This window comes from Coregonus clupeaformis, chromosome 19 (genome assembly GCF_020615455.1).
Source record: "Coregonus clupeaformis isolate EN_2021a chromosome 19, ASM2061545v1, whole genome shotgun sequence".
NCBI lineage: Eukaryota > Metazoa > Chordata > Actinopteri > Salmoniformes > Salmonidae > Coregonus > Coregonus clupeaformis.
This window is the reverse complement of record NC_059210.1, coordinates 55,919,470-56,131,879: the sequence shown is the minus strand read 5'-3', so window position 1 is coordinate 56,131,879 and position 212,410 is coordinate 55,919,470. Positions and strand designations below refer to the sequence as shown.

The 212,410-nt window shown below is 43.7% G+C and overlaps 10 protein-coding genes and 1 pseudogene across 18 annotated transcripts; 6 read left to right on the top strand and 5 right to left on the bottom strand.

Moving 5' to 3' along the window:
• The first annotated feature begins 19,111 nt into the window (after positions 1–19,111).
• Positions 19,112–46,220, top strand: LOC121532306 (probable polypeptide N-acetylgalactosaminyltransferase 8). Of its 4 annotated transcripts, XM_041838171.2 has the most exons (14): positions 19,112–19,282; positions 20,126–20,335; positions 20,501–20,596; positions 20,727–20,804; positions 41,059–41,395; positions 41,958–42,124; positions 43,768–43,954; positions 44,137–44,334; positions 44,441–44,555; positions 44,695–44,880; positions 45,089–45,226; positions 45,382–45,474; positions 45,577–45,744; positions 45,892–46,220. In XM_041838171.2, the coding sequence occupies exons 4-14, from the start codon at positions 20,750–20,752 to the stop codon at positions 46,009–46,011; spliced, it is 1,764 nt and encodes a 587-aa protein (XP_041694105.1). In that variant the 5' UTR covers positions 19,112–19,282; positions 20,126–20,335; positions 20,501–20,596; positions 20,727–20,749; the 3' UTR covers positions 46,012–46,220. The 4 variants fall into 4 exon arrangements, with proteins under 4 accessions (XP_041694105.1, XP_041694104.1, XP_041694102.1 ...); XM_041838170.2 differs by lacking the exon at positions 20,126–20,335; XM_041838168.2 differs by lacking the exons at positions 19,112–19,282; positions 20,126–20,335; positions 20,501–20,596; positions 20,727–20,804 and adding an exon at positions 38,744–39,003.
• A 325-nt stretch (positions 46,221–46,545) lies between these two features.
• LOC121532308 (RIB43A-like with coiled-coils protein 2) lies at positions 46,546–49,882 on the top strand. The gene is made up of 7 exons (XM_041838173.2): positions 46,546–46,990; positions 47,604–47,685; positions 47,995–48,306; positions 48,393–48,511; positions 48,677–48,904; positions 49,040–49,206; positions 49,686–49,882. The coding sequence occupies exons 1-7, from the start codon at positions 46,631–46,633 to the stop codon at positions 49,762–49,764; spliced, it is 1,347 nt and encodes a 448-aa protein (XP_041694107.1). The 5' UTR covers positions 46,546–46,630; the 3' UTR covers positions 49,765–49,882.
• A 170-nt stretch (positions 49,883–50,052) lies between these two features.
• Positions 50,053–55,977, bottom strand: LOC121532307 (adenosine deaminase 2-A). The gene is made up of 10 exons (XM_041838172.1): positions 55,856–55,977; positions 54,602–54,951; positions 54,063–54,282; positions 52,468–52,678; positions 52,149–52,276; positions 51,874–51,964; positions 51,601–51,709; positions 51,147–51,304; positions 50,798–51,000; positions 50,053–50,674 (listed from the first exon to the last, which is right to left on the bottom strand). Exons 2-10 carry the CDS (start codon positions 54,903–54,905, stop codon positions 50,584–50,586), a joined length of 1,515 nt encoding a protein of 504 aa, XP_041694106.1. The 5' UTR covers positions 54,906–54,951; positions 55,856–55,977; the 3' UTR covers positions 50,053–50,583.
• Positions 55,978–65,854: 9,877 nt separating this feature from the next.
• LOC121532305 (cat eye syndrome critical region protein 2) lies at positions 65,855–108,214 on the bottom strand. The gene is made up of 19 exons (XM_041838167.2): positions 107,942–108,214; positions 85,384–85,478; positions 82,700–82,883; positions 82,336–82,463; positions 81,871–81,951; positions 81,645–81,700; positions 81,372–81,532; positions 79,487–79,576; positions 79,234–79,390; positions 78,392–78,521; positions 78,258–78,295; positions 78,023–78,114; positions 77,753–77,879; positions 76,857–77,221; positions 76,492–76,638; positions 75,472–76,309; positions 73,106–74,987; positions 72,881–72,948; positions 65,855–68,811 (listed from the first exon to the last, which is right to left on the bottom strand). The coding sequence occupies exons 1-18, from the start codon at positions 108,059–108,061 to the stop codon at positions 72,900–72,902; spliced, it is 4,740 nt and encodes a 1,579-aa protein (XP_041694101.1). The 5' UTR covers positions 108,062–108,214; the 3' UTR covers positions 65,855–68,811; positions 72,881–72,899.
• Positions 108,215–111,276: 3,062 nt separating this feature from the next.
• LOC121532301 (mitochondrial glutamate carrier 1-like) lies at positions 111,277–120,823 on the top strand. Of its 3 annotated transcripts, none has more exons than XR_005994269.2 (11): positions 111,277–111,441; positions 112,679–112,995; positions 113,167–113,289; positions 114,496–114,551; positions 117,928–118,018; positions 118,258–118,373; positions 118,480–118,657; positions 119,365–119,537; positions 119,960–120,035; positions 120,127–120,569; positions 120,660–120,823. XR_005994269.2 is itself a non-coding variant. In XM_041838165.2 (11 exons), the coding sequence occupies exons 3-11, from the start codon at positions 112,964–112,966 to the stop codon at positions 120,266–120,268; spliced, it is 987 nt and encodes a 328-aa protein (XP_041694099.1). In that variant the 5' UTR covers positions 111,277–111,441; positions 111,603–111,812; positions 112,679–112,963; the 3' UTR covers positions 120,269–120,823. The 3 variants fall into 3 exon arrangements, 2 of the variants coding, with proteins under 2 accessions (XP_041694099.1, XP_041694098.1); XM_041838165.2 differs by adding an exon at positions 111,603–111,812 and having other exon boundaries at positions 120,127–120,823; XM_041838164.2 differs by having other exon boundaries at positions 120,127–120,823.
• Positions 120,824–121,104: 281 nt separating this feature from the next.
• Positions 121,105–127,502, bottom strand: LOC121532303 (V-type proton ATPase subunit E 1). Its single transcript, XM_041838166.2, has 9 exons — positions 127,318–127,502; positions 125,649–125,714; positions 125,454–125,563; positions 124,997–125,063; positions 124,799–124,888; positions 124,584–124,652; positions 124,307–124,401; positions 121,983–122,070; positions 121,105–121,718 (listed from the first exon to the last, which is right to left on the bottom strand). Exons 1-9 carry the CDS (start codon positions 127,348–127,350, stop codon positions 121,656–121,658), a joined length of 681 nt encoding a protein of 226 aa, XP_041694100.1. The 5' UTR covers positions 127,351–127,502; the 3' UTR covers positions 121,105–121,655.
• A 93-nt stretch (positions 127,503–127,595) lies between these two features.
• bcl2l13 (BCL2 like 13) lies at positions 127,596–177,664 on the top strand. Of its 3 annotated transcripts, none has more exons than XM_041838163.2 (7): positions 127,596–127,833; positions 145,083–145,269; positions 152,421–152,516; positions 152,680–152,836; positions 153,708–153,780; positions 154,049–154,177; positions 175,935–177,664. In XM_041838163.2, the coding sequence occupies exons 2-7, from the start codon at positions 145,146–145,148 to the stop codon at positions 176,904–176,906; spliced, it is 1,551 nt and encodes a 516-aa protein (XP_041694097.1). In that variant the 5' UTR covers positions 127,596–127,833; positions 145,083–145,145; the 3' UTR covers positions 176,907–177,664. The 3 variants fall into 3 exon arrangements, with proteins under 3 accessions (XP_041694097.1, XP_041694096.1, XP_041694095.1); XM_041838162.2 differs by lacking the exon at positions 127,596–127,833 and adding an exon at positions 136,785–136,867; XM_041838161.2 differs by lacking the exon at positions 127,596–127,833 and adding an exon at positions 137,606–137,831.
• LOC121532304 lies at positions 131,984–132,653 on the top strand (annotated as a pseudogene).
• A 2,692-nt stretch (positions 177,665–180,356) lies between the features above and the next one.
• bida (BH3 interacting domain death agonist) lies at positions 180,357–192,214 on the bottom strand. 2 transcript variants are annotated; one of them, XM_041838159.1, is made up of 4 exons: positions 192,112–192,214; positions 191,549–191,814; positions 187,801–187,934; positions 180,357–181,197 (listed from the first exon to the last, which is right to left on the bottom strand). In XM_041838159.1, the coding sequence occupies exons 2-4, from the start codon at positions 191,802–191,804 to the stop codon at positions 180,994–180,996; spliced, it is 594 nt and encodes a 197-aa protein (XP_041694093.1). In that variant the 5' UTR covers positions 191,805–191,814; positions 192,112–192,214; the 3' UTR covers positions 180,357–180,993. The 2 variants fall into 2 exon arrangements, with proteins under 2 accessions (XP_041694093.1, XP_041694094.1); XM_041838160.1 differs by having other exon boundaries at positions 191,549–191,811.
• Positions 192,215–193,812: 1,598 nt separating this feature from the next.
• Positions 193,813–199,381, bottom strand: wee2 (WEE2 oocyte meiosis inhibiting kinase). Its single transcript, XM_041838157.2, has 12 exons — positions 198,969–199,381; positions 198,316–198,602; positions 197,732–197,958; positions 197,525–197,582; positions 197,176–197,345; positions 196,661–196,782; positions 196,271–196,417; positions 196,088–196,186; positions 195,893–195,978; positions 195,636–195,806; positions 194,686–194,834; positions 193,813–194,413 (listed from the first exon to the last, which is right to left on the bottom strand). The coding sequence occupies exons 2-12, from the start codon at positions 198,583–198,585 to the stop codon at positions 194,248–194,250; spliced, it is 1,665 nt and encodes a 554-aa protein (XP_041694091.1). The 5' UTR covers positions 198,586–198,602; positions 198,969–199,381; the 3' UTR covers positions 193,813–194,247.
• A 232-nt stretch (positions 199,382–199,613) lies between these two features.
• Positions 199,614–210,682, top strand: LOC121532298 (DENN domain-containing protein 11-like). The gene is made up of 9 exons (XM_041838158.2): positions 199,614–199,985; positions 200,636–200,735; positions 200,860–201,018; positions 204,042–204,198; positions 204,488–204,626; positions 204,773–204,904; positions 207,746–207,896; positions 207,983–208,051; positions 208,156–210,682. Exons 1-9 carry the CDS (start codon positions 199,628–199,630, stop codon positions 208,349–208,351), a joined length of 1,461 nt encoding a protein of 486 aa, XP_041694092.1. The 5' UTR covers positions 199,614–199,627; the 3' UTR covers positions 208,352–210,682.
• Positions 210,683–212,410: the final 1,728 nt, after the last annotated feature.

Here is a 212,410-nt window from a genome sequence, read left to right as displayed (position 1 = left end):
TTGTACTAGGCTGAAACAAAAGCCACCACACCCTTTGGGGCGCATCTTTTCCTGCCACACTTTATGAGAAACTCACTGACCAATCAGGGAAACGATTGTTGAACTTGATGCCTCATAGCCTACCAGAGGAAGAGGTGAAAATAAGCCCACAAAGTAAGGGATTTTGGTATGTCAATGTTAGTTTGCTACATGGTGCTTATTTGATCGAATTGATGTTTCATAATGGTTAGGTTGTTACGAATGCACGTGGCATTTTTGAAACTTTGGGGGAAAAAACTACTTTATAGCTGAGTTGTGCCTGTCTTCATAGAGGAATCATGGATATAACCCATTTTGACATTGTCATTGAGGGCTTCCACCATTTTAAAGAAGTAAACTGGGTGGGGATTCTGATGAGTTGAGAACAATCAGCCAATGAAGAAGACGTTATAACTGCCCATGTCCCAGACACTATAATGGCACAGATACAAAGATGAGTCCTCTATCAGTGTAGGTGTACCCCCGTCAGCAGTCCCCAGGAGTTAGGTGGGAAGAGTTTTTTTAATTGTAATTTTTTTAAATAGAAGGGGAAAAAATTGTTCAAGTTATTTCAATCTTAATAGGCAGGAAAACATTTACTGAAGCCACTGAAATCTTTAGTTATTATACATTGATCAGCCTACCTTTTTACTTTAGTTTCGGTGCGTGCGCATTTCTCTGTCTACCTGGCCTCTGCCTGCCCTCCCGCCCGTTGGCTCAATAGTTGATAATTTGCTCCGCAATGGTTGATCATTTGCTCAGTGGGGAAGTCCAGTTGATTGCGTTTGTGCGATACAGAGACATTTCGGAAATTAATGAGCACATTCTGTTCTGCAAGAAGCTAACGGGGAGAACTACAGGCGAGGATGTTTCTCACATTCTTGACAGCGTTTTCTCAGAGCACAATCTGGATTGGAAATCCTGTGTTCATGTGCGCACCTGGGAGAGTTAAATGATTAATTGGCCACATAAAGAAGGTATATCCCACTGTATCATTCACAGAGAGGCATTGGCCAGCAAGAAACCAACCATTTATGTTTTGAATGACTCAGTGAAAGTGTTTAACTTTATCCGAGCAGCTGCTGCTTAACACCGACGTCCGTTGGCCATCTAGAGGGAAAACGCGACAGATGATCTGCGATCTGAAGTAATGATTTTCTGTCTGAGCACTCGATCGAACCCACTACCCTGGCGTTACAAGCGCCATGCTCTACCATGCCATGCCATGCATTCACTTTGCTTTTACCGGTATTTTCAGCATTATCCACTAGGTTTGCTGCAGGTAAAAACTCCTAGGAAATGTTATTTCATTGACACAAGCTGTCTCCACTCAATCAATCAATGTCTGGTTGTGTTTGAAAATGTTATTGTTATAACAATAATTTCTCAAAATCACCTTACCTTCAAGAAAAATGTAATGAATATCAATATTCAGGTAGTTTATGCCTATTAGTTGAAGATCCTTGCCATCATCTTACTCTACATAGACAAAATGTTATGTGTTTTATAAGTTGAGAAGCCTAGCATGTGCACAATACTAAAATGATATTTGATTCCTGGAGCATTTAATATCCAATGCTTATTTGTATGACATATTCAAAACTGTCCATGAATGGCTGTGTCAAAGTTGCGTCAATTCAAATCTGGTATTAGGAACAAAAGAGGTCAACACGACTTCTAAGATATACTAGTATTTTAATTAATGTAAAACCTTCAATGGTAAATATGATGTTTCGTATATACGGGCTCCCTGAAATACCTCGCAGGGCATTCAGAGAACTAATCCATTGTTTCAGATTGTTCTTCAAATACTCTTGACAGTTCTCAGTTCCCGCTCTCTGCTGGCCAATCAGAGTAGACGCTGAGCGTGGTTTAGACTTACTCAGCCTATCCGTTGACGCACGGGCTAGTCCCAGCCCCTTAGCGCATCCCGGTTGCCAGGCATAAGTTTATCATAACAACCTGTCATGGTGAGAAGAGCCAGCTCCCCTAGACACCATTCCTACGTCCAAGGATGGTTCACAGATCACAAAGAACCAGTATAGTCTAGTATTTGGAGACACAAATTATCTTATCTTACCCCCTAAAACAGCTCTTCACATCAATCACAGCTTGCCAGGTGACACAACCCACATCAGCCCAGTCTAGAATGCATTCTTTCTAAGTTAGTCATCCCATCAATTATGAGAATAATAAATCCTCCACAATCCCCCTTTTCACACCTTCATTAAAATACAATACAAACAAAAAGAATCACACTTTTATTAATAGGCCATAATGATACTAAAAATAAAAACCCTCAGTCCATCCATACCCAACTTGCAAATTGTTACCAGTCACCAAGGAACTTCAAACCATCACTTAAGGAAAGACAAACATTCACAATGGTTAACTTAATTAATAAAGCATAAAACACAGGATTAATAGAACACAAAACATAAGATTATTAAAACATAAAACACAAACAGGGAAGTAAATTTTGGCCCCCTTTAGACACCCTCTAGTGTCACTCCACCAAGCCTGGTAGGTCATATCCTTCATTCCTTAGGTTGGAGTCCAGGATTGGGCCGTATCTCACCATCTGTTGGGAAACCACCTTCTCCATCTCCTTTCTCACCAAACCTCAGACACAGGAAATAAGACAACATCCACAAAGAACAAGTATACCCATAGAAGCTATAACTTCACCCAGAATAGTTACAACAATAGTTTTCCATTTACCAAATATATTATCAAACCAACCGTTTATGAGCTATCAATACCAGATTTCTCAGCCAGTTCGTTCGCCAACGTGGTGAGTCCCTCAAGCTCTTTTGTCACGGACCCGTCCGGTGCTATGTTGTTTGAGGATGAAAGTACAGCACATATATCCAAACAGAACACAAACTCCGCCACGTTCAGCCAAAAGCATATCTAAAGCTATTCTATTCTGCCATGTCATTAAGCTAGTTGCCGCTGTCTGCTCAGCTAATCCCTTTATTGCATCACGAGTGTGGTTTATAAATCTTTGCTCGTTATAGTAAATATAATTAATCCAATCTACGTTTTTATTAATTGTTGACCACCAAAAAAGACTTGATTCAAACTCAGCTGCGATCTGATTCCTAGCTTTGAATTGTTCTGGAACTCCTCGAGGTACTGCTATCCCATCAATATATATATCCTTTCATCAAAGGATCCCGGGAGGAGGTCCCACTTTCTACGTGACAACTCACCAGTCTCTGACACGTTTGATTGTTTACATATGTAGGTGAGTTCACAATCAGTTATCACCACACAACCATCAGATGTCAGCACGGGCCTGGTTTTGGTTCCTAAAATCCTCTGGCTGCAACAAAGAGGAGAGATTAGTCATGGTCTCTTTTAGTTGTGATATTCTCTGTGTGGGAGCAGGAGCTAAGATGCCCTACCCTGTATCCTATCTTACTAGTCCTAGAAAAACAATTAGAATCCCCTGAGACTTCAAACGGAGGCAACCTAGGTCGGAATGACTTTGTTATCGGGGGATACAGATAGTTCAAGTTACTACAAGACTCTTTCACCACATTCCCAGGTGGCTTGCATGGAGGATAAACCTGACAGAGAGTTAAAGCCTGTCAAGGGGAACGGAGTAGTTGTTAACCTTGGTTTGGCTGTCCCACAGGCATAACAGTCCTCTTTAGACATAGTTCTTGCCGTATACTAAATCCATTCCAACCACCGGTCAAGATTCCTACACCCCGTCTCCACCTGTCCTACTTTCTTCAGGTCTATAGTTTGCACTGTCTCACTACCTCCCTCAGAGAGGTTTACTCTATAGGGTGCCCCAGTTGAAGAGGATATCTCACTTGTCAGGTCTGTAACCTGTTTTTGCATAATTCAGACTTTCAGACAGTACCTACCCTTATATGGGTCGCACTGCCATTTCTGGTAATTCCCTACTTTCACAATACTACACCTGTCCCTAAACTGTGTATGGAGATTGACATATCTCCCCCCCCCCCTCGGTATGAGCAACTACATAGTCCCAGGATGTACATGGTGACATACATATGGTGATGTCCTTCCCTAAAGTCCCTAGTACTTCCCCTTTCCCTACGTCTAGCTGTCGCCTATGCCTTCGTAGACTGTGCTCAGGTATTATTTTATCAACTTGTGTTAGGTTAACTACTACTTCTTACTGATCAGGAGGGTTTGAGTGTGTTAGGAATATGGCCCCCACAATCAGACAGCTACCTACCGTCGGGAGACCTGTGAATCCCCACCCTCGCCCTGAGAACATGTCAGACGCCAGAGGCCAACCCATTGCTTTACCTTCTATCGAACTCACACAGGGATGATCAGACAGGGTAAGGGAATCTTCGTAAAGGAGCCAACCCCCGAGCCCTAGTGGTGATCGGTTCTTTCTCCTAACTCTGTGTTTGTTCATCAGGTGTAACTGGGTTTACCTTTTTGCAGTGTGTGACATGCACCCAGGTGAATCTAATAGGACTTGATAGGGCCCTTCCCAACAGGCCTGCTTCCAGTTTTTCTTCTTTAGAGACTGGATCCACACCCAGTCTCCTGGTGAGATAGAGTGGGTCACCTTCTCCTTTAGTTCACCTGTGGGGCACAAAACCTCTGACATACGGGTGTGGTTAATAAACTATCTTCACACATACATGTTCAGCTCTCAATTTCTATTGTTGTTGTTTGTTTTTTTAAAAGTATTTTGTCCTCTCCTTCGTATATATTTATTATTTAATCCTATCTCTCCCCTTTTGACACATGATTTGCCCATGTGTCAATATTACCACCTACCTAAACAATCCCTTAGGTAATTTATCATCCAATTGCCATGCCTTTCATTTTTGAGATTGTCTTTTGCTTCTTTATTGCTCCTCCCACTTCCTTTGTCTTTTATGGCAGCTAAATTCGACTTTCATCCAGTTCAGAATCAATTAGTAATCCAATCATCAATTTTCTTATCTTGTAAAAACACTTATGTTTAGTTCAAACTCTGTTCTACCCAGGCTCTCCCGGGCTTGACCTGAAGACTGATTGCTGGACATGACAAGTCCATATTTAGGTCACCTAAGTCTTCTGCCTAGCACCAAAAAATAAAAACCTCTATGTTCATGATTAACCCAGTTATATCTAATAGCCCACCAAAAAAAAACCTCATCATCTTTAAATCACGACCAATGTCATATCCCTCTTTACTCTCTACCATTTGGATAACATCCCTGATGTATGTATGCCTCCTTAGAGTTCCAAATGATTTTACCATGGGCTGCCATTGCCTTACCATAGATAAGTTCACTTAATTTACCCGTATGCAGTACATAATGGAGTACGCAAGCTTTACAGCAGTTTATCATTACCAAAAAGCTAATCATTTGTTTTTTGTTTAACGGTTTTGGCGCTTCAAGTATAGCAGTTTTCCTGGATGAGTTTAACATTCGCCCCTCCTGAGTTATAGTGTGTCCTAGGTAAATGACCTCGCTCTGCCAAAGTTTCTTTTTGCTCACATTGTGTCCCTGTTCTGCCAGGAAGGTTAACAATTGGATTGTATCCCTCTTACATCAAATCAAATCAAATCAAATTTTATTGGTCACATGCGCCGAATACAACAGGTGCAGACATTACAGTGAAATGCTTACTTACAGCCCTTAACCAACAGTGCATTTATTTTAAACAAAAAAGTTAGAATAAAACAACAACAAAAAAAGTGTTGAGAAAAAAAGAGCAGAAGTAAAATAAAGTGACAGTAGGGAGGCTATATATACAGTAAAATAAAGTGACAGTAGGGAGGCTATATATACAGGGGGGTACCGTTGCAGAGTCAATGTGCGGGGGCACCGGCTAGTTGAGGTAGTTGAGGTAATATGTACATGTGGGTAGAGTTAAAGTGACTATGCATAAATACTTACTTAACAGAGTAGCAGCAGCGTAAAAAGGATGGGGTGGGGGGCAGTGCAAATAGTCCGGGTAGCCATGATTAGCTGTTCAGGAGTCTTATGGCTTGGGGGTAGAAGCTGTTGAGAAGTCTTTTGGACCTAGACTTGGCACTCGGTACCGCTTGCCGTGCGGTAGCAGAGAGAACAGTCTATGACTAGGGTGGCTGGAGTCTTTGACAATTTTGAGGGCCTTCCTCTGACACCGCCTGGTATAGAGGTCCTGGATGGCAGGGAGCTTTGCCCCAGTGATGTACTGGGCCGTACGCACTACCCTCTGTAGTGCCTTGCGGTCAGAGGCCAAGCAGTTGCCATACCAGGCGGTGATGCAACCAGTCAGGATGCTCTCGATGGTGCAGCTGTAGAATTTTTTGAGGATCTGAGGACCCATGCCAAATCTTTTTAGTCTCCTGAGGGGGAATAGGCTTTGTCGTGCCCTCTTCACGACTGTCTTGGTGTGTTTGGACCATGATAGTTCGTTGGTGATGTGGACACCAAGGAACTTGAAGCTCTCAACCTGTTCCCTCCTGAGTGGGATTAGCCAATAGAATATCATCTACATAAACTAACATTTGGCTTCCTTCCCTAGGTTCAAACTTTCCCAAATTCCTAGTTATAGCCTGGGCAAAGAATGTAAGACTTTCCGAGTAGCCTTGAGGCATCTTAGCGTAAGTCCATTTCCTTCCCTGAAAAGTAAAGGCAAACCACCCCTGACTATCCGGATGAACTGGGATACTAAAGAAAGCATTAGCTAAATCTATCACTGTAAAATATGAGTTCTCTGGTTTCAATTGGTTCAGCAATGTATGTGGATCTGGTACACATGGAGCTCTGGGAATTATATTTCTATTAACCCCCTGCAAGTCCATGACCATCCTCCAGTCGGCGCTAGGTGCCGCCTTTTTAACAGGAAATACTGGAGAGTTGCATTGTGCCTCATCTCCAGGAATTATCACCCCTCCCTTAAGTAAATGCTCAAATGTACAGTGGGGGGAAAAAAGTATTTAGTCAGCCACCAATTGTGCAAGTTCTCCCACTTAAAAAGATGAGAGAGGCCTGTAATTTTCATCATAGGTACACATCAACTATGACAGACAAATTGAGAAAAGAAAATCCAGAAAATCACATTGTAGTATTTTTTATGAATTTATTTGCAAATTATGGTGGAAAATAAGTATTTCGTCACCTACAAACAAGCAAGATTTCTGGCTCTCACAGACCTGTAACTTCTTCTTTAAGAGGCTCCTCTGTCCTCCACTCGTTACCTGTATTAATGGCACCTGTTTGAACTTGTTATCAGTGTAAAAGACACCTGTCCACAACCTCAAACAGTCACACTCCAAACTCCACTATGGCCAAGACCAAAGAGCTGTCAAAGGACACCAGAAACTAAATTGTAGACCTGCACCAGGCTGGGAAGACTGAATCTGCAATAGGTAAGCAGCTTGGTTTGAAGAAATCAACTGTGGGAGCAATTATTAGGAAATGGAAGACATACAAGACCACTGATAATCTCCCTCGATCTGGGGCTCCACGCAAGATCTCACCCCGTGGGATCAAAATGATCACAAGAACGGTGAGCAAAAATCCCAGAACCACACGGGGGGACCTAGTGAATGACCTGCAGAGAGCTAGGACCAAAGTAACAAAGCCTACCATCAGTAACACACTACGCCGCCAGGGACTCAAATCCTGCAGCGCCAGACGTGTCCCCCCTGCTTAAGCCAGTACATGTCCAGGCCTGTCTGAAGTTTGCTAGAGTGCATTTGGATGATCCAGAAGAGGATTGGGAGAATGTCATATGGTCAGATGAAACCAAAATAGAACTTTTTGGTAAAAACTCAACTCGTCATGTTTGGAGGACAAAGAATGCTGAGTTGCATCCAAAGAACACCATACCTACTGTGAAGCATGGGGGTGGAAACATCATGCTTTGGGGCTGTTTTTCTGCAAAGGGACCAGGACGACTGATCTGTGTAAAGGAAAGAATGAATGGGGCCATGTATCATGAGATTTTGAGTGAAAACCTCCTTCCATCAGCAAGGGCATTGAAGATGAAATGTGGCTGGGTCTTTCAGCATGACAATGATCCCAAACACACCGCCCGGGCAACAAAGGAGTGGCTTCGTAAGAAGCATTTCAAGGTCCTGGAGTGGCCTAGCCAGTCTCCAGATCTCAATCCCATAGAAAATCTTTGGAGGTAGTTGAAAGTCCGTGTTGCCCAGCGACAGCCCCAAAACATCACTGCTCTAGAGGAGATCTGCATGGAGGAATGGGCCAAAATACCAGCAACAGTGTGTGAAAACCTTGTGAAGACTTACAGAAAACGTTTGACCTGTGTCATTGCCAACAAAGGGTATATAACAAAGTATTGAGAAACTTTTGTTATTGACCAAATACTTATTTTCCACCATAATCTGCAAATAAATTCATAAAAGATCCTACAATGTGATTTTCTGGAGAAAAGAAATCTCATTTTGTCTGTCATAGTTGACGTGTACCTATGATGAAAATTACAGGCCTCATCTTTTTAAGTGGGAGAACTTGCACAATTGGTGGCTGACTAAATACTTTTTTTCCCCCACTGTAGGTGTTATCCCTTTTATTGCTTCTGGTTTCATAGGGTATTGCTTTTGGTATGGTCTATTATCGGATCGAGGAATCACTTGTACTGGAGCTACCCCCTTAATTAGTCCTACATCGTCTGGTCCTTGTGACCATAATTTGAACGGAATTGCTGCTAACTCAGCCTCCTGTTCCTGAGTTAAGAAAATCTCTTCCTGTCATCCGCTAAAACTTGTCTCCAGGTGGACCCCGGGCAGGGTTTTTGCTCTCCAATTCAACTTTCTTCTATATCTCCCAGTGGAGTGGCTATACTGATCCCCATTTGGTGTATTCTGCCAGTCAGTAATGTTTTTCCCCTGTTTTATCCATTTACCTAGTGATAACCATTCCTCTGAATGTTCTTTCACTAGGGCAACATGGGGGCTCCACCTTTCTCTGTACAGCCTCTGGCTCTGTGAACCCATTTTAACCCAATTGTTTTTTCTGTGGTTTTGAACACTTCTTCCTCATAATCTGGGTTAGGGCCTGGGTGCTCATTACACCATACTGTACAGTGTAAGTAATCTACTGTCATCTTAGTTGATCCAGTCACTAACTCATTTCCTAGGTCTACTTAGTGCTTTCGGTATGTCTGTAAGTCCCCCCCTCTTAGCAGATCCTGGCTATACCAATAGCATGGTTTTCCCTCCCCGCTCAATACCATATTATCCCTTATGACATATGCCTTCATACCCCTCAGCGTAGGCTTCACAGCTACGTTCAACCGAGTCATGGCATCCCTTCCTAGTAAATTTACTGGGCACAGGCTTGATACCAGTACAGGTATGCATACCTCTCCCCCTGAATCTTCATGTTGTAAAGTCACAGGGGCTGATAATCGCTCCATAAATTGATGGCCCGAGGCCGAGCGTACCATGATTTTTTTCCCCATTAATTCTAATTATTTTGGGTATGTCGGCTACACAGATTGCTGTTCGACATGCCCCTGTGTCTCACAATAATTTAATATTTTTCCCCAATATTGTTAAGGTGAGGTATGGTTTCTGTTCTCGCTGCAGAGCCAATTCAATTGTTTCCAATTCAAACACTTTCCACCCCGTATCAATGGGTTCCTCTGACCCCTCTCCTCTCTTAGGGTGCACTACACCCTCTATAGCTCTTACTACATCTCGCGGTGTCCACGCCCTATATACAGTGGGGAAAAAAAGTATTTAGTCAGCCACTAATTGTGCAAGTTCTCCCACTTAAAAAGATGAGAGAGTCCTGTAATTTTCATCATAGGTACATGTCAACTATGACAGACAAAATGAGGGAAAAAAATCAAGAAAATCACATTGTAGGATTTTTAATGAATTTATTTGCAAATTATGGTGGAAAATAAGTATTTGGTCAATAACAAAAGTTTCTCAATACTTTTATATACGCTTTGTTGGCAATGACACAGGTCAAACGTTTTCTGTAAGTCTTCACAAGGTTTTCACACACTGTTGCTGGTATTTTGACCCATTCCTCCATGCAGATCTCCTCTAGAGCAGTGATGTTTTGTGGCTGTCGCTGGGCGACACAGACTTTCAACTCCCTCCAAAGATTTTCTATGGTGTTGAGATCTGGAGACTGGCTGGGCCACTCCAGGACCTTGAAATGCTTCTTACGAAGCCACTCCTTCGTTGCCCCGGCGGTGTGTTTGGGATCATTGTCATGCTGAAAGACCCAGCCACGTTTCATCTTCAATGCCCTTGCTGATGGAAGGAGGTTTTCACTCAAAATCTCACGATACATGGCCCCATTCATTCTTTCCTTTACACGGATCAGTCGTCCTGGTCCCTTTGCAGAAAAACAGCACCAAAGCATGATGTTTCCACCCCCATGCTTCACAGTAGGTATGGTGTTCTTTGGATGCAACTCAGCATTCTTTGTCCTCCAAACACGACGAGTTGAGTTTTTACCAAAAGTTATATTTTGGTTTCATCTGACCATATGACATTCTCCCAATCCTCTTCTGGATCATCCAAATGCACTCTAGCAAACTTCAGACGGGCCTGGACATGTACTGGCTTAAGCAGGGGGACACGTCTGGCACTGCAGGATTTGAGTCCCTGGCGGCGTAGTGTGTTACTGATGGTAGGCTTTGTTACTTTGGTCCCAGCTCTCTGCAGGTCATTCACTAGGTCCCCCGTGTGGTTCTGGGATTTTTGCTCACCGTTCTTGTGATCATTTTGACCCCACAGGGTGAGATCTTGCGTGGAGCCCCAGATCGAGGGAGATTATCAGTGGTCTTGTATGTCTTCCATTTCCTAATAATTGCTCCCACAGTTGATTTCTTCAAACCAAGCTGCTTACCTATTGCAGATTCAGTCTTCCCAGCCTGGTGCAGGTCTACAATTTTGTTTCTGGTGTCCTTTGACAGCTCTTTGGTCTTGGCCATAGTGGAGTTTGGAGTGTGACTTTTTGAGGTTGTGGACAGGTGTCTTTTATACTGATAACAAGTTCAAACAGGTGGCATTAATACAGGTAACGAGTGGAGGACAGAGGAGCCTCTTAAAGAAGAAGTTACAGGTCTGTGAGAGCCAGAAATCTTGCTTGTTTGTAGGTGACCGAATACTTATTTTCCACCATAATTTGCAAATAAATTCATAAAAAATCCTACAATGTGATTTTCTGGATTTTTTTTCTCAATTTGACTGTCATAGTTGACGTGTACCTATGATGAAAATTACAGGCCTCGCTCATCTTTTTAAGTGGGAGAACTTGCACAATTGGTGGCTGACTAAATACTTTTTTTCCCCAGTGTGTCTGGTGCATGCTCCTCCCCAGCCCTTGGGTTCGGCAAGGCTATCAAAGGGTACTGGTCATCCTCTTCCTCATCATCTAACCATTCTCTCTTCCCTGGCTTATTATAGTCTTCTAATCTCTTCAACTCCCTGTGTTTAAACTCTCTGTGTTTACTTTCTCTAGCTCTTCCTGCCTATTTCCTCTCTACCCTTCTATCATTACTGAATCAATGATAATAACTGCAATAACTATCAATAATAATTATAATAACTATTACGAATTATATTGTGCCCTTTTTCTGATGTTATAATTGTAGGCTATTCCATCACTTTAGTTTAAAATATAAATGTATTTATAACAAATCCAGAACCCACCACAGGCTGGCGCTATTTCCCCAGCACAACAGCCAATGCCACTTGCTTCCCCGTAACCAAAATAAATTATTGTTCTAAAATTTTCCAACTATTTTGTATTTTCCCGCTAACCCATTTCAGTTCTCTATTCAATCTCTTTAACCGTTCTCTCTGATTCGGCTCTAATTAATAAAACAAATACTTGCTATCGTTGATAAGCATACCTTTAATGATGTTCCTATCATTTGAACTATGTACTGTCTCTCACCTCTCCTCCCCCTATCCTGCTCCTTCCTACATTATGGGGGAGGCGCGGGAAACTTCCCTACAATCTTCCTTCTTAGGAAATAATGTCATTCGTACTTGTAACATATTTTCATAGACCTATCTAGAATACTACTAAAGCTATCTTATGCAACTTTTAATACACATAAAAACTATCTCTCTCTCCACCCATTCTCTATTGAATAAGTGAGTATTTCTATTTAACCCCAAAACACGCTACAAATAGTCCATTCAACATTACCAAACCAAATACTCCATCGTACCCATTCAATCAACACATCAGCAGTGGAATTTACACTCATAAATGCAGATTGTTACTCCATGCCTTGAAATGATAAATAGATTTCCACCAATACCACCATTACAATGATTTCTCATCTTACCCTCTGACACAAAATGAAGTTCCCTCACTGTACTACGTTAGCTCTACCATGATAATTAGTTCAATTGAACCCTCTATTTGCTTTGTACTATATTATACATTACGTCTAAAACAACATTACTTATGGTCAGTTTATTCCACCATCACATGATCCAACAACGCCACAATCTTAAACTCATATGGGGCGGCAGGCAGCTTAGTGACCAATAGCGCCGCGCCAACAACCGAGAGGTCGCCGGTTCCAATCCCCGAGCCGACCAGCGAAAAATCTGCCGATGTGCCCTCGAGCAAGTCACTCAACCCCAATTGCTCCCATAAATCGCTCTGGACAAGAGCGTCTGCCAAATTACCAAAAATGCAAATGTAAATATTCTCTACTTTCTCACCCATGACGTACAGTGAGGGAAAAAAGTATTTGATCCCCTGCTGATTTTGTACATTTGCCCACTGACAAAGACATGATCAGTCTATAATTTTAATGGTAGGTTTATTTGAACAGTGAGAGACAGAATAACAACAAAAATATCCTGAAAAACGCATGTCAAAAATGTTATAAATTGATTTGCATTTTAATGAGGGAAATAAGTATTTGACCCCTCTGCAAAACATGACTTAGTACTTGTTGGCAAAACCCTTGTTGGCAATCACAGAGGTCAGACGTTCTTGTAGTAGGCCACCAGGTTTGCACACATCTCAGGAGGGATTTTGTCCCACTCCTCTTTGCAGATCTTCTCCAAGTCATTAAGGTTTCGAGGCTGACGTTTGGCAACTCGAACCTTCAGCTCCCTCCACAGATTTTCTATGGGATTATGGTCTGGAGACTGGTTAGGCCACTCCAGGACCTTAATGTGCTTCTTCTTGAGCCACTCCTTTGTTGCCTTGGCCGTGTGTTTTGGGTCATCGTCATGCTGGAATACCCAACCAAGACCCATTTTCAATGCCCTGGCTGAGGGAAGGAGGTTCTCACCCAAGATTTGACGGTACATGGCCCCGTCCATCGTCCCTTTGATGCAGTGGAGTTGTCCTGTCCACTTAGCAGAAAAACACCCCCAAAGCATAATGTTTCCACCTCCATGTTTGACGGTGGGGATGGTGTTCTTGTGGTCATAGGCAGCATTCCTCCTCCTCCAAACACGGCGAGTTGAGTTGATGCCAAAGAGCTCGATTTTGGTCTCATCTGACCACAACACTTTCACCCAGTTCTCCTCTGAATCATTCAGATGTTCATTGGCAAACTTCAGATGGGCCTGTATATGTGCTTTCTTGAGCAGGGGGACCTTGCGGGCGCTGCAGGATTTCAGTCCTTCACGGCGTAGTGTGTTACCAATTGTTTTCTTGGTGACTATGGTCCCAGCTGCCTTGAGATCATTGACAAGATCCTCTCGTGTAGTTCTGGGCTGATTCCTCACCGTTCTCATTATCATTGCAACTCCACGAGGTGAGATCTTGCATGGAGCCCCAGGCCGAGGAGAATTGACAGTTCTTTTGTGTTTCTTCCATTTGCAAATAATCGCACCAACTGTTGTCACCTTCTCACCAAGCTACTTGGCGATGGTCTTGTAGCCCATTCCAGCCTTGTGTAGGTCTACAATCTTGTCCCTGACATCCTTGGAGAGCTCTTTGGTCTTGGCCATGGTGGAGAGTTTGGAATCTGATTGATTGATTGCTTCTGTGGACAGGTGTCTTTTATACAGGTAACAAACTGAGATTAGGAGCACTCCCTTTAAGAGTGTGCTCCTAATCTCAGCTCAGTCCCTGTATAAAAAGACACCTGGGAGCCAGAAATCTTTCTGATTGAGAGGGGGTCAAATACTTATTTCCCTCATTAAAATGCAAATCAATTTATAACATTTTTGACATGCGTTTTTCTGGATTTTTTTGTTGTTATTCTGTCTCTCACTGTTATAATAAACCTACCATTACAATTATAGACTGATCATTTCTTTGTCAGTGGGCAAACATACAAAATCAGCAGGGGATCAAATACTTTTTTCCCTCACTGTACGTCTACGTTCGGGTGAGCAAGCCCATACGTATATATCGTTATAAATTTATAGGTACCTCTCAAATAATCGCCCCGTGGTGTTCCCGCCCGGTTTATCATGGCTCCAAAAGCCACACTTTCGCTGTCTCCAGCCCCTCCCCTTGCAACTCTACCTTCCGTGTCCTCTGAGGAGCTGTGTTTCTTGTTTTAGTGTTTTCAATATTCTGCCGTTAATTAAGGTACTTTAGTCTATTTATTTAAATCAAATAATTCCCACCTATTTAGTTAAAGTTGGTGCACGTTTATATTTAAACGATAAACCGAATTATTTCAGTCTAATTGTTTGAAAGCAGTATTCTTACAGTGCCACACATCAAATGGTAAATCAAAACAAATAAACCAAAGTGTTTCAATTATTTAACCAATGGTTGATACGTCAAATTAAACGCCACACATCAAATGGTAAATCGAACGAATAAACCCAAGTGTTTCAATTATTTAACCAATGGTTGTTATATCAAATCAAGCGCCACACATCAAATGGTAAATCAAACGAATAAACCCAAGTGTTTCAATTATTTAACCAATGGTTGTTATATCAAATCAAGCGCCACACCATATCACTTCAATTTACTTATTTAAAACTAGTATTATGCTATGTCAAACGTCAAACGTTACAATTCAATTATATCAGTTCAAACGTTTCAGTTTAGTCATACTAATTATTCATTATTTTACCTTCATATTCCCAATTGTTATTAACGGGTTATACGGTTTAAGCAACCACAAACCCAACATTTATTCACAAATTATACAGTTTGGACAGCCACAGACGTCTTAATATGCAGGTTTATTATTTTTAATAACCCCTATTCACTATTTTATTTCGTCTGTGATCATTCGCGCACTACTGCATACAACAACACCCAGTGTCCCCCTGATCCTAGCCGTATCTAGCCCTCTGATACGTGTCAGTAGCGTAACACTATCTAAAATTTAAGTGCTCGTTATGATCCTAGCCGTATCTCAGTGGATATGTGCCACAACGTTACACTTTGATCAATTAATCCCTGTATCTCACAGTTCCACCATTGGTGGTCCAGAGTCATCAGTATGCTCCTTGATCCTAGCCATATCTCTCTGAATATGTGTCAAAGGAACAATACTCAACTAAAATGTTGGCGCTCCACTGATCCTAGCCATATCTTGATGGATATGTGTCAGTAGCCAACACCCTTGGCCAATATTTCCCTGTGTCCACAGTTCTCATCCCTGGTGATCCTAGCCTGGGGACTTCAGTATTTTTCTCAGAACCTAGCCATATCTCTCTGGATATGTGTCAAAGGAACAATACTCAACTAAAATGTTGGCGCTCCTCTGATCCTAGCCATATCTCGATGGATATGTGTCAGTAGCCAACGCCCTTGGCCAATATTTCCCTGTGTCCACAGTTCTCACCCCTGGTGATCCTAGCCTGGGGACTTCAGTATTTTTCTCAGAACCTAGCCATATCTCTCTGGATATGTGTCAAAGATACAATACTCAATGGTACCAAGGTTTAACATCACATTCACCAAAGGTTTGCATGTCACAATATTGTGCTTATCTACTCATAATAGTTTCATAATTTAGTTCACTTACATCAAACAGGTGTTTCACAAAATTAATTTGGATAAAGCCAATGTGCAGAACTTTAGTTATATGACAATAGGTATCTGCTTACCTTTTTTAGTAGTCCGGACTTTTTGTGAAACACACCGTCCAATGACAGAGATGACCAAATGGGCCGGACAATACCCAGCGAAGTCCCTTTACCAGATCACGTCGGAAGTCACCAATTGTCAAAGTTGCGTCAATTCAAATCTGGTATTAGGAACAAAAGAGGTCAACACGACTTCTAAGATATACTAGTATCTTAATTAATGTAAAACCTTCAATGGTAAATATGATGTTTCGTATATACGGGCTCCCTGAAATACCTCGCAGGGCATTCAGAGAACTAATCCATTGTTTCAGATTGTTCTTCAAATAATCTTGACAGTTCTCAGTTCCCGCTCTCTGCTGGCCAATCAGAGTAGACGCTGAGCGTGGTTTAGACTTACTCAGCCTATCCGTTGACGCACGGGCTAGTCCCAGACCCTTAGCGCATCCCGGTTGCCAGGCATAAGTTTATCATAACAACCTGTCATGGTGAGAAGAGCCAGCTCCCCTAGACACCATTCCTACGTCCAAGGATGGTTCACAGATCACAAAGAACCAGTATAGTCTAGTATTTGGAGACACAAATTATTATCTTATCTTACCCCCTAAAACAGCTCTTCACATCAATCACAGCTTGCCAGGTGACACAACCCACATCAGCCCAGTCTAGAATGCATTCTTTCTAAGTTAGTCATCCCATCAATTATGAGAATAATAAATCCTCCACAGCTGCAATAATACATGTCAGGTCACCCTACCAAACTTCCCTGCTAAAACGTACTGCGTGTACAGTCGTGGTCAAAAGTTTTGAGAATGACACATACTAATTTTCACAAAGTCTGCTGCCTCAGTTTTGATGATGGCAATTTGCATATACTCCAGAATGTCATGAAGAGTGATCAGAAGAACTGCAATTAATTGCAAAGTCCCTCTTTGCCATGAAAATGAACTTAATCCCCAAAAAACATTTCCACTGCATTTCAGCCCTGCCATAAAAGGACCAGCTGACATCATGTCAGTGATTTCTCTCGTTAACACAGGTGAGAGTGTTGACGAGGACAAGGCTGGAGATCACTCTGTCATGCTGATTGAGTTAGAATAACAGACTGGAAGCTTTAAAAGGAGGGTGGTGCTTGAAATCATTGTTCTTCCTCTGTTAACCATGGTTACCTGCAAGGAAACAAGTGCTGTCATCATTGCTTGGCACAAAAAGGGCTTCACAGGCAAGGATATTGCTGCTAGTAAGATTGCACCTAAATCAACCATTTATCGGATCATCAAGAACTTCAAGGAGAGAGGTTCAATTGTTGTGAAGAAGGCGTCAGGGCGCCCAAGAAAGTCCAGCAAGCGCCAGGACCGTCTCCTAAAGTTGATTCAGCTGCGGGATCAGGGCACCACCAGTGCAGAGCTTGCTCAGGAATGGCAGCAGGCAAGTGTGAGTGCATCTGCACGCACAGTGAGGCGAATACATTTGGAGGATGGCCTGGTGTCAAGAAGGGCAGCAAAGAAGCCACTTCTGTCCAGGAAAAACATCAGGGACAGACTGATATTCTGCAAAAGGTACAGGGATTGGACTGCTGAGGACTGGGGTGAAGTCATTTTCTCTGAATCCCCTTTCCGATTGTTTGGGGCATCCGGAAAACACCTTGTCCGGAGAAGACAAGGTGAGCGTTACCATCAGTCCTGTGTCATGCCAACAGTAAAGCATCCTGAGACCATTCATGTGTGGGGTTGCTTCTCAGCCAAGGGAGTGGGCTCACTCACAATTTTGCCTAAGAACACAGAGAGCAACTTCTCCCAACCATCCAAGAACAGTTTGGTGACGACCAATGCCTTTTCCAGCATGATGGAGCACCTTGCCATAAGGCAAAAGTGATAACTAAGTGGCTCGGGGAACAAAACATCGACATTTTGGGTCCATGGCCAGGAAACTCCCCAGACCTTAATCCCATTAACTTGTGGTCGATCCTCAAGAGGCGGGTGGACAAACAAAAACCCACAAATTCTGACAAACTCCAAGCATTGATTATGCAAGAATGGGCTGCTATCAGTCAGGATGTGGCCCAGAAGTTAATTGACAGCATGCCAGGGCGGATTGCAGAGGTCTTGAAAAATAAGGGTCAACACTGCAAATAATGACTCTTTGCATAAACTTAATGTAATTGTCAATAAAAGCCTTTGACACTTATGGAATGCTTGTAATTATACTTCAGTATACCATAGTAACATCTGACAAAAATATCACATAACACTGAAGCAGCGAACTTTGTGAAGACCAATACTTGTGTCATTCTCAAAACGTTTGACCACGACTGTAGGTCTGTCTGCTGCCTTTCAGTTTTCACAGCCTAAATGCCAATCACCAAACGAGGGGACTAATGCAAGTGGATAAAATCGACATTAGTACATGCTGTCAAAAGGCTGCATTCTACAATAGGGACTGAAGTACCAGCAACCTAATTTTGTTGAGAACATTGTACATACAACAGCGCTACCGTGCTACTCTTTTTAGTTTTCTAAACTCAGCAGAGAACATTCTCTCGCTCCATTCAGATTAGCTCTAATCTTGAGGGTCGTTTCTTTAAAACTTGCATCCAATCCCCTTGATCCCTTACATAACTAGACCAATCATATGCTTTAAAGTGCCGCAGTAGTGCGACAAGACAATGATAGAGGTTAAATTGCAGGCGCAGATGCTCTGATTTCAAAACGATTTGGAACACAGTTGAAAAGTTAACGCGCTGACTATACAATGGACTAATTAGAAAAATAAAACCAGTACTTTTCAATGCGTGAGATATGAGGTGTGGCGTGAGAAGAGGGTCAAATGCGTGTGTCTCACGGTCAATGCGTGAGAATTGGCAGCTCTATAATCGGCAAACCGGATGTCATTGTTTTCATTGAGAGCGCGACAGTATATGCCGTTGACACTGGCGGTGAATTCCGTCAACTGCCACCGTAGACGGGTCTTGCCGCCAAAGTTCAAATATTTCAATTTTTGCCGTCTGCCGTAGCATTGTTTTCTACCATATGTTGATTTAAACTGATTGTTAACTGAAATCACCATAGTAACGCATATCATCGCGCTGGCTATTTGACGCGTCAAATAACAATATGCAAACTATATGCAAATGTTGGCCAATCACAAATAAGTCGCATGTGAAGCCAGCAATATGAAAAACATCTCATTCATCATCACCAACAAAAGTCATGTCGAACCTTGACAACTTGAGAGACCGCTTTTTAAGTTTTGCCAGCCAAGTACAACCACCTTCACAACCACCCAGGAGGATCGGGTGGTTCAAAGGTAGGATACATTTTGGTAGGGATTACCTGGCAAAAGTCAACATTGACCGGCACAGCTACCTAACGTTAGCTATGTTATCGTTTGTTATTTAACAGTATGTCCGTTCCAGTAAACTAGGCCTTTCTATTGCTGTTATGTTGTGTTATGATTTCGTTGACTTTTTCTTCAAATATCGCTTGAAAATGAAGCATCATTGGACTGGACTGAACTAACTAGCTAGCTAACGATAGCAGCAACTACCGTGGGGTGCGCGTAAATGGGCGGCGTCGTTGATGCTGAGTGTCATTATTGTCACTTTTATAACGTTTGCACCACGACCTATCAGATTTCAATCATTCAGGAGATGGAATAATGCTGTCCAAAGGCGGCAAACCGGGAGAAGCCGTCTGATAAATTAGGGTTTGCCTGATCGCTGACCCTACCATACAGCAGCTGAACAGGATAGGTACACGAGGACGCACACTGCACGGTAGCTGCTTTTTTATTTACCTTTTTATTTAACTAGGCAAGTCAGCTAAGAACACATTCTTATTTACAATGACGGCCTACACCGGCCAAACCTGGACGACACTGGGCCAATTGTGCGCCGCCCTATGGGACTCCCAATCAAGGCCGGTTGTGATACAGCCTGGAATCGAACCAGGGGGTCTGTAGTGAGGCCTCAAGCACTGAGATGCAGTGCCTTAGACCGCTGCGCCACTCGGGAGTAAGCTAGATGTGAATCTATCTTGTGATTAAACAGACTTATTGAAGGTTATTTTACTGATTTAAAGATCATGGACTGTTTCCCTGTGTATATTAGGATACTTTTTATTAGATTTAAATAATGTTTCCATATCTTAGTATCTTTAGAGTATCCTGTGAGGCAGATCAAAGTCAGGAGGAGAGCAGCTTCTTTAAGGTTTTGGGGAAACATTCCCCCAGATGAATCCAAATGTAGAGGCCTTTAAGACAAGACAGGAGGAGGCTCTTCCCCTACAGCTGGACAGCATGTGTTCAGCTGCAATCAAATCAGCTGGGCTAGGGAGGTCTGCCCTGTATTTAAGATAGAAGGTATTTGATAGTTTATGTGTTAGGAAGGGTGCGATAGATTGAGCTTTATTATGTCACGTGATAAATGCCAGAGGTAATGAATTTGAAAAGAAACTGGATTTCCCTCTGTATACAAAAGTAAAAGTTTTTGAGCAACTAGTGATTTCTTCTATTTTTATGTTAAAGGAAACTGTAAGGAAGGAGACAACCTCTGAGGCAGAGACTCTGCCTATGGAGATAGGCCTACCTGTTGCCTCACCACAAGCTTCAGTGACACTAGAGGTTTGGAATGTTAAATTATCTTTTCCACTTTTATCATCAAATTATAAAGTATAATATTAGTTATAGGATTCTCATTGTAACTTAACAAGCAGAATGGCTTTATTTATTACTGTCCCTGTATTGATTTCAGTCTCTAGAGGAAATGCGGGAGATATGGCGTCTTCAAGACAAGGCCTACCATCTCTCTCTGGCTGCAGACCAGGAGAAAGTATGTATATAATATAGCTTAGTAAATCTGTTCAAATCACACATCATCGGTATTCCAACAGGAAACACTTACTTTTTCATACACAAAACAGATTAATTCAATACTTATTTTTGCCACAGGTGATGAAACGCTGTCGTTTTGAGTGTTATTTGACGTGTATCTTTTTTGACACGCAAAGACCCAAACGGCGTTCCATATTTGCGTGTCAAAAAAGATACACATCAAATAACACTATGTGTCAAATAAGCTTCTTGACCAATCAGGACTTGAATATGACTGCACGTCACATAATAATTGAACATGTTCATTAATATTTTACGTAGTTATTATTATTTTATTTTTTTTCACCTTTATTTAACCAGGTAAGCCAGTTGAGAACAAGTTCTCATTTACAACTGTGACCTGGCCAAGATAAAGCAAAGCAGTGCGATAAAAACAACAACACAGAGTTACATATGGGGTAAAACAAAACATAAAGTCAAAAATACAACAGAAAATATATATACAGTGTGTGCAAATGTAGCAAGTTATGGAGGTAAGGCAATAAATAGGCTATAGTGCAAAATAATTACAATTAGTATTAACACTGGAATGCTAGATGTGCAAGAGATTATGTGCAAATAGAGATACTGGGGTGCAAAAGAGCAAAATAAATAACAATATAGGGATGAGGTAGTTGGGTGGGCTAATTTCAGATGGGCTGTGTACAGGTGCAGTGATCGGTAAGGTGCTCTGACAACTGATGCTTAAAGTTAGTGAGGGAGATAAGAGTCTCCAGCTTCAGAGATTTTTGCAATTCGTTCCAGTCATTGGCAGCAGAGAACTGGAAGGAATGGCGGCCAAAGGAGGTGTTGGCTTTGGGAATGACCAGTGAGATATACCTGCTGGAGCGCAGACTACGGGTGGGTGCTGCTATGGTGACCAATGAGCTAAGATAAGGCGGGGATTTGCCTAGCAGTGATTTATAGATGGCCTGGAGCCAGTGGGTTTGACGACGAACATGTAGTGAGGACCAGCCAACAAGAGCGTACAGGTCACAGTGGTGGGTAGTGTATGGGGCTTTGGAGACAAAACGGATGGCACTGTGATAGACTACATCCAATTTGCTGAGTAGAGTGTTGGAGGCTATTTCATATGTCACATCGATTCACCGATACGTATTGTAACGACCCTGGGTTTATAAGCGAGGATATCGACTCTGCCACGCGAGTATGCTTTTGGGCTAGAAGGTTGAGGGTTCGAGACCTGCTCCCTGCCTGTTTCATTACAGTATGCTATGATGCTGGTAAAGTTTTGTCTCGCGCATCTGCCGCTGCTGCACTTGAACGCAGACACACTTCCCCAAGCTCTGGGACAGTGCTGGTCATAAAAAAAGCTAGCTAGCTGATGGATGCAAACAATGTTCTTCCCCCAAAACATAGCGAAACGACAATCTGTTTCAGTAGCTATAGTTAGCTAGCTATCATCTAAAATACCCCTCATTTATATAACAGTTATTTGATTGATGGTCAGACCCACCTATGTGAAGCTATACACAATAAGGATTAGCCACAATAGTTGAATTTGCGGTTCGACTTCAAAATAAGTCTCTCATTGAAAGTGATGCAAATGAATGCAAATAGTGACATAATAGAATAGATCATGCTAAACGAGTTTTGAATGTTATATAAATTCAACAAAAGACAATTTGTTAATTTGACAAATCTGATATCACACAGTGGATGCATTAGACTTTATAATTGCATTGGCGGCATACTTATTTCACTGTACAGCCTTACCTATGGATTGTGGATCAATGACATGGGGTATCAGTCTACTCAGTGACACGCACAGAACATTAGCGTCGTAGCTCTTATTGCGGGACTCTGAAACCACTGTGAAATGAGCCACATTTATTGTACCAGTCAACCTACAATGTGTATTGAACACTATTCCAGAGGACAAACAATACAACGTGGATGTTTTGGAGTCTGATAACTCTGAGGAGCACTTGGGTACTGAACAGACTAATACCCTATTTCATTGATCCCGAATCCGTAGGTAAGGATGTACAGTGCAATATGAATGTCAAAACTTACAATGGGCTGACTGGGGAGGTGATTTCCCACAGCCAAAGTCATGCAATAAGAGCTACGACGCTAATATTTGCGTAAACTCTTCACAGTTGTGTTCAGTGGGTGTAACCGAGTAGACTGATACCCCATTTCATTGCTCCATATTCCAGCACTCCACCTTGTTTAACATTATCTAGTCTAAATATGGCATGATTCCACCAATTGTAACCATTTGCGTCACTTTCAAAGAGGGACTTTTATTTTGAGGGCGAACCGCAAATTCCACTATTGTGGCTAGTCCTTATTGTGGCTAGCTTCATAACACATAACCCGGTCTGGTCAAGCATTTACATTTACATTTACGTCATTTAGCAGACGCTCTTATCCAGAGCGACTTACAAATACAAGCCTTACTAACCAGATGCAGTGTTGCCAACGTAGAGACTTTGTCGCTATATTTAGCGAGTTTTCAGACCCCTCTAGCGACACATTTTCAAAAAAGCGACTAGCGACAAATCTAGCGACTTTTTCTGGTGTTATTGGAGACTTTTGGAGACTCTGACGTGAAAGCACGGACCGTTCTTACTCTTCTCAACGAGCAGCGGGTGCTGCCCCTCAACGAGTAGCGGGTGCTGCCGTGGGCGGGCCCCACCCCCGTTCCAAAGCCACCCCCGTCCCAAAGCACTCACAGGCGGCCCAGTCCTCGCGCAGCAGTCCCTCCCAGCTGCAGTCAGAGCAGGAGATGTTCACCCCTCCACGTCCAGACTGCAAATGAATTGCGCATGCGGGAAGCCGCCGCTGGCTGATCCCGCCCTGGCTTACATTAATGTAAATGTAGGGTGTTTTTTACTCACTTTTTGTCTCTCCCACGACGTTATTCCTCTCTCCTACAGCGTCCATCACAATTACATGCACATGGCCAATTATGCAAATTATGTGATGACGTCATTTAGCGACTTCTAGCGACTTTTAGGACAGCCAATAGCTACTTTCCTTACTGAGGAGTTGGCAACACTGGCCAGATGAAGCTAGCTGGCAGCTTATAACGTTAGCTTTGGGCAACAGGGTTATGTGGGTGGCTAGCTAGTTATTTTCGTGAACTGAAGTTCAATTTCAATAGGAGAACAACAAGTGGTTACCTAGCTAATACTTACTCACATGGATTCCTAAATCATTGCTAAGAATATTGAAAATGACTGCAGTTTCTACTGGTCATTGTTTTCAGGCTGGTTGCATTGGTGCTAGCTAGGATGATACCAAGCTAAAGTTTCAAATAACATCTGTATCAAAGATATTAGCACATATGTTTGATTCTGCTCTTATTTCAAATGCTCACACAGACGTTTTCCCATTCGGTTGAACAAATAATGCCTTATTACCAACGCGGTATTGTAAACACATTGTGGCCCGTGTGTGTGCTTGTTTGCAGACTTGTTTTTTTTGTACAGCATTGACAGTGCTACTGATCGTAGTTGTGGCGCTTGGCTTGCACGTGCAAATTCAGCACACACAACATCTATAATAGAATTATGTTATTTGACATGTATCTTTTTTGACACGCAAAGATCCAAATGGCGTTCCATATCTTTGTTGCTTTCTTGTCCCGCTATGCCGACTGGTATGACGGTTTTTGCATCCCTTGTCTAAACGCAGCATTAGGCTATTTGAAGTGTAATTTTTATTAAAAAGTGTATAAATAGCAGTGGCGATTTTAGCATGTAAATCTTGGTGGGGCAAACAAAACAAAAAATGTGGGATGCATGCCAGCAAAGCCACTACACAACACAACACAATACATTAATTGCATTATAACGGTGACATACGGTGCCCACAAACTGTTAGGGCATACATTTTATTTTACCTTTATTTAACTAGGCAAGTCAGTTAAGAACAAATTCTTATTTACAATGACGGCCTACACCGGCCAAACCCGGACGACGCTGGGCCAATTGTGCGCCGCCCTATGGGACTCCCAATCACAGCCGGTTGTGATACAGCCTGGAATCGAACCAGGGGGTCTGTAGTCATGCCTCAAGCACTGAGATGCAGTGCCTTAGACCGCTGCGCCACTCAGTCTAAGGCACTGCATTACATAATGCTGTTCCAACAGCAGAGTCCCAACAGCAGTCCCAACACCTTACCACAGCTACACCTGGCTATCAGCGGAGCCTTGTCTGGCAGCAAAACAGTTCATTCAACCTAATTTACTGCCTTTCAAAAAAAACATAGCTGATATGGCTGACTTGCTTAAACAAATATAGTTTCTACTGACAATTGAGATGTACAAACTATGGCATAAGGGGACGACAAGCGGATAAGATAATTCGTAATTTCGATTAAGACATTAATAAGCGAGCTAGGACGGACGTAGTCAATATAACTATTTGTTCAGCACTTTTGAAATGTCCAGCGACAGAATTCAGAACACATGGGCCGTTCTTACAATGTCCTCCCTGTACACCAAGTCAGAACAGTAGGATAAATAAAGGGGGCAAATAAGCAGACAATGAAAGCTCTTACAATATTAAATGATTACATTTCTCTAAAACAGGTTATAGGCTACATGTGCACTACCAAGTCAGAACAGTGAGGGGAAAATATACCAAATTATTAGGGTGAGGCACATGGGCTACTAACAGCTTACTACACAACATACACTTAGTATTACTTTCTTAGCTACAGTATACATATCTCCCTGGCATATTACATCATTTATACAGCAGCATATAATACATTTTTGTTGTGCTGTGCTCACTTGAACAGGAAGGTATTGTGACGGTTCTTTGTGGGCAAATCTTGTCAGCAAACTTTGTCATCAAAGTCTGGCATTCTTTGAATTGATGGTGCTTTCAAGACAACTGGGAACTCTGGAGAAAAAAAAAAGTTGAATCATGATGATGTCAGTGATCATCAGGTCGTAGCTCTAGAAAGAGGCCTGAGTTCCGGATTTACAATTCCGAGTTGGATGACCGTTCAAAACGTATTTTCCCAGTCGGAGCTCGTTTTTCCCGAGTTCCCAGTTGTCTTGAACTCACTGAAGTCAGATTTCAAACTTCTAATGTAACTCTATGGCAGCACCAAAGGGGCTTGAACTTTCGAGCTCTACCCTTAGACATGGCGGTGACGTAATGTCCCCATGAGTGACAGAACACTGAGCCAATCACGGCGCAACTAAAGAACATTACTAACACCTACGCTCCATATTTTCCGCTGGCTGCCCCACCACAACAGAAAGCACTGAGCTAGCCTGAAACACCTGCATTTTGGAGTGGCCTTACTCAATAAAGCAAAAAAGAGACCATGTTTGTATGCAGCTTTATTAACTCAATGATTTTTATTTTATTTTTTACATTGTTTGCAAACTGCAAAAATAACATGCAAAACAGGCAAGCCAAAATTTAAAAAATAAATATATATACAGTGAGGGAAAAAAGTATTTGATCCCCTGCTGATTTTGTACGTTTGCCCACTGACAAAGAAATGATCAGTCTATAATTTTAATGGAAGGTTTATTTGAACAGTGAGAGACAGAATAACAACAAAAAAATCCAGAAAAACACATGTCAAAAATGTTATAAATTGATTTGTATTTTAATGAGGGAAATAAGTATTTGACCCCCTCTCAATCAGAAAGATTTCTGGCTCCCAGGTGTCTTTTTATACAGGTAACGAGCTGAGATTAGGAGCACACTCTTAAAGGGAGCGCTCCTAATCTCAGCTTGTTACCTGTATAAAAGACACCTGTCCACAGAAGCAATCAATCAATCAATCAGATTCCAAACTCTCCACCATGGCCAAGACCAAAGAGCTCTCCAAGGATGTCAGGGACAAGATTGTAGACCTACACAAGGCTGGAATGGGCTACAAGACCATCGCCAAGCAGCTTGGTGAGAAGGTGACAACAGTTGGTGCGATTATTCGCAAATGGAAGAAACACAAAAGAACTGTCAACCTCCCTCAGCCTGGGGCTCCATGCAAGATCTCACCTCGTGGAGTTGCAATGATCATGAGAACGGTGAGGAATCAGCCCAGAACTACACGGGAGGATCTTGTCAATGATCTCAAGGCAGCTGGGACCATAGTCACCAAGAAAACTATTGGTAACACACTACGCCGTGAAGGACTGAAATCCTGCAGCGCCCGCAAGGTCCCCCTGCTCAAGAAAGCACATATACAGGGCCGTCTGAAGTTTGCCAATGAACATCTGAATGATTCAGAGGAGAACTGGGTGAAAGTGTTGTGGTCAGATGAGACCAAAATCGAGCTCTTTGGCATCAACTCAACTCGCCGTGTTTGGAGGAGGAGGAATGCTGCCTATGACCCCAAGAACACCATCCCCACCGTCAAACATGGAGGTGGAAACATTATGCTTTGGGGGTGTTTTTCTGCTAAGGGGACAGGACAACTTCACCGCATCAAAGGGACGATGGACGGGGCCATGTACCGTCAAATCTTGGGTGAGAACCTCCTTCCCTCAGCCAGGGCATTGAAAATGGGTCGTGGATGGGTATTCCAGCATGACAATGACCCAAAACACACGGCCAAGGCAACAAAGGAGTGGCTCAAGAAGAGGCACATTAAGGTCCTGGAGTGGCCTAGCCAGTCTCCAGACCTTAATCCCATAGAAAATTTGTGGAGGGAGCTGAAGGTTTGAGTTGCCAAACGTCAGCCTCGAAACCTTAATGACTTGGAGAAGATCTGCAAAGAGGAGTGGAACAAAATACCTCCTGACATGTGTGCAACCCTGGTGGCCAACTACAAGAAACGTCTGACCTCTGTGATTGCCAACAAGGGTTTTGCCACCAAGTACTAAATCATGTTTTGCAGAGGGGTCAAATACTTATTTCCCTCATTAAAATGCAAATCAATTTATAACATTTTTGACATGCGTTTTTTTGGATTTTTTGTTGTTGTTATTCTGTCTCTCACTGTTCAAATAAACCTACCATTAAAATTATAGACTGATCATGTCTTTGTCAGTGGGCAAACGTACAAAATCAGCAGGGGATCAAATACTTTTTTCCCTCACTGTGTGTATATATATATATATATATATACAGTGGGGGGAAAAAAGTATTTAGTCAGCCACCAATTGTGCAAGTTCTCCCACTTAAAAAGATGAGAGAGGCCTGTAATTTTCACCATATGTACACGTCAACTATGACAGACAAATTGAGATTTTTTTTCTCCAGAAAATCACATTGTAGGATTTTTTATGAATTTATTTGCAAATTATGGTGGAAAATAAGTATTTGGTCACCTACAAACAAGCAAGATTTCTGGCTCTCACAGACCTGTAACTTCTTCTTTAAGAGGCTCCTCTGTCCTCCACTCGTTGCCTGTATTAATGGCACCTGTTTGAACTTGTTATCAGTATAAAAGACACCTGTCCACAACCTCAAACAGTCACACTCCAAACTCCACTATGGCCAAGACCAAAGAGCTGTCAAAGGACACCAGAAACAAAATTGTAGACCTGCACCAGGCTGGGAAGACTGAATCTGCAATAGGTAAGCAGCTTGGTTTGAAGAAATCAACTGTGGGAGCAATTATTAGGAAATGGAAGACATACAAGACCACTGATAATCTACCTCGATCTGGGGCTCCACGCAAGATCTCACCCCGTGGGGTCAAAATGATCACAAGAACGGTGAGCAAAAACGGGGGGACCTATAGAATGACCTGCAGAGAGCTGGGACCAAAGTAACAAAGCCTACCATCAGTAACACACTACGCCGCCAGGGACTCAAATCCTGCAGTGCGAGACGTGTCCCCCTGCTTAAGCCAGTACATGTCCAGGCCCATCTGCAGTTTGCTAGAGTGCATTTGGATGATCCAGAAGAGGACTGGGAGAATGTCATATGGTCAGATGAAACCAAAATAGAACTTTTTGGTAAAAACTCAACTCGTCGTGTTTGAAGGACAAAGAATGCGGAGTTGCATCCAAAGAACACCATACCTACTGTGAAGCATGGGGGTGGAAACATCATGCTTTGGGGCTGTTTTTCTGCAAAGGGACCAGGACGACTGATCCGTGTAAAGGAAAGAATGAATGGGGCCATGTATCGTGAGATTTTGAGTGAAAACCTCCTTCCATCAGCAAGGGCATTGAAGATGAAACGTGGCTGGGTCTTTCAGCATGACAATGATCCCAAACACACCGCCCGGGCAACGAAGGAGTGGCTTCGTAAGAAGCATTTCAAGGTCCTGGAGTGGCCTAGCCAGTCTCCAGATCTCAACCCCATAGAAAATCTTTGGAGGGGAGTTAAAAGTCCGTGTTGCCCAGCGACAGCCCCAAAACATCACTGCTCTAGAGGAGATCTGCATGGAGGAATGGGCCAAAATACCAGCAACAGTGTGTGAAAACCTTGTGAAGACTTACAGAAAACGTTTGACCTGTGTCATTGCCAACAAAGGGTATATAACAAAGTATTTAGAAACTTTTGTTATTGACCAAATACTTATTTTCCACCATCATTTGCAAATAAATTCACAAAAATGCTACAATGTGATTTTCTGGATTTTTTTTTCTCATTTTGTCTGTCATAGTTGACGTGTACCTATGATGAAAATTACAGGCCTCTCTCATCTTTTTAAGTGGGAGAACTTGCACAATTGGTGGCTGACTAAATACATTTTTTCCCGACTGTATATATATACAGCTATGGAAAAAATTAAGAGACCACTGCAAAATTATCAGTTTCTCTGGTTTTACTATTTATAGGTATGTGTTTGGGTAGAAATAACATTTTTGTTTTATTCTATAAACTACTGACAACATTTCTCCCAAATTCCCAAAAAAAAGATTGTCATTTAGAGCATTTATTTGCAGAAAATGACAACTGGTCAAAATAAAAAAACAGATGCAGTGTTGTCACACCTCGAATAATGCAAAGAAAATAAGTTAGTTCATTTTTAAACAACACAATAGTAATGTTTTAACTTAGGAAGAGTTCAGAAATCAATATTTGGTGGAATAACCCTGATTTTCAATCACAGCTTTCATGCGTCTTGGCATGCTCTCCACCAGTCTTTCACATTGGTGTTGGGTGACTTTATGCCACTCCTGGCGCAAAAATTCAAGCAGCTCGGCTTTGTTTGATGGCTTGTGACCATCCATCTTCCTCTTGATCACATTCCAGAAGTTTTCAATGGGGTTCAGGTCTGGAGATTAGGCTGGCCATGACAGGGTCTTGAGCTGGTGGTCCTCCATCCACACCTTGATTGACCTGGCTGTGTGGCATGGCGCATTGTCCTGCTGGAAAAACCAATCCTCAGAGTTGGGGAACAATGTCAGAGCAAAAGGAAGCACGTTTTCTTCCAGGACAACCTTGTACGTGGCTTGATTCATGCGTCCTTCACAAAGACAAATCTGCCCGATTCCAGCCTTGCTGAAGGACCCCCAGATCATCACCGATCCTCCACCAAATTTCACAGTGGGTGCGAGACACTGTGGCTTGTAGGCCTCTCCAGATCTCTGTCTAACCATTAGACGACCAGGTGTTGGGCAAAGCTGAAAATTGGACTCATCAGAGAAGATGACCTTACTCCAGTCCTCTACGGTCCAATCCTTATGGTCTTTTACAACCTCAGCCTGGCTCTTCTTTGCTTCTCATTGATAAAGGACTTTTTTCTAGCTTTGCACGACTTCAGCCCTGCCCCTAGGAGCCTGTTTCGAACCGTCCTGGCCGTGCACTTCACCCCAGCTGCCGTTTCCCATTCTTTTTGTAGGTCACTTGATGTCATCCTATGGTTGTTGAGTGACATTCGAATGAGTTGGCGGTCATCCCGGTCAGTAGAGAGTCATTTTCGCCCTCTGCCGGTCTGTAGCTTTGTTGTCCCCAATGTCTGCTGCTTGACCTTGTTCTTATGAACCGCCGTCTTTGACATTTTAAGGATGGAAGCAACCTGACGCTCACTGTATCCCTCTGCCAGTAAAGCCAGAATTGAACCTTTATTTTCCTCACTCAACTTTCCTTTTCAACTCTTTTGGCATGGTCAATAGTTATTTTTTGATGAATATTACTTTTGAGGTACTATTAGCACTGTTTTTACCACCAAGCTGGTCCTATTGCAAGAGGATAGTGATGACCACAGCAGTGGTTTTTATAATTTTCCTCATTAAATAAGATTTGGTTCAGGTGATCACCTAATCAGTACCTAATTCAGTAGAATGAGGTGTGCCTGTGTTGGAATTCAACAGACACTGGAATGGAATGGTTGTCATACATGTAGAGATGCTGATTTAAGAAGAATTTGCAGTGGTCTCTTAATTTTTTCCACAGCTGTATATACATACAGTACCAGTCAAAAGTTTGGACACACCTACTCATTCAAGGATTTTTCTTTATTTTGACTATTTTTTACATTGTAGAATAATAGAGAAGACATCAATACAATGAAATAACACACATGGAATCATGTAGTAACCAAAAAAGTATTGATGACAGCTTTGCACACTCTTGGCATTCTCTCAACCAGCTTCACCTATAATACTTTTCCAACCTTCCTGAAGGAGTTCCCACATATGCTGAGCACTTGTTGGCTGCTTTTCCTTCACTCTGCCGTCCGACTCATCCCAAACCATCTCAATTGGGTTGAGGTTGGGGTATTGTGGAGGCCAGGTCATCTGATGCAGCACTCCATCACTCTCCTTCTTGGTAAAATAGCCCTTACACAGCCTGGAGGTGTGTTGGGTCATTGCCCTGTTGAAAAACAAATGATAGTCCCACTAAGCCCAAACCAGATGGGATGGCATATCACTGCATAATGCTGTGGTAGCCATGCTGGTTAAGTGTGCCTTGAATTCTAAATAAATCACAGACCGTGTCACCAGCAAAGCACCCCCACACCATAACACCACCTCCTCCATGCTTTATGGTGGGAACTACACATGCGGAGATCATCCGTTCACCCACACCGCGTCTCACAAAGACACGTTGGTTGGAACCTAAAATCTCAAATTTGGACTCATCAGACCAAATGACACATTCCCACCGGTCTAATGTCCATTACTCGTGTTTCTTGGCCCAAGCAGGTCTCTTCTTCTTATTGGTGTCCCTTAGTAGTGGTTTCTTTGCAGCAATTCGACCATGAAGGCCTGATTCACACAGTCCCCTCTGAACAGTTGATGTTGAGATGTGTCTGTTACTTGAACTCTGTGAAGCATTTATTTGGGTTGCAATTTCTGAGGCTGGTAACTCTAATGAATGTGTCCTCTGCAGCAGAGGTAACTCTGGGTCTTCCATTCCTGTGGCGGTCCTCATGAGAACCAGTTTCATCATAGCGCTTGATGGTTTTTGCGACTGCACTTGAAGAAACTTTCAAAGTTCTTGAAATGTTCCATATTGACTGACCTTCATGTCTTAAAGTATTGATGGACTGTCATTTCTCTTTGCTTATTTGAGCTGTTCTTGCTATAATATGGACTTAGCCCTATTTGGTAAAATACCATCTTCTGTATACCCCCCCCTACCTTGTCACAACACAACTGATTGGCTCAAACTATGGATGATTTTCGAGTACATATGTTGTAGAATGAAACGCCTATATGCCTTAAATATTTATGGATTAAGAACCAATTAAAGGGTTAAAACAGAGCAGGGACATTTCTTTAGTGCAAATGCTGTGCTTCTGATAAAGAATGGTTCCCTCTAACTCCCCGCAGCTGGTCTGGGTATGTCAATGACATGTGATGGAGATAAAACATCTCGTTGTGGCTGTGTGGAGATTGGAGTAACAATGGAACTAGTGTTATCACTTGTTTGTGCTTATGACCTGACACACATAGCTACATGCACATAGTCACAAGGAAAAACCATAGTGGCTCAGGGTCCTTGGAGGATGGCTGTTGGGAAAGGCTTAAATGTATGTTATGGACATGACATGTGTAAACCATGTTTAAGTATTAATTGATGTTTTATAATGAAATGATGTTATGATTATGTGTTGTTAATGTTATGAAATGATAAGGGTAAAACAGAATGAACATGATTGATACTTTGTACTCCGGATGCATGCCTGGATAGTGAATATAGTCAATACAGAGTGTGATTGTTCTTTAACGTACGTATGTATATAATTTATTGAGTCACGCCACCAATATAATGAGATAAGTGACAGAGGCCCCATTTAGAGAAGCGCACGTAGCCCTCGTGAGTAAACAACATGTGACACCGAAGGATGTTAATCATGTACATATAATGGAGTAACTGTGTAGGTTGTATAAGCATGACTATGCATTTGTGTCTGTATAAAAGGAGAGCTCCGGGTCAGGGCAAGCAGTTGCTCCATGGACCAGCTCGGCTTTGTTACGCTTTAATAAAGTATATTCTGAATTCACAAGCTCTGGTTTTTTGAGAGAGATTTGAGTTAAATATTTATACCACAAAATGCATTAAGAAGGAAAGAAATTCCACAAATTAACTTTTAACAAGGCACACCTGTTAATTGAAATGCATTCCAGGTGACTACCTCATGACGCTGGTTGAGAGAATGCCAAATGTGCAAAGCTGTCATCAAGGCAAAGGGTGGCTATTTGAAGAATCTCAAATATAAAATATATTTTGATTTGTTTAACACTTTTTTGGTTACTACATGATTCCATATGTGTTATTTCATAGTTTTGATGTCTTCACTATTATTCTACATTGTAAAAATGTTTACAAATAAAGAAAAACCCTTGAATGAGTAGGTATGTCCAAACCTTTGACTGGTAGTGTATATACAGTGGGGGAAAAAAGTATTTAGTCAGCCACCAAAGTTCTCCCACTTAAAAAGATGAGAGAGGCCTGTAATTTTCATCATAGGTACACGTCAATTATGACAGACAAAATGAGATTTTTTTTTCCTGAAAATCACATTGTAGGATTTTTTATGAATTTATTTGCAAATTATGGTGGAAAATAAGTATTTGGTCAATAACAAAAGTTTCTCAATACTTTGTTATATACCCTTTGTTGGCAATGACACAGGTCAAACGTTTTCTGTAAGTCTTCACAAGGTTTTCACACACTGTTGCTGGTATTTTGGCCCATTCCTCCATGCAGATCTCCTCTAGAGCAGTGATGTTTTGGGGCTGTCGCTGGGCAACACAGACTTTCAACTACCTCCAAAGATTTTCTATGGGGTTGAGATCTGGAGACTGGCTAGGCCACTCCAGGACCTTGAAATGCTTCTCACGAAGCCACTCCTTCGTTGCCCGGGCGGTGTATTTGGGATCATTGTCATGCTGAAAGACCCAGCCACGTTTCATCTTCAATGCCCTTGCTGATGGAAGGAGGTTTTCACTCAAAATCTCACGATACATGGCCCCATTCATTCTTTCCTTTACACGGATCAGTCGTCCTGGTCCCTTTGCAGAAAAACAGCCCCAAAGCATGATGTTTCCACCCCCATGCTTCACAGTAGGTATGGTGTTCTTTAAATGCAACTCAGCATTCTTTGTCCTCCAAACACGACGAGTTGAGTTTTTACCAAAAAGTTCTATTTTGGTTTCATCTGACCATATGACATTCTCCCAATCCTCTTCTGGATCATCCAAATGCACTCTAGCAAACTTCAGACGGGCCTGGACATGTACTGGCTTAAGCAGGGGGACACGTCTGGCACTGCAGGATTTGAGTCCCTGGCGGCGTAGTGTGTTACTGATGGTAGGCTTTGTTACTTTGGTCCCAGCTCTCTGCAGGTCATTCACTAGGTCCCCCCGTGTGGTTCTGGGATTTTTGCTCACCGTTCTTGTTATCATTTTGACCCCACGGGGTGAGATCTTGCGTGGAGCCCCAGATCGAGGGAGATTATCAGTGGTCTTGTATGTCTTCCATTTCCTAATAATTGCTCCCACAGTTGATTTCTTCAAACCAAGCTGCTTACCTATTGCAGATTCAGTCTTTCCAGCCTGGTGCAGGTCTACCATTTTGTTTCTGGTGTCCTTTGACAGCTCTTTGGTCTTGGCCATAGTGGAGTTTGGAGTGTGACTTTTTGAGGTTGTGGACAGGTGTCTTTTATACTGATAACAAGTTCAAACAGGTGGCATTAATACAGGTAACGAGTGGAGGACAGAGGAGCCTCTTAAAGAAGAAGTTACAGGTCTGTGAGAGCCAGAAATCTTGCTTGTTTGTAGGTGACCAAATACTTATTTCCACCATAATTTGCAAATAAATTCATAAAAAATCCTACAATGTGATTTTCTGGATTTTTTTCCCTCATTTTGTCTGTCATAGTTGACGTGTACCTATGATGAAAATTACAGGCCTCTCTCATCTTTTTAAGTGGGAGAACTTGCACAATTGGTGGCTGACTAAATACTTTTTTTAGAACAAGTATTTGATACACTGCCGATTTTGCAGGTTTTCCTACTTACAAAGCATGTAGAGGTCTGTAATTTTTATCATAGGTACACTTCAACTGTAAGAGACGGAATCTAAAACAAAAATCCAGAAAATCACATTGTATGATTTTTAAGTAATTAATTTGCATTTTATTGCATGACATAAGTATTTGATACATCAGAAACGCAGAACTTAATATTTGGTACAGAAACCTCTGTTTGCAATTACAGAGATCATACGTTTCCTGTAGGTCTTGACCAGGTTTGCACACGCTGCAGCAGGGATTTTGGCCCACTCCTCCATACAGACCTTCTCCAGATCCTTCAGGTTTCGGGGCTGTCGCTGGGCAATACAGACTTTCAGCTCCCTCCAAAGATGTTATATTGGTTTCAGGTCTGGAGACTGGCTAGGCCATTTTTTTCTTCAAATTTTTACACATCTTCCCACCTACCCCCTGGGGACTGCCGACGTACCCCTAGGGGTACGCTTAACCCCGGTTAAAAAACACTGCCCTAGAAGACTAAATGAAGTAGTGCTCACCAGAATAATGTCTTACATGGATAGAATGCAGAGGCGCAACTTTGGTTTTAGAAGTGGGGGGGACATATTATCCAGTCGGATAAACACTCCAAACAGCCTTCCTGACCGCTCGGAGGCATCCGCATGGTCCTAAAGCACACCGTTGCCTCGTTTTTTAATCACATTCCAATGATAAAACTGGGGGGGGGGGGGGCAAAAATGTGGGGCAGAATGTCCCCCTCGTCCCCAGTGAAAGTTGCGCCCCTGATAGAATGAATGCATAAGTAATGTAGTTAACGCCGGTAAAGTTTTGTTTATGAACCCGGGAGAAAACTCAATAACTCCAAAACAGTGGAAAGATTGTTCCCTTACAAAATGTCCAAATGTCATCAGTTTGACCGGTTTTAAGGAAATGAAAAGCTGAGAAAACGATTACTTCAGTTCGTCTTGGATGCATATTTTATGTGGTTGAAATACTGACTGCTTGCCAAACAGTGTCAAAGATAACTTATATTCGCATTTTCTCAAGCGATGCTTAAAGAAATAAGTAATATTTATCCTATTCCCGGGAAAAATAACATTTATTGTATCATTTTAGTGCAAGAAATGCAGAATTCTGCAGGAGTTCATATTATGTTAGGCTACATGTTAGAGGATATAGGCCTACCTACAGTCAGTGTCCAGATTTCAGTGACTATTCCATTTTACCCATATTAATTTAAATTAGGAATATTCTGTTTATTCATGGCTACTTGTGAGCAGGATATCAAAGGTGCATGAAAACAGCTTATCCCTAATAAGACCTTAAGCGGGATATGAGCTACTATCTGGAACAGGGTTTTCCAAACTCAGTCCTGGGGCCCCTCCTAGGTGCACGTTTTGGTTTTTGCCCTAGCACTACACAGCTGATTCAAATGATAAAATCTTGATGATGAGTTGGTTATTTGAATCAGCTGTGTAGTGCTAGGGCAAAAACCTAAATGTGCACCCCTAGCTTCCTATACATATGGAAATTAAAAAGGTTTATGAATGACTTTTTGGAGGGTTACTGTCAAAATGATTTATTAAAGAAAAAAAAGACATTGATGACCGAGCTCGTGGGCCCCCCACCCGCCTTGCGGGGGCTGCAGGTGTGTCCTGAACGCCAGTGATTGTGTCTTGAGGGGGAGAAAGACCCAGTGGAGGCAGTAACAGGCAGGTAGAGGGGGGCCAGGCACGTCCAGGTATCAGGCCAGGGTGTTCTCAGTCGCGGTCCTAGAGCCTCAGCCTCAGGCCCCGGAAGGGGAGACGGACTTGGGAGAGTGCTCCGAAACATGACCCTGACAAACCGCACTGGTTCTTTGCCAGCCACACCAATGTCTCGGAGGAAACCCTGTTCAGCTGGCGACCAGCCCACCACAAGGAGTCGCTATACAAGGAAATCTCGTCTGGCCAAACCCTCATCTAACCCGGACAACGCTTAGCCAATTGTGCGCCGCCTCATGGGTCTCCCGGTCACAGCCGGCTGTGACACAGCCTGGGCTCGAACCCAGTGCTGTAGTGACATCTAAAGCACTGTGATGCAATGTCTTAGACCGCTGCGCCACTCGGGAGGACCAATGTAAATTGTTATAAGTAGTCCTTGTAGATATGGTTTGTTAAACTTCTCAGTCTCAGCACAATTCTGTTACCATGGAATTGCCCATGTGCAGAAAGATAATCAGCCTCTGTGGATAATGTCCCCTTAATGTATTTTTCATGTCAGTCAGGCCCATCTTTTCAAATAAACAATTTATTTAAATCTCTAGTTGAGTAAAATAAATAGTTTTGTTCTGGTCACAAAGTCATCCAGAAAACTGCGGTAAACAGCGCCACACTCGGCAGAAAACGGAATGTTCTATTCACAACCAGGCCCATCTCTTCAAATAAATCTCTATTTGAGCAAAATAAGTAGTTTTGTTGTGATCACAAGAAAATCCTAACAATTCAGGTAAAGCGCACCATAGCCATGGGGAAAAATCTGAATGTTCTATCATAAAGTGAGAACATAAAAGTTTCCCTGGCTGCTATATGGCTGTTACTTAGAAATACTATAACAGTAAATTAATAGATGGCATTCACTGATATAAACCTGTCTCCAATATAAATGCATAGTTTACAGAAACCCACCGCGGACCTTGGACAAATAAATCTCAGTGTGAAAAGGCATTCCATGGTTTGTTTTGTCAACAAGCTCATCCAGATGATCCCAATAAATGGTATGTTCTGTTGCGAAATGTCTTGGACTAGTTGTTGTTTCCCAATTTACTACTCAAATATATTTTACTTATTAAATCAAAGACGAAATTAACTGCAATACACTGGTCTCAACTATATTAGCATAACTAGGGTAACTGCAATACACTGGTCTCAACTATATTAGCATAACTAGGGTACACAGAGCCACGGCGGACCCATTGTAAAATGAGAGGCTTTTTTCGTACTGGTGCGTCAATCTAAATTACATTTTTAAAAATACGCATCAAAATCCTTCAGTTTGAACTACAGATATCTGTTGTTGTTTTTTTGCATTGGATGCATCTCAATCCACCGCATCTGAAACGGTACATGTTTTAAAAAATGAAAGGAAGCAAGAAAAGGGGTTAAATATGTGTAAAAAATGTATATTTCCTGAGTTTTTTTTTATATCTCCTAGATTTAGGACAGACACTTCAAAACCTTGTTTCTTATGATTTATTTTTTGACTGTCCTTTTTGCCATTTATGCATTTGTTATTCAATGCGTTTCTATGTGCTTTAGTAGTAAAGGCCAAAATCAATATTTTATCAAATAATTGTATTATATATATTTTTTTATACCTAAAGGGGCCCTAAAATTCCAAATCAAATAGCTAAATAATCCATAGTATGACCATCTTTAAAAAACATGCCATATGTCAGCTCCTCCCCCAACGTCTTAGACTCTAAAGAATTAAAACGTGTCCAGTGCAATATGCCTAGCTATGGGGCGTGGCTTACGGAGCGCTCTTTGAAATAAATGCTTGTATTGTCTTCACAATACCAACGTCTCGAGTTATATCATCACACCGGTTCTGTTGCATTGACTATGCCATTAAAAACGGAATCATGCAAATAATATATATGAGGTCTATGTGGGTAAAGCCTCTATTAGTTTTAGGAAGTATTTTATTCCTCAGCTTTATATCAGTGATTTTGAGGAATGGAATGGACAAAAAGACAGATGAGAGGCCTACTGAGGCCAAAACTATTGACATTGTTAGAAGATTTTCTGACTTGGAAAGCAACATCAACAAAGTCTGTGAGTAAGTCAGCTTTCTTGAATGTTAATTCAATTCAAGATGTGTCTTTTGGATAAAGTATAAATTCATAAGGAAAAATTATAGGCTACATGGATTTGTTTTTGTAACACTTTATAGGGAACACATGACACTGGCTTTATTTATATTCTAGAACTCTGCTGTGCGGACCCATAGGCCTACACGTGTTGGACTCTGATAAACTCTTTAGTTTCACATTGAGCCAGCATATACTAAGGGTGGGTTTGTAAATTCATCAGTTATTCTTCGCTCTGGCACTCAGACAAGTGCTCTGAAATCGGAGTAGATAGCCAGAGTGAATTTACGAAGGCACCCTAAATCTGTTTCTTGTGTAGCTTGCTCTATAAATACTAATACTTTATTTGTTTCGAGCGTTTGTTTCCCTATAGGTAGTAAATCATTTTTTCAAAATGTATATATTGCTGTTTTGCCAGTATTATAATTTACTGTGCCTACGCCTAATCTAGTGTCGAATAAATGTTTGTTTGGAAAGGTATTTCCGTAGGCTTTCCGTTCCACATGAAAAATGAGGTAATTTACCGTTGTCTCTACTCAGGAGTGAATCGTTGTTTCGGTGCACAGATTCATCGCAACATTCACGAGATAGAAGTGCTGTTTATTTCATTCAATTAATGGTTTCCTTTGTTCATATTTCCCGCGTTGTGTCATAGCTACGTTTTGTCTGTCATTCTGTTTGTGCGTAATAGGAGCGCGCCTCAGTGCGCATAGAAATAAGATACGTGGCCTGCGCGCCAGGCTTTGGAGTCTATTTATGAATGGCGATGTAATGATTAAGTAGAACTTGCCATGTAACAATGAATGTGGAAATTGACTTACGTCGTAGAGCCATCTTATTGGTTGTAATTGCCAATTGGATAATTGCGGTCCTGGGAGGGGCCAAGGGGCTTATATGTACCTAACATTGGATCTCCCAGACTTGTAAATACCTCAACCTACTAAACCTTCTGCTGATTTCCTATAATATAATAATATAAATATATAATATGCCATTTAGCAGACACTTTTATCCAAAGCGACTTACAGTCATGCCCTTACGACTGCTACAAGGTCCCTATTTTACATTATCTTTATTTTGGCTAAAGATTAGGTTATTGTCCTAATATGGCTAATAAGACAAAATAAAGTCCTTATAAGATACTTATATACACACTTATTAACTAAGAATTAGTGACTAATATGTTTAGCCTACCATAAAATTGTGTAACCCCCAAAAATTGTGTAATCCCCCAAAACATGTTTTTTTTATTTTTTTTTACTGAGCATGCAATAACTAATGAATTAACCATTATAAATGTTTATAAATACCTTTCTATATTATAAATGCTTAAATGTTTACAAATAACATAGGTAGGCCTATGAGGATGTCTGGTCAGAGTTCCTACCATGCAGTCGCTATAGTGAGTCTAAATACGCATTGCACAGTCTTCATAGTTTGCTGCTTTAAAGTTCAATCTAAAAAGGGTTTATATTCGATTTTCCACCCAACAGATCTACACAACCTACTCTGCATTTTGAAAGTGAAAAATTATTATAGAAAATGTTTAAAAAATAAATGTCTTGATTGTGTATGTCTTCACACCCCAGAGTTAATACTTGGTGGAAGTACCTGTCGCGGGCATTACAGTTGTGAATACAATTCTACCAACCTTGCACAACTCTTAGGGCAAAATATATCACAATAACTTTTATATAAATTACATACTTATTTATTAATAGTTTATCAATTATTTATGAATACATATTCATTAAAATTATTAGTGTCGCTGACTTTTTGTTATATTAAAATACATGTTGGCTATTTAACTTATACATGTGAAAGAAAGTGTGACTGTGCTTTTAATATATATTGATTGGAAGACAACGCTATTATCTGTTCAGCACTGGTATATTAAATATGTGAATGAAGATATTTATACTACTTTATACATTTTCACAAAGCAACTGTAAATGTGTAATAGAGAGCTATTTCTGTGTTTAAATTGGGATAAAACCTACTTTTTTTGTCTTTATCTCAGACGATTTGTTCAAAAACTTGGAACAAAAGCAGGATGCCATTCAGAAAATGCTTGTGGATGAAAGCGAGAGATTTAAAGACCAGAAAGTTGTGGCAGCTCCGGCCAATTCGCAGCCAGAGCAGAGAGAACAAGATGAACAGAAGCCCAAGCCCCAGCAGGAGGCGCCAAAGACTTCCCAACTGTTCCTCAACTCTCCATTGTTTCAGGGCTGGGGAGAGAATCTATCGGAGGAGGATCAGGAGGCGGCACAAGCTTTGTTTGAGAAATATGGCTACAATGTTTTCCTCAGCGATCGTCTGCCTCTCAACCGAGAGCTACCAGACACACGTGAATCCAAGTAAAGTAATGATTCTCTAACGCCGTTTTTTTTCAACCTTTTAATGTTTCTCTCGCTCACTCACCCTATCGCTTGTCTGTTGTTACATTCCTTCTTTCATGCACCATAACGATTATTCAGCTGTAAACCAGAAAGGAAGTACTGTATCATGGGATATGTACAGTATCTATGCCTTTGAATCTGTCTACAATGGTAACGAGATGTGGCTTCAGTATTGCATGTTACTGAACTTCAAGATCAAGACATAATTTGTATTAAAGGAATACTTAAGGATTTTGGCAATGAAGCCCTTTATCTACTTCCCCAGAGTCGGATGAACTCATGGATACCATTGTTATGTCTCTGCATGCAGTTTGAAGGAAGTTGCTAACTAGTGCTAGTTAGCATTGGCTTGTGAATCTACCTCTAACTTCCTTCATGCTGGATGCAGAAACAAAATAATGGTGTCCGTGAGTTCACCTGACTCTGGGGAAGTCGATCAAGGGCTTCATTGCCAAAATCCTGAAGTATCCCTTTAATATACCAATGAGGAGTGTAACTGATGGTTAGTTTGCTTCAACAGATGTTTGCAGAAGAAGTACCCCAAGGACCTGCCCAGTATTGCTGTGGTGTTGATCTACCTGGACGAGGCCCTGTCTATCATTAAACGAGCCATCCGCAGCATCATCGACCGAACCCCTGAACACCTGCTGAGAGAGATCATTCTGGTGGATGACCACAGCTCCAATGGTACGTCTCACCAAACTATACTGACAGCTTTTGTATGAGTACAGTGAGGGGAAAAAAGTATTTGATCCCCTGCTGATTTTGTACGTTTGCCCACTGACAAAGACATGATCAGTCTATAATTTTAATGGTAGGTTTATTTGAACAGTGAGAGACAGAATACCAACAAAAAAATCCAGAAAAACGCATGTCAAAAATTGTATACATTGATTTGCATTTTAATGAGGGAAATAAGTATTTGACCCCTCTGCAAAACATGACTTAGTACTTGGTGGCAAAACCCTTGTTGGCAATCAGAGGTCAGACGTTTCTTGTAGTTGGCCACCAGGGTTGCACACATCTCAGGAGGGATTTTGTCCCACTCCTCTTTGCAGATCTTCTCCAAGTCATTAAGGTTTCGAGGCTGACGTTTGGCAACTCGACCCTTCAGCTCCCTCCACAAATTTTCTATGGGATTAAGGTCTGGAGACTGGCTAGGCCACTCCAGGACCTTAATGTGCTTCTTCTTGAGCCACTCCTTTGTTGCCTTGGCCGTGTGTTTTGGGTCATTGTCATGCTAGAATACCAATCCACGACCCATTTTCAATGCCCTGGCTGAGGGAAGGAGGTTCTCACCCAAGATTTGACGGTACATGGCGCCGTCCATCGTCCCTTTGATGCGGTGAAGTTGTCCTGTCCCCTTAGCAAAAAAACATCCCCAAAGCATAATGTTTCCACCTCCATGTTTGACGGTGGGGATGGTGTTCTTGGCGTCATAGGCAGCATTCCTCCTCCTCCAAACACGGCGAGTTGAGTTGATGCCAAAGAGCTCAATTTTGGTCTCATCTGACCACAACACTTTCACCCAGTTCTCCTCTGAATCATTCAGATGTTCATTGGCAAACTTCAGACAGGCCTGTATATGTGCTTTCTTGAGCAGGGGGACCTTGCGGGCGCTGCAGGATTTCAGTCCTTCACGGCGTTACCAATTGTTTTCTTGGTGACTATGGTCCCAGCTGCCTTGAGATCATTGACAAGATCCTCCCGTGTAGTTCTGGGCTGATTCCTCACCGTTCTCATGATCATTGCAACTCCACGAGGTGAGATCTTGCATGGAGCCCCAGGCCGAGGGAGATTGACAGTTATTTTGTGTTTCTTCCATTCCATTTGCGAATAATCGCACCAACTGTTGTCACCTTCTCACCAAGCTGCTTGGCGATGGTCTTGTAGCCCATTCCAGCCTTGTGTAGGTCTACAATCTTGTCCCTGACATCCTTGGAGAGCTCTTTGGTCTTGGCCATGGTGGAGAGTTTGGAATCTGATTGCTTCTGTGGACCGGTGTCTTTTATACAGGTAACAAGCTGAGATTAGGAGCACTCCCTTTAAGAGTGTGCTCCTAATCTCAACTCGTTACCTGTATAACAGACACCTGGGAGACAGAAATCTTTCTGATTGAGAGGGGGTCAAATACTTATTTCCCTCATTAAAATGCAAATCAATTTATAACATTTTTGACATGCGTTTTTCTGGATTTTTTTGTTGTTATTCTGTTCAAATGAACCTACCATTAAAATTATAGACTGATCATTTCTTTGTCAGTGGGCAAACGTACAAAATCAGCAGGGGATCAAATACTAATTTCCTACCTTTTTAAAAAACCCAATCAGATGATCTGAAGGGGGACCTGGATGTCTATGTCAAATCCATTAAGGAGCAGAATCCTGGGCTTCGCATGGTCAGAGTGAGACACGTTGAATCACTGGGTTTAACTCAAGCTCGCATCTCTGGGTGGAGAGCTGCTACTGCGGATGTGGTTGCCATTCTAGACGCTCACATTGAGGTCCACAAGGAGTGGTAAGAGTATATAGGAATGTACAGTGTCTCTGAAATAGCTACTGTGCCAGTAGTTGCCGTATTGCACATCAAGTTAAATATCTGTGAAACTTGTCCCTCACCTTGAACAGTTCAGCAGTCTTTGAACTATAGGAACAGGGCCAGTGAGTTGTTTTCCATGACTCTGCTGTCTGTGCTTGCAGGGCGGAGCCTCTGTTGACTCGTATCAAGGCAGACCGGACAGTAGTGGTGTCCCCTGTGTTTGACAGGGTGAATTACTATGACCTGGAAGTTGTCCATTACGTCCCAGCGGCCCATGCTTTTGACTGGGCTCTGTGGTGTATGTATGAGTCCTTCAGGCCGGAGTGGTACCATCTCAACGACACGTCACTGCCAGGAAAGTATGTTGAGCAGGCAAATGGAATCACTCACACTGTCAGACCCACATGTTTGTGGTTGTGTGTGGGGTGAGTATAGTGTTTATTTTAACTCTTTCTCTGTCATCAGGAGTCCCTCTATCATGGGAATCATGGTGGTGGACAGGAAATTCCTGGGAGAAATCGGTGCCCTCGATGGTGGAATGAAAGTGTATGGAGGGGAAAATGTTGAGCTAGGTGTGCGGGTGAGCAGCAACAATATTATGCACCATTCTTATTTTTACCAGATTCTGTGAACATCTCATATTTTTGATAACATTGTTTTCTGTGGTCATTAAATAGTACAATTGGCAATGTCCTCCACAAATAATAATACTTTTTCAGGTGTGGCTGTGTGGAGGAAGCATAGAGGTAGTGCCTTGTTCTAAGATCGCCCACATTGAGAGGAACCACAAGCCTTACGCACCTGACCTGAGCATGTCCATGAAGAGGAATGCACTGAGGGCAGCAGCGATCTGGATGGATGAGTACAAACATAATGTCAATCTTGCCTGGAACATTCCCATTAAGGTATGAGCTTATGATAACGTACCGAATTATTATTATTATTATTATTATTATTTTTAATTATTTTTTTAAAACACAAATTCTACCTTCATGAGACTCATAAAACCATTGAAGTTTTGCAAGCTTTTTATTTATTACATAATTTGATATGTTGATAATACAACAATTTTGCGGGATACAACAAATAATCCATAATCACACTCAACAATAGGATCATGGAATAGATATCGGTGATGTGTCAGAGAGAAAGGAGCTCAGAGAAAAGCTGAAATGTAAGCCCTTCAAGTGGTACCTGGACAATGTGTATCCTCAGTTGGACACATGGGACAACATCCTGGCCTATGGAGGGGTGCGTTTTTTACAATACTTTTGTGTGTGTGGTTGTATGTTTTAAACTGTAGTTTTTAAATTGTAGGTTTGAATACCTGTCTATTTATCCAGATTATGAGCACATTTGATAAAGTATGTCATCCCTTGCTTAATATTTGTCTCTCCTACTTGTAGATGAAGAACTTGGATGCAAACATATGTATAGATCAAGGAATTTATCCTGGTCATACACCCATAGCCTTCGACTGCTTCAACTATGGCCCACAGGTAACTCCTTACAATCCTGTCTCTTACTGTTGCAGTTAACTAACTTTGCTCTGTATTCAAGGGAAGATTTAACGCCCCATCTTTATTTGTTTGATTGTTCAGCACACCTACTACCACAGTAATGGGGAGCTTTACATTGGTGGCCTAAAGTCCCACAAGTACAATGACAACAGGTGTTTGGCTGACAGTGGGGAAGACACTGTTCCTGATCTGTACGACTGTAACGAGGCTGTGCAGAAGGGCATGGGCATTCACTGGGACTTTACGCAGGTGCAGATCACCGTAGACACTCAACTCAATATACTCCTAATACAGATATAGGCAGTTCTTTCCTATACTGTATACACCCCTACATTATTTCATTTTTGCCAAAGAGGTCCACTGTTGAAAAGCATTAAAATATGTATCTTTTTCCAGGGCAAAGAACTCAAGAACAGACAAACAAAAAGATGTTTAGAAATACAGAAACAGAAACTTGTGGTTGAGAAATGCACTGGCCAAAAATGGGAAATCCAAAACATCATCAAGCCCTTCTAATGGACCAGCATAAAGGAGATTCATGTTTGCCTCAAGACTAAACCACATTTTATGTATTTTTGTTTTTTTGATATTCTGTTCTATGGGTCACTTTGGACTACCAACCTAAATGTGGCATATGCCTATGCATTGCTATAACACAACAGTGCTTATTTAATTTTGTTGAAATGGAGATGTGCTTTTCTGTCCTTGATTTGCAGTGTCATAAATAAGAAGTTGTAAAAAAATATTGTTGCAGTCAATGTCTGTCTTTCTGTCTGTCTGCAAGACTGACCAATCCATGCATGCGAAAAAAGACCTATACTGCTATGTTCATAACCAAGTGGGAAGATGGTATTTACCACATACATTTTAGTCATTTAGCAGATGTTTCTATCCAGAGCGCCTTACATGCACAATTAGGGTTAAGTGCCTGTGAAAATGTCACTTGAACGCCCCTCCAACTGGTAATTACTAGTGGGAAACTAGTCTATCATCTCTGAGCGCCCACTTCACCCACATGCTGACCTCACCTACTTAGGAAATTACCTCTAGCAGAATTTTCGGCAGTTAAATGCAACAAAACATTATTTATAGAAAGCTATCGATGTTTTTTTAATACTACAATTTGTTCACTAGCATGATAGCTGCACTTTTAGTTCATGGTAGACACAACTTGTTGGCCATTTGTCAATCGGCTTTTCTCAACGAGTTCAAAGCACTTGAATGCATTCAACATGTAATTACCACCTGCCCACTTGGTTATGAACAGCAGCATAGGTATCCGAACGTCAGGTATCTTAGCAACGATGTGTTTGCAGAGTGCATTTGCCCTTGGTCATTTGATTCTCACCACAGCGAGACAGTAAGGGAAGATAGGAAAATGTACAATGCTGAATTACTTTCGGGCCGCATTGCTGCGGCTAGTTTGGAAAGGAGGCGTAATAGAGAGATGCAACGTCAAGATAGGATTTTCAATGCTAAAGTTAGAACGATTGGGGTAAGTTTCTGTCTTCTCCAGCAGTTGGCGTTTAGTTTTTTCGCTCACCAAGCTATAAGTTTTTGTATGGTCATGAGTGTCGAATTTGGTCAACAAAAAATGTTATGCCTTATTTGCTACGTGAGGCTTATATGATAGAATATACGTCTTTTAATACTTACAGTAGGTTGTCACGAGTTTACTGACGTAAGTAGGACAGGTGACATCCCAGCAACTTTGAGAAAAAAACTATATCGGAGTTGTTCCTGTTGTTCACACGCGTATCTGCCCTCTCATTGGCTAGAATGTTCCCACCTGATCCTCCCGACTGCCTACCATTTTTGAAGACTTATTTTCATTGTTACAGCGACCACTTGAGTATCTGGTCTGGTCAATATAATGCTTAATCTGTGTTGCAACTGTGTAACCGGTTGTAACATCACTGTAGCTCAGCTGGTAGAGCATGGCGCTTGCAACGCCAGGGTTGTGGGTTCGATTCCCACAGGGGGCCAGTATGAAAAAAGGTATGCACTCACTAAAACTAAGTCGTTCTGAATCAGAGCGTCTGCTAAATGACTAAAATGTGATGTTAATTCAGTTTTGAAGACATGTCACACTTTTCTGTTCCTGACAGATAGATAAAGAGGCTCTTGATTCCCAAGTGAATGAAAGAAAGAAAAAAGAACAGGCAGAGGCAGAGTCACTTAAAGCATATGGTAAGTGCAAAAAAATACAGCATGGGAGTCCTGACAGCTCTATATAAGCTTCCATGCATACAGTAAGCTTCAATGCAACTCTGATATATTAAGGTTTTATTGATCCAATAAGTTTAGTAGCTAGTTAGTGTCATATGTCCCGTGTAGCTCAGTTGGTAGAGCATGGTGCTTGCAACGCCAGGGTTGTGGGTTCGATTCCCATGGGGGACTAGTAGGGGAAAAAAAGTATGAAAATGTAAGTCGCTCTGGATAAGAGTGTCTGCTAAATGACGTAAATGTAAATATGGCTCTGGAATGCATGTGCTCTAGCTGCAGATGCATTGCGCAACGACAAGGCTGCTTGTCTACTTGATCAACGCCAACTGAAGGATGAGCGTCTGCTGCAGGGAGCCATAGAGGACTTCAGACTGAACTTCCAGCCGCGGTGGAGTCGGCGAGAGTATGACTTGAGCAACCCGGACAAAATTAGGGATCAGGAGGGGATCCAGATGCTGCCGGGGCTGGTGGGTGAGGACCCAGACAGCCAGGGGAGGCTGAAGAATCAGCAGGAGCAGCTCAGAGAGTGGTCCGTCCAGCAGCAGCATGAGCTGGCCACAGCACGACACCAGCAGAGACAGGAAGGTAGGCTACAACCCAACACAACCTGTCCTGTTGCTAGACTCTGATACACTCACTGCCTCCTCTCAAAACACACTCTGTACCTGCAGAGCAGCAGTATGACCAGGACAGAGTGGACCTGGACAACAAAGCTCTCCAGCTCCAAAAAATCGAGGAGGAGAGGAGTAGAGCCGTAGCCCTGGCTACAAAGAATTTCAATCTGACAAAGGTGAGTCATTATACTTTACCTGATGCTTAACCAGGTGTGGTTGTCAAACTGGCAAAGGTGAGTCATTAGGATTGATGGCACTGAATCTAACCAGGTGTGATTTGTATGTGGGGGAACAGAAGGTCATTCTGTCAACTGTGTGATATTTTCTCTGTCTGTTCCCAGGCAGCAGAGAATGCAGAGAAGCGGTGGAAGGAGTGGCAGCAGCAGGAGGAGGACAACAGGACAGACATCCTGAACCAGCTGCAGGGGGACCTGCTGAGTGAGAGCCAGGAGCAGGGCATCAGTGTGCTGGGTCTGTCCCGCCTCAGGCCCGACAGCTACAAGGGCCTCACGGACGAGCAGCTGCAGCACATCATTGACTGCCAGCAGCAACAGATAGAGGAGAATAGGGTACATCTACCTTGTTTACCTTGAGCAGAGATGTATTCATTGCAGTACATTGTGCTCTCTCTTCTAAAAGAGGACAAAAGGCGTAGATCGCAACACCCATAAATGGTGTTAACCTTCTCTTCATGTTTGGTGCAGAGAATTCAGGCTGAGCAGCAGCAGCAGGAGCTCCAGCAGGACCTGTTCCGTGTGGCCTCGGCTCGCACCGCCCTACTACTGGAGAGACAGCAGGCCCGCATCAACAAGCAGCTCCGTCGCACCCTGGATAACACCAACGCACAGCTGGCTGAGGCCCACCAGGAACAGTAAGACGCTTTCCATATGTTAAGGTTTAGACACATGGATGCACCTGTATACCTTTTGCTTTGTTTGATGTTGCACTGTCAGGCTTCATTACTGTACAGTATGATTGTTTGTCACATTTTCTTTTGTAACACTTATGTGCTCAGAAATAATTAAATTGTGCAGAAGAAACTGATCAACAGGATTCGAACAGTTAATGGACACATGATCAACTAGGAGCTCAATTCAATCCGTATCCCGCGTTATCGCTCGATTGAAATTTAAAGGCAATGTTCACAGAGACTGCATTCACAGTAAACACTGCATATGTCGGCTCAATCGCAAATTACCTTTACATTTTAACGCTGATCTTCTGCAATACGGATTGACTCCAGCCCTAGAGCTTGTTGACCTGCCCATAGCACTGCATAGACGACATATCAAATGCCTACAGTTTTGTTCTTGATATCAGTTATAGACAAATGCATTCCTCTCTTTTCAGGAAAAAGTATCTGGAGAAGGTGTACACTAACATCCCAGATGACAGTTACTTCTCCCAGTTCAACACCAGCAGTCGATAAAGGATGACAAGGCCTTACTATGCCGTGCATTATTAGACTATTATGGAGAAATACGTTTCTTGTGTGAAAATGTAGATAATACATTATTTGTAATAAAGGGAAAAACTAATGAATCTGATCTTCATAGAAAAGTGTGGCCATGAATAAGGCATTGCCTACTGTTCTGCATGTATTTGTCATACCATGTCCCTTGTTAAAATAAGAGTATCTGTATAATGAATTCATTAAATCTGTACAAAACAACATTATTAGCTTAAAATGCGATTAAAGAAATCGAAGACTAGCGGGTCAGTTCATTCAGTGTAAGCATTTTCACACAGTGCTCTATTGCCATGTAGAGCCTCACTGAATTCACGATTAATGTGCAAATACATAAAATAATGATAAAATGCCTTTGTGTGAAAAAACAGCTTCCTTTATGACTCCTTGACTAGTGAACTCAACTCCTGTCAGGGGCCTCCATTTTGTGGGAGCTGACAGCGGTGTAGTCTGCTAATTGATTTCTTACAGGAGTGTTATACACACCCTATCCACTTGAGGGCGATATGAGCTTGTTCTCTTTTTCCTTCTCAAACCTAATTTGCCAAACAGTCTACAGCTCCGTCTACAACAAATAATGTTTCAATAACTACTACATCTTTTCCCTTGTCCGAATTTTGAACAACATTTCTACTTGTGTGTCCATTTGGGACCAGCATTCCAAATATCCTTCCCTTCCTATGGCTACAAGCAACAGTCTCACAGACTGGGGTGATCCCACTGTCCCAGTCAGCGTCCGAATGACCACTCCTCTGCCCCAGACTCTGCTCCAGCAGGTCTCTATTGTGAGTTCTCTGAGACAAACTTGTCCCATTTTCTCTGCCACAAATCCAAGGCTTTCTCCTTCAGCTGTGGCGACAGAGAGCTGTACCTGGAACATTAAAAAATAGGAAGTCAGAATCCTTACCCTATCATGCCATGGCATAAACGGTTGCAAGTAGCTAACCTAGTCCAGGTTATTGTACGGTGCCTGGACCTGCTAGCTTGACCTCACCTGATGGAGTTCATGGCCAGTTCCTTGAGAGTACCTATGTGAGAGTTCATTCCACCTAAACCCACAAACGCCTCGTAAAAATCATGGGAGAGGCCAGAAGATCCAAACATGGCAGGGTCATCTGAACTGATCACCAGGGGATGGCCCTCTGACATCAGAACAGCAGCTGGGTGATTCCGCAGGTCTGAGACCAGTTTCAGTACCTGGAGAAGGATGTTAAAATGAAGAGTTTCAATGAAGATGCAGATACGACCAACCCCAAATCGACCCCCTTACCTCTATCTGTGGTTGGGCAGCAGTCTTAATCGTTCATCAACATGTGAGTGTGGTGACAGTGATAATGCCCTACCTGGTTGGAGATGGGGCACACCTCCACAGCCACCCCTTTCTTCTTAGAGAGTGCCTTGGCCACCGGGTGGCGCAGCAGGGCAAAGCCGTGGCCGATGCGAGACGTGTTGAACAATAGAGCATCCAGCAGGTTCCCATCCACATCAGTGCCCTCTTCATCTGCAAATGACAGTGAGGTCAATTAATGATGCCATCAATGTAGATTGTAGTAATCACTTATCTGTACTGTACAAACTTCATTCTCAACAACACAAAATAGGGAGTATTGGCTTATACTGTAACAGTCTTATTGCATCAGGGTTAGTGCTATCTGGGATCCCTGGGACGTCCCTACCCTAACCAGGGCCAGATTAAGAAATCATAGGCCCCGGGGCTTCATTTTTTAATAGGCCCATTCCATGAGTATAGACTAAATATGAACACTTCAGATGAGGTGGAAGGGTTCATGTGCTCACCAGTCTCTCCTGCGTGGAAGAAGAAGGGAAGGTTGACTCCTCTCTCGCCTGGCAGAGACAAGGCCTCCTTGAAGTACCAGAGGGGTCTTCCACTATCTTCCCGACCCACCTAGTACCAGAAGAGAACATCAGACATGTCAACATCACCCGGCACAGCCTATACCTATTTATTAATAAACCTATCTAGTAATAAAAGTAATAAATACATTTTAGGTAATTTCCTAAGAGAAATTAGACAGTTTTGAGGAGTCTTGTGACTAAGGATCTACCTACCAGGTCAAATCCAGCCATGATCTCTGGAAAGGCTTTCTGTAGGTTCATAGCCTCCTCCACTGCCTTCCATGCCATGGACGCATTCAGACCCCTGAGACAAACACAGATTCACAAAGTACATTCAATCTCAACATTAATATGAGATGTTTTGTTCTGCCCATTCTTCCTTTAATTCTGTATCTTTTTTAAATAAACAAATCCTTGTACAACTTTTAGAGGGCCCATGATTCTAATTCCATCTTTACACGGATCATGTGCATCTCCTGCATAGTCACCTGTGCACAGTGAAGATGACCCGAGCTCCCAGGAAGTCTGGGTGTTCTGACACAAACTGCCTGGTCACGTCCTGATAGGTCTTGAGGCCCCAGGCACTGTCATGTGTGCTCCCATCCAGCTCGTATGTCTGTGCATCAGTAACAAACATGTAAGAATTACACAGCCTCTTATGTATAGACAACACATCTTGGTTACACCTTGAAAATGACAGGTCAACTCAATGTATTGTGTGTGGAATGATCTTAACAACTTTATCAATCACACAACTGAACTCATATCACATGGAACAATAAACATGTATCTGTATGTGTTGTTTACCTGTGGAAGCAAAGCCCTCAGCTCCAGATACATGATACTATCCATGTAGAACTGCCTCAGGCCCTCATAGTAATAGTCCTTGAACACAGGAGCGTAGGTGACTAGTCCCCAAGCCGAAATGAACGCCTGCTCAAACCTCTTCCAAACAACGTCTTGGCTGGGATAGGCAGCCTCTGGGTCCTCAGTGAAGAGTGTAAGGTTGCGGATGAGGCTGCACAGATTAAACGACCAGGTTGTTGGAGAGTGCATACAATTTGAAAGATATGAGTCAAATAGAAAATCTAATTTTGTCTGTATTCCCCCAGGGAGATACTTGTGTGATTAGACATGGTATGACCATGACATATAAATGACATAACATATATAATTACATTTAATGACATATACATATTTATGTCATTTGACATATTGAATGACATATAGTGCCTTTGGAAAGTATTCAGACCCCTTCACTTTTTCCACATTTTGTTACGTTACAGCCTTATTCTAAAATGGATTAAATAACAAAAAAATCCTCAGCAATCTACACACAATACCCAGTAATGGCAAAGCGAAAGCGGATTTTTAGACATTTTCGAACAAATTATTAAAAATAAAAAACAGAAATACCTTATTTACATAAGTATTCAGACCCTTTGCTATGAGACTCGAAATTGAGCTCTGGTGCATCCTGTTTCCATTGATCATCCTTGAGATGTCTCTACAACTTGATTGGAGTCCACCTGTGGTAAATTCAATTGATTGGACATGATTTGGAAAGGCACACACCTGTCTATATAAGGTCCCACAGTTGACAGTGCATGTCAGAGCAAAAACCAAGCCATGAGGTCAAAGGAATTGTCCGTAGTGCTCCAAGACAGGATTGTGTTGAGGCACAGATCTGGGGAACGGTACCAAAACATTTCTGCAGCAATGAAGGTCCCCAAGAACACAGAGGCCTCCATCATTCTTAAACTGAAGAAGTTTGGAACCACCAAGACTCTTCCTAGAGCTGGCCGCCTGGCCAAACTGAGCAATCGGTGGAGAAGGGCCTTGGTCGGGGGAGAAGGGCCTTGGTCAGGGGAGGTGACCAAGAACCCGATGGTCACTCTGACAGAGCTCTAGTTCATCTGTGGAGATTGGAGAACCTTCCAGAAGGACAACCATCTCTGCAGCACTCCACCAATCAGGCCTTTATGGTAGAGTGACCCGACGGAAATCACTCCTCAGTAAAAGACACATGACAGCCCGCTTGGAGTTTTCCAATAGGCACCTAAAGACTCTCAGACCATGAGAAACAAGATTCTCTGATCTGATGAAACCAAGACTGAACTCTTTGGCCTGAATGCAAAGCGTCACGTCTGGAGGAAACCTGGCACCATCCCTACGGTGAAGCTTGGTGGTGGCAGCATCATGCTGTGGAGATGTTTTTCAGCGGCAGGGACTGGGAGACTAGTCAGGATCAAGGGAAAGATGAACCGAGCAAAGTACAGAGAGATCCTTTCCTTAATTCATTTTAGAATAAGGCTGTAACCTAACAAAATGTGGAAAAAGTCAAGGGGTCTGAATACTTTCCGAATGCACTGTATATAATGACATATGTTCCTACTTCCTACCTGTTGTCAAGGTCAGTGGTATTGCCCATTTTGGCCCTCAGGGTCTCCAGCAGCATCCAAGAGGAGCACTGAGGTTTTGGTTTGGGCTGACTAAAGGAAAAGAGTAACCGAACTGACTGGTCCTCTGTAATGCACATGTAGCAATGTGGCCGGTATGTCACATTCCTCACCAGCCACTCCACTCCCACCATGGAGAAGTCATGGACATGAAGTGCTGCCCCTAAAACAGATCAGAGGAGGAGATCATCGTAACCTGTGTGGCACAAGAGGTTGGTGGCACCCTAATTGGGGAGAATGGGCTCGTGGTAATGATTGGTGCGGAATCAGTGGAATGGTATCAAATACGTCAAACACATGGTTTCCAGGTGTTTGATGCCATGACATTTGCGCCGTTCTGGCCATTATTATGAGCCGTTCCACTGCTGTGTGGCTTACAATGAAGTACATTATATCTGTGCCATATTTGCTTACATGTATCCTCTCAGTTTATCACAAATGCAAAGGGAACGGGGGTAGGGTCCATTTGGGATCTGGTGTACCTTTGGGCATCCTCTGCAGTAGGCTATAGATGAGGCTGCGCTGGATGAGTGGCTTCGCCTTGAAGAAGTGCAAGGCAGGAGGGAAGTCCGAGCTCTTCATCTCCTGCTCCTTCAGTTTGTGCAGCTGTGCACTTAGCCGCAGCTCTGCCTCTGTCAGCAGCAGTCTGCCCCCTGTCTGCCGGGAGGCCTCCTGCTGCATCAGAGACTCTCTGAGCCTGGGGTCAGGGCTGCACCAGCACAGGGTCAACCAGCACAGCAGGACTGACACCACAGCCACCTGGTGGCTCTCTGGCCAGAGCAACATGGTCAAGGTGTGGCTAATCAATGTTGGTCAACACTGAATAGATAGGCTTGAAGGAGAAAGAAAAATGTGATAAGACAAACTCATCTAGTGGGAAAATAGGTTCAACAGAGCTTGGTGTTTAGTGTAAGCCTACCGCACCTGTTTACAGAACATTGAATAGAAAACAATTATCTTTCCACTTCCTCATTTTTTCTTTTTTATTCTTGCTTCCTCATAACATTTAGTTTCTCTTGAAACAAACAAGAAGTGTCCAGTTCAACCAATAGCTTAAGAGGTCTATTTCCCATAAGTGATATTTCCCATATTCCCTATGAATATTATTTAATATGTATATTTAGAGGAGAGGGTCTTCAGGATGTCATACTGACAGGCTGCATTTAGATCTGAATTTGATACATAAATGCAAAATTTATTTATTTAATATAGTTTTGAGCGCAATTGCAGGCATTATCTGTCAGTAGGCTAGCCTAGTGCACCAGGGTGGTGGACGTGGACAAAGAGCGTAGCACCACCACCAGCTGTCGGTGTCAACAAACCGCTTTGTGCTTCACGGATTATGTTGTTGACTTGTTGTGAATACGGTTGATGCCTAATAGTGTTTATGTTAGTTTACGGTTATGATCAACATATTTAAACGAATACAGACTTTTTTTTTATAAACATGACATATTGACTGCTTCAGCCGGTCGCCTATTACGTTGTTCAGTTTAAAGGGCTTCGCGATGGTTTGAAGCGTTGGCGATTTCAATGTATCTACAATGTAACAACAATGTAACTAACAACAATGTAACATTTGGTAAACGTTTAAGTGGTGTGCCTCGAGCTTGCAATTCTAAAGTGTAATAAAGTAACAGCTGCACGTTCACACTGAACGCTGGATACATTGATAATAGCCTACATGTTTTGTCAGTGTTGCTGAACATTAATTATTATTAGAACGAGTATCTCACCACTGAACAAACCTGTCCGTGAAAGTGAAGTGATGAATGGGTTATCCTATATTGCTCTATAACAACAACAACTGTTACAATGGCTGTTTTTCAGTTACGTAGCCTGCAAGTCTACTGCCGCGTTCATGTTCTAGTCGGAACTAGGAAACTCGAAAATGTCCGACTTGCTAACAGGATGAACGCGGCACCAGTTAGCAAGTCTGACATTTCCGAGTAGTACATGAACACAGCATTACTCTTACTCACTTACTAAAACAGTGGTAGACGTCATATCCCCAGTTGTTGACTTGGGATGGAAGAAGTGCAGGAGCTGCATTTTTTCCATGTCGGTCAATTAGACTATGTTCACCGATATTCACAAATTACACTATGCTATAGAGACTTCTGATTATTCAATGTTAACGGTTTATATACATTTTCCATGACTTCTCCATGACTTTTAACCACATTTTCATGACTATTATTATAGCCTACATGAAAAAGTAAGCATTATTCAAATCAAATCAAATTGTATTTGTCACATGCGCCGAATACAACAGGTGTAGACCTTACAGTGAAATGCTTACAAGCCCTTAACCAACAATGCAGTTTTAAGAAAAATAAGTGTTAAGTAAAAAATAGATAAGTAAAAAAAAATACACCTTAATTTTTTGTGGTTTAGTGGTTAAGAGCCTTGTGCCAGTAAACGAAAGGTTGCTGGTTCTAATCCCTGAGCCGACTAGTTGACAAATCTGTCGATGTGCCCTTGAGCAAGGCACTTAACCCTAATTGCTCCTGTAAGTCGCTCTGGATAAGAGCGTCTGCTAAATGACTAAAATGTAATAATAAACAGAGAGGAGCAGCAGCGTAAAAGAGGGGGGTGGGGTGGGGGGGTGGGGTGGGCAATGCAAATAGTCTGGGTAGCCATCATTAGCTGTTCAGGAGTCTTATGGCTTGGGGGTAGAAGCTGTTGAGAAGCCTTTTGGACCTAGACTGCAACCAGTCAGGATGCTCTCGATGGTGCAGCTGTATAACATTTTGAGGATCTGAGGACCCATGCCAAATCTTTTCAGTCTCCTGAGGGGGAATAGGCTTTGTCGTGCCCTCTTCACAACTGTCTTGGTGTGTTTGGAACATGATAGCTTGTTGGTGATGTGGACACCAAGGAACTTGAAGCTCTCAACCTGCTCCACTACAGCCCTGTCGATGAGAATGGGGGCGTGCTCAGTCCTTCTTTTCCTGTAGTCCACAATCACCTCCTTTGTCTTGATCACATTGAGGGAGAGGTTGTTATCCTGGCACCACACGGCCAGGTCTCTGACCTCCCTATACGCTGTCTCATCGTTGTCGGTGATCAGGCCTACCACTGTTGTATCGTCGGCAAACTTAATGATGGTGTTGGAGTCGTGCCTGGCCATGCAGTCATGGGTGAACAGGGAGTACAGGAGGGGACTGAGCACGCACCCCTGATGGGCCCCCGTGTTGAGTATCAGTGACAGATGTGTTGTTACCTACCCTTACCACCTGGGGGCGGCCCATCAGCAAGTCCAGGATCCAGTTGCAGAGGGAGGTGTTTAGTCCCATGGTCCTTAGCTTAGTGATGAGCTTTGAGGGCACTATGGTGTTGAACGCTGAGCTGTAGTCAATTAATAGCATTCTCACGTAGGTGTTCCTTTTGTCCAGGTGGGAAAAGGCAGTGTGGAGTGCAATAGAGATTGCATCATCTGTGGGATCATCTGTGAGTCCCGTGTAGCTCAGTTGGTAGAGCATGGCGATTGCAACGCCAGGGTTGTGGGTTCAATTCCCACAGGGGGCCAGTATGAAAAAAAAAAAAATGTATGCACTAACTGTAAGTCGCTCTGGATAAGAGCGTCTGCTAAATGACTAAAGTGAAAATGGATCTGTTGGGGCAGTATGCAAATTGAGTGGGTCTAGGGTTTCTCGGATAATGGTGTTGATGTGACACTGGAAAGCTGCTGTGTCTGATCCCATGTAGACCTCCTGCCATTGATCAAGGCACTTAGCCCTCCACATAGAACTGCACTGTTAGTCACAGGTTGTCAACATGTGGTCAACCCTCCATCTGGAGAGCTCCTGGGTGTGCAGGCTTGGATATTTCAACATTACAACCAAGTACTTTGGTCTTTATAAAATTATTCCATCATTCAATAAATCAGGGCTCAAATGGCTACTGTTTAATAAATAGGGGAATCCTAGCTTTCCAACAGGTGCAGATTTATTTAGGCTCTACAGTGCCAGTGGAAAGGCAACAAACTCGATAGAACTGCCAAAGGGGGTGGGGTTGCAATCTACTGTAGAGATAGCCTGCAGAGCTCTATCGTACTATCCAGGTCTGTGCCCAAACAGTTTGAGCTTCTACTTCTAAAAATCCACCTTTCCAGAAATAAGTCTCTCACTGTTGCCGCTTGCTACAGACCCCCCTCAGCCCCGAGCTGTGCTCTGTACACCATATGTGAACTGATTGCCCCCCATCTATCCTCAGAGTTCGTACTGCTTGGTGACCTAAACTGGGATATGCTTAACACCCCGGCCGTCCTACAATCTAAACTAGATGCCCTCAATCTCACAGAAATGATCAACAAACCTACCAGGTACAACCCTAAATCTGTAAATATGCGCACCCTCATAGATATCATCCTGACAAATTTACCCTCTAAATACACCTCCGCTGTCTTCAACCAGGATCTCAGCGATCACTGCCTTATTGCCTGCGTCCGTAATGGGTCTGCGGTCAAACGACCCCCCCTCATCACTGTCAAATGCTCCCTAAAACACTTCAGCGAGCTGGCCTTTCTAATTGACCTGGCCTGGTTATCCTGGATGGATATTGACCGGTGGAAATTTGTCCTTTGGTCTTGAGTCCAAATTTGCGATTTTTGGTTCCAACCGCCATGTCTTTATGAGACGCGGTGTGGGTGAACGGATTATCTCTGCATGTGTATTTCCCACCGTAATGCATGGAGGAGGAGGTGTTATGGTGTGGGGGTGCTCTGCTGGTGACACTGTCTGTGATTTAATTAGAATTCAAGGCACACTTAACCAGCATGGCTACCACAGCATTCTGCAGCGATACGCGATCCAATCTGGTTTGGGCTTAATGGGACTATCATTTGTTTTTCAACAGGTCAATGACCCAACACACCTCCAGGCTGAGTGATGGAGTGCTGCATCAGATGACCTGGCCTCCACAATCCCCCGACCTGAACCAAATTGAGATGGTTTGGGATGAGTCGGACTGCATAGTGAAGGAAAAGCAGCTCAGCATATGTGGGAACTCCTTCAAGAATGTTGGAAAAGCATTCCAGGTGAAGCTCCCGAGTGGCGCAGTGGTCTAAGGCACTGCATCGCAGTGCTAGCTGTGCCACTAGAGATCCTGGTTCAAATCCAGGCTCTGTCCGGGAGACCCATGAGGTGGCGCACAATTGTCCCAGGGTAGGGGAGGGAATGGCCGGCAGTTGGTAGAGCATGGTGTTTGCAACGCCAGGGTTGTGGGTTCGATTCCCACGGGGGGCCAGTATGAAAAATAAAAATATAATAATGTATGCACTCAGTAACTGTAAGTCGCTCTGGATAAGAGCGTCTGCTAAATGACTAAAATGTAAGCTGGTTGAGAGAATGCCAAGAGTGTGCAAAGCTGTCATCAAGGTAGGGTGGCTACTTTGAAGAATCTCAAATATAAAATGTATTTTGATTTGTTTAACACTTTTTTGGTTACTAAATGATTCCATATGTGTTATTTCATAGTTTTGATGTCTTCACTATTATTCAAATTATTCTAAATAGTAAAAAGAAAGAAAAACCCTTGAATGAGTAGGTGTCTAAACTTTTGACTGGTACAAAATATATATATATATTTTTTTTCTTCTGATTTTCCAGTGGGTGCTGCAGCACCCTCAGCACCCCACTTCCTGTGGCTATGACTGAAGGGTCATTCCGATAATGGCTGATATGTATTTGTTTAATTGATTGATCATATTTAAAAGTGTGCTTTCATGAATTACATTAACAACAATTATGAAACTCATTTCCCAATGCAAATAGTCCGGGTGGCCATTTCATTAATTGTTCAGCAGTCTTATGGCAGAGAGAACAGTCTATAACTTGGGTGACTGGAGTCTTTAGGTCCTGGACGGCAGGAAGCTTGGCCCCAGTGATGTACTGGGCCGTACGCACTACCCTCTGTAGCGCCTTATGGTCGGATGCCGAGCAGTTGCCATACCAGGCGGTGATGCAACCCGTCAGGATGCTTTCGATGGTGCAGCTGTATAACTTTTTGAGGATCTGGAACCCATGCCAAATCTTTTCAAAAGGTGTTGTTGTGCCCTCTTCACGACTGTCTTGGTGTGTTTGGACCATGATAGTTTGTTGGTGATGTGGACACCAAGGAACTTGAAACTCTAGACCCGCTCCACTACAGCCCCGTCGATGTGAATGGGGGCGTGTTCGGCCCTCTTTTTCCTGTAGTCCACGATCAGCTCCTTTGTCTTGCTCACGATGAGGGAGAGGTTGTTGTCCTGGCACCACACTGCCATGTCTCTGAAAGCCTCCCTATAGACTGTCTCATCGTTGTCGGTGATCAGGCCTACCACTGTTGTGTCGTCAGCAAACTTAATGACGGTGTTGGAGTCGTGCTTGGCCACGCAGTCATGGGTAAACAGGGAGTACAGTACCTTATTACCTTCTTTTCGGCGTGTATCCCAAAAGCTTATTCTTTCTCCATTTATTTTCCCCATAGGAATGGCTGAACGAACCAGAGGTAACTCATTTCGTTGTTTGTTTGTTTTATGAGCAAAACATATATTTTATTTGGAACGGCAAGCCAGACAAAATTAAATGGGCCTTATATATATAATGAATATGAATTCGGAGGGCAGAAATTATTAATATTAAAGTATTAGACCTCTCACTATGGCTTCAGTCATACAAACGTTATTCTTAAATCTGAACTGGTTCTCTAGCAGATTAGTATGAATGTCTCACCCCAGGTTCAAGAATTGCCTTTATCACTTTATTCAGATTACGACCTCTCACTTTCGGTTATTTGAAAATGAAATTACCTCCAAAATATTGCTATTTTTAAAACAAGTCATAGAAAGTTGGTTGCAATTTCAGTTTAATCCACCAGAAAAGACAGAACAAATATTATAACAATTATTATGGTTAAACTAAAATATACTAATTGATAAAATACCAATATCTTTGGAATTTAAAAAAAACGTATAATCTTTGTAAATGACATCATAATTAGGACTGGTGGAGTATACCAGTTTAATCTAAGGACCAAAAAATGGACAGCTGTGCCTTAAAGATAGCAAAATAGTTGAGAAGAGATTTTCGATGTACTGATTCCATGGCACATGGTTTATGAAGTGATACACAAAACGATTCAAAACAGAGTTTTTCAAATTAAATTATTATACAAAATTCTTGCAACAAATAGAATGTTATATATATATGGGGGATACAACCATCCCAGCAGATTTTGCTGCGAAGAGACAAAATCATTAGATCATTTGTTTTGGTACTGTCCATATGTAGCTTGTTTTTGGTCGCAGGTTCAGGAATTACTGAAGAATTGCAACATTTACTTGGAGCTAACTCTACAAATAGCACTACTGGGTGATTTAAAAAGTCATAGTCAATCGATCAATAATATAATAATACTCTTAACAAAAATGTTTCTTTAATTTACAAATGTCTTGTTAACAAACTATAGTTTTGGCAAGTCTGTTAGGACATCTAATTTGTGCATGACACAAGTAATTTGTTTACAGACAGATTATTTCACTTATAATTCACTGTATCACAATTCCAGTGGGTCAGAAGTTTACATCCACTATGTTGACAGTGCCTTTAAACAGTTTGGAAAATTCCAGAAAATGATGTCATGGCTTTAGAAGCTTCTGATAGGCTAATTGACATCATTTGAGTCAATTGGAGGTGTACCTGTGGATTTATTTCAAGGCCTACCTTCAAACTCAGTGCCTCTTTGCTTGACATCACGGGAAAATCAAAAGAAATCAGACAAGACTTCAGAATTTTTTTTTAGACTTCCACAAGTCTGGTTCATCCTTGGGAGCAATTTCCAAATGCCTGAAGGTACCACGTTCATCTGTACAAACAATAATACGCAAGTACAAACACCATGGGACCACGCAGCTGTCATACCGCTCAGGAAGGAGACGCGTTCTGTCTCCTAGAGATGAACGTACTTTGGTGCGAAAAATGGCAAATCAATCCCAGAACAGCAAAGGACCTTATGAAGATGCTGGAGGAAACAGGTACAAAATAATCTATATCCACAGTAAAACAAGTCCTATATCGAGATAACCTGAAAGGCCACTCAGCAAGGAAGAAGCCACTGCTCCAAAACCGGCATAAAAAAAGCCAGACTACGGTTTGCAACTGCACATGGGGACATAGATTGTAATTTTTGGAGAAATGTTCTCTGGTCTGATGAAACAAAAATATAACTGTTTGGCCATAATGACCATCGTCATGTTTGGAGGAAAAAGAGGGTTACTTGCAAGCCGAAGAACACCATCCCAACCGTGAAGCACGGGGGTGGCAGCATCATGATGTGGAGGGACTGGTGCACTTCACAAAATAGATGGCATCATGAGGAAGGAAAATTATGTGGATATATTGAAGCAACATCTCAAGACATCAGTCAGGAAGTTAAAGCTTACTTCCAAAGTTGTGGCAAAATGGCTTAAGGACAACAAAGTCAAGGTATTGGAGTGGCCATCACAAAGCCCTGACCTCAATCCTATAGAAAATGTGTGGGCAGAACTGAAAAAGCGTGTGCGAGCAAGGAGGCCTACAAACCTGACTCAGTTACACCAGCTCTGTCAGGAGGAATGGGCCAAAATTCACCCAACTTATTGTGGGAAGCTTGTGGAAGGCTACCCGAAACATTTGACCCAGTTAAACAATTTAAAGGCAATGCTACCAAATACTAATTGATTGTATGTAAACTTCTGACCCACTGGGAATGTGATTAAATAAATAAAAGCTGAAATAAATCATTCTCTCTCTACTATCATTCTGACATTTCACATTCTTAAAATAAAGTGGTGATCCTAACTGATGTAAGACAGGGAATTTTTACTAGGAATTGTGAAAAACTGAGTTTAAATGTATTTGGCTAAGGTGTATGTAAACTTCCGACTTCAACTGTGTATATTATATATATATATATATATATACATACACACACACACACACACACACACACACACACACACACACACACATACACACACACACACACACACACACACACATATATACACACTGCTCAAAAAAATTAAGGGAACACTTAAACACAATGTAACTCCAAGTCAATCACACTTCTGTGAAATCAAACTGTCCACTTAGGAAGCAACACTGATTGACAATACATTTCACATGCTGTTGTGCAAATGGAATAGACAACAGGTGGAAATTATAGGCAATTAGCAAGACACCCCCAATAAAGGACTGGTTTTGCAGGTGGTGACCACAGACCACTTCTCAGTTCCTATGCTTCCTGGCTGATGTTTTGGTCACTTTTCAATGCTGGCGGTGCTTTCACTCTAGTGGTGGCATGAGACGGAGTCTACAACCCACACAAGTGGCTCAGGTAGTGCAGCTCATCCAGGATGGCACATCAATGCGAGCTGTGGCAAGAAGGTTTACTGTGTCTGTCAGCGTAGTGTCCAGAGCATGGAGGCGCTACCAGGAGACAGGCCAGTACATCAGGAGACATGGAGGAGGCCGTAGGAGGGCAACAACCCAGCAGCAGGACTGCTACCTCCGCCTTTGTGCAAGGAGGAGCAGGAGGAATACTGCCAGAGCCCTGCAAAATGACCTCCAGCAGGCCACAAATGTGCATGTGTCTGCTCAAACGGTCCGAAACAGACTCCATGAGGGTGGTATGAGGGCCCGACGTCCACAGGTGGGGGTTGTGCTTACAGCCCAACACCGTGCAGGACGTTTGGCATTTGCCAGAGAACACCAAGATTGGCAAATTCGCCACTGGCGCCCTGTGCTCTTCACAGATGAAAGCAGGTTCGCACTGAGCACGTGACAGACGTGACAGAGTCTGGAGACGCCGTGGAGAACGTTCTGCTGCCTGCAACATCCTCCAGCATGACCGGTTTGGTGGTGGGTCAGTCATGGTATGGGGTGGCATTTCTTTGGGGGGCCGCACAGCCCTCCATGTGCTCGCCAGTTGCATCCAAAGAACACCATACCTACTGTGAAGCATGGGGGTGGAAACATCATGCTTTGGGGCTGTTTTTCTGCAAAGGTACCAGGACGACTGATCCGTGTAAAGGAAAGAATGAATGGGGCCATGTATCGTGAGATTTTGAGTGAAAACCTCCTTCCATCAGCAAAGGCATTGAAGATGAAACGTGGCTGGGTCTTTCAGCATGACAATGATCCCAAACACACCGCCCGGGCAACGAAGGAGTGGCTTCGTAAGATGCATTTCAAGGTCCTGGAGTGGCCTAGCCAGTCTCCAGATCTCAACCCCATAGAAAATCTTTGGAGGGAGTTGAAAGTCTGTTGCCCAGCAACAGCCCCAAAACATCACTGCTCTAGAGGAGATCTGCATGGAGGAATGGGCCAAAATACCAGCAACAGTGTGTGAAAACCTTGTGAAGACTTACAGAAAACATTTGACCCGTGTCATTGCCAACAAAGGGTATATAAAAGTATTGAGAAACTTTTGTTATTGACCAAATACTTATTTTCCACCATAATTTGCAAATAAATTAATAAAAAATCCTACAATGTGATTTTCTGGAGAAAAAAAATCTCATTTTGTCTGTCATAGTTGACGTGTACCTATGATGAAAATTACAGGCCTCTCATCTTTTTAAGTGGGAGAACTTGCACAATTGGTGGCTGACTAAATACTTTTTTTCCCCACTGTACATTTCTCAACTGAAAAATCAGCGAACTGCACTATTTTCCAATATCCAATATCATGCGATGTGCCAAGCAGGTATACTGACAGGTGCATAGGCTATGGATAGGCCATTTCTTCAATGCTGTCCAGTGTAGGCCTACATACAGGTTCCATGCTAGTGGCTAATGCCACTTCCGGATGTTCCGCACAGCATTCAGACCAATTATGCTGATGCTATGCATTGGCCAATGAGAGGCTTTGAAGCCACCGGTCGGCCATATTGGCACTCCCCAGAAGAAGCAGTCCTCCATAGCAGGGTTTGCCAAACTCGGTCCTGGCACCCCCCGTGTGCACATTTTGATTTTTGCCCTAGCGCTACACAGCTAATTAAAATAACCAACTCAACAAGCTTTGATTATTTGAATCAGTTGTGTAGTGCTATCGAGTTTGGGAAACCCTGGTTTAGCTCACAATTTCAAATGATGCATTAAGGTGTCTGTAATAGAATAAACATGGCAAAAACAAAAATGTAGACATTTCTATAGCTTCCAAAATGTTTTATTTTACAATAGTGGGTGAGTGCCAAGATGGAGGCCCGGTGGCTTCAAAACAGCGACCCATCAGTCATCTAGCGTATACATAAAGTCATTGGTTCAGACTATAGACATTAAAACCAGGTTCAGACCATTGGTAAACCGACTGCTGCAACCTGATTGGCTGAACGCGATACGCAACATCCGGAAGAATCATTAGCCACTAGCATGGCGGTGGAAGATTGTGTTTTATTAAGACCGTACACAATTTCCCCTAAGCCTGCGGGCCATTACATTTAGTTGAGGACGGACACCTTTGCAGCCTGAATGAAGGATGTTTTATGTATGAGCCAGACGCCGGAGGACCCAAGTGGATCACCGGCTAGGCAGATTACAGTTGGACGTCAGATGACAAACAACGTAAGGAATAATAGCTCCATCTGGCAGACAGTTGGGCAGCTCCTTGACATTAACATTCCTTTAAAAGGCCTAAGCATCTATCAGTGACATCACCCAACCCCCAGCTCTCCCTCCCGTACCAAAGAAAAGAGAGAACAAGCAACATACTTAAATTCAGGAAAAGTTATTTATTCTAAGAAATGTACAGTATAGAAAATACGTCGGTCCATTTCCAAAATAATCTATGTCAGTCAGAAAAGAACTTGTAAACATCACATAAAAATGGAACATACGGGGCCTTTTTGATGCCGCCATGCTACAGAGGTAAATGTCTACTGCTTAAAAACAACCAGACATCACATTTATATTAAAAACAAGTCAAAAAATGTACAAATGTAAAAGAGCAAATAAATATGATTCACATTTAATCAAATCTAGACGTTTTACTAGTGCAGACAAACTGGATGACAGCAGAGAAGAGGAGTGAAGGGAGTGGCATACAGACTTCCATGTCTTGTGCAGTCTACACAATCAGAGACAACAAAGCTGCGTAACAGTATCACCACCTCACAGACCATTTACAACTACTGTCCTTCATACATGGACAGCGCAAGTGAACACACTACCTCCGAGAAGACCTCATCTAGCTAGTACTAAAAATGAAAATTCCCTAGTAAGTAAAACGTCAATACATCCTTGTACAGTATTGTGGGACAAATGTCTCGTCTCACAGCTAGTATTTTCCTATATTCATCAATCCTTGAGCACATTTCCTTTTAATGCCATAGATGTCTATCAATGAGCGCACTACGCTGCCAGCTCGATGCTGCCTAACACATCCAATAGAAGCACAGGGCTCAGGTTGTCTAGACTCACCTGACTGGCAGGAAGGCATGCAATCTATACAGCTGGTGAGACAAGATCATATATAAAAGAGCCCTTTTCTGTCGACCTCAGACAGATGCCCATTCATTCACCAAACCCCCGGGTGACACAAGTAACCTTACAATCAAAGGTCCCATGGATGGGAAAATTATACATAGTCATGAGATTTTGTAGCAGTGGTAGTATAAGGCCATTTGTGTGCTGGGGTCTGAGTGAGTGAATGGAGTGACTTCGTGGATGCCAGTGGACTGGCTATGAGGTAGATTAATTTGTTGTCATCGCTTTACCTGTGGGGCTCACAGGTGCAACATGGATTTAATAAGATGGGGAAGACTTCAATTCACACAGATAAATTGTTGATAGACGTCACTCGCCGATGCATGGTGGCAATGACAAGAGCGACAATATTAAAATGAACAGACATTTTGTTTTACCCCAAACAGAAATCAAATGGGTTGGCAGTGAACAAGACTGCCATTGTCACAGAGGACTGAAAATAAACACAGAATCTTGCAAAAAACAATATTGGTTTATCAGTCATCACATAAAATGAGGTTGATTAATTTGTCACTATTCCAGTCATTTTCATGTGGTGCTTCTCCTTCAAATAATTCATTAAAATACCCGTATAGAACTGTACACCCTGAGGACATATTACGTTCATTGAATTGGGGAGGAGGAAGCACTGACGTGAAGAAATAATCATGCATGGGTGTGATTGTGGATAAAATATATTTACCATTCCGAATAGAATAAACTCACCACATAAAAAGGATATACAATAGGACTACCATTTTAAGTGACATTTTTCACCTGTATGGAATGCAATACATGACATTGAAACAAATAAAAATAATTGGTCTGTAAGGATGACATGAATATATAAAAACTTAGCATACATCAATTGTTGATTCTAACTCATGTTCACCTTGTGTGTATGTGCATATGCCAACCAGCTGGGCACATGGAAGTGTGGCGAACCAACCCACAGAAATCCCCAGTTTGAGACAAAGGTCAACTACAGTGAAGAGTTATACTTAATATATATTCATATATACATGGTAACAAGCACCAACAAAGAATCCAAGGCCACTAAATCCAGTATGTATAGACTATCCCTAGTGCATAGCAGAGAAGGCTCTCTGCAGGTCTATGAAATCAAAGACATTCTCATAGTGAAGGCAGTTTTGAAGGATGCATAAAATTACACCGGAACAACAAAAAAGAAGCTGTGTTTTTGTCGAGGTGGAAATGGACAGATCACCTGGACAGAAAGCTCCCCTTTCCAGGACAGTTTCCATTTCCGACAGGCAATCCTCAATCGTCTTCTGTCCCTTCACGTGGCGGGGCTCCTGTGCTGTACATCTATCTACATATATCGAACTCATTCACACATACATTCAACAGGAAGGAAACAAAGGCAACTGCAAGGCCTGTGTGTGTCTGTCCACAGGGTTCTGATGACAGCTTCTCTACAGTCTCAAAGTACCTCCTTTTCCTACACCTGAGTTGAAAAACATTTGGAGAAGAAAACTAAACAAAACCACAAGGTAACACCAGTGCTCTCCTCTTATCACCAGCTCCTTTTGTCCATAGAGAGGCTCTGAGAGGACCGGGCTGGAGGTCCACAGAGAGCTATAGACAGGGTGGAGAGCCTTCTCCAGACAAACCCAGTGTGAGATAAATAATTTATAAAGGTCAAATAGAGCACCACAATCAGACCATGTCAATAGGCCACTTAAAGCCTGCGTTTACACAGGCAGCCCAATTCTGAGTCCAACCAGCATGCAGACAGAGGAGCAGGGTCTCCAGATGTTCTTGCTGGCTGGGCCTAGAGGGAGGGACCAGCTGTACACAAAGTCTGAACTTGACTGGAAGTCCACAGGCATGAAGACAGACAGGGCCATGTCTCTGCAAAGGCAGTCTCAGTGAGGGTTCCACACAAAGCAGACAGACATCCCCAGAGGCAAAGAACTCATTCCCTAAAGAGATTCTCAAATAAATATGTCTCCCTTGTCTGCACACTGCACATTTCCTGTCCAATGCAGTGGGAGCCCTACTTACTGGTGCCCTCTGACACAGACAGAACCACTCCGCAGCAGAGAACATCATGGTTCCAACAGCACAGTCACTTTTAAAGTCTTATGACAGGAGAGACACAGGCAAGCACACAGGTTGTCGTCATGGATGATATGCAGGCACTGCTTTGTGTGAAGGTTTTTGTTGCTTTTGTCCTTTACCTGAATTGTGGAGAAAATGAATGAAACAAGAATATAAAATCATTGAAACTAGGGCTGTGGCGGTCATGACATTTTGTCAGCCGGTGATTTTCAAGCAAATAACTGCCGGTCTCACGGTAATTGACCATAAATTAACCAACACATTTAGTATTTCCTGGCTTCCACGCAGTCTACAAGCCACTGATACAGACCTTTGGAACATCTACATTTAAAAAAGTCTAATAAATCTATTTAATACACCATGACAATAAATCCATTATTTATTTTAGACAGGTCTAAAGAAACATATGAAGAAAATGTAGTATATTTCAGAAGAACAGAATAACATAATGAGTTGTCCTTATGTTAGGTCCTGATCTGGCTATACCAATGGCTGTGGGCTACACTAGTTCATTTAGCAGACAACATTTGCTTTGAATTCCGTGGCATTATTTTATAGTACAAAGAATACAATTGAACAAAGCTGAATAAAATAGAAAGGATATATTCTCCAAACGATTTGAGGCAGTGCACACATGCGGCTATTCAGTGTTGAGCGGTTAACAAAGAAACAGGTCCTCCAACATGCTTAAATTTAGTTATTTATGCAACTTTAGTTGTGATACAAACAGACTATATGTTTTGATTTTTTATACATTCTAAGGCTGCATGATGAGACTAATAATTATATGAAAAAAGTTGCATGAAAGGCATGAGCTCTGCTTAGTTTTTTGCACAGGCTGCACACACTTCATCAGTCTCCCATTCACAATTTGACAAGTACTTGATAATGCCTTGAATTTCCTGGCTGCATCCCCTTTGTGTGGCCGTAATGCACCCCAAAAAAAAATCCATGCCTTTTGCGGCCAGTGGCCGTTGTGTCCTTGGGCAGAATATAATAATGATAATTCCCTTCTCCCGGCTGCATGCTTCGAAGCACCTCTCACTCACATGGCTCTCTCAGATGTCTCAATTCTTATTAGCCAATGCCCGTCACGTGATCGGGTCCTTCTCACAGGCTACAAGTGAAGACACATCGGGGACGCAACTGCGCGCGTCCTTATCCAATTCTGAGGCGCATATTGAAGATGTTGGAAGAACTGTCCACATTTACTTTCCGTCAGCCAACAAGATGAGTAGGCCTAACGAACAGCAAAAGCACTAGCCTATGTCAATCTACTATCCCCCATAGTACAAAAGTTGACCTATTCTATTGGTCAATTTGTCCTTCTGTGCGAGAAATAAATATTCCAAACATAGCCTGGGACAGTTGAGGGATGTGATTGATCCTAAATTAATACAACCACTAGCATCAAAAAAACTTTCAAAAGCAATGAGGCTGATGCAACAGATCAGAACATTAAGCTTAAATGTTGATAAGCTATTAGGCTATTTCTTCACATTATAAGCGCAGCAATGCGCACACGGCAGTAGGCTACAAAAGTTAATGTTCCAAAATGCATTCAATTAGCGGGAAAACACCATTCTCAAAAGTGACCGCAAATGCGATTATGCATGTAATGCTTTATTATAAAGGTGCATTTTTATGGTGAAAATGATCTTCCCCAAACTTGAAACGTACTCGCAGCTTATGCATGCCAGTTAGCCTCTACAGTGGTTGTAAAGCAGATTCATGTGCTTAATTTTAAGAAGCTATATTTGGCCACTTTAGTTGTGATACAAACCTTATCAAAACATATAGGCCTATGGGCTAGGCGACATGAGGTGTGCAACTATGATTTGAAAAAGTCACAAAAGAAAAAGCATGCACTGTTTCTTGCCTTAAGCTGGGCATCATTCACAAGTGATAGGCTAATAGTCACCCATCAGACTGTTCTTGATTTAATCTTGTCTTTACATACAGTGGGGAAAAAAAGTATTTAGTCAGCCACCAATTGTGCATGTTCTCCCACTTAAAAAGATGAGAGGCCTGTAATTTTCATCATAAGTACACGTCAACTATGACAGACAAATTGAGAAGGAAAAAAATCCAGAAAATCACATTGTAGGATTTTTAATGAATTTATTTGCAAATTATGGTGGAAAATAAGTATTTGGTCACCTACAAACAAGCAAGATTTCTGGCTCTCACAGACCTGTAACTTCTTCTTTAAGAGGCTCCTCTGTCCTCCACTCGTTACCTGTATTAATGGCACCTGTTTGAACTTGTTGTCAGTATAAAAGACACCTGTCCACAACCTCAAACAGTCACACTCCAAACTCCACTATGGCCAAGACCAAAGAGCTGTCAAAGGACACCAGAAACAAAATTGTAGACCTGCATCAGGCTGGGAAGACTGAATCTGCAATAGGTAACAGCTTGGTTTGAAGAAATCAACTGTGGGAGCAATTATTAGGAAATGGAAGACATACAAGACCACTGATAATCTCCCTCGATCTGGGGCTCCACGCAAGATCTCACCCCGTGGGGTCAAAATGATCACAAGAACGGTGAGCAAAAATCCCAGAACCACACGGGGGGACCTAGTGAATGACCTGCAGAGAGCTGGGACCAAAGTAACAAAGCCTACCATCAGTAACACACTACGCCGCCAGCGACTCAAATCCTGCAGTGCCAGACGTGTCCCCCTGCTTAAGCCAGTACATGTCCAGGCCCGACTGGAGTTTGCTAGTGTCCATTTGGATGATCCAGAAGAGGATTGGGAGAATGTCATATGGTCAGATGAAACCAAAATAGAACTTTTTGGTAAAAACTCAACTCGTCATGTTTGGAGGACAAAGAATGCTGAGTTGCATCCAAAGAACACCATACCTACTGTGAAGCATGGGGGTGGAAACATCATGCTTTGGGGCTGTTTTTCTGCAAAGGGACCAGGACGACTGATCCGTGTAAAGGAAAGAATGAATGGGGCCATGTATCGTGAGATTTTGAGTGAAAACCTCCTTCCATCAGCAAGGGCATTGAAGATAAAACGTGGCTGGGTCTTTCAGCATGACAATGATCCCAAACACACCGCCCGGGCAACGAAGGAGTGGCTTCGTAAGAAGCATTTCAAGGTCCTGGAGTGGCCTAGCCAGTCTCCAGATCTCAACCCCATAGAAAATCTTTGGAGGGAGTTGAAAGTCCGTGTTGCCCAGCGACAGCCCCAAAACATCACTGCTCTAGAGGAGATCTGCATGGAGGAATGGGCCAAAATACCAGCAACAGTGTGTGAAAACTTACAGAAAACGTTTGACCTGTGTCATTGCCAACAAAGGGTATATAACAAAGTATTGAGAAACTTTTGTTATTGACCAAATACTTATTTTCCACCATAATTTGCAAATAAATTCATTAAAAATCCTACAATGTGATTTTCTTTTCTCATTTTGTCTGTCATAGTTGATGTGTACCTATGATGAAAATTACAGGCCTCTCATCTTTTTAAGTGGGAGAACTGGCACAATTGGTGGCTGACTAAATACTTTTTTCCCCCACTGTATACTAAATAATATGTGTGTGAAATTTGTTTTTGATTTAGAATGGACCATTATCATGCACATTTCGAAACAGGGGCAGGGTAAAAAAAGACATGTCATCTATGCACTTAAATAGCGATTGGAGGACGCTTTTCCCGTGGTTCATATTCATGCCAGCCAGGTAGGCTATACTCCTGTTGTAAAGAGAAGCAATGTGCTTAATATTAGGAATGTTGAAAAATAAATATAGTAGGCTAGCCTATAGAAAGCTGATGGGATCCTCCTCTTTTTAATAGAGGCCATCAAAACTCACAATTGCATAGCCTATATAAATGATGCGCAACATGAGCTCATGGGCTCTCATGATTAGATTTTAGATTACATTGATGTCAGAGTGAGAGGGACAATAGAGTGCTGAGTACCAGGCAGTTAGCAAGTTTGGTAGGCTACTAATGACCATCAGCAGCATCAGAGCTTGGAGAAGCCTAGTTACCGTGACTAAACAGTCATGTGGAATTTGACTGCAGTCATGACTCGTGACCGCCGGTGTGGCAGTAATACGGTCACCGTAACAGCCCTAATTGAAACATGACATGTGATTTACTGAAATATGACTGGGATTCGGAAATATTGATTGGTGATAGTTCTACACCCTCAAATAGTCACTTACCCTGCTCCCACAGAGTTGCTCAAACTCCCAGTTTACTGCTGGGACCACTGGGAGACATCATCTGCTGCCTACAAGATTACATAAGATTTTTTTTTAAAATCAATAACCTCTTTTCAGTATGTATTTATGTAATTTTTAGCAGGGAGTCCCATTGAGACCGAATCCCTGCAAGGGAGCCTTGCACATGAACGAACAGTAAGAATCTCCAGTGTAGCTCTTTCTTACCCTGGGTGAAGGAAGTGTTCAGGAACCAGGCCTCTCTGCTGGACCATCATGCCTTGGAAGTGGCCTTCAGCCTGGGGGTGTCTGTAAATGGCCATGCGGGTCTGTCCCGGGTGAAAGGGCAGGTGCTGGGGCCGCTGCAGGGCCTCCATGAGGTGGGGGTGGGGTCTCTGGGGAGTGTAGTGTCCACTAGGGTAGCTGGGCTGGCTAGGGTACGGAGGCCGAGACATTATGTGGGGGGGCGGGGCCCCGCCCTGCTGCATCCCAGGATGCACTGCTCGGGGGTCGTACAGGAAGTTGGCCACTTGAGGCGGGGGCTGGCCACTCCGGCGGCGTGCGGCAGCGTTGTGGCTGTCCAGGTCCAGGATCTCTTTGGGGCTCTCTGGCCGCTCTGAGCTCTCCTCCTCCCGAGCATGCTGAGGCTTCATTGGGCTGCTCTCCTTCTCCACAGCGCCTCCATGGGGGCCCTCGGGCAGGAGACTTGGGGACATCAGGCTGCCCCCGGAGCCCTCAGAGCCCAGGGGGGAGCCCATGCTGCTACCCTCCTTCAGGCGCCCATTGACCTTGGCACTGGTTGCAGGCAAGTAGGTGTTAGAGGGCATGGGGTGGCGAGGCTGGTATTGCTGCTGCCTGTGCCACTCCTCAGGGGGGTAGCCCCCCTGGCTGTTGCCCTGGGGCTGGGGGTAGAAGTGTTGCTGCTGGTACTGGGGGTACATGTTTGTGTGGCCCTGGAGATGCTGCTGCTGGGCCATGTGGTATGGATAGGCAGCTCCTTGCTGGTGGTAGGTGGGGTAGCCGGCAGGGTTATGGTGGGGGTTCATGGTCTGGGCAATAGCTTGGTTTGGGTAAGGCTGCCGATTTGAAGGGGGCATGGGCCTGCCCATAGGTTGACCATAGTGTGGATGTGTTGGGCTGCCCATGGCTCCAGTCTCCTGGCCCGGAGAGTGGGGAGGCATGGCTGGGATGTGACCAGGTACTGGTCCCCTTGGCCCTGGCCTGCCCTGGTTACCCAACTGTGTCTGTTGCGCCTTGGGACTGAACGACTGTTGTTTATAGATGCCGTTGGGAGGTCCAGACTTCATCATGCTGGGGTTACCAGAGCTGCCTCCAGAGTCCCTTCTGCTAGTGGGCTCGCTGGGCCTCTGGTCTCCATGGTCGGCTGGGCTGGGCTGGGGAGGCAGCTGGGACACAGGGTGGCTGGGGGGCAGGGAGGTGAAAGGGGCTGGCTGTGGTGGACCAGGGCCAGGCTGGGCCCCTTGGGGGGCGCTCTTTGGCATTCCATGCATGGGGCTTGGCTGTGGACCACGTTGAAGGGGATTCTGAGCCACATGTGGAGGTGTGTTCTGAGGGTTTCGCTGTTTTTTTTTTTTTGATCCTTGCTGTGGGACATTCTGACTGATATGTTGAGGGATGTTTTGTTGCTGAGCATTCTGGATCATGTGTTGATGGGCGTTCTGAGGGTGAGGGGCATTCTCTGGGATTTGCTGAGGGGGGATCTGGGTAATATGCTGTGGAGCATTCTGGGAGTGCGGAGAGTTCTGGGAGTGAGGTGAATTGTGGGGGTGTGGAGGAGGAACAATAGAAGGGATGTTCTGTTGAGGAGAAGTCTGGCTGACTGACTGTCCTCTTCTCTCCACCTCCTGGTTGCCGGTTGTCTCTGAGCTCTTTGGGTGTCCCGGACCAGACGCAGCCTGCTCCCCGGTCCCGCTACCCCTCTCCTGTGATCTGCCCCAGTTTGGAGCAGAGGGGCTCTGCATGCCCCCAGTGGGGCAACTGGGAGGCTCTGTGGGACTGGGGAATGAGGGGCGCTTCTGTTCAGACTGGACGGGGGTTACCCGCGTTCCTGCATGATTTTTATTGGTCGTTTTGGGATCTGATGTGGACCCTGTTAGGACAGAGAATATAGAGGAAGGTTGTTACAGTGAACACAAAGGATCCATTTGTAGAACATCTGAGTGTATGCCTCTACAGACGGAGAACATGTCCTATTACTTTTCATGGCACACTATAAATTATAGTCACAAAATTAACACCATCTTTTATCATATTTGTTTGTGAAAAATGTTAGGTTTGTCCTTTTATATCAAAACATCTTCTTGCTAGTGTAGCTGCAGTGTGATGACATGTCATCTCTCAGTTCCACCCTCAAAGCAAGTCGCAAGACTTAATTGAACTGATGAATATTTAATTAGTCACTTACTGTGAAAAATTATTACCATCCCATTGCAAAGAAATGAGGGGAGAGGGTTTGCTTATGAAATATAGTCCTGACATTTTTTTAAATTAATTTTTTAGAGGTAGATGAGGATCCAGGTTGATTTTCATAAAGCTTAGAGGGAGAGTTGTAAAGCAGAGAAGATCATTCCTACCTTTGGGCTGCATGTCTGTGTGATGGGCAGGCTGGCTATCTGGGCCGTCGTCTCTGGCAGGACGCAGCAGCTGAATTTCAGGGGGAGGTGGGTGCTGCGAGGGCTGAGCTTGAGCTGGGGAGCTGCCAACTCCCTGTGAGGGCTGCTGCTGAAAGTTGCCCATGTGCTGGCGAGAGGAGCCAGCAGGGAGTCCGGTGGAGGAGGCAGACAGCTGCTGCAGGGCAATCATCTCTGGGCTTTCCAGCATAGAGGCCAGACGCTGCATGGAGTCCTGATGAGGTATGGGTGGCCGCAGGGCCATGGGCCCCGAGGAGCTGCTGATGCCACTGGGCATCCTGTACAGGCTGTTGGGGGGTGGGGGGTACCCTCCAGGGCCACCAGGCTGCTCTGGCCAGGGTTTGGGGCCCATGGGACGTGGACCCCCATGGAAATAGGGGTGCTGCTGGTGGTTGGCCATATTCTGCTCCTGCATCCCAGGTCCGCTGGGCCTCTGCTGGCCTTGGTGGTTCATCCCTGACCACATGTTAGGAGGCATGCCCATGCCTGGACGGAAGGCTGGGTAGTTGTGTTGTGGTGGGAGGTCAGGCCCGGGGTAGCGGTTCCCTCCGGGGTGCATGAGGTGGCCGTCGGTGCGCTGGCGGGAAGGGTACATGTTGCCTTCCGACGTGGGGGTGCAGAGGCCCCCAGACTGGAGGGCCACAGGGCGGGGGCCCAGTGAGGGGCCGTGGGTGGGACCCATGTAGGGGTGCTGCTGCTGCTGGTGCTGGGGATGGAGATGCCGGCCATCAGGCCCCACCTGGTATCTAGGGCCAATGTGGTGACCGTCCCCCAGGTGTGGCTGGAATACAAGGACGTCTATCAGTATGTCTGCATAGCAGCAAATATAACCAACTGTGACAGATCAGAAACACACAAAACATTGTTCAGCTTGAGCACACTGTGTGAGCAGAGCAGATAACTGGATAGTTCCTCATCAGATCTGTGAAAACTCCTTGGGATTGTTTTCTTAGCTGATCTCACCTGCATGTTGTAATGTTGAGGCATGTGGTGAGCATTGGGGTCTCCAGGATGGGGCATGTGTCCCTGTCCAGGGTGAGGGTAGGCGTAGCGGGGGTCCATGGCCATCCTCTGGCCATACATGAGTGGACCATGGGGACGCTGGAGCTGCTGCAGAATGGATGGCAGTTCAATATCGCATGTCTAAAATGTCATGCAGTTATCTGTCCTCACCTAAAACGACCCTTTTAACTCTGTTTTTCTCTTCATTCATTACCAACTCTCACTAAAGCAGTAAAACACTATCTCCTATGTGAAATATTGTTTTGACATGCAAGGCCTCCCTTTAAGCCTAAAGAACAGAAAATCAAAGCAGAGTTCCTAGCTACCTGCTGTGCTAGGTGGTAAAGATTCCCAGGGTGGGGTTGTCCATGGGGCATGCCTTGGGGGTGTCTGTTGGCCCAGTGGGGGGGAGGGGCAGGCTGGGCCGCCTTGTTCCCCTCCTCCTCCATGGCGGTGCTGCCCTTGCCCCCTGGATGTGTCCGTTTGCGCGAGGCATGCTCAGTGGCTCGGCTCAAGCGTTCTGGCCCCGCCTGTTTGGGGCCTTTGCTCCGCCTCTTCTCCTTGCGGTCTCTCTCACGGTCCTCACCGCTCACGTGGAACTCCTCGTCCGTGTCACCGTCCTCTGACGGCAAGTGCTTGAGCAGCGCTCGGCTGAAACAGCGCTCCAGGGACTCCGCCATGATGCTGTACTCTGAAGAAAAACACAGACAGGCACACAGGGCTCATTCACCTGGCCAATTAAACACAGACACACACACACAAATATCAGAGTATCCTCTGCATGCCATCGCTAAGACACACCCCAGCGTTGGCCGGCAGGCTGACCAGGCCAGAGGGCCGTGGTGTGGTTGACCCCTGGCCCCCGTGCCTCTCCCTGGGGAGAGCATTCAGACATATGGCTCCAGACAGGGGGTTTAGCTAGGGGCTGGAATGTCTCTCTGGCAGGCAGGCAGGGCACTGCAGGGCATGGTGCAGTCGAGCACAGCTCAATCACTCCCCATTCATCACTGTCAAATCTGTCAGGGCCAGAGCCACATAACAGCCCAACTCTCCCCCAAAATTCTCTACTCTACTTAGTCAAATTTATCTATTTCACATTCATAAATCAAGTCCAAAGTCAATCCCAAAAAGCATTTTTCACATGCTAGAGGCATTTGAGGGACATCATGCATCTGACTAAAAAGCATGAGGTTAAGCTCAAGATTAAGAGGTGTGTCTTTACCACTGTCTTCCCCATTGTACTCAATGCAGTTCTCAAACATGAGCTTCACGTCGGACACAAACTCGTCCTTGGCAATGTACTCCCCTTCATTCAGCTTCCTCTCGATGGTGGATAGGTCCATCGGAGTCTGAGGAGAAATCAGGGTTAACAAGAATTGCTACTTGTGGAATGGATGACATCAAATTACAATGTGAAATAACTCATAACCGAGGCATCTAACCTTCATTTGACAAAGTCTGGACCAGTCTTTTTCACTGTGAGTTCGCTCACCTGAATGATCTCATTATAGTTGGGGGCATAGGATTCATCCACAGGCTCCAAGAAGGGCCAGGAGTCTTTGTGGGCTTTCAGGGCCTCCAACACTGTGGAGAACAGTTGGAGTCAGAACAGAGGAAACATCCTGGCTCACTGTCCAGAAAAATCTGCAGCAGGTCGATATGCTTTGCACATGCAGATATGATACAATGATGATTGCATAGATGACAGAGCATATTCATTACTTCACCTTTGTACAACGCTGTATAATCATCATCAATTTCATAGCTGCAATAAAAGATAGAACATTTTCAAAACAAATCCACACAGGTTACTCTCCATAAATGATCAGTACTCTAGTGTTGAGTAGTAGTGTGCTCTTACAATGCTTTCGTCCTGCGGGCGCGTCGGATGGGTGAGTGGGGCTCCAGGTGCAGCAGTTCGGGGGGCAGGTCCTTCCCCTGGGATATCAACCAGGCCTTCTCCTCACGCAGCTTCCGCCGCCGCGCTCGCTCTGGGGGACACAACAGAACACAGGAACCACAATGAATTACACACAACAGCATGAGGAATAGTGTGCTAACGCTAGTGGTACTTCCTAGTCTCTTCTTACAGATTCAAGGGCACCTGTTGCCCATCCGGCCATCTGCTGGTTCGCAGAGTCAATAAAAACCAGGCCGAACATCACGAGAGACTGAAGGAGTTCAGAGAAGAGTGATTCATCAACCATCTTTTTGCAGGCATAGCTGATCAAAAGACGAAGCAGAGAGGAGCACATATCGCTTTATCTTTCAACATGAAAGGCCGCCCCCTGCTGTGCGGATTAAAAGATGTTGGAGGGTTGAGGCTCCGATCCACCCGAGACCAAGCAGCCCAACCCAGCCGGTCCTGCTGTTCATCTATAATACATTCATGAGGGTTGTTCACCAGTTAATTAACCCTTGACAGATGACATCAGATGGAGGAAGAGACTCCTGTGATTCAAAGGGCTCAACATTCCCACTCACAGCCCAATGCAGTGCAATATACAGATGAAGGATCTTCAAATCAAATCACATTTTATTTGTCACATACGTGTTTAGCAGATGTTATTGCAGGTGTAGCGAAATGCTTGTGCTTCTAGAGTTTGGCTGTCCTTTAGAATCCATCATGTCTTTGATCCCGGAGTTTGTAAGTGTAACACCCTGAGCCTCACCCAGTCTACCCCTCCCAGCTCCACTACTCACCCTCCACAGCTTTGACTCTCTCCAGCTCCTCTCTCTGGCGCTCCTCCTGCAGCAGCATCTCCTCCTCTCGTCTCTGCTCCGCCAGCAGGGCCTGCCTGTCCATGTCCATATCCCTCTGTTTCTGCTGCTCCACGTCGGCTATGGCCTGCAGCGTGTCCTGGACACACACAGGAAACTATCAGTCCACTGGGTCTCACAGGAGACGGGACATACACTAAGAACCATCTATACACACACACACAGCTAGTCTCACCTCCTCCTCTTGGCTCATGCGTTTCTCAGAGAGCCGGTAAGAGCTGCGTACTGGGGTTGGGTCCAGCAGCCTCTGCTTCTGCTCATTCTCCTGGAGAGGCAAAATAATCAAGATTAAAACACAAATAAGTGGCTTCGTTATTCACACAAAAATCACACGCAGTTGCATTGATCAAGTAACGCTTCCACGGGAGCCAATACCCAGGGAATCCTCTGTGCTCTTCCAGCAGAGCTGTGAGGAGAGAGGGGGGGGGTCACATGCCCTCGGGGTGATTCAGGCTCTGTTCCTCCTCCCCCCGACTACCCCAATTTAAACCCCACCAACCGCGCTACCTATCTCCCAGGGTGTCTCTGACTAACCAAACAAATCAAACCCCTCCATGCTCCCCGTGACATTAATAATCAAACGTAACAATTACCACTAAAAGCCAGGGGAGTTCAGGTTGGGCTGTTTCATGTGTGTGTTCTTGCATTTGCAAACAGACCACAGCATTGCCACTTGATGAAAAATCCTATATTGTAGCAATTAGTAAGTAAGTTACATGATTTAATATTTCACAAATGTGTCCATGAGTATCAAAATTGTTTGCAGAATACAACCCGTTAACGTTTATACACAGACTACAACGTGGAAGAAAAAAACAACAGAAGGAAGCCGCAGTCAGAGCGGAATCCTCTGGGCCAGGGAGTATCTATATCTTGGTGCTTCCTGTCAGGGCCTGTGAACACCACCACCCGGCCTACCCCCTTCCCCCTTCTAGAGTTCTGCCTGCCAGCAGCATGTGGACGAGTTCGAGCAAGGCAGCTACCTCCACTGGTGCTTATGACCGCCACCACCACCAGAGGGGCTGTCAAATTGCTGAATGAGCTACAGCTCCCATCCCCCAGTCTTCTCTCTCTGCACCGCAGCACCGGCGTCTCCCGGGGCTCCTCTGCTCTGCATTACCCACAGCACTTAATCCCACACAGGAGATGGACTGCCTCTGGTGTCGCCACTTAAGTGGTCGACAATCCTGCAGCGTAGAGGGCCGTCAATCAAGAGGCTTCTATCCCGCCTCAAGGTGAGCGCCTGCTTCCAGTCAGCGCCCCACCAAATGGCTCTGGACGGGAACTGGAGGGCTCCACGGCTGTGTGAGCTCACGCTACTACACACATACAACCCAGACGCCTGCTCTGTACTGCCAGAGTCTGCACCTGATGGGAAGGGAATGTTCAGCAGCTTGAGAACTGTGAATATGTCCAGATAGATACCAGCCAGGCATGCTGGCCGTGAAGGACAGGTCACCATCGGGTGATCATTTGAGAATGACCCTATGCCGACAGAACGGCCAGAGGGCTTTTGACCGTCACAGACCACAAGGACGGGCAGGCTGTGTTGGGTTTCTATAACAACAGGGCCAGTATGTGTTATCAGACAAGAGGACACTAGGAAATGTTGGACTAGGGATTGCAGCCACCACCAACCAGAATGTGCTCGTCTCGCAACATCTATACTGTCTAACTATGTATACTCAAAGATAAATGAGTACGCAATGTCTTAAAAGGGCAGAGTTTGAACAGTTAAAACACGTCGTCAATCTCTCCCTGAGGGGAGTCTCATTCCCTAGAAGAAAAACGATAAATGAGTGTCCCCAGCCCCGACTGTCATGCCAGCAGCAGCTGCACACAGGGCAACTGGTCCACAGACAGACAGAGAGAGACAGACATGCTTTGGGCCCAAGGCTCAGTAGGGTTTAGAAGCTGATGTTCTGGGCAAGCATAGACCAGTCTGCCTCCACACCTGTAGCCACATCACACAGCCTCCCTCCCAGCCTCCATTTCCCAACGCCTCCTGGAGTCAGTGTCTGAATGAAGAGTGAGTAGAGAAGAGACGAGAGCTGTCTGACCTTGAGCTCGATCATGCTGCTGATCTCAGGGAGGAAGTTCTGGCTGATGATGCGGTAGAGGTGGCGGTCCTGGGGGGACGTTTTGTCCTTGATGCTATCGGCCAGACTGGCCCACTGCTCCTCTGTGTCACACACCAGGGACCAGGCGCCACGCTCACGGTCTGGACGGACGGACAGACACAACATCATGGTCAACATCAATATAATCTCTAGTCAGAAGTAGAAGTCGATCTAAACAGACCATGGTTCTGATAGCTTTGTCTTTTTGCTCACCTGTGCCTGAGTGCAGACCTTCCAGTCCATTCTCCTTCACTTCGCTCTCCACCTCACTGAAACACAACAGGACAGCCCGTTCAGTACTTACCATGCACTCCAAAGCATTGCATGAACAAGGCCTGGGGAACAAAGCTGGTGAATACATTTTTTTCTCTGGAGACATTTTGTTTGAGAGTGGAGAGAATGTGAGACCACTAAGGAGAGAGCCTGCTGCTGGTCCTACCTTAACTGGATCTCCTCCACTTTCTTCTTTGGTGGTCTCCCTCTTTTCCTCTTCTCTGCTGGATGGATCTCAGGGGCTTCACTGTGGGACAACAACACCATGAAAAACAAATATCCGCCCACACTTTAAAATTACACAGGCCTTTTACCAGGGTAGCTATTACCGGAGTGACCTGTGTGATTAACCTCTAACAGGCTAGCAAGTACATGTAGTTATGGAGAATTACTTTGTTGGTGCTCACTTTGTCCTTCCTTAGAAAACAGAATTGGCAGTAGGAAGTGCTACTGTTTAAATATTACATAGCTCATTGCGTTACAGAAAATAACAGTATCAGAGAATACATTTATTTTTAAACATGGTATAGACCAGCATAGTGTTCAAATACTGCGACCTCTGTATTGGTGAATTATGGCCAAGAATCAACCATCCGTCTACAGCCGGTGCCCTATGGTGCAACCCTCTTACCGGAGCTGCTCTGCTTTCCTCTTCACCAGCTCCTCTTTGTACATGCGGGTACCATAGAAGTACCAGTAGAGGGTACCGCTCCCATCTTGCCCCAGTGGCTCCACGCGCAGGCTGTCCGCATCCAGGCCCTGGGCTCAAACATGGCATGGATTAATAATGTATATAATTCACTTCATCAGGTTAGATAGCACCAGATGCCAGTCACAATCAATGGTGTCACAATAATTCACCATAACTACAGCTACCAAAAAAAGTGTTTATCCTGTCTTTTTTTGTTACCGTTTTCCCAATGCGAACTCTGAAAGAGTCATAATTGGAGTTAAAACTGGTGTACTCTCTGTGTGTGGGTGTGTGCGCGTAGTACCTTGAGCAGGTCGAAGACATCGGCAGCGTCCAGGCGGTAGTCACACAGCCTGTGCAGCAGCTCCACCTGCGTGCGTGGGGCCAGCTCCTCAAAGGGCCCCTGGCGCAGGGGGTTGGGCTTCCCCTCCTCCAGCTCCCAGCGGTAGTTGATGATGTCGTCCAGGTAACCGCTGAATGCCTGGGGGCTGGGAGGGGGAGAGGAGTGATTAGTCCCATATGTCTTCCCACACCTAGTAAAGCATCGCCATTAAATCTCTCAGAGTCAATGACATGTTAGTATGACAATACAATAGTGAGGAGGGCTGGGTATTAACAAAACCATATTGCGATCTACTGCAGTGAATTTTGTTGGAGCAAACTAGTCAAGGGTTCCTATACAACATTGGATAATTTAGTTGTTTCTAACCCATTCATGTCACATACTCATTAATCTCTTCAACAAGAAGTCCTTCATTCTCAAACGCCTACTGTTCTAATAGTGTCAAAGGTCAAAACTTGGAACATGTGCTTTGTATTGACACCAATCTACGCAATTAAAAGGAACGCTGATTGGGCGATGGTTGGACAGAAATAACAACAATACAACAAATCGCCTTCGAAAAGAGGCCATTGGGATCTGACAATATGGCGCACCGTTATTCACTCACTTGCAAATCCTTGTCCTTAAAGTGTGCTTTGTAAAGCAAGCGTATATAAACGTCTCAATTTCAACAGGCTGTCCATTGTGATAGTCATGAAATAATTCAAGCTGCCATACCGTAGTGGTTCTGAAGGAAAAAGGAAGGTGAAAAGAAAGCCATTTCTTTGCATTTGAGTGGGTTTGTATCATTGTTCTAAGTTGGATGCTGGTAAATAAATGTTGGTTCCGGGTCAGATCTGTCTGAATAATCTGGAACCCTTCAGTTCCTGCTCAGATGCACAGAAACAAGGGCTCAGGGCAGGGGTGAGTGCCGATGCAACGAGAAAAGAAAGGATAAAAAATTGCTTATCTTGAAAGAGCAGTGTGCACTTTCAGACAGCTGCAGGCCCCCCCACTACCCCAGCTCTCTCTCTCGCTCTCCCCCCTCCTCCTCCTCTGCTAACACACCACCACCCCCCTCCCCAGCTCCGCCGGAGCGTTTAATGCGTGTGGATGAAAAGGGCAGCTCTGTGAAAGGCCAGAGCCGAGCAGCCACCCCCGAGATGCCAGTGGCTGTCCAGTCCAATAAGGCCAGTGTGGAAACTGGATCAGTCCTAACCTCCCTCCCGAGTCACAGGCTGACTGGTGCCTGCCCCGGTGGTGCTGATGGAGCAAGAGCAGGGGGCGGCAGGTAGCTTAGTGGTTAAGAGCGTTGTGCCAGTAACCGAAAGGTCGCTGGTTCTAATCCCCAAGCCGACTAGGTGAAAAATCTGTCGATGTGCCCTTGAGCAAGGCACTTAACACTCATTGCTCCTGTAAGTCGCTCTGGATAAGAGCGTCTGCTAAATGACTAAAATGTCAATTTATCAACAGTGCGTAAATGTCTTACTCAATTCTGGTGTACGCAGAGATTCTAGGATTTGCATGCGCCACAAATTATTGGGATTTATCAAACTGTCACACGCAACATATACACATGTTTTCATTGATAAATCAGAGCCATATTTGTGCGGTGGTGAACGAGCAGTACAACCCTATCTGGAAAACACCCTACAATCACCTTTTATGATAACAAAAACACCCTCATTTTCTATATGACTTGGAAATGTTGGAACTGGGCCATGAGCTCCTAAAAGAAAGTGCACTGCCAAATTTGATCACATTTCTGTAGAGGTGTGGGCAGAATGTTAGTGACTTTTCCAAATAAAAAAATGCATGCCGCCTAGCGAGTGCCAAACACTGGCCGCTCATTCTGCCAAGACTGATTGTCCTTTCGAACAATTTAAAAGTAAATGCTACAGCCCACACAGCTATGCAAAATACAAATTGTTGTTCAATATTTTGTTTATCAATACATGATTGTGTTTCTATTAGCCTACCACTATTACAATTCCTGAGCAAACACCTCCAATTTCCCCCAAACAAACAATAAGCCTATTTGCTTGCAATACAGTTGATCAACCTTCTAGAAGTTGTGTGCATGCATGGCTTGAGATTTCCGTGAAGATATGCACACTTTCTCGTTAAGCAAAACATTTATTAATACCAACCTTTGTGGGAAAACTGGCGCACGCAAGGTTGAGTATTTTTTGAGCGCACGCACCTTTGATCAATGAGGCCCCAGAAGAGGTGGTGGTAGTGGTAGTGGGTGGGGACCCCTTCAGGACTGGAACATTCATTTTACTTTCCTGTGCTCTTCCCACTCTCTATCTCTCACACTTACACATCAAAGGAACTGACCCCCCCAGGGAAAAATCCTCCTAACCCTAGTTTCCTTTGTGAGAACTCTCACTCAGTTGCAAAGGCTGATTTCAACACAAGCTGTGCACATTCTGATGTGCTCACTACTAACAGGGTTTGTGACTCAAACTTCCTGTGTTTCACTGTGTGCTGGCCCATACGGGCCCCTGGATGTTGTCACCAAGATGGGGAAGATAACGCAACGTTGGTCTGTTATAAGGAAGGTAAATGCAGTGTGTGCTAGTGAGCTAAAAAGGTAGACCTAGTCAATATTTAACTAATAAAAATTGAATAAAGGATGTGGGAAGGCCGGGGGTACTACTTACGTGATGTCTGTGCGCTGGTAGCATCCTTGCAGCAGTGAGACGAGGAGGTCAGCCAGAAAGTCTATGTCCTGCTTCTGTAGCGCCTCTTCCAGCTCCTACCACACAGAGACACACACAGCAGGGGGAAGAGGTCAGCCTTTGAGCTATATGGAGATCCTCTTTTTAAGGCACATAAAAATATTTGTTTTAAAGTCTGCATATTTTACATTTTAGTCATTTAGCAGACGCTCTTATCCAGAGCGACTTACAGGAGCAATTAGGGTTAAGTGCCTTGCTCAAGGGCACAGACATATATATTTTTTTTTAGAACCAGCGACCTTTCGGTTACTGGCACAACGCTCTTAACCACTAAGCTACCTGCTGCCCATATAACATTTCATGGTTGGTATTCGTCACAGGTTGGTGCGGTAAAAAAAAAGCTGAGATTCCAAAGTGATATGGATGTCCTGGAGTAAAACGGTAGGAGGTGATGGGAATTTAGGGTTTCCAAGCCACAGTGACATTTTCAATGAAACAGAAGTTCTCGTAGCAAAACTTGGTTGAAGTGTGGATATTGGAACTAGTAACTTATATTGTGAGAGCCATAGGGGACCAGAATTACGGGCAGTATTTCACCTCTAGCGTCTAACACGCTTGATCGTGACAAACAACCATACTAGGTAGGCTGTGTGTGGGGACTTGTTTATGTGATTGAGTTGCTGTGGGGAGGGGGGACTAGCTCACATGTTCTCAGAGGAGTCCTTTTTGCCAGCGGTTGGAGGAGAGGTTCAAGTTCAAACCTGACCCCTCTCCTGCCTGGCATTGTGTGGTGCCATTGAGGGTTTATGAAGCGGCAGTAACCGGGAGAGCAAACTCTAAAGGCCCTGAAAGAGCCAAGGAGACACAGCAGCAGGAGCCTAAGGCCTGCGCACAGACCCGCCCCCCCGCTCCTCCGCTGATCAACCGGGCCACAGCGCCCCACACTGCCTCACACCGTTACCCAGCATGCTTTGCTCTCTCCCCGGGATACCCAAAGGCCCTCAGCTACAGAGCAGAGGCTGGGCAGAGACAAGGGAGGCTGAGAGGGCGAAAAATGCTAATGCAAAGTGCTCTATCAGCCAAGTGTCCATTTCACTTATCCTTTCTTCCCACTTTCCCAGGATGCAAAGCGACCCTTCTGCATTGGCCATTCCCCTTTAAAAAGTAAATCGGCCTGCAGCTGACTGCCACACCATGCCCTTCTGTCTCGATCTACAGTACCCACTTCCAAATTCTCTGCATTAAACACATCTCCCCTCCACCACCAACAACAAACCTCCCCAAAGAAAAAGCATGGTGACAGTCCAGAATTAACTGAAGGGCGAGGAGGCCCGTTTCATTGTGCAGCCACAGCCTGCAGATTGCTGCCTCTCTCTAGAGAAAAACGTCTGAGTGCCGGGTCACTGGGGGGGGGGGGTCAGCCTCCACACCTCCTGGCTGTGGAGAGGCAAGGAAGCTAGGAGTCAGTCAGCAGGATGAAAAATCATCAGATAGCTACTCCGAAACATGCCAGAGGAGCTGGCTGGGCTGATTCTTTATCTCCAAGTCCTATTATTCAAAATGCAGAGTTCATTAAGCTTCTTGAGCACATTTCAATTACCAATTAAAAAACCTATTGATCAATCTCCTCATGTTGTAAAATTTGACAGGTTAGACAATATGAAGAGCCTGGGAGGAGGGAAGCTCACAACCCTGGGAGGGCCTGGAACTGGGGGGACAGAAACTACAATAACATGGCTAGCTACCAGTAACGCTGAGCGATTGTTTTTTTAAGCCGTTTCAGTTTTGGTTCGATTCTAAAAAAATAAAAATCTTGGGTTTTGATTTGAGTTTCGAAAGAAAAAAAAAAAAAAACATTAAAATGCATTATGAAACAATTACATTTGAGTTTAATTGACATTCCAAAGCCAAAAAGAGTGAAAATGTAATTGCCAAAACATTGAAAATATTCCATTGTCTCTGTCAGGTCCACATTGTGTAGACATCAATAGAAAAATAAAAAAGGACTATGAAATAATCAAATATGTCAGTTGTGTATATAACAGTTTTTATTTGATGACTTCACAATTTTTCATTCCTTAAAGTCATCTTCACATCTCTGCTCAGGCAGTAGCAGCCAGCCAGCCAGACAGACAATATTATCTCTGTGTAGTCTTCAGTCATCCTATTTAGCTAGGCTAGCCTGCCTAAGTATGCTGCAGAGCTGTCTGACAATCATTTTACTAGTTCTTCAAAGTATATAAGACATACTTTCACGAACTGTCTATCCCGCGCTCTCCCCGTTGTGTACATTCCTCTCTCATGCGGTCTGTGTGTATCGAACCTAACGTAGCAGGCGTAAAAAAGTGTATCCATCTCTGTCCGGGACGGAAAGAACAGGTGCAATGGATTATGGTCATTGTAGTTCATTACCATGTTTCTGCGCTGAACTATACTGAAGAAAAATATAAAACGCAACATGCAACAATTTAAGATTGTACTGAGTTACAGTTCATATAAAGGAAATCAGTCAATTGAAATAAATTCATTAGGCCCTAATCTATGGATTTCACATGATTGGTCCCCACAAAAGGGCTTTATTACAGACAGAAATACTCCTCAGCACCCCCTCTCCCTCAGACGATCCCGCGGGTGAAGAAGCCGGATGTGGAGGTCCTGGGCTGGCGTGGTTCCAAGTGGTCTGCGGTTGTGAGGCCGGCTGGACGTACTGCCAAATTCTCTAAAACGACGTTGGAGGCAGCTTATGGTAGAGAAATTAACATGCAAGCCTCTGGCAACAGCTCTGGTGGACATTCCTGCAGTCAGCGTGCCAATTTCACGCTCCCTCAAAACTTGAGACATCGGTGGCATTGTGTTGTGTAACAAAACTGCACAATTTAAAAGTGGCCTTTTATTGTCTCCAGCACAAGGTGCACCTGTGTAATGATCATGGTGCTTAATCAGCTTTTTGATATGCCACACCTGTCAAGTGGATGGATTATCTTGGAAAATGAGAAATGCTCACTAATAGGTATGTAAACAAATTTGTGCACAGAATGAGAGAAATAAGCTTTGTGCGTATGGAACATTTCTGGGATTTTTTTATTTCAGCTCATTAAACATGGGACCAACACTTTGAAAACTACAACTCCCTTCAGCCCAGTGTCCCACATAGCTCTTGCCTTGATTTCTCTCGTAAATTATATGATCTCTCTAGAGAAAACGATGCGTTGGGCTCACAAAAGAAACTAAATGGAATTCAAGTAATTGAACAGACATCGGTCAATTAGTTGTTTAATAACTGAAACAGCCATGGGCAAATAGAAAAATATCCAGTTTTATAGCTAATCTCATGCTATTCTACACATTTTTCAATGAGGCTGAGAGAATTCTGCATTTTTAAAGCTAAATTCCTTCATCTCTACATGTGCCCCGTTTCAGGAATCTAGGCATATGTCGCACGTCACAGGAGAGGCATTGAAAGGAGGGGTTTCTTATTTGTCTGAAAGCAATGGCTAGCTAGTATGCTAACTATTCTAGCTAACTAACTGGCTGAATAAGTTGACGACGGACTCGCTCAAGATGTCGGGACTAACCCACAACGTTAGACACGGACACGAACGATCTGCTTGGCGTGTTGACACACTGGTGGTTTGTTGTGGCCGAGTATTGGTGCTAAACCGTGTTGTTGGAGTCCGGCATGCTAGCTGGCTGTGGCGTCTTATGACTAGGTGCCCTGGACGATTTTCACGGAAGAATACTGTACCTAGTTAGCTAGCTGAATAAACTAAGTTAGTCTATTCCTAGAAAACATTGAACCGCTGTAGTTCACAACAATTATAGTTTCTGAGGTGGAAGTTGGGAGAGTTATATTTGGGTGTTGTGGTGAGGGAGGCCCCGCTCTCTCCTTTCCCAGATGTTTAGTTCATTTCATTCCGATCTCCTTTGGATTATTGTAGCCATTTTCTGCAGCCTGTCAACTATGCCTCTGTCTATCCCTGTTCTCTCCTCTCCGCACAGGCTATACAAACGCTATACAAACGCCTCACACCGCGTGGCTGCTGCCTCTCTAACCTGGTGGTCCCTGCACACACCACCCACGTGGAGTTCCAGGTCTCAGGCAGCCTCTGGAACTGCCGTTCTGCTGCCAACAAGGCAGAGTTCATCTCAGCCTATGCTACCCTCCAGTCCCTCGACTTCATGGCGCTGACGGAAACATGGATTACCACTGAAAACACTGCTACTCCTACTGCTCTCTCCTCGTCTGACCATGTGTTCTCGCATACCCCGAGAGCATCTGGTCAGCGGGGTGGTGGCACAGGAATCCTCATCTCTCCCAAATGGACATTCTCTATTTTTCCCCTGACCCATCTGTCTATCTCCTCATTTGAATTACATGCTGTCACAGTCACTAGCCCATTTAAGCTTAATATCCTTGTCATCTATCGCCCTCCAGGTTCCCTTTGAGAGTTCATCAATGAGCTTGACGCCTTGATAAGTTCCTTTCCTGAGGATGGCTCACCCCTCACAGTTCTGGGGGATTTCAACCTCCCTACGTCTACCTTTGACTCATTTCTCTCTGCCTCCTTCTTTCCACTCCTCTCCTCTTTTGACCTCACCCTCTCACCGTCCCCCCCTACTCACAAGGCAGGCAATACGCTTGACCTCATCTTTACTAGATGCTGTTCTTCTACTAATCTCACTGCAACTCCCCTCCATGTCTCCGACCACTACTTTGTATCCTTTTCTCTCTCGCTCTCCTCCAACACTACTCACTCTGCCCCTACTCAGATGGTAATGTGCCGTCGCAACCTTCGCTCTCTCTCTCCCCCGCTACTCTCTCCTCTTCCATCCTATCATTTCTTCCCTCTGCTCAATCCTTCTCCCTCCAATCTCCTGATTCTGCCTCCTCAACCCTCCTCTCCTCCCTTTCTGCATCCTTTGACTCTCTATGTCCCCTATCCTCCCGGCCGGCTCGGTCCTCCCCTCCAGCTCCGTGGCTTGATGACTCATTGCGAGCTCACAGAACAGGGCTCCGGGCAGCCGAGCGGAAATGGAGGAAAACTAGACTCCCTGCGGACCTGGCATCTTTTCACTCCCTCCTCTCTACATTTTCTTCATCTGTTTCTGCTGCTAAGGCCACTTTCTACCACTCTAAATTCCAAGCATCTGCCTCTAACCCTAGGAAGCTCTTTGCCACCTTCTCCTCCCTGCTGAATCCCCCCCCCCTCCCCTCCCCTCCCCTCTCTGTGGATGACTTCGTCAACCATTTTGAAAAGAAGGTTGACGACATCCGATCCTCGTTTGTTAAGTCAAATGACACTGCTGGTCCTGCTCACACTGCCCTACCCTATGCTTTGACTTCTCTCTCCAGATAAAATCTTGCGACGGCCGGCCGCCCAACAACCTGCCCGCTTGACCCTATCCCCTCCTCTCTTCTCCAGACCATCTCCGGTGACCTTCTCCCTTACCTCACCTCGCTGATCAACTCATCCTTGACCGCTGGCTATGTCCCTTCAGTCTTCAAGAGAGCGAGAGTTGCACCCCTTCTCAAAAAACCAACACTCGATCCCTCTGATGTCAACAACTACAGACCAGTATCCCTTCTTTATTTTCTCTCCAAAACTATTGAGCGTGCCGTCTTTAGCCAACTCTCTTGCTATCTCTCTCAGAATGCCCTTCTTGATTCAAACCAGTCAGGTTTCAAGACTGGTCATTCAACGGAGACTGCTCTTCTCTGTGTCACGGAGGCTCTCCGCACTGCTAAAGCTAACTCTCTCTCCTCTGCTCTTGTCCTTCTAGACCTGTCTGCTGCCTTCTAGACCTGTCTGCTGCCTTTGATACTGTGAACCATCAGATCCTCCTCTCCACCCTCTCCGAGCTGGGCAATCCAAGAGTGAGCCGCGCCGGAGATGCCCAGCGTGGCTCACTCTTGGATTGCGTCCTACCTGACCGGTCGCTCCTACCAAGTGGCGTGGCGAGAAGCTGTCTCCGCACCACGTGCTCTCACCACTGGTGTCCCCCAGGGCTCAGTTCTAGGCCCTCTCCTATTCTCGCTATACACCAAGTCCCTTGGCTCTGTCATATCCTCACATGGCCTCTCCTATCATTGCTACGCAGACGACACACAACTAATCTTCTCCTTTCCCCCTTCTGATAACCAGGTGGCGAATCGCATCTCTGCATGTCTGGCAGACATATCAGTATGGATGACGGATCACCACCTCAAGCTGAACCTTGGCAAGACGGAGCTGCTCTTCCTCCCGGGGAAGGACTGCCCGTTCCATGATCTCGCCATCACGGTTGACAACTCCATTGTGTCCTCCTCCCAGAGTGCGAAGAGCCTTGGCGTGACCCTGGACAACACCCTGTCGTTCTCCGCTAACATCAAGGCGGTGACCCAATCCTGTAGGTTCATGCTCTACAACATTCGGAGAGTACGACCCTGCCTTACACAGGAAGCGACACAGGTCCTAATCCAGGCACTTGTCATCTCCCGTCTGGATTACTGCAACTCGCTGTTGGCTGGGCTCCCTGCCTGTGCCATTAAACCCCTACAACTCATCCAGAATGCCGCAGCCCGTCTGGTGTTCAACCTTCCCAAGTTCTCTCACGTCACCCCGCTCCTCCGCACACTACACTGGCTTCCAGTTGAAGCTCGCATCTGCTACAAGACCATGGTGCTTGCCTACGGAGCTGTGAGGGGAACAGCACCTCCGTACCTTCAGGCTCTGATCAGTCCCTACACCCAAACGAGGGCTTGCGTTCATCCACCTCTGGCCTGCTGGCTCCCCTACCTCTGCTGAAGCACAGTTCCCGCTCAGCCCAGTCAAAACTGTTCACTGCTCTGGCACCCCAATGGTGGAACAAGCTCCCTCACGACGCCAGGACAGCGGAGTCACTCACCACCTTCCGGAGACATTTGAAACCCCACCTCTTTAAGGAACACCTGGGATAGGATAAAGTAATCCTTCTACCCCCCCAAAAAAAGACTCTTTGACTCTGAAAATGAATCATATGATGAGAAAATCGCTGACTTAGCTAGGTAAAACGTTAAAGCCATTGAACCAGACATTGTAGCGTCTTCTGATCACAGTGAAGGGGACGAAATGGAGATCATCAGTGTTGTCACGGAAGAAGTTGACAGAGTTTTGAAATCAACCATGGCATCCCTGACTGAGAGGGAGAACGATCTGATGATTATGGGATTGAACACTGTCAGTTTGAACCGGAGTGACTTGACAAGCTGTACAAAACGCAAACGAGAGGACATTTTCAGATCTTACGTTTCAAATTTGGTAAAAAAGTCATTTTCATTGCAAGTTAAAGCCTACTGTTAGCTAGCTAATGTTAGCTCCCTAGTTAGCTAGCTACGTGTATGATCTGTGTAGTAATATCATTCATATCTCAAAGCCATTTGCATTGCTAGTTATAGCCTACTGTTAGCTAGATGCCATTGAACCTAGTTGGTTAGCTTTAGCTACCTGCAGATTCATACTACATCATCTCATGCATGGTGGCTAGCTATGACAATCCGTTTGTATTGCAATACTGTATGGGTTGGAATTATGGTTCATTGTTTAGTTAGCTAGATTTCTAAACAAAAGACTCCACTTCGTCAGACGATTACATGACCCATCAATTTAGCCAGGTGTCTGGGGGTGATTAGGGTCATCTATTGTATTTCATGTACATGACAATAGACCCAGCCACTTAGCCAGATGTGGTTATAGCCTCTCTTTTACATGGCCCATCTAATTAGCCAGGTGTGTCTGGGGGTGATTACAGACACAGTCTACCTCATCTATCACCAGTATAACTGCCATCATTATTGGTATTGTTATTGTACATACACTGTTTAGTACATGGCCTCACATGTGAATCAAAGAGATGGGTGGGCCTAAGGCTTAAGAGGGTGTGAACGATGCTGAACAGGTGTAAACAAAAAAGAGCTCTAGTAGGTGTACCAAAACATTCAAGGGACATTTTCTCAAAAGTGGGGTAACAAGTTTATCAACTTTCAAAGCAGCATTACTTTCGCATTGTTCCTCAACTAGTGCATGATATACCATTTTGAAGCTCCGAGTCTGTACTGTTATCCACTATAAAAAACACAATTTCAAATTTTGGAGCGAAAGACCGAAAAGAGATGGTGGGTCACAATTATGCATTTCTGTGTAGTACAGATCAGGGACCCATGATGAAATGTCTTTACCAGGTGTAAATCCACTTCACTTAATGCAGTTCAGTATCCCAAATATATTTTTTCAAAGTCAATGTGTCGCGTCATAGCTGACACCCTATTCTTTCTGCAGACATCGTTGAATCTTAATTCAGAGCTGAAGGTTTTGGAAAACGTGGACACAGAGATTATACCGAAATTCTGTTACCAAACTTTGCATCTGCACAGTTCTTCCAGCAAATGTGTGTTTGTAAAATGTTCAGTGTGAATGGTTAAAAGTAGTCCTTGTGCATAGAGTTGTAAGGTTTGTTCAACTTTGACAAATCTAAATTGATTTTGTTTGGCATACATTTTAAGTGAACAAATCTGAGTCAGCGCAATTCCGTTCCCGTGGAATTACCCTATCTAGCTAGCCTCAGTGCTATGCCTATGATTTTAGTTCTGTCTTAGAACATGGGGCTCTTTCAACAGCTACGCTCAGTGTTATGATAGCACATGTAGGATAACAAAAACGTATCTGTGTGTGTAGCCTTGGAAAAGAGAGAGGGAGTATGAGTGTGTAGGCTTGTTGTGAATGTAAGTCTGTGTCCATGTGTGTACTTTAGGTTATCATGGAGGACTTTTGGTTCTGATCTGGTCTCCCCCCTTCCCTCCGTCGACATAGGGACACTGAGATCCTGTGTCACACTCCTTGGCACTTCCTGGTCCCATGACAGCCAGCCCCTGGGCCCCATCTATCAGTGGCAGACTGCACTTTGATCACACTTCAAACCTGGGGCCGTCCGTGGTAGCCGGGGTCCAGCCCAGCAGAGCAGCCCTGGATTAACACCACCCCGCTCCACCTTTGAAGTGCCACTCGGCAGCTCAGACGCAGCTCAGATGGCAAAAGGAAAGGGAATTAGTGTGGGGTGTGTGTCCTTTCTTCAGCACGACGGAGATCCTCTGTGGGCTCACCGTTAATCAAGCCCAGTGTGTGTTAAGGGCCGTGATGAGGGACACTCACTGCAGCTCTCCTGCAAGGAGCTCAAACTGCCGGGATCAAACACACGGCGAGGACACGCCCTGCACCCCAAGGCACACACAGGAACTACTCACACTAGGTCAACCCGATGACCTGCACATGGTACAGATAGAACATCGATAAGACAGATATGCCTGTCCATCTTTGTCAACAGTCCAAATCAAAGTGTTGATAGAGGGTTGACAGACATCACCAAGGCACTAAAACTTGACAAAGCAGCCTGGTAAACACTCCTCACGTGAGTAAAATGCTTGAAGGATGATTGGAGGGTGAGTCAATGCTAAGTCAAAGGTGTGTCACATCCTCTAAAGCGCACTTTCACCCCCTTCAGCGGATGTGTCAGTGGCTCTGCTGTAGCTTGCTAGGGTAGGGTAGCTGGCAAGGATCACTATCAGTGTATGTGTGCGCGCTATGCCTCAGGTGTCACTTGCAACATCACACCTGGAATACAGGGTCAGAGGTTGGCTTCTGGCATTCTGACTCACAGCAGAGGAACCCTAAGCTCTGCCATGAGCAAATCACTGGTGTCAAAACTGCCATACTTATATGGGATTGGCCCATTGTTGACTGAAAATATGTCCTGTGTTACACATAATGTGTAACACAGGACATATTTTTGGTCAAAGATGGGCCAATCCCATTCAAAGGAATGGACTTCAGTTGTGTGCTGCCACGAGCCTCTTGCGTCAGAGAGAAAAACACCCACACGATTCACAAACATTTGCTGATGATTACGTAAACAGAGCCTCTGTGGTGGGTTAACACAGCAGGTTGGTTGAATGTGTGCACAAAGGTCCCAGAGCTCCTCGCTCCGCAGGCCGACAGATACCCCAGGTAGAGCCAGGGAGGCCCGGTGTCAAAGGCCACTGCCATTTAGAGCCCCTGCTGGGGCTGATCATTCGCCATAGGGCCACGCCACAGAGAAAACAGAACACATGCTCACTCAGTGACCCTACAAGACAGTCTCAGCAACAGAAGGGTCTGAGGAGACAGGCGGGTGCATTTGAAGATAAAAGAAACACGCCCAGTTCTCCCAATCAATGCTCGTGTACCAACGACAACGTGTGGCCTAGTGTGATAAGCCCTGCCACTGGGGCTGTATCTGACGGCTCCAGCAGACCCAGAGAGGACATGGTATCAGGGCTGGCTTCTCTCTGCAGAGCCTCACTGCAGATGATTTTTCATGCAAATGCCGTTAACAGCTCCAGGAGGGGTTCAAGCAGGCAGTTAGAGGAGGGACGGGGTTGGGAGGCCTGCCTTTGTTGTGTGAAGGCTATTCTTTCTTACATCTCCCCCACTACTCCTCTTACATGGCTCCTTCAGGAGCCATCAACTGACAACACTCAGACCTCCCCTCCCACACGACACGTAGCAAGGCACACACCATAACAACACAGGAAGACGCCCTACATCCTCAGGATGTGCCATGCATTTGTTCCGGAGAGCAATGAGATATGTCTCATACCTGACCTTGAGAAGAACCAAAAGATAGATAAACAAGATGGATGCCTGCATACCACCTATCTGGATGCATAATGAGTTGGTTGGAGCTCTGGTGATAGGTCCGCCCATCTCGCGCTTGCTGCTGTGAAACCCCGGAGCAACGTTCGGACACATTCAAAACATGATGGCCTCCGTGCTACCTAGCCATGGTCTCCATTTGGCCCCTGAAAACAACAACCCGACAAAACTGTTTACATGGGAATCATCTTTATTTTATGCATTAGGATCCCCATTAGCCGACACCAAAGGCAGCAGCTAGTAAAGGACCCATCTTCTACCACTTTGCCATGGGGAATCTACAGCGTCATACAACACATAGGGAAAACAAGGAGGTACACACATAGCAAACTGCTGATTCCCATGATCATTCAAGTAGGAGCTCCGGCTGAGTTTCATTGCAGTCTCAATGTCAGGGCCAGTTGGCCAGGTGTGACAGTTGGCTGTGCTGGGGAGGGGAGTGAGGGGGCTGGGCTGGGGAGACTGAAGTTGGACAGATCTTTCCCGGGCTGAGCTTACTGCCGTGCAGACAGCAGAGCCCCCTGGGTGAGGATCATTAAGCACAGGAGATGGGAGGCCAGCACCAGCAGTCTCATTCCTCCACAGCCACACGGGTAAACACTTCAACTTCCTCTCAGAACTGGAGTTTCCTGCTTTACGCTGACAACCCAAAAGGTCTAATTTCCCACATCCTACACACACATTTAGCCTGCTGGCCCTACAGAGGAAAAAACTGTTTGACCAATGTGGTGGGAGCTATCCGGGATCCTTGGGACGTCCAACTGACGTCACCACATTGAAGTTGAAATTTAAAATGGTTAAGGTAGGGACGTCCCAAGGATACCTGATAGCAATAACAGAGTGAGCAATGGCCTGGGGAAAACAACACGAGGCAGATGGGAGAGCAGGGGTAGGACTAGAAGTGCAGCAACATGAGTATGGCACAGAGAACGCACAACAGCAGTGAGACAACAGAACGGTGAGACAGGAGAGCGGGAATGAGAGAGGAGCAACAGGTGAAACTAAAAACAACAGTACAGCAAAACTTGCATAAGGAACATCATGTAGCCTACTAAAGAAAGACAGGGGAACACTGACTATTCAAACATATCACAGAGAAAGGCATGCTTGACAGAACCATTTCGAACAGCCCTTTACAAAACAGGTGATAAGTACTCCAACTAACAACTGCTCCTAAGACCAAGAAGTGTATCTGACTGAGTCTTTGTTTCAGGCTGTTCTGACTACAGCCTCTAAGCACCCGAGCTTGTGCCCATCTACACCATCCTCCACCCTTAGCCTCAGGTCCCACATGTATCACCCAATCTGCGCCTCCCTCCCACACACACAGCAACCCCCCCCCTCTCCCAGTCTCTGAGTCTGTGGGGTGACACTCCCGCTGGTTAATGCACCCCCCAACACAAACTCCCCTCCCCCGTTGTCTTGAGGGAGGAAAAGCATTGCACACCCTGCCGAAAAATGCTCCGAACACCATATTTCCATCCCGCTCTTACCTGCTCAATGTGTGATGTTGCATCACACTGTATTGAGACTGGGATGTAAACACGTCAGCCAGCCGCACTAAATACATATGAGTTAGGCTTAGGTTGTTAGCTGGCTTTCAAGGAATCCCCCTAGACAAGACCTGATTCGCAGAAGCTCATAAGTAAATTTACCCTCTACTCTGTTCGTTCTTCTCTACAAGCCAATAACAAGGGGAGCCCTTGAAAGAGCAGGCAGTGAGGGTAGAGGCCGCCCCAGACTGGAGACAGAGAGAGGGAGCCATGGGGAGCAGCAACAATAGAGTTGGCTGAAACAAACCCCAGTGTACGTGCCCCTCACCCCCCAACTCCCCATGTGAAACCATCTGATGCATGTACTGCTGCTCCACTTGTCAATCACAGCTGGGGGAGGGGAGTCGGCTCTTACAATGTGCCTGGGTATGGTTGTTAGAGAGACATAGTGCATGTGAAGGACTAAGAATGTGTGTATAAGTGTGTGTATTAATGAGGGATCCACATCCTTGAGGGGTTACAGCAGGGTGTGAAAAGGATTGGGCTTGGAGTTAGCCGACACGGCGATGTGAGGGTCACATGTGTGGCACTTTGAGAGGATGAGCCGTGGTGGGTTGTGCTGGGAGAGTGTGTGGTGTGTAGCGCAGCAGAGCTAAGGGAGAACTCCGGGGTGGAGGATTCAGCCAATATAGTAGGATAAAACAAACTGGGCTGATGAAAGGCTCATTGTTGTTGTGTGTGTGGGGGGTCCTTTCTCCTTTTGGGGCTGACAAAAGAGCTGTGCAGGCCAGGGTTAAAAGGTAAAGATATTCAGGATGAACGCAGCAACCACTGATCCTTTTCAAGACGCAGCGTTGCGCTGGCTGCAACATGGCCCGCTGACCCTTCCTTTATTGACAGCGCAGATCCCACAGCCAACGTTCACTTCCTCCCAAAAACCCCAGAAGTTCCGCTGAGGACGGCCCCTCTCAGATCAATGCCCTCAATTCAACCCAGACTCCAGCAGCACGCTTTAGCTAAATCCTGCTATCTTCAACATATAATCCACACACTGAATTAGCGGGTACCAGAGGGCCCTGTCTAAACTTGGGGAACGTCACAAACCACTATAGATCCTTCTCCCTAATCCATTTGCGTTTAGACAAGAGGCCTTGCTCACTCAGCTCCCTGCTCTGCCAGATCTAATAGGACTAAATCTTATTTTACAATCAGGCGCAGGCCTGGGGAAGAATAGAAGCCCCCCCCCAGTCCAGACAGGCTGCAGCAGGCAGCAGCACCCAGTCAGCAGCACCTCCACCCTCCAGGGGAAGGCAAAGAAAGAGCCACCATCTGGGATTTAGTCATGGTGATGCCAGGGCTGGAGTTGCACCGCTCTGGGGGCTGGATGAATAAAGGCTATTCAGCACTTGCACACTGAACATCACAGCCCAAGTTGGGTGGGGAGACACCCTGAGAACGAGAAGAGGGCTGGTGTTCACAGGGACGTGATGAGCAATCAGTACAATATGGCGGCGGGAGTTGGAAGTCATTGGAGTGAAATACTTTCAATGGCTTCACGACAATAAGCAACATCCTAGGTTCCCTGTTCATTTCAGTTTGTTGAGAACTGCCAGGTCAAGTGCTGAGGGCTCTTCTCTACAGTAGGTAGGTTGGCTCCATAGGGACCAGGACCTGTTTCAGTAGGTAGGTTGGCTCCATAGCGACCAGGACCTGTTTCAGTAGGTAGGTTGGCTCCATAGCGACCAGGACCTGTTTCAGTAGGTAGGTTGGCTCCATAGCGACCAGGGCCTGTTTCAGTAGGTAGGTTGGCTCCATAGCGACCAGGACCTGTTTCAGTAGGTAGGTTGGCTCCATAGCGACCAGGACCTGTTTCAGTAGGTAGGTTGGCTCTATAGCGACCAGGACCTGTTTCAGTAGGTAGGTTGGCTCCATAGGGACCAGGACCTGTTTCAGTATCAGGATTTCGGTAGGTAGGTTGGCTCCATAGGGACCAGGGCCTGTTTCAGTAGGTAGGTTGGCTCCATAGCGACCAGGACCTGTTTCAGTAGGTAGGTTGGCTCCATAGGGACCAGGGCCTGTTTCAGTAGGTAGGTTGGCTCCATAGGGACCAGGGCCTGTTTCAGTAGGTAGGTTGGCTCCATAGCGACCAGGACCTGTTTCAGTGTATCATCAGTGCAGATCGCAGCAGCCAAAGCAGACAGATTTCCATTACATCCGCATCCAGCCCTGCAGACCGGCTTCGTCAGCCCAGCTCTTAAAATGGATTCACCCTCAACGCAAATTAGTACCCGGCCATCATCCCTCTGCCTGTCTTAAGTTTAATAAACGGCCGCAGAAAGAGGCCAATTTCCCTGCCGCTCTCCAGATAACATCAGACAGCTGATGAAGATGTATGGAATCAGACACGCTGTACCAAACACCAGCACAACACACATATTTCAAGTAGAATGTTAGGCTCAGGCTGGCAGAGACTGGCAGTACTGGTGGTGGAGGGCACATCCTGGAGGATCCGGAGGAGGCTCGGAGTTCCAGGAGGCTCTGGGATTTCAGGGCTCATTTCACAGCCACACTGCCAGGAAATCAAGCGTGCCTCCATTGAGACAAAGAAGCAGGGGGACGGCCAGGTCGGCTGGGGCCTCTTCCTGCAGAGCCCCTCTCCCTCCGGCCAGGGGAGACTGGGAGCAACAGTGAAGTGTTACATGGGAACAATGTGCAAGGAGCCATTGTGTGAGCTTGCCAAGAAAATCTCCATTATCACCCAGCGGTACCGCGGCCCTGAAAAAGAAAAGAGCTGCTCAACAACACCACCTTCCCACTGGATCACTGGGTTTGTTAATATCCAGTTGGTAGCGGTTTCACAAGTTAAAAAAGTTAGGCTCTGTGGCATTCATAAACGGGCTCCTGAAAAAAGCCACAGTGAATTCTGTCCACTGAGCCATTCCCTCCATCCTGAGCGCTCGTTACCAACTGAGCTTTATGACCAAGAGACAAGATATTAGACCCGTTGTAGAGCTAAAGCAAAAGGCGTAAAATGCATTCTTCAAGTCAATCATTACATGTTTGCCTCTCTCGCATGCTGATAATTTCCTCTGCAGAGATGACACTGGTAACAAATAAAACTGTTATTTATACCCTCTCTACACAAGAAGTGCATTACTCATAGAGGCTAGCATACCCTTTCCTCCCATCTTCCAATTCTGCCACCAGAGGACAAAACCAGAATAGAAGATTAACAAGAGCCAATGAATGTGTTAGGGACAGCTGGTTGAAGCTCTCAGTGGCCACAATGTCCGTCCAGTGTTAGGGCTCCCGAGTGGCGCAGTGATCTAAGGCACTGCATCTCAGTGCTTGAGGCGTCACTACAGACCCCCTGGTTCGATTCCAGGCTGTATCATAACCGGCCGTGATTGGGAGTCCCATACGGCGGCGCACAATTGGCCCAGCATCGTCCGGGTTTGGCCGGTGTAGGCCGTCATTGTAAATAAGAATTTGTTCTTAACTGACTTGCCTAGTTAAATAAAAGGTTAAAGAAAAAAAGAAAAAGAAAAAAGAGAATGGGGAAGACAGAACACCAGCCTCCCTGAGACATGCATCGCTCTGTGTCCACAATGGGAGAGAATGTCATGGAATGTTGACACTGAGACCAAGGCTCAAATCAAATCACCTGGACGCTCGATACCAGAGGAAAGACCATTCTGTCAGGGGAATGACAGCCACTTCCTTCCTGCCCGACTCTTAAGTAACCAAACTAAATGCTCACAGATAGAGCTGCACAGAGCTAAGTGCCACCAAGACACACAGACAGAGCACAAGTACAAACAGGAAATCAGTATCTTTTACGATTTTTGGTGGTGGAGTTCAAAGAAACATTCTGGTTGCATCTTCTATATCAAAGAGTGTTATTCAACTTCTAGGAGTTTGGTGAGAAATCCCATTTTTGTTCACTGTCAATATTGAATTTCAGAGAAATAGGCTATATCAATCCTAAACATAGGTGTGTTCTCACCAGAATATTTTAGGACAAGGAAGATTTGGTTAGACTACTTATCAAGACAGTGACAATGGTGGTATGGATCCATGTCACTGTAGGCCTGCTTGGTATACCATGGTATCTCATGGTATGCAGCGATAAGCAAAATAAACCCGTTTGACAGAGTCCCCCCTCCTGCCTAAACACAGAGCCCCAGAGTGTTCACTGAGCCCCAGGAGGAATCAGAAAGAGGAACCCCTCTATCCTCAAACCTACTCTGAACTGTGGAGTCGATCCAAACAGGTCAAACATGGTTAGAACATCCTAGCTGTGTAGCCACATATCCTCAAGGCTCCACCGAGCTAGAATGAGCATTATAAGTTATATATTGCATTAGAGAAATGTCCCTAAAGGCTAAAATGCAGCCGCCAAAATATAATTAGCTCCTTAACTGAAAATCTAGTCCGGTCTGAGCAACAGTTGATTTATGCTACATACAGTTGAAGTCAGAAGTTTACATACACCTAGGTTGGAGTCATAAACTAGTTTTTCAACCACTCCACACATTTCTTGTTAACAAACTATAGTTTTGGCAAGTCGGTTAGGACATCTACTTCGTGCATGACAAGTAATTTTTCCAACAATTGTTTACAGACAGATTATTTTCACTATCACAATTCCAGTGGGTCAGAAGTTTACATACACTAAGTTGACCGTGCCTTTAAACAGCTTGGAAAATTCCAGAAAATGACGTCATGGCTTTAGAAGCTTCTGATAGACTAATTGACATAATTTGAGTCAATTGGAGGTGTACCTGTGGATGTATTTCAAGGCCTACCTTCAAACTCAGTGCCTCTGCTTGACATCATTGGAAAATCAAAAGAAATCAGCCAAGACCTCAGAAAAAAATTTGTAGACCTCCACAAGTCTGGTTCATCCTTGGGAGCAATTTCCAAACGCCTGAAGGTACCACATTCATCTGTACAAACAATAGTACGCAAGTATAAACACCATGGGACCACGCAGCTGTCATACTGCTCAGGAAGGAGACGCGTTCTGTTTCCTAGAGATGAACGTACTTTGGTGCGAAAAGTGCAAATCAATCCCAGAACAACAGCAAAGGACCTTGTGAAGATGCTAGAGGAAACATGTACAAAAGTATCTACAGTGGGGAGAACAAGTATTTGATACACTGCCGATTTCACAGGTTTTCCTACTTACAAAGCATGTAGAGGTCTGTAATTTTTATCATAGGTACACTTCAACTGTGAGACGGAATCTAAAACAAAAATCCAGAAAATCACATTGTATGATTTAAGTAATTCATTTGCATTTTATTGCATGACATAAGTATTTGATCACCTACCAACCAGTAAGTATTCCAGCACTCACAGACCTGTTAGTTTTTCTTTAAGAAGCCCTCCTGTTCTCCACTCATTACCTGTATTAACTGCACCTGTTTGAACTCGTTACCTGTATAAAAAGACACCTGTCCACACACTCAATCAAACAGACTCCAACCTCTCCACAATGGCCAAGACCAGAGAGCTGTGTAAGGACATCAGGGATAAAATTGTAGACCTGCACAAGGCTGGGATGGGCTACAGGACAATAGGCAAGCAGCTTGGTGAGAAGGCAACAACTGTTGGCGCAATTATTAGAAAATGGAGGAAGTTCAAGATGACGGTCAATCACCCTCGGTCTGGGGCTCCATGCAAGATCTCACCTCGTGGGGCATCAATGATCATGAGGAAGGTGAGGGATCAGCCCAGAACTACACAGCAGGACCTGGTCAATGACCTGAAGAGAGCTGGGACCACATTCTCAAAGAAAACCATTAGTAACACACTACGCCGTCATGGATTAAAATCCTGCAGCGCACGCAAGGTCCCCCTGCTCAAGCCAGCGCATGTTCAGGCCAATCTGAAGTTTGCCAATGACCATCTGGATGATCCAGAGGAGGAATAGGAGAAGGTCATGTGGTGTGATGAGACAAAAATAGAGCTTTTTGGTCTAAACTCCACTCGCCGTGTTTGGAGGAAGAAGAAGGATGAGTACAAACCCAAGAACACCATCCCAACTGTGAAGCATGGTGGTGGAAACATCATTCTTTGGGGATGCTTTTCTGCAAAGGGGACAGGATGACTGCACCGTATTGAGGGGAGGATGGATGGGGCCATGTATCGCGAGATCTTGGCCAACAACCTCCTTCCCTCAGTAAGAGCATTGAAGATGGGTCGTGGCTGGGTCTTCCAGCATGACAACGACCCGAAACACACAGCCAGGGCAACTAAGGAGTGGCTCTGTAAGAAGCATCTCAAGGTCCTGGAGTGGCCTAGCCAGTCTCCAGACCTGAACCCAATATAACATCTTTGGAGGGAGCTGAAAGTCCGTATTGCCCAGCGACAGCCCCGACAGCTGAAGGATCTGGAGAAGGTCTGTATGGAGGAGTGGGCCAAAATCCCTGCTGCAGTATGTGCAAACCTGGTCAAGACCTACAGGAAACGTATGATCTCTGTAATTGCAAACAAAGGTTTCTGTACCAAACATTAAGTTCTGCTTTTCTGACGTATCAAATACTTATGTCATGCAATAAAATGCAAATTAATTACTTAAAAATCATACAATGTGATTTTCTGGATTTTTGTTTTAGATTCCGTCTCTCACAGTTGAAGTGTACCTATGATAAAAATTACAGACCTCTACATGCTTTGTAAGTAGGAAAACCTGCAAAATCGGCAGTGTATCAAATACTTGTTCTCCCCACTGTATATCCACAGTAAAACCAGTCCTATATCGACATAACCTGAAAGGCCGCTCAGCAAGGAAGAAGCCACTGCTCCAAAAACGCCATAAAAAAGCCAGACTACGGCTTGCAACTGCACATGGGGACAAAGATCATACTTTTTGAAGAAATGCCCTCTGGTCTGATGAAACAAAAATAGAACTGTTTGGCCATAATGACCATCGTTATGTTTGGAGGAAAAATGGGGATGCTTGCAAGCCGAAGAACACCATCCCAACCGTGAAGCACGGGGGTGGCAGCATCATGCTGTGGGGGTGCTTTGCTGCAGGAGGGACTGGTGCACTTCACAAAATAGATGGCATCATGAGGAAGGAAAATTATGTGGATATATTGAAGCAACATCTCAAGACATCAGTCAGGAAGTTAAAGCTTGGTCGCAAATGGGTCTTCCAAATGGACAATGACCCCAAGCATACTTCCAAAGTTGTGGCAAAATGGCTTAAGGACAACAAAGTCGAGGTATTGGAGTGGCCATCACAAAGCCCTGACCTCAATCCTATAGAAAATGTGTGGGCAGAACTGAAAAAGCGTGTGCGAGCAAGGAGGCCTACAGACCTGACTCAGTTACACCAGCTCTGTCAGGAGGAATGGCCCAAAATTCACCCAACTTATTGTGGGAAGCTTGTGGAAGGCTACCCGAAACGTTTGACCCAAGTTAAACAATTTAAAGGCAATGCTACCAAATACTAATTGAGTGTATGTAAACTTCTGACCTACTGGGAATGTGATGAAAGAAATAAAAGCTGAAATAAATCATTCTCTCCTATTATTCTGACATTTCACATTCTTTAAATAAAGTGGTGATCCTAACTGACCTAAGACAGGGAATTTTTACTAGGATTAAATGTCAGGAATTGTGAAAAACTGAGTTTAAATGTATTTGGCTAAGGTGTATGTAAACTTCCGACTTCAACTGTATGTGTACACATGCTGGTGAATACAGGACGAGCTTGAGGTGATCTCCCAAAGCGCTTGGGCTTTCTGTTCTCTCTGTCCAGTGAGACACAGGCCTTCATCTCAGTTTATCATTTACTCCAGCTAGGTCATACGATCACCTCCCAGGCAAGGCCACATCAAAGACACTAGATCCTCTTAGAACTGGATTTGTGTGCTATTTACTACGCGAGCCATCTGCTTTTTTCAGCACAGCCGTTTAAGAGCACACATTAGGGCTAAGAACAAACCAATTGAGGAACAGAGCCATCCACTAAGCTCTGTTCCATTCCAGGCCAGGTAATGAAGCACATAAGATCATCCAGGGCCACAATTCACTGATTGGGTTTAGTGTGTCCCAAATAGTGAGGAAACCTTTCAGCTCAGTTCCGTTTGGGCCAGTGTATAAATAGCCTACCTGTGAGAGGGTTTCTGACTAACCTGCTTTAAAAAATAAAATGCATATTAGAGGTTCAATTAAAAAGTTGCAATCCATAATGTCCAAATGTCAGAGCCCCTAAACACAATGTAACGTGATGCAATGAATATATCGGATCGGTTGAGTGTGAGATCATGTAGTCCTAGGCTATATACTACCCTGGTCCATGCAGCAGTGAGGATGTGGCAATGACATTTGATCAGTCTAGGCCTAGATGTTTATCATCATCCATTGCGTAATTACACCAGAGAGAGCTTTATTCTTTATAGACAGGGAAACAAGAGATATTGTCCTCTAGCAATTAAGAGTAACAAAATGACAGATTTCAGCATGCAATCTTCCATAATCCCAGAAGTATGTACTGTTACATAATCCCAGAAGTATTTCTGAAATGGAGGTAGGTACATTTTCCACCACTTCAAATGATATTTACAGATGTAATCGGCTATATCAATAAACTGAAGGGCTTTAACATTAATTCAGAAATATAGCCTAGGTTCTACTTTATTATTGACTAGAGCACAATAGACGTGTGACCTTGGACAACCAAGAGTGCGCCCGATTAAGACGTCAAATCGGTGGGTTTATGGTGCGCATTTGCGCAGGACCAATTTGCTATCAAACCCTCATTATCATAGACTTCGTTACTGATATGCGTCACGGATTAAGCAATCCATCAAATAAAATGTTACTTGAAATAAACTACAGTGGATGCAGGCAAGGTAGCACATGTGATCTGTGTCTAGTGATGCGGTTAAAGATGGATAAAAATAATTCGCTCTCAGTGACTGCAGGACGCGCACCCGCGTACAACCAAACGGTGCAGATCGATCAAACCCGAGTTCAACAGAATCGAGACGTTTGCATCATATCATCACTCGCGGAAAAAACTAACACAATACCAACTTTCCTACAAACTAGAGGTGATGCTTAGCCCCCCATCCAATAGCAAAGCGATGCTTGCCTTTGTTTTTCACTCCCGAGATGGTGGGGTGTATGAGTAATGGGGGCTGTTGATGCGCGATGTTGACCTTACCCATTTTCTTCAAGTCCCATCATTCTTCGATGGTTCAAAGGATCCCCATTACACTTTGACTGCATACTAACCAGCCAAACAGTGAGCTGAGCATTAATGGAGCAGCAAACTGCAAAAACAAAACCACTCTCTTGGAATTGGGACCCGATGATAAAAGTTGCATTATGTAGCTAACAGAGGTTTAATAAATCTCAATGATTTTCTCATTGCAAAGTAACGCGCGAAATGACCGAATTCAAGCTCTAGACGCATTTCTGTTGGCTTCATAGAAAATAAGCATTTGAACGACTGCTTCATCATAGTAACGTTAAAACATCCGAGCGAATGAAACAATGCCAGAATGGCAAATGCTACCCTGACTACCCTGTCCAGATAGCATGCTAGACAATACATTTGAAACTCTCGTCATGAACTTGACTGTATTTGATAAAAACATGGCAACAGTGGATCAAAAGGGAAGCAAGAAACTGCAAGCAGTCTTCATTCACGTGCGATTTATTTTGTTATTGAGAGTAATAAAGAGAATAGCTAACGTTAATGCTCTTCTAATCAATGATAAGTTACACATAACTAGCTAACGTTAACTATTTACGGTGATATAATTAACATGTTGTTTAAACCTATAACGGTAAGTTAGCTAGGTAACACTTGGACAAAGACGTGCGCTTTACTATGGATGGCTGTAAACACGAGCGTAGATTTCACCAAATGAAAACAAACCGATCACACCACATGGTTCTGTTTCGGCTGGCAAGAACTATCAAAATACAACACACGACCATTGCCAATGGCATTGGTGTAACTAGTTAGCTGACGTTAACTGCATTGCTTGTTATAGCTACAAAGTAATAGTATGTATCTCATGAAATAAAACAATATAGTTTATTTAAACTGGGACTTAACTTGTTTTCAAACATTCTGGCTTAGCTAGTAGCTTACTAGCTAACTAGTTAGCAGCTAACTTGGCTAGCGTTAGATAAACACAGATAAGTTCTGAATAGATGAGCTAGCTAGCTAACGTGAGCTAGCTATCTAGTTTTCAACTGCCCCTACAAAACGAATTATATGAGGCAAATATAAAGGAAATTGAAATTTAGCAGTCCAAAAATAGAAAAAAATGTATCACAAAAATCTAAACGTAATTTCGAGAACTTCTTTACCTCAATTTCAAAGTCTGGTAGGTTGAATGCCGTCCTGAACAGCGAACAGAAGTGAGCTATGGCGGGGACTTCCCACCAAGACTGGATCTCTTCCACAGAAATTGTACATCCCTGGGACATTTTCGGACCTTAAATTGTATAACTTTGTTTCTCACATTAGAAATAATTTCCTCAAGGTATTGGTGTAAAATCTCCTTAATTCCTTAAAAAAAAAGACAAAAGTTGCTGTTGATGTTCCATTCAGTCAGTTGCCATTGAAACCCGGGTCGGAGAGTGCTAGCTACAATCTGTTTCAATCAGAATTTCACAAGAGCGGAACAGATGGGGTGGCGCTACCAGCTTGGCGCGAGGAGGGGTGTTCAGTTAGCTACTTACGCCGCGTATTGAAATTTATGAAAATCCTGGGTATCATAAATGCTCACTAAGCATTTATGATACCCATCTAAATATTTGTTTACATGTAATTATACTTAGATGAAAGTATATTGATACGAACATTTGATTAGCCGGTTTCTTTGTTTTGTTTACGATGAGGCCATCACCACCACCTCGACTGATAGACCAGTCCTAATTTAAAGGGAATGCTAGTGAATTCAGAATGGTCTCGCAAAAGCGCTTCTATGGTATCTACAAAAAAAATGGTGTACGCTTCCTCTGATGCGCGTCTTCAAGAGTTGAAGAAATTAATGGCAGGGGCATTTACATTGAATGAAATTTGATCACTGGGCTGTATGTTGGATGTTTCTTTTCTTTTGTCCTCCCTTTACCAGTTATGATGAGTTAGGTAATAATATCCTTATTGAACTCATATTATAGGCTAGCAATTAGCCTTTATATTTCAACTTGTAGTTTATATAAAACCACAGTTAAGTGTAGATGTATTAGCTTGAATAGTGAGGAAAAGGTTTTTAATATATTTGTTTTGTAACGGCAGTCTCCTTCAAGGGAGAGTAAGTTTAATATGTAACGCTGTGGCTCCCCCCATCGCAGGAAGGGGAAAGCGCATGAACAGGAGAGAGGTTGTGTGCAGTGATGAAGTGAATGACAACTGGCCTTCGACACTGTCATTTTCTCTCTCTGAACTTTCATTAAAGGACGGCTATCTCAATGGACTACCAAAATAACATAGCATAATTCACCATTTATGTAGGCTACACAATTCGTAAAAGCTTGACAATGGAAGGAAGAGAAACAGCAATCATGCAATTTCCGGACTACAACATTCTGTTTATCAACATTTTCCATATTGACATATTCAATAGCAAATGGAAACTGCCCTTTGATTAAACCTATCTGTATTCTATTAGGGCTGGGGTTGATTGAGAAGTCACCTCAGGGCTAGTCGGTGGACAGCTATCACAGTGCTGTTGATACTCTGATAGGCTTAGGTCCCCTGGGAGCCACTGTGCCCCTTCAGTGCTGCCATGTTGCTAGGAGACAACAGACTGCCTGTTATCCAGTGTGGCTGTGGTCGAGCTTAGGCAGCCTTACTCATTTTAGAACATGGACTTTGTTCAATGATCCAGGCTCCAGACTATTTCAGAACATTCAGTCACAACTCTCATAGAGGATCAACAACATGCAATAAATGTGCCTCATAAAGACTATCCAATACTATTTCATGCAGCCCACTAGCTTTGTCCTAACATAGGTTGACCGTTATTTTAAGATTAAAAGACCATGCATGGTTAAAATCAATGAGTCACCTCAGTGAGCATGATCTTTGTCATCACAAGTTTCTTTAGAGCAATTAGGTTAGATTAGATTAGAAGTTTAATAGTCACATGTAATGGGTTGCAGGTGTAATTACAGGGTACAGTGAAAATCTTAAGCTCCGAGCTCCAACAATGCAGGTCAAAGTGAAATAAAAACTATACAATTAATAATAATGAATATAAATAAAATATATACATAGGTGATTGTGTAAGCACTCTAGTTGCAAGGGACAATAGTGTGTAAGTACTCTATTAGGCTATTCTGAGTACTGTCTGTAAGTGTACCCTTATAGGACTTTGATTTATGAAACTAAGGCAGTAACAAAAGTATGGATGAATTATGCATCCAACCCCAGGTTGGTCAATATCATACCCACGACTTTGTCAGTGATGATTTTTTCCACTGTTCCTCCGGACACACTTGTGCAGTATTTGAGATGGAACCCACTGTCTCAGTATGGCCAAACAGATGATCTCTGGAATACGAATACCTTACATAATCACAGTCTACTCTGTGAAAGTTGTAAAATCCTCTCCATCAGGAGTTAAGGGGAGTCCGGGGTTTGAAACCTGACACCAGGCAGTCTGGGGGCCACATTTACCCACTTCAACAACTGGGGTGTGAGAGCCGCTCTCTCAATGATGCTTTCTGAAAGTCCTCCTCTCCACAAAAATACCCTCCATAATGCTTCTACTCTGTGTAAAACAACTTTTTCATTGTGGAAGAAAATAAACACAATAGGCCTAGATAATGAGGTAACAAACATAAAGATAGGCAAGAACAGGGTTTGTAATCTCTGTGTTGTTATGGCAGTGAACATTTAGTCCAGTCTGTCTCTGTCTCTGCACGTAGAATGTGCGCCTGTTTCCACCTGTTTCACAGTCGCTCTGACCTTTGTACCACTCCAAAAGATAAGAACAATTGTTCTACCAGTTTATGTTTTCTCTCTTGTAAGTTGTGCCCTTTTTACATTTTTCTTTGTACTATAACGTGACAACAGATTGTAACACAAAATGAGAAATGTTAGTCTAAAAGTGACATTTACTTTTATCTACTGCTGGGATGCAAGTATTTGCCGGTTGATGTGACTAATTTTCAATGTCAGAAGTTGTTTTTTCCATTAACATAAATCAATACTAAAAATCAATACTCATATAAATCAGATAGTTGGAGCAGAGCAGGGTGGAGCTTGTGTTGGTGGAATCACTCAGTTGTTGCGGTAATGCTATGAGTTACTGTCATTCCCTTGATTGTTTCAGTTATATATTATTCTTACAATTATTTTTCAAATGCTTGAATAGAGTTTCAACTATTAGTTTTTGTTGTTGTTTATGGTTGTTTAATTGAGTTGTAATTATCAGCGTTTCTTTCAGTTGTGGCTCATATTGTGTCTGAGGTATTATGTAACGTTTGTGCTGCTACTGAATAGGCTCATTCATACATAAAGTGCTTTTGTATTGCAGCTCAAGTTGTAGTGGATTATAATATAAATATTTTTGCACAGTCAAAATGTTATGTGAGTGAGGGGTTTCGTTTCTGTGGCATTGTTGTGTGGTGTGAGAGTTTATGTTGCGTTGCGTTAGTGCAGAGCTGTATTGCTGTGGCTGTGTCACCACGAGAGGGAGGGACTTAGGCAGGAGGACAATGCTTGTGTATGTGCAACGGCCCCTGAGCGGTGGCTGGCTCTCGCAGATCACTCTTGCTTGACTACTGTTGCTGCACACATTGTTGAAGTGAAAGGAAAGAGGACAGCTTGATCCTGCTTGTGGGATGCACTGACAGGGGTAAGTTCCCCACTGCTATCTTTCTCATGATAAAACAAAATGTTCAGACAAAAAATGAGCTATGTTGTCTGAGCTGGATGATCTGGTGCAGTTTGAAGCAGTTGGGGCTTGGGGGTTTGAAGTTGGCATGGGGTAGAGACTCTTGTCTGCGTTTTTGGCAGGGGACTAGTGTGAATGGAGCGGAGCTGAAAGAAAGTTTCACAGAGCGGCTCAGTGAAAGGCATGTGCAGAATGTGACTGACTGGGCTCTAGAAATGCAAAGACTGAGCTGTAAGAAGAGAGGGATCCAGAGGAATGGTTAGAAAGAGGAGGATGGTTGTGGTGGAAGATAAGAACTGAGGACAAATCAAGAGAATGGTGTCAAAACTAAGGTGAGAGATGGAGAAAGGTGAATAGATTTTTTTTTTCAAAGGAAGAGAGAAGCGAGGATAGAGGGAAGGTTTACAGAGGTAAAAACAGACAGAAGGGGAATGGAGGTGGGGAGATTAAGAGAGAGATTAATTAGGGAGCTGAGAAGGAAATAAGGAGAGAAAATATAAAGAATCGAAGAAAGGGGACAAGACGAGAAGAGGGTAATTTGGGAACACCTGATGCCGATTTTACGGTTTGGGTAATATTGTGCATAATAACAGACCAGCTTCTGATAATTATTGTTGGCAGAAAATAGTTTACAAACCAGTGTTACAAGTTCATATTGAATCTCTTTTTCAGTCCTTTGTAAATGGTGGATCTCAAACACAGCTAAAGGAAGCCTGTCATTTTTCAGTTTTGACCTCCTTGGTAGATCAAATAATCTTATCCCTTTTAGCAATAAGATTAGAGAGACTTAAGATGTTCTCTTTCTGTGTGGGAGTCACAGGAAATTCTGCCTCAGAATTATGAATGACCTAACTGGGTACCAGATGTGTTTGTGCTAACCTTCCACTCCTTGCTGCTCCTTGTCCTATGCCAACATGACAAGGAGTGGCATGGAGTGGCATTATGGCACAAACAGATCTGGGAACCGGCTAATGAATGCCCAAGGTGGCCTTCAATCATAAGATCTACGGTCAGAATTCTGATTTAGTGTGTGGATGTTCAATCCTCTGCAATACCCTGAACAACTATTGGCATAAATAGTTGTTCCTGCAGTTCAGAGAGTTTACAAAGAGATAAATAGGACCTCTGTATAATACTGAGGTATGGGAAAAGGTAACCTGACCCTTGTCATTGATGTGGCCTTGCTCTATTGGAACAGACAGAGACCACTGGTATTCCTGTGTGGCACAGTGGAGCAGGAAGACTGGCCAGAGAACACCGGTTAAGCTCAGGTGGTGGGTACCACATTACATCGGAGAGGAACCCTATTGGTGCCCCACTGTGGAAGAACAGACACCACATTGATACCACAGAGGTGGCAAGCTGCATTTGTGCTGCAGACAGGTGGGCCGGTAAGGGTACGGTGGTGGTGACACCTTTGGGCTGAGCTGGTGTGCCGACAGGAGGAGGAGGAGGAAGAAAACCGTCGTGGGCCTGGAGCCCAATGAGAGATAGGATGGCCGAGCAGAAAGTTAGGTAACCACCATTACAGTATATTTCTTCACCTAGAACCTCGAGAATTCAATTTAACAATAATGTGAAAGGAGGAAACATTTTGTGTTGCCCTTTGCCAACACATCTATTTACATAGTGTTTATGTCTGTGTCTTTCCATGTGTGTGTGTGTGTGTGTTTTCCTCCTCCGCAGCCTCCCTTCTAAGCTGATTAATGGAGGCGTGGCAGGGCTGGTGGGTGTGACCTGTGTGTTTCCTATTGATCTGGCCAAGACCCGCCTACAGAACCAGCAAGGTGCCCGAGTCTACACCGGAATGTGAGTACTACCTTGTTTTCCACTAGCCCAAAAGTCCATTTTGGCTATATATCGTAAAAATTAATTAAAACAACAATATGCTTTTTTTTAAATTTAAGGTTAGGGTTAAGGTTAGGTTGAAGAGAAATTGTATAAAAAGTACAGTTTATTGAATTGGATGAAAGAGAGAATAGTTCTGTTTTGACTCATGCACACAGTAATTGTTTTCAAGTAATCAGACTAAGCTGTCCATGAGGGCAGATTGGGTCAAATGTTTTTTTGTACATTTGCATTCAAAACAAGTGTTTGGTGCTGTTTTGGTGAGCGCTACATTTACAGAGTGGCTTCCACAGTAAATCAGACAGGGAAAATACTTCATTCTTGGCTCTATATTACTAGTTCCTGACATGCTTGGCTCTACTGGTTGTCTAGTACAGACAACTGTCTATCTCTATACATCTGTTCACACTATGGCATCACAGGGTTGAGTGGGCATTGCGCCTATATTTACGTTGGTGGAGACAGAATGTTGTCCGAGTGAGTTACTGGTTGGCACAGGAGTGATCCTTTGGCATCCTGACTACTCCTGGTCTTTTAATTAAGTAACAATCTAGTAGCTGCTAATTAAGTTGATCAAATCAATGGAAAATCAAACTGTGAACCAAATGTGAACCAATTAAAGTTAGAATCCTTAGTTGATATATCCATTTTTGGACTTATAAATTAATGATGTATACCTATTGATTCTTGAAGAATATAACTTATAAATGCCTCATGAGCTTAGTTCAACTGTTATACCCCAAAATATAAACTTGTTTTACTCTGTTTGTAAACAATGTAAACAGTATCATTGATGGTCAGTCCTTGCATCCATAGCTCTGTCTATTAATTTAAGAGTGGTTACATTTCTCCAGGCCCATCCCTCTTATTGTTTCAATTAAAGATTCTAGCTTTAAAGGAAAGTGTCCATCAATTATGTTTGTGGTGTGTAGCTGTGTAGTGTGATGCTGAACAACCAACATTCTGTGATGTAGGGTTTTGTTAAGATTGACAAGACACTGTATTGTAAGGAAAAGCAAATGAATAAATAGTATTCATTGTTTATGCATGGTCAATAAGCATCAGTTATAAATGTTATAAGATAAATCATGAATTTCATAGATTAAATTCTTCAGAAAGTTCACCCAAACTGATTTTTACCTGAATACTTCTCCTTTTGATGTGAAGGCTGGACTGTTTGACGAAGACAGTAAAGATGGAAGGCTACTTTGGGATGTATCGAGGTATTATTTCCCTGGATTAATGTAATGTACAATTCTGTGTTATGAGTGTAGCTGACACTGCCTAAATTGAAATAACTGCTGTAAACCTTGTATTATATCCTTTTAAAGTATTGAGCACCTACAGTGGCTGGCGAAATTATTCACCCCCCTTGGCATTTTTCCTATTTTGTTGCCTTACAACCTGGAATTAAAATGGATTTTTTTGGGGTTTGTATCATTTGATTTACACAACATGCCTACCACTTTGAAGATATGTTTTATTGTGAAACTAACAAGAAATAAGAAAAAAAAAAAAAGAACTTGAGCGTGCATAACTATTCACCCCCCCAAAGTCAATACTTTGTAGGGCCACCTTTTGCAGCAATTACAGCTGCAAGTCTCTTGGGGTATGTTTTTCAAGGCAAAATGGCTCCAGCTCCTTCAAGTTGGATGGGTTCCGCTGGTGTACAGCAATCTTTAAGTCATACCACAGATTCTCAATTGGATTGAGGTCTGGGCTTTGACTAGGCCATTCCAAGACATTTATGTTTCCCCTTAAATCACTCAAGTGTTGCTTTAGCAGTATGCTTAGGGTCATTGTCCTGCTGGAAGGTGAACCTCCGTCCCAGTCTCAAATCTCTGGAAGACTGAAACAGGTTTCCCTCAAGAATTTCCCTGTATTTAGCGCCATTCATCATTCCTTCAATTCTGACCAGTTTCCCAGTCACTGCCGATGAAAAACATCCCCACAGCATGATGCTGCCACCACCATGGTTCACTGCGGGGATGGTTTCTTGGGGTGATGAGAGGTGTTGGGTTTGCGCCAGACATAGCGTTTTCCTTGATGGCCAAAAAGCTCAATTTGAGTCTCATCTGACCAGATTACCTTCTTCCATATGTTTGGAGAGTCTCCCACATGCCTTTTGGCGAACACCAAACGTGTTTGCTTATTTTTTTCTATAAGCAATGTCTTTTTTCTGGCGACTATTCTGTAAAGCCCAGCTCTGTGGAGTGTACAGCTTAAAGTGGTCCTATGGACAGATACTCCAATCTCCGATGTGGAGCTTTGCAGCTCCTTCAGGGTTATCTTTGGTCTCTTTGTTGCCTCTCTGATTAATGCCCTCCTTGCCTGGTCCGTGAGTTTTGGTGGGCGGCCCTCTCTTGGCAGGTTTGTTGTGGTGCCATATTCTTTCCATTTAGTGCTATGTGGGATGTTAAAAGTTTTGGATATTTTTTTATAACCCAACCCTGATCTGTACTTCTCCACAACTTTGTCCCCGACCTGTTTGGAGAGCTCCTTCAGAACAGGTGTACAGTTGAAGTCGGAAGTTTACATACACCTTAGCCAAATACATTTAAACTCAGTTTTTCACAATTCCTGACATGTATTCCTAGTAAAACTTCCCTGTCTTAGGTCAGTTAGGATCACCACTTTATTTTAAGAATGTGAAATGTCAGAAAAATAGTAGAGAGAATGATTTATTTCAGCTTTTATTTCTTTCATGACATTCCCAGTGGGTCAGAAGTTTACATACACTCAATTAGTATTTGGTAGCATTGCCTTTAAATTGTTTAACTTGGGTCAAACGTTTCGGGTAGCCTTCCACAAGCTTCCCACAATAAGTTCGGTGAATTTTGGCACATTCCTCCTGACAGAGCTGGTGTAACTGAGTCAGGTCTGTAGGCCTCCTTGCTCACACACACTTTTTCAGTTGTGCCCACACATTTTCTATACGATTGAGGTCAGGGCTTTGTGATGGGCACTCCAATACCTTGACTTTGTTGTCCTTAAGCCATTTTGCCACAACTTTGGAAGTATGCTTGGGGTCATTGTTCATTTGGAAGACCCATTTGCGACCAAGCTTTAACTTCCTGACTGATGTCTTGAGATGTTGCTTCAATATATCCACATCATTTTCCTTCCTCATGATGGCATCTATTTTGTGAAGTGCACCAGGCCCTCCTGCAGCAAAGCACCCCCACAGCATGATGCTGCCACCCCCGTGCTTCACGGTTGGGATGGTGTTCTTCGGCTTGCAAGCCTTCCCCTTTTTCCTCCAAACATAACAATGGTCATTATGGCCAAACAGTTCTATTTTTGTTTCATCAGACCAGAGGACATTTCTCCAAAAAGTATGATCTTTGTCCCCATGTGCAGTTGCAAACCGTAGTCTGGCTTTTTTATGGCGATTTTGGAGCAGTGGCTTCTTCCTTGCTGAGCAGCCTTTCAGGTTATGTCGATATAGGACTGGTTTTACTGTGGATATAGATACTTTTGTACCTGTTTCCTCCAGCATCTTCACAAGGTCCTTGGCTGTTGTTCTGGAATTGAGTTGCACTTTTCGCACCAAAGTACGTTCATCTCTAGGAGACAGAACGCGTCTCCTTCCTGAGCGGAATGACGTCTGCGTGGTCCCATGGTGTTTATACTTGCGTACTATTGTTTGTACAGATGAATGTGGTACCTTCAAGCATTTGGAAATTGCTCCCAAGGATGAACCAGACTTGTGGAGGTCTACAATTTTTTTCCTGAGGTCTTGGCTGATTTCTTTTGATTTTCCCATGATGTCAAGCAAAGAGGAACTGAGTTCGAAGGTAGGCCTTGAAATACATCCACAGGTACACCTCCAATTGACTCAAATTATGTCAATTAGCCTATCAGAAGCTTCTAAAGCCATGACGTCATTTTCTGGAATTTTCCAAGCTGTTTAAAGGCACAGTCAACTTAGTGTATGTAAACTTCTGACCCACTGGTATTGTGATACAGTGAATTATAAGTGGAATAATCTGTCTGTAAACAATTGTTGGAAAAATGACTTGTGTCAAGCACAAAGTAGATGTCCTAACCGACCTGCCAAAACTATAGTTTGTTAACAAGAAATTAGTGGAGTGGTTGAAAAACGAGTTTTAATGACTCCAACCTAAGTGTATGTAAACTTCCGACTTCAACTGTATATATACTGAGATCATGTGACACTTAGATTGCACACAGGTGGACTTTCTTTAACTAATTATGAGACTTCTGAAGGTAATTGGTTGCACCAGATCTTATTTAGGGGCTTCATAGCAAAGGCGGTGAATACGTCTGCATGCACCACTTTTCCATTATTTCTTTTGGAGAATGTTTTGAAATAAGTACTTTTTTTCATTTCACTTCACGAATTTGGATTATTTTGTGTATGTTCATTACATGAAATCCAAATAAAAATCAATTTAAATTACAGGTTGTAATGCAACAAAATAGGAAAAATGCCAAGGGGGATGAATACTTTCGCAAGGCACTGTATAGTTAGTAACTAGCCTAGAGCTAATCATATGAAAGTACAGGGGAAGGTTTTGTGTATGACGTTAACTGTAGTTTATGTGTTGTTATAATCCATTACTATTTTCAATGCAGGTGCAGCAGTGAATCTCACTCTTGTCACACCAGAGAAAGCCATTAAACTGGCAGCAAATGATATCTTCAGACAGAAGCTCTCCAAGGACGGGTAATTCACTTTTTGTCCTAGCACAACACTTACACTTTTAACTATTCAACTGAAACACAAACCTACATACCTTAGAGTACCTATTTATCCATCAGGTTAACATAACATGAGTGTAATAGTCAGACGAACTAAGGTGCTTTTGTCTCCTTTTAATCAGTGGTGGTGCCATTATTATTATTATTATTATTATTGCTATGTGTCTGTTTATTAGCCTGTTAACCCTGTCATTTGGCCCACAGGAAGTTGCCCCTGTGGGGGGAGATACTGGCAGGATGTGGGGCGGGGACCTGCCAGGTGATAGTGACCACACCCATGGAGATGCTCAAGATCCAGTTGCAGGACGCAGGAAGGTTGGGTGAGTTCTGTGAACCGTTTGTCCTTAGGCCAACCACAGCTCAGACTCTGCTGCTGAAGTTTTTTGGCACTGATGTGGTGTGTGTGTGTGTGTGTGTGTGTGACAGCTGCCATAAATAGAGTGGTCCAAGCACGCACTGCAGCGCCTGGTCCAGCTCCTTGTCCACTTCCTCCAGCCCAGCCTGCCCCTCTACCTCGGACCACTGCCGTCCGTATCACCCTGGAGCTACTGAAGACACACGGCCTGCCTGGCCTCTACCGGGGAGCAGGAGCCACACTGATGAGGTCAGACACTCTCTGTCTCTCTCTCTGCCTCTGACAAATCCCCATAGGCAAATAGCATACAAAGTCAAACGCTAAATGAATGAATGATATTAGACAAACTGTACGTGTCAAACAAACACACACACTCAATCACTCACTCACTCCCTGTGGTACAAGCACACCACAGGAGGTTGGTGGCACCTTAATCGGGGAGGATGTGTTCGTGGTAATGGCTGGAGCGGAATAAGTAGAACGGTATCAAATACTGTACATCAAACACCAGATGTTCCATTGGCACAGTTCTGTACATTAATATGACCCGTCCTCCCCTCAGCAGCCTCCTGTGAAGCACACACACACGTGCACACACGTTTCTCTTGTTCAGTTCTGAGTGACGTAATCCTGAACTGACTGAACCTGCTACTCACTGTCAGGCCTGATTTGTCTCATTACTGGTGATTAGTTTGTGGCAAATAAGTTCAGATTTACTTCTAGTGAAGGCTGCCTGATTTACGTACACCACATATTGCATCATTCAACATTTTGTCTTTCTGTTAATAAGTTTGTCTTTCACATAATATGTACAGTGCTTACTGTATGTGTGGTCTGGCACCCTGGCTAATCAAGGCCAACATAAATCAATAGGTTACTGCAGTTATTGTATGTCTGGCAGGCTGAATCTAGGTGTGGACCGACTGAGACATGCCTCCGTTCTTTTCGTTTTCCAGGGATGTCCCTTTCTCCATGATCTACTTCCCGCTGTTCGCCAACCTGAACGCGCTGGGCCGGGAAGGGCCGGGTAGCCATGGAGACTTGCAGGAGCGGGCCCCCTTCCTGCAGTCCTTCACGGCAGGCTGCACAGCCGGGTCACTGGCAGCTGTAGCTGTCACACCACTGGACGGTGAGAGAGACAGAGGCAGGGAAGGAGAGATAAACCATTGTTTTCTCAGTGTCATTCAGTAACACAAGATATTCAGTAGCAGTGCATGTCATTCAGTAACACAAGATATTCAGTAGCAGTGCATGTCATTCAGCCCTACACTTTAATGTCCACAATAAGACCATCTAATCCATCTGTAGATGTCACACAGGGACAGTTTGTAAGGGCTGATTCCTGTGTTGGGTTGGGATTGCAGAGGCTATTGAATTTGATTAGCGGATTACAATTAAATTATACCGTGAGACCCCAAGTGCAATGGTATGAACTACATTATTATCAATAACTCAGCAATCCCAGAGCACAACGATACCCTCATTGTCTGTACTTTGTTAAGGGCAGTTGAGTTTACATTGGTTTCAGTGTGTGTGTGTGTTTGTTGGCAGTCATAAAGACTCGTATACAGACCTTGCAGAAGGGGGAGGGGGAGGACACATACCGAGGCATTGTTGACTGCACACGGTAAGGCTTGCACTGTAAAACCCACATGGTTGTTTCTCCAATATGTATGTGTTAACCTTTGGCTGACAGCAGATTTCTCACACTTCCATAGGAGGATCTGGAGTAAAGAGGGCCCAGCAACATTTCTCAAGGGGGCGACGTGTCGCGCACTGGTCATCGCCCCCCTCTTTGGCATCGCACAGGGGGTCTACTTCCTGGGCATAGGAGAGCAGTTGCTAGGGCTACTGGGATAGCAGCAGCATGTGGCAGTGTCCTTTACAGTACAGAACATACTGCTTCATTTAGCAGTGAAAGTGAATGGAGGGAGAGAGGAGAATGTATAAGCAGTGAGTACATGGAGTGAGAGACAGAGGTCACAATCAGCTAACCAAAGGATGAAAAAGGAAGCGCAAGATGGGGAGGTTAGCTGCTAACATGGGAAACATTACACACTAATTATGTTTGTCTACATTTCTAAAGCAGGTTTCTATAGGTTAAGCAGGGACTTAACCTCCACATTGGCTTTCCACCCCCCAGTGAGTTGCTTTCCCATCCGTGAGTTGTAATCTTGGACTCCTCCTGTTAATGCTTTAATCCTAGTCTCTGTACTGTAACCCACTGAACAGCCAAGCTCCTCTCCTACAGGTTAGACTGCTGGGCCTGCACAGAGGTCTTACCTTCATGTTCTCCACAACTCTGAGGCTCAGAAGCAAACCTCTTCAGAGAGCTAGCTGTATTACTGTTACCTTAACCTTTTTAATGCATCGTTGAATTACATGTCATGCGCACAATAAAAATAATGCAAATAATGCCTTATCTTTGCTGATGAAGTCTCTTGTCCTAAACATCTAGCGTTTATCTTACACATTTTGGAATTCAGCAGAAGTTTCTGTTTGATGTACAATTTAGTGAAGCCCATGATGAGATCCATTTTTTAAAAGTACCAGGTTTTTGCCCACTCTCTATGGAATAAGTCCACTAGGTGGCAATGAAAGCATTGTTTTTTTACATTTTGAGGTCGGAATAACCATTTTATTCTTCATTAGAGAACATAATCTGAAATAAATGATCAATCTGTTTACAAACTGAATAAAGAGTGTGAATATTCATGTTTCTGTGTTGCATATGTATTGTTAATCACATGGGTAAGTAACAATAAAAGACATCCATTCGCCAATCCAATATATTCCCATTCAACACAAAATACACAAACATAAACATCAAAAGGAATACAGCGGTAGCCACCGTCAGGTGTTTGGATACCTTACAGTAAACAAGCAATACCTTAATTATTCCTCAAGGGAAAGTAAAGGGACAATCAGACAACCCTTAGTGATGGGAGGGGAGCAGTGGTAAACTGAGGCAGTAGTATAAAACACTTGGGAAAGCCACCTACCCTTAACACCAGTCAACACACATTCTCCCTCACATCGTGTCTCATAAAACTGTTTCTTACTTTGGAAGATCATAGAGATAAGTGCTTAAAGTTGGGAAGATCATAGAGAGGCATTTTTAACCAGCACAGAGACAGGGTGTTCTTAGGCTCTGCTCAACTTTCCACATATCCAATCCAAATAAGAGGCTTGTTTGCAGTAACACATCCAATGATCCCTTAACCTTTGTCTCCATCAGCATCATCTTTTAGTCCAAAAACTTACGGTTCGGGTTGGCACCGAACAGAGCCGTTCTGACCTCAGGCATCATCTGTCAGAGAGGAAACAGAGACGACAGAGTGAATACCTCAGCTCTCCAGGTACTACTCAGGATACAGAGTAGTCATCAACAGAGCTCACAAAGGATATTAAGGTAGATAAGATCAGATGGATTATAAATGTACCGCATCACTTCATTTCAAATCAACCTCATCCTGTTGGAGTTGTATATGTGACATACTTGGGTTAGTGTTTGGGGTATTTCTATTGGTGATTCCTAACCTCGCCTCCTCTGCCTAATATGTCAATACTGTACCTGCTGGGCCATGAGGTCTAGCCTGCTCTCCAGGGTGTTGGCTACCTTGATCTTCCCATTAGCGTTGTACATCTCAATACCTCCAGAGCTGTGGACACCAGAAACATATAGGTCACAGTCACTCGCTGAAGGACCACTATAGCTTGCTTATGTCCTCTTTACTCAATCAATCACACGGATAGACTTCACTTGCACAGTGTGATAAAGTTAACGTTCAAGCACATTAGATGTAATCCCATTTTAACATTAAAGTAGTTGTAATCTCCCCCATTCCTTTGCATTGCTAATGTGCCGAATACAAATACATGCACTCTATTTTAGGGAAAGGGGATACCTAGTCAGTTTTTGTTATTTCACCTTTATTTAACCAGGTAAGCCAGTTGAGAACAAGTTCCCATTTACAACTGTGACCTGGCCAATATAAAGCAAAGCAGTGTGATAAAAACAACACAGAGTTACATATGAAATAAACTAAACGTACAGTCAATAACACAATAGAAAATCTATATACAGTGTGTGCAAATGTAGTAAGTTATGGAGGTAAGGCAATAAATAGGCCATAGTGCAAAATAATTACAATTTAGTATTAACACTGGAGTGATAGCTGTGCAGAAGATTATGTGCAAATAGAGATGCTGGGGTGCAAATGAGCAAAATAAATAATGTAAATAACAATATGGGGATGAGGTAGTTGGGAGGGCTAATTACAGATGGGCTGTGTACAGGTGCAGTGATCGGTAAGCTGCTCTGACAACTGATGCTTAAAGTTAGTGAGGGAGATAAGTGTCTCCAGCTTCACAGATTTATGCAGTTCGTTCCAGTCATTGGCAGCAGAGAACTGGAAGAAATGGCGGCCAAAGGAGGTTTTGGCTTTGGGGATGACCAGTGAGATATACCTAATGGAGCGCAGACTAGGGGTGGGTGTTGCTATGGTGACCAATTTGCCTAGCAGTGATTTATAGATGACCTGGGGCCAGTGGGTTTGGCGACTAATATGTAGTGAGGGCCAGCCAACAAGAGCGTACAGGTCACAATGGTGGGTAGTATATGGGGCTTTGGTGACAAAACGGATGGCACTGTGATAGACTACATCCAATTTGCTGAGTAGAGTGTTGGAGACTATTTTGTAAATGACATCGCCGAAGTCAAGGATCGGTAGAATAGTCCGTTTTACGAGGGCATGTTTGGCAGCATGAGTGAAGGAGGCTTTGTTGCAAAATAGGAAGCCTATTCTAGATTTAACTTTGGATTGGAGATGCTCAATGTGAGTCTAGAAGGAGAGTTTACGGTCTAACCAGACACCTAGCTATTTGTAGTTGCGGTGGGATTTGAAATGGTCGGTGAACTGTTTGTTAACTTGGCTTTCAAATACTTTCGAAAGGCAGGGCAGGATGGATATAGGTCTGTAACAGTTTGGATCTAGAGTGTCACCCCCTTTGAAGAGGGGGATGACCGCGGCAGCTTTCCAATCTCTGGGGATCTCAGACGATATGAAAGAGAGGTTGAACAGGCTGGTAATAGGGGTTGCGACAATTTCGGCGGCAAATTTTCAAAAGAAAGGGTCCAGATTGTCTAGCCCAGCTGATTTGTAGGGGTCCAGATTTTGCAGCTCTTTCAGAACATCAGCTATATGAATTTGGGTGAAGGAGAAGCGGGGGGGGCATGGGTAAGTTGCAGCGGAGGGTGCAGAGCTGGTGGCCGGGATAGTGGTAGCCAGGTGGAAAGCATGGCCAGCCGTAGCAAAATGCTTGTTGAAATGTTTTATTATCGTAGATTTATCGGTAGTGACAGTGTTTCCTAGCATCAGTGCAGTGGGCAGCTGAGAGGAGGTGCTCTTATTCTCCATGGACTTTACAGTGTCCCAATACTTTTTGGAGTTAGTGCTACAGGACGCGAATTTCTGTTTGAAAAAGTTAGCCTTTGCTTTCCTAACTGATTGTGTACATTGGTTCCTGACTTCTCTGAAAAGTTGCATATCGCAGTGGCAATAACAATGCATTCAACTGAAATGTGTCTTCCTCATTTAACCCAACACCTCTGAAACAAGAGGTGCAGGGGGCTGCCTTAATCAACATCCATGTCATCTGCGCCTGGGGAGCAGTTGTTGTTGAGGGTTAACTGCCTTGCTCAAGGGCAGATTTTCCACCTTGCCACTCGGGGATTCGAACCAGCGATCTTTTGGTTACTGGCCCAATGCTCTTAACTGCTAGGCTACCTGCCGCCCCTTTTAGCGTCCTGTTTGTTGGGTTGTTATTGTACCTCTTAGTCATTGATGTGCTCTTGGTTTAGTCACAATTAATGTGAAATGAAAAGGAATCTCTTACATGTCTGGTGAAAGGTGCCGGTCTTTGTCAATGCCGACCTCAATGTTGCTCTTCACAGCATCTTTATAGATGGGGATGTTTTTCTGTACAGCAGCCTGTACGGTGAAAACACAACAAAATTGTGAATGAATTATCAAAATCCACATTTTCTCAAACACAAGTAGGCCTATACAAGTCATAATACAAGCTGAAATCAGTCATGACGCACAGACAATGTGAACAGAAGTCAAAAAATAGAAGTGACTCAACAAGGTATCCCTACCAACATAACACTGACCTGCACCATGGCAATGTCCTGCTGCCGGCAGCGAATTTTCACTTTGGGTTCCAGCAGTTGGTAGAATCCCTAAAATTGAAGCGCGGACATAATTAGACCACATCTAGTAGCCATGGTTTGTTGCATGACAGTGAGTATAAGCGGCACGGCAAACTTCTGTCAGACTACAACAGAGCTCATGAGTCGGATTACTCCTGAAAGCACAGGAAAACTACCTGCAGAACTAGCCCCTCCAACAAGGCAGGGTACCTCGCTGGGTCCTTAGCAATGTTGGCCAGCCTCTGACGAGCCTCAGTTAGCAGATCCTGACATACAGAAAGAAAAAGAGTCAGATAGCAACAATATATCTAAAAAGTTGTTGACAGCCAAAACATTTCATGTGGTCAGATTATTGGAGGAAAGCCACCACTAACCGAGATCATGTCATCACGAGCCTTCAGCACCTTCAGTCTAGCCTGGTTCATCAGGTGGGACATCTGACTGTGTGGAGAAGCCAAATATTAAGTGGCAGGCTGGCAGTCAAGCACTCTTATCAATGGGAGGCCCAACACATGGTTTGGACAGGACAACATGGAGAGAACAAATTATGGTGCAAAAGGGAAGAATAGTGATGTCACTGTCATTTTGTAGCTAGCATACTAGCTGTTCCTGTAGACTTCCAGTCATAGCGCTAACAACTTCAAACTGCACGCAGAGACAATTAGTTCATCTGACTCTGGGTAAGAAGAAGTAGTAATTGTCAAAATGTCGCACTATCCGTTTAAATTGGGATCTGCCTCCAGAAAAGTTCACATCATTATGAAGAGTATTTCCTATTCAGCTGAGAAGAATTCACTCCAACTGCTGGGCTAAAGGGGAAGAAAAACTAACATTTTCTTCTGCTGGTCGATCTGCTTTTCTTTTTTCTCATAGTACTCCATGATCTTCAGCCTTTGGGTCTGCACCAGACGGCCCTTCTCAATGTTGAACTCCTCTTCTGCCTGTAGGAGCAGAAACACATTTGTTAATATTTTGTACAGTACCTTTACCAAACTTGCCAGCTAGATGGGAGAGAGAGTGTATTACCTTTGCATCAATTTCTTCTGCTTTCTCATTGGCCTCCTGTTCAATGAAGGCCATCATATGTTTGATCTGTCCAAGGAGAAACAGGGGATGAAGTAGTAATGTTTAGCTTACATCATAACTCATACCATTATATAAAATAACCCCTTATCACTAACATGTGGAATGTGGCAGTGGCACCCTGCGGTGTTTGTGTGTAGAACTAATTTTCTCATGAACAAGTGAGGAATCCACTGTCACTGGTCACAAAGGCAAACTTTTTAACTAGCTAGGCTTAGTATGCCATCTTTCAGATAATGCACACTAAAACATTAGGCAGGGGGACATTATTGACTCCCAAAGTGCCTTTTCAACACAAAAACCCAGAGGCACAATATAGCCAGGCAGAGCAAATGACTGGCACGGCAAATCAAGCTTCTCATGGATTGGAGTGGCTTGACATGCATAGAAAGCTAACCAGCTAATTAATTGGTGCTAACTATCTAAATTAAAGTAGGCCTAACTGTCCAGTGAAAATCTCACTTTTAAAAGTTAATATTCTGTTAACTCATACCCAAATAATGTTTTTGACTCACCCTATACTTGTATGTGGCCAAAGCATGACTTGGAGAAAAAAACACACTTTAAAAACCTGTCCTCAAACTTGTATCTCAAACAAATGGTTTAAAAAATGCTTGTTATTTCCTCAGAGGATGATGTCATCCTGAGGAGGATGAGCTGCCAATCAGCAGTCTACAAATGACAATTTTTTATGGCAGCTATACGCCCATGTAACCGGTGTGAAATGGCTAGCTAATTAGCGGTGCGCGCTAGCAGCATTTCAATCGGTGACATCACTCGCTCTGAGACCTTGAAGTAGTTGTTTCCCTTGCTCTGCAAGGGCCACGGCTTTTGTGGAGCGACGGGTAACGGCGCTTCGTATGGGTCCCTGGTTCAAGCCCAGGTAGGGGCGAGGAGAGGGACGGAAGCAACACTGTTACATTGGTGCCGTGACCCGGATCACTGGTTGCTGCGGAAAAGGAGGAGGTCAAAGGGGGTGAATGTAACCGGTGTGAAATGGCTAGCTAGTTAGCGGTGCGTGCTAGTAGCGGTTCAATTGGTGACGTCACTCGCTCTGAGACCTTGAAGTAGTAGTTTCCCTTGCTCTGCAAGGGCCACGGCTTTTGTGGAGCGAAAGGTAACGGTGCTTCGAGTGTGACTTGTCGATGTGTGCAGAGGGTCCCTGGTTCAAGCCCAGGTAGGGGCGAGGAGAGGGACAGAAGCAACACTGTTACACCCACACCATTCTGTTGTTGGGGTGTGCCCACACCATACCAACACAGAAAAGCTGCTTTTTAACATACTAAATAAAATAAAAAGTGGAAGGAAAACTATTTCACTCATATTGTAATTAATTATAGGTCATATTTCATAGAAATCTGGAAACACTGGACAGTTACTTTAATTTTGAATCCCAAGGGGAAGTGCCATGACGCATCAATTAACTCGTTTGACATTTGGTGAGAGCTGACAAATATATAGCTACTGTATATCTCACAAAGCAGACATGATAGTATAGCTAACTAAAAAGAAAGTACACAGATGACCCTTTCTACTTTATAATAGTTTGTGTTAGCAAAACTTAGCTAGCTATAAACGCTAACTAGCTTGTTAGCTAGCGACATAATGTTACCTGTTTCTGTACGTCGGCATCGCTGAGCGCCATGGCAGGTTCTTCAGTTGTTGTTTTTTGCTTACTAATAAATGTAGGTAGAAAATAACTGGATAATAATACTCAGCTGGTTGGACTAGATCGTTTTTTTCTGTAGCTCATGCACGACATAAAACATGGGACTAATGACAAGCAACAAACTGGCACGGAAAGTCAGCTGACTGGATGACAGAACTGCGCGTTCACAATGGTCAGTTTATGAAGTGCCGCGCATATTTCACTTATTTCCCATAATAAGAATGTCTGACTAGCTAGCTTTTTTTTTGTGTGACTTGACTAAATATTGCACTTATCTCAGACTTTTTTTTTGTGTGACTTGCCTCAGCAGGACCCCTCTAGAGCTTTGTCATACTTCTGACTTATTATTATTATAGCTAATATAATATAGCTAGCGTTTGTTCCAGCCAGCAGCTAAGTTAGCTAGCTAACGTTATAACAACACACTTTTTCAACACCGTCCCCAACTTGAGTTTATCGGTAAGGTTGTAGTTTTGTCACTTGACAATTTTTATTTTGGAGTTTTGTTTGGCTTGCTAACGTTAGCTAGTTAACTTAGCTTACAGACATGGCAAGATTAGCTAAATATCGGTACAATTAGCTCGCCAGAACACACCAATGTAAGCTAACTAGTTAACAAACTAATTGTATTTGGTTACTCAAGTTTTCTTTTAGTGTAAATTGATTTAGACGGTGCAAATTTAGACGGCGCAGTTTAGACAGCGTGGATGTATAGGGGTCTTGGCTAGACGGGATCCAGTTTATGCCAAATTGACGTGTAATGTTTTAGTTAACTCTGAGCCTTTTCATAACTTTAACCTAATTCTCATAACCTGTTACGCTACTTTTATTCTCATAAACTGCTGCGAAAAGTGAAGTCTGACATAAACTGTATCCCTTCTAGCCAAAACCACGTAGACGTCATCATAGAAATAGAGCCATAGAACGGGTCCCCCAACGACGACGTGGTTGTCATAGAAACAGAATCCTTAGAATTGAATCCCTATTCAAGTCATAGTTCGCCATCTTGTAGTCCTAAAAACCGGAAATGAGTTACCTCTGATCTTTCAGCCATTCCTATGGGGGGAAATAATGGAGAAAGAATGGGGTTTTGGGATAAACACAGAAAATAAAGTCTGAGGTTAACACAGGCTTAGGTGATCTTATACATTTGTTATATGAGATAATATCAGCCAGTTAACATGACATTTATGAATTATAATAATAATATATGACAATAATGAGGCTATATACAGGGGGTACCTGTACCAAGTCAAAGTGCGGGGGTACAGGTTAGTCGAGGTAATTTGTACATGTAGGTAGGGGTAAAGTGACTATGCATAGATAATAAACAGCGAGTAGCAGCAGTGTAAAAACAAAGGGGGAGGGGGGTCAATGCAAATAGTCCGGGTGGCCATTTCATTAATTGTTCAGCAGGGGTAGAAGCTGTAAAGAAGCCATTTGGACCTAGACTTGGCGCTCCGGTACCGCTTGCCGTGTGGTAGCAGAGAGAACAGTCTATGACTTGGGTGACTGAAGTCATTGACCATTTTTTGGGCCTTCCTCTGACACCGCCTAGTACAGGGCTGCCCAACCCTCTTCCTGGTCATAGCTCACATCAACACCATCAACACCATTATCCCGGAAACCCTAGACCCACTCCAGGAAGAGGGTTGGGCAGCCCTGGTCTAGTATATAGGTCCTGGATGGCAGGAAGCTTGGCCCTCTGTAGCGCCTTACGGTCGGATGCCGAGCAGTTGCCATACTAGGCGTTGATGCAACCAGTCAGGATGCTTTCGATTGTGCAGCTGTATAACCTTTTGAGGATCTGGGGACCCATGCCAAATCTTTTCAGTCTTCTGAGGGGGAAAAGGCGTTGTTGTGCCCTCTTCATGACTTTCTTGGTGTGTTTGGACCATGAGAGTTTGTTGGTGATGTGGACACCAAGGAACTTGAAACACTCAATCCGCTCCACTACAGCCCCGCCGATGTGAATGGGGGCGTGTTCGGCCCTCCTTTTCCTGTAATCCACTATCATCTCCTTTGTTTTGCTCACGTTGAGGTAGAGGTTGTTGTCCTGGCACCACACTGCCAGGTCTCTGAAAGCCTCCCTGACTCGGTCAGGGAGAGGTTGAAAATGTCAGCGAAGACACTTGCCAGTTGGTCCGCGCATTCTCTGAGTACACGTCCTGGTAATCCGTCTGGCCCCGTGGCCTTGTGAATGTTGACCTGTTTAAAAGGTCTTGCTCACATCGGCTACGAAGAGCATGATCACACAGTCGTCCGGAACAGCTGGTGCTCTCATGCATGCTTCAGTGTTGCTTACCTCGAAGTGAGCATAAAAGGAATTTAGCCCATCTGGTAGGCTCGCGTCACTGGACAGCTCGCGTCTGGGTTTCCCTTTGTAGTCTGTAATAGTTTGCAAGCCCTGCCACATCCGATGAGCGTCAGAGCCGGTGTAGTAGGATTCAATCTTAGTCCTGTATTGACATTTTTCCTGTTTGATGGTTCGTCTGAGGGCATAGTGGGATTTCTTATAAGCGTCCGGATTAGTGTCCTGCTCCTTGAAAGCGGCAGCTCTAGCCTTTAGCTCGGTGTGGATGTTGCCTGTAATCCATGGCTTCTGGTTGGGATATGTACATACGTTCACTGTGGAAACGACGTCGTCGATGCACTTATTGATGAAGCCGGTGACTGAGGTGGTATACTCCTCAATGCCATTGGATAAATCCCAGGACATATTCCAGTCTGTTCTAGCAAAACAGTCCTGTAGCGTAGCATCCACGTCATCTGACCACTTCCGTATTGAGCAAGTCACTGGTACTTCCTGCTTTAGTTTTTGCTTGTAAGCAGGAATCAGGAGGATAGAATTATGGTCAGATTTGCCAAATGGAGGGCGAGGGAGAGCTTTGTACTCGTCTCTGTGTGTGGAGTAAAGGTGTGGAGTAAACCCAGCCAACTGTATATTATCCGTGTTGTCGTTCAGCCACGACTCGGTGAAACGTAAGATATTACAGTTTTTAATGTCCCGTTGGTAGGATAGTCTCGAACGGAGCTCATCCAGTTTATACTCCAGTGATTGCACGTTGGCCAATAGAACGAATGGTAGAGGCGGGTTACCCACTCGCCAACAAATTCTCACAAGGCACCCTGATCTGCGCCCCCTGTATTTCCTTCTTTTCTTCATGCGATTGACAAGGATTTGGGCCTTGTTTGGGAGCAACAGTATATCCTTCACTTCAGAATCATTAAAGAAAAAATCTTTGTCCAGTTCGAGGTGAGAACAAATAGAACAAACACATCTCATAGAAGAAAATGTATAAGATCTCCTAAACCCGTGTTTACCACAGACCTTATTTTCGGCGTTTATCCAAAAACCCTCCATAAACTACATTCATTTCCCCATAGGCTTTGGCCAACAAGCCATGGCAAGTATAAGTAGCTGCAGTCCAATATGGCGACCGGTGTATGGCCGAGTGGGTGTCTTGAAAGGAGTGGTTGTATGGAAAGCAAATCAGCTAATTGGGCAGATTTGTTTCCACTCAAGACCGTTTTGCATGGCTGATTGGGCTACAGGATGTGTCGATAAGCCGGTTACGCTACGGTGACCAGTGCACCGGGTGGTGAATCGATGTGCCTGCCAACTTGAAGTGCTTGCTACTCGGTATCACGATTGTGTTGCTGGCGGTAGCTAACGTGGCCATATTTTTCTCTCACATTATTTTATTTCAAGTAGGATAGCCTACACAAGAAATAACTAATATTGATAACCATCTAGATGTCACCATGATACATACAGTCTAATACTCAATGGGGAGGGCACAACGGGACACAGTGCCCTTCAATCCCGCTCCTGCGGCAACGGTGTGGGAAGTAGCTACCTAGTAGCCAATACCAGGGTGACAGCTGCACACGCATACAACGCATGAAGAACACCCATCAACTCTTACTTTAATTTTTAATATATGTAATTGTCCGCTTTATAACTGAAAATGAACAATTATTTGTGTAAAACTAACAGTGAAATACGACTCAGACTTATCCTCTGGCTTAAAAACAGAAGTCCAAACACTGTATGTTAGCTCAATGTACGGTAGTTGCTCAATCAAAACCGTCTAACACAGTGTTTCTCAAACTCGGTGCACAATTTGGTTTTTGCCATAACACTACACAGCTGATCAAAGCTTGATGATTAGTTGACATGCACCCCTTGGGGTCCCGAGGACCAAGTTTGGGAAACCCTGGTCTAACAAGCAGAGCGCTTTCGACTCACCCACTCCTTTCCACACGCCCACTACTTTCCTTTCGATACACCCACTTGCCCATACTCCGGTCGCCATATAGAGTACTACAGTATAAGTCATAATACCCATAAAACCTAGCAGTCAAACAAGGAAATGGTTCCAATCATTTTTCCACCATTCATTTTTTCCATAGGGGATTTTAGAAAACCTTAAAATAAGGGCTGTGTTTCGTGTAGGCTTACCCTGGCGTGACGTTTTGAGAACTGTGTAAATCTCTCTAGGACAAGGTGACTTTTGTCAATATATTTATCAACTTCAGGGCAAAGTTGGGCTGTTCACAGGCTGCAACATTTATCGACAGTTGGGACCTAAACTAGTCGAGTAGGATGGAGTGGAAACCTATGGAGATGAACCCCTTGATGTTCAACAAACTGCTCACTAAGCTGGGTGTGTGTGGTAGATTGCGTTTCGTGGACATGTTAGGTCTGGACGAGGAGGATTTGTCGTCTGTACCGGTTCCATGCGGCGCCGTCATTCTGCGGTTCCTGCTAATGGAACAGCATGAGTTGTTCCGGGAGGAGCAGGAAGAGAAAGGAGAGCTGGTGTTTGTGGGTCTGACAGTTTTCTTCCTGAGAAACAAAGTGGTCAACTCCTGTGGCACCGTAGCTCTGCCGCACGCAGTTGCCAAAAACTCCACCCACATGGAGTACCATGGTAACTCGCCTGTGAAGAAGTTGGATGAGACATATTGGATGTTCCCCCCTCAACAAAGCTGCCCACCTAGAGGTGAACCAGGCCATCAGAGAGGTTTATTATGACGCGGCAACACAGGGCAAATGCAGGGTCGAGGCAGATAATGTCAACTTCCATTTAATTACCTTTGTCAAGGTGAACAGAATACTTTATGAGCTGGACCCTAGTATGGAGGGGCCAGTGAACCATGGAGACACCCAGGACAACTCCTTCATCTGGGATGCAGCGGGTATTTGTCTGGAGTTTGTGGAGAGAGAGGAGGGGGAGGTCCGCTTCTCCGCTATGGCCTTCTGTTGCTCCTAGAAGGCACACACATAGTCTAAAGCACACACAATGTACATACACATACACACACACTGCAGCATATACAGTGGCTTGCGAAAGTATTCACCCCCCTTGGCATTTTTCCTATTTTGTTGCCTTACAACCTGGAATTAAAATGGATTTTTGGGGGGTTTGTATCATTTGGTTTACACAACATGCCTACCACTTTGAAGATGCAAAATGTTTATTATTGTGTAACAAACAACAAATAAGACAAAAAAACAGAACTTGAGCGTTAAATGTTAAAATGTATTCACCGCCCCCCAAAGTCAATACTTTGTAGAGCCACCTTTTGCAGCAATTACAGCTGCAAGTATCTTGGGGTATGTCTCTATAAGCTTGGCACATATAGCCACTGGGATTTTTGCCCATTCTTCAAGGCAAAACTGCTCCAGCTCCTTCAAGTTGGATGAGTTCGGCTGGTGTACAGCAATCTTTAAGTCATACCAGAGATCTCAATTGGATTGAGGTCTGGGCTTTGACTAGGCCATTCCAAGACATTTAAATGTTTCCCCTTAAACCACTCGAGTGTTGCTTTAGCAGTATGCTTAGGGTCATTGTCCTGCTGGAAGGTGAACCTCCGTCCCAGTCTCAAATCTCTGGAAGACTGAAACAGGTTTCCCTCAAGAATTTCCCTGTATTTAGCGCCATCCATCATTCCTTCAATTCTGACCAGTTTCCCAGTCCCTGCCGATGAAAAACATCCCCACAGCATGATGCTGCCACCACCATGCTTCACTGTGGGGATGGTGTTCTCAGGGTGATGAGGTGTTGGGTTTGCACCAGACATAGCGTTTTCCTTGATGGCCAAAAAGCTCAATTTGAGTCGCATCTGACCAGAGTACCTTCTTCCACATGTTTGGGGAGTCTCCCACATGCCTTTTGGCAAACACCAAACGTGTTTGCTTATTTTTTTCTTTAAGCAATGGCTTTTTTCTGGCCACTCTTCCGTAAAGCCCAGCTCTGTGGAGTGTATGGCTTAAAGTGGTCCTATGGACAGATACGCCATACTCCGCTGTGGAGCTTTGCAGCTCCTTCAGGGTTATCTTTGGTCTCTTTGTTGCCTCTCTGATTAATGCCCTCCTTGCCTGGTCCATTTGTTGTTGTTTTTTCTTAGGGGGTAGATCAGCTTAATATTGCAGATAGATTGTAACTTCCATCAATGTAATTGTCTGCATCACTTCCAATCCCCCATGTTTTTATATATATACACATGCATACACACATACATACATATCCTTTAAAAAAGATAGATTCCCCTTTATTACTTTCCAACCCCACCACCCTTTCCCTACTTGGAGTAAACTAGTGAACAACAATGCTTAGGCCTCTACTTCCAGCTTATACTTACTATCTACATTTTATGGACACAGTCAATTTTACAATAATTATATTTTGTTAGTTTTTTTCTCCTGAACTTCTTCTACTCTCAACCTCTCCCGATCATTTTCATGATGTCCATCCGTTTTGCTTCTATATGCCATATCTTTCTGGTCCATGAGTTTTCTGGTCCAGAGTACTCCTGAGTGGCGCAGTGGTCTAAGGCACTGCATCGCAGTGCTAACTGTGCCACTAGAGATCCTGGTTCGAATCCAGGCTCTGTCGTAGCCGGCCGCGACCGGGAGACTCATGGGCGGCGCACAATTGGCCCAGCGTCGTCCAGGGTAGGGGAGGGAATGGCCGGCAGGGATGTAGCTCAGTTGATAGAGCATGGCGTTTGCAACGCCAGGGTTGTGGGTTCGATTCCCACGGGGGGCCAGTATAAAAAAAAAAGAGATATGTATTCACTAACTGTAAGTCGCTCTGGATAAGAGCGTCTGCTAAATGACTAAAATGTAAATGTAAAAATGTTTTGGTGGAAGGCCCTCTCTTGGCAGGTTTGTTGTGGTGCCATATTCTTTCCATTTTTGAATAATGGATTTAATGGTGCTCCGTGGGATGTTAAAAGTTTCTGATATTTTTTTATAACCCAACCCTGATGTGTACTTCTCCACAACTTTGTCCCTGACCTGTTTGGAGAGCTCCTTGGTCTTCATGGTGCCGCTTGCTTGGTGGTGCCCCTTGCTTAGTGGTGTTGCAGACTCTGGGGCCTTTCAGAACAGGTGTATATATACTGAGATCATATGACACTTAGATTGCACACAGGTGGACTTTATTTAACTAATTATGTGACTTCTGAAGGTAATTGGTTGCACCAGCTCTTATTTAGGGGCTTCATAGCAAAGGGGGTGAAAACATATGCACGCACCAGTTTTCCGTTATTTATTTTGTATACTTTTTTTAAACTAGTAATTTTTTTAATTTCACTTCACCAATTTGGATTATTTTGTGTATGTCCATTACATGAAATCCAAATAAAAATCCATTTAAATTACAGGTTGTAATGCAACAAAATAGGAAAAACGCCTAGGGGAATGAATACTTTTGCAAGGCACTGTAGTAAAGCTTGCCAAAGCCTGGTGTCTGTGTTTGATGACAATGATGTCAATGCTGCATTTTAGGTCTGTTACATGAACAAATTGTATTTTCCATTTTTACATCACACATTGTTTAATAAAAGCATGAGCTGACGCACACCCAGATAAAATTATTTAGTGTAGAGGTGCTGGCAAATAAACTGTAAGCTATAAAAACAAAGAGAGTCGCACACTCCATATGTATAAACTCCTAGTAATTTATTGGGTAAAACACCAACGTTTTGGCATCTCTGTGCCTTCTTCAGGGTAATGTCATGAATGCTTGAACTAGGTTATGTCAACAAACAGTGCAATTAGTGCAACCAATGACAATAGTGAGGGGTGTGTCATAATTATTAGGTTGATTAGAATGAATTGAGTTAAACTGTTAAAGACAATAGTTTACAGCATATTGAATATGTTAGGCTATTGTTATCATTAGTATAAGATTAGCATCAACATACATTATTGTTTAATTTAATTTCACATATATTTCATTGTTTCCAATTTAATTACATGTGTGTTGCATGTAATCTTTTGGTTCAACCATAATGCATAATAAGCATCATCAACAGGGGGAACATATTGGGTGTACGCTGATAAACTGTAGAAAGAATATATTCATTTTTAAGACTTGTTCATTGAAAATATAGTCGTTAATAAGAAGGGCCTGAGATCAGTCAATATTCAGACCACTAGGGGTCAATGTTTTTAAATAGGATATCCAGTAGGCCTCCCTCTATCGTAGTAGGATCTCGATGTTACCTCCTCTCCTTGGTTGAGCAACATGCTCAATGCCTGTGTATTTGAGGGATGAGATGGGATGGTTAGCTTCAACAAAGTGGGCTGCTACTGGATAGTCAGTGTTATTACACCTGATTGAGCTGCGGTGTTCAGCTATGCGTTGTTTTAATTGTATTTTCGTTTGTCCTACGTAGGCTTTCCCATATGAACAGGTGATGAGATAGATTACTCCCTTTGTCTTGCATGAGATGATGCCCCTAACAGGGATTTTTCGACCTATATGTGGGTGTCTGAAGAAGGCTGTTTTTGTAGTGCTATCGCACGTGCGCATGAGCCACATTTGTAGTTCCCATTAGGAATGGGTGTCAAAAGTGTCTGAGTGGGCTCAGGGGGCAGGTCAGATCTCACTAAGCTATCCCCAATATTGTGACCACGCTTATAGACCACCAGTGGGGGTTCCTTGAAGAGATGTGCAATATAAATTTTTTTACATCACACATTGTTTAAATCATTTATTACATCACATGAAATAAATGTCATTCAAATATATTGTCTCAACCCCTTCAAGTAAACCTGGGTTTCTACTAGATTATATTGCCACAGTCAAAATAAGCTATATCATCTAAATGTATGAAAACAAAAATTAGCTTTTTGGTCTTAATTAAGGTTAGGGTTAGCAGTGTGGTTAAAATTAGGGTTAGTTTTGAACTCAGATTTTAAGAAGATAAATTGTAGAAATAGGAGGGGTTTATGACAACCATAAACCTGGAGTACATAGGCTGTGTTTACACAAGCAGCCCAATTCTGATATTCTTTCCACTAATTGGTATTTTGGCCAATCACATCGGATATTTTCACATCAGCGCAGCCATAGCAAACAGATTTTAAATATAGAACAGATGTGCGCAGCTCCTTTGACTGACTGCGGTGAGCAAGCGCAGACCTTTCATGGAATAGGACACGCTCTTCGATACAAAGTGATTTTCGTAGCAGGTTAGGAGAGCATTTTCGCTAACCCTAACCCTTTTTCCAAACTTAACCTCAGTGTCCTAACCTGCTACGTTATTTCTCCAATTTGCTGCGTAAATTCTAACCTGCTACGAAAAAGTAACTTCGGTATCGAAGTGGCGTGAAAATTGTGTTTCCCGTCATGTGATATGTGTACTTCCAATTTGTGTCCGATGTGCCCTATACAGGCAATGGATGTGCCCGTGACCTTGAAGCATGCCATTTGAGCATGTTTGACTTGTTTTCTTGATGTATAAACAGTTTAAGATAATAATTTATGATTGCTTGCTTCTTCCAAACATTATTACCATAATATCAAGTCTTTAAATCAACTCATTTTTCTCCGCGTGGTGGCAGCACGTGCACTGTTTCATTCCTGATAACTCAATTTTGCTATTTTTCTTTGTTGTATTTGTCAAGTGTGATCTTTATAGCTACAGTATTTGTATTTGTTTATATTTAGTAGTTTGCACAATTTTAATTGAACTTCATTTTACTCAGGACTCGAACTATAACAACGAAATACATTAGGCAAATAACTTCATTGAGAAATTAATTAAAATTGGATAACTGCTTGAATTATAAAAATGCATGATACTCGTTTTTATTACATAATATAAATGCAAAATGCAATGTGTTATACACCTTGATGTGGGTGTGCTTATTAATTAATTAATTAGCTAAATAAATGAAAACGCCCTTTAAACTCTCCCCAAACTGAGGTGCATGTTGTCCGCCCAGTCCCTACATTAGACACGTGTGGACACGCTTTGTGGGCTTTTGTTGGAAAGGGCCGATATAACCAATGACTGGATTAAACACACAAACACAGTGTACCCTGGTGACAACTGGTTTGCAGCTGCTGGTACTAGTGTGGGGAGCGTGTGTTTCACGTTTTGCTGCTCAACACGCAGCAAAACGTCCGGACTGAATTTGCATCTAGAAACGGGTACGTCGTGTGTCCTACTCTTAGCTAGCTGCTATTTGACAATCGATCTTCAGGATGAGCCAATATTACTATCTTAGCAGTGTTTAGTAACACGAGTTAGCGGCCTAGATAGCTATAAAGTTTATCGTAGAAGCGACAGGGACAGTTGAGGGGGTGTGTACACCAGACAATCTCCATCGATCTTGCTTGTAGTGAGCTAGCTAGTACATCGCGTACAATGGCGTAATGCCACTGAACAATGTGGATCTCTACAGTAATGAACTTGGGTTTCTCTCCGGTTGTAGTGGCATCTTGAACGGACGCTGTTTTCCTATATGTGGTTTAGTACACTATGTTAATGAGAAGTAACGTTACAGTAGTTTAGGGAACTTGTCTACAATCACGTTTATCGTACAGTACTCCAATGTTTGTTGATTACTCCAACAACTTGATGGTTGTGTAATAACGTGGAGGCGAAAGCAGGGTTGCCAGGTCTTACTAAAATGTCTACTTCAATGACAACTCAAAACCCGAACAAGGCCTGAAAACTTGCCCAATTATTTACCTCCACAGCAAGAGAGGAGTTGCCACATTTATATAATATTTTTTCCCTCATAATGTTATCAAACCAATTAAAGAATATCGAGTAACTTGTAACTACGTTAGAAGCAAAATTCGGTTTTCATCAAAATAATTATTGCGAACTATGACATGACTTAAACTAATTTGAATATGTCGCAATAGAAAATATAATTCGCCCTTATTAAACGCTCTAGACCATTTTCCACCAGTGGATGTAGTGGTGGGGAGTCGACTCCTATTTCTGGGTGTCATGGTTCCGGAATCGACTCCCAAGATTCTGTATTTTTGCAACCGAGGAAACTGTTTTCCGTAGTCTACTTCGAGAACGAACTCTCGCATCTTTCACAGCAAAGAATGCGAGAGAGATGGGAGGAGGGCATAGGTAGGCATGGTGGCAGACAGTCACAACCGTTAATCGGTAATCAAAATATGTTGGCTATCGCAATGCTGTATTTCGCAATTTTTTGGCTTGCAATGTCTCGCGCAAGTTGATTAAAGTAAGGGATATCAGTGAGTAGGCTACAGACCAAACACACTAGCGTTTTTCATAGCGAAGAGAAATGGAGCAGGAGAGGGAGGATCAGGACAGGCAGAGACCGTGCAAATAGGCTATATCTTGGTAATCTAGCAATGCCTCGTAAATTCACCAAATTTATATTAAAGTAGGATATCAATGAGTATGGCTAAGCTATTCTTCATAGTGCCAGTGAATTTAAGTTGAACATCGCCAAGTGCATCATTTTAATTAGGCCTAAATGTGCAATAAAAAGTATTGCCTACCCTCTAAAAAGAAAAGGTTCCTGGAGTATCCTTTAGGGGTTCTTCAAATTGAAACTGTGGGCGAACCCCTATAAGTTAAAGGGTTCTTCAAATAACCCCTTTTAATGGATCCTCGAATAACCTTTTGGGGTTACTTTTTGAACTACCCCCCCCCCCCCCCTATTATTATTATTCATGATAATAATATGCTTAACAATAGCACAATATTTTAGTTCTCAGTGTTTATCATTTTAGTGGCAAAGCAGAATAAAAAAATAAAAATGAGGTAAACTCCCAGCAGAGCCCCAAGTCCAATGGGTATAGCCTCTGGCGTGTTGATGTTCTCCTTATCCATAGCCAGAATGATTTTGCAGTGCATGGTGATCGAACAGGTTTCCTGTTATATTCATCAGAGGTGTAGGGACGGTGAAGTCTGTCAATCCCAGAAATTGTAATTATACAGATGATTAACAAAACATGCACACGATTCATACCTTGGTTTTTGTGGTGAATATGAATACAAAAAACTGTTTTGATAATGGTTTTCATACACATACCTTGTCCATAATGTAGAGGCCTATGGGATATTCATTGAAGAGGTAAGGGAGGAGGATGGTAAATCTGAACCCAATACAGCTAGCCTTCAACATATTCTTATAGCTTACATATTCTTACCTCTTTGTTGATTGATATCCATTGAATTGTGTCCATTTTCTGTTTTAGAAAGATTTGCACAAATATGAAAAGATAGATGGTATCACCATAAAACAATATTAATTTAGATCATACAAGGGACAAACCTTAGCTTAAATTGAGGAGATCTTTGCATTTTTCATTTAAGTGCCTTCACCTGCTGTCCTTTCAAATTCAAATGTTTCAGTTGGGCAGTTAGGTTCCTGCAAGAACCCCCACCAACTAAGGAGGTTCCTTGATGAACCCCACCTCCTGTGGGTTCTTGGAAGAACCTTTTGGGGGCCAATTTCAGTGCCAAGAACCCTAAGGTTATTCGAAGAACTTTGAGGAGCTTAGAAGAACCCTTGTTGATCCCCTATTTTTTAGAGTGTATAGCTTATTTAATGAAACCGTGGCTGGCTGTTGATGTCCTAGGTCGGGGCTCTCCAACCCTGTTCCTCTAGGAGTGAACCTACAGGATGGTAGCGCTCCACAAACAGGGTTGGAGAGCCCTGTCCTAGGCAATAGATCGCAAAGCAGCATCCCCGCTAAACTTTTTGGAAATGGTAAGTTCACTTTCTCATCCATAATAAACATAGTCAAGTGCAAATACGGTTCAGCAGCTCAAGTCAGCAGGATGTGGGGCATTGTTATTAGAAAGGACCTCTACCATGGATGGATCGCTAAAATAATGATTATGATCACACTTCATCATTTTTAAATATTATGTGGAGACTTATACATTTGGCAGCCAAGTACGAGTTATCAGTGTAGCCTATAATCTTCTAGACATGACGTTGAACTATCTTCACGCCTACAATAAAAACCTCCAGGCTTCCGTCATGAGTCAATTCAATAAAATTAAAATAAAGAATTACAGGGGGCAGTTTGGAAAAACTAATCCTCTGTGAATCGTACTCTGCAATAACGCACATACTTGGATAATAATTACAAAACCATCATCTCTAGTAATACCTGTCCGAATAGGGCTATAATATGGCAAATAATAGGTTTATCAGCGTATAGCGCGCCGCATCATCCCATGGGATCCGTCAAGGCTGCGCACAGCAGAAATATATCACTGAAATATTCTAGTTCCTACACATCACCTTCTATAGTCAAACAAAATAGGCCTTTGATGGGCAGCATCATGCTCATGTCAGTCCTCCAGAACGCAAATGTAGTCTTCCTAGTAGGAATGCAATAATGAAATGGTGTGTATGTGTGTGAGCATCCGTTTCAGCGTGTTTTGGAAGTCAGCAAGAGTCTACTCCTTTAGACTCCAATCACAGCAGTCGGAGTCAACTCCAAAAAGTAAAAATACATGTTTTGTCATACCCATGGTATACAGTCTGATATACCACGGCTGTCAGCCAATCAGCATTCAGGGCTCGACCCACCCAGTTTATAATTGTAAATAAATCCATTTTGCGCATGTGCATAACTATAGATAAATCCGACAGGAGAGTTTGAGTGATGAAAGTCTCTGAGCAAGAAACACTTGGACGAACTTAAAAAAATTAATGTTAAGCTATTTTCTGGCAATTGTGCTGTTATTATGTGCCAGATGTTAAGACTAAAAACAGTTATAAATGGCCCATTTGCGAGATTGACTTGTAATTTAAATAGGCATAGGCAACAGACTAAAATCTTGGTTTTTGATTGTATTTCAACTTTGCCATGGTTTGCTTAGATACAGTGCAATTGGAAAGTATTCAGACCCCTTGACTTTTTCCACATTTTGTTACGTTACAGCCTTATTCTAAAATTTATTAAATGGTTCATCAATCTACACACAATACCCCATAATGACAAAGCAAAAACAGGTTTAGAATATTTTGCTAATTTATTAAAAATAAAACCTGAAATATGACATTTACATAAGTATTCAGACCATTTACTCAGTACTTTGTTGAAGCACCTTTGGCAGCGATTACAGCCTCAAGTCTTCTTGGGTATGACGCTACAAGCTTGGCACACCCGTATTTAGGGAGTTTCTCCCATTCTTCTCTGCAGATCCTCTCAAGCTCTGTCAGGTTGGATGGGGAGTGTCCCTGCACATCTATTTTCAGGTCTCCAGAGATGTTTGATCGGGTTCAAGTCCGGGCTCTGGCTGGGCCACTCAAGGACATTCAGAGACTTGTCCTGAAGCCACTCCTGCGTTGTCTTGGCTGTGTGCTTAGGGTCGTTGTCCTGTTGGAAGGTGAACCTTCGCTCCAGTCTGAGGTCATGAGTGCTCTGGAGCAGGTTTTCATCAAGGATCTCTCTGTACTTTGCTCCGTTCATCTTTCCCTCGATCCTGACTAGTCTCCCAGTCCCTGCCGCTGAAAAACAACCCCACAGCATGATGCTGCCACCACCATGCTTCACCGTAGTGATGGTGCCAGGTTTCCTCCAGACGTGACGCTTGGCATTCAGGCCAAAGAGTTCAATCTTGGTTTCTTCAGACCAGAGAATCTTGTTTCTCATGGTCTGAGAGTCTTTAGGTGCCTTTTGGCAAACTCCAAGCGGGCTGTCAAATGCCTTTTACTGAGGAGTGGCTTCCGTCTGGCCACTCTACCATAAAGGCCTGGTATGTGGAGTGCTGCAGAGATGGTTGTCCTTCTGGAAGGTTCTCCCATCTCCACAGAGGAATTCTGGAGCTCTGTCAGAGTGACTATTGGGTTCTTGGTCACCTCCCTGACCAAGGCCCTTCTCCCCCGATTGCTCAGTTTGGCCAGGCGGCCAGCACTAGGAAGAGTCTTGGTGGTTCCAAACTGCTTCCATTTAATAATGATGGAGACCACTGTGTTCTTGGGGACCTTTAATGCTGCAGAAATGTTTTGGTACCCTTCCCCAGATCTGTGCCTCGACATAATCCTGTCTCGGAGATCTACGGACAATTCCTTCGACCTCATGGTTTGGTTTTTGCTCTGAAATGCACTGTCAACTGTGGGACCTTTTTATATAGACAGGTGTGTGCCTTTCCAAATCATGTCCAATCAATTGAATTTACCACAGGTGGACTCCAATCAAGTTGTAGAAACATCTCAAGGATGAACAATGGAAACAGGATGCACCTGAGCTCAATTTTGAGTCTCATAGCAAAGGGTCTGAAAACTTATGTAAATAAGGTGTAGCTCTCTTCACGACAACAGACACAGGTTGGTTCCTTGAAACGGGCGTTTATTGCCTTGCATGTCTTTTTCTCCGATGCATCCACGTCACGCCGTGAGAACTATATATTTGAATGAACACAGTAATGTTGATAAATTATACAGTACTGAAACAAAATAATACAAATGGCACTTGGCGCGAATATAAACAAAGTTCTACAGGTTGAACAAAATACCTCGTTGGCTGCTTGTCCTGAAAATAGATTATTGAATCCTTAAAGTCCCTTGAAAGTCCCTTTACTGTCTTTCTTGGCCTCTGCCATCAACAATTATAACTCAGACTAAGATCTGCTTAAGTTAGATTGCACACAGTCAATTAACAAATTCCGTAGCAGGAACACAACAGAGAACGTTAGTTCCGGGATGGAACATAAAAACACAAACAATGGCCTAACGTTAATTTTACCTGTTACATCACATTTAAATTCTTCCCTATACATCAATAAATAATTTATTTATTTACTACATCAAATAAACCATGAATTATGTATTAATCATGCATCGTGAACACAGCATCTATGTAACACCACTTACACAAGGTATTTCTGTTTTTTATTTTTAAACTTGCAAAAATGTCTAAACCTGTTTTCGCTTTGTCATTATGGGGTATTGTGTGTCGATTTGCTGAGAAAATATATTTAATCCATAACGTAACATGTGGAAAAAGTCAAGGGTTCTGAATACTTTCCAAAGGCACTGTAGATGCAGGTAGCCTATAGCCCCTGATTCAGTCTACAGTAGCCAAGGCAAAATGTAGGCAAGATGTAAATTGAACGATTTAGCAGCTTGCTTAGTTCAAATTAAGACTAATTTATTCAACATTAATAGTTTGGCGATTTCGAGGGAAGAAGTGCTTGTGTTTCCCAATAGCCTGCTGGAATAGGCTACTGAGGATGGGGTTGTAATTTCAATCACTGAATTATATATTAATATTTTTATGAGCTGAATATGCTTGTCAACAGCCAGTGTTTTTTTTTATTTTACCTGTAGCCGAATCTGACTGACTATTACTATCAATCTAATGCGTTCTAACAACTGATCGGCAATTGTGATAGAGCTTTGATAACTTCCAATTTAATGAACTAAACATGGCCATTAATAATTGCATAATAACACAAGGCTGCAACAACAGTACACTGAAGTTATAGGCTATTTATTAAAGCCGTTTGCCAGCTCCAGGTAGGCTACACAAGTGGCACAAATTGATTTGCAATGACTCCAGTGATATAGTCGTTTCAACATTATTTATTTAATCAAATGGTAGCCTACAATGGCATATAAATTAATAGGCTACTTGATGGCCAGCAGATGCAAATGTATCATTCTCCACATTTAATGTCAGTTTCATTGAGTACTTTTCCCCCATAATAGAAGCACGCGAGGGAGTTCCATAACTTCCATTTCAAATTTCCACTCGCGCATAATGACAAGTTAAATAGCCTACCTACAACTGGTAAAAAGTTGTCACGATGTGCACGTGTGCTTCTCTGGCTCATCCTCACTAACGTGACTCAGCCAATAGTGGACTAAACTGCATGCTGCGGTGCTCTCTCAACACACACACACACCCCTCCGGCCCGGCTCTCCCCTCCACTCACTCACTAAGCAACAGCCTGCCTCACTGCCTGATAGTCAGCTGCAGGTCATAGTGAAATACAATGTTTTATTTATTTTTTAAAGAGAAATGCCATGGCGGCCGCGGTGCTACTTAGAACCCTGTGTGAAGGGGCTTGCTCATTCCACTACCACATGGCTTTCTATTCAAATGATCTACTGAAAATGTAGCTGGCTATGATATCACTCATGGAAACAGCTGCCAGAGTTTGCAGTTGCTATTGCTCCATGATATCAATGGGATAATGTGGCCAGGCTGTGCTGTTCATAAACAGTGCCTCAGGCGTTCTCTTTGCTGCTGCACTTGTCATCCCCATGCAATCCATGAAGCAGTCATGTGTTTCTATTACTCTCATGCCAGATCAAAATGTGTGTGATGCTTGTATTCAGCATAGATTTCACACTTTGTTTCTCACTGTACACACATCGATGCTCTTACTAGGGACTTTGATGACCGTAATAACCAGTGTGCATTTCTTCCTACTTTCAGGAGTTTGACCTTTTTTCCACATTTGACTGCATGTGCCTGAGAGTCTGACGCTGCATCTCTTCAATGGCTGCCTCGGGCTCTTCCTCCACCTCTGTGCCTGAGGGTTTCCACTACGAGACCAAGTACATCGTCCTCAACTACCTGGGACTCCTGCCCCCCTTCCGGCTACAGGCCACCGCTGGCGGAGGTACGGGACACTGCACCCCCTTATCACTCATTTACACACACACACACACACACACACACACCAGTAAATTATTCACAACATCCATTGCATGCTGCTGGAGGCAGGCAGAGAGACCCACATGAGGGGGCACACACAGCACTGAGCCTTCCCTCCCTGTACTCCCCCACATCTCTCAAGCTGGATGGAGAGGAGAGAGTGGCTGCTTCCAATTCCTGATTCTCCACCCTCATCCAAGTGAGCACTAGCACTGCACACTCCCCACCATGGTTTAAGCATTGGCTGGAGGGAGTTTCCACAATTGTTAAATCCATGCGAGAGTGTACCAGTGCACACGTCGTGTGACTGGTAAATAATTGGGGTACAGACACCGTCTAGGTAGATTGTCTGCTGGTGCCCGTCCCCCTTTCCATCGTCTCTCATTAGAAATATGTTGTGATTGCTCCCTCTCTGCCATGAAAACCTGCCTAGTAGGTTTAGTACAGTACAGAGGCTGTCTTGTGTTCTGCCTGGGTTGAGCTAGTGGACTGTTTTTGTATTTTCTTTTCCTAATTCTGGAAACTTGTGCACAAATGGTGAGAACCACGTGTCAATCAAATAATGTATGGGCAGCTTGTGCTGGCACCACCTCCAAGTAGAGGTCTGCGCTGGACTGATTTCTGCATCCCGCTGCCGCCTGCACCCGCAGCTTTGCATACTGCACCCACTGGCTTTCTGTCAGACTCCCACCGGCTACCGCAAGAACTGGTCCCGAACCCAACTGCAGTCCCGCAATGTTATTTTAAGCGAATGTGACTTAGCTCACTTGCCAGCCATGGTCCCAGCAATTTTGCACCCCTATAGGCAATATCAAAATGCGCAAAAATAACGTAAGAAATAGCCTAGGTTAAATTACCAGAGATTCTCACGTGGTATTAACTGGCTATATCAGCCAATATGCTAGACATAGTTTGAAGAGAGCAGAGTTGGAGAGACTTTCTCTTGAGCTATTTTTTAAGCCTACCTTTTAGGAGTGGGACAATTTTCAGACTGAGACAAATATGGGTGACCAATATTTATTTATAGGCAATGTAGTAAACTATAGCCTAATCATATTTAGGAAGTACATTTCCTTGAAAAGATAACTGCCAGTGATTCTCTGCCCATGCATAGGCAGCCTACTCTATTTCAGTGAGACCACACGTATAGCTCCGTGTAGCTCAGTTGGTAGAGCACAACCCTTGCAATGCCAGGGTTGTGGGTTCGTTTCCCACCGGGGGCCAGTATGAAAATGTATGCACTCACTAACTGTAATTCGCTCTGGATAAGAGCTACTGCTAAATGACTAAAATGTAAAATATACTAGGCGCACTTGATAATGTGACAGAGATGTGCTTTTAATACAATAGGTAGGCCTAAGCTAACGAATACAAATCAGAAAGACGACAGTTTCCAAATAATCTGCGGGACAACAAATATTTTCATTCCAAAGTCGTCTGTCTGACCACCTGCTCCCAACCACAGCATAAAAAATACCGACCGCATCGCAATGATCTGTGTTGGGACCCGCAGGTCCCACGGGCATTCTGGCTGGAATGCAACCCTCTATCTCCAAGCACGTTGTGCAGAGGCTGAATGTTGGCAGTCACTGACCATAGGGTGGGAAATGGTTTGATATACAAGATATGCCCATCACAACCTCCATTCACTAGCCTATATTGGTTTAGGGTTATCAGTGTCTCACACCATGCCAGGGAATCCAGCTGGTTCATGTTAGCATGGCCTGACCTGCTCTCGTAACTACAGAGGTCATGAGCAGTAGTCTGGGGTTCTCCAAGGTCTGCCAGGTGTCCCAAGTGATTGCCATGGAATATGAATGAGTCCGACCGTCCCCTTTGAAAGGCAAAAGCCTTTATGCTTTCAGACAGGAAGAGCAGGACTGTTTTGCCATCGGGCAGGTCCGGGATGGGTGAAGGGATGAGTAAAGGGAGTAGAGACCAGTATCGCAAAACTTGTTAGTATCGTGGCAAAGATACAAAACACGAAAAGGCATTAACTTCTTTAGGAAAACGGCCCTAATGTTGGAAACAAACATCATGTTGTCATCCAGAGTCACTATTTATTTTCCAAGCTATAGCACACAATAGTTTCTATACAGCAGGTTTTTTAAAGGATCAAATAGTTTGATCTGCTTCGTGTTTTCATTTTTGCCATGGAAAAAATATTGAAATATTGCAACACTGGTATCGTCAAAGCCCTAGTAGAGACGAGTGCCTGATCCCTGCTTTCCGCTCGGCCCACTCCTTGTTCTGACAGCCTGTCGTGTGCAATCACTGTAGGATTACTCACACGCCACTGGGCCAGAGCAAAGAGGCGCAGGCAGGCTGGACAGACTGCTGAACCAGCACCTAGCATGGCTGGGAAAACTAACACTGAGCCTCACTGCGTCTCACAGAGTGAGTTAATGTGTGAATGGCCAGGAGAGGGTCTAAGGGTGAATGAGGCGATTGATGTGTGGAAATTGGCTGTTGTATTAGGCACTAGACGGCGTTACCTGGGTATAGATTCCTCCCTCCCTTTGACCCCCCCCTAGCAATAAGTAGCACACTCAGGATTTGAGTACCCCCAGTTTATTTGTGCTATGCCCTTGTGTGTGTGTGTGTATTAATTTCAGAAGTGTTCTCAGATGCCTTGTTTTAGCTCTGCTGCTTGCTTCCAAACAAATGAGAGCAGTAGGAGGCTAGCCTTGGGCCCAGTCAAACATCTGGCATGTTAGCAGCATAGTGGAGTTGACCAATGCAGCTCCATGGAGGCAGCATGAACTTACAGAGCATCGGCCCAATGAAATCTCTCTGCATCACACTCGCCCCCCTCCCACTGGCTGAATGACTGTATTCTGTGTGTCTCAACCAGTGAGAGGGCTTGAGAGATGTGGGGGAGTTCAGGGAGGGAAGGCTCAGTGCTGTGTGTGCCCCCTCATGTGGGTCTCTCTGCCTACCCCCAGCAGCATGCAATGGATGTTGTGAATAATTCACCGGTGTGTGTGTGTGTGTGTAAATGAGTGGTGTGCATCTGGGCCTGTAAGCATGCGATGATGGCCTGTATTGCTAGAGAGGGAAGGATGAGGAGGGGAAAGGAGGAGAGGGCAGCTTGTAAAGAGAGCGTGTGCACATTGTGGATACAGCTCAGTCCTATGGCAGGGGTCGGCAACACGTGCTATTTTGGGGGGGGCAAAGTTTTTAGTAAAGACTGTCAAATCACCTAGAATTCAGCTAAGAATTTGTTTAATTTAGAAAATCTGTTCCCAAGTATTTCCACGAATACAAAAAGAGATACAGTACCAGTCAAAAGTTTGGACACACCTACTCATTCAAGGGTTTTTCTTTATTTTTACTATTTCCTACATTGTAGAATAATAGTGAAGACATCAACACTATGAAATAACACATATGGTCTCATGTAGTAACAAAGAAGTGTTAAACAAATCAAAATATATTTTATATTTGAGATTCTTCGAAGTAGGCACCCTTTGCCTTGATGACAGCTTTGCACACTCTTGGCATTCTCTCAACCAGCTTCATGAGGTAGTCACCTGGAAAAACATTTCAATTAACAGGTGTGCCTTGTTAAAAGGTAATTTGTGTAGGTGTGACCAAACCTTTGACTGGTATTGTATGTGATCGTGTCTCAATGTGATCAAGGTATGGGCTTAGTTGTGGTCAAAATGCAATGTACAAATTATTATGATTATGTTCTGGCCCCCCGACCATCCGCTCCGACAGAAATTGTCCTGCGGCTGAATCTAGTTGCCTACCTATGGCCTATAGCAAGCTCTCATTTTGTGGATCCATCCGTCCATGACTGCTCTGTTTGGTAAACGGTGCCTGTTGAATGTTCATACCTGAGAGGGTTAAATCTAGACTTGGTTTCCTCTATCATAATCGCTCGTCTTTCACCCCAGCTTCCAAACTAACCCTGATTCAGATGACCATGCTAGATTACGGCTACGTAATTTATAGATCGGCAGGTAAGGGTGCTGTCGAGCGGCTAGATGTTCTTTACCATTCGGTGATCAGATTTGCCACCGATGCTCCTTTATAGGACACATCACTGCACTCTACTCCTCTGTAAACTGGCCATCTCTGTATACCCGGCGCAAGGCCCACTGGTTTATGCTTATTTATAAAACCCTCTTAGGCCTCACTCCCCCCTATCTGAGGTATCTACTGCAGCCCTCATCCTCCACATACAACACCCGTTCTGCCAGTCACATTCTGTTAAAGGTCCCCAAAGCACACACATCCCTGGGTCGCTCCTCTTTCCAGTTCGCTGCAGCTAGCGACTGGAACGAGCTGCAAAAAAACACTCAAACTGGACAGTTTTATCTCTACATTCAAAGACTCAATCATGGACGCTCTTACTGACACTTGTGGCTGCTTCCCTTCATGCTGTTGTCTGTGCCTAACAATGTTTGTGCTGCTACCATGTTTGTGCTGCTACCATGTTGTGCTGCTGCCATGTTGTGTTGCTACCATGCTGTATTGTCTTAGGTCTTTCTTTATGTGGTGTCTCTCGTCGTGATGTGTGTATGTGTGTGTGGTCCTACATTTTTTTTTTATCCCAGCCGCCGTCCCCGCAGGAGGCCTTTTGCCTCTTGGTAGGCCGTCCTTGTAAATAAGAATTGTTTCTTAATTGACTTGCCTAGTTAAATAAAGGTTACAGTGCATTCGGAAAGTATTCAGACCCGTTGACTTTTTCCACATTTTGTTACAGCCTTATTCTAAAACACACAATACCCCATAATGACAAAGCGAAAACAGGGTTTTGCCATTTTTGCGAATGTATAAAAATAAGAAACTGAAATACCTTATTTACTTAAGTATTCAGACCCTTTGCTATGAGACTCAAAATTGAGCTCAGGTACATCCTGTTTCCATTGATCATCTTTGAGATGTTTCTACAACTTGATTGGAGTCCACCTGCGGTAAATTCAATTGATTGGACATGATTTGGAAAGGCACACACCTGTCTATATAAAGGCCCCACAGCTGACAGTGCATGTCAGAGCAAAAACCAAGCCATGAGGTCGAAGGAATTGTCAGTAGAGCTCAGAGACAGCATTGTGTCGAGGCACAGATCTGGGGAAGGGTACCAAAAAATTTCAGCAGCATTGAAGGTCCCCAGGAACACAGTGGCCATCATTCTTAAATGGAAGAAGTTTGGAACCACCAAGACTCTTCCTAGTGCTGGCCGCCTGGCCAAACTGAGCAATCGGGGGAGAAGGGCCTTGGTGAGGGAGGTGACCAAGAACCCGATGGTCACTCTGACAGAGTTCCTCTGTGGAAATGGTTGTCCTTCTGGAATGTTCTCCCATCTCTGCAGCACTCCACTAATCAGGCCTTTATGGTAGAGTGGCCAGACAGAAGCCACTCCTCAGTAAAAGACACATGACCGCACGCTTGGAGTTTGCCAAAATGCACCTAAAGGACCATGAGAAACAAGATTCTCTGGTCTGATGAAACCAAGATTGAACTCTTTGGCCTGAATGCCAAGCGTCACGTCTGGAGGAAATCTGGCACCATCCCTACGGTGAAGCATGGTGGTGGCAGCATCATACTGTGGGGATGTTTTTCAGCGGCAGGGACTGGGAGACTAGTCAGGATCGAGGGAAAGATGAACGGAGCAAAGTACAGAGAGATCCTTGATGAAAACCTGCTCCAGAGCGCTCAGGACCTCAGACTGGGGTGAAGGTTCACCTTCCAACAGGACAATGACCCTATGCACACAGCCAAGACAACACAGAAGTGGCTTCAGGACAAATCTCTGAATGTCCATGAGTCGCCCAGCCAGAGCCCGGACTTGAACCCGATCGAACATCTCTGGAGAGACCTGACTATAGCTGTGCAGCGACGCTCCCCATCCAACCTGACAGAGCTTGAGAGGATCTGCAGAGAAGAATGGGAGAAACTCCCCAAATACAGGTGTGCCAAGCTTGTAGCATCATACCCAAAAAGAATCGAGGCTGTAATCGCTGCCAAAGGTTCTTCAACAAAGTATTGAGTAAAGGGTCTGAATACTTAAGTACATTTTTGAAAAATACATTTGCAAACATTTCTACAAACCTGTTTTTGCTTTGTCATTATAGGGTATTGTGTGTAGATTGATGAGGGGGAAAAAAACTATTTAATCCATTTTAGAATAAGGCTAACGTAACAATGTGGAAAATGTCAAGGGGTCTGAATACTTTCCGAAAGCACTGTAAATAAAGTGGCGCCTACACTTGGGAGTCGGGGTGCATTGCTGCTACTTTGACTTGTGAAGGCCGCTACACACTTTACGTAATGTTATTTTTTGTTACCTTTTAACCTAACCTCCCTGTAAACCTTTACATACAATGTGTACATTTGTGAATCTGCAGTTATTACATCATACAGTCAGTTACATCAGAGGTTTTGCACAGATAACTCAGGTTTGCACTGTGCCTCTGACTGAACCATATGTCACAACTAAAGTAATGGAAAAGCAGACAATAGAATAATATTTGATTTTGAACAGATTATTTTAGGAGCTTTATGCTGTACATGAATCATGTAAGGTTTCTCTAACAATTCTTAGAGGTGTTAGCTAGGTGAAACCCTTTGATAATAAAACAGTGAGTGCCATTTAAAAAATGCACTCCGTGCTCCCTAAAGACTCTTTGGGGGAATTTATTTAGAAATACATTTGCTAACGTGCTTTGCCAACTTGGTTTATAGTGTTAATGTTGATTTTACTTCTCATTTTAGTGCTGATCAGAGAATTACTAGACTGAGTCCCTAGAGATTACTTCAGAGGAATTGCCTTGTCTGGACGCCAAGTTGCAGCTATGCTGTTTGGGTCAAGAAGCTTAAAGCTAAAGAGGCTTGGTTCTAATGTGTCGATCAATTAAGAGTGAAATTGAATCGTTTATTTTTTAATACCGCCCCAGTTTGTCCTGTGTGATCTTCCTTGTGTAGGTTACACGCCTCATTGTCATGACCTAGCCCTTTTAGAATGTGTAGGCTATTAATTTGATATGCTTGTATGTATCACTAATTGATCCACTTCAAAGTTGTAAAGCCACTCAAACGTAATTGATTCTAAATATGTAACGTGTGACTGTTAGCTGAGCATCGTGATGTTGTGTTCCCTTCCAGGAGATTGCCAGTATGCTGTGGACAGAGAGAGGAACAGAGTAATGAAGGGACAGATAGAGGAAGAGCTGAGGCAACTGGAAGATGAGATCTCAGCCTGTAAGAGGAAGCACACACACACCATATATTATATTGTATGCCATCACAACACCGACAAGTCTGACCACACTAATAGTTGGGTCTCAACTTTCATCACACTGTTCTTGTACATCTGGGTCTGGGACTGTCAAATAAATAAAAAAATGTGTGTGTGTGTGTACAGCCTTTTCCAGTACAGGCTTCGACTGCGATACGTCTCCAGTGTTTAGCCCAGCCAACCCAGAGAGCTCCATCGAGGACTGCCTGGCTGTTCTGGGCGACCGGGTGGCCAGAGACCTGGAGACACACCTGGCATCTACTGTACACACACTCCTCAGTGCGTGAGTATCTGTTCTGTAGTGTACACCCAGCATAACGTTCTCTCTCTGTGTGTGTGTCAGTCGATGAGCGTCCAGTTGTAGTGTTGTTCACTATTCACCCTTTTAAAAATGGTCCTCTGTAGCTCAATTGGTAGAGCATGGCGCTTGTAACGCCAGGGTAGTGGGTTCGATCCCCGGGACCACCCATACGTAAAAATGTATGCACACATGACTGTAAGTCGCTTTGGATAAAAGCGTCTGCTAAATGGCATATTATTATAAAAGAGAGCAAATTAGTCAACTCAGTGTATGCCTGAGTTGACCATTTTGGTTGGGAAAAGGCATACGTTTCAGTACCTTCCAGTCCTTGAAATACGGTCATCACAGCAGTGCCTGGCTGGCTCACCTGTACTGTAGGCCTGAAGTCAAACTCAAGGTTGATTTGTGTTTCATACTGCCGTAGGGAAAGTGTTCCTGTGTAGAAAGTTCAGAACAGCACACAGACCTTGTGAAAGGTTGTATTGCATGAATAATTCTAGGTCTATTTTTAATCTGCGCTTTTTAATGATGAAATTAGATTCCAAGAATCCCTAACATAGGTTTAGTAAATGGCACCCAACCATCAGATAGGCTAGGTTACAATTCATTTTCTCAAGTTACAGAAATACAAGGACATTACTCATATATCACGTAGGCTAGGTGTGTGTCTAATCTAAGTTAACCATATTTATAAACCAGCTCTCTGTGGTACATGCATTTCAATTTCTCAAGTTACTTTCAAGGTCACTGGTGAATGATCACTGAGGGGTGTTTGTGTGCGTGCAGGTTGTGAACTTGTATAAACCAACCCTGTTATGTTTCCAGCCTGAGCCCCTGTGTGTTTGTTTGGCAGCCCGCTGGACTACGAGCGTTTCAGAGAAGCAGCACAAGACGTCTCCTGCCACACGCAGAGTGGCTGGAGCAAGGTGAGAGATCTCTACTGTTCACCTGCAGTTACTGACTCAGACTGACAACCTATTAGGTCTAGCTCAGAAACAACCCATACGATTTTCCCCTAGCTCTTAGGCCTATGGCATTTGCCGATCTGAAGAATCTGATAGGTGTAAACATTATGGTGGAAGCTTCCCTTAGTCTGTTTGAAAGGCCTGGTGGAACCATCATCATGTTGCTTCTACCCGTCCTGGTTCCTTTTGTACAGTGTCTTGAACTGGACACTGCCTTCCCTGTCCCCAGGTGCTGGTGCCATTGGTGCTGCTGCAGGCCCTCCAGGGAGAAGGACAGATCCTGGCCCACCTGCTACCTCTGGGGGTCCGTTTCCTGGAGGAGGCTGAGGCAGACTACATCATCCAGCAGGGAGGATGGGTGAGTGGACACTGTACAAGGGGAGGGGTGGTACATATTGTGTGGATGGGACAGGGGACTGGCCAAAAATGAACCACTTATTAATTTCTCATACGAAGTTCAAGCAGATAAATGTTTCAGCCTTGACCTGTTGGCTGCTGTACACGGTATAGCCAGGGGAGGGCGCCAGATATCCACTGTACATGGTTGGCTATACGGGAATTTGTCATTGTTGGTAATGAATTTTGATAAACCAGAACATAAAGATAAAACATAAGTGCATAATATGTTAACGTGGATGCTGTTGTAGGTAAATAGTTGTTGTAAGGGTGCTTGGTTTATCACCCTTCTACACTGAACAAAAATATATATGGAACATGCAAAGTGTTGGTCCCACGTTTCATGAGCTGAAATAAAAGATCCCAGAAAAAAGGTTGGCACAAATAGGTTATTTCTCTCTAATTTTGTGCACAAATGTGTTTACATCCCTGTTAGTAAGCATTTCTCCTTTGCCAAGATAATCCATCCACCTGACAGGTGTGGCATATCAAGAAGCTGATTAAACAGCATGATCATTACACAGGTGCACCTTGTGCTGGGGACAAAAGGCCACTCTAAAATGTGCAGTTTTGTCACACAATGCCACAGATGTCAGGTTTTGAGGGAGCGTGTAATTGACATGCTGACTGCAGGAATGTCCACCGGAGCTGTTGCCAGATAATTTAATGTTAATTTCTCTACCATAAGCCGCCTCCAATGTATTTTTAGAGAATTTGGCAATACGTCAAACCGGCCTCACAGACCATGCCAGCCTAGGACATCCACATCCGGCTTCTTCACCTGCGGGATCGTCTGAGACCAGCCACCTGGACAGCTGACAAAACTGTGGGTTTGCACAACCGAAGAATTTCTGCAGAAACTGTCCTGGGGAAGCTCATCTGCGTGCTCGTCGTCCTCACTAGGATCTTGACTTGAATGCAGTTCGGCGTCGTAACCGACTTCAGTGGGCAGATGCTCACCTTTGAAGGCCACTTGGCACGCTGGAGAAGTGTGCTCTTCATGGATGAATCCCGGTTTCAACTGTACAGGGCAGATGGCAGACAGCGTATATGGCATCGTGTGGGCGAGCGGTTTGCTGACGTCAACGTTGTGAACAGAGTGCCCCGTGGTGGCGGTGGGGTTATGGTATGGGCAGACAACGAACACAATTGCATTTTATCAATGGCAATTTGACTGCATAGAGATACCGTGACGAGATCCTGAGGACATTGTCGTGCCATTCATCTGCCACCATCACCTCATGTTTCAGCATGATAATGTGGTCCTCTGTAGCTCAGCTGGTAGAGCACGGCGCTTGTAACGCTAAGGTAGTGGGTTCGATCCCCGGGACCACCCATACACAAAAATGTATGCACGCATGACTGTAAGTCGCTTTGGATAAAAGCGTCTGCTAAATGGCATATTATTTAGTATTATTATAATGCATGGCCGCATGTCGCAAGGATCTGTACACAATTCCTGGAAGCTGAAAATGTCCCAGTTCTTCCATGGCCTGCATACTCACCAGACATGTCACCCATTGAGCATGTTTGGGATGCTCTGGATCGACGTGTACGACAGCGTGTTCCAGTTCCCACCAATATCCAGCAACTTCGCACAGCCATTGAAGAGGAGTGGGACAACATTCCACTGGCCTCAATCAACAGCCTGATCAACTCTATGTAAAGGAGATGTTGCGCTGCATTAGGCAAATGGTGGTCACCAGATACTGACTGGTTTTCTGATCCACGCCCCTATTTTTGTTGTTGGGGTATCTGTGACCAACAGATGCAAATCTGTATTCCCAGTCATGTGAAATCCATAGTTTAGGGCCTAATTTATTTATTTAAATTTACTGATTTCCTTATATGAACTGTAACTGAGTAAAATCTTTGAAATTGTTGCATGTTGTTTTTTATATTTTTGTTCAGTGTAGCTTAACACCTGTCCTCTAATCCACCCAGCATTTAATACACCCGGGACTCATTTAAAACCCCAGCAATCCTAAATGAACCTAGTTTAAGTGAAATGTAGTCTAAATATGCAGCATTTACACAGGCAGCCCAAATCTCATCTTTTGCCTAGTTCTGGGCAAGAGATCTTAACTGATTCTTCAAAATACCAATAATAATTGCTGCCTGTGTAAATGCATCCCTATTTCCTAACTTATGTAAAGTGGAACTGATAGAAGGGTCGTTCCATTTGATTTCAATCACTTTTTGACAGCTTTTAGATTTTGAATGAAACAGTCAATACATATTCACCCATGGTAGAAGTGGTCAGATTTTTTTTTTAACCTGAATGCCAAAACATTTAGGAGATGGAGGTTCTCGAAGTTGACCCATTTTGCATACCCTACCATGAGACATGTCTTCATCACTGGAAAAGATACAGTTGAGTTGTATAATTTTTAAAAGTTTACAAACAGGGTTGTCAAATTGTCATTATCTAAAAATGTCAAATCGGATGTTTTTTATTTTTTGCTTAGACCCTGTTTTACATAATCTGAGGTCTTTGTCTTGTACCCGTCATCAGTTGTTTTAACTGCTGTTCAGCATGCTCTTGAAAACAGGGTGGGTGTCATGTTGAGGGGGCCCCTCAGGGGTGCGTGCTCAGTCCCCTTCTGAACTCCCTGTTCACCCATGACTGCATGGCCAGGCACCAACACCATCATTAAGTTTGCCGACGACACAACAGTGGTAGGCCTGATCACCGACAATGATGAGACAGCCTATAGAGAGGCTTTCAGAGACATGGCAGTGTGGTGCCAGGACAACAACCTCTCCCTCAACGTGAGTAAGACAAAGGAGCTGATTGTGGACTACAGGAACAAAAAGAGGACTGAGCACGCCCCCATTCTCATCGACGGGGCTGTAGTGGAACAGGTTGAGAGCTTCAAGTTCCTTGGTGTCCACATCATCAACGAACTATCATGGTCCAAACACACCAAGACAGTCGTGAAGAGGGCACGACAAAGCCTATTCCCCCTCAGGAGACTGAAAAGATTTGGCATGGGTCCTCAGATCCTCAAAAAGTTCTACAGCTACACCATCGAGAGCATCCTGACTGGTTGCATCACCGCCTGGTATGGCAACTGCTTGGCCTCCGACCGCAAGGCACTACAGAGGGTAGTGCGTACGGCCCAGTACATCACTGGGGCCAAGCTTCCTGCCATCCAGGACCTCTATACCAGGCGGTGTCAGAGGAAGGCCCTCAAAATTGTCAAAGACTCCAGCCACCCTAGTCATAGACTGTTCTCTCTGCTACCGCATTGCAAGCGGTACCAGAGTGCCAAGTCTAGGTCCAAAAGACTTCTCAACAGCTTCTACCCCCAAGCCATAAGACTCCTGAACAGCTAATCATGGCTACCCGGACTATTTGCACTGCCCCCCCACCCCATCTTTTTACGCTGCTGCTACTCTGTTAATTATTTATGCATAGTCACTTTAACTCTACCCACATGTACATATTACTTAAACTACCTCAACTAGCCGGTGCCCCCGCACATTGACTCTGCACCGGTACCCCCCTGTATATATAGCCTCCCTACTGTTATTTTATTTTACTTCTGCTCTTTTTTTCTCAACACTTTTTTGTTGTTTTAGTTTACTTTTTTATTAAAAATAAATGCACTGTTGGTTAAGGGCTGTAAGTAAGCATTTCACTGTAATGTCTGCACCTGTTGTATTCGGCGCATGTGGCCAATAAAATTTGATTTGATTTTGGCAGAAATGTACAACAATTTGAATAATTGAAATGTCCATTTTTCAAATGGTAGCACAAAGATTGTTGGAGTTCCACACATCAGAGAATGTTGACAGAATGGGGATATCAGTTTTTAAATTATTCTGTAAATCTTCCATAGGAAATCTATTGAAATCCTAGAAGTATAGATAGAATATACATTCCCATTTAAGTTGACATTCGATGGTGGGTGGACCGGCGGCCATCTTTGTGGTAGTAATCGGAAGTTAACATTTCATTAAAGAATGTATGATGTGCCAGCTAAATTGCTATGGTCTGAAAGGATATATGGCTAGTCTATGAATTATATTTCTATGATTTAAAATGCCACCCACCCTGCATTCAAGGGTATGCTGTGTCTCAACAGATGGCGGGCACAACACAAACACCTCAGATGACGTGAAATAGGGTCAAAGCTACAACATATGGGGAAAAAGATTTTAGATAGACGTAAAAAAAGTAGTAGTTTGACAACCTTGTTTGTGAACTTTTTAAGTGATTTCAAACTCAACCGTTTTGTATTTTCCAGTGAGGAAAACATGGATGTCTCATGGTAGGGTGAGGTATGAAAAATGGGTCAACTTTGAGCACCTCTATCTCCTAAATGTTTTGGCATTCAGTTCCAGAAACTCTGTTTCTGACCACTTCTACCATGGGCAAATGCACTACATGGCTAAAAGGATGTGGACACCCCTTCAAATTAGTGGATTCGGCTGTTTCAGCCACACCTTTTGCTGACATATGAAATCGAGCACACAGCCATGCAATCTCCATAGACAAACATTGGCAGTAGAATGGCCCGTACTGAAGAGCTCCATGACTTTCAACGTGACACTGTCATAGGATCCCACCTTTCCAACAAGTCAGTAAGTCACATTTCTGGCTTGCTAGCGCTGCCCCAGTCAACTGTAAGTGCTGTTATTGTGAAGTGGAAACGTCTAGGAGCAACAGCGGTTCAGCCGCGAAGTGGTAGGCACACAAGCTCACAGAACGGGACTGCTGAAGCACGTAAAAGTAGTCTGTCCTCGGTTGCAACACTCACTACCGAGTTGCAAACTGCCTCTGGAAGCAACGTTGGCACTGTTCGTCGGGAACTTCGTAAAATGGGTTTCCATGGCCGAGCAGCCGCACACAAGCCTAAAATCAACATGCGCAATCCCAAGCGTCTGCTGGAGTGGTGTAAAGCTCGCCACCATTGGATTCTGGAGTGATGAATCACGCTTCACCTTCTGGCAGTCCGATGGACGAATCTGGGTTTGGCGGATGCCAGGAGAATACTACCTGCCTGACTGCATAGTGGTGCACGACTGCAATAATGGTCTGGGGCTGTTTTTCATGATTCGGGCTAGGCCCCTTAGTTCCAGTGAAGGGAAATCTTAACGCTACAGCATACGATTCTGTGCTTCCAACTTTGTGGCAACAGTTTGGGGAAGGCCCTTTGCTATTTTAGCATGACAATATCCCCGTGCACAAAGCGAGGTCCATACAGAAATGGTTTGTTGAGATTGGTGTGGAAGAACTTGACTGGCCTGCACAGAGCCCTGACCTTAACCCCATCGATCACCTTTGGGATGAATTGGAACGCCGACTGCGAGCCAAGCCTAATCGCCAAACATTAGTGCCCAACCTCACTAATGCTCTTGTGGCTGAATGGAAGCAAGTCCCCGCAGCAATGTTCCAACATCTAGTGGAATGCCTTCCCAGAAGATTGGAGGCTATCGCAGCAAAGAGGGGACCAACTCTATATTAATACTCATGATTTTGGAATGAGATGTTCAAGCAGGTGTCCACATACTTTTGGCTATGTAGTGTATGTATGGAAAGTTTTGTTCAAATCAAAAGGGGTGCGGTCAAAAAGTGATTGAAATCAAATGGAACAACCCAGAAGTCTGGACAGTCCTGTAGAAAAAGTGGTTCTGCTGTCAATACAAATAGCTGTGTGTGATCATTACTAGGGCTGTGACAGTCATGGAATCAGCCAAATGACTGCGGTCAACGTTATGTGTATGAATAACACTTTATGTTATTCTCACACACACAGGGCAGTTGAGTCGGTAGGCTAAGGTAGTACTTTATTATCTTAGCCAACTACAATACCGAATCAACTCTGCTCAGAAAATAAACATTCACTAAAACACCTTGTGATGTCGCAGATGACTTGACTGCATGGCAGCATTTTCAGTCGGAGTAATGACTTGTCTGGAGAAATGCATTGTTTTCTGTTAATCCAATGTAATTGTGTGTTAGGCCGCCTTACTTGCTGACTGAGGTCTAAGGGCTCACACATCAATAGCGTTTGCTGGCCGAGAGTACTTAGCACCTCTGAACGTAATTTGCAAACCGAGTGCGCACCGATTTTACATGTAGAATGGCTTTAAAAATGTCGGACGTCAACAGCGGGTGGTCCCTAAAACACAGCGCGCTGAACGATCGACAGATGAACGCTAGATCCACATTCCGTGCGACGTGTGCGAGCCTTTAAGAAACCCTTATAGCGTGTGCCAGAGTCTTGTGTGGCATTCAAAGCTCCCGACTCCAGACCACATCCCCCAGGCGACGGGGGTTCGAGTAGTCTCGACTGCTTTCCTATCTAGCCCCTCTATGACTTCCTGTTGTACTGTCAACAATAATAAAATACGTGTGAGTCATAATTCCGATCTCCCTTTAAAAAAAACAATGGCTATAGTCTGGCGCAGAACTAACGATCTAGACTCCGGACCACGCATGCCCCCATGGCAACAGGGGTTCGAGGCCCATCTTGGCTACTGTCTTCTGCCCTACTACTGTCTCTACACCCCCTCTTTATTCCCCGATGTCCTATCATAAACAATACAAATACCTAAGGTTGGTAAATCCAATCTCTTTTAAGAAGAAAAAAATAGAAGAAATCCTCATAGAAATTATTTTAACATAATTAATATCAGGAAGAAGGAAAGAAAATCTGGGCTTTTACCAATATTTTTTGTTTATCTATTGTGGAGGCCTGAGCTTGTGTTGTCTTAAAGTAGAGCACTGCTGCGCCACAGATGGCTTTGTTGACCGCCATGAATGAGGGCGCCGTGGCAAGGTCACATGACCTGATGATAAACTGCTAGGGTAGCCATTGTCTCTGGTTTCCCTATGGGTTCAGTCCCTTGGCTACTCTAACACGGCCACATTCCCCCACTACATGTATGGACAGCAGGTAGCCTACCTAGCAGTTAAGAACATTGGGCCAGTAACTGAAAGGTCACTGGTTCGAATCCCTGAGCCGACTAGGTGATCCTTTGAGCAAGGCACTTAACCCTAATTGCTCCTGTAAGTTGTTCTGGATAAGAGCGTCTGCTAAATGACTAAAATGTTACGTCAGGGATGGACCATAGGCTGGGACAGCAGGGGAGGGGAGAGTAAGGGAGAGAGTGAGTGAAAAAGAGAGGGAGGGGTGGGGGTTGGTATGACACGCCAGTGAGAACTACTGTGCAGCGCAGTTAAAGCTCCATTACTGTGACAGCGGTGTGTGGGTCCACTTCTCTACAGCTGGGTCCTCCCTTCTTTCTCTCCACTCCTCTCTCTCGCTCTCTCTTTTGGACTCTTTCTGCGCTTCTGCCGTGCTCAGGGAAGCACAGTCTGTGTGTAGTCGCTGGGTGAGCCGAGTCACTTTCAGGTAGGACATTTATCTTATGGTTTTTGGTGGTACGTGTGTTGGTGCGTGTTTGTATAGGGGACTGTGTGAGAACATTGATCACAGTAAGAGGTGGTCGGGGGGGGATTGATGAACTCTGGACCGCAGGGAAGGGCTTGCGTCTCCGGATCTGGTTTACGGCTCATTTGACCGTGAAGGGTGTGTGGACATCTGAGTTGACATTTTGAGCACAGTGCCTAGAACACGAGAACCATCCACGGTCCTCTATGACGGAGTACTTGGAACAGAAAGTGCCGAAAACGCACAGAATGATGATTTTCCCTCCATCTATCTTGCACCTTTTTATAACCCAGTGGAAATCATCTCTATCTCACAAACCTCTTGAGTCTTATTGAGCGATTGATTGGTCGAAGTAATCACTAAGTCTGATTGGAGGCAGATTTGATTTAGAGGACAGGGGTACGTCGTGCCCTCCTTGTGACAGTTGTCCCTCCTGCTGTGTTTGGTGGCGCTGACCTTGGCCATGCCTTTTGTTTAATTACATGAGGAAACAAAAAGGATTATGTTGTGTTCACTTCATTGGGCGACAACAACATCAGCATCTCATAAATCTGACCCAGCCAGGTGGCCATGGGAGGGGGAGGGGAAGATGATGAGTAAGCAAGGGAAATGCAATACACTAGGGAAACAAAAAGGAGGACCAATGCACTCTTCATATAATTAATAAAAATCCCTTTATTTGTATGGCATGTTCAATAGAAACAAGGTTTTTAAAAAATCTGACGCGTTTCGGCTGCATGGCCTTCGTCAGGGAGACACTAGGGAGACATTTTGAATAAGGACAGCTTCCAACACAAAATGGACTAGCATGGGTATGACTGCATTTGAAGCTGTTCCCTATGAAGGGTTTGGGTCTGGGACATACTGTAACTATGTGTGAGAGATGAATACCCTATGTAGCTAGTCAAAGAGTGAGGGGGTGTTTCTGTATTTAACTTGGCTGTTGGAAAGGTCGCTATCTGAACTTTGCCCTTGAGAACCCCCCCTACACCTTCCCTCTCTCACCCCCGTCTCTCGCTTCTGTCTGACACTATCCTGTTCTTCTGACAGCACTAACTGCTGTCCTTCAGCGGACAATGAAAACTGCTGTGTGTGTTCTGACGGGGCACTTCAGCCATGTTGTATTACATACCTTGTCATCGGTGTAATACAACTCCTGTCACTAGGAAGTGACAGGACAAAAAATGGTTGTCGGGGGGCTAATATGTTCAGACAATGAATGCAGTAATATTAAAGTTTTATTTTTATTTTGGTGTGTCCACCTCAGAAACTGCTCATGTGACTAGTATGACAAGTTTCCTTATATTGCTCACTCAAATAGTGCTTGACACCTTAGTTGCAGCGCACAATCGTAAAGTTGCTTGCCAAAAGGGCACAAACTGGGCAGCTCAGTCAGGCTAAAGCCCATATACTTTCGCATTTTACTGTTTGATGTCGGTAAGAATTTGCATAGAAACACACGGGCACAAATCATATTTGGGAGTAGGGTTGCAAAATTCCGGTAACTTTCCCCAAATGTCCTGGTTTTCAGGAGGAAATAAGCAGGAAATCCAGAATACTCCAACCAGGATTTCTGGAAAGCAGGGCAATTTAAGGAAAGTCATTTTGTAATCCTATTCGGGGGGTGGGTGCTGAGAGCGTTCTGGTCTTAGTCGGGACACGTCAGGCTGCACAGCCCTCTGCCATGTTATGTAAGAGACGATTCTCTTCTGTTGTGTTTGAATGCTGCGTGCATCTCTTTGTCCTGCGGTGACGGGCTGTGCGGCAGAGCAGAGGAAGCCCAGAAATAAACCTAATATATTCTCAGAAATATCTCCAGAGGCCAGACTGGCCTACTTATAGCCTCCCAGAGCAGTGCCACCTCTGCCCCCTGCTAACGGCTAAACCCAGATCAGATCCCCCACTGGAGGACAGAGACGGTTACAATACCATCCCTGCTGTGGTGTCACTGCTAATGGCTGAACCCAGGTCAGTGTCTATGGCTGCTGTCTGATGCAACCTGCGTCACATACACTGATTATAGAGAGAGCAACACAACCTTTGATGCTGGACAACTTTTGGACGCCTGGTCTCAAGGACCTCTATCGGATGCTCCAGGGCCAAGCACAGTCCCGCTATCTGGCCATTACCAGGCTGTTGTTAAAGCCCTATTTGTAGATTAGAGAAGCGGGTCAATGAGTGCTGTGTTAATTTAGTTGGAGATGAGTAGTCATTCATCAATGTGGCTGTCTCCATTAGGCCAGCTGCTTCACATTAACCCTCCTGAATGGCTTGCATCCTGGATAAACCTGGGGTTATAGGCCTACACTCAGCTGCAGCCCCGGTATTTACTCTGAAGAAGAACTCCTCATTCTCTGCCAATCTAACACAAGAAAGGAGGCCATGCCTCTCTTGGGGGGGGGGTAACTGGATACTTTTTATACATTTTTAATGAAAGCTACATTTAAAGGATGTCTTACTCCTTTAGGTTAGAATTGCTTTGTTGTTCTTTAGCAGTAGTGGATTAATTGGATGAGGGAGGAAATGGGGGAATCCTGACTGGGAGATCTTATGTCACTGACAACTGTCTCAACACAGGATTTGGTCCTCATGGAGCCTGCACGTCTCTCGGCGACCATATTGGTTAATCCGTTGATTAGTGAATGGCCATTGTGTTACTGTGTGCCATTGTCACTCCAGGCAGTGAGGCACTCTTGTCAATGCCTCAGTCGGCACCTCATCACACGGCACTAATTGAGAGGTATTGTTTGGATGGGGCCTTCGGCTGAAACACTCACTACTATGGCGATTTGATTTATTAGGATCCCCATTAGCCGACGCCAATGGCGACAGCTAGTCTTACTGGGGTCCGACACATAACGAAAAATACATTACAGACAAGACTTTTACACTTATATTTTAAACACATTAACATGGTGTGTGTGTGTGTGTGCATATATGTTACACATGTCAGTACATACACACAACAAGTATGTCACATGGGGGAGAGGCATTGTGCTGTGAGGTGTTGCTTTATATATTTTTTAAACCAGGTTTGCTGTTAATTTGCGCAATATAAGATGGGTGTTCCATGCACTCATGTCTCTGTATAATACTTTACGTTTCCTTGAATTTGTTCTGGACCTGGAGACTGTGAAAATACACCTGGTGGCATTTCTGATGGGGTAAGTGTGTGTGTCAGAGCTGTGTGTAAGTTGACTATGCAAACAATTTGGAATTTCCAACACATTAATGTTTCTTATAAAAATAAGAAGTGATGCAGTCAGTCTTTCCTCAACTCTTAGGCAAGAGAGACTGGCATGCATAGTATTAATATTAGCCCTCTGATTACAATGAAGAGCAAGACGTGCGGCTCTGTTCTGGGCCAGCTGCAGCTTAACTAGGTATTTCTTTGCAGCACTTAACCATATGACATGACAATAATCAAGAGGTTAAATCTAGAGCCTGCAGGACTTACTTTGTGTGGTGTCAAAAAAGCAGAGCATCTCTTTATTACAGACAGACCTCTCCCCATCTTTACAACCATTGAATCTATATGTTTTGACCATGACAGTTTACAATCTAAGGTAACACCAAGTAATTTAGTCTCCACAACTTGTTCAACAACCACACCATTCATTACCAGATTCAGCTGAGGTCTAGAATTTAGGGAATGATTTGTACCAAATACAATGCTCTTAGTTTTAGAGATGTTCAGGACCAGTTTATTACTGGCCATCCATTCCGAAACAGACTGCAATTCTTTAAGGGTTTCAGTGACTTCATTAGCTGTGATTGTTGATGCGTATATGGTTGAATCATCAGCATACATAAACACACATGGTTTGTTTAATGCCAGTGATAAGGTCATTGGTAAAAATAGAAGAGATTAGAGGGCCTAGAGAGCTGCCCTGCGGGACACCACACTTTACATGTTTGACATTAGAGAAGCTTCCATTAAAGAAAACCCTCTGAGTTCTATTAGATAGATGGCTCTGAATCCATGATATGGCAGAGGTTGAAAAGCCATAACACAAGTTTTATCAACAACAGGTTATGGTCAATAATATCAAAGGCTGCACTGAAATCTAACAGTACAGCTCCCACAATCTTCTTATCAATTTCTTTCAACCAATCATCAGTCATTTGTGTCAATGCAGTACGTGTTGAGTGCCCTTCTCTATAAGCATGCTGAAAGTGTTCATTTGTTTACAGAGAAATAGCATTGTATTTGGTCAAACACCATTTACAGGCAGCAAGCTGATAGGTCTGCTGTTAGAACCAGTAAAGGCCGCTTTACCACTCTTGGGTAGCGAAATGACTTTGGTTTCCCTCCAGGCCTGAGGACAAAGACTTTCCTCTAGGCTCAGATTAAAGAAATGACAGGTAGGAGTGGCTATAGAGTCAGCTACCATCCTCAGTAGCTTTCCATCTAAGTTGTCAATGCCAGGAGGTTTGTCATTATTGATCGATGACAATATTTCCACCTCTCCCACACTAACTTTACAAAATTCAAACTTACAATGCTTTTCTTTCATTTTTTTTTTTATGCATGAGTACGATGGCTCACTGTTTGTTGTTGCCGTTTCCTGCCTAAGTTTACCCACTTTGCTAATAAAGTAATTATAAAAATAATTGGCAACATCATGGTTTTGTGATCAATAAGCCATCTGATTCAATGAAAGATGGAGTTGAATTTGTCTTTCTGCCCAAAATGTAATTTAAAGTACTCAAGTTTTTCCCATTCTTTATATAATTGATCTCCGCTTCATAATACAGTTTCTTTTTTTGTTGTTGAGTTTAGTCACGTAATTTCTGTTTGCATTAAGTCAGCCAGTCAGATGTGCAGCCAGACTTATTAGCCACTCCTTTTGCTCCATCTCTTTCAACCATACAGTTTTTCAATTTCTCATCAATCCATGGAGCCTTAACAGTTCTAACAAAATATTTTTTATTTATTTTTTATTTTAGGCCCAGCTTTTGGAACTTTGGATTTCCTGGATATAGCCACTATATTGTGATCACTGCAGCCAATGGGTGCGGATACAGCTTTAGGACAAAGTTCTACAGTATTAGTAAAAATGTGATCAATACATGTAGATGATCTTGTTCCTGTAGTGTTTGTAAATACCTGAACCAGATTACAGGCACTGGTTACAGTGAGAAGCTACCTCTTGAGCGGACAGGTTGATAAAAACCAGTCAATTATCAGGTCCCCAAGAAAGTAGACCTCTCTGTTTACATCACATACACTATCAAGCATTTCACACACATTATTTAGATACTGACTGTTAGCACTTGGTGGCCTATAGCAACATCCCAAAAGAAAAGGCTTTAGATGTGCCAGGTTAACCTGCAACCACAATACTTCAATAACACTTGACATAAGATCTCCTCTAAGCATTACAGGGATATGGCTCTGAATAAATATATATATATATATCTATATATATATATCTCAACACCTCCCTCTTAAGCATTCCTGTCTCTTCTATAGATGTTATATCCTTGTATTGCTACTGCTGTATCATCAAATTAATTATCTAAGTGAGTCTCAAATGCAAGTTATTGATTTCATGAACCTTATTTCTAAGGTTACGTATATATTAATGTGGGCTATTTTCAGCCCTTTCCTGGGTAGCTTATCAGAGATACAGACATAATATGGAAAGGGCAAACAAAGCAAGAGCAGTCCATTAATCAGTTGGTGTGTGTGTGCTGCTGTGTTGAAGCTACGAACCCATAAGCTTGGCTCTCATCACTTCCAGGCTTTTGGGAGGGTGGACAATGAGCCTGTCATGTCCCCGCCCGCTCAGGCAGCTTTTATGGCTGTGATAAGTTATTTCTTCTTCTGGCGAACAGCTTCAGGATAGTCCTTGTTGAGGAAGATGTACGTTCCTCTCAAGTTCTTGGCTCTTTCCAGAACAGCTACCTTGTCCTTGAACCTCAGGAACTTGACCGCTATCGGGCTGGTGGTAGGTTTTCCAGTCCTTTGGGCGCGCTCCACCTCAATCATCCTGTGGTCCATCTTCAGTTTCTCCGAGATCATTTCCCTCACTTTGTCCTCAGACTCCGAACAGGTCTCGTGAAGATTCTGCAATTACGTCCACAACCATGTTCCGCCTTCATTGTCCCTCGAGATGATCTGATTTCGCCGTCATTGTTATCATGGATTCACATACAGGACTGATGTGCTCTCTTAATGACTTACAGATTGCTGTCATCTTGCCGTTCTCCTGTTTAAAGTCATCGAGCTGACCCTGGGAGAACTGCAAACGTCCATTATTTTATTAGCTGACTCCACCAGTATTTGGACGCAACAGTTGAAGCCATTTTCTTGTTGTAACAACTGCTTGTAGAACTATATATTTTTGTTCATTTTAAAAGATCCTTCACCTATGATAGACACCACTGTCCTCAACGCTACTCCCGCTGGCTTTGGTCATTGTCATTGTAGCAACGTAGGTTCCGCTGTTACTCCTCGTAGTTCCAGACAGGGCAGGTTGCAGGTATATTGGAAACAACAAACAGCAGGGATCTAGACAGCCACAAGCCCGGGACAATCCGCGGTCCCAGCCACAATGGCTAACCGCGTCGCGGGCTGCGTTCAAGCCCTCAAGAAAACCCAGCTAGCTTGATAGGCAGCTGCTACTCCAAACAGCTCCTCAGACCCGGCCTTGGTCAGCAAGATCACAGGATAGATAGTAGCGGTCCCAGCAACTGATGCCAACTGCGTCGCGGGATCCAAACTCAAAAGTTAGTTAGCTAGTAACCAAACGTTTTCAATACTTTCCAAACTTTCCAAAACAACAAACCGAGCTCTCCTTCATTCCACCTTCAACAGGAAGTGACGTGTTGTGCAATGCGTTCAAGATGATCGCTTTCACCTGGTTAGTCTAGGTCATGGAAAGTGCAGGTGTTCTTTTATAGGTCAGCTTCTGTTTTTCGGAAACTACTGAGTAGCCTGAGAAAGGTTAGGCGAACATTAGACCATAACCTTACTACTACAGTAAGTGTTCTTTGAACAAAGACTTTCAATGTGACTGAATCTAAATGGATCAGATTTCTGTATATCACTGTGTTTCTCGTCAGGAAGGACTTTTAATTTGATAATGTAATGGAGAGGGTGATTAATAGTAATGTCATTAGCTGGCTCAATCCCTCAGGCAGCTCTGGGCTGGCTGGCTCAGCATGGAGCCTGATGTCAGTGTGAACCTTTCAGTGTCTGACTACCAGGAACTCCTCTGTTAATGTTTTGTTTCATAACCTGATAATGTAAAGTCTGCTTATCTGCAAAACACCCAGTCCTGTGTCCATGGACATATTGGCAAATCTGTACACACCAATGCATACATTTATGCTAAGCATTAACATTGGATAAAAGGACAATAAACAATTATTCTTTCACTATTTAATGGCACTAAAAAAAAAACAAGTGAAGCGAAATCAGCCAGCCTGTGACATGAGTTGAGTTCCCAGTTCTAGTATTTGTATTGGCAAAGAGCTGTGGCATGTTGACCGCTACAGCCAATTTTAGGTGGCAGGCCAGGCAGCAAGTCACATGTGACTGAGACTCTGCAGGGCGAAGAGGGGATGTGTGTTTTACACTACTGAATCAGCTTGGTCCAAGAAATGCATGTTTCCCTTTCTAAAGGATCTTGAAGGATCTAATCTCTACCCGACTCCATGTTAGAGGTATCTGTCTGGGCCTAGTAGTACTAGTCCTACTAGATTTGTTTGATAACTTGTGTTGTCCCTTGACCGTCGTAGTAACCGTGCATAAGTTCACTAGAGGCCTAGTGTCATTCCTGAGGTATGTTTAACACATGGTTTGTTCAGGCGTTTTAACACAGCATTGTTGAGTGCATAATAACTACCTAGCGCGAAGGTTGCTTAATAGCTGTTCTACCTTTTCCACCCTTTTCCTGTGTGGAGGGGCTGCCTGCCTTCCTCTCAGAGGAATGTGGGTGTGTCTGTCGTGTGTGTTTGACCTGCGGTGAGGGTTGAGAGCTGTGTAACACGCCTGACAACAGATCACAACACCTCAGTGCTCTATAGCTACGGTCTTTGTTTCAGGTTATTGGGAAGTTCTAGTCTCTACAGGATAAATAGGTGTTTTAGGTTTTCACAGGGAGTGAAGGTGTGGACAGTTTGGTGTCTCAGGTTTGGTGTTTTTGTATTTTTATATTAAGTAGCCTAAATATCTATTTCAGTGTTGTCTGCTGATGCTCTGTCCTTGTGAGTTGCAGAAATCACCGTTCACTTTTGGTCGTGCATGTAGTCTTATCCCAAGGTTTCAAGGTGTTTAGCTGCTAGCTAGTGAAGGTGGTCTACTTAGCCTGATGCTGGAGATGGCTTTTATTAGTGCTTTACCATATCATGTTCTTTTGAGAACCATAGATATAGAATGAAAATAGTTTTATGGCTTCAGTAACTGGGTGAGGGTCTACTACTGATTATAGCCTAAGATGCATATTGACTTGACTCACGTATAGACCCCAACGGTCGTTACTCCCAATAGATCGAGACCTATCCCTTTGGCTCTCACACAACATGGCTGCTTTATCAAATACTGCAACTCTGCCCAGAGAGGAGGGTTTTTAGAAAATGTTTTTAAACCACTCTCCCACACGCAAATCAGCTTACAGCCAGCCAGAGTAAATGCTAGAAAGGGCTGGCGTTTGTTTTAATCCCCTGCCTGGCCTCCAGGGATGCAGCCTGGCCTCTCTGAGAGAATGTCCTTGTAAGGAGAACATAACCTTCAGTGATGCCATAAGCCCATAGGGTAAACAACTGTATTTTACATAGATACAGTAGGGGCCCCATTAATGGGCTGCGAGTCCGATGCAAGCCTGTTTGAATGGAAGATGAGTGTAGCAGAGCAGTTATGTAGCCTACCTGAATGAACCGTAACAGTTTAACCTTCATCTTTTCGTGGGGGAGATGCGGTTTAGGCTGGGTCAGCTAGTGCTGTCAGATCCATCCTGTCAGGTCCAGGGCTACCTGCTGCCCCTACTTAAGGAGTTCAGTCTGTGCCCCGAGGCAGCCATTGTCACATCGTCTGACACGTGATGCAGCCAGCCAGCCACCCTAACCCAACCCAAACCGCTCCTGGCCACCTCTGCTGTGCTAGCCGCAGCTATGGAAGATCCAACTGCTCTGCCCTGATCTCTGGATCTGAGCATGGATTAGATGTGAACAGGGAACCACGTACGCCCCGGCGGATTACAGATTTGAAATATTAATCTCTTTGCATCTGCTTGCTCAGATCTGAGGGGCAGAGATATGACTGGGATTACAGGGTAGGAGGCCTGGGGAGACGCCAGAGGGGAACTCATGGATTAATACTAGGAAACTCTTCCAGAAAGGGTTTTCAAGTAGAAGTTAACTGACTGGCGTATTGTTGGGTGAATGCCAAGGAAGTGCCATAGTTCCCTAACCTCCTATATGGGATCCTATGGGGCTGTAGGAATGAGGGAGCATCATTTGGGTGAAAGGGGAGATGGGAATAGGGGCACTGACACACAGACACCGTTCAGGGATGTTTTTAGGCTGCAGGAGTCCGGGTGTTTTATTCTGTGACAGTTGGAGTAGACAAATCTGGAGTAGTAGGCAGTGATATCCCTCTAGAGTCCAGTGGAGACAGACTGTGCTCTGCCCTGTTTGAACAGAATGTCCCTGAGGCATTCCAAATCAAAGTAGGGTTCTGACTCATGCTTGGTCATTGTGTACATTACTACATTAACTCGCTGGCCTATATCTGAGCCATCCCACATCACTGTTCTACCCTATGAGAGTGGAGATAATAGCCACTCACTGAGGTTATGTGCCGATGTTAAAGCTTCCTACACAAATATCTCACCTGTTATGAAATGTGCCTGTATTTTACAGCCTCCTACCTCCCTACCAAGGCAAAGATTGACATCTAAAAACATATAGGCTAAATGGAACTATTGCATTTACCCAGATTCACTCTATAGCCATATGACTGTCAGATAACATAATGTCAGGCTTTTGACCCTGTTAGTTCCCATCCATACCACTAGGTGGCATGAAAACCATAAAGAGATGTGCATACAAACACAAACTTGTCACATCAATGATGTGTATGAACCATGGATGACTGACAGTGGGCGCTGTATTGAAGTTACCGCACAGCCATTTTGGTACTCCTCCATTGTAAAATAGATTTAGGAAGCTATAGAAATTTAACATCAACATTCGTTTTTGACAAGTATATTCTATTAATCACCTTAATGCATACTTTTAAATTCTATGTGAACTGAACATTAAAAAAAAAGTATTTAAAAAAAAAAAAGTATATGTATATGCGTATATATATATATATAACACACACACACACACACACACAGTTGAAGTCGGAAGTTTACATACAGTGGGGGAAAAAAGTATTAAGTCAGCCACCAATTGTGCAAGTTCTCCCACTTAAAAAGATGAGGCCTGTAATTTTCATCATAGTTACACGTCAACTATGACAGACAAATTGAGGAAAAAAAATCCAGAAAATCACATTGTAGGATTTTTAATGAATTTATTTGCAAATTATGGTGGAAAATAAGTATTTGGTCACCTACAAACAAGCAAGATTTCTGGCTCTCACAGACCTGTAACTTCTTCTTTAAGAGGCTCCTCTGTCCTCCACTCGTTACCTGTATTAATGGCACCTGTTTGAACTTGTTATCAGTATAAAAGACACCTGTCCACAACCTCAAACAGTCACACTCCAAACTCCACTATGGCCAAGACCAAAGAGCTGTCAAAGGACACCAGAAACAAAATTGTAGACCTGCACCAGGCTGGGAAGACTGAATCTGCAATAGGTAAGCAGCTTGGTTTGAAGAAATCAACTGTGGGAGCAATTATTAGGAAATGGAAGACATACAAGACCACTGATAATCTCCCTCGATCTGGGGCTCCACGCAAGATCTCACCCCGTGGGGTCAAAATGATCGGTGAGCAAAAATCCCAGAACCACACGGGGGGACCTAGTGAATGACCTGCAGAGAGCTGGGACCAAAGTAACAAAGCCTACCATCAGTAACACACTACGCCGCCAGGGACTCAAATCCTGCAGTGCCAGACGTGTCCCCCTGCTTAAGCCAGTACATGTCCAGGCCTGTCTGAAGTTTGCTAGAGTGCATTTGGATGATCCAGAAGAGGATTGGGAGAATGTCAGATGAAACCAAAATAGAACTTTTTTGGTAAAAACTCAACTCGTCGTGTTTGGAGGACAAAGAATGCTGAGTTGCATCCAAAGAACACCATACCTACTGTGAAGCATGGGGGTGGAAACATCATGCTTTGGGGCTGTTTTTCTGCAAAGGGACCAGGACGACTGATCAGTGTAAAGGAAAGAATGAATGGGGCCATGTATCGTGAGATTTTGAGTGAAAACCTCCTTCCATCAGCAAGGGCATTGAAGATGAAACGTGGCTGGGTCTTTAAGCATGACAATGATCCCAAACACACCGCCCGGGCAACGAAGGAGTGGCTTCGTAAGAAGCATTTCAAGGTCCTGGAGTGGCCTAGCCAGTCTCCAGATCTCAACCCCATAGAAAATCTTTGGAGGGAGTTGAAAGTCCGTGTTGCCCAGCGACAGCCCCAAAACATCACTGCTCTAGAGGAGACCTGCATGGAGGAATGGGCCAAAATACCAGCAACAGTGTGTGAAAACCTTGTGAAGACTTACAGACAACGTTTGACCTGTTTCATTGCCAACAAAGGGTATAAAACAAAGTATTGAGAAACTTTTGTTATTGACCAAATACTTATTTCCCACCATAATTTGCAAATAAATTCATTTAAAAATCCTAAAATGTGATTTTTTGTTCTCATTTTGTCTGTCATAGTTGACGTGTACCTATGATGAAAATTACAGGCCTCTCTCATCTTTTTAAGTGGGAGAACTTGCACAATTGGTGGCTGACTAAATACTTTTTTCCCCCACTGTACACTTAGGTTGGAGTCATTAAAACTTGTTTGTCAACCACTCCACAAATTTCCTTTTTAACAAACTATAGTTTTGGCAAGTCAGTTAGGACATCTACTTTGTGCATGACACAAGTAATTTTTCCAACAATTGTTTATAGACAGATTATTTCACTTATAATTCACTGTATCACAATTCCAGTGGGTCAGAAGTTTACATACACTAAGTTGACTGTGCCTTTAAACAGCTTGGAAAATTCCAGAAAATTATGTCATGGCTTTAGAAGCTTCTGATAGGCTAATTGACATCATTTGAGTCAATTGGAGGTGTGCCTGTGGATGTATTTCAAGGCATACCTTCAAACTCAGTGCCTCTTTGCTTGACACCATGGGAAAATCAAAAGAAATCAGCCAAGACCTCAGAAAAATAATTGTAGACCTCCACAAGTCTGGTTCATCCTTGGGAGCAATTTCCAAACGCCTGAAGGTACCATGTTCATCTGTACAAACAATAGTACGGAAGTATAAACACCATGGGACCACGCAGCCGTCATACCGCTCAGGAAGGAGACGCGTTCTGTCTCCTAGATATGAACGTACTTTGGTGCAAAAAGTGCAAATCAATCCCAGAACAACAGCAAAGGACCTTGTGAAGATGGAAACGGGTACAAAATCATCTATATCCACAGTAAAACGAGTCCTCTGTAGCTCAATTGGTAGAGCATGGCGCTTGTAACGCCAGGGTAGTGGGTTCGATCCCCGGGACCACCCATACGTAAAAATGTATGTACGCATGACTGTAAGTCGCTTTGGATAAAAGCGTCTGCTAAATGGCATATTATTATATTATAACCTGAAAAGTCGCTCAGCAAGGAAGAAGCCACTGCTCCAAAACCGGCATAAAAAAGCCAGACTACGGTTTGCAACTGCACATGGGGACAAATATCGTACTTTTTGGAGAAATGTCCTCTGGTCTGATTAAACAAAATAGTACTGTTTGGCCATAATGACCATCGTTATGTTTGGAGGAAAAAGGGGGGGGGCTTGCAAGCTAAAGAACACCATCCCAACTGTGAAGCATTGGGGTGGCAGCATCATGCTGTGGGGGTGCTTTGCTGCAGGAGGGACTGGTGCACTTCACAAAATAGATGGCATCATGAGGAAGGAAAATTATGTGGATATATTGAAGCAACATCTCAAGACATCAGTCAGGAAGTTAAAGCTTGGTTGCAAATGGGTCTTCCAAATGGACAATGACCCTAAGCATACTTCCAAAGTTGTGGCAAAATGGCTTAAGGACAACAAAGTCAAGGTATTGGAGTGGCCATCACAAAGCCCTGACCTCAATCCTATAGAAAATGTTTGGGCGGAACTGAAAAAGCGTGTGCGAGCAAGGCCTACAAACCTGATTCAGTTACACCAGCTCTGTCAGGAGGAATGGGCCAAAATTCACCCAACTTATTGTGGGAAGCTTGTGGAAGGCTACCCGAAACGTTTGACCCAAGTTAAACAATTTAAAGGCAATGCTACCAAATACTAATTGAGTGTATGCAAACTTCTGACCCACTGGGAATGTGATGAAAGAAATAAAAGCTGAAATAAATCATTCTCTCTACTATTATTCTGACATTTCACATTCTTAAAATAAAGTGCTGATCCTAACTGACCTAAGACAGGGAATTTTTACTAGGATTTAATGTCAGGACTAAGGTGTATGTAAACTTCCGACTTCAACTGTGTGTGTACGTACACACACACACACACACACACACACACATATATGTATGTAACTTGTCAAGGGTGTGTATTTTATTTATGGGACTTGTATTCATCAAGGGCAGGGAAACACACTACCTCTTCACAAATCACTTGACAATAAACCACATAAATCTACATGAGGTGTTGTGATATGATCTGTGTCTTCCTGAGAATGTTCAGCAGGAAGTCAACACAGCAGGTCTTTGGTAATTACGATGACTCAGTTTGGCTACTTTGTAGTTTCAAGCTGATTTTACTGTAGCCTCCGGTGGGCTGATGTTGGGGTTTCAGGTGATGACTGCACAATTGTCTTGACCACAACAATGCCTTTTGTATTGCAACTGCTGTAAAAAAATATAAGTGAATGGTGATGTGACACGGTGTACTTTCTCAGAGATGTGCGTCAAACATTTTTATTGTGATATTGCTTGGAAATTTACAACAAATTTATAGAATTTTGAGGTTTGACACCTTTTTTAATAGTGGGCTATATAGTGCCACTGGCATAGGTTTTGTCCTACTTGAAATGTAATATGCTTATTAGAACCCATTAGCCATTTTCACTTTTAATAAAGAGCTAACTTGTAATTTTTTGGTTCAACACTGACCTCTCTCTTCTCTCTTCAGGGTACAGTGTTTAGCCTGGAGGAGGAGCAAGGCGTGATCATAACCGAGGACAGCAACGACATCTACATCCTGTCTGGAGAGCAGCTTCCTGGCCAGCTCAGTCCCCCCGCATCGCTGCTGGGCACCGGAGACAGCAGTGGGCCGGGCAGCTGGCAAACGGAGAGCTTACCCGTGTCTCTGGCAGGCAACGATTCCTGGGCACAGGTGAGCATGATGGACCACCCCGAAGACGTCAAGAGTCTGGACAGCAACGAGGGCGCCCTGGCTGAGGAGCGCAGTGAGAACAACTCCTCCAACTCTGACATCGTGCATGTGGAGCGAGAGGACGCAGAGGAGGGTGAGGGCGGGGCCGAGTTGCAGGAGAGCATGCTGAGCGTGCTGGGGACGGAGAGCGAGCTGGCTGAGCTGAGGGCGGAGTTTAGGGATGACACTCCGCCTCCTGTCCTAGCAGCCCCAGAGCCTGTGGTGGTATATCTTGAGGAGCCGGTCATCATAGAGACGCCTGCTCCCCTGTCGGCGGTTCGGTCAGAGCCGCGTGCCCCATCCCCTGTCCCAGTGTCAGAGCCCCCTGCTCCAGCCCGTATGGTTGAGCCTGCCCCTGTTGTGGAGGCAGCACCCCCATACCCCGCCAAGGCGCCCTCTACTCCCCCACCAGCAGAGCCAGTTCCAGAACCAGAGCCCGTTCCAGAACCAGTCGCAGCACCACCCCAACCAGAGCCCGTTCCAGAGCCAGATCCAGAGGAGCCCCAGCCTGAACCTCAGTCAGAGACTGTGCTGGAGCTGGCTGCAGCGCCCATCCTGGAGGCACTCCCAGCCCCTGTGGAGGCCCCTGTGGCCCCTGCCGAGGAGCCCCCGGTGCAGACGGAACCAGAGCCCAAGTCAGAGATCCCAGTGCTGCTGTATGGTGGAGCCGCTCTGGTGGCCCTAGCTGCTGTGGTGGCCTGGGGAGTCATGACCTACCGGAAGAAGTAGCCTAGCAGGAAGAACCGGGCCCCAGACCTCCCCTCCTCCCTGGTCCCTGCCTGGTTCACTGCTGGTAATCGGGGCTGCTGTGCTGCCACCACCAGGTGGACACACCATGTGAACAATTACTTATTTTCCCTCTCTCCATTTTTGTTTTCCCCGTTCTCATCTCTGCTCATCTGGCGTTTTGAGATGTTTGTCTTCAGTTGTACATTGCTGCCTCCAACCCATCAACTCTCAAACTGGAAAGGACATTTGTATTATTTTTTTCTCACGGTTTCTCTGTTGTTTTCCAGGTGCTTGGTTCTGTTCTGTGCCATCCGGATGCACGTCACAGATACACCCTGTATGTTACCCTCTCGGCTGGAGCTTGGGGTACCTCTTTGTCCTTAGAGCCTAGTGGGTGTAGCGCAGAAGAGTCAGAATTCCCTGTTCTGTTGCAAGGAAGGGAAGGGAAAAGGGTAGCTATTCCAATATTCATATAGAAAAATCTAAGTTCTGACCACATTATGTCCTCTGAAAAGCAAACCTTTCTTCAAGGATTAGATGGGCATGGTTTTTTATTTTTACGGGCAATTAACTGATCATGATTAGACTTTTGATTAGTTTTTAGAATTACAGTATGTATGTGATATAAGAATATAAGATTAACTGTACTGGAGACCCTGATGTGCCTATAGAAGTATGTCTGCAGAATTGAGCCCCATAAAGGGACAATATTGTTCATAAAGCACTTGATTGGGATTAATAATATCACACTAAAATGGGAAATAGATACACTACATGACCAAAGGTATGTGGACACCTGCTCATCGAACATCTCATTCCAAAATCATGGGCATTAATATGGAGTTGGTCCCCTCTTTGCTGCTATAACAGCCTCCACTCTTCTGGGAAGGCTTTCCACTAGATGTTGGAACATTGCTGTGGGGACTTGCTTCCATTCAGCCACGAGCATTAGTGAGGATGGGCACCGATGTTGGGCGATTAGGCCTGACTTGCAGTCTGCGTTCCAATTCATCCCAAAGGTGTTCGATGGGGTTGAGGTCAGGGCTCTGTCCAGGCCAGTCAAGTTCTTCCACACCGATCTCGACAAACCATTTCTGTATGGACCTCGCTTTGTGCACGGGGCATTGTCATGCTAAAACAGGAAAGGGCCTTCCCCGAACTGTTGCCACAAAGTTGGAAGCACAGAATCGTATAGAATGTCATTGTATGTTGTAGCATTAAGATCTCCCTTCACTGGAACTAAGGGGCCAAGCCCGAACCATGAAATACAGCCCCAGACCATTATTCCTCCTCCACCAAACTTTACAGTTGGCACTATGCATTGGGGCAGGTAGCGTTCTCCTGGCATCCGCCAAACCCAGATTTGTCTGTCGGGACTGCCAGATGGTGAAGCGTGATTCATCGCTTCAGAGTCCAATGGCGGCGAGCTTTACACCACTCCAGCAGACGCTTAGCCTTGCGCATGGTGATCTTAGGCTTGTGTGCTGCTGCTCGGCCATGGAAACCCATTTCATGAAGCTCCTGACAAACTGTTCTTGTGCTGACGTTGCTTCCAGAGGCAGTTTGGAACTCGTTAGTGAGTGTTGCAACCGAGGACAGACGATTTTTACACGCTGCGCGCTTCATCACTCGGCGGTCAGGTTCCGTGAGCTTGTGTGGCCTACCGCTTCGCAGCTGAGCCGTTGTTGCTCCTCGACGTTACCACTTCACAAGAACAGCACTTCTAGTTGACTGTGGCAGCTCTAGCAGGGCAGAAATTTGACTTACTGACTTGTTGGAAAGGTGGCATCCTATGAAGGTGCCACTTTGAAAGTCACTGAGCTCTTCAGTAAGGCCGTTCTACTGCCAATGTTTGTCTATGGAGATTGCATGGGTGTGTGCTTGGTTTTATACACCTGTCAGTAACGGGTGTGGCTGAAATAGCTGAATCCACTCATTTGAAGGGGTGTCCACATACTTTTGTGTGTGTATATAGTGTATGTTTATCTACTTTTTTTCTTTCCTTTATTAAATGCTGATCGCCGGTCACTTACTACACCACCTGATGATAAATGTTATTTTGGGAAGTTTTGGGAAATTGAGGGCTTCCACTTTAAGATGTGAATAGGATGCCATGACTCAAAGGCCAACTACTCTTCACAATGAATATATCAGTTACTAATTTCAGTCATTTAGTAAACAGACTCCTGTGTCTCTGTTATCGCTTTAGATAGTTATGATTTGTGGTCATATTGCAGTAGTATAATGACTGCAATGAAATTGTTTTTTAATGGGGAAAAGAAAAGAAAGGGGGACAAGATCACCGCAGTTCACAGCCGGAGTGCCGTTTGATTACTAACCATCTCCTTAAATAGATGTTTAGATTATCTGCTATAAAACTGTCAATGGTCACTATCAACCTTGTGTGTGTTAACTATTGTGTGTTTGCGTGAGTGAAAACATCAACCACTCCTAAAGCCAGCTTAACCATGACAGCACCATGGTCAATCCTGTTCCATGTACTGTGCTCTGACGACAGGGGATGGAGGGCTGGGAATGACTGCACCAAGACACTGAATTTCATATTAATTTGTTCAACACAAGTTGTGTCCAAGAGAGATACAAGGTTTAAGATTGAAATATCAAACATGAAAGACATGACTACTTGATTTCATCTGACACTGTGAGCCTATTAAAATCAAAAGGAAAATGAGTTTTGTCTTGAATCAATTTATGCTCTCATTCCCAACTCCCCCAGTCTATCAGTAACTAACTTCACAGGGACTGCCTTTCTTCAGCTACCCTGTCCTCAGCCCTCTGTTGTGCCAGGTGCCGCTTGTCCCCTCTGCTGGCCAAAACTGCCCACCCAGCACTGCCTTGCCATTCCGCTGTAACCCCATAGCGTGCCTACCTTGTACAGTATAGATTTACAAAGCTTAACATGCCAGCCCTGCCACAGACAATCAAGAGGCAACATGCTAACAACATTCCCACTAAGGGAAACATATCTTCCTCTGTTAGTTGCCGTACAATGTGAATCCAAAAATAAAATATACACTGTAGACCTCAGGTGTCGAGTACAAAAATTACATATTTTTTTTACAGGGCACTCAAGTCTGGAGCGTGAAATGTGAACACTTGATCCAAGTGAAAAAGTATTAGTGGAGTTCTGTTAAACTGGAAACTGGTTGTCCAGCTTTGTGTTCACTGGTTAGTGGATTCCCACAGCTTACTTGGTCAATATCAGAACTGTAAAGATGCACACAACTCACTACACACTGCTGCTTAGCCAAGTGTAAATACAACCATGTGTGGTCTGGGGTGGTAAACAACAGCAAGTTGTGTGGGTAAGAAGATGTGTGGGTGAGACAAATGACAAATGGTTTTGTTCCTCGTTCCATTGAAAACAAATGTACAAGGATGCTTTCATGTATGCAAACTAGCTGAAAGAATGTACAAAGGGAAACTAAGTATTTGGAAAGTACAGTACGGCTGTAAAATCCCCAATTTAGCACTTTACCTATATGTACAGTTTGAGACCAGAATACATCATTTAAACTGCATCGTTGTGGTTTTGTACACATGAACAAGTTAATAAAATGGTTCTTCCTTACATAATTGTATTACTCTTACATTTATTTTAATTTAAATGTATATCCCTGCATCATCATCATAGGATATCTATGCATACAACAAACCAAAAGGCATTTAACAAAACTAACATGGTCTTTAAAACAAAAAGTGGATTTATCCCTTTTGAGGAAGCCATGTATTGTTACAAAACTGTTTTGGGAAAAAAAACTATTAAAAAAAATAAACTTCAAGCACAATGTATGTGGAAGTGAAAACAGCAGACGATGCATGACACTTCTCTATCCCTTTGCAGTATCAGAGCTGGTAAAATAAAGCACTCAAGTTTCCAAATCCAGTGGCAAACACTTTCAGAATCACATCTTTTCAAAAAAATAATTTGAATGTTCTATATTTACTGAGTAGCTTGTTAAGAAAATGAATGTGCCCCTGAACTAAACGGCACACTCACTATTGATTGGTAATCAAGCATCCGTCCAGAGTGGAGAGTCCGTAGAGTTTGGGGTCTGTTTTGAAGTCACCTGGCCACGGTAGGGTTTATGAACTGAACTGCTGTGTTGAACAGGTTACGGAGCAGCAGGGGGGCGTGCTCACACACCCCCTTCACCAGGGTCAGAGTGAGGGCCATGATCACCTTCTCCTGGGGTAGATGGTCCAGCACAGGGCCGAGGCCCTGCTTCTTCACCCACTCCACTTCCAGGGCTAGGTGGTGCTTCCACAGCTGAGGAACACACACAGGCATCAGACCTTTGACATACTTATGGATTGATCTTATACCCATTACTAGATAATACTTTATAACCCCTGTGGTTTCAATTCACAGCAGGAACACCATGATTTACATACATTTCTAGACATAGACATTCTATATATACACTGAACAAAAATCTAAACTTAACATGCAACAATTAACGGTTTTACAGAGTTATAGTTCATATAAGGGAATCAGTCAATTGAAATGAATTAATTAGGCCCTAATATATGGATTTCACATGAGTGGGCAAGGGAGCAGCCACCCACTGGAGAACCAGGCCCAGCCAATGAGTTTCCCCCCCACAAAAGTGCTTTATTACAGACAGAAATACTCCTCAGTTTCATCAGCTCTCTAGGTGGCTGGTCTCAGACTATCCCAAGAAGAAGCCGGATGTGGAGGTCCTGGACTGACGTGGTCTATGGTTGTGAGGCCGGTTGGACGTACTGCCAAATTCTCTAAAACGATGTTGGAGGAGGCTTATGGTAGAGAAATTAACATTCAATGCTCTGGTGCACATTCCTGCAGTCAGCATGCCAATTGCACGCTCCCTCAAAACTTGAGACATCTGTGGCATTGTGTTGTGTGACAAACTGCACATTTTAGAGAGGCCTTTTATTATCCCCAGCACAAGGTGCACCTGTGTAATGATCATGCTGTTTAGTATTTATTTAGTATTTATTAGGATCCCTATTAGCCGCTGCAAAAGCATCAGCTACTCTTCCTGGGGTCCACATGAAACATGACATAATACAGAACATTATTAGTCAAGGACTGAAATACATCAATTTAAAATGTCACACATAGCCTACACATTAGTACATACACACAATATCTAGGTCTAATACATAATACAGTGCAAATTACAATACAATATATATAAAATGGCTGTGTCTCTTCACAGCCCCTTTGTGGGGTAAGGTGTTCTTTTATGTTTTTTTAAATGTGTTTTATTGCTAGCTTGAGTTACCTGTGGTGGCAGAGTTCCATGTAGTCATGGCTCTATTTAATACATTTACATTTTAGTCATTTAGCAGACGCTCTTATCCAGAGCGACTTACAGTTAGTGAGTGCATACATTTTCATACTGGCCCCCCTGGCCCCCCGTGGGAATCGAACCCACAACCCTGCCGTTGCAAGCGCCATGCTCTACCAACTGAGCTACAACTGCGTTTCCCAGCCTCTGTTCTGGACCTGGGGACTGTGAACAGAACTCTGGTTGCATGTTTTTTGTTGTACCGATGAGTGTTCGAACTGTGTGCCAACTGCTTGAACAGACAGTTCGGTATCTTCAACACATCAATACCTCGCACAAAGACCAATAGTGATCCAGTCAATTTCTCCTCAACTTTGAGCCAGGAGAGACTTATGCATGTTACTGACACTTTCCCTCTGTGTACATCTAAGTGCGATACGTGCTGCTTTGTTCTGGACGAACTGCAATTTACCTATGTCCTTCTTTGCCGCACATGACCACACAGCTGGGCAGTAGTCCAGGTGCGACAAAACTAGGGCCTGTAGGACCTGTCTGGTCGACTGAGATGTCAAGAAGGCAGAGCAACGCCCTATCATGGACAGACCTTTTCCCATTTTAGCAACCATTGAGTCTATATGTTTTAACCATGAAAGCATGCTATCTAGGGTTACACCCAGCAGTTTAGTCTCCTCAACTTGCTCAATAACCACATTATTCAATAATAGATCTAAACGAGGTTTAGCATTGAGCGAGTGATTTGTCCCAAAAATAATGCTTTTAGTTTTTGAGTTATTTAGCACCAGCCTATTGCTAGTTCCCCATTCTAAACCTGACTGGAGCTCTGTGTTATTTATTTGACTGTTGAGTCGACAGCGTACATACACACACAGGCTTTATTCAAGGTCAGTGGAAGGTGATTTGTAAAAACAGAAAACAATAATGCCCCTAGCCGGCTGCCCTGCAATACACCACACTCAACTGAATTTGCATGAGAGGCGCTTCCATTAACGAAAACCCTCTGTGTTCTATTAGATATGTAACTTTCAATCAATCCATAATAAGGCAGAGGATGCAAATCCATGACACATACGTTTTTTCAGCAATAGGTTATGATCAATTACATTAAAAGCTGCACTGAAGTCTAACAAAACAGCTCCCACAATCTTCTTACTATCAATTTCTTTCAGCCAATCATCAGTAGTTTGTGTCAGTGCTGAGAATTATGCACCCTTCCCTATACGCATGCTGAAAGTTTATTGTTAATTTGTTTTCTGTAAAATAACTTTGTATTTGATCAAACAATTTTTTCCAAAAGTTGGCTAAGCACTTCTAAAAGGCTGATTGGTCGGCTGTTTGAACCATTAAAGGGTGCTCTGCTATTCTTGGGTAGTGAAATGACCTTTGCCTCCCTCCATGTCTGAGGGCACACACCGTCTTCTAGGCTTAAATTGAAGATGTGGCAGACAGGAGTCACAATGTATTCCGCCACCATCCTCAGCAATTTACCATCCAGGTTGTCGGTACCGGGTGGTTTGTCCTTATAGATAGCAACAATTATTTCACCTCTTCCACACCCACTTTGTGGAACTCAAAACTACAGTGGTTGTCTTTCATTATCTGGTAGATTATGCATGAATTTGGCGCTTGTAACGCCAGGGTAGTGGGTTCGATTCCCGGGACCACCCATACCTAAACATGTATGCACGCATGACTGTAAGTCGCTTTGGATAAAAGCGTCTGCTAAATGGCATATTATTATTATTATTATTATTATGAAGGCTCAGCATTTGTTTTTTGCATGTCATACACTAAGGGAAAAAAGTATTTGATCCCCTGCTGATTTTGTACGTTTGCCCTCTGAAAAGGAATGATCAGTCTATAATTTTAATGGTAGGTTTATTTGAACAGTGAGAGACAGAATAACAACAAAAATATCCAGAAAAACGCATGTCAAAAATGTTATACAGTGGGGAAAAAAAGTATTTAGTCAGCCACCAATTGTGCAAGTTCTCCCACTTAAAAAGATGAGAGAGGCCTGTAATTTTCATCATAGGTACACGTCAACTATGACAGACAAAATGAGGGAAAAAATCCAGAAAATCACATTGTAGGATTTTTAATGAATTTATTTGCAAATTATGGTGGAAAATAAGTATTTGGTCACCTACAAACAAGCAAGATTTCTGGCTCTCACAGACCTGTAACTTCTTCTTTAAGAGGCTCCTCTGTCCTCCACTCGTTACCTGTATTAATGGCACCTGTTTGAACTTGTTATCAGTATAAAAGACACCTGTCCACAACCTCAAACAGTCACACTCCAAACTCCACTATGGCCAAGACCAAAGAGCTGTCAAAGGACACCAGAAACAAAATTGTAGACCTGCACCAGGCTGGGAAGACTGAATCTGCAATAGGTAAGCAGCTTGGTTTGAAGAAATCAACTGTGGGAGCAATTATTAGGAAATGGAAGACATACAAGACCACTGATAATCTCCCTCGATCTGGGGCTCCACGGAAGATCTCACCCTGTGGGGTCAAAATGATCACAAGAACGGTGAGCAAAAATCCCAGAACCACACGGGGGACCTAGTGAATGACCTGCAGAGAGCTGGGACCAAAGTAACAAAGCCTACCATCAGTAACACACTACGCTGCCAGGGACTCAAATCCTGCAGTACAGACGTGTCCCCCTGCTTAAGCCAGTACATGTCCAGGCCCGTCTGAAGTTTGCTAGAGTGCATTTGGATGATCCAGAAGAGGATTGGGAGAATGTCAGATGAAACCAAAATATAACTTTTTTGGTAAAAACTCAACTCGTCGTGTTTGGAGGACAAAGAATGCTGAGTTGCATCCAAAGAACACCATACCTACTGTGAAGCATGGGGGTGGAAACATCATGCTTTGGGGCTGTTTTTCTGCAAAGGGACCAGGACGACTGATCCGTGTAAAGGAAAGAATGAATGGGGCCATGTATCATGAGATTTTGAGTGAAAACCTCCTTCCATCAGCAAGGGCATTGAAGATGAAACGTGGCTGGGTCTTTCAGCATGACAATGATCCCAAACACACCGCCCGGGCAACGAAGGAGTGGCTTCGTAAGAAGCATTTCAAGGTCCTGGAGTGGCCTAGCCAGTCTCCAGATCTCAAACCCATAGAAAATCTTTGGCGGGAGTTGAAAGTCCGTATTGCCCAGCGACAGCCCCAAAACATCACTGCTCTAGAGGAGATCTGCATGGAGGAATGGGCCAAAATACCAGCAACAGTGTGTGAAAACCTTGTGAAGACTTACAGAAAACGTTTGACCTGTGCCATTGCCAACAAAGGGTATATAACAAAGTATTAAGAAACTTTTGTTATTGACCAAATACTTATTTTCCACCATAATTTGCAAATAAATTCATTAAAAATCCTACAATGTGATTTTCTGGATTTTTTTCCTCATTTTCTCTGTCATAGTTGACGTGTACCTATGATGAAAATTACAGGCCTCTCTCATATTTTTAAGTGGGAGAACTTGCACAATTGGTGGCTGACTAAATACTTTTTTCCCCACTGTAAATTGATTTGCATTTTATTGAGGGAAATAATTATTTGACCCCCTCTCAATCAGAAAGATTTCTGGCTCCCAGGTGTCTTTTATACAGGTAACGAGCTGAGATTAGGAGCACACTCTTAAAGGGAGCTCCTAATCTCAGCTTGTTACCTGTATAAAAGACACCTGTCCACAGAAGCAATCAATCAATCAGATTCCAAACTCTCCACCATGGCCAAGACCAAAGAGCTCTCCAAGGATGTCAGAGACAAGATTGTAGACCTACACAAGGCTGGAATGGGCAACAAGACCATCGCCAAGCAGCTTGGTGAGAAGGTGACAACAGTTGGTGCGATTATTCGCAAATGGAAGAAACACAAAAGAACTGTCAATCTCCCTCGGCCTGGGGCTCCATGCAAGATCTCACCTCGTGGAGTTGCAATGATCATGAGAATGGTGAGGAATCAGCCCAGAACTACACAGGAGGATCTTGTCAATGATCTCAAGGCAGCTGGGACCATAGTCACCAAGAAAACAATTGGTAACACACTACGCCATGAAGGACTGAAATCCTGCAGCGCCCGCAAGGTCCCCCTGCTCAAGAAAGCACATATACATGCCCGTCTGAAGTTAGCCAATGAACATCTGAATGATTCAGAGGAGAACTGGGTGAAAGTGTTGTGGTCAGATGAGACCAAAATGGAGCTCTTTGGCATTAACTCAACTCGCCGTATTTGGAGGAGGAGGAATGCTGCCTATGACCCCAAGAACACCATCCCCACCGTCAAACATGGAGGTGGAAACATTATGCTTTGGGGGTGTTTTTCTGCTAAGGGGACAGGACAACTTCACCGCATCAAAGGGTCGATGGACGGGGCCATATACCGTCAAATCTTGGGTGAGAACCTCCTTCCCTCAGCCAGGGCATTGAAAATGGGTCGTGGATGGGTATTCCAGCATGACAATGACCCAAAACACACGGCCAAGGCAACAAAGGAGTGGCTCAAGAAGAGGCACATTAAGGTCCTGGAGTGGCCTAGCCAGTATCCAGACCTTAATCCCATAGAAAATTTGTGGAGGGAGCTGAAGGTTTGAGTTGCCAAACGTCAGCCTCGAAACCTTAATGACTTGGAGAAGATCTGCAAAGAGGAGTGGGACAAAATCCCTCCTGAGATGTGTGCAACCCTGGTGGCCAACTACAAGAAACGTCTGACCTCTGTGATTGCCAACAAGGGTTTTGCCACCAAGTACTAAGTCATGTTTTGCAGAGGGGTCAAATACTTATTTCCCTCATTAAAATGCAAATCAATGTATAACATTTTTGACATGCGTTTTCCTGGATTTTTTTGTTGTTATTCTGTCTCTCACTGTTCAAATAAACCTACCATTAAAATTATAGACTGATCATGTCTTTGTCAGTGGGCAAACGTACAAAATCAGCAGGGGATCAAATACTTTTTTCCCTCACTGTACCTAAGTATGCTAATCTTGTCAACAAAAAAGTTATTAAAGTGGTTGGCAATATCAAAGGGTTTTGTTATGAACAAGCCATCTGCCTCAATGAAGGATGGAGTCGAGTTTGCTTTCTTGCCTAGAATTTCATTTAAAGTACTCCAGAGCTTCTTACTATCATTCTTTATATAATTTATCTTTGTTCCACAGTATAGTTTCTTATTTTTGTTTAGTTACGTGATTTCTCAATTCACTGTATGTTTTCCAGTCTGCTGTTTTGTCAGACTTACTTGCTATTCCCTTTGCCTCATCCCTCTCAACCATACCATTTTTCAATTAATAATCTATCCAGGGGGATTTGCCAGCTTCTTGATAGGCCACACCTGTCAGGTGGATGGATTATCTTGGCAAAGGAGAAATGCTCACTAACAGGGATGTAAACAAATTTGTGCACAAAATGTGAGAGAAATAAGCTTTTTGTGCATATGGAAAAATTCTGGGATCTTTTATCTTCAGCTCATGAATCATTGGACCAACACTTTACATGTTGCACTTATATATTTGTTCAGTATAGTTCTGAGCAATCCAAGTAACCAGGATTCCAGAAACCTACCCCAATGGAATACTTCTGCAGTTTCTTGGTCAGATTCTCAGCAGCCTGGGCCACCACATTACGCTCAAGCTGATCAGCTATTTCAATCAGCCCTGCAGCGACACCCCTCAGGGCTTCTTCTTCGGCAGGGTTATCTGGAGGGCAAAGAACATGTTAGTCAAAATCATATTGAATATGAACAGTTATAAAGTATCCACATTTTGATGTCAACACAGTACAATTTTCAATCACTTACACTTTCACAACAATGGTTCAATGCAGATGTGCCAGATCCCTGTCACATAGTACAGTAAAGCTGAGATGTTCAGCAGTACATATACTGCCCCTTTTGTAATATCCCTTTCATATACAGACAAAAATCCCACTATTTTACCATGCCAGCTTTTTTATACAGTACCAGTCAAAGGTTTGGACACACCTACTCATTCAAGGGTTTTTCTTAATTTCTAAAAAAAAATTACATTGTAGAATAATAGTGAAGACATCAAAACTATGAAATAACACATATGGAATCATAGTAACATAGTATAAAATATATTTTATATTTGAGATTCTTCAAATAGCCACCCTTTGCCTTGATGACAGCTTTGCACACGCTTTACATTCTCTCAACCAGCTTCACCTGGAATGCTTTTCCAACAGTCTTGAAGGAGTTCCCACATATGCTGAGCACTTGTTGTCTGCTTTTCCTTCACTCTGCCGTCCGACTCATCCCAAACCATCTCAATTTGGTTGAAGTCGGGGGATTGTGGAGTCCAGGTCATCTGATGCAGCACTCCATCACTCTCCTTTTTGGTAAAATAGCCCTTACACAGCCTGGAGGTGTGTTGGGTCATTGTCCTGTTGAAAAACAAATGATAGTCCCACCAAACCAGATGGGATGGCGTATCGCTGCAGAAGGCTGTTGTAGCCATGCTGGTTAAGTGTGCCTTGAATTCTAAATAAATCACAGACAGTGTCACCAGCAAAGCACCCCCACACCATAACACCTCCTCCTCCATGCTTTATGGTGGGAACTACACATGCGGAGATCATCCGTTCACCCACACCGCGTCTCACAAAGACACCGGTCTAATGTCCATTTCTCGTGTTTCTTGGCCCAAGCAGGTCTCTTCTTCTTATTGGTGTCCTTTAGCGTTGTGCCAGTAACCGAAAGGTTGCTGGTTCTAATCCCCGAGCCGACTAGGTGAAAAATCTGTCGATGTGCCCTTGAGCAAGGCACTTAACTCTAATTGATCCTGTAAGTCGCTCTGGATAAGAGCGTCTGCTAAATGACTAAAATGTAAAATGTAAAAATGTAGTAGTAGTTTCTTTGCAGCAATTCGACCATGAAGGCCTGATTCACACAGTCCCCTCTGAACAGTTGATGTTGAGATGTGTCTGTTACTTGAACTCTGTGAAGCATTTATTTGGGCTGCAATTTCTGAGGCTGGTAACTCTAATGAACTTATCCTCTGCAACAGAGGTAACTCTGGGTCTTCCATTCCTGTGGCGGTTCTCATGAGAGCCAGTTTCATCATAGCGCTTGATGGTTTCTGCGACTGCAATTGAAGAAACTTTCAAAGTTCTTGAAATGTTTCGTATTGACTGACCTTCATGTCTTAAAGTAATGATGGACTGTCGTTTCTCTTCGCTTATTTGAGCTGTTCTTGCCATAATATGGACTTGGTCTTTTACCAAATAGGGCTATCTTCTGTATACCCCCCCTAACTTGTCACAGCACAACTGATTGGCTCAAACGCATTAAGAAGGAAATAAATTCCACAAATGAACTGTTAAGGAGGCACACCTGTTAATTGAAATGCATTCCAGGTGACTACCTCATGAAGCTGGTTGAGAGAATGCCAAGAGTGTGCAAAGCTGTCATCAAGGCAAAGGGTGGCTATTTGAAGAATCTCAAATATAAAATATATATTTGATTTAACACTTTTTTGGTTACTACATGATTCCATATGTGTTATTTCATAGTTTTGATGTCTTCACTATTATTCTACAATGTAAAAAAATTGTAAAAATAAAGAAAAACCCTTGAATGAGTAGGTGTGTCCAAACTTTTGACTGGTAGTGTATATCTGAAAGGCGTAGGGGGTAAAAATCATGGGGCAATTCCACAGTAACAGAATGCTGGAACTCAGATTTTTCACTTTAAAATGTATGCCAAACAAAAACCAATGACTGCAAAGTTAAACAAACCATACAAGTAATCCTTGTGCATAGAGTTGTATGGTTTGTTTAACTTTGTAATCATTGTTTTTTTTTGGCATAGTCTCAGAATCATTATTTTACAGTGGAATTGCCCCATGGTAAATTAAAACCCACATAAAGACCTAGTCATGATTCCTGTATTTTCACAGACCCTGTAACCAAAATACAGGTATCGGATCTGTGTGAATGGTTCTCTGCTTTTTTGTAGGTCAATTCATTAACACTTCCATTTTTTAAAGGCCCTGTGCAGTCCAAAATCATTTTTTCCTGTTTTTTGTATTACATTTACATTTTAGTCATTTAGCAGACGCTCTTATCCAGAGCGACTTACAGTTAGTGAGTGCATACATTATTTTTTATACTGGCCCCCCGTGGGAATCGAACCCACAACCCTGCCGTTGCAAACGCCATGCTCTACCAACTGAGCTACATCCCTGCCGGCCATTCCCTCCCCTACCCTGGACAACGCTGGGCCAATTGTGCGCCGCCCCATGGGTCTCCCGGTCGCGGCCGGCTACGACAGAGCCTGGATACGAACCAGGATCTCTAGTGGCACAGCTAGCACTGCGATGCAGTGCCTTAGACCACTGCGCCACTGTATCATATTGTACAACAGCTGATGAAACTAACACTATAAAATAGTGATTTTTTTAAATCTGTGTTATTTCCTGATAATTGCTGGTTGAAAATACAATCTACACAGGACCTTCTAATCAGCAGGTTTGCATGGGCGGGGGTTTCGGCTTTCCATGGTGACATCTCCATGTGGTAAATTGGTTAATAGACCAATAACAAAGAGAGTTCCAAAGCTCTCTGCCATTAACAGCTAGTTTCCCCCTCCCCACTCAGACCACTCACAGACAGTCCTAGCTAAATCCTTGCTAGAGAAATCGTATTTTAAAAAAAAATGCTATTTCTGCCCATTTTAATGCAAATCTATCTGCAACTTCTTAATTAGAAATGTTCAGTTAAGAAAACTGTAGCTATTTGAATACATTAATGATAGAATAACACTATTTTACCAAGATAGTCAGAACACTATCAAATACATTAAGAAATGTATTATGATCATCAGCTGAATTACTGTCACTGAACAACGATGTGACAACAATTTACTTTAAGCTTTCTGACAGTGTTGTTTTTGCTTGAATGCCATTATTGCTGGCTTGACTAGCCTGCCGTAGACCATACATAGAGTGAGATGGCAAAGACGTGTTCTGATTGTTCCGTCTGTATTTGTTCAGGCTTGTGATTGGATTGCAGATAGGACCAAGTTCAAATTGGTTTATACAGATAGAACTTTCTAGTTTTTCATTTTTTTGACTTAAAGATGCACTATTCAGAAATCACTCCGCCATTTCCTGGTTGCTAAAATTCTAATAGTACTTCACAGATCAAATATATGTGACTAACTCATTTTTGACAAAAATGTCAGATATAACCTTATAGTCCCAAGGTTTCGACTTGTCAAAACTAAGCGAATGTGACTGATGAAATTTCAATCATACAGTAAAAGAAAAACGAAGTAAACCAACCAACCCACCGGGCCATGCCAGCGCAACCTGAGGCTCAAGCCCCTCCAGTAAGATCCTGCTGCTGCTGCAGAAGTGTCCATCTGTCTGAAGCTCGCCCTCCTCGTGGATGTCAATACCCAGACCATTGCCGTTTATGTCCTGGGAAAGCTTCAGCTCCCGGCCCAATGAGTCCAACTCTCTCCGGAACTCCGCATTGCTGCAGATCTGCTGCTGAAGGAAAGTCAGAAAGACCAGGGGAGTGCACTGAACATCCCCACAGTCCATCGCTGTTCTGCTACAGGGAAAAACATAAGCTAGCCATTGCAATTTCATCAGATATGAACTAGCTATAAAGTTGTCTATAAACGCATTTTTACCCAAGTATTTACTAGCTAGCTGAATGTTACCAGTAGGACAGTCAGCAAACTAAGTACTAAACCGGCAGAAGCTCGCTACTTTCCATTCAATGGAGTGCGAACAAAACATGTCTAGCTAGCTAACGTTAGATAGCTATTAAACGTAACTTTTGCCCGTGTTGATGCTAACAAATAGCAATAAACTCAATGCTAACATATTTGCTCTGTTCACTCACCGTGTAAAAACAGTAAATATATTGGGTGGTAAAGTTTAGCTTGCTTATTACAACTTGTAATAGCTAGCAACACAAGCTGATTGACACCGCCGAGTCTGCGTTGTTCTCCACACGCAAGCGGTCAGTTTGGGGAAATTGGGGGTTCGGTTTGGTACATTCCCCGCATTGGGCGGATTCGATTATGCTGAGTCGCGGGGTACCGGCTCTTGGCCGTGACATAAACGAGCAGAAGCGGTGAGGGAGGCGCGCCTTTCTCAAATCGAACAGTAATCTGCGCGGCTCGGTCATTTGTTAACAAGGCAGCATTGTGCATCATCCAGAAACATACATCTCTTTTCCATAAAATAAATGTTTGTATTTTCTATTTTTAATTGGGAAGGCAGATAAAGCGTTTTTATCAAACGCAATCACTTTTGCATGGGAAACCACAGAATCCTACTAATTATTACACGTGCTTAATTAAGTCACTTTTGTTTTGAGGCGACATCGCAGTGGGCTTTAAACCAGGCACCTGGCTCACGCCGGGAGGCCGCCCGGTTCTAAATCGAATGCCCTCAGTTTTCAGCGGACGCAAAACACGCCTACACCGGGGCCCAGGCGGGAGTAACGGAACTCCCTTATTGTAGCTACTGAAGTGTGTTGATGGTGTGCTATTTCTAGGAAGAGCCAAAGTAATTTCGAAGGATATGTCGCAATTTGTTTGTAGAATACTCCATTGAAATGGGCTACCTATTAAATAGGGCAAAACGTGATTGTGAACCATTCCAGCCCTGCTGATAATGCTTTCTGAATCCTAGACCAAATTGCATACAGGCCATCCTCAGATCAATAATACCAGGCTTTATTCAACAAGAATGTATATATGCATGCTGTAATATAAAGTTACAAATGACCTAAACACACGAAATAGCTGCTCCAAAAACAAGGACTTACAGTAGCATACAATACTTCTCCCATTTCATGACCTGCGCTGGCCAATTAACAAAACTGGATGTTAGTGAGAGGATGATGTAACCCAAGTTGTTTTGAATCTTCCATAAGCACACATGCACTCTGTGATATACTTGTGTGTGGGTTTCCCCTTTTAGCCCAGTGCTGTGACTGCAAGATAAGGAGGTAAAGTCATGCTAGGAGTCAGGACCAAACCTTTTCCTGAGCAAAATGTAACAAATTGAGCTCAATTGTACAATAAAGCAAAAACAATGTGTATGCAATTGCAAATATGGGAAAGTGTAATGAGTGAATGCTATATCCCTGCATTTAATGTTGAATGAAATTTGAGGTCAAATATAAAATACTGACCCCAAACAAGGGTTTTGGTCTAATCACAGAGTTAACAATCTATGGTGGTTTACTGTCAGAGAGAAATTAACATTTGCATATATGAGTAATAACCATGCATGTGGCAACCCCTTGCAATAAAATCTGTCCTGCCACCAGTTATATTAGCTCAGTTCTGTACCAATAGATAAACTCAGTCTAATCCTCTGGAAAGTCCCACAGTTAATGTGGTTTCCGTAATTCCGATGCCCTGTGATAAACCATTCAAGTGTGACTTCATAGAAAAAGACACATGATGTAAAGCAGCTAAACTGCATTTGTTTCTAGTGTCCTTATGGTGAAATACTCTTTAGATGTTTTAGTGGTCTACACTTTCAAAGCAAGGCAAACATCTTACAAAGAACTCCAGCCTGAGGGCCATTTCATGACTTTAAAAGTTTATTTGCATTGTAAAAAGCAACAAATCATTGCTGTTGATAAAACATTGCTCACTTGGCATTGCACTCACTGGTGTCTGCAGCAGTTCTCAATGGCCCAAATTATGGCACACTAAAACATACTCCACAGAAGTTAAACACTGATAAAAGGCAGAAGCACTACACAAGGAATTAATGGAGCGTTGCATCAAATCCTTCCCGCTTTGATATAAATTAGTCTAAAATACTGTGATTCAACTACACTGACGCACAAAATAAACCACCACAGGCTCTTCTTGGTAACCTTTTACCTTGCTGCTCACCAACATACATTTAGCCAGTGTAAGAGGTCCCTTGAGTCAGGGGCAACTCCAAGACTTTGCAGCGAGGAGAGTCAGTGTTCTGGTACTTCCAATAAGGCCCAGCATGTGATCACCTTTCACACTCCATACCCTGGGCAGCCGAAGCTCATGGACCGGGCAGCATTCCTACCGACCAGCCTCCGCCCAGCTTTGGGCAAGGACCCTGTATTAATGGGCTGCTGTAGCCCAGGGGGAAAGGCTTGCTGTGGGGACAGTGCTGCCAAACGAGCCTCCTGCAGCTCTCTGTGGAGGAATCGACAAGAGGGTGTTTACGTACATGGAATCATTCACTTACTTTAATAATACAATTTGAAAGCATAAATGATTACTTTAGTCTCTTTCATACTTTATGTACCCCAGCCTTATTGATCAATTAAATATATAACAATCAGCATGATTTGTGCCACAGGGGTGAAATGCATTTTTTTCTGTTTCATATTAAACTGCACCCCCTAGTGGAGAATTCTGTCCAGTTCAACCAACTTCTATGCAAATGACATCATCGCTCCCCTCACTTTTCCAGCATGGCTGTCCTGAACTTCTCCACGTTGAGCTCTCTGCGTAGTTGAGCAGCCAGGTTCCCAGTCCTCTCCTTCCTCAAAACAGGGTGTCTGCATAGAGCTGACGCAGAGGGTCGTTGAGATGGCTCCGGATCCAGCAGAGTCTGACAGAGACACAAAGAGAGCTTACTCCCAACAAGCTGCTAATATAGCAATGCCAAGAGATAAACCTTGGGACGACATTTGTTGTTATTTGTATATCTAGAATGAAAGGCAATCAGTGTGTTGACTTAGCTTTGTGTGGTACTGGTTAATATCTGTCCCTTCCTAAGCTGTGAATACCTTGTACCTCTGCACATTGATCTGGTACTCCCTGTACATAGCTCCATTCTTCTGTATTTTATTCCTTGCGTTAGGCCTTATTGTTTAACTATAAAATAGTAACTGAGGAGGTGTGGTATATGGCCAATATATCACGGCTAAGGTGCCTGGATACTGCCCTTAGCCGTGGTATATTGGCCATAAACCACAAACCCCTGAGGTGCCTTATTGCTATTATAAACTGGTTACAAAAGTAATTAGAGCAGTAAAAACACATGTTTTGTCATACCCATGGTATACGGTCTGATATACCATGCTGTCAGCCAATCAACATTCAGGGCTCGAACCACCCAGTTTATAATATGATTTGTAAAACTCTGCATCATTGGGAAAGATTCGTAAGGAATTATTTCACTGTAAAGTCTACACCAGCTGCATTCGGCACATGATAAACACAATTTGATTTGATTTTGAAAGTACAGAAAATATATCCAGCTGGCATTTCATAAGACCCTTCATTGAGCACATACAAATCATGCCAAGAAGTAAAAAACAAAAGATGGTGTAAAAGTAAGACAAAGGTATAAGAGTGCAGACATGACCAAAACAAGTACAGTTAAGTAAAGTATGAGTACATATGGTACCTGAATGAGGCTTCTGAAAGCAGGGGAGAGCTCCTGGGGCAGGCTGGGTAACTGTGCCTGTCTGAGACTGTGCCACTCATCTCCGTTCTGAGGGAGAGGGGGCGCCCCTGCTGCCAGCAGCACAGTCAGGCCTTGTGAAAATATGTCTGCCTTAGGCAGATTGCTGTAGTCCTGGACAGCAGGGAGAATCATGGGATAGAAGGTATATATTCAAACAAACAAAAGTAGTCTGAATAGATCCACAACTTTTACTGTACCTCATGCAGGACCTCGCTGGCGAGGAAGCGGCTGTCCCCCTCCTCTACTTGTGGGCTGTTGATGGATGTCACATGGCCCAGATCACCTGCGGAGACAAACAGAAATCACAGATGGTATGTCCATAATGCAGTGCAGAGTGCACCAAAGCTAGTAGAGAAAACATGAGTGGATATTAAGTGAAAAACAACAATTACCAATTTTATAAACTACCCCTGTTGAAGGGCCTCCGTCCTCTTCCTCCTCACTCTCACCCACTCCACCTGTGCTTGAGCATTGGCAGATGAAGATATTACCTACAAACAAGAGCGGGGTGAGAAACAGTGGAGGTGAGAAGCATACATTGATGTGAATAAGTAAAGAGAGAAGAGGAGACTCACTGGGTTTAATGTCCAGGTGCACAAGGCCAGAGCTGTGAATATACTTGAGACCCATGGAGACGTGAAGAAGTAGATCCCTCAACTCCGGCTCTAGAAACAGCTCTCCACGTGCCTCCTTCTCTACTATGGCATCGTGGAGACTCCCACCTGCATTGTTCACAACACAGTACATTGAGAAGCGCAAAGAAATTCATGACAAGTCTCATACATCAATCCAGACATTTTGCTGACCAACCCCCCCACGCCAATATTCAGTCATTTAGATTCAATTTTTATTTAGTCACATGCACAGGGTCGCAGATGTAGTTGCAGTGTACAGTGAAATACTTAAGCTCCGAGCTCCAACAGTGCAGGTGGGAATGAAACAAAAAATATATATCCACAGTCTACCATCACAATACTCGTTCTGTATGATCATGTGATCATCTTCAGCCCATGCTGAATAATAGCGGACGACATGGGGGTGATGTCCAAGTACAGCATGTGCATACACCTCCTTTAAGGCCAGCTGCCTGGGGACGAAAGGGGACATCATTACGTATTTTCAAACCACATCCATTACATACTGTAAATAATAAAGTAGAACATCTCAACGACCCTCTGCATTTGATTTGATTATCTGTAGATCAGGGGTGTCAAACTCATTCCATAGTGGGCCTAGTGTCTGCGGGTTTTTGGTTTTTCCTCTCAATTAAGACTTAGACAACCAGGTGAGGGGAGATCTTTACTAATTAGTGACCTTAAAATTCATCAATCAAGTACAAGGGAGGATAAAAACCCGCAGACACTCGGCCCTCCGTGGAATGAGTTTTTCACGTGCTGTAGATGATCTGTTTCCGATTCTCACACTGATCATAAGGCCCAGGCTATTCTTAAACAATGTGAGGCCGGTAGTGTTGACTCACTCATTGGCAGACCCTGCGAGTGGTCGGCGAGAGCGCTTGATGGCGTACAAGCAGCCGTCCAGCCTCTTCACACACTTGCACACCACTCCAAACTCCCCCGCACCGATGCGTCCAAGCTCCAGAAATTCACTCTCATACCTAGACAGCATGAAAGCCTGGACAGCCTGTCTCTGCACAGACAGATGGAGGACAAAACCAGGAAGTGGGAGAGTGAATGGCAGAGTATTAGGAGGGCCAGAGGAACAGTGGAAGTGTCCAAAAGTGATGAGCTTAGTGACTAAATGAGCCGTAGACAGGCAGGGGAGAGAGAGAGCCAACTGTTCAACCAATGGACAAAAATAGTTTGTACCTTGGACGGGAGAAATGCTTCATCATCCTCCTCTGATGACGTATGGCTCGGTTTCATTCTAAAAGAGGAGATGACAATAACTTCACAAACCCACTCAGTCTCAGAACACTGTAGGTACTCAGATAGCACATGGTAGCAAGGCCATTAAACAATCACCAAAACACAGAAAACAATCCAATTCACAATCACAACCCTTAGTTGGGTTACCTGAATCCATAGTCATCATTGTCTTCATCATCGTGGTCACTCCTCCGACTCTTCCTCTTGTAGTGCTCTCTGGTCCTGCGGAAAGTGTCGGGGGTGAAGGGGTTCACGTTGACAGAGGGCATGCGGCTGCACTGAGCAGGGTCAGTGGAAGTGGTGAAGCGCAGGGCCCTCTGACTGCGGCATATCTTGGTGCTAGAACTGGGCAGAGTCGACTTGGACAGCAGACTCTTGGGTTTAGAGGGATGTGGAGAAATAAATCCTTTTGACCTGTAAAAATGCACTGAATTCCAAGATTTTACATTGGTGGTAGCTACACATTGTAATGTAATATGTGATGATTTTTCCACCACTTGAAATAAGCATGATCACATGAATAGCTTCAGATGAAAGAAATCAAGAAAGCAATCCATGAGGGCATGATCCTCTGTAGTAAGTTGATAGAGCATGGAGTTTGCAACGCCAGGATAGTGGGTTCGATTCCCGGGACTACCATACATAAAATGTATGCACACATGACTAAGTCGCTTTGGATAAAAGCATCTGCTAAATGGCATATATTATACATATGATAAATGTCTACACACCTTGGGAGTACTGGGGGAGTCACAGAGCCTCAGTTTCCTCCAGGCGGCATAGGGAATGGGGGTGGTCGGTGAAACTGGGATGGATGGGGATATGGTGATGCTCCTGGTGCGATGACGCTGCACTATGGGAGTCCTGCACACAGAGTTGGGACTTAGGATCTGAGGAGTTCTGGAGCTCCATTCATCCAAACTGCTGTCACTACCCTCCTCTTCTTCTCCACAGCTTGAGAAGTCCAAGTTTTGCACCGTCCAGTCACTTCCCATAGCCATCCCTGACTCAAGGAGTTCTAGAAGAGAGGCATTGATATTGAAGTGATTCTTCCATGATGTAACACCAAGGGATAGCCTAGTGCAAATGACTTGTTCCTTACCTTGAAACCAATATGGAGAAGAAGGCTGCTTCAAGGTAACACATTTATTTTAGAAAATTAGTTAAACTATCCTTTAACAGAAATGATCTAAAACACCTGACTCCCTTGTAGTTCTCACACGGTTACATGCATGGCCTACTAACAAATTAATGTTTGGGAATGGGAGACAGGCGCTTGGATCATACACAGTTCCAATAGTGCTACATTTATAATGTATTCCTTACTTTTAGATATTTTCCAATTGTTTAAAAGTTTGAATGAATACTCTTCTGAATTACTTACGATCAAGTTGCCAACCAGACCAACAGGCTTGAATTTCGCAGAGTATGTTAATAAGCAGATTCTATTTAAACTATTTAGATACGTCAGCTATCAAGTTGGCCTCTTTACTGCATCCTATTGGCTGAATGTAATGTCTGTCATAAATAAACACACCTTATTTTAAAGGTACAGTAGTATGAACATTTTGATCATAAACAATTTATTTTGTGATCCTAAATAATGCATAGAATTACATAATGTATGTGTCCTATTAATGAACATATTTCTCAACAATTAAAACAATTTATGGACTCATCAACAACACAACTTCGGGCCAGCCTATCATTAGATTTCAAATGTTACAAATGTAACATTCATGAAAAGCAAGGGAGCTTCATGAACACACTTTATCACAAATAACGGTATGTAAAATAGGTCACCTATCAAAATTGATCAATCCACGTGAGCGGAAGTGTGTGACATCATCACTAAAACACTGTGCGCTGGCGCTGGCAGAATACTATTTATCGGTGCATGTGAAACGCTTACAAATAGCAAGAACACTGCAGGGAGGAGTGAAAAACATAATGGTCTGTTGAAGCAGTACCCTACTGACTTTATCTAGTGGAAATTATTTTTCTGCATAGTTTCGCGTTGTTCATCTCAATTTAGGAAGCACTATGGTCGAGCAGTCGGATCGCGCTCCACTGCTCAACTGGGAGGAGATTCAACCAACCGAACTGACCCAAGCGGTTCCCGCACCAGCAAAAGAAAATGGATCGGAATCAAATCCGCCAGACGGCCGCTCTCTGGGAAGTACCGCGCTTGCCATCGGGAGGAGCACCAGCTCTTGGGGTCCAGCAAGTGTAACAACGGTTCCCAGGGTGAACAGGATCCCCCACCTTGACCACTCTGGCCCGTGGGGTGTTCCCAGTCCCATCCATGCCGACTCTAGAATATCTCTGAAAGAACGAATGGGATGGGAGGAAAAGGACCAAATAGTGGCTGTGTTTGTGGTAACCTTTGACACAAGATCAGGTGAGCAAGAGCTATATAGTATGGGAGAGAGTGCTATTTACCTTACTGGGCACAGTGGGGGACTGACTCAATCCATGGAAGTGCGCACACACTGAAAGATGACGTTGCAAGAAATGCCTACTGTTCTTTACTTCCCACTAGCTTTGCTTATCTACGCTATTCAAATATGACCCAATATCTAGAGACCCAAAACAGTTGTGGCAAACATTTGTTGAGCAGTGAAAGCACAGTTTGTCAAATGAAAATTTTATTCTGCCATCATAAGGTTCAACAAACTCTCTTTAAATTGAGATCATGCACGGAATAGAGTAATGCAGTAACCTACTGTTGCATTCATTATAATTTGATAATTCAAACCCCCTTGTACAGCTTGGAAAATATTCTGGATGTCTCAGTGGTTATAGGGGCAGAGCGTGGGTTCCTTTGTTGTTACACAAAGGTCACTAAGAAGGGAAAGCTTTCTGAGAGTCCTGGGAAACCAGTGTTACTACTTACTCTCCTCAACTTCCCTTTTATGGTACGCTGAGTTTTATAGTAAGATATAATGTGGAAGGTAAAAAATGGGGACATAGTGGATGAATCTCATTCTCTCACAGTGAAGTGAACAGTATAGAAAATCAAGTGTATGTGTTTGTGTGTGTCAATGGCAGGTAACATGGTGGAATGGTGCTTACCCCAAGACGTGAATCTTGACGGAGTGGAATTCAAGTCAATGGCGAGCGGATCACACAGAATCGCCAACGACTTCATGTAAGACTATTCCCCCACCTGAATGAACAGTGTTACTGGCAGAGGACCATCAGAGCCCTACCAGTAATATGTACGATGTTGTATACATTCCCTACATTCATCCATGTCGGTTTCATTTTTGCAGATATTTCCGTAAAGGCTGCTACTTTGGGCTGGCTTGTTTTGCTAACATGCCTGTTGAGAGTGAATTGGAGAGAGGGGCGCGGATGAAATCTGTGGGTATTCTGTCTCCCTCTTACACCCTCCTATACCGCTACATGCACTTCCTCGAGAACCAGGTTAGGTAAGTACTTCTCTCTCTCTGTCTGTCTGTCTTTCTCTGTCTGTCTCTGTCCGTTGCTCTGGCTGTCAGTCTGTTAGGCTTGGGCGATACCCCGGTATACGGTATAAACGGTATATTTCGAAATACCGACGGTATCATTTTAAATACTGTAATATATATATATATATATATATATATTTAACGGTCGCTATGCCACTGCTTCTAGCTATAAGTTAAGTATAACTATAACAAATCTAAGATGCCAAATAAATTATATCCAGCTCAGGGCTCCAGCTATGCATTTGGTTTGCTAACTTGCTAGCTAAGTGGCTATATGTCAAGATCAAGCTTCTTGGTTACAGCAGAGCTATTCAATCCCCTCCTGGATCAAGATCCCTGTTGCCTAAATTGTTTTGTGTGTAAAAAAAAATATATATATATTTATTATATACAGTACCAGTCAAAAGGTTGGACACACCTACTCATTCAAGGGTTTTTCTTTATTTGTACTATTTTCTACATTGTAGAATAATAGTGAAGACATCAAAACTATGAAATAACACATATGGAATCATGTAGTAACCAAAAAATAATATTGAATATGAACAGTAATAAAGTATCCACATTTTGATGTCAACACAGTACAATTTTCAATCACTTACACAACAACGGTTCAATGCAGATGTGCCAGATCCCTGTCACATAGTACAGTAACGCTGAGATGTTCAGCAGTACATATACTGCCCCTTTTCTAATATCCCTTTAATTTACAGACAAAAATTCCACTATTTTACCATGCCAGCTTTTTTTATACAGTACCAGTCAAAGGTTTGGACACACCTACTAAATCAAGGGTTTTTCTTAATTTGTAAAAAAAAAAATTACATTGTAGAATAATAGTGAAGACATCAAAACGATGAAATAACACATATGGAATCATGTAGTAACCAAAACAGTGTTAAATCCTTCTATTCTTCAAATAGCCTTGATGACAGCTTTGCACACTCTTGGCGGTCTCTCAACCAGCTTCACCTGGAATGCTTTTCCAACAGTCTTGAAGGAGTTCCCACATATGCTTAGCACTTGTTGGATTATTTTCCTTCACTCTGCCGTCCGACTCTTCCGAAACCATCTCAATTGTGTTGAGGTCAGGGGATTGTGGAGGCCAGGTCATCTGATGCAGCACTCCATCACTCTCCTTCTTGGTAAAATAGCCCTTACACAGCCTGGAGGTGTGTTGGGTCATTGTCCTGTTGAAAAACAAATTATAGTCCCACTAAGCCCAAACCAGATGGGATGGCGTATCGCTGCAGAATGCTGTGGTAGCCATGCTGGTTAAGTGTGCCTTGAATTCTAAATAAATCACAGACAGTGTCACCAGCAAAGCACCCCCACACCATAACACTTCCTCCTCCATGCTTTACGGTGGGAACTACACATGCGGAGATCATCCATTCACCCACACTGCATCTCACAATGACACAGCGGTTGGAACCAAAAATCTAAAATTTGGACTCCAGACCAAAGGACACATTTCAACCTGTCTAATGTCTATTGCTTTTGTTTCTTGGCCCAAGCAAGTCTCTTCTTCTTATTGCTGTCCTTTAGTAGTGGTTTCTTTACAGCAATTTGACCATGAAGGCCTGATTCACACAGTCCCCTCAGAACAGTTGATGTTGAGATGTCTGTGACTTGAACTCTGTGAAGCATTTATTTGGGCTGCAATTTCTGAGGCTGGTAACTCTAATGAACTTATCCTCTGCAGCAGAGGTAACTCTGGGTCTTCCATTCCTGTGGCGGTCCTCTTGAGAGCCAGTTTCATCATAGTGCTTGATGGTTTTTGCAACTGCACTTGAAGAAACTTAAAAAAGTTATTGAAATGTTCCGTATTGACTGAACTTCATGTCTTAAAGTAATGATGGATTGTCGTTTCTCTTTGCATATTTGAGCTGTTCTTGCCATAATATGGACTTGGTCTTTTACCAAATAGGGCTATCTTCTGTATACCCCCCGTACCTTGTCACAACACAACTGATTGGCTCAAACACATTAAGAAGGAAAGAAATTCCACAAATTAACTTTTAAGAAGGCACACCTGTTAATTGAAATGCAATCCAGGTGACTACCTCATGAAGCTGGTTGAGAGAATGCCAAGAGTGTGCAAAGCTGTCATCAAGGCAAAGGGTGGCTATTTGAAGAATCTCAAATATAAAATATGTTTTGATTTGTTTAACACTTTTTTGGTTACGACATGATTCCATATGTGTTATTTCATAGTTTTGATGTCTTCACTATTATTCTACAATGTAAAAATAAAGAAAAACCCTTGAATGAATAGGTGTGTCCAAACTTTTTACTTGTAGTGTATATGTATTTTTGAAATAGTGCCCTTTCTGTGCACATTTGGTAATACCGTATACCTCCGTATGGTACAGAAACGGTATGATGGTATGAAAATCTGATTACCGCCCAACCCTAGCTCTCACTGTCTGTGTCACTGTCTGTCCATCCTCTCTCTTTGTCACTCTCTTTCTTTTTCGTCCTGTTTCACATTCCTCCCCTTATTTCCTTCCTCTTGTCCTTCGTCTGTATTTTCAATCTTCTCATTTATTAAACATAAGCCCTGAGTCAGTGCCACCACCATTACTAGAAGCCATTTATATCATATGAAGTCTTTGTATGTAATCATTGAAATGGAAGAAACCCAGACATTTTCCCTCAGTAACTCTTGTCTTTCTGCTTGAATCTTCAAATCTCATTGGCTATGCATAAAGAAGTGACACATCCAGCTCATGGTAGAGATGTATGCTTGGGGGGTTAAGCTTGACTTTATACAGTACAGGTACTTATGTGTATCCATTTGAAGTACTACGCCACTTCCATCTCCCAGGGAGAGATTATCCCAGTTTTAATCCAATCAAACCATGCTGTGATGAGTCTTTGATAACAGTCTCTTTCTTACCATTGTTATCATTGAGATGCCAACTGCAGTCAGCATATAGAAAGTGTATAGTGTTTCTATTACATTGTGTCTCTCCATGCAGACACCAGCTGCAGTGCCCTGGCTCGTACTCTCCTCTGGAGGCCTTCTATGAGGATAAGAAAGCTGTGCTGCCCCCAGCAGGGAACGGCCTGGTCATTGCTTGTCCAACCAGTGCCTGGGTCCCAGCCATCAACCGCTGCATGCACCCAGAGATGAAGGTGAGCACCTACGGCCACCTGCCCCAGTCACTGATGTTACTGTGTGGTTGTTGTTTGTGTTAGTTGTGGATAATTGGAAATTCAATGTTTGGTTTAAGTGCGTTTTGTTCATTTTGAGATATGTGATAACTTGAGATACTGTATGTGCATGTAACTCAGACTTCCGATGTCAAGGAGAGATTTTGGGCAATAGTTTGTTTTTGGTACATGCTGAGCAAACTTATCCAGACTGGAAAAGCATTACCGTATCAGACAGCCTGACAGTCTGTTCTCTCTCTGCCCTCTCCAGATCACCCACCCGGCCGGCTGCATGTCCCAGTTCATCCACTTCTTTGGGGAGCAGATCATGGTACTGTGGAAGTTTGCCCTGCTCCGAAAACGCATCCTCATCTTCTCCCCACCACCTGTGGGTGTGGTGTGTTACAGGGGTGAGAGGGAGCAGCTGACACAAACACACAAACACACACACAGTCACCTTTACAAACCCCCACATATTTGTTTTTCAGATTTTATTACAGTATTATGTCACTGAGTGCTCTCTGTCATTTTTCATGTTTCTCCGTACTCCCCACAGTGTACTGCTGTTGCTCTCTGGCCAACATCTCGATACCTGGGATAGGTGTGGCTGTGCCCAAGTTCCGCCCCTTCTTCTACATCAATGTGGCAGATATCGCTGCCCTGGCAACAGAGATGTCATACGTGGCCTGTGAGTGTTGACCTGGGGCTTTTGAACCCACAGTTAATACAGAACAAAAATATAAACGCACATATAAAGTGTTGGTCCCATGTTTCATGAGCTGAAATAAAATATCCCAGACATTTTCCATACACACAAAAAGCGTATTTCACTCAAATTGTGTGCACACATTTGTTTACATCCCTGTTAGTGAGCATTTCTCCTTTGCCAAGATAATCCATCCACCTGACAGATGTGGCATATCAAGAAGCTGATTAAACAGCATGATCATTACACAGGTGCACCTTGTGCAGGCGACAATAAAAGGTCATTCTGAAATGTGCAATTTTGTCACACAACACAGTGCGTGGCCCCGTGTAGCTCAGTTGGTAGAGCATGGCGCTTGCAACGCCAGGGTTGTGGGTTCGATTCCCAAGGGGGGCCAGGGGGGCCAGTATGAAAATGTATGCACTCACTAACTGTAAGTCGCTCTGGATAAGAGCGTCTGCTAAATGACTAAAATGTAATACCACAGATGTCTCAAGTTTTGAGGGAGCGTGCAATTGGCATGCTGACTGCAGGAATGTCCACCAGAGCTGTAGCCAGATAATTTAATGTTAATTTCTCTACCAGAAGCTGCCTCCAACGTCGTTTTAGAGAATTTGTCAGTACGTCCAACCACGTGTATGGCGTCGTGTGGGCAAGCGGTTTGCTGATGTGAACACAGTACCCCATGGTGGGTTTACCGTGAAGAGATCCTGAGGCCCATTGTCGTGCCATTAATTCGCCCCCATCACCTTATGTTTCAGCATGATAATGCACGGCCCCATGTTGCAAGAATCTGTACACAATTCCTGGAAACTGAAAATGTCCCAGTTCTTCCATGGCCTGCATACTCACCAGACATGTCACCCATTGAACATGTTTGGTATGCTCTGGATCGACGTGTACGACAGCGTGTTCCAGTTCCTGCCAATATCCAGCAACTTTGCACAGCCATTGAAGAGGAGTGGGACAACATTCCACAATCAACAGCCTGATCAACTCTATGCTAAGGAGATGTCGCGCTGCATGAGGCAAATGGTGGTCACACCAGATAGTGACTGGTTTTCTGATCCACGCCCCTACTTTTTTTTTTTTAAGGTACACTACATGACCAAAAGTATGTGGATACCTGCTCGTCAAACATCTAATTGCAAAATCATGGGCATTAATATGGAGTTGGTCCCCCCTTTGCTGCTATAACAGTCTCCACTCTTCTGGGAATGCTTTCCACTAGATGTTGGACCAGCTCTTCCACACCGATCTCGACAATCCATTTCTGTATGGACCTCGTGTTGTGCATGGGGGCATTGTCATGCTGAAACAGGAAAGGGCCTTCTCCAAACTGTTGCCACAAAGTTGGAAGCACAGAATCGTCTAGAATGTCATTGTATGCTGTAGCATTAACATTTCCCTTCACTGGAACTAAGGGGTCTAGCCCAAACCATGAAAAACAGCCCCAGACCATTATTCCTCCTCCACCAAACTTTACAGTTGGCACTATGCATTGGGGCAGGTAACATTCTCCTGGCATCCGCCAAACCCAGATTTGTCCGTCGATTTGCCAGATGGTGAAGCGTGATTCATCACTCCAGAGAATGCATTTCCACTGCTTCAGAGTCCAATGGCGGCGAGCTTTACACCACTCCAGCCGATGCTTGGCACTGTGCATGGTGATCTTAGGCTTGTGTACGGCTGCTCATGAAGCTCCCAACGAACAGTTTTTGTGCTGATGTTGCTTCACACCAGTCTCAATGTCAAAAGTGAAGAGGCGACTCCGGGATGCTGACCTAGGCAGAGTTGCAAAGAAAAAGCCATATCTCAGACTGGCCAATAAAAATAAAATATTGAAATGGGAACGAGAACACAGACATTGGACTTTTTCTTTGCAACTCTGCCTAGGTCAGCATCCCGGAGTCGCCTCTTCACTGTTGACGTTGAGACTGGTGTTTTGCGGGTACTATTTAATGAAGCTGCCAGTTGAGGACCTGTTAGGCGTCTGTTTCTCAAACTAGACACTAATGTATTTGTCCTCTTGCTCAGTTGTGCACTGGGGCCTCCCTTTCCTCTTTCTATTCTGGTTAGAGCCAGTTTGCGCTGTTCTGTGAAGGGAGTAGTACACAGCGTTGTACGAGATCTTCAGTTTCTTGGCAATTTCTCGCATGGAATAGCCTTCATTTCTCAGAACAAGAATAGACTGACGAGTTTCAGAAGAAAGTTATTTGTTTCTGGACATTTTGAGCCTGTAATTGAACCCACATTTGCTGATGCTCCAGATACTCAACTAGTCTCAAGGAGGCCAGTTTTATTGCTTCTTTAATCAGTACAACAGTTTTCAGCTGTTCTAACATAATTGCAAAAGGGTATTCTAATGATCAATTAGCCTTTTAAAATGATAAACTTGGATTAGCAAACACAACGTGCCATTGGAACACAGGACTGATGGTTGCTGATAAGGGGCCTCTGTACGCCTATGTAGATATTCCATTAAAAATCAGCCGTTTCCAGCTACAATAGCCATTTACAACATTAACAATGTCTACACTGTATTTCTGATCAATTTGATGTTATTTTAATAGACAAAAGAAATTGCTTTTCTTTCAAAAACAAGGAAATGTCTAAGTGACCCCAAACTTTTGAAAGGTAGTGTACATTTGTGTATATATAGTGTATCTGTGACCAACAAATGCATATCTGTATTCCTAGTCATGTGAAATCCATAGATTAGGGCCTAATGAATTTATATGAAATCTTTGAAATGATTGCATGTTGCGTTTATATTTTGGTTCACTATACATTATGCTATGATTGATAAAGGTGTGTGTTTAGGTACCACAGAGAAGATCTTTGAGGAGAAGAAGGAGCTGTATGATGTATACGTTGACAACCAGAATGTGAAGACACACAGAGTTAGCCTGCAGCCACTACTCCGGCTGAATGGGGTGGACCGGGAGAAGTATAGGAAACTGAGCGAACAGAGGTACACAGAAATTGATAAATGGTGGCAGCCATTTTGAAGAGATGATGATGATGACAATGATGATGATTATGTTAATGTCTTTTCAGGCAAATGCTACTTTACACTCAGGAGGTGGATGGAGACTGGACATCAAATGAGGAGGACCTCTTTATCCTGTGAGTTTGTTTACATAACAGTAACAAGCTGTATCTTTTGGTTGGGCTCAGTCTGGAGTGTTTATCAAACTTTCTTACAGAATGTCCTCTGTTCTCTCCACTAGGTTTTTCATGGAGCAGAATAACCGTATCTTCCAGATTCTATCGGAGGTGGCGGCGAGTGCGGACCCCACCCTGACGGCAGAGCACATGAGGGCCATGGGGCTGGACCCTCAGGCAGACCGCACATTCCTGGTGGACCTGCTGGAGCTCTATGGCATTGATGCCATGCTGGTCATCGATAACCCCTGCTGCCCCTGAGCCCTGTGTGGCCTGACCTCCTCTCTCCTGCTCCCCTGAAGACACAGCCTCCTACTCTTCCTCCCCTGGCCTCCTGCCCAGTCAAACGCCTGCAGGTGTCTCTCGATCTCTCGCCCGGCTCCGGGATACAGCTGTCTTTGGCCAGTGTTAACTTAGAGACAGCTCACCTGGTCAATTGGGCCACGATGATAGACACTGCCTGGACTCTGCAGTTTCACATTCAACAGCCACTTGTCTTGTTTGTCTGTTCGCTTGGATCACTGCTTGGATCACCAGCCTTAGTCACTGGAAGTGGAAGTTCCGTTGAACCTTTGATCAATGTGCCTCGTTGTACTGCTCCCAATACTATGGAGCACTGCTGACTTTGACCAACAGCACCATGGAGCTACAGTAGGTATCCAGTTTGGGGATGGATAATTGATTGTTCCTCTCACTTGGAACCTTAACTCCAAATTCAGCCATGGCACCAAGCCCTTTTTTCTTACGTCTTTACAGAGGATTCTACCTAACCATGTATAGTGTAATACTAAATATTCACGTGATTGTCAGGGCTTTTATTTTATGGATTTCAATCCTTCTGCTGAATTACTTTACCATGATATTGTTTCCCAAACTTCTGCATCAGGTTTGCTGAGAGTAAAGATCACCTCGAGGGGTTTCACTCGGTTTTCCTCTTAAAAAAACAAATGATGCTGAAGTTAATCAACCTTTATTTTTCAGAATGAAAAAAGGAGCAATGTGAATATTTGTGTGTTTGACAAATTTCAATAATCAAGAAAGATTCACACATCAAGACTAATTCACATGAATCTGCTTCACATAAACATGAAGACCTCTTTTGGTTCAAATAGGAATACTGTTTTTGTCAGCTAATCATACACATTAAAAGGGAAAGATGAGTCATCCAAGGAGGTATTTATTATGGAGCTAAGATATTTGTTAAATACTGTAACATTTCATTAGAGACTGCACCTGTTTGTCTGATTTGGTCCAATGCTGACACTTATATGGCAGACTCCGGTCACTTTTATATGGTTTACTTGTTCCACAGTCACATTGCACATGTGTATGGTGACTTCTGGATAATGTGTTGTGTGGTGTTTTATCAAGTTTTCTAATTAGACTTTTAAAATTGTGAACCTGGAAACTTAAATGAATGTGATTCTATGACACTAACTTATCATGAATACTGCACCACACTGCAACCTCTGGACTCTTGTTTGATGACCACATGATTATGGGTAAACTTGTTTGTGCTCTGATTTAATGGACCAATGTTGTCAGCAGAGAAACTATTTATAAAAGTGAAGTCAGTGATGTAAATGTCTTGTCTGTCTCGGGCCAGCAGGAAGCTTTCTGTGTTGTGTACTTTAGTTTTTGTTTGATTCAAACTGTGCTGCCCGTTTATCAATGAGATTTGTTGCAGATTAAATTAAATCCACGGGTGGTCTGAGAGGGCAGATACAACTCCAGTGTTTCTTTCTTGTTGGAACTTGTCAGCTGCAGGTAGGAGATTGTTGTGCCACGTCAATGTAACAATGACTCCTTTGTATTCTTAGTTCTCTGGTGATGTCATGCTTGAGGTTCACAGAGGGATTTACCCCCCTCTCTGGGCAGACTGACAGAACCCGATATAAGATCAGTTTTTATTGTTATCTTTATAAGATTACATGGACGGGGACTTGATCCTAGATCACCATTCCTACTCTGAGACCCTTTTTGAAAACGGGCCCTGGAGATTACATTATTTTGTTCAAATAGTCCTGGGAGACAGTTTTAAATCAATGTATGAAGCAGTCATCCAATAGATGTGAGCTCAATGACTCATCAAATATTTTAGATGAAGACAGCAAACTGATTTCATTGGGTTCGACTGGTCAGTAGATGTCGACAATAGTGGCACTGTTCATTGAGGTTTAGCTGGGGACAGTTCTGTCCGACAGTGTGGATTATAAAGCCTAATTAGTGGGTCATCTTTTAGTGTTGAGTGCAGGCACTCAATCAAGACCACAGGCTTATTATACCTGTCAACAGGAAGAGGCATAGAGGAAATGTTTTAGATTTTAAACACTTCCAACTACTGTATCAACATGTCAATTGACACTGACATTGGTGTTTGCTAATATGATTAAATGTACAGTTCTTCACACCCATGTTGACTTAGCCCCTTTACCCTTCTCTGTTTGTTTTGACCTGTCCCACCCTGTTCTTTTCAGCACATCCTGGGCATACGACTGTTTGTTTTACAGGTGTATCATGTAAATGTAGTAGAGAATGTACACGACACAAAAATAATGATAATAATAAAATGCCTTCTTTGTGGAAATTGTTCAGACCTGTACCAGCATTGGCTCATTTGAATTTATTTGTACAGTATGTCACCCCACTGAATGTCAATAGAAAGCCAAATCTGTATTACTTCAGCACTAATATGCTACAAGTACTTTAACAGCTAACCGTTAATCCTTGATCACAACTGTAATATAAACCTATACTTAAAACATTGACTAACTACACAGCTACAGTGGGGAAAAAAAGTATTTAGTCAGCCACCAATTGTGCAAGTTCTCCCACTTAAAAAGATGAGAGAGGCCTGTAATTTTCATCATAGGTACACGTCAACTATGACAGACAAAATGAGAAAAACATTTCCAGAAAATCACATTGTAGGATTTATAATGAATTTATTTGCAAATTATGGTGGAAAATAAGTATTTGGTCAATAACAAAAGTTTCTCAATACTTTGTTATATATACCCTTTGTTGGCAATGACACAGGTCAAACGTTTTCTGTAAGTCTTCACAAGGTTTTCACACACTGTTGCTGGTATTTTGGCCCATTCCTCCATGCAGATCTCCTCTAGAGCAGTGATGTTTTGGGGCTGTCGCTGGGCAACACAGACTTTCAACTCCCTCCAAAGATTTTCTATGGGGTTGAGATCTGGAGACTGGCTAGGCCACTCCAGGACCTTGAAATGCTTCTTACGAAGCCACTCCTTCGTTGCCCGGGCGGTGTGTTTGGGATCATTGTCATGCTGAAAGACCCAGCCACGTTTCATCTTCAATGCCCTTGCTGATGGAAGGAGGTTTTCACTCAAAATCTCACAATACATGGCCCCATTCATTCTTTCCTTTACACGGATCAGTCGTCCTGGTCCATTTGCAGAAAAACAGCCCCAAAGCATGATGTTTCCACCCCCATGCTTCACAGTAGGTATGTTGTTCTTTGGATGCAACTCAGCATTCTTTGTCCTCCAAACACGACGATTTGAGTTTTTACCAAAAAGTTCTATTTTGGTTTCATCTGACCATATGACATTCTCCCAATCCTCTTCTGGATCATCCAAATGCACTCTAGCAAACTTCAGACGGGCCTGGACATGTACTGGCTTAAGCAGGGGACACGTCTGGCACTGCAGGATTTGAGTCCCTGGCGGCGTAGTGTGTTACTGATGGTAGGCTTTGTTACTTTGGTCCCAGCTCTCTGCAGGTCATTCACTAGGTCCCCCCGTGTGGTTCTGGGATTTTTGCTCACCGATCATTTTGACCCCACGGGGTGAGATCTTGCGTGGAGCCCCAGATCGAGGGAGATTATCAGTGGTCTTGTATGTCTTCCATTTCCTAATAATTGCTCCCACAGTTGATTTCTTCAAACCAAGCTGCTTACCTATTGCAGATTCAGTCTTCCCAGCCTGGTGCAAGTCTACAATTGTGTTTCTGGTGTCCTTTGACAGCTCTTTGGTCTTGGCCATAGTGGAGTTTGGAGTGTGACTCTTTGAGGTTGTGGACAGGTGTCTTTTATACTGATAACAAGTTCAATCAGGTGCCATTAATACAGGTAACGAGTGGGGGACAGAGGAGCCTCTTAAAGAAGAAGTTATAGGTCTGTGAGAGCCAGAAATGTTGCTTGTTTGTAGGTGACCAAATACTTATTTTCCACCATAATTTGCAAATAAATTCATAAAAAATCCTACAATGTGATTTTCTGGAAAGAAAATTCTCAATTTGTCTGTCATAGTTGACGTGTACCTATGATGAAAATTACAGGCCTCTCTCATC

What these genes read in the sequence shown, in the direction of transcription:
- LOC121532306 (XM_041838168.2), top strand. Translation starts at nt 38,811, where the DNA reads ATGCAAATAATATATATGAGGTCTATGTGGGTAAAGCCTCTATTAGTT. An exon ending in GGATGACCACAGCTCCAATG is followed by an intron (nt 42,125 to 43,767) that starts GTACGTCTCACC and finishes AAACCCAATCAG; the next exon opens with ATGATCTGAAGGGGGACCTG. An exon ending in ACATCCTGGCCTATGGAGGG is followed by an intron (nt 45,227 to 45,381) that starts GTGCGTTTTTTA and finishes TCCTACTTGTAG; the next exon opens with ATGAAGAACTTGGATGCAAA.
- LOC121532308 (XM_041838173.2), top strand. Translation starts at nt 46,631, where the DNA reads ATGATAGCTGCACTTTTAGTTCATGGTAGACACAACTTGTTGGCCATT. An exon ending in CTAAAGTTAGAACGATTGGG is followed by an intron (nt 46,991 to 47,603) that starts GTAAGTTTCTGT and finishes TGTTCCTGACAG; the next exon opens with ATAGATAAAGAGGCTCTTGA. An exon ending in AACAGATAGAGGAGAATAGG is followed by an intron (nt 48,905 to 49,039) that starts GTACATCTACCT and finishes TGTTTGGTGCAG; the next exon opens with AGAATTCAGGCTGAGCAGCA.
- LOC121532307 (XM_041838172.1), bottom strand. Translation starts at nt 54,905, where the DNA reads ATGTTGCTCTGGCCAGAGAGCCACCAGGTGGCTGTGGTGTCAGTCCTG. An exon ending in GTCATCTTCACTGTGCACAG is followed by an intron (nt 51,965 to 52,148) that starts GTGACTATGCAG and finishes TGTTTGTCTCAG; the next exon opens with GGGTCTGAATGCGTCCATGG. An exon ending in TGTGCCCCATCTCCAACCAG is followed by an intron (nt 51,001 to 51,146) that starts GTAGGGCATTAT and finishes ATCCTTCTCCAG; the next exon opens with GTACTGAAACTGGTCTCAGA.
- LOC121532305 (XM_041838167.2), bottom strand. Translation starts at nt 108,061, where the DNA reads ATGTCCCAGGGATGTACAATTTCTGTGGAAGAGATCCAGTCTTGGTGG. An exon ending in AGGTCTGCACTCAGGCACAG is followed by an intron (nt 81,533 to 81,644) that starts GTGAGCAAAAAG and finishes CCGTCCGTCCAG; the next exon opens with ACCGTGAGCGTGGCGCCTGG. An exon ending in CACAGACATGCAGCCCAAAG is followed by an intron (nt 74,988 to 75,471) that starts GTAGGAATGATC and finishes CTGTCCTAACAG; the next exon opens with GGTCCACATCAGATCCCAAA.
- LOC121532301 (XM_041838164.2), top strand. Translation starts at nt 112,964, where the DNA reads ATGAGAGATAGGATGGCCGAGCAGAAAGTTAG. An exon ending in ATGGCCGAGCAGAAAGTTAG is followed by an intron (nt 112,996 to 113,166) that starts GTAACCACCATT and finishes CCTCCTCCGCAG; the next exon opens with CCTCCCTTCTAAGCTGATTA. An exon ending in CTACTTTGGGATGTATCGAG is followed by an intron (nt 114,552 to 117,927) that starts GTATTATTTCCC and finishes TTTTCAATGCAG; the next exon opens with GTGCAGCAGTGAATCTCACT.
- LOC121532303 (XM_041838166.2), bottom strand. Translation starts at nt 127,350, where the DNA reads ATGGCGCTCAGCGATGCCGACGTACAGAAACAG. An exon ending in ATGCCGACGTACAGAAACAG is followed by an intron (nt 125,715 to 127,317) that starts GTAACATTATGT and finishes CTCCTTGGACAG; the next exon opens with ATCAAACATATGATGGCCTT. An exon ending in AGGACATTGCCATGGTGCAG is followed by an intron (nt 124,402 to 124,583) that starts GTCAGTGTTATG and finishes TTCACCGTACAG; the next exon opens with GCTGCTGTACAGAAAAACAT.
- bcl2l13 (XM_041838163.2), top strand. Translation starts at nt 145,146, where the DNA reads ATGGCTGCCTCGGGCTCTTCCTCCACCTCTGTGCCTGAGGGTTTCCAC. An exon ending in GTACACACACTCCTCAGTGC is followed by an intron (nt 152,837 to 153,707) that starts GTGAGTATCTGT and finishes TTTGTTTGGCAG; the next exon opens with CCCGCTGGACTACGAGCGTT. An exon ending in CGCAGAGTGGCTGGAGCAAG is followed by an intron (nt 153,781 to 154,048) that starts GTGAGAGATCTC and finishes CCCTGTCCCCAG; the next exon opens with GTGCTGGTGCCATTGGTGCT.
- bida (XM_041838159.1), bottom strand. Translation starts at nt 191,804, where the DNA reads ATGGACTGTGGGGATGTTCAGTGCACTCCCCTGGTCTTTCTGACTTTC. An exon ending in GGTTGCGCTGGCATGGCCCG is followed by an intron (nt 187,935 to 191,548) that starts GTGGGTTGGTTG and finishes TTTGCCCTCCAG; the next exon opens with ATAACCCTGCCGAAGAAGAA. An exon ending in TGCAGAAGTATTCCATTGGG is followed by an intron (nt 181,198 to 187,800) that starts GTAGGTTTCTGG and finishes TGTGTTCCTCAG; the next exon opens with CTGTGGAAGCACCACCTAGC.
- wee2 (XM_041838157.2), bottom strand. Translation starts at nt 198,585, where the DNA reads ATGGCTATGGGAAGTGACTGGACGGTGCAAAACTTGGACTTCTCAAGC. An exon ending in ACAGAACGAGTATTGTGATG is followed by an intron (nt 196,418 to 196,660) that starts GTAGACTGTGGA and finishes TGAACAATGCAG; the next exon opens with GTGGGAGTCTCCACGATGCC. An exon ending in GCACCTGGACATTAAACCCA is followed by an intron (nt 196,187 to 196,270) that starts GTGAGTCTCCTC and finishes TCTTGTTTGTAG; the next exon opens with GTAATATCTTCATCTGCCAA.
- LOC121532298 (XM_041838158.2), top strand. Translation starts at nt 199,628, where the DNA reads ATGGTCGAGCAGTCGGATCGCGCTCCACTGCTCAACTGGGAGGAGATT. An exon ending in AACCTTTGACACAAGATCAG is followed by an intron (nt 199,986 to 200,635) that starts GTGAGCAAGAGC and finishes TGTCAATGGCAG; the next exon opens with GTAACATGGTGGAATGGTGC. An exon ending in AGGAAACTGAGCGAACAGAG is followed by an intron (nt 207,897 to 207,982) that starts GTACACAGAAAT and finishes ATGTCTTTTCAG; the next exon opens with GCAAATGCTACTTTACACTC.